The sequence below is a fragment of the Bos taurus genome, chromosome 26 (genome assembly GCF_002263795.3).
Source record: "Bos taurus isolate L1 Dominette 01449 registration number 42190680 breed Hereford chromosome 26, ARS-UCD2.0, whole genome shotgun sequence".
Lineage (NCBI taxonomy): Eukaryota > Metazoa > Chordata > Mammalia > Artiodactyla > Bovidae > Bos > Bos taurus.
The window spans coordinates 21048371-21336728 of record NC_037353.1 but is presented as its reverse complement, the minus strand read 5'-3'; the positions used below and the strand labels follow the sequence as shown (position 1 = coordinate 21336728).

Genomic DNA, 288358 nt, shown 5'->3' with positions numbered 1-288358 from the left:
CCATGGAATTCTCCAGGCAAGAATACTGGAGTGGGTAGCATTTCCCTTCTCCAGGGGATCTTCCCAACCCAGGGATCAAACCCAGGTCTCCTGCATTGCAGGCAGATTCTTTACCAACTGAGCTATCAGGGAAGCCCCTTTTCAAAGACAGTTTTACTAAATATACATTTCTAGTTTATGCTTATTTTATTTGAGCATATTGAATACATTACCGTTTTCTGGCTTCCATTGTTCCTACTGAAATGTCAGATGTAAATCTAATAATCTTTCCTTTGAAAGTAGTAACTTCCTGTCTGATTTTAAGATAGTTTTTTTGTTTTGGACGTCCTGCAGCTACACTACACTGTTTCTGAAGATGGGTTTCTTTTTAAAAAAATTTATTTTATTGATGTATAGTTGATCTACAATGTTGTGTTAATTTCTGCTGTATATCGAAGTAATTCAGTTTTACACACACACACACACACACACACACACACACACACAGAGACATTCTTCTTTATGTTCTTTTCCATTATGGTTTATCAAAGGATACTGAATACAGTTTACTGTGCTATACGGTAGGACCTTGTTGTTTATCCATTCTCTATATAATAGCTTGCATCTGATAATCCCAAACTTCCAATCCATCATTCACATCCTCCTCTCCCTTGGAAACCACAAGCCTGTCCTCTGTGTCTGTGAGTCTGGTTCTGTTTCATAGATACGTTAATTTGTGTCATATGTTAGATTTCACATATAAATGATATCATATGGTATTTGTCTTTCTCTTTCTGACTTACTTCACTTAGTATGACAATCTCTAGGTCCATCTATGTTGCTGCAAATGGCATTATTTTCTTCTTTTTTACAGCTGATTAGTATTCCATTGTATATATGTACCACATCTTTCTTTAACCGTGTATCTGTTGATTGACATTTAGGTCGCTTCCATGTCTTGGCTATTGGAAATAAAACTATGCCACATTCTTGAATATCAGCTAGTTTAAAGATTCCTTTTAAACAGATAGTTTAAAAGTTCTGCTTATCTTTTCTGCCATCTCAACTTTGAAGAGATTTACCCCTAAAACTCACTTTTAGTCTTAATAACTTCTCACTGAAGTATGCCCTTACTGTTATCCATTCAACCTTCCTCTGGGTTGTTGGAACCTCAGACGTAGTGCCTGTAATCTGCTTTGTGTGGAGTTTAGGCTAAAATACAGATGGGTCAGTCAAATTGAGGATCTTTTCTAGGATCTATGTCCTTCAGCTATTTCAATTCTCATCTGAACTTACAGATTCTTGTAAAATCCGAGCATTTTCATAAAAGTCTCCTATAAAAACACATATGGAACCTGTAGAAAAAGAGATTAAGGAAGAGGTGGGATGACAATGAGAACTGCTTTTTTTTAAGGTTGGTACTTATAAGCTGAGGTTTTCTTACATAGGCATTATTTTAAGCAGTAATATTTGTGTCCAGTATTGGGCTCACAAAGTTTAAGATGGAGAATTTGACAATGACAGAAGAAGACAACAATGTTAGAAAATATGAACAGTAAAAACAGTGTTAGGGCCTAATAACAAATTTATGACTGACTGTAAGAAGACAATTTAATGATTCCATTGAGAGCCAAATAGGAAGAGACAGAAATTGCTTTAGAAAGGATTTAGGTTGGATATTAGAAAGACCTTTCTGACAACTAAAAGTTATTGGATGCTGGAATTCATTTTCAGAAAAATGGTGGTATCATCTCTGGAAATGTTTAAGGAGAGAACAATCTATTTCCCTTCAGCCTGCTTGGAAGTAGTTCGTTTATTCATTCAACACATATTTAACGGGTGCCTCTGTTCTAGATGCTGTTCTATGTGCAAGAGAGACAGCTGTGAAAACGTAGAAATGAACTTCTGTCATGGAACTTCACATTACAGAGGTGGTGATGGTGAAGGTGATAAATAATGAATAAATGACACAGCAATTTCAGATGATACATGCTATCAAACAGGATAATTAATAAGAAATGACTAATGACTAATAGGACAGGGGACTATATTCAATATCCTGGGATAAAGCATAATGGAAATGAATATAAAAAAAGAAAGTATATATGTGTGTAACTGAGTCATTTTGCTGTATGACAGAGATTGGCATAACATTGTAAATCAACTATACTTCAGTTAAAAGAAATAAATGTAGATATATTCCTAAGTATTTTATTCTTTTCATTGCAATGGTGAATGGAATTGTTTCCTTAATTTCTCTTTCTATTTTCTAATTATTAGTGTATAGGAATGCAAAGGATTTCTGTGTGTTGATTTTATATCTTGCAACTTTACTATATTCATTGATTAGCTCTAGTAATTTTCTGGTGGAGTCGTTAGGGTTTTCTATGTAGAGGATTATGTCATCTGCAAACAGCGAGAGTTTTACTTCTTTTCCAATTTGGATTCCTTTTATTTCTTTTTCTGCTCTGATTACTGTGGCCAAAACTTCCAAAACTATGTTGAACAGCAGTGGTGAGAGTGGGCATCCTTGTCTTCTTTCTGACTTTAGGGGAAATGTTTTCAATTTTTCACCATTGAGGATAATGTTTGCTGTGGTTTTGTCATATATAGCTTTTATTATGTTGAGGTATGTTCCTTCTATTCCTGCTTTCTGGAGGGTTTTTATCATAAATGGATGTTGAATTTTGTCAAAGGCTTTCTCTGCATCTATTGAGATAATCATATGGCTTTTATTTTTCAATTTGTTAATGTGGTGTATTACATTGATTGACTTGCAGATATTGAAAAATCCTTGCATCCCTGGGATAAAGCCCACTTGGTCATGATGTATGATCTTTTTAATGTGTTGTTGGATTCTGATTGCTAGAATTTTGTTAAGGATTTTTGCATTTATGTTCATCAGTGATATTGGCCTGTAGTTTTCTTTTTTTTTTTGTGGCATCTTTGTCTGGTTTTGGTATTAGGGTGATGGTGGCCTCATAGAATGAGTTTGGAAGTTTACCTTCCTCTGCAATTTTCTGGAAGAGTTTGAGTAGGATAGGTGTTAGCTCTACTCTAAATTTTTGGTAGAATTCAGCTTTGAAGCCGTCAACCTGGGCTTTTGTTTGCTGGAAGATTCAAAAGACCTATATATAGAAAAGTATAAAACACTGATGAAAGAAATCAAAGAGGACACTAATAGATGGTGACATACACTGTGTTCATGGATTGGAAGAATCAAGATAGTGAAAATGAGTATACTACCCAAAGCAATCTATAGATTCCATGCAATCCCCATCAAGCTACCAACGGTATTTTTCACAGAGCTAGAACAAATAATTTCACAATTTGTACAAAAAAACCTCAAATAGCCAAAGCAATCTTGAGAAAAAAGAATGGAACTGGAGGAATCAACCTGCCTGACTTCAGGCTCTACTACAAAGCCACAGTCATCAAGACAGTATGGTACTGGCACAAAGACAGAAATATAGATCAATGGAACAAAATAGAAAGCCCAGAGATAAATCCATGCACCTATGGACACCTTATCTTTGACAAAGGAGGCAAGAGTATACAATGGAGAAAAGACAATCTCTTTAACAAGTGGTGCTGGGAAAACTGGTCAACCACTTGTAAAAGAATGAAACTAGAACACTTCCTAACACCATACACAAAAATAAACTCAAAATGGATTAAAGATCTAAACATAAGACCAGAAACTATAAAACTCCTAGAGGAGAACGTAGGCAAAACACTCTCCGACATAAATCACAGCAGGATCCTCTATGACCCACCCCCCAGAATATTGGAAATAAAAGCAAAAATAAACAAATGGGACCTAATTAAAATTAAAAGCTTCTGCACAATGAAGGAAACTATAAGCAAGGTGAAAAGACAGCCTTCAGAATGGGAGAAAATAATAGCAAATGAAGAAACTGACAAAACATTAATCTCAAAAATATACAAGCAACTCCTGCAGCTCAATTCCAGAAAAATAAACAACCCAATCAAAAAATGGGCCAAAGAACTAAACAGACATTTCTCCAAAGAAGACATACAGATGGCTAACAAACACATGAAAAGATGCTCAACATCACTCATTATCAGAGAAATGCTAATCAAAACCACAATGAGGTACCATTTCACACCAGTCAGAATGGCTGCGATCCAAAAGTCTACAAGCAATAAATGCTGGAGAGGGTGTGGAGAAAAGGGAACCCTCTTACACTGTTGGTGGGAATGCAAACTAGTACAGCCACTATGGAGAACAGTGTGGAGATTCCTTAAAAAACTGGACATAGAACTGCCATACGACCCAGCAATCCCAATTCTGGGCATACACACTGAGGAAATCAGAATTGAAAGAGACACGTGTACCCCAATGTTCATCACAGCACTGTTTATAATAGCCAGGACATGGAAGCAATCTATCAACATGGAAGCAATCTATATCAACAGATGAATGGATAAGAAAGCCATGGTACATATACACAATGGAATATTACTCAGCCATTAAAAAGAATACAGTTGAGTCAGTTCTAATGAGGTGGATGAAACTGAAGCCTATTATACAGAGCGAATTAAGCCAGAAAGAAAAACACCAATACAGTATACTAATGCATACATATGGAATTTAGAAAGATAGTAACAATAACCCTGTATGCGAGACAGCAAAAGAGACACAGATGTATAGAACAGTCTTTTGGACTCTGTGGGAGAAGGCAAAGGTGGGATGATTTGAGGGTATAGCATTGAAATATGTATATTATCATATGTGAAAAAGATCACCAGTCCAGGTTCGATACATGAGACAGGGTGCTGAAGGCTGGTGCACTGGGATGATCCTGAGGGATGGGATAGGGAGGGAGGTGGGAGGGGGGTTCAGGATAGGGAACACATGTACACCCGTGGCGGATTCATGTCAATGTATGGCAAAACCAACATAATATTGTAAAGTAATTAGCCTCCAATTAAAATAAATAAATTTATTAAAAAAGAAAAACCATAAAAATAAATAAATAAATGACCAGAGACCTACTTTAGATCAGGTGGTGATGGAAGGAATTTCTGAAGAGAGGAATATATGAAATGAGACATGAAAGACAGGAAGGAGCCACCAGGCATGGATTCACAGAGGAGCATTTCAGTGAATGGAACAGTAGATGCAAAGGTCCAGAGGTAGGAACAAGTTAGGCAGATTTATGAAACCAGAAGTTTCATAACTTTTGGTGTGTGGCTGAAGCCTAGTAAGCAGAACGGGGAGAATAGTTGGAAATAAGGTCAAATAGAATAAACTAGGCCAGGAAGAGCCTGCAAGATATTTGGATTTGATTCTAAGACAATGGGAAGTCATAGGAGGATTTTAAGCAGGGGAGTAGTATCATAATATGGTTAACATTATTGAAAAATGTATTCTGGTTGCTGTGTGAAGAACACTTTAGACAAATGATCGAATAGAAACAGAGAAACATTTGGGAGGCTTCTGTGGAGGTGCAAGCAGAAGATGATGGTGGTTTGGCCAAGAGTGGTAGCAGTAGATGAAAAGAGAAGTAGACAGATACGAAGACTTTTCCCAGTACATCGGTTCTATGATTGTCCAAGGAAATTAATATTTTTATTTCCAAAAGAAAAATAACATAGGCATGCAAGAAGCATGAACATATAACTTTTACTGCCTATGATTTCCCAATGACTTGTACACTTACATTATATGGAAAATTGGAAAGGCATTCTTTGAAACAAGAGCATTGATGAAATCAGTGTCATATGCTGTTATGGAATGGTCTCGATGGAGATGTGTTCTCTGCTTTGTGCATTGACAATGGTTCTTTTCTTCTCAGTCCTCTGAAGTTGCACCATGCTTATTAGTGATGAGGCTAGAAAGATAATTTATGGCACATCATGCAGACCTTTGTATGATAGGCTAAGGACACCATATTTTATTTTATAGGGGAGTCATGGAAGATTTTTCTGAGCAGATGAATACTAGGCTTAAACACTTGTATTAAAAATGTTAATTTGGTAAAGAATGGATCAAAGTGGGAGAGATCCTGGAGATAAGAGAATCACTTATAAAACTCTTAGTTATCCAGGCAAGAAGTAGTGAGACTTTAGACTAGGATAGAGACAGAGATGAGAAAGGAAGGAACTGATGAGATGAGAAAGTTAGGAGGCTGACTTACAGCCTCGAACACAACTTACAGACGGAACTGACTGGAATTAGCAAGTGGAAGAGAAGTAGACAAAGGTTGTTCCTGACATGTTGAATCGAAAAGTAGGATGCTTATTAAGGGAAAGTGAAGAACAGAAAAGGAGATGGTTTGGGGCAAGAGGAAATAGAATGGATCTGTTTCACAATGATGAGAATTATACTTAACATTTCTGAACTATACCATTAAAAATGGTTAAGATGGTAAATTTTATATTATATATTTTTAATCACAATTTTTTTTTTAAAAAAAAGAGGAAATAAAGGAAAGGGTAATAAAGGCAAGCTATTTTGTGTCAGCAGCTGCAATCTGCCAAAGGACAGGCTGGAGAAAGAGAAGAATGCCTTAGTACAGTCAATTACAGGACAAGTCAAGGAGACCCATGGTAACCGTTCAGCTTAAGTTCTGCAAGACTGAAACATGGTATCTAATGGTCTCTGCCTGTCCAAAAGCCAGCCCTCCAAGAAACCCTCTGGTGTTTTATTTTACTCTGGACTTCTGAAGAGATACATTTCATATTAAAAAAAAAAAAAAAAGCACCAAGCAATACAGGAAACTATTCTCACCCAAATGCGCATACCTCTGCTAATGTGCTAGAGGAGCCATGATGAAGTGACACCTCACCTACGGCTTTAGATGGCTTTGGCCTGGCCATTGCCTGAACTGTTTAACTACTCAGGTTTTCTGAGCACCAGCCTAGCTCGCTCCCTGTGAGGGTGATTTATTGGTATGTTTCCCACTAGTCATGGTTATCCCTTCTTTGTCAGTCATTTCTCTAGTCTTTCTCTCTCTCTCTGTAATTCAGCCATATTGAGGTATAATTGACAACTAAAATTATAAGATATTTAAAATGTACATCTTGATTTAATATACATGTACATATGAAAGGCTCCTCCCATTAGTTAATGAACACATCCATCACCTTGCATATTCATCTTTTCTCTTTGTGTGTAGACACTTAAATTCTACTCTCCTAGAAAATTTCAATCGTACGATACCATGTTACCAACTTCTACTCCCCACCACACCCCCACCCCGCCATTTCCTATTACATTTTCCAAGCAACCACTCATCTTTCTATCACTCTAGATTAGTCTGCATTTTTTATAATTTAAAAAAAATTTTATTTAGTTAATGGCAACCCACTCCAGTGTTCTTGCCTGGAGAATCCCAGGGATGGGGGAGCCCCGTGGGCTGCCGTCTATGGGGTCACACAGAGTCAGACACGACTGAAGCGACTTAGCAGCAGTGCTGGGTCTGGAGAAGGCACTGGTGACCCACTCCAGTACTCTTGCCTGGTAGGCTGCAGTCCATGGGGTCGAGAAGAGTCAGACACGACTGAGCGACTTCACTTTCACTTTTCACTTTCATGCATTGGAGAAGGGAATGGCAACCCCCTCCAGTGTTCTGGCCTGGAGAATCCCAGGGACGGTGGAGCCTGGTGGGCTGCCGTCTGTGGGGTCGCACAGAGTCGGACATGACTGAAGTGACTTAGCAGCAGCAGCAGCAGTGCTGGGTCTTTGTGGTTCCAAGGACTTTTCTCTAGCTACAGTGAACAAGGGCTACTCTGTAGTTGCAGTGCGTGGGTTTCTCATCGCAGTAGCTTCTCTTATTGTGGAGCACAGGCTGTAGGGCGTGAGGACTTCAATAGTTGCGGCACGTGGGCTCATTTGTTTCGGCTCCTGGGTTCTAGAGAACAGGCTCAATTGTTGTAGCACACAGGCTTAGTTGCTCCACAGCATGTGGAATCTTCCCAGACTAGGGATTGAACCCATGTCTCCTGCATTGGCAGGCAGATTCTTAACCACTGGACCACCAAGGAAGCCCTAGAATTTTTGATATGGATGGAATCATATACAGTATGTACTTTTTTTGTCTGTGTTATTTCATTCAATATAATGTTTTTGAGGTTTTTCCAAATTGTTCATTTATCAAGTTCATTTCTTTTCTTTTCTTTTTGCTAAGTAGTATTCCATTGCATGAATGTACCACATTTTGCTTACCTGTTCACGTGTAGATGGTCATAAGGGTTGTTTCCAGTTGTTTAATTGCAAAGTTATATCCGACTCTTTCGCAAGGCCATGGACTGTAGCCCACCAGGCTCCTCTGTCTATGGGATTTCCCAGGCAAGAATACTGGAATGGATTGCCATTTCCTTCTCCAGGGGATCTTCCCAACCCAGGGACTGAACCTGGTCTCCTGCATTGCAGGTGGATTCTTTACCACTGATCCACCAGGGAAGCCCTTCCAGTTCTTAGCTTTTACAAAGAAAGCTGCTATAACATTTAATACAAGTCTTTGTATGAACATATACTTTCATTTATTTGGAAGTAAATACTTAGAAATGGAATGACTGGTTCACATGATAAGTCCCAGGAAGGGGGGATTTGGGTTCTAATCAGTGAAAAACTTCAAAATCATTGAATGAATTTTAATCCTTTTTAGTTTAATATAAACTAAAAATTTTAAACTAAAAAAATTTTTAAATTTTAAAATTTAAATTCATGTTCCCAATTTAGTTGGGATCTCTCCCAACCATGGTAGTATAAACCTATCATCGGTATATTGGATGTCCTTAGTTTGTCTTTTGGGGGCTTCCCTTGTGGTTCACCTGGTAAAGAATCCACTTGCAATGTGGGAGATCTGGGTTCAGTCCCTGGGTTGGAAAGATCCCCTGGAGAAAGGTGAGGCTACCCACTCCACTATTCTGGCCTGGAGAATTCCATGGACTGTATAGACCATGGGGTTGCAAAGAGTCGGACATGACTGAGTGACTTTCACTTTTGCTTTAGTTTGCCTTTAATATTTGTCACTTTCTCTTTAATATTTTAAATTTCTTTTTGATTTTGAAGTTTCCTTATTTTTCACCTTCTGTGTCTGTTAAGGTGTTTTCTGTTTGTTTGTTCACTCTGGTGTTCCAGTCTCTGAATTTTTTCTTTTATTTCTAGTTCTTTTATGAGTTCTGTCACTTTATTTCAAGTATCTCTACTTCTGATTTCTACTATTATTTTATGTCTTGGATCATTTAAAAGTGTTTTTCAGTTCATTTTAGAGCAGAATGTAATAGCTTTCACCTATTCCTGGTGTGTTTTCATTTTCACTGTTTGTAAAAATGTTATCTGCTTCTCATTCTCCTTTTCCTCATGATAACCTTTATTGGATTTAATCTTGCTGCTTTTCTGTTGCTTATTTTTATGGGATGTTGGTTTCCCTGAAATTTTATGAGGCAGGCGAGTCATGTTTAAAAATGCCATGTCTTGCTTTCCCACAGTTTCCTGACATTGCTCCCTTCCCCCATTTAATCAGACTCTGTCTTTCCTTGTCTCTATTGATCACCATTACCAGGTGGACACAACTGAGCAACTAAGCACGGCACACGTCAGGTGCATAGTTTTCTCAGGAAGGAGACACGCTGCTTCTGGTTGCTTTGAAAATAAACATTTAAGTGATGTTAAAGTCCATCAAAAATAATTGATGGCACGTATTTGTCTGCAGTTTGAGAGGTCTTGGCATTCAGGACCACTGGATAAAGACCTCCTCTGTGAACTCTAGGCTTCTTTGCTTAAAAAAAAGATTTCTTTAGGGGAACATCCTAGGCTGGAGTCACCCTCTGAGCTGTGCTCTCTCAATGCTGTTTTTCCTTTTTTCCAACTGGATATAAAATTTAGTCTCAGGCCAAAAAAGAAGGACACTATTGAGTTCCACTCAAGAGGCTGTCACAATGGCACAGTAACCAGGACATTCACAAAGTGAGTATCGCTCCACCACTCCTCAAGTGATAAAGAGCAAGTCATTTTACCTTCCTACGCTCAGAGACAAATTCCTTTTGTCTAGTAAATTGTTTCCAAATGCGTCGTAACTTAATTTTTAAAAAGTAAAGAAGATAGGGCATGGGCTTTCCAGTTGCATTTGGTAAGCATCACACCATTTTTACCTAACACCCTGTCCCTTCCTGTACATGCACAATCTGCCTGGCCTCTGAAAGCTTTTGAGTTTGATAAGCTGGAAACTGGGTAATTTTTCCCGTTTTATTGAAATATAATTGATATATAGCATTGTAGAAGTTTAAGGTGTACAACCTGATTCGACAGACATATATATTGCAAGAGGATCACCATTCTGTTTTGTTAATACCCATCACCTGGGACTAAGTTATTTTTAAGGCCATGTTTTTCACGGTGCAAGTGTGCGGATTGTTGAAGTGATGATGCCCGGGCTCCATGCCAGGTTAACTTAATCAAGAATCATGAGCCGTAGCCTAGGAAACTGCGCTTTTAATATGTGCTCTGGAGGATTCCATCATTCACCAAAACCTGAAAACTCTTGCTAAGGTAAGTTCCAATGGTATCATTCTAACATGAATGATTGGGGGATTAAGGATTGCTAAAGATATTCATTTTGTCTATCTGCTATGATTCCGAGAAGGGAAGGACACTTTCCTTACTTTTTAAACAGGTTATTAGAAACAAGGCTGAGCAGTCTTTCTCAAAACAGGGCATTAGGATGCAAAAAATATCATGTATGTAGAGAATCCTTAGATTGTGCAGGTGCTGGAGAGAAGTTCCAGAGATCACAGGTAGCATGACTACTACTGCCAGTAATAAATACCATTCATTAACCATCCTGTGCCAGGCAGGATGTATGGACTTTAAATTACCTCATTTGAGTCCTCTACAGCCTTCAGAGGCAAGTATGACTATCTCCTATTATAAATAAAGGTTCAGAAAGGTTAGGTAAAATTTTAAATGCCCCATAGCCGATCAGTTTTTGGGTTGGGATTCAAATTCAGTTCTGAATGATGCCAAAGTTAGCCAGACCACCTCTGCTCTCTAACTGGGGTGATCAGTGCATGGAAAGGAGACAGTGTGGTCTGGTACTAGGAAATTATGGTTCTGTTGGGTCACAGTCTTTGCCCATGGTGAGAGGAAACATGGAATAGAGGTCTGTTTAGTAAGCACTTCAAGGAGACAGATGGGCATTGTCAATCAATTGTGCTCTGATTTCCTAGAGAACTCAAGAATAGATTCTCATAACCACAGAATAGATTCTCATGGCATTAGTTGTTATTGAATTAAGAAATGGAAACTGTATGCTGCAAGAATTGATTCCTCTTAAAAATTCTGTTTTCCTCTCTAAAACTTGTATAAATGAAACACCAATGAACTTCGGGAGAGCTTTTTAAAAAGACGAGTGGCTGGGCTCCTCCCCAGATTTATGAATCAGAGTTTCTTGAGGGTAGAATCTGGGGATCTACATCTTTTTTAAAAAGTCCCTGGTGATTCTGTTGGTCAGGAAGGTTTGGGAACCATTGGATTAAATAAAATGAACTACTTGGGTTCGGGGGTAACTTTCCTAATTGGAATGGGTCTGATTTGAGTTGCCAGGCAAGCCCTCTCTGGCAGAAAGAGTCTGCTTTCTTCCTTAGCCAATCTCTCCTCCTAATTCGCTTGTACTTCCCACCCTATATCTTCACTGTCCCCATCACCCTCTTTCCCGCCCAAAACTGGCTGGAAAACGACGTTTAGAACAGCAGCGCCACATTGTGGAGAGAAACAGTATTGTACTACAAAAAGCACGACGCGGTCCTCAAGGGTCACTGGGGCTGTGATTACCATTTTGTCCTGCAGAGAGCACCATTTCCTTACATTTTTAGGTGAGGCAGTTTTCTTTCCTTACCTGTGTGGGGTGACCTTAGCAAACATCCTTATAGAAAGGCACAAGATGGAAGGAACATTGCGCCAGACAGAAACCAAAAATCTCCTCGCTGTGAAACCATGGCCAAGCCTTCTGCCGACGTTAAATGCCAATATCTGTGACAGTCTTGCTCAGGGAAAGACTAGAGTGGTCCCCGTTTCCCAGTCAATATTCATTTAAAAAATATCTATCTCAGGTAGTACCTGCTGTAAGGTAGATCTTGGAAAGATTTATTTTTTGTATGATAATTCAAGCATTAATTAATATATCAGACCTCTTATATGGTGCTATTTCTCCACAGTGAGTGACACATTGGCTATATTGATGGAGCAGGTTGGGGTACATTGTGTTCTGATTATTCACCTTTTGATTGATTCCTACCTGGCTAAGTCTCCCTCCATCTCTGTCTGTCTATTTCTCACACTCATACACTCATGTTTCTGATATTTATGGACACCTTTTTCAATGGCCTGATCATCTTTGGTGATCCAGCTAACAAATTAATACAGCTAGAAAGAAGATGCTAAAAGTGTACATAAAATCATAGTCTACCTGGTTGCCTTCTCTTCTTGTTTTGTAACAGTTCCATATTGGCTCCAAAGTTGGGTAGTCACACTGGCCAGGATCTGTGTCTCTGCAGATTTGTGCACGATTTCTTGGCAGATGATGGTGTGGCTTTGTTTCCCTGTTTTGCAGCTTCAGGCTGCTTGGTTTTCTGAACTCTAGAGCTCAGATCTGGAAGCCGGATCACAGGGTCTAGTGCCCTGGTTTCCTTGTGGTTTTGTTTGCTCCAATATGCTTGCTGTCTCCCTAACCAGACTGAAAGCCCCTTGACTGAAGGTTCCAAGCCTAGATCTCTTCTAGCCTTCCGACGTCTACATTGTTGAATAGGCACTGCCTGGTCAACATGAATGTTTGGGCTGACTGAATAATGAGGAGAGGTGTTTTAAGAGAATGAGAGGTGAGGGAGAGCCAGGAAAGAGAAAGGGATTAAAAAATAATGTTTCTAAAAGACTGATTTAACTGACCAGTAGAAGGAGTAGTTTCAGAAAAAAGAAAACAGAAGAAAAGGTCTAATCAGAGACAACATGAAGGGAGGAAATTAGTTTTTTCAAAAAGTGGAAATGCTGTTGTGGACAATAACTTCTGAGAACATATTGTGATTCATACACAAGGAAAATAAGATTTCTTCACTGAATGATGACCAAGATGAATGTTTCAAAAGGTATGCTATGAAAGAAAGTTATACTTTTGGAATGTGTGAGTTGTAAATTCACCCAGTTGGTAAATGAATACAGCTTTAAAACAATAGGCCAGACTTCACATTCTTCCTGAATGTTACAATCAAATATTGAAGACCAAAGCCATTTTGAAATCTGACTTTATTCTTCTATAAGAATCAAGCCAGTATATGTGTCCTTTAAGATTTCAAAGAGTTCTGGTTGTGCTTTAGCTCCCTAGATACCATGAATTGAGGAGGATAGTCTTGCCTTTCCAACACTCAGTTTCATCAGTGAGGCATGTTTTCCATCTGTCTGTCCCAAGTCGCTGAGTCATGTCCGACTCCTTGTGACCCTATGGACTGGGGATTCTCCATCAGGCTCCTCTGGCCACGGGATTCTCCAGGCAAGAGTACTGGAGTGGGTTGCCATGCCCTCCTCCAGGGGATCTTCCCAACCCTGGAATTGAACCCGTGTCTCTTATGTCTCCTGCCCTGGCAGGTGTGTCCTTTACCACTAGCGCCACTATAGCCCTTCCAACACTCAGCCTCATCAGCGAGGCATGTTTGCCAGAGACCCTTATTTAGCATATTTTAATGCTTAGAATTTAGAAAGGATTAAGATTTATTGAAGTAAAAGCACACTTGGAAAATAGATGTTTCATTTCTTATTTTCCCTTGCTTTTTAGTTGCACATATACTTGATAGAATACATCTGGAATGTTGTCAAACAAAACTCAGAACTTTATCACTTTGCTCATATTTTTTCTTTCTTTCTCTCTTCCTTTCTTTCTTTCACATGGAGAAGAGGAGTGCATGTTCTTCCTGCCTGCCCAGGCCCCTGACAAGATACTCCCTTTTCCTGCCTCTTTAATAAACATGTTTTCATACCCCAGCCCTTGCCTCTTTAAATGTCTTCCGGCTTGCCTCTAGTCTCCTGAAAAATGCCCAGCTCTCCTGAGCACCTACCACTTTATATGCCTTCTGTCTACTGAGCTGTCTCTTGGTGTCTGTTCTGTCTCAGGTGCCTGTCCTTTAAGTGTCTAACCTATCCCGGGCTTTGGCCCCTTCATTTAAAACACACACATCACAACTCAGAATTGTATCACTTCACCCCATCTGTTTCTTATTTAACATAATAAGACTTATATAAGTCTTATATAAATCTGTTTCTTATTTAAATAATTTTTTTTTCTGTCTCTGAAGTGATTGTTTTGGCGGTGGTGGCTGTTCAGTTGCTCAGTCGTGTCTGACTCTTTGCAACACCATGCACTGCAGCACGCCAGGCTTCCCCGTCCATCACCAACTCCTGGAGCTTCCTCAGACTCATGTCCATCGAGTCAGTGATGCCATCCAACCATCTCATCCTCTGTCGTCCCCTTCTCCTGCCTTCAATCTTTCCCAGCATCAGGGTCTTTTCCAATGAGTCAGCTCTTCCCAACAGGTAGCCAAAGTATTGGAGCTTCAGCTTCAGGATCAGTTCATCCAGTGAATATTCAGGGTTGATTTCCTTTAGGATTGACTGGTTTGATCTCCTTGCTGTCCAACGGACTCTCAAGAGTCTTCTCCAGCACCACAGTTGAGAAGGCATCAATTCTTCAGTGCTCAACCTTTTTTATTGTTGAGCTTTCACATCCGTACATGACTACTGGAAAAACCATAGCTTTGACTATATGGACCATCATCAGCAAAGTAATGTCTCTGCTTTTTAATATGCCGTCTAGGTTTGTCATAACTTTCCTTCCAAGGAGCAACTGTCTTAATTTCATGGCCGCAGTCACCGTCCACAATGATTTTGAAGCCCAAGAAAATAAAGTCTGTCATTGTTTCCATCGTTTTCCCATCTATTTGCCATTAAGTGATGGGACTGGATGCCATGATCTTCATTTTTTGAATGTTGAGTTTAGGCCAGCTTTTTCACTCTCCTCTTTCACCTACAAGAGGCTCTTTGATTTCTACCTTTAGGATAGTATCATCTGCATATCTGAGGTTGTTGATTATCAGTAATCTTAATTCCAGCTTATCCTTCAACTGACATTTTGCGTGATGTACTCTGCATATAGGTTAAATAAGCAGGGTGACAAATCATAGCCTTGATGTACTCCTTTCCCAATTTGGAACCAGTCCCTTGTTCCATGTCCAGTTCTAACTGTTGCTTCTTGACCTGCATACAGATTTCTCAGGGGCAGGCAAGGTGATATGGTATTCCTATCACTTTAAGAACTTTCCAGTTTGTTGTGATATACACAGTCAAAGGCTTTATCATAGTCAATGAAGCAGAAGTTTTTCTGGAATTCTCTTGCTTTTTCTATGATCCAGCAGATGTTGGCAATTTGATCTCTGATTCCTCTGCCTTTTCTAAATCCAGCTTGTACATCTGGAAGTTCTTGGTTCATCTCATGTAGTTTGAAGGAGACATAATCCACTGATTTTAGTGGAATCAGTGTGAAATGGCTGGGATCTGGATCAGTGACTTGGTCATGGTTGTAAAGAAGAATGAATAAGTCTGAAAACTGTTAACTCTTGGACTGGAGCATACTAGTTAATTGGGTTTCTAATTAACTATGGGTTATGAGAGGACAATTTTGTTTGAAATCTCTCTATATTGCCTTAGTCATTTTCTTGCTTTAATAGGTAGTCTAATGAACATAATTAAACCTTGTCTTACTGATTCAGCATCCTGCAATGCCTCAGGATCATTACTCTGAACATAAAATACACTTGTACACCATACTGTAGCAACAGAAGGTAGAGAAGTTTAAGATGGCTCCCAGACATTTCTGTACTTTTGAAAAAGAAATCTCTGTAATCCGTGCATTTCACTGTATGTGAATTTACCTTAATCAAGTAAATGCCTGTTACATATTGTAGAATAATAGACTATTCACTCCAGAAGAGACTCTTGAGATTATGAAATTTAATGCCATTATTTAATAGATGAGAAAACTAAGACCCAGAAAACAACAAGGAAAACGAGTACAGGACGTCTATGATCAGTGTCGCCTGATTGCAAATCCAGAGGCCCTTTGACTCTGCCATGCTGCAGCTTTCAAATGATTTGGGATTATTGTCATTTGTTTCCCTTCCCCCATAAAAAGTGGAGTCCCTTCTCAAAATTGGCTGTTCAGGGGTTTTGGTCAAATGAATGTAAGCTCCAGTAAAATGAGCTCCCTACGGGAGCCTGTTTTGTTCACTGATGTCTTTTCAATGCCTAGAACAGTTCCTATCCTTTGGAAGGCCCTGAATAAATGTTTGTGAATGAAAGAATGAAACGAAATTGGAATATTTATTTTCTACAAGATAACTTGATTTCAAGTTCATAGGCTACCTCTGCTGCTGTTGCTTCAGTCACCTCCGACTCTGTGCAACCCCATAGACAGCAGCCCTCCAGGCTCCTCCATCCCTGGGATTCTCCAGGCAAGAACACTGGAGTGGGTTGCCATTTCCTTCTCCAATGCATGAAAGTGAAAAGTGAAAGTGAAGTCGTTCAGTCGTGTCCGACCCTCAGCGACCCCATGGACTGCAGCCTTCCAGGCTCCTCCGTCCATGGGATTTTTCAGGCAAGAGCACTGGAGTGGGTTGCCATTTCCTTCTCCAATGCATGAAAGTGAAAAGTGAAAGTGAAGTCGTTCAGTCGTGTCCGACCCTCAGCGACCCCATGGACTGCAGCCTCCCAGGCTCCTCCATCCATGGGATTTTTCAGGCAAGAGTACTGGAGTGGGGTGCCATCGCCTTCTCCGAGGCTACCTCTATCTCTGGGTTAATCTACTCAGCATTCATTAAGACTGATTGTATATAGATTACAGGTTAGAATCATTTGAGCCAAAACTTTGAGTTAATAATTAGAAAAATGAAAGGTATACAATAAATATTAAATAATTATGGTGAAGCATCATGAAACTTTTGTTTCATTTTAACTGTGTATCTCAATTTCAAGCCCCATGTGTTTGAAGGGAGGAGCCCAGATGCTAAACTGTAAAAGCACTCTTTAGATGGTAAAATGGATCAGCAAAAGAGAAAATATCACAACTCAGCTTTGCAAAGCTGTCTGTTAAATATGAGTTCTACATAATAGTCAAATATCTCTTTGAACAAGGCAAACAAAGCCATCAAAGCTAAGGAGAACAGGAAATTCTTGGACACTGTACCCTGTACTTATTTTCAGAGATGCCTTTTGACTCTCAAAATTTGTGAGTATGTTTAAACCATCCAGTAAGTGCTTCAGTATTAAGAAATACCTCAGAAACAAACTCAAAAATGAATGAATTGCAAAACCCCTCTATTTAAGGACCAGTTTAAAATTTAACCGTGTAAACACCTAAGGTTACATGCATACACAGGTGGATACTTGGAGTCATGATTTCAGTAATACAAAATCAGAAGATGTTAACTTATCTACAAAACAAGATCCAGATGTTACCACTTTATATTTCTAAAAATGCTTTTAGATCTCCAGAGGTGTTTGAATTTGTTTTTTCTTGAATCACCACTAAACCATAAGCTCCTCAACGTTGAGGATCATGTCTAATTCCCATTTGTATTGGCAGTGCTTGGCTCAGTGGTGGAAAATAAAGGAACTTAAGTTGAATGAATGAATTTTAGGGACAGACTAAGGGCCTTCTTGGAAATTATAAAGATATGTGGAAACATTAATAGAAAAATGTTTATGGGGTCCAGGAACACTTAACTGGAGTAAAGAGATGGGTAAAGATTAAAGGAAATGCAGACTTATCTTTCTGGACTCCAATCTCCGGTATTTGTGAGCCTGCCTCTAAGCCCCTTAATCCTCATTATCACATATGTCCCCTGCGAGAGCTTTGTGAAAAACATATATGCAAAAACATCTTCACTGTTACTGAAGTGCATTGAAAGGACAGCTTTCTTATAACTTACTTCTAATTTTGCCTGATTTCTGAACTACTGTGCCTATTAGTAAAGAATCTCATACATGCCATAGAGATATTGCTTTCTGAGTAGAAATTTGACTTTCTGTACTCTCTTCTCTCAGCTTTCTTTTCAAATCAACTTTAACCTGTCCAGAACAAGAAGTTATATGGTAGGAGAGATTACAAGGTGGTGGAAATGGGCGTAGAGAATGCAAGGAAGAAGAGACTCTTTCTGAACCTTAAACAAAGAATGTGCAGCCTTTAGGAAGCAAAGGAACTGAAAACACGCTACCTAGGCAAAGTTGATGGAATGTACTTTCTCCTTACTGAAGGGCTGTTAGGTTCCAGTGTCACGAGGAGCTTGGTCTGAGACCTTAGGGGTCAGGGCTGTTGTGAGGGTTGGTTTTCTGTACTTAAGGCTTGGAACGTCATTGTTCATGCCAGGTTTTCCAAAAAGCTGGAAATTTGGGATCAGGAAATTTCAAGATCAGGGCCAATCTATACCTTATCTTCCCATTTTTCTAGTTAGCAATTGGGCTGAATGTGTAAGCCTCCAGTAGTAAGTGGCACTTTAGGTTAATGTTTAATTTACTAACCCTTAGGGAAGGAAGTGTCCGCTTGTATTCTTATCATTGATTTTAAGGTTGCTTAAGGTTGAAGCAGTTCACACAAATGTATTTATTAGTTCTTCCCAACATCAATTTAACACAATAAGGGGAACAAATGATTATACACAACAAATCAAATTCTTGAACCACAAAAAAAGGTTAGCCAACTATTAATCTCAATTTCTCAACAAAAGGAAATTTAGCTGTTGTTCAACATTCTTTGCTCTTATCACTGGTTAGCTTCTTTGCAGAGGAGAAACTGAGAAGCTTAGTGAAATGTCCTAAAATTTCTCAGCACAGCTTTATCTTCTTGCTACTTGAGTGAGGACCTTAACAAAATCTATTTGTGAGAGGTGGTATTCCATCAGCTAAACCCTGGTAATAAGTCCTTTGACCTTTTTCCTCGGACAGAGAATTAGGTGAGGATTAGGGCTGACCTGAGAAATCTGTATGCAGGTCAGGAAGCAACAGTTAGAAGTGGACATGGAACAACAGACTGGTTCCAAGTAGGAAAAGGAGTACACCAAGGCTGTATATTGTCACCCTGCTTACTTAATTTCTATGCAGAGTACATCATGAGATATGCTGGGCTGGAAGAAGCACAAGCTGGAATTAAGATTGCAGGGAGAAATATCAATAACCTCAGATATGCAGATGACACCACCCTTATGGCAGAAAGTGAAGAAGAAATAAAGAGCCTCTTGATGAAAGTGAAAGAGGAGAGTGAAAAAGTTGGCTTAAAACTCAACATTCAGAAAACTAAGATCACGGCATCCAGTCCCGTCACTTCATGGCAAATAGATGGGGAAACAGTGGAAACAGTGTCAGACTTTATTTTTCTGGGCTCCAAAATCACTGCAGATGGTGACTGCAGCCATGAAATTAAAAGATGCTTACTCCTTGGAAGGAAAGTTATGACCAACCTAGACAGCATATTCAAAAGCAGAGACATTACTTTGCCAACAAAGGTCCGTCTAGTCAAGGCTATGGTTTTTCCTGTGGTCATGTATGGATGTGAGAGTTGGACTGTGAAGAAGGCTGAGCGCTGAAGAATTGATGCTTTTGAAGTGTGGTGCTGGAGAAGACTCTTGAGAGTCCCTTGGACTGCAAGGAGATCCAACCAGTCCATTCTGAAGGAGATCAGCCCTGGGATTTTTTTGGAAGGAATGATGCTAAGGCTGAAACTCCAGTACTTTGGCCATCTCATGTGAAGAGTTGACTCATTAGAAAAGACTCTGATGCTGGGAGGGATTGGGGGCAAGAGGAGAAGGGGATGACAGAGGATGAGATGGCTGGATGGCATCATTGACTCGATGGACATGAGTCTGAGTGAACTCCAGGAGTTGGTGATGGACAGGGAGGCCTGGCGTGCTGTGATTCATGGGGTTGCAAAGAGTCGGACACGACTGAGCGACTGAACTGAACTGAAGGCAGGATTAGGCTTCCCTGGTGGCTCAGATGGTAAAGCGTCTGCCTACAATGCAGGAGACCCGGGTTCGATCCCTGGGTCGGGAAGATCCTCTGGAGAAGGAAATGGCAACCCACTCCAGTACTCTTGCCTGGAAAATCCCATGGACAGAGGAGCCTGGTAGGGTACAGTCTATGGGGTCGCAAAGAGTCGGACACGACTGAGCGACTTCACTTTCACTTTCTTTCAAGGAAAAATGATGAACTAATCAGAGGGAAGAATCCCTGGGGGAGGGCATAGCAACCCACTCCAGTATTCTTGCCTGGACAGTCCCCTGGACAGAGGAGCCTGGTGGGCTACAGTCCATGGGGTTGCAAAAGAGTCAGACACAACTGAAGCGACTTAACACACACAAGGCAAAATGATGAACTAATCAGAGTTCTCTACACTACTCTCCTCCCCCTTACAGGCATGCACCCCAGAGCCGCCTCCTCAGCCCTAGCCTCACCTCCCTGATATCCCCTCATCTACCTATGAGAGGTGGGGCTTGATTACAGTCAAACTCTATTGTCCCTCTCTCTCTGTTTTTTTTTTAATTCAAGTTATTCATTTTATCCTCTCTGAAATCTAAACTGATTTTAAAGATGACAGTGAACTAGTCTGATAAATTAGTTTGAATGAGCCACTTACATTTGCTAAATTAATTTTCTTTCCACTTTCACCTTAATTCACTCTGGCTTTTTTACCCACCACTGAATTGACCCTGATTATTGGTTACCTTCCTTGCTTGAGTTCCTAGATGCATTGGACATGTTGACCCCTCCTTCTTTCTTAAAATTCTTCTCTTAAACTTCAGACTCCAATTTTTCCTGGTTTTCCTCCTACCTAGAACACTCTGGCCATTTCTCTATCTCCTTTGTCGATTGCTACTCTTTTGCACAATCCTTAAATATTACTTCCTCAGAGTGCTCTCCTAGGATCTCTTTCCTTATTCTAAAGCTTCTGGTTTGTGTGCTTAGTTGTTCAGTCATGTCCAACTCTTTGCAACCCCATGGACTGCAGCCCACCAGGCTCCTGTGTCCAGTGGGATTCTCCAGGCTAGAATACAGGAATGAGTCACCATGCCCTCCTCCAGGGGATCTTCCCAACCCAGGGATTGAACCCAGGTCTCCCACATTGCAGGCAGATTCTTTACCAGCTGAGCCATCAAGGAAGCCCAAGAATACTGGAATGGGTAACCTGTCTGTTTTCCAGGGGATCTTCCCAACCCAGGAATCATATTGGGGTCTCCTGCATTGCATGTGGATTCTTTACCAGCTGGGCTCACTTCTGGTTTGGCTGTCTCAAATCCTCCATGACTTTGACCATCTTCTCTACACTCCTGACTCCCACATCTCTCCAGCTCATCTGTCTCTCCCAAGGTTTAGACATGTATTTCCAATTGCTTCCAGGACACTTCCCCTGGGATGTTTCACAGGAACCTGCAACTCAGCATGGTCAAAACTCATTCTCCACATTTCATCTTCTTCCTCCATGCCCTGAACTCGGTAAATGATGCCACCATAAACCCATTTGCTTATAACCCAAAATACAATTTAACCAATAAACAGTTTTTAAACACTGTTGTGTATCACATACTCTGCTAGCACATGAACACAGAAATAAGGTATTGGATAAGACTGGCCCCTGCCCTTGGGTTGCTTATAAGCCAGAAGGGAAGGCAAACATTAAACAATCACACAAATACCCAATTCATCATAATTGTTGTAAGCACTACCAAGGAAAAGACAAGGAAGGAATCATCTTTGACTCTGTCTCCTTTCCACACCTATCAATTCTATCTATCCTCTCAGTTGTAACTCCTAAGTATCTCTTCAGTTTGTCCCCTTCCCTCTTTTCTGTTGCCACCAATAGCTGTCCTTTGATCTGAAATACTTTCCTAACACTTTTCCTGTGTCTGCTCCTGTGCCTCTACTCTATTCACCACACTATATCCACAGTGATCTTTTGCAATGCACGTCGGTTTGTCACTTTCCTATTTAACACCCTTCAGTAGAATAAGATTGTTTACATAAAAAAGCTAATAAAGTTGATAAATTAATAAATAGAGGTGAAAACATGATCTGGGGTTATTGAGGAAAAGTCTAGGAGTGGTTCAGAGAGGAAAAATGATTTGACTTCCCATTATAAACTTATCCTCACCATTTGATCTGCTTTATGTATATGTATTACTTTAATAAAAATGAGTGAGTGGTGACCATTTTGTAATGTATAGAAGCATCCAGTCACTGTGTTGTGCTCCAGGAACTAATATCGTGTTACAGGTCAGTTATCCTTCAAAAACACACAAACTCATAGCAAAAGAGATCAGATTTGTGGTTACCAGAGGTGAGGGGTAGGAGAGGGGGAAACTGATGAGTGTGGTCAAGAGGGACAAACTTTAATTTATAAGATAAACAAGTACTAGGGAGGTGCAACATGAGAAACATAATTAACATTGCTGCTTGCTACATATGAAAGTCGTTAAGGGAGTAACTCCTAAGAGATCTTATCACAAGGCAAAAATTTTTTCTTTAATTTTCTGTCCACATGAGATGATAGATGTTCACTAAACTTATGGTGATTATCATTTCGTGATGTTGTTGTTCAGTCGCTCAGTTTTGTCTGACATTTTGTGACCCTCATGGACTGCAGCACGTCAGGCTTCCCTGTCTATCACCAAGTCCTGGATTATGCTCAGACTCATGTCCGTCGAGTCGGTGATGCCATCCAACCATCTCACCCTCTGTCGTCCCTTTCTCCTCCTGGCTTCAATCTTTCCCAGCATCAGGGTCTTTTCCAATGAGTCAGCTCTTCCCAACAGGTGGCCAAAGTATTGGAGCTTCAGCTTCAGCATCAGTTCATCCAATAAATATTCAGGGTACAGCATACTGATTTGACTTACATCATGAAATGTATGTAAGTCAAATCAGTATGCTGTACACCTTAAGTGTACACAGTGCTGTATGTCAACTGTATCTCAGTATAACTGGAAGGAAAAAAAATAAGGCAATACTGCTCTGTAAAAAAAAAGTATTGAAAATTAGTATACTTGGACCAAGTAGTATGCGTGGGCTTCCCTTATGGCTCAGTTGGTAAAGAATCTACCTGCAATATGGGAGACCTGGGTTCAGTCCCTGGGTTTGGAAGATACCCTGGAGAAAGGAAAGGCTACCCACTGCAGTATTCTGACCTAGAGAATTCCATGGACTGTATAGTCCATGGGGTTGCAAAGAGTCAGACACAAAGTGAGCGACTTTCACTTTCATACTTGGACCAAGGCGAGAGGAATCTGTGTCCCAAGTCCCAGGTTTTAGGGCCCCTTTGATCCTTCTTTCAATAGGTGGAAGCATCTGTGGGACCAAGCGGCTGTGTCCACCCTGAATCTGTATTCACCTCCTTTTCCACTAGGTTTTGGGGACTTGGAACCCTAGCACTTCTTGCCCAAGTGGCCTCAAACCCACTTCCAGAGCCTGTGTGGGCCTCTTCCCCGGTCTACCCTCTAAGGGTGGACTGCGCCACCTGTGCACACGTCACCACATCCCTGGTGTGGCTGTTTGAAGGGCACAAAACTGGAACTGAAAGGTGGGGATTAGAGAGTTAGCCTGGAGGAGCACAGGACCTCCGAGAATGGCAAGGCCTGGGGAAGGGTCTAGAGGCTGGAACTTGGGAGCCAGCTCTCACCACACTTTCTGGTGTGGAAGTCTGTGGCATTTGGGAATTCTAAATCCAAATCTAGGCTTTAAAATATGGAGGCATTTATGTGTTGCAGCAGAAGGAGAGATGACATCTCTGTCCTCTTTTAACATTTTATCAGGTTTGTTTGTCAATTGTAAATATTTAAGTACAATATATGAGCCTTCGTTTGTTCTCTTGCCATAGTTCTGCAAATATTAGGGCCAAACATGTTGAAAATCCTCCTGATAACTTAGGAAAGGGTGGTTTTAAAGCCTTCTGGATATATCTGTTCCTTTTATCATAAAATTTAAAACTGCTTGTAAACATTTCACAAGTCAGGTTGGCATGGGCGTAACTCAGCTATGGGAAAACCCAGCCTGGGCCAAGCAGCCACTTCAGAGATCCGAAAGGTCAGTGACTGAAGGTGACACAATCTGGTCAGGCCAGCCCCAACTCTCCTCGGCATCTCAGGATGAACGTGTGGCTGTCTTAACTCCATTCGGATTGAACCTAACTGCACTGGTTGCGTGTGACTTTCCATATGATTTACCTTGTTCTTGTTACCAAATCAAAGAATTCATGTTCACTTTATGGAATGTTCATATTTTCAAACTGGCCCAAGTTTGTAGTTTTGTAAAAAGTTGAAACTACTCTGATTCTCTTTCTCTCCTTTCCTTTCTTTCTTCTTGAAGACAGGACAAAGTCCCCAAAAGAAAGTCCCCCCCAAAAGAAAGTCATTGTAAATTTCTTTAGTAAACAAGCTTTTCATTGGGAAGAAAACCGACCAACTTATGAGCCCAGAGTCCAGGACTGTGACTTTCCATCCTGTTTCTAAGAGGGTCCCATCGTGTGCTCTTCAACAAATGCTGTAGTTTCTTCATGCCTCTTTTCCTTCATCTCTAGCCACACAGAACTGAGGTTTCTGTCCTACTGCCCAAAGGAAGTGGCTATCTGCATAAACTGAATAAGGAAAGAAAAGTACACAATGTCCTGTGAATATGTTTTATTCATGAGCAACAGTATGAAAGCAGAGTACAGTGATGAAAGAACTATTGGTCACAGAGGGTATTTTTTCCCCAGCCACACCCACATACTGACAACGATCTCAGCCACTTGCATTTTGTCTGATTACAAAGAGGTAACAGAAAAAATTCTGGCTGCACCAGAGTCCCACTTCACATAAAGTGGACATTTTTGGAGGCAAGATTCATGAGTACCAAGACTAAGGGGTAGTCACAAGGACAAAGGTCTCTACCAGCTCCAAAATCCTAGAATTTTAAATTGTTTGAGAGTAGGCATGCTCAGCTGAACAGGAGAACTACTTCTCTTTTCAATGTTAGTGTCAAAATTTTGGCTTGCCTTATCTGTCTGAGATTGAATTTGATACTTTATCTTAATCTGGGATTAAGTCAGTTGAACTCACAGACTAAGAAATATCAGATCAGATCAAATCAGATCAGTTGCTCAGTCGTGTCTGATTCTTTGCAACCCCATGAATCACAGCACGCCAGGCCTCCCTGTCCATCACCAACTCCCAGAGTTCACTGAGACTCATGTCCTATAGGATTAGAAAATTTTATTAGCTTTGTTGGATGAATCCAAAAGGTAGGAAGGTATCCCTTTTACTGGCATCCGAAAAAGGTTGACCAACATCTTTTCCTTTTACTGAATCACTCGCTAAGTTGCCAGACTGAGGGGAAAGGAGTATGGATGTCCAAGCTAAGGATAATTGAAGGTAAGCCCTTCAGTAGTAGACCAGGAACAGGGCTGTGAAGGGTCTGTTGTCTTTTTCTTCCCAAACAGAGGGTAGAGTGGAATGAATATATGGGACAGTGACAGAAAAGTGCATGTCTCAGAAAATGGAGAGAACTACCGACAGAAGAAGCAGAGACAACTCCTGTTGATTCCTGCCTGAAGCCATCATTATGCCCTCTGGCTTCTGCATTCTGGCACCACTGAATGTTAGCCCCTATGCCTGACTGGAGAGACTCACCATTCTCCTTATCCCACGCACCATTCTTATAAAGTCCCTGATTGAATATATGTTGTGAAGAGTTCCACTTTCTTCATACAAGTCTAGTAACTGCAGGAAGTATTACATTCACCCACCTTGAAGTTTGGACACATTACTGTAGGTCTTGTGTGCTGGTCCTCCATCACCAAGTGAGATGAGTGAATTCCTGTGTGTTTTCTCCTGATTTTTGTGGCAACTAACTCACTGCAACAATAGCTTTTTCTGTGAAATGTTCAAAGAAGATAAAAACATTACACTTGATTTTGCAAATGTCTTCATGAAAAGAATCTTTTTTTTTTTTTCTTGGAATCTGCAGAAGGCTAGATGCAAAGGGAATTTCCTTCATGAAGGAAAAGCTAAAGATTCTCACTATGATAGGCAAGTACTTACCTCTTATCTTCCTTCATGAAAGATTATCATTTCCCATTCCAATTCTTTGTAAGGTAAACCTGTTCATAGATTTTGGCTTCAAACTAAGCTTCCACTGATATGTCCAAGTCATCAGTGTAGCTGAGTTGACAACAAGGAGTCTGTGGGTGTGGATATCTTTAGTATCTGCTGTATCTCTTTCCCAACCTAAAATCTGGGAAGGTTGCATATTAGTCTTTTTAATACAGAGGATTTACAAGCCAATATGGAATATTCTCACCTAAGTTTAAGACTAGAGACCTCTTTAAGAAAATTAGATATACCAAGGGAATATTTCATGCAAAGATGGGCTCAATAAAGGACAGAAATGGTATGGACTTAACAGAAGCAGAAGATATAAAGAAGAGGTGGAAAGAATACACAGAAGAACTCTACAAAAAAGATCTTCATGACCCAGATACCCATGATATGTGATCACTCACCTAGAGCCAGATCCTGACATGTGAAGTCAAGTGGGCCTTAGGAAGCATCACTACAAACAAAGCTAGTGGAGGTGATGGAATTCCAGTTGAGCTATTTCAAATCCTGAAAGATGAAGCTGTGAAAGTGCTGCACTCAATATGCCAGCAAATTTGGAAAACTCAGCAGTGGCCAAGGACTGGAAAATGTGTTTTCATTCCAATCCCAAAGAAAGGCAATGCCAAAGAATGCTCAAACTATTGCACAATTGCACTCATCTCACATGCTAGTAAAGAAATGCTCAAAATTCTCCAAGCCAGGCTTCAACAGTACGTAAACCATGAACTTCCAGATGTTCAACCTGGATTTAGAAAAGGCAGAGGAACCAGAGATCAAATTGCCAACATCTTCTGGATCATCAAAAAAGCAAGAGAGTTTCAGAAAAACATCTACTTCTGCTTTATTGACTACGTCAAAGCCTTTGACTGTGTGGATCACAACAAACTGGAAAATTCTTAAAGTGACGGGGATAACAGACCACCTGACTTTCCTCCTGAGAAATATGTATGCAGGTCAAGAAGCAACAGTTAGAACTGGACATGGAACAATGGGGTGGTTGCAAATTGGGAAAGGAGTATGTCAAGGCTGTATATTGCCACTCTGTTTATTTAACTTATAGGCAGAGTACATCATGTGAAGTGCCAGGCTGGATGAGGCAAGCTGGAATCAAGATTGCCATGAGAAGTATCAATAACTTCAGATATGCAGACGATACTACCCTAATGGCAGAAAGCAAATAAGAACTAAAGAGCCTCCTGATGAAAGTGAAAGAGGAAAGTGAAAAATTTGGCTTAAAACTCAACATTCAAAAAACTAAGATCATGGCATCTGGTCCCATCAGTTCAGTTCAGTTCAGTCGCTCCATCATGTCCAACTCTTTGTGACCCCATGAACTACAGCACACCAGGCCTCCCTGTCCATCACCAACTTCCGGAGTTTACCCAAACTCATGTCCATTGAGTCGGTGATGCCATCCAACCATCTCATCCTCTGTAGTCCCCTTCTCCTCTTACCCTCAATCTTTCCCAGCATCAGGGTTTTTTCCTATGAGTCAGTTCTTCGCATCAGGTGGCCAAAGTATTGGAGTTTCAGCTTCAACATCAGTCCTTCCAATGAACAACTAGGACTGATCTCCTTTAGAATGGACTGGTTGGATCTCCTTGCTGTCCAAAAGACTCTCAAGAGTCTTCTCCAAAACCACAGTTCAAAAGCATCAATTCTTCAGTGCTCAGCTTTCTTTATAGTCCAACTCTCACATCCATACATGACTACTGGAAAAACCATAGCCTTGACTTTGTTGATTGTTGGGGGCCAGAGTGAGGTACTCCGCCCGTGACAAAGGTCATGAGGAAGGAGGCTCGACATACGCAAAGGCGGGATCGAGCCTCAGGAGTCCCCCTGGAACTCCTCGAGCTTCTACCCCCATAACCAGAGCCTGCCTACTTTACTACTTTGTGCTTACCTACAACTCTGACTTTATGGGGGGCTGTCCCCCACCACCTCTTTCGGAGAAGGAGTTAACCTAGAGCTCCAGTTAATAGTAATTCCTGGGCGTGATAAGAGTGTTTTAACCTACAAACTCCTCTGAAGGTTCTCTAGCATGCCTGACAGGCTTGTCCGGCCACATGTGATTGCTCACAGCCTCCCAACCGTGAGAGGCACAAGATGCTTTAAACCTTCTAAAAACAGGTTCCTTAGAAAAGTTAGAAAACTATAAGTATAAGTATAGTGGGCTGATTAGAAATTGTATTGGTGAAGGGTTTTTCATTTGTTGAGCCAATATTTGTTGCTAAGTCTCCACATCCCCTGCCCTTACACACATTAATGAATATATAGAAGAAATAAGTATTAACCTTTGATATTAGTCACGTTAGACCTTAGGCTAAGTAAATTCTTTCCTTAACTAAAACCCACTACACCGTCACCCTATAAGAATGTAACTTTATTTGGGTGTTGTCTGTTTTAAGAATAATCACCCCTGGAGAAATAAGTGTCCTGGTTGACTGACTGTTGTCACAAGGAGAGGGTCATAAATTGTCAGCAGGCCCCCTTGGCCAGAAGATGATGTAACACCCCTAAGACCTCTGTATACATTTGTATGAAGCACCTGACTTTGATAAAAGTCAGGACTGCTGACCCCGCGTGACTTTTGCATAACATCTCAGTGTATAAAAGTAGACCATGGAAAATAAAGAATTGGGATCAGTTCCTCGAAAGACTGGTCTCCCCATGTCGCTCTCTCTCTCACTCTGGTTGAGTCTCCATCTGGAGCGCGGAACCCGCCATGCTTACTAATTATGCCTGGGCTTCTAAGATCCGACCAGGGAGGCCTCAGTGTCTCCTCTCCTTCGGGAGAACGGAAGGACGCCTGCGGCCTACGTAAGTGGTGCAAACTTCTTGTCTTGAAGAAGTTTGGTCTCCCGCGTAAACCAAGCTACTCAGCCTCTGTTCTCCACTGAATTTTCCTACTGAGCTATCCTCATTCTATTATTCTTTATATCTTTGATGAATATTTAAATAGTCGCCTAAGCCGTCTCCCCTTCGAATACCCTGGATCAGCCGGGGCTGGACCCCGGCAGTTGATGGCTACTCCATTTCCTAGCCATCATGGTCAACAAAAGAGTCTGAAATGCAGTACTTGGATGTAATCTCAAAAATGACAAAATGATCTCTGTTCATTTCCAAGGCAAACCATTCAATATCACAGTATTCCAAGTCTATGCCCCGACCAGTAACGCTGAAGAGGCTGAAGTTGAACGGTTCTATGAAGACCTACAAGACCTTTTAGAACTAATACCCAAAAAAGATGTCCTTTTCATTATAGGGGACTGGAATGCAAAAGTAGGAAGTCAAGAAACATCTGGAATAACAGGCAAATTTGGCCTTGGAATGCAGAATGAAGCAGGGCAAAGACTAATAGAGTTTTGCCAAGAAAATGCACTGGTCATAGCAAACACCCTCTTCCAACAACACAAGAGAAGACTCTACACATGGACATCACCAGATGGTCAACACCAAAATCAGATTGATTATATTCTTTGCAGCCAAAGATGGAGAAGCTCTATACAGTCAGCAAAAACAAGACCAGGAGCTGACTGTGGCTCGGATCATGAACTCCTTATTGCCAAATTCAGACTTAAATTGAAGAAAGTAGGGAAAACCACTAGACCATTCAGGTATGACGTAAATCAAATCCCTTATGATTATACGGTGGAAGTGAGAAATAGATTTTAGGGACTAGATCTGATGGATAGAGTGCCTGATGAACTATGGACTGAGGTTCGTGAATTGTACAGGAGACAGGGATCAAGACCTACCCATGGAAAAGAAATGCAAAAAAACAAAATGGCTGTCTGGGGAGGCCTTACAAATAGCTGTAAAAAGAAGAGAAGTGAAAAGGAAAGATATAAACATCTGAATGCAGAGTTCCAAAGAATAGCAAGAAGAGATAAGAAAGCCTTCCTCAGTGATCAATGCAAAGAAATAGAGGAAAACAACAGAATGGGAAAGACTAGAGATCTCTTCAAGAAAATTAGAGATACCAAGGGAACATTTCATGCAAAGATGGGCTCAATAAAGGACAGAAATGGTATGGACCTAACAGAAGCAGAAGATATTAAGAAGAGATGGCAAGAATACACAGAAGAACTGTACAAAAAAGATTTTCACGACCAAGATAATCACAATGGTGTGATCACTCACCTAGAGCCAGACATCCTAGAATGTGAAGTCAAGTGGGCCTTAGAAAGCGTCACTACAATCAAAGCTAGTAGAGGTGATGGAATTCCAGTGGAGCTATTTCAAATCCTGAAAGATGATGCTGTGAAAGTGCTGCACTCAATATACCAGCAAATTTGGAAAACTCAGCAGTGGCCACAGGACTGGAAAATGTCAGTTTTCATTCCAATCCCAAAGAAAGTCAATGCCAAAGAATGCTTAAACTACCACACAATTGCACTCATCTCACATGCTAGTAAAGTAATGCTCAAAATTCTCCAAGCCAGGCTTTAGCAATACATGAACCGTGAACTTCCAGATGTTCAAGCTGGTTTTAGAAAAGGCAGAGGAACCAGAGATCAAATTGCCAACATCTTCTGGATCATCAAAAAAGCAAGAGAGCTCCAGAAAAACATCTATTTCTGCTTTATTGACTATGCCAAAGCCTTGGACTATGTGGAGCACAATAAACTGTGGAAAATTCTGAAAGAGATGGGAATACCAGACCACCTGACCTGCCTCTTGAGAAACCTATATGCAGGTCAGGAAGCAACAGTTAGAAGTGGACATGGAACAACAGACTGGTTCCAAATAGGAAAAGGAGTACATCAAGGCTGTATATTGTCACCCTGCTTATTTAACTTATATGCGGAGTACATCATGAGAAACGCTGGGCTGGAAGAAGCACAAGCTGGAATCAAGATTGCTGGGAGAAATATCAATAATCTCAGATATGCAGATGACACCACCCTTATGGCAGAAAATGAAGAGGAACTAAAAAGCCTCTTGATGAATGTAAAAGAGGAGAGTGAAAAAGTTGGCTTAAAGCTCAACATTCAGAAGACGAAGATCATGGCATTCGGTCCCATCACTTCATGGGAAATAGATGGGGAAACAGTGGAAACAGTGTCAGACTTTATTTTTTGGGGCTCCAAAATCACTGCAGATGGTGACTGCAGCCATGAAATTAAAAGATGCTTATTCCTTGGAAGAAAAGTTATGACCAACCTAGATAGCATATTCAAAAGCACAGACATTACTTTGCCAACAAAGGTCCGTCTAGTCAAGGCTATGGTTTTTCCAGTGGTCATGTATGGATGTGAGAGTTGAACTGTGAAGAAGGCTGAGCTCTGAAGAATTGATGCTTTTGAAGTGTGGTGTTGGAGAAGACTCTTGAGAGTCCCTTGGACTGCAAGGAGATCCAACCAGTCCATTCTGAAGGAGATCAGCCCTGGGATTTCTTTGGAAGGAATGATGCTCAGGCTGAAACTCCAGTACTTTGGCCACCTCATGCGAAGACTTGACTCATTAGAAAAGACTCTGATGCTGGGAGGGATTGGGGGCATGAGGAGAAGGGGACGACAGAAGATGAGATGGCTGGATGGCATCACTGACTCGATGGAGTTGAGTCTGAGTGAACTCTGGGAGTTGGTGATGGACAGGGTGGCCTGGTGTGCTGCGATTTATGGGTCTCAAAGAGTCGGACACGACTGAGCGACTGAACTGAACTGAACTGACTTTGTTGACAAAGTAATGTCTCTGCTTTTTAATATGCTGTCTAGGTTGGTCATAACTTTCCTTCCAAGGAGTAAGCATCTTTTAATTTCATGGCTGCAATCACCATCTGTAGTGATTTTGGAGCCCAGAAAAATAAAGTCTGACACTGTTTCCACTGTTTCCCCATCTATTTGCCATGAAGTGACGGGACTGGATGCCGTGATCTTAGTTTTCTGAATGTTGAGTTTTAAGCCAACTTTTTCACTCTCCTCTTTCACTTTCATCAAGAGGCTCTTTATTTCTTCTTCACTTTCTGCCATAAGGGTGGTGTCATCTGCATATCTGAAGTTATTGATATTTCTCCCAGAAATCTCGATTCCAGCTTGTGCTTCCTCCAGCCCAGCGTTTCTCATGATGTACTCTGCTGCTAAGTCGCTTCAGTTGTGTCCGACTCTGTGCGACCCCTGAGATGGCAGCCCACCAGGCTCCCCCGTCCCTGGGATTCTCTAGGCAAGAATAGTGGAGTGGGTTGCCATTTCCTTCTCCAATGCATGAAAAGTGAAAAGTGGAAGTGAAGTCGCTCGGTCGTGTCTGACTCTAATCGACCCCATAGACTGCAGCCTACCAGGCTCTTCTGTCCATGGGATTTTCCAGGCAAGAGTACTGGAGTGGGGTGCCATTGCCTTCTCCATGATGTACTCTGCATATTGTCACCTTGCTTATTTAACTTATATGATGTACTCTGCATATAAGTTAAATAAGCGGGGTGACAATATACAGCCTTGACATACTCCTTTTCCTATTTGGAACCAGTCTAGTTCTAACTGTTGCTTCCTGACCTGCATATAGGTTTCTCAAGAGGCAGGTCAGGTGGTCAGGTTTCCCATCTCTTTCAGAATTTCCCACAGTTTATTGTGATTCACACAGTCAAAGGCTTTGGCATAGTCAATAAAGCAGAAATAGATGTTTTTCTGGAGCTCTCTTGCTTTTTCGATGATCCAGTGGATATTGGCAATTTGATTTCTTGTTCCTCTGCCTTTTCTAAAACCAGCCTGACCATCTGGAAGTTCACGGTTCATGTATTGCTAAAGCCTGGCTTGGAGAATTTTGAACATTAATTTACTAACATGTGAGATGAGTGCAATTGTGCAGTGGTTTGAGCATTCTTTGGCATTGCCTTTCTTTGGGATTGGAATGAAAACGGACCTTTTCCAGTCCTGTGGCCACTGCTGAGATTTCCAAATTTGCTGGCATTTTGAATGCAGCACTTTCACAGCATCATCTTTCAGAATTTGAAATAGCTCAACTGGAATTCCATCACCTCCACTAGCTTTGTTCATGTGATTTTCCTCGGGCCCACTCAAGTTCACATGTCAGGATCTGGCTCTAGGTGAGTGATCACACCATCATGATTATCTGGGTCATGAAGATCTTTTTTATACAGTTCTTCTGTGTATTCTTGCCACCTCTTCTTAATATCTTCTGCTCTTGTAGGTCCATACCATTTCTGTCCTTTATTGAGCCTATCTTTGCATGAAATGTTCCCTTGGTATCTCTAATTTTCTTGAAGAGATCTCTAGTCTTTCCCATTCTGTTGTTTTCCTCTATTTCTTTGCATTGATCACTGAGGAAGGCTTTCTTATCTCTCCTTGCTATTCTTTGGAACTCTACATTCAAATGGGTATATCTTTCCTTTTCTCCTTTGCTTTTTGCCTCTCTTTTCACAGCTGTTTGTAAGTCCTCCTCAGACAACCATTTTGCTTTTTTGCATTTATTTTTCTTGGGGATGGTCTTGATCCCTGTCTCCTGTAAATGTCACGAACCTCCACCTGTAGTTCATCAGGCACTATGTCTATCAGACCTAGTCCCTTAAATCTATTTCTCACTTCCACTGTATAATCATAAGGGATTTGATTAAGTCATACATGAATGGTCTAGTGGTTTTCCCTACTGTCTTTAATTTAAGTCTGAATTTGGCAATAAGGAGTTCATGATCCGAGCCACAGTCAGCTCCTGGTCTTGTTTTTGCTGACTGTATAGAGCTTCTCCATCTTTGGCTGCAAAGAATATAATCAATCTGATTTTGGTGTTGACCATCTGGTGATGTCCATGTGTAGAGTCTTCTCTTGTGTTGTTGGAAGAGGGTGTTTGCTATGACCAGTGTGTTCTCTGGGCAAACTCTATTAGCTTTTGCCCTGCTTCATTCTGCATTCCAAGGCCAAATTTGCCTGTTATTCCAGGTGTTTCTTGACTTCCTACTTTTGCATTCCAGTCCCCTATAATGAAAAGAACATCTTTTTTGGGTGTTAGTTCTAAAAGGTCTTGTAGGTCTTCATAGAGCCATTCAGCTTCAGCTTGGTCCCATCACTTCATGGCAAATAGATGGGGAAACAATGGAAACGGTGACAGACTTTATTTTGGGGGGCTCCAAAATCACTGCACATGGTGACTATAGTCATGAAATTAAAAGACGCTTGCCCCTTGGAAGAAAAGCTATGACCAACCTAGACAGTGTATTAAAAAGCAGAAACATTACTTTGCCAACAAAGGTCTGTCTAGTCAAAGCTCTGGTTTTTCCAGTAGTCATATATGGATGTGAGAGTTGGATTATAAAGAAAGCTGAAGAATTGATGCTTTGGAGGACTCTTGAGTGTCTCTTGGATTGCAAGGTGATCAAACCAGTCAATCCGAAAGGAAATCAGTCCTAAGTATTCATTGGAAGGATTGATGCTGAAGCTGAAGCTCCAATACTTTGGCTACCTGATGCGAAGAACTGACTCCTTAGAAAAGACCCTAATGCTGGGAAAGATTGAATGCAGGAGGAGAATGGGATGACAGAGGATGAGATGGTTGGATGGCATCACTGACTCAGTGGACACGAGTTTGGGTAAACTCCAGTAGTTTGTGATGGACAGGGAGGCCTGGTGTGCTGTGGTTCATGGAATCACAAAGAGTTGGACACGACTGAGTGACTGAACTGAACTGAAGTTTATGAAACTTTCTGTTTTCATCTGTATAGATAATGTCCTTAAGTGAGTGCCTTCCCTGTGGCTCACATGGTAAAGAATCTGCCTGCAATGTGGGAGACCAAGGTTCAGTCCCTGAGTTGGGAAGATCCACTGGAGAAGGGAACGGCAATCCACTCCAGGACTCTTGCCAAGAGAATTCCACGGACAGAGGAGCCTCATGGGCTACAGTTCATGAGGTCACAAAAAGTTGGACACTACTGAACAACTACACTTTCACTTAAGTGGGTATATATAAAAAGTTATGAAAATTTCTTCATATAGGTTTGTTAGTTAATAGCTAGTATATGTTTCTCACAAAATCCTGGAACAAAATCAAACTGTCAGTTTCAGTATGAGGTGGGAACTCAGGTTGGAAGAGAAAGAGGAAGACATTCTATAGAGAGTATAAAAGCCACTAGCTTCCAAGACCTAAATTGCTTCAACCTCATTTCTCCATTGCTATGCCAAAAAAATATGCCAACATTTTTCATTCTGCTGATGGGTACAGTGATAATGAACTAATGTTGGCAAGATCTTTTGGAATGGGCATATAGAGTTTATTAAGGAAGCAGGAAACAAGACTAGAGAGTCTTTTTGGCCAGATTTTATAAGGTTACATAATATGTTTGCACCAAAGGAATTGGGCAACTGACTTTGAAAAAGATTTTTTAAATTAATTCATTAAATTAAAAAATAAATGTTTATAAAGGATTTTTTTAAGTCTTCCTGTTACTTGGATAGTAGCCCCAAATCAGTCTGATTTAGTCATTAGTTAAAATGTTTCAAAAGTCAAGCATTTGAAAGAAAGGAAGCCAAATGATTTAGCCCCTACTCTTTTGTTTTAATCTTTCGTTCAGCAACATTGACTGAATTTACAGTGTATGTCAGTAATCTTCCAGGCTGGGTGGGAGACAGAGAGATGTCTAAGACAGAAACACCTCCCACAAATGAGTTTATAATTTAGTAGAAGAGGTAAGACATACGTATACAGATATCTACAACAATATAAGACAGTATAATGCTGGCTGTAAGGAAAATGCAAAGTACTTCCCTTGGGTGATTGGGACATTTTGTGTGGAGTTGGCCTTGGAGCTGGTCATGAAAAGGACAAGATCTTCCAGAGTGAAAACATGGACAAACTATTTCCTCTGGGAAGGCTCTGCTGACTGTCTCTCCCCACTCCCCTTTGTTTCCCTGCCCCAGATGGAGCAACATTTGTGTGCTGCTTCTGCCTTACCGTGTACTGTAATTTATACAGACTTTCATCATAACAGTTATATTCTAAATCCTATTTGCGAGTCTTGTCCCTCCAGGGAAGTATAAAGTCTTTTAGGACAGGAGCTATGTCTTTTCATATTTTTTTCCTAATATTTAGCTGGGCCTCTGGCATAGTGTACTTACTTAACAAATATTGAAGTACATTACAGGATATATTCAGGTATCAGTGTGTACTATAATTTAGCTGAAATCAAAGATTAATGAAGGAGAGCAGTGGGAATTAAAGCTAAAAGAGTACGTTGGAAAGTAGGTCTGAAACTATCAAGTGTTGGTGAGTAAATGAAACAGTGGAAACACTTCTGTGCTGCTAGTGAGACTGTAAATTGGTACAACCATTTGGGGGGAAAATGTGTTAATATCTAATAAAGTCAACAGACTGGTTCCAAATTGGGAAAATAGTACATCAAGGCTGTATATTGTCACCCTGCTTATTTAACTTATATGCAGAGTACATCATGAGAAACGCTGGGCTGGAAGAAGCACAAGCTGGAGTCAAGATTGCCAGGAGAAATATCAATAACCTCAGATATGCAGATGACACCACCCTTATGGCAGAAAGCAAAGAGGAACTAAAGAGCCTCCTGATGAAAGTGAAAGAGGAAAGTGAAAAAGTTGGCTTAAAACTCAACATTCGAAAAACTAAGATCTTGGCATCCGGTCCCATCACTTCATGGCAAATAGATGGGGAAACAATGGAAACAGTGTCAGACTTTATTTTTGGGGGCTCCAAAATCACTGCAGATGGTGACTGTAGTCATGAAATTAAAAGACGCTTACTCCTTGGAAGAAAAGCTATGACCAACCTAGATAGCATATTCAAAAGCAGAGACATTACTTTGCCAACAAAGGTCCATCTAGTCAAAACTATGGTTTTTCCAGTGGTCATGTGTAGATGTGAGAGTTGGACTATAAAGAAAACTGAGTGCCAAAGAATTAATGCTTTTGAACTGTAGTGTTGAGAAGATACTTGAGAGTCCCTTGGACTGCAAGGAGATCAAACCAGTCAATCCTAAGGGAAATCAGTCCTAAATATTCATTGGAAGCTGAAGCTCCAATACTTTGGCTACCTGATGCGAAGAACTGACTCCTTGGAAAAGACCCTGATGCTGGGAAAGATTGAAGGCAGGAGGAGAAGGGGACAACAGAGGATGAGATGGTTGGATGGCATCACTGACTTGATGGACATGAGTTTGAGCAAGCTCTGGAAGTTGGTGATGGGCAAGGAAGCCTGGGCTGCTGTAGTCTGGGGTCACAAAGAGTTGGACACAACTGAGCAACTGAACTGAACTGAATAAAGTCAAAGATGCTGGTGGCCCAATCTTGTGGGTCACAAGAGTAAATTCTAGAGTAAATTTCAATTTTAGAGTAAATCTTGCTCATGTTTACAAGGAGACAGATATAGAATATTAATAGCAAAAAGTTGGTAACAAGCTCAATGTCCATCATCATCAGAATAGATGAATAAATATAGATTTATCAATGATGAATAGCTACAACATTACATCTATGTTGCATGTATTATATTAATATTAGTCACTTGTTTAGTCACTCAGTTGTGTCTGACTCTTTCCAACCCCATAGCCCACCAGGTTCCTCTGTCCATAGGATTTCCTAGGCAAGAATCCTGGAGTGGGTTGCCATTTCCTTCTCCAGGGGGTCTTCCCAAACCATGGTAGAACCCGTGTCTCTTGAATTGGCAGGTGGATTCTTTACCACTGAGCTGTCAGGAAATATTAGTCATATATAATACATAACGACTATAGATATATCAACATGGGTGAATAGCATACTGGTGCTTCACCTGTTGACACTCACAACAGCCTGAGAAGACAGCCTCCTGGAGTTGCAGTTCAGAATGTTTTATGGAACACTGGCATATACCCACTCTTCCAGGTGTCTAGCTTTCATAGATAATAACTTCTGCAGATTTTGGCTTCTCAGCCTCCATCATCATGTGAAACAATTCCTTATAGTAAACCTATCCATTTGTTCATCAGTCAATAGATGGCGAGATGGGTAGGAAAAAGTCCCTTTGGTTCTTTCTCTGAAGAACCCATACTAATATATCTATTAAATAAAATGGAGTTTTTATTTTCTTGTTAATTTGCTCACATTTCAAAAACTCTACCATTCTGTTTCCTTATCTGAAATTAGGGCTAGAAACTTATGTCTCATCAGACTGTTGTGACTATCAACAGGCAAAGCACCAGCATAGTACTGGGCATGTAAGCACTCAAAGTTAGTTCCTTTGATTGTGACCCTAGATGGAAGAATATTGCTTGGCCAACTGATTGTGAAGTCAGCCTGCAAAACTGTGGGTGGGAGCTTGAGGGGTGGCTGAGTGGGATTGCTAGGGTCAAACCAGCTTACTTCAGTATACCCCAGAGTAAATAAGTGAAGTGAGAGTCGCTCTGTTGTGTCCAACTCTTTGTGACCCCATGGACTATACAGTCCATGGAATTCTCCAGGCCAGAATACTGGAATGAATAGCCTTTCCCATCTCCAGGGGATCTTCCCATCCCAGGAATTGAACCCAGGTCTCCTGCATTGCAGGCAGATTCTTTACCAGCTGAGCCACAAGGGGACCCCAAGAATACTGGAGTGGGTAGGCTATCCATCCTCCAGCAGATCTTCCTGACCCAGGAATTGAACCAGGGTCTCCTGCATTGCAGGTGGATTCTTTACCAACTGAGCTATCATGGAAGCCCCTAGTAAATCTAAACTCCAAGATAAGTTCAGTATTTTCTCCCTGCCAAAAAAAAAAAAAAAATTGGGGTTGTGTCTCTCTTATCATCAAAGATGTCATGCTCATTACATAATTTTTATTGTGCTTTTATTTTACTAACCTTAGAAGAAATAGGTACTAGCTTCCAGGTAGAGAATGAGGGCCAGTGATTCACCATCATTCCCGCATACAAATGGAAAAACCGAGATTCAAGAATTGTGTGTTTACCCAAAAGAATATGGCTGGTTAGCCCCTAAGTTCAAATATCTCTCCAGGCATGTAGGCAGCCAGTGAGGGTGGCTTCTCTGAAGAGTTATAAGCCAAGTACAGTGAGGGTGCAAAATAAAGAGAAGACTTTGGTCTCCCTTTAAGCTAAGGATAAACAGAGGCTAAACTTGTGGAAAATATGTGGAAATCCATCCAACAAGGAATATACATACTTATGATTCCAATTCCTTCAAGTCTTTGCTCAAATTTTACTATCTTGATAAGACCTACACTGATCATTTTATTATTAATAAACACTGCAGCCTTCCCCCCTGCCAATTACTGATTGCTGCTGTACTTTCTTTCTTTCTTTATTTTTTTTTGCACTTTCTTTAAATTGAAGTATAGTTGACCTACAGCATTGTGTTAGTTTGAGGTATACAACAAAGTGGTTCCTATTTATATGTGTTCTCCAAATTCTTTTCCATTATAGATTATTACAAGATATTGAATATAGGCCCCTGCATTATATAGTAGGTCCTTGTTGTTTCTCTATTTTCTATATAGTGGTATGTATCTATTAATCCCATTCTCCTAATTTATCCCTCTCCTCCTTTCTCCTTTGGTTACCATGAGTTTGTTTTCTATGTCTGAGTCTAATTTGTTTTAAAAATAAGTTCATTCATATCATTTGTTTAGATTCCACATATAAGTTATATCATATATTTGAATTACTTTGTTTTTAGTGTGATAATCTCTGGGTCTAATTCATATTGCTGCAAATGGCAGGTTTTAATTCTTTTTTATGGCTGAGTAATATTCCATTGTATATACATACCACATTTTCTTCGTCCTATTCATCTGTCAATGAACACTTACATTGCTTCCATGTTTTAACTATTGTAAATAGTGTTGCTTTGAACATTGGGGTGCAGGTATTTGTTTGAATCAGTTTTTGTTTTTCCAGATATATGCCCACAAGTAGAATTTCTGGATCATATAGTAACTCTATTTTTAGTTTTTTTAAGGACCCTCCATACTGTTCTCCATAGTGACTATACCAGTTTACATTCCTACCAACAGTGTAGGAGGGTTCCATTTTCTCCATACTCTCTCCTCCTGTTGCAATTTCTACCTTACCTATATAATACCTAATATATACTCTATGGATTTAGGTTTATTTTTATTATCTCTCCTTACATACACACAGATATACATACAAGCACACAAATGTAAATTCTATAAGTACAAGGGTATTCTGTTTTGTTCACTGACGTGTCCTGAGTGCTTAAGCAGTATGAGGTACTCCATGAATCTATGTGGGATAAATAGGTTCTGAGAGACTACAGGAAAGTTTCCAGATAAGGAAGACATTTTGAATACATGCATTTTCTCCCTCCCTAAACCCTAGTAAAGTAATAGTAAAGGAGGCATATCAAGCTGGTTTTAGAAAAGGCAGTGGAACCAGAGATCAAATTGCCAACATCTGCTGGATCATGGAAAAAGCAAGAGAGTTCCAGAAAAACATCTATTTCTGTTTTATTGACTATGCCAAAGCCTTTGACTGTGTGGAGCACAATAAACTGTGGAAAATTCTGAAAGAGATGGGCATACCAGACCACCTGACCTACCTCTTGAGAAACCTATATGCAGGTCAGGAAGCAACAGTTAGAAGTGGACATGGAACAACAGACTGGTTCCAAATAGGAAAAGGAGTACATCAAGGCTGTATATTGTCACCCTGCTTATTTAACTTCTATGCAGAGTACATCATGAGATATGCTGGGCTGGAAGAAGCACAAGCTGGAATCAAGATTGCAGGGAGAAATATCAATAACCTCAGATATGCAGATGACACCACCCTTATGGCAGAAAGTGAAGAAGAACTAAAGAGCCTCTTGATGAAAGTGAAAGAGGAGAGTGAAAAAGTTGGCTTAAAGCTCAACATTCAGAAAACTAAGATCATGGCATCTGGTCCCATCACTTCATGGGAAATAGATGGGGAAACAGTGGCTGACTTTATTTTTGGGGGCTCCAAAATCACTGCAGATGGTGACTGCAGCAATGAAATTAAAAGATGCTTACTCCTCGGAAGGAAAGTTATGACCAACCTAGACAGCATATTAAAAATCAGAGACATTACTTTGCCAACAAAGGTCCGTCTAGTCAATTCTATGGTTTTTCCAGTGGTCATGTACGGATGTGAGAGTTTGACTATAAAGAAAGCTGAGTGCCAAAGAATTGATGCTTTTGAACTGAGGTGTTGCAGAAGATTCTTGAGAGTCCCTTGGACTGCAAGGAGATCCAACCAGTCCATCCTAAAGGCGATCAGTCCTGGGTGTTCATTGGAGGGAGTGATGTTGAAGCTGAAACTCCAATACTTGGCCACCTGTTGCGAAGAGCTGACTCATTTGAAAAGACACTGATGCTGGGAAAGATTGAGGGCAGGAGGAGAAGGGGACGACAGAGGTTGAGATGGTTGGATGGCATCACCAACTTGATGGACATGGATTTGGGTGGACTCTGGGAGTTGGTGATGAACAGGGAGGCCTGGCATGCTGCGGTTCATGGGGTCACAAAGGGTTGGACACGACTGAGCGACTGAACTGAACTAAATCTCACAAGGACATAAAGAACGGGGGACAAGACCACAATAAGAGTTCAGAAGCTGGAAAACAGATGAAAAAATGATCACTGCCTTAGTAGAACCTGGAAAGCTAAAGCTTAAGCTAGTAGTTGGGGAGAACCAAGAAGCATTGTGATTTACACTCAAGAAGCCACTAAGGTTCAAGATTTGGTGGTACCTCAACTCAACACATAACACTGGAGGTTTATTCATTGGACAGGGTAAAATCAAGGGTTTCTTGATGGGGAAACACCAGATTCAGTTAAAGAAAGAGTTATTATATCAATCTGGGTCCATTTAGGAGACAGAAACCACACAATATTATACAAAATATTCCCATGCTCGGTAGAATATTTACATCCTCTTTCAGCTTCTAAATGCTGGCAGCCAAGCTGAACTATTCAGGCAGGAAATTGAAGGGGGCTTCTTTGCAGAGGCTGATAGCCTAAAAGGAAAAACCTACGATATTGAGGATGATTCAAAGAAAGAATCCAGTCAGAAACACAGAGATCTGCTTATGTCCAGTGGAAATCAAATGTGTCCAACACATGCTCAGAGCCTCTGATTGGCTCTTTGGTGCCCTACTCTTGTATGTAGACAGAGAACTAAGAATCATCAGTTATCTGTGGAAATATATCTGCCCAAACAAAAAACAGGAAAAAGAAAAAACTTGGAGGACAAGAGACTATGCAAAGAGAAGGAAAATATTCCCTCACATTATCATTAATATTTTTAAAGGGATAAATGAAAATATTGCATCCATAGAACAAGATAAGAGGCAATAAAAAGGAAAACTCCAAAAGAACTTTTAGAAATTAAGATCTTAAAAAAATGCATTAGAAGTTTGTAGGGTGAAGTTGAAGAAACCTCCTAGAAAATCAAGCAAAAGAAAAAGACATGGAAAATAAAAGAGAATGTTTTTTTTTTTTCTAATAAAGGATCAATTCTGGAGACTCTAGAGTGAGAGAATAAAGAGTGGATGAGGAGGAAATAATCAATCAAAAAATTTATCAGAATTGAATGACAAGGATTTCTAGATTAATCCACCAGTCCTTGATGTTAAATGAAAATGGATCCAGACCAAGCCACAGCATCATGAAATTTTGGAAAACTAAGGACAAAGAGACTATCTTAAGAACACTCTTTTTCATGAGATTAATACAGAGAATGGGTTTCTTCAGAAAAAGAAGAAACCAAGAAAAAGGGTCACACAGGATACAGGAGCAGGGAATCCAACCTAGAAAAGAAGAAAAGGGAATCTCTACGACGATGCCAAAGAGAATTCCCAGAGCAAGAGCTCTGTAGCAGCTTAAAGAGTAACCAGTCTAGGTTAGAGCAGATGAAAGGGCTCCAGGGGAGATTTCTTCAAGATGAAACTGAGAGAATACCTAACATGACCAAATTTATTGAGAAGAGATGTAGACAATTAATGGGAAGTTTGAGTTGAATTGATGATTAAGTACGTAGAAAACTAAATGAAAAAAAAAGTCATCGTGAGGGCCAGAGAAAATAAAAGGTTGTGCAAGAAATAAATCATGGGTTTATCTCATGGCTTATATGTGAGCAATATTTACATATCATAGCAATATAAACACTGAATATTGTTTTAAACAAATATCAGAACACAGCCATCTGGAGAGGACAGGGAAGGTGAAGCCTGCTCAGCCCATGTGAATATGGTGGTGATAATGATAACGAAGGTGGGAGTCTCATCTTTCATGGAGGGAAGTCAATAAATAACGTATGTGAAATCTATATACCAACAGATAGCCACATAAGTGTGTCATTTACAGATAGAGAAGTAAAGGCCAAAAGAGTCAGCTAAAAAGAGTTGAAAATGGGGACTTTCCTGGCAGTCCACTGGGGATGAGGGTTCAATCCCTGGTTAGGGAGCTAAGATCCCACCTGCTTTGCAGCCAAAAAACTGAAACATAAAAAAAAAAAACAGAAGCAATATTGATAAATTCAATAAAGAAGAGTTGAAAATAGTTACTTCTGTGGAACAGAAAATGGTGAAGAGAGGTGGATGGCATACTGCTGTTTCCAAAACAAAGCAAAACTAATACAATATTGTAAAGTTTAAAAATAAAATTAATTATAAAAAAAAAAAGGAAAGATTAAAAAAAAAAAAAAGACCTATAAAACTATTTGACTCTTGTGTACATGTATAACTTAGGCCTAAAATAAAAACAAAATTCAAAGAAACTACAAAAGATTTTTCAAGTGAACAGAGCCCATTGCAACATTCACATCCCTTCAATCTATTATCAAATCCTGTCTTATCTCATAAATCGCCAGCCTCTCCCCAGTACCTCCACCACCTCAACAAACCAAAGTTCTGACAGAGGAAAGGGAAACTGGTTGAGTCTGGGATCTGCCCTTCTGGGATCTTGTTAGGAACCGTGGGTTACCTTTAGTCCATTATTTGTAGATAACTTCTCCGGGGACAGTTTAAAGCCTTTCCACTGATGTTACAAATCTCAAAGAGACTCGGATAATCTCTCCTAATGTATTTCCTCTTCCTTACATTTCACTGAATATCTTGATTCTGAAACGCTTGATTCTAAATGCACCTTCTACTCCTTCTTCCTTTAGATTCTCCTTCTTTAGAGACAGGGATGGCCTCAGGGTACATCTGCTTTTAGCAGAGACCGACACTTGCCAAGTTGTTAGCACTTGGGTAACAGACTGTTTCTGTTACATTTCATCTTACTGTGTTGCCCTCACAAGGGATAAAAGGCAGAAGCCCTATTAGCTTTGGTTATTTTTGCAGAGAACATTACCCTTAAGCTACCAAATTCTAGAATATTTTTTCTTTCCCTTTCACTGGCTGTCTACTGGCTCTGGTTCTAAGGCTGGCCCATGATATAAACGAGAACTTTTTGGAGGACACAGTTAAGTGATCCTGGTAGGTCAGGTGAGCTTATCTGTTCATTGCATGGTACTCAGGGGAGAAGAATCTCTCATTTTAGATTAGCTCAAAACATTTCGCACTGTCCTTGGCTCTGACCTAGACAACCCTCTTATCTGTGACAGAGAAGGCATGCTTATCCTATTTTCGACTAAGCAAAGCTGGAAGAGATATTTAATATCATAGAAGAATGAATTGGGGATTCAAAAAACTCAATAGTTTGCAAAGTTAAGATTAACAAAAGATGAAATTTACCATGCTTATATTCAAAATATTAATTTTACAAACAGCATGTGGAAGATTTTGCTTAACAATGCAGGTGGGGAAAAAAAGGCTATGAGTCTAATTAATTGCAAGTTTAGCAAGTTGACAGCAAAAAGTGGGTGGGGATGGGGCAGTGACTTCCAAAAACGTAACTTTTCTTTCTGCCTCCCTGAGAACATGGGCAAGATTGTTTATGCTATATTAATCAGTTTGCTAATCATTGTTTAGTGAGGCTCTGCTAAAATTGATTGTGATGATGGTTACACAATCCTGTGTATATACTAAACACCATTAAACTATACACTTTAAATAGCTGAATTTTTTGGTATGTGAATTATATCTCAATAGAGCTGTTATAAAAAAAATAGAGGACTCTGAAGAGGGTTTGTTTAAATGGGCTTTATAGAATAAACCCACATAACCTATCATTAGGGCTTCCCTGGTAGCTCAGTGGTAAAGAATCTGCCTACCAATTCAGGAGACGCAGGTTAGATCCTTGAGTTGAGAAGATCCTCTGGAGAAGGGCACAGTAACCCACTTCAGTATTTCTGCCTAGAGAATCCCATGGATTCTCTACTAGAGGAGCCTAATGGGCTACAGACCATTGGGTTGCAAAGAGCTAGACACGACTGAGTGACTAAACAACAACCTATCAATAACCTGTAAGATAGTACCCTATTCAGTTCAGTTCAGTTGCTCAGTCGTGTCTGACTCTGTGACAGGAGAGTGAAAAAGTTGGCTTAAAACTCAACATTCAGAAAACTAAGATCATGGCATCTGGTCCCATCACTTCATGGCAAATAGATGGGGAAACAATGGAAACAGTGACAGACTTTATTTTGGGGGGCTCCAAAATCACTGCAGATGGTGACTGCAGCCATGAAACTAAAAGACACTTGCTCCTTGGAAGAAAAGTTATGACCAACCTAGACAGCATATTAAAAAGCAGAGACATTACTTTGCCAACAAAGGTCCGTCTAGTCAAAAGTAACCTATTACATGTTAACATAAACAGATAACATAACAAATTTTTATGGAAAAATAACAACCAACTTAAAGGTTAGTTGCAGTGTGGAATATGAAACCACATCAATGAACTTTTTGTTTTTATTAGAATCCATTGATATCTCTTGCATCTCAAATGCACCTTTTACCCATGCATGATTTTGTAATGCTCTTTGTTCATTTTGAAAACACTGGCTCACAAAGTTATGCAAATCTTCCAAAATGTTGACACATTTCATTCTACAATATTAAAAAATCACCGTCATTAATAATACCACTGATTTCATCAGAGGAGTCTGTTTGGGGGAAGTTGTCCAACTCAATGCCATATGCAAGTTTTCCTCATGAGAACATATACTGGCAGTTGTTTCCTAGATTTCACTAATGAAAACAATCTGATGTTTTCATTGATGAAAGCAATCGCTAATGTTCTAAATAACATCTGTCTGAATGTCTATAGTTTGCCTGTCAGTCATTCCTTTAAGTAAAAATGATCTTATATGAAAAAAATGATTAGAAAAAAGTGCTTAATTTAACAAAACTCAAATGTTTACAGTCACAACTCAAATGTTTACAGTAATGCATTTTCTTACGATTATATAATCATTTTGTGATAGTTAGCAGAAGTGCTCTATGCATACGTCCTGTTTTTGACACAGAACTTTTAAAAGATATTTCTCAACTGTCAAGATTTAATATAATTAATAAATTTTACTTTCTAATCAAGAACAGTTTTAAGTGAAACTGAACTCCCTCCAAGTGGGTGACAGTGAGAAATACGACACTAGCATAATTTGGTGCTCCTGCGTTGATTCCTGTCAAGGTGCAAAAAGTTTACATTACTTGGTACAAATGTCAACATGATGGTGAAAAAAGACAAACCAAGGTTTAATATTATTATGAAGTTCATTGTGGTCTCAAAGATCCCTGAAAGCTTCTTGGGAGATCTCCAGGTGTACAAGGATCACGTGTTGAAAATTCCTGCATTTAATGCCTCTCTCGAAGTCATGCATTTAGTTTCATTTGAAACTAGGACCTGTTAACTCCTCATCCAATAGTTTCTCCATTATATTGCAGAATGCCAAAATGAGTGATACAGATAATAAAATATAATGTGCACCCGTATTAAAGCCAAATAATCAAATACATGCACCTGAATGTTCATAGCAGCACTATTTACAACAGCCAAGATATGGAAGCAATCCAAATGCCCCTCAACAGACAGATGGATGAAGAAGATGTGGCACACACACACACACACACACACACACACACACGCACAATGGAACTTTGTGTGCGTGTGTGCTCAGTCATGTCCAGCTCTTTGTGACCCCGTGAGGCTCCTCTGTCCATGGGATTTTCCAGTCAAGAATACTGGAGTGGGTTGCCATTCCTTTCTCCTGGGGATCTTCCCGACCCAGGGACTGAACCCACGTCTCCTGTGTCTCCTGCATTGGCAGGCAGCTTCTTTACCACTGAGCCATCTGGGAAATCCCACAATGGACCTTTACTCAGACATTGAGAAAAAATGAAATTTTGCCATTTGCAGCACCATGGATGGACCTAGAGAATATTATGCTTAGTAAAATAAGGCAGACAGAGAAAGACAAATACTGTATGATACCACTTATGTGCAATCTAAATAACACAAATAAATAAAAATAACAGAAATGAATGTGTAGGTACAGCAGAAACAGACTCACAGAAAACAAATTTCCAAAGGGGATAGGGAAAGGGAGAGTGGAAAATTAGGGGTGTAGAGTTAAGAGACATCAACTACTGTATATAAAACAGAGAAATAGGGATATATTGTATAGCACAGGGAATTATAGTCGTTACCTTATGATAACTTTTAACAGTTATCATAAGGTAAAAAAAAAAACAAAACTGAATCACTATGCTGTATCAATTCAGTTCAGTTCAGTCAGTGTATCTGAAACTAATGTAATATTGTAAATCAACTATACTTCAATAAAACACAATCATAATAACATTTCTACCAGAGGCCTACTTTGAAATGCAGTTAGTTGTTATCAGCCAGACATGACCACTTTAAGCTCCTCTATTCCAGGTCATAAAGGTAATTTAAATAGATGTGCTTAAAACCATAAAGAGATGGGGTATTGCTTAGACAATCAAAAGAGGCAAGTGGACACCTATTCCACAGACTGAAAATAACAAAATTTAACTTCTATCACCTTGAGAAAGGGCTTTCACGTACTTAAAATCATAGAGTCTTAAATACGGTGGAACCTGGAACTTCCCTGCAGGTCTAATAGTTAAGACCTCACCTTTCAATGCAGGGAATGAGGGTTCAATCTGTGGTCAGGGAGCTAAGATCTCACATGCCTCACAGCCAAAAAAACCAAAGCATAAAAACAGAAACAATATTGTAATAAATTCAATACTTTTTTAAAAAGTTAAATATTTTTAAAGAATTAAGTGGAATCAAAGAGGTAAGCTTATCCATTATCACACCCCATACAAGAGGTTGGACAAATCCGGTGAGGAGTGGCTTACTTCTCCCAAGACCTGTAACAGCTGTCTTTGGATCTCATTTTTCTTATAGGGCCCCTATATGTATGCAACTGAATTTTGTTATCTCTTGTTAATCTGTCTCATGTCAACTTAATTCTTAGAACAACAGACAAACCTAGAAAGGGAAGAGGAAGAAGTTTTTCCTTCTTCACCATTACCCTTTCCTTCGCCACTGACCAAGCCCTTCTTATGTTCCAGGCAACATGCCACTTAATTCCCAGAATAACTCTATGAAATAGACACCATCGACAGCCACTTTCCTTCTCTAAGGCATTATGGTTTGAGGATGTTTGGCAGTTGTATACAGCCGTGTTACTACTGCCTCAATCAGCATGTAGAACAGTTCCCTCCCCCTAAAATTTCCCTCATGCCCATTTGCAGTCATATATGTAGTTTTTAAAAATAATTTTGTACATACTATTTTTTAAAATGAATGCTTCTCTTAACAAGATTTATTAAACATCTTCTGATGGCAATAATTTTACGAGATAATCTTAATTTCTGCATAGTAGTCTATTAAATGAACGTTTCCTAATTTATTTAACCAATCCTTTTGTCAGATATCTGTTTTTTGCAATGTCCTGCTCCCTCTTCCTGGAATTAATATTTTACTTCTCATATGCTGTTCTAGTTTGCTTGCTTGTTTTTCCTCATACTTGTTAGTCTAGGTTTTGCTAACTCTGTGTCCTCTTTCTTCCTGTTAAGTGTCAGTATTTCCCAAGATTCTTTTGCTGAATCTGCTTACTATGCAGTCCCTTCCCAGGTGATCAGTTTTCTTCCTAGTTTCAGTATAAATCCCTTGGAGCTCATCTTTATTTCTCTTTCTAGCACTAAGATCCCTATTCCCTACAATCTACGAGGTATTTTTTCCACATAGATATTCTTGTAATTTCAACTCCACATATTAACAATTGGACTCCTATTCTCTTTCCAAAATCTGCTTCTCTCTCTTTTTTAAACCACCTATTTCAGTTAGTGCAGGTGCTTCCTTTCCAGTCAAACAGGAGTGAAACCTCAAAGTCATCTCTGACTACTCTCCCAGGTCATCTCGCATGCGTGCTAAGCTGCTTCAGTCGTATCGGATTCTTTGTGACCCCATGGACTGTAGCCCACCAGGTTCCTCTATCCATGGGATTCTAAAGGCAAGAATACTGCAGTGAGTTGCCATGCCCTCCTCCAGGGGATCTTCCCAACCCAGGGATCAAACCCATGTCTCTTCTGTCTCCTGCCTTGGCAGGATCATTATTTACCACTAGCGCTACCTGGGAAGCATCCGATCAATTAAGTGCTATCAATTTGACTCCAAAAGATCTCTCAACCCGGTGCCCATCCTTTCCATTTGGCCATTACTATTCTAGTGTTTAGTTAGAACTGGACATGGAACAACAGACTGGTTCCAAATAGGAAAAGGAGTACGTCAAGGCTGTATATTGTCACCCTGTTTATTTAACTTACATGCAGAGTACATCATGAGAAATGCTGGACTGGAAGAAACACAAGGTGGAATTAAGATTGCTGGGAGAAATATCAATAACCTCAGACATGCAGATGACACCACCCTTATGGCAGAAAGTGAAGAGGAACTCAAAAGCCTCTTGATGAAAGTGAAAGAGGAGAGTGATAATGTTGGCTTAAAGCTCAACATTCGGCAAACGAAGATCATGGCATCCGGTCCCATCACTTCATGGCAAATAGATGGGGAAACAGTGGAAATAGTGTCAGACTTTATTTTTCTGGGCTCCAAAATCACTACAGATGGTGACTGCAGCCATGAAATTAAAAGACGCTTACTCCCTGGAAGGAAAGTTATGACCAACCTAGATAGCATATTCAAAAGCACAGACATAACTTTGCCAACAAAGGTCCATCTAGTCAAGGCTATGGTTTTTCCTGTGGTCATGTATGGATGTGAGAGTTGGACTGTGAAAAAGGCTGAGCACCGAAGAATTGATGCCTTTGAAGTGTGGTGTTGGAAAAGACTCTTGAGAGTCCCTTGGACTGCAAGGAGATCCAACCAGTCCATTCTGAAGGAGATCAGCCCTGGGATTTCATTGGAAGGAATGATGCTAAAGCTGAAACTTCAGTACTTTGGCCACCTCATGTAAAGAGTTGACTCATTAGAAAAGACTCTGATGCTGGGAGGGATTGGGGGCAAGAGGAGAAGGGGACAACAGAGGATGAGATGGCTGGATGGCATCACTGACTCGATGGACGTGAGTCTGAGTGAACTCCGGGAGTTGGTGATGGACAGAGAGGCCTGGCGTGCTGCGTTTAATGGGGTCGCAAAGAGTCGGACACGACTCAGCGACTGATCTGATCTGATCTGATCCTAGTGTTTAGACCTCATGTGTTTAGGTCTCATGACCTCCTATCTGATCTTCCAGCCCTAATCTGATCCTCCCTTGATCTGCTCTTTATGTTAACTTTCTGAATCATCAGAGATAACTTCTGGAAGAACGGAGATTATTTTCTTCTCTTGCTTGAAAATAACTGGTGGCTCCCGGGGCTCTGTATCACTGACGGAAGCATGTTTAAATGCTCGAGGCCGGCTTTCAAGGCCTCTCGCCACGTTGCACTCCAAGTCCTGCATGTTCTGGTTACATCAGCCCTGACCGCTCCCAAACACGTTCTTGCTTCTGCTCTACCCTGTGACTATCCAGTCTTTAGCCTGTTTTGCTGATCCTTCGCTCTTTGCCTTTTACTGACAGGTGTTTGCACTATTGCTGGTGAGAATAAAAATTAGCTCTGCCTACTGGCCTGTTGTGGTCAGCAACGTCGCACCGCCTGCAAAACAATCATGGATTAAGAGCCCATATTGATAATCCTGAGTCTCTCAGAGAGGGGCTGGCAGTGAGGGAGGAGAAACTCTATACAATTTTTCGAAGCAGAGAAGCACAGGATCTGTGCTGGGAAGGAAGACACAGTGTTCTCCATTTGTTTATAACACTCTCCTAGAATTCTATGTGCAGCTGTCTCCCCAGCTGAGTGTTGTTTCAGTATTTTCCCTATTCCAGTGAATGGCAAACTGAGGTCTAGAGAGAGTCTGAACTCTTGAGTCAGGCTCCCCTCCCCAAAACAGGCGACAACCGACCTGTGTGATTCAAAGAGAGAGAGGCTATAAGGATAGCACCTCCTGATTGGCGCAGACGGAGTCAGACAAGCTTGGGGGCTGCTGATTGGCTCCCGCCTGATCAGGCGCTGTTGGGCTGTTGTAAATGTAAATAGCTCTGTGACCAGCAGTAACCCCGGTGAGAGGGGGTGGAGAGGGAAGCTCTTCCTTTCCATTCATGTCTGCGCCCAGCCAGGCCCAGACAAGCTCAGACAGGCAGGCCCTTTAGCCGGGGGGATGGGCAGCACAAGGCTCGGAGTTGTGTCTTCGGAGATCTTAAGCTTGAGCTGAGAGTTAAAACACTCGCCTGCAGAGTTGAGCCAAGGTTGGCAGCTTCCACACGGAGCTGCTTCCTTTCTGTTCTCAGTTTTGGCTGTTTAAGACAGTTTAATGGAATATTCTGTGTGAGGAGGGAAGTGTTGGAGGGCGCTGGGAAGGTCGTTTTATGGGATAACATAAATGGCTGTGGTGGGTGTGCCACAGGGAGATGGAAGCCTGCCCTCCTCTGTTCCTGGTCACAGAATCCTGTTTGTTGAAGAGGCAAGAGCAGAGGCAAAGCATAAAGCCAGAGGGGCTCCTGCTGCCCCGGTTTATGGGGGGATCATCTTTCTACTAGAGGTGCAGCTTCTCCCATCCTCTACCCCCAGGGAAAGGGAGGTCAGTGGAAACTGGGCTTTCTTGCAAGTAGGGAGCAGGAAAGGAACAAATGGGTACATGTTAAGTATAAAGGGTGAAAAAAATAAAAGAATATGCGTTATATGAGCATTGCTTGTGGAAACAAACGGTGCATCTACTGTGGAAAACAGTTTGGTGGTTCTGCAAAGAGTTAAATGTAGGATTGCCATATAATCTAGCCATTCCTCTCCTAGGTATAAACCCAAATAAATTGAAGACCAGACTCAATTATTTGGGTCTTCTCAGGTGGTTCAGTGGTAAAGAATCCTCCTGCCAAGCAGGAGATGTGGGTTTGATCCCTGGGTTGGGAAGAGCCCCTGGGGGAGGAAATGGCAACCCACTCCAGTATTCTTGCCTGGAAAATCCCATGGGCAGAGGAGCCTGGCAGACTATAGTCCATGGGGTCGCAGCAGAGTCAGACGTGAGTGAGCACGCACACACTCAATTTCTTACACACAAGTGTTCATAGCAACACGATTCACAATAGTCAAAAGGTGGAAACAACAGAGGAAGAGAGAAAGCAATTGTGGTATATTTATACAATGGTATGTTATTTGGCATTAAAAAGGAATGAAGTACTGATACATACTACAGCGTGGGTGACCATCAAAATCACTGTGCTGAGAGGAGGAAGCCAGACACAGAAGGTCTGTGTGGACAGAAGATCACATCTTGTGGGATTCTATTTGCATGAAATATCCTGAATAGGTAGATCCATAGAGACAGAAAACAGACTGGAGGTTGCCAGGGCCTGGCATGAGGGAGACTTGGAGAGTGTGGAACAAGTACTAAGTAATCTTTTGGGGTGAAGGAAAGGTTTCAGAACTGTATAGAAGTAGGGGTTGCACAGTGTTCCGTATGTACTAAGATGTCATCCTATTGTTCACTTTAAAATGGCTAACTTTATGGTATGTGAGTTTTACTTAAAACATATGGATATGAAACAAGCAAAGAAAAAGACTGAAGGGTGAATCCTCACTGCTGTTCCGAATTCTCTGACTGACTGTACAGTCTGCCCTTTCATTTTCGTTTTCCTCTGGTCGGTCACAAAGTTCTAAAGCTTGGCCCGGCCCTAGCTGTTCCCTGCTCCTACGGGAGATGGCCAAAAGAGAGGGCCCCCCTCAGGCCCTTCTGGATGGTCCTGACCTGGCCATAGAAGGGCTGTGTGAGTCAGCACAGCAGACACTTGGGCTTTGTGAGCTCTCTGTGGCTTGGGTGCAGCAGGCTGGGAAGGCCAGGGTTGGGGAGGGGGTAACCTGGGTCTGGAAAAGGGGAAAGCCCTGCCTCCAGCGATCCTAGTATAGAATCTCAACTACTTGGAACCTGCAATTAAGGCCTGTGGCATTTGCTCCAAAGTCAGCACACAAGAAGCAGCACTTTGCCTGCGGCTTAGTAAGTTAACTATCGGTCACAGAGTACAACTCCCACTCCCTGTGACATTTCACACACTTCGTCGCAGAGACAGAATTTAAAATGAGATGTGAGATCTTTCAATAACTTTATCAAACACAGATTGTTTAGGTGCAGGAGACATTTCTAAAAGAAGAGATTCCCTTAAAGTGAAGTGAAGTCGCTCAGTCGTGTCCAACTCTTTGCGACCCCATGGACTGTAGCTTGCCAGGCTCCTTCGTCCATGGAATTTTCCACGCTAGAATACTGGAGTGGGTTGCCATTTTCTTCTCCAAGAGATACTGCTAAGGATCTCAAAATGTAACAGCAGGGTGGAGTACAGTTTACAAAAGTTTAGAGGAAATGTCAGATAGGTTTCTATTGTCAGAGAGGTTAAAACTCAGGTGTGGTTCAATGTTATAACAGGTCACAAAGTGGCATGAGTTGGGTTCTTCTGGATCAGAGAGTGCATCTGCAATTTGACTTTGCATAAATTTAGCTCCCTGCCACTGCAGCCAGCCTTTGCCTCTGTGTAAGAGTGCATCTCAACAGCCATCTACTTGCATATGAGATTTGTGCACTCCACGTTTACTTAGATGGTTATCTACTTCACACTCATACGGAGAGCAGTTAATGAGTGAACTTCTGGAACTGGATCACAGAATTGTTGCTCACTGCCACACAGTGTTTTTTCTCCCAGTGAATTCGGTTCCCTCATCACTAAAACTGGGGTAATCAGAGCACTTACTTCACATAGCATGAGAAAATGCACTCACTGTCAAGTGCTTGCTACAGTGCCTGGCTATTGTAAATGTTATCGTGGCGTCTGCAGGTCTGGTGGACTTAGAACTCAGACTTCCAGCACCAAAAGGTTGTGGGATTTCTGTTGATGCTTGGCCTCAATCCCTCTAATATAGATCATGGTACATCTGTGAACTTGTCCAAGGAGTGGGGAGGCCTTACAAATAGCTGTGAAAAGAAGAGAAGCGAAAAGCAAAGGAGAAAAGGAAAGATATAAACATCTGAATGCAGAGTTCCAAAGAATAGCAAGAAGAGATAAGAAAGCCTTCTTCAGCGATCAATGCAAAGAAATAGAGGAAAACAACAGAATGGGAAAGACTAGGGATCTCTTCAAGAAAATCAGAGATATCAGAGGAACATTTCATGCAAAGATGGGCTCCATAAAGGACAGAAATGATATGGACCTAACAGAAGCAGAAGATATTAAGAAGAGATGGCAAGAATACACAGAAGAACTGTACAAAAAGGATCTTCAGGACCCAGATAATCACGATGGTGTGATCACTGACCTAGAGCCAGACATCCTGGAATGTGAAGTCAAGTGGGCCTTAGAAAGCATCACTATGAACAAAGCTAGTGGAGGTGATGGAACTCCAGTTGAGCTATTCCAAATCCTGAAAGATGATGCTGTGAAAGTGCTGCACTCAATATGCCAGCAAATTTGGAAAACTCAGCAGTGGCCACAGGACTGGAAAAGGTCAGTTTTCATTTCAATCCCAAAGAAAGGCAATGCCAAAGAATGCTCAAACTACCACACAATTGCACTCATCTCACATGCTAGTAAAGTAATGCTCAAAATTCTCCAAGCCAGGCTTCAGCAATATGTGAACCATGAACTTCCTGATGTTCAAGCTGGTTTTAGAAAAGGCAGAGGAACCAGAGATCAAATTGCCAACATCCGCTGGATCATGGAAAAAGCAAGAGAGTTCCAGAAAAGCATCTATTTCTGCTTTATTAACTATGCCAAAGCCTTTGACTGTGTGGAGCACAATAAACTGTGGGAAATTCTGAAAGAGATGGGAATACCAGACCACCTGACCTGCCTCTTGAGAAATTTGTATGCAGGTCAGGAAGCAACAGTTAGATCTGGACATGGAACAACAGACTGGTTCCAAATAGGAAAAGGAGTTCGTCAAGGCTGTATATTGTCACCCTGCTTATTTAACTTATATGCAGAGTACATCATGAGAAACGCTGGACTGGAAGAAACACAGGCTGGAATCAAGATTGCCGGGAGAAATATCAATAACCTCAGATATGCAGATGACACCACCCTTATGGCAGAAAGTGAAGAGGAACTCAAAAGCCTCTTGATGAAAGTGAAAGAGGAGAGTGAAAAAGTTGGCTTAAAGCTCAACATTCAGAAAACGAAGATCATGGCATCCGGTCCCATCACTTCATGGCAAATAGATGGGGAAACAGTGGAAACAGTGTCAGACTTTATTTTTCTGGGTTCCAAAATCACTACAGATGGTGATTGCAGCCATGAAATTAAAAGACGCTTACTCCCTGGAAGGAAAGTTATGACCAACCTAGATAGCATATTCAAAAGCACAGACATTACTTTGCCAACAAAGGTTCGTCTAGTCAAGGCTATGGTTTTTCCTGTGGTCATGTATGGATGTGAGAGTTGGACTGTGAAGAAGGCTGAGTGCCGAAGAATTGATGCCTTTGAAGTGTGGTGTTGGAGAAGACTCTTGAGAGTCCCTTGGACTGCAAGGAGATCCAACCAGTCCATTCTGAAGGAGATCAGCCCTGGGATTTCTTTGGAAGGAATGATGCTAAAGCTGAAACTCCAGTACTTTGGCCACCTCATGCGAAGAGTTGACTCATTAGAAAAGACTCTGATGCTGGGGGGGATTGAGGGCAAGAGGAGAAGGGGACGACAGAGGATGAGATGGCTGGATGGCATCACTGACTCAATGGACGTGAGTCTGGGTGAACTCCAGGAGTTGGTGATGGACAGGGAGGCCTGGCGTGCTGCGATTCATGAGGTCGCAAAGAGTCGGACACGACTAAGCGACTGATCTGATCTGATCTCATCTGGTATCACAAATATATCATTCTAGGTAGGCTTTAGTTTATAGCAACTGCCATTTTTACATGTGGCTGGTGTCTCTGTCTCCAAGACAAAGGTAAGACTTGGAAGGAATAGGGCAATTATAGAGCAACAGGAAAGAATGTCCAACCCAAACCTTTCAAACAAAATAGAGGGAAAGGGGTGGAAAGCCAGATATTGATTAAGAAAGTGTACCATCAACTTATTAAGGTCTGGCAAGACCTCAATGAATATACACTTGATGTTGGATGCTCAGAATCAGAGAGAATCTTGCTTCTTGTCCAAGGTGAGGTTAACTTTACATTAAGAAGTGAGGGAGGTTGGTTCTGGTGAATGTTTAGAAGCCCAGCCATTGACCAGGTAGCTCCTGTTGGAAAATGAAGATCTCTCAAACCATAAAATGTCCTTCTTTTTTCCACTCAGATTCTCAGATAAGGTGGTGGTGGTGGTGGTTTAGTCACTAAGACATGTTCAACTCTTGTGACCCTATGGACTGTAGCCTGCCAGGCTACTCTGTCCATGGGATTTTTCAGGCAAGAATACTGGAGCGGGTTGCCATTTCCTTCTTCAGTCTCAGATAAGGTAGTAAAAGCTAAAAACCTTTTCCCCTAATGATCATGAAGCCCTTTCTATTCCAGGAATTTACAAGCTTTTCCTTGAATTTTTTTCCTGTCTTCCTGCTGCTGTTAATCAGCATTTTCAGGAAGCTTTATTCCCCTGAGGGACCACGTTTTTGTTTCCATTTCAGATGAATGACTTGGATGGCCCAACCTGGCTTGCCAGGTACAAAACTGCTTTCCAAAGCGTGTCTCCTGCTGCTCCCTTCCTCTCTGTTTTTCTATTTTGGGCTCCTGTGACCTTGGACACACAGGAGACCTGGTATTTCCCCAGACCCAAAGTGCTTGCTGGGTGTTAACATGTTTTATCTAATGGCAGCAGACTCCTGGATTCCTGCTGCCAAGGCTGAGTTTAACCTAAAGTTACCCCTAGAAGGGCAGGAGGGCAGGGCAGGTTACTGGGGTATGAGTCAACCATTGCAGTTTCTACTTCTTTTTCACTCTTAAAGGTACAGGAACAGGACATAAACAGGGTGGTGAAGAGACTGAATCACATCCAAAAAAGCTCAGACACAGGGCAATCAGATTCACTTTTATTATGAACAAACACAATCTCAGATCAGTACAACTAGCTTTGGAGTTGATATTAATAGAAATTATTCCAAAATTATTCTTAGGTCACAAATAACTACTATCCCACATAAAAAGGGAAAAATCCCACCCAATTAAGGAAAAGGTATCCTGTGTATGTTTCCATGGCAATGAGTTTATGCATTCTCAGATTTTGTCCGGCTAGTTATCCACCCTTTATCTGATGCATTTATTCCATCTCTCAGAGAGAACCATATAGATTCCTGACGGCATCCAGGACACGTGGCTCGTGGTGGACACACTTCATGGTGGATACTGCTACTATAAAAATACTCAGAACTTAAGAGAATTCCAAGATGCTTTATAAAAAGCATTAGTCATGCCTCAAAACTGCCCTTTGAGGTAGGTCAGTATTATTATCCCATTTTAACAGAAGGAAAACTGAGGCACATTATAGTTAAATGACTTGCCCAGGGTCACATAGCAAGTCAGTGGCACAGTGGTAGGACAGGCCCTGGCCTTAACCACCCATATAACTTTGACATCGAGCTTTCTTGAACTTTTCATGATGACCCATTTGAGCTACACTTACAGAGAATACACTCAGGATACTAGCTAACCAGGAGGAAAAATTTCCATTTTAAATGCTACAACCATCCTTTAATCTAAAAAAAAAAAAATAATAATAATAAATCAAATACATTCAAAATTCCTTCTACCCTCCATCAAATGTGGGCAATTAAGAAAAATAGCCCTAAGCAAAGTTTCCAAAATGAAGCCCAGAAAGGAATCCTGCAAACAGCTACACTGATCATTCTCTAGCCAGGCCCCCTTTTATACCAGCCACTTCTGCAGGCTCTGGGGTGCAAAGGGGCTCCAAAGAGGGAGCAGGGAGGGAGCAGAGCACGTTCAGAGGCAACACTGTTTAGAAAAGATGTAAGGCATCCAGATAAGTTGTCAGCATACCCACAAAGCAAGGACTGTTAGAAATTCAGACACCATCAGATCTGAGTTTTTGGGTCATTAATGCATCATTTGAATTTAGCTTTAGAACCTTAAAAACAGTATTCCTTACTCAGTAGACAACCCCCACCTACACAAGTACAAGTACCCTGGGCCCAAGGACACCATCCAGCCTTGTGTAGGGTCATGGTATAGATCAGATCCACGGAACACAATTAGAATAGAAAGATAAGTTGGTTTTGATCATCAGTTGTAAAGCATGCATCTGATGACCTGTGGAATTAAAACTACCCCACAGGCATTTCCAAGCGGTAGGTGCTTGGTCAGAGGATCTAATCTACAGTGATCTTCCATTAGATTTTTTTTTTTTCCTACTGAGAGGAACAACTCAAAAGACAAGGATGCCTTTAGTTTAGCCTAAGCTCTGTAGCCTCCATCTATCCAATTAATACAGGAAGAAATGTTCTCCTCCTTTCCATCCTTGGAGCTCAACAGTGGCAGAGCATTTGGTATTGTATATTTTCAACCTTTAAATAGAATAAAGCCAGGTTTCTGCCTAGACAACTGAGGTTACAGGGACAAAGGGACCCAAGGTTCTTCCAACACTCCTCTATACTATCGTCTGCCCTAGACTGTGTTGTGGGGAATGCTGGTTAGTTTGCTGAACAGAGACACTGTTCAGCAAAGTTCATGGCATCTCACATCCTAAGCCTCAGTCAAGGTCTTGCGGTACACCCTGGCTCCCTCCAGGGGGCTGGGGCCACCTTCTGAGTGAGGCACTTTGGAACCTGCCTTTGCTTCTTGTGCTTCCCAGTGAAGGCTAGGCACCCCCTGCTTCTGCAAGCCTCGCACTGTCCGCTGGGAGCACTGACTCAGGGTAGGCAGCTTATCCAGTAAGCCGGGGGCATCCAGCATGCTCTCTGGTTCTGACCCAGACAGAGGAGACTAAAAACAAATCCTCTTTTGCTCCATGGCTGGCTCTGGCACAACATGAGCATTCGGCTTGGCCGTGCCTCATGAGTGCGAATGCCTGTGCCCAGGATGTTTCTAGCAGGCTTTGCCAGCCTTGTCTGGAGTCATCAGTGTGGTAAGGAGCACAAGGATATAGATGGAGACTCTGGAGGCCAAGTGAAAGTGGCAGCTTGCTCAACTTTGTAAAGAGAAACAGTGGTTCAGTGACCCTGACCATTCTGTCAGTAAGAGAGGGAACGACTTGGACCGCAGTAGCCATCACTGCCTCTGAATACACACAGAAGAGGCTTGCCTGTCCAGAAAAAGAAGGAAACGTCAAGGAGATAAAACCAGCAGGAGAAAGTGGACAAAGATGGCAGAGCCAAGAATTGATAGGGTAGTTGAGAGATTCCTACCCCATCCCCCAGCCAGTCCTGTATTTTCCGCTAGAAGGTAATAGAAGGAATGAGTGAAAGGGTTCAACACCGTGGGGAGAAGCCTTCTAATGCTTTCTCAATCCAAGGAGAAAGTGGAATTAATGAAATGAACCCAACATCTAACTTGTTTGTATAACCAGCTTCTATATCAGGACACCCAACAACTTACTCAGTAACCTTCTGAATCCCCCAGCAATGTGATCTCAGAGCCTTTCTTTTGTAACCCTATCTCTTAGGAACTGCCTACAGACCCTGCCCCTCAACCTCTCCATCTCCTGTCCAGCAGCGAGAGGAAAGGAGGCAACCTGGCTAATTCTTCCTCTTCTTCAAGCCCCCTCTCTTTCAGAGGGAAATACTCTAAGAGAATTACTTTAATATTCCAACCAAAGTACCCATGTATATATAGCTTTATGTTTGACCCAACTCTGGCTCCTAAAATTCTTTCTTTTTTGGGAGGCAGCTATGCTCACCACCATACCACCAATGTATCTCTTTTTGAAGTCTCAAAATGCTGTAGCCATCTTCTTACTATGAGGGGAGCTGACCAATATCCCCAAGATGGCAGAGTAGAAAGATGAAAGAATTTTGACAATTTCCTGAGCTGCTGGAATCAGCAATTCTGGAAATAACCAACCTCAAGATTTCTTGTTATCTAGAATAAGAAATCTTCCTGTTGTGAAAGAAAGAAAACAATTCGTCTGCAGCAGAGACCACTTTTACCACAAACTAAATGCTTCTTCTTTATCCTAAGCCTAAAGTATATCAGGACATTGAGATTTGCTTTTGAGTTTTAGGACTGCCCTGCTCCACAGATATTTCCCAGAGTCAGGAGAGAAAGGGAGCATACTGGGTGATGGGCAGACAGGGGTGTCTGATCACAGCAGGAGCTTCCTGCCTTGTTTCCCACTTCAACTCATCCTATTTATCAATCACACCATGCATGCTGACTCTCTCCCCTGACAATTGACCTGTTTTTTCAGTTTGGTGCCAAAATAAAGTTATTTTTCCATTTCATTTAGCAAAAGTCTGGGCTGAAGATCATCAAGGCCCTTCCCAGAAGATTCTGTCATATCTCTAGCTTGAGCCATCCACCTTAAAGCTCAGACAGCTCAAGGAAAGGGTCAGCCGGGGCAAAGACCACTAGTTTGAGACTACAGCAGGGTTGTCTAGGCTTTGGAAGCTGGAAACCCACCAATGACTGACCACCTGCTTGCCTGGGGGGCAATGAGGAGAAGGAGAAAGGAAGGTGACAGGGACAAAACAAAGGGAAGGATAATGGGAACAGAAGAGAAAGAAGATAGGAGAAGAAATAAGAACATGAGCTTAGCATCATAAAGGCAGAGTTGTTGGCTTTCAATTTAAAAAGAAAATTTTAAAGAATACTGTACTGTAATGGGTTAACGTCATCTTTAGCATCCTGGTAGCATTATTCAGTAGTTAATAAACAGAACATTAAACCTCTGCCCAGATGGCTTTTGGAAAAGGAACCCAAGGGACCACAAATTCAGCCACTCTTGTAGCTTTCCTCTCCAGTTCTTTTTATCCTGGCCAAGATGGCAGCCTTGGATACTTTCTTCCGGTCATAAGCCAGACCGATGGCAGCCATGCAATCAATGAAGAACGTGGTAAAGTTGATGTGCCAGCGGTACTCACTGGCTGAGTAGTCATAAGGAAAGGTGTGGTGGTAGTTGTGGAAGCCCTCACCTGGAACAAAAGCAGAGAAAAGTTAAGCAGCTATACTGTGGATTGCTGGATTCTTGATCTTGGCACTCTGGTTCCCTAGCAGAATGCCTCACACCTAGTAGAAACCTGTTGCTGTTGAATGAATGAATGCAGCTAGTCTTTTAAACTCTGAACCAAATAGATCCCCTCAGAGGCATCTTAAGAAATGACTGGGGAGAACCTGGTCACCATGGCTCTCTGGGAACCTTTGTGGGAGAAGGGCTGGCAGTTTCTCTGAGAAAATAAGATGATTTGAGAGAAACTGCTATCAGTAGGAATGGGGTTTAGACTAGAAAACCCCAGAGCCTCACTACATATTTGTATAAGACCCTAAAGGCTCTGTGCATATGTGCATGTGTTAGAGCGGACAGAGTCCAGAATGAAGAACTTTTACTGGGTTTCTTACAAAGATGAGCAAAGAAGCACACTTTCCCCCACCGCATGGGCACTCTCTCCAAGGGTTGAAGGTACCAAGAGAACTGGGCGACACAGTCAAAAGTCAGAAGAAAGGAGGCCTAGCCCAGGGGCCTAAGTTTCCTTGCCTCTACTGGTTCAGAGTGGACTGTTTTGGCTCCTAATTCTTTGAGCTTTCACCCTGGGGTGATGCTGATAAAACAGAAGCTCTCTGAGGGAATAAGAATCAAAAAGCTTAGGTATTCCTTCCAGCCTCTAAAATTCTGAAACGAGCAGTTCACTTTGCTGGACAGAGGAAAATCAAAGAAATTCTAGATTCAGAATAATTTCTGTAATGAGTCAAGCTGTGGAAACTCCATAGACAGAGTTCTCCAGTCCTAGGCAGGCTCTTCTTTGTGAACCACATTCAATAACAATACCCTTATGAGGCTGGGGTAAAGAATAGCTAATAAAAGAGTGTACTGAACCCTTTGAAGATGAAAGAGCCCCAGTACAGTAATAGTGACATTAATAACCAACAAGGAAGGAAGTCCTGTGACGGGAATAACACCATCCAGGGCACCATCTCAAGGTTTGTTCACAGTGTGGCTCATCAGTTTATTCAATGAGAACTGAGTAGGAGGGTAGGATAACCCCAAGGCTAAAGGTACTGATGGAAGATCGCTAATTTCCATAAATGACTTTGCAACTAGGCTCTGTCTAAGCACTAGCTAGGCCCACACTTATCAGATTTAAAACAATCAGACACACACACGGTGCCAAGAGAGGAAAGAAAGCGGAGGAAGGTTAGTGGGCAAAAGAAGGATGAGACTCTGTAACTGGAACAGCAAGATAGAGCCAAGAGAGGCTCAAGCAGGGAGGTTAGCTCTGGCAGAGAGAAGATGAGCATGTGACTGGGGGTGGGGAGGTAATTCAAGAAGAACAAGATTAGAATGGCAGGCAAGCAGGGGAAACAGGCGACCAGAGAACAAAGGGTGAGGTGATAAACAGGGAGCAACAGGGATGAAGGAACGAATGGTAAGTGACATACTGACAGCCACTCTGAATAGGGGAAGCTCACAACAGATCTGTTTGCAGTACAGGACTGATCTCATTCCAGAAACCTTCCATGACATTCACTGGTTTTCTATGAAAATAGCCTATAATGTGATTGATTTCAAACATGGTTCAGAGTAAGAACATGTAAACAGTACACGGTGTCTGGAAGGAGGGAAAGATGCATGAAAATTAAAAAGGAATGAAAAAGATGTCTTTAGTACAGAGAATAATAAAAAAGACAAAGATGGTCAGGGTTGAGAGTATAAAGGAAGGTTTTAAAGAGAACTGAGTGACGGCTAGGCCATGGCACATGTATATGTGTGGAGCAGGGAGGTTGCCTATCTGTGCTGGATGACCAGAGGCCCTGATCACTGGAAGAGGCCGTGGGGTCTGCCTAAGGAAACCTAATTCCAGGCCTTAGTCAAGGTCTATATTTAGCTGAAAAGAGTGACAGACCAAAAAAAAAGAAAAAGAAAATGGAGACAGATGGCAGAACCCTACTGTCTGGCTATTAGAACAGGAATGGTAGAAATAAATTCCTGAATAGTCAGCATTAGGTCAGTGAGTGAGTGCTTTATGGTAGTTTCCTAAGTCACACTGTGGGGAGGGAGTGTTCCCAGCACAGCAGAGAAACAGAAGAGAGAAAAATAAAGGATAAGAGAAGAGAGTGGTAGGTGGTGATAAAGGGCCACCAACAGTTGCTTTGATGTCCTTCATACTGGCATCACCAGGTAGTAAGGCATGTAATACACTTCAAATATTGCCCCTCTGAATACAGGAAGGTGATAAAAGAGAAGCTTAGTGAGTTAAATGACAAGTATTTGTTCTGTATATCACAACTAAATGTAAAATACTAGGCTTTCTGGCCACCCAGATGACCCTACTCTTCTATTTATGCATTCCCTGCCCCAAGCAAGACTACCACCCAGATCAGAGATGACTGGGAAGAGAACAGCCCAAAGGGGTTCATCATACATAGCATTTGTGGCTTGCTCTTAAACCTGGAATTAAAGGCATTGTCATTTTTCACCCTTTTCTCTTTACATAGGACTTGTTGCTTAACTTTCAAGGGTTTTCTAATACTGTCCCTTAGTTTTATAGTGGAATGACATATGGAGAGGGGTCATAAAACAGGTAAATCTAGTTTTTCTGGCACGTAACCTAATACCCTAAGCAGCAGACCACTAGACGTGGTCTTGCTGTGGACTGCTGACTTACCCGCAGCTCCCAGGGAAACCAGAATATTCTCTCGGGGGTTGATGGTCTTGTCATAAGGGCGGTATCCATACATATGGGCAGCACTATTCACCAGCCAGGTGACGTTGAGCCCAAGGGCATAACGGAATAAGGTGGCAAAAAACAGGCTGTTTTGAAACGTTTCATCCCACAGATACCATGGCACGAGTGTGGGCAGGATGAAGCACAACAACAGGACACCAGGTTTGTAGTACCTGCATTGAGAGATCACAGGCTCAGTGAGTGGAGAGGGGACGCTGAGACCTACCTGATTTTCCACTCTCACAGGGCGGGGCTGTCCCTTTCTACACTGAGAGCACAGTGTGGCAGGCAACAGAACAAGAGCGAATGGGCAAGGAAATTTTCTGAGAATACAGTGTTATTATCATACTTCTGAGATGAGGTAATGAGGGGTTAAATGACTTTTCTAGGGTCACACTACCAGGAAGTGGTGGAGCAAGGACTGGAATGTTTCATCTCCTGACTCTAAATCCATTGCTCTCTTTTACTACTTCAGGGAAATAGACAGGGTCCAAATTACAGACTGAGTTCTCCTTCCCGGGTTTTTCTGTTCTGCCTTTGGGCTTCCTTTCTCTTTCAGCAGTGCTCTTCGCAGAATCTATGTTTAAGTCAATCTTTTATTTTTTTTTTGGCCACACCAGGTGGCACAAGGGGATCTTAGTTCCTGGACCAGAGATCCAACCTGTGCCTCGTGCACGTGTGGAGTCTTAACCACTGGACCACCAGGGAAGTCCCCAGGACTTTTGTTTAGTATGTTGCCTTCATCTCCTGCTAGCCAGGAATCTTTCTCATCCTTCCTCTTCTTCGCCCTCAGAGAGGCACCCCAAATGTCCTAGATGCCAGCAGATCTGTCCCTCTGGAGGCCCTGTTCCATTCTTCCTCCTCCCAAAGGTACAGCAAGCATCAACATTACCAGGGAACTGATTTCCTAGACACCTTCAGCAGTTAAGTCTGCTACTCTGGTATCATTAGTAAGCCCTGCTGCCTTCAACTCCTCTCCATTCCTACCACCACTTCCCTGCACAGAAACCCAAGACTTCCCCACCTCTTTAGTTCAATGCCTTCTCTCATCCACCCCAGAGGTACCGTTCTAAAGCACACCTCCAACCATGCCACCTTCTGGCTCAAAAACCTTGCCATGGTTTCCTATTGCTTGGGTTGAATTACACCTTGTCTGCTTGTAAGACTCCATAACAATGGCATCAGTCTCTGCTGCTAGTCTTTTTTCCTACCACACCCTGTATTTCAAGCAAAAGGACTCTGTTGCAGGAGTATGCTTCAGCTCTTTCTTTCTGTTTGCACTGTCCCCCCACCCACCTGCCCTGTGCCATCCATCAGTGGATTCCAAAGCTACTTTCTTCATAAGCCCTTCCCTGATGTTCCCCACTCTACAGTCTCCCTCCCTTTTGTGCCTCTCCTCGCTATGGAAAATATTTTGCCATGTATCATAGGTATTTGGACACTTGGCTTATCCTTCCACTCCCCAGTAAGCTATGAACTCCTTGAAGGTAAGGACTATGACACATTTGGCTTTGTATCCATGACCGTCCTAGGTCAACAAACATTTGTTGAATTTAATTGGCTTAGGTAGTTCAGAGAAAAAGAAACAACAGTCTATGGCTCTGGGCTCATGGGCTATTAAAAATTAGGGTTTTAAATTGTAATTTGAGATATAGAAACCAAGTAAATTTCTCAGCTCATGTTGACAAGTCCTAGGAGAAAAAAGGGGGTCCCCTAATGCCAGGTCCCCAGCTCCATCATCATGTCACTCACCTCCTCTGGAACATCACCAGCTTCTCGGCTCTTAGGTCGGATAAATTTAGCGTGGAACCCTTTTCTTTGACAGCTGGGTGTTTGCGCACAAGCAGCCAACCCACGTGAGAGAAGAAAAAGCCACGTCGGGAATTGTGGGGGTCGGCATCCGTTTCTGAAAACTTGTGGTGGGCACGGTGATCTCGGGACCATTCAAAAACGTCATTCTAGAGGAACAGAGAAGAGGAATGAAGGCCTGTGGAAAGACACCCTCTCAGGGGAATTCCAATTGCCAGGTGTCTTCCAGAGCCCACAGCTCTCAGCCCAACCTCACAAAATACCTAGGAGTTGGTGCTCCAAAGGAGAAGTCATGGAGTTGCCTCCTTTCCTTAAACTTGCTGCTGAAGCATAAGTGGAAAAGCAACTTCAAGTCTCAGGACCACATGAACAGGGCTGGCTGCTTCTCGAGGGTTATGTGGTGAGTGGAATGCAGGAAGATTGTACAGGGCTCAGAGTTTCATTAGGAGGGAACACTGCAATTCTTCAAGCAAGAAATGGGGTGTGGGGTGCCTAATCCCTGAGCGTGGATAACAGGAGGCAGGCAACCTTGTGTCTTAGCATCCTGGTCAATGGATGAAGCTGTGGGCAGTTCCATTCTGATGCCTTGGCAAGAGATAACTCACACAACTTGAAAAAGCCAGACAGATAAATCACGATATGACCACATTCCCAAATGGCCTCTGGGACTCTTTCTATCCCATACAGTGCCAATCTCGCTTCCTTGTTTTGCCCCGTGGGTACAATATCAGGAGCCCTTGAGGCATTAAGGCATATGGCAGAGATGATTATGCAATCGTGGGATATTGCCATGGAGAAGGAGACTAACTGGGCTTCCTTGTGTTTTCCTCTTGTTCCAAGCTAGGCCCCTCACTACATGCTATCTTTTGCCCTTTGCTACTGCTTAATAACTATGAGTTCTCTTTCTCCAGTCCCCTTCATTCTATCTCTGCTAAAAACTTTCTGCTTCAACAAACCTCAACACTTGACTTAGGCAGCCTGGTAACCCATTAAAAGGACCATAATGTTGGTCTGCCTAAACCCTCAGTGACACAATTTCCCCATCTGTGAAATGGGGATAACAATAATACCTACCTCCTACGACTGTTGTGAGGGTTTAATGAGGCAATCTATGTCAAGCGCTTAGAATAGTGCCAGACATATGGACAGCACTATAAAAGTGTTTGATCGTCTTACCTGAAAACAACAGAGTTTCAAAGAAGAATCTGTGAAACATTAACTTCAACCCCATTGTGATAGAGGGTTAGAAGACATCCACCCAGAGTTGTGAATGTTTTGTCCAATGTCTGCCCATGAAGCCAGGCTCAGCTCTTGCCTTATGCACTTATGAAAGACCACAACAGCCAGACTGGGTGATAACAGAGGTTCAAAAATGACCCTACACACTGACAGTATTTCCTCTTTATCTCCTACTTGCCTCTGCCAGTCACTCAGAAGTATCCTTATGTTTTATGGACTTCGGGACTGAACCGGAACTTAACCACAAGGAGAGAGGAAAGTGAAGTGGCTGTCCAGGTGCTGTCCCTCTCCAGGCACTGATCGCCTCCATTCCGCCACCGGCTCATCGATCAAGAGTGAGGAGAAAAAGAGCTGAGCACAGCTGGCTTCTTACCTGGAACGCCATGGTGTTGCCAATGATCAGGAAGACCCGCAGAGGCAGCCGAGCTTTGTAGGTTCGGTGACTCCACAGGCGATGGGCCCCTGCTGTGATGCCCAGGGCACCCATCAGATAGTAGAATAACACTGCCAGGATAAGACAGGGCAGGCAGTCACGAACCTGGGAAAGCGTTTGCATGATGTTTTCCTCAGGCCAGAGTGTGTGTAGGCTCCCAGTGAGGATCTGCTTTCCCCTGAACTCCAGGGATACCTTGATCTCTTAGGCTCCTTTGATTTTAATCACTTGAAAAGTATCATCCTCTCTCATCATCTAACCTTGGAGCTGGAATAAGCTTAGGAGTCCCAGGGAACTTCAGAAAGGCAAGAGAGAGAAGAGGCCTCTTACCCCCCGGCCACTTGGCATTCTCAGTCATGAGGGATATTCTCCCAAGTCCCATCCCCTCTGACCTTCTGCTAACCTTCTTCAACAGTTTAAGGACCACAGACCACTACAGCAGTGCTTAAGACCCATGGGCAAGGGTGGTATTAAAATATTTAACAGACAGTAGAGTCTGGGTACTGACCCATTTGAGGGTTCCTGGGTTCTAGGGGACATTAAGGGGGCTCAGAACTATAACTATTTACCAAGTGGTCCAAAAACCTTTTAGCAGACAATGTGGCCACAGGAGGGGGAAATTCACCCTGCACATCAGTCATAGCTGCAGTGTCTTAAGCTTCGCCAAGGATTTTATGTTTTCTGATTCACTAGATATCTTGAAAGGGGTTTAATATCCCTCGCTTTGCGGCTGAAAAAACAAATGCTCAGCAAAGTTAAGTGTTTATCTGTAGTCACATGGCTAGGAAATGGAGCCATGTCTTGAAACTAGATTTTTGTCTCAACTAAGTGGTTCGTGTTCCAGAAGTCTGCCACAAGGATGTATACCATCCACCTCCCCAAGATATGCCCACGATTCTGTGGCATATGTCTTGCCAGATATGTCTTGCCTTTGCCATATCCCTCTGCTAGCGCATACTCCAGCTGGCAAGGCTAATTCTAGATAACGGCAGGACAGGCTCAAAGTTGCCCAACACTGTCATGCCTCACCTTCCTGGAGGTCTGCAGGTTCCAGGCGCCAAATAGAGTCTCTAACTGGGAGGTGGGTTGCTGGGCAACCCAACAGCCACCCACCTTCCTCTGCTCAATAGCTCTAGGGAGGCAGGGGCTGAGGCCTTGGTAGAGCAGTGACTATTGACAATGTTTCATTCCTAGGGAAGCGGCTAGAAACAATAGATTCTCAGTGGCCACTGAACTTAGTTGCAGTTGGAGACACTGTACATTGTAACAAATCGTTCTGTGTTCTCCAGCCACAGATACCAGTTTCCTAAACAAGCTCCCACCCAACCCATCTTCCTCTACCCTATCCAATTTCTCCTACACAACAGGAGGAGAGCCATGGAGCCAGAGTCTGTCCCCGTGAGACTTCCTCTACTCATAGCCCTCTGGACGGGGTTGGGGCCCTAGGTGACTTGCTGGACCCCGGGCATGTGGTAATAACCTTTCAGAGGCCATATCTGTCTGCATCTACACCTGGATAGATGACAGTTGAGCCACAGCCCACCAGTCACCAAGGGTAAAGGAAAAGGTCTTTGGGCACAAAAGAAGAAGCACTCAGCTCAGAAGCAAAGAAGCTCCTAGGGTTGTTTCATGCCACAGAAGACCCTGGCAAGTTGACTCAGAAAAGTACCTAAGATCGCTGCATTAACAGAGGAATTGGAAAAAGCACTCAAACGCTCTGGTGCCTTTTTCTATCAGCACCTCTAAGCCTATCTACTAGAAGGCTTTGGGTCAGTTGGAAACTCATTCTCTATTATACTGGTGGTTAAGCAAAACCTCAGATTTAGTCCCAAGAAAGAGACTGGAGAAGTTTGCCCCATGGTCCCTCAGTGTAGCCAGAGATATCTCTTCAGCCCTTCCCTCAAGGCTGTTCTGAGACACCAACACTGCTCAGTCATGAGAAATGCTGGAATCACAAGCATTTGCTAATTTAACACCATTCTTAGGGATAAAACAAGAAAAGGTAAAGCGAAGCTCCTGAACTCTGAGGACCCTCTGACCCTCCCCCTACCCCCCTTTTGTTCCTTAAGACAAGAGTTCTGATATCCCCACATCAAACCAGTCATTCCATCAGCTAAGCCATCCACCACAGCGCCCAGGGACAGGATACAAAAGTCACCATCCAGTCTCCATGTGGCACATTTCTCTGTCCAAAGGCACAGCACACACCCATGGGCAGGGCACCTAAAAGGTAGTGGGCACAGCCCTGGTTTGCCGATAGCATTCTGCTCCCTGCGCCAGCAGCCGAGGGAAAGCAGTGAGCAGCAGCATCTGGTCAAGCTCAGGACTTTACGAGGCTTTCAGGGACTCTTGGGGATGGAAGGGGCTTGCAGGTGATCAAACACTTTCACCAAACACCTGGTGAAGACTTCTCTACTGGGGAGAAGGGGTGGAGAAAGGAGTCCAAAGTCTCCCTGGGGATTCCCTGTCCTGCTCCTGATTCCTCAATTTGAATTGAAATTCCAGAACTCAAGTTCTGCTGGGTTCTCAGAAGGACTAGAGAACAGATGTCCCCCTCCCCTCAAAAATAAGAGCCGTTCCTGGTCTGCAGATGAAACGATTTCATCGGTGCCTGGCTGGCCCCAGCAATTAAACACGTGTAAAAAAGCACTATCTTTCTAATCTTAAAAAAAAGTACTATTGTCCCCAGTGTGTTCCTTGAAAAACTGAGAGAGGGGATCTACCCAGCTGCATTTCTGTCCATGGATTACCAAGAGGATTCCTCCCAAAAGCTCCACAGACCAGATTCACCACCTTTAGACCAAAGAGGTTCTGGAGGACTTGGCTGAAACTTGGCCCGCCAGCCCTTCTATGTAACTCCCCTCCAAGAGTGCAGCTGTCTGCAAGCACCCCACACCCAAGACTGCTCTGGAAGACCTACAGTTGCTTTCTGGAGGGGGAGTTCTGGCCTGCCCCTCTCAGAGAGTGCTGATGTGCCCCACCCTCCGATCCCTGGTCTTTAGGGTTCTCTGTTTTCCCCTTCCCAAGCCAGACTCATAGTGGCAGAGGTAGGAATGCCCGCAGAGCGCATGTGCGTGTGCAGGCGGCAGGGCCCTGCTATCAGCCCAAGCCCATGGATTCCTGAAAGAGCTGAGCTAAGGGCAGGCAGGTCAGGGATACACTGGGGACTGTCCCCCTCACTGCAGCAGTCTGAAGGCCAGGGCTGCCCGGGCCTGGGAGAGAACGGCTGGAGCGGGATGGGTGTGGAATGGGACATGGAACACTTCTTGAACCTTATTTCATTCTAAGAACATTTTGTCGAGTGGCATGTACAGTCGAGACCTACATGGAGTCACAGATCAATCTGTGTAAACTAGGTTACACAGGAGGCTTCTTCATCTGTTTTGTAACCAAGGAGCCGGAAAGGGCCAAGGGTCAGGGCAAAATAAGTTTGTGCATGACCACCACTCTGTTCCCCTACTACTAACTCTCCTCCTGAGCCGTTGTTCTCATTAACCCATGACTAGACTCAGCTTAAGCCCTCTAAAGTCACTCATCTAGTCCAACGTCCCCATGCCTCCCAGGTAGGGACCTTGATTCTTTCTTGGCTGGCAGGGCTGGGACAAGCAGTCAAGCAAAAGAATTAAAACAGAAAACCTCTTTCAGAAAAAGCTGACTCTCTGGCATAGTTCTGCTCATTTCAAAACCTGAGGCCCATGGTCTCAGGGCTCCAGCCCCAACACCAAAATTAAAAGATCCCCCAGAGTGGACGCTCCTGCATCCCAACCCCCCTAGGCTCTGTTCCCAGGCCATCCAGCCTCTCAGGACACCAAAGAGAAATGGCTGGGAAAACCTCAGCCTGGAGGGGCTGGTGTTTGTACTCTATGTAAGATCTTACTTAACTAAAAGAGTGGAGAGAACCTGGGGTACTGGGTCAGGAGGACATGGGAACTTCTTACCCCAGATATAGGTGTATATCTTGCAGGTGGGGATCAATGTGATCCCATATAGGGCTCCCAAGTGTAACAGAGACATGAGGATGATGTTTCTCCAAACATACTCAAGCTTGGGCTTTGGGCCCTCCTTATCCTGGTAAGTTGGGTCATAGATGTCATCTCTCATTTCAGGGCGGATGTCTTCTTCCAAGTATAGGGGAGTCTTCTCCAATTTGCCCCCTCCATTCTGCAGGACCCTGGAAGGAGGTGCTGTGATGGTGGTGGTGGTTGTGTAGGAGCTAGAGATCTGGAAGGGAGAGGAAGTGGAGGGTCAAGAGAGAGGAGAGGACACGTGGAGGTAGTAGGGACCGCTTCACTCCCTAGTCAAGCTGGGGGAAGGGCGGGGGATAGGCATAGACCCGGTACCAATACCCAGGTTACCTGAGGGAAGGCGGAAGACAGGGAAGTGCCCAGGAACTATGCAGAGACTGGGGAGAGGAGGTGAAACCTCAAGGTGAAGGGGAGATAAGAAAGAGGAGTGAAACACTCGCACCCCAACGAGCACACAAAGGAAAGCCCGCATACCTACATACAGAAGGCTACCGGCAGGACCAGGTTTCTCTTTAAAGTTTAAGAAACGAAAGTTGGAGATCTAAGTTTGCAAATTACAATCCCCATTCCCAACAAACTGAAGGCAGCACAACTCGCAAAAGACGGCTATGTTCTCCCGCGGTGATCTCAACTCTTCTCCAGTGAGTCGCCCAGAAGCCCCACCAGCGCCCGCGAACCCGGGGTCTGGGGGCCATTACTCGGAAGCTCTCACCTCCTCTTGCAGCAAGTGGGCCGGCATCTGGGCTCTCAGACACTGGGATCACTTTCTCGGGGCTGAGACTGCGGAGCGGAGTTCGGGGCAGTCCAAACTGAGTGTAGACTAGTTCCTGAGCCTGCTTTTGCGTGGGGATCCGCAGCGCTGCGCTCGGGACCTTCCGCTGCACGGTGCGCGCTGGACCGGTGTCCGGACCCGACCTGCTGTGCTGGGGATTTAAAGGCTAGCGCTGGCAGGGGGTGACTGTGTCCCGTATTTCCTCAGACCTCTTTTATTCGTTGCCAACAAGGGGCAAAGTGCGCAGAGTTGGTTCACCGTGGGAGATCCGCATGGGCGGGAGAGGGGAGGAGACAGAGCGCCGAGGCGTGCTGGGGGCCGAAGAAGCAAGAACTGGATGCTGCACACACACCGCGGCTTGGCCGCCGCAGCCCCTGCCTCTGCCCCTGCCCCTGGGGAAATGCTAATGGGCTTCTGTAGACTCTGGCGCGTCATTGGCCGAAGGGAATTTGGTGCCACCTCGTCCTGCCGTTGCCATTGGCTCGGCGCAATCTGCTGTTCCCTCTGCCGCGAGCTCCTCACTACCCCTCCCCTCCCTTTCTCCTCGGCTTCTCTTACATCGGCCGCTGGGCCTCTACCGGGCACCCTGCCGCCTCTGAGGCGCTGGGGGAGAGGGAGAGGACCCAGTCGGGGAGTGGCGCGGGGATGCGTGCCAGCCCAGGACTGGCCCCGGGCAATTCGCAAATGGATGGGCACTGGGGAAGTTTCCTGGGAAAGAGTGGGGAAACCACGAGGGCGACCACTCCACACAACTCCACCCCAGCCTTCCCGCTCGTCTAGACGCGTAGGAGGGGAGACGTGTCCTCAAACCCGGGCCCGGGGCCGCGCTCCCGGCCAAGCCCCGCCTCCCTCTGTGCCGAGCGCGCCGGGGATGCGGGGTAGGGGGCGAGGGACGGTTCGGTCCGCCGCGGAACAATGGCCCCGCCCCGCCCACCAGCGGCGCAGCGCTAACCCGGGACTGCTGAACAGGTTTGCGGGTCTCCCCCTCCGGCAGGCGAGCTGGAGGCCGCGCACACACAAGTAGATGCGCTGATGTGTAGATCTGCACGCGCGTAAGAGGTTCAGCCAATGGTCACGCCGAAAGGAAATGTTCACCGCCAGGCACCAGTGAGCTGTGCTGTCCCTGTGCCCATGCCAACAGAAGGTGTGCGGGATGTTTTGGAGATTAGAACGTCGGGTCGTTGTTTTGGAATTGCCTTCGTTGGGAAAGGCCATTTCGTGGAGAAAGGACAGACGTGCTTTCACTCAGAAGCAGGAGAAAGTACTTGTAAGTGCAGCAAGAGTAGCCAAAAGGTATTGCAAGCCAATCCACAAGAATCATTTCATTTGATTCTTACTTGTGGCCCTGTGAGGTAGGTAGTCATTTATTCCCTTTTAAAAGATGAGAGAAGTGAGCTATGGAGAAATTAAATAACTTGCTTTATGGTCACAGCAGCCAATCAATGATGGAGCTAGTAGCTGAGTCCAGAAATGTAATGATGGAGCCCAGGTCTTAATCCCTGCTCAGAATCCCTGGTCCCTGAGATGTTCTGACCTCACTGTTGTGGCTCACAGTCTTGCCTTTTCCGGGGGCTGTGGGAGCCTTACCATGGGGATAAGCTGGGAACCAGGCAGGCTGTGCATTCTCCCGGGCTCCAACCACACCCCTGTCTCCCCAAATACCATCCATTTGGGAAGAGAAGAAAGTGAGGAGTTTTGTGCCAACAACTAGCTTCTGGAAGAGAGGCACCTGGGATTGCCTGGGAGGATGATTAAGGAGCTCCCTAGAAGGCCACAGGTCTTGGGGTCTGGCCAGCCTCCTGGCCGGTCACCATCCACCTCCATTCCAGTCCTGACTCACTGTCCAGTGCAAAAGTTTTGAATGAGACTAGATGTTTTTAGATACAGACAGCTGTCTCATCACGGCTCAGAAGCCCTCAGCATGTTTGTGGGAGAGAAGTCTGGGCAGGTGTTGCTCCTCTCCAGGCTCTCCTGCAATGTCTAATTGGCTTAATTCCTCTGCCATCTATAGAGCTATTCTTCAAGGCAGAAGAGTCAGGGTTGCTTTGAGGGTGTACCCTCAATTGTGGCCAAAAGTGGCTCTACCATTGAGACCAAATTTCTTTCCCTTTAACTGACTAGGTATGTCTGAGCCTATTTCCTCCAGACCCTGGACTTCATCAGGGAATGAGCCTGAAACATCAGAGTTCTCTAGAAACTGCCCTCCTCCTCACTTAGACTCAGGTAGGTATGACTGCTGGTATCACTTAATGCTGCCATTACTATGTAAGCTAGGTGCTAGGTCATTCATTTTCTGCAAGAGAAAGGAAAGGGGGCCTGCCAAGACATAAATGGAGAATCAGGAATGTTTTATTCCTCTCTAAAGACAAGATGCTACCCTGTGGGGGAATCTCTAGGAGTTTATGGAAGGTCTGGATAAGGAGAGAGTTTTGGGGGAGGAGAGGAATGGCCAGAGCCCATCTCACTGTTGATACCTATAGTAAAAGGTGAATGGTTCCCTAGCTTGGGCTTCCTCCCTGAAGTACATCTGGGGCATATCACATGGCTATGAATGTGTCACCCACTACTTTAAAACTCTCACTACTTTAAAACTCTCACTACTTTAAAAGTAGCTTGCCACAACCCATGAAATGTGGCTATGTGGTAGGAGTAATATTATGAGGAAAGCATGAGCTTTTTTTTTTTTTTTTTTTCCGGTCATAAGGGACCTTAGTGCCCTGACCAGGGATCAGACGTGCCCCCTACATTGGAAGTGTAGTCTTAACCACTGTACTGGCAGGGAAATCCCAGCATGAACTTTGATATCAAGAAGTATTAGGTCAGTGGCAAATTAGAAGTTATAAATAAGTATATGATCAATATTTGTATTCAATTGCATGTATACATTGATTAAGATGATAGGTGTTTTAATGCATAATAAGAAAGCACAAAATATGCTTGGGAGGTGAAGACTGGACCTATAAATCTTGCTTTGTGAAAAGGGGTGCCGGGTACCATGGCAGTTTCTGGACTGATGTTGATCTATGGATTAATTTAATCCCTATAAAAATCCAACAGATTTCTTTGAGGAAATAGACAAGCTGACTCTAAAATTTAAGTGGAAACGCAAAGGGTCAAGAGTAGCCAAAAATTATCTTGGAGGAAAAGAACAAAGTTGAAGGAGTAAAAATATTTTAATTAGGACTTACCATAAGCCTAGAGTATTCAAGAGAGTGTGGTATTAGGAAAATAGAGACAAATAGGTCAATGAAACAAATTAGAAATTTTAGAAACCCACCAACACATGTTAACTGACTTTTTACAATGGTCCCAGGTCAGTACAATGTGAGAGGGAAAGTCTCTTTTAACAAGTATTGCTGGGACAACTGGATAACCATATAGGTTAAATGAACCTCAACCTCTAGCTCATTCCACACACACAAAAAATTAATTTGAGAGCTAAATGTAAACCTACAACTATAAAGTTTCTATATAGAACAGAGGAAAAGATGTTTGTGACCTTGAGGTAGGCAAAGGTTGTTTGGACAGGATACAAAAAAGCAAGAACCATGGGGTGGGGAAATGGATAAATTAGACTCAAGAAAGTTAACATTTTCTGATACCAAAAGGAACTATTAAGAAAACAAATGGATAAGACAGTGAATGAGAACATATATCACAGCACATAAAAAGATAACTCAGAAAACTGATATAAGATTTCACAAAAGGAGGTATAAAAATAGCCAATAAACACATGAAAAATTGCTGAAAGCACTAGTCTTAGATATGACACCTAAAGCATAGGCAACAAAGGAAAAAAATAGACAAATGGAACTTCATCAAAATTAAACTTTTATACTTCAGGGCTTATTATCCAGAAAGTGAAATCACAACCCACAGAACGGGAGAAAATGTTTGCATATCATATATCAGAAAAGGAATTCATATCTAGAACGTACTAGTAACTCTTACAACTCGGTAATAAAAACCCCATTAAAAATAGGTACTGCTCCAAAGAATCGCAAATGACCTATAAGCATAGGAAAAGTTGCTCAGCATTGGTAGCCACTAGCAAAATGCATGTCAAAACCAAGATGAGATACTTGATGCCCATTAGGATGGCTATATTCAATGAAACATAAAAAGTGGTGAGGATATGGGTACATTGAAGCCTTGCTATCGGTAATGGAAAATGGTGCAGCCACTTTTGAAAAAGTTTGGTAGCTCCTCAAAAGATTAAACATGGAGTTACCATATGGTCCAGAATTTCACTCCCAGGTATATCCCCAAGATAAATAAAAATATATGTGCACAGATAAACGTCTATACAGATATTCATAACAGCCAAAAAAAAAAAAAAATGGAGACAACCTAAACACCCATTGACTGACTAATGGATAAATAAGAGGCAGAATGTTTTATAGAGGAATATTATTCAGGATTTAAAAAAAAAGAATGAAGTACTGGTACATACCATGACATAAATGAATCTTGAAAATATGCTAAGGGCAAGAAACCACTCAACAAAGAGCCACATGATACCACATATATGAACTGTCCAGAATAGTGAGATCTGTAGAAACATAAAGTAATTTATGTTGTTGTAAATAAACATAATAAGGAAATTTATTGTAAATAAACAATAAAGTAAATTTGTTGTTGTCATTTGGTAACTAAGCTGAGTCTGACTCCTTGTGATCCATGGAGTACAACCCACCAGGGTCCTCTGTCCATGGGATTTCCCAAGCAAGAATACTGGAGTGGGTTGTCATTTCCTTCTCCACAGGATCTTCCAGACCCAGGGATCAAACCCTTGTCTCCTGCTTTGGCAGGCGGATTCTTTACCACTGAGCAACCAGGGAATCCCTATAAGGGCTGAGAACACGCTAAATGTTGGTGACCATGTGAAATCTCTGAAACCCTCAAACGTTGCTGGTGGAAGCATGAAACAGTACAAATACTTTGAAAACAGTTTGGCAGTTTCTTAAAATTCTGAATACTCCCATCCGAAGATCCAGTAATTCCACTCCTGGAACTGTCCTCAAGTGAAATGAAAACATATGTCCACAAAAAGACTCGTACAAGAAAATTCATTATAGCTTCATACATTATAGCCTCAAATGGGAAACATCCCCAAAGTTGCTCCAAGAGGAGAATGGATGAACAGTGTATGAAAAGAATGAACTATAAACACATGCAACAACATGGATGATTCTTTAAAAAAAAACATGCTCACCAAAAGCTAGACACCAAAAGTAACATAGTGACTGATTTCCTTTTTATGAAGTCTAGTAAGAGGAAAAACTAATGTGTAGTGTGAGAAGGCAATAAAATATTCATTGAACCCCTACTCTACAGCAGGCTCTGTTCTAGGAGTTGGAAACACTGGTGATAAAGCTCCCCATTCTTGCCTTCATGGAGTTTACATTCTGATGGGAGAGACAATTAACATATATTTAATAGCAAGTGCAGAGGGGGGGAAAGAATAAGGGAATTTAGAGCAAATTGTTCTATGAAATGCAGAAACTTCGGAGATTCTGGGCATGATCTGTGCTCAAGAGGAGCCCAAAGCTCATGTCTTTTTTTTTTTTTTAAATTACAGTTTGCTGGCCCTAATAGTCTGCTGCTTCAATATTTGTGCCTATTTCTGGACTGGGTTCCCACTTAGCTATGACTTTTCTGGCTCCCCTTTGGGATACAAATGTGTACTCAGGACTTGCTGTCCTGAGTGTTTCTGGGCTGGACCCAGAGTAGACGATCACTACTGGGTGAGGTTCATTTCTAGCCTGCAGGTAGTTGCAAGGGACAGCCTACGGGCAGAACTCGCCAGAACTGCTGAGTCTCTTCACCTGGCCTCTGTCCTTTCTTGACCTCTGCTAGAGGTGAGGAGGTTTTGTGGCCTTGCTCTTCTCTCATTTTACTTCCCTTCAGGAGCTGGCAGCTGAACTCTCCCCTATACTTGTGCTCCTGCATTTACCTGACCTCTGACTTACAGGGATTCTTAAGAAAAGGGAGGACAGTTCAGAGGACTTTCCCACCTCTTCCCACAGCTGAGAAGGCAAAGATTTTCCCCACCCACATGACAAGAAAGAATATGACCCCACACAGGCAAGCAGGTCACTATCAGGAGAGAGAGAGATACTTCTGGGACATAGAGGTGCTTCTCAGCCTGGCATCAGCTCTTCCCCTTGTGTGAAGGCCTATCTTTAGTGACCTGGCCTCTCCAAGCTTGGCTTTGGGTGTCCCACGCTAAGCAGCCCAGTGGGAGGCCAGTAGGCTTCCGTAGGAGGCCATGATCCTCCTGGAAGGGGAGTCCTTCAGGTGTTGGGGTGGGGAGAGTGGCCCAAGCCCAAACTTTCAGGAAGAAGCAGACTTGTGAGGCAAGGTTCCTTTTCCATTTTTCACCCCCTGTGACTGTGAGTCATTCTTGGCTACAGAACCAGCTGCCACATTGTCAGGACAGTCCCTTTGTGGATTCTACGTGGCCAGGGCAAAGGTTTTGAAATGTAGGGGCTGTACGTTGCATGCCAGTGATTGAGTCGGTTTATGAGTGTCTCTCTGCTTTCTGGATCCAGGGTGAAGCCTCCAGAATCCTTGTTCTGAAGACCCTGGCGTCCTGGGTGTTAGGATACTGGCTCCCTGTTGCGTTGTAGCTGACCACATCACAGCATAGTAGGTTTCAGCTTTCTTTCCCTTTGTGTAGTAGGCAGTGGGGTGACACAGTAGACAACCCCGTTTGGGAAATAAGCCGACACTTAAGAATATGGAAAATAGCAAGATTCCAGAACCGGTTCCTTTCACTTCCAACTCTGGTCCCAGCTTCATCTCCAACTTGCTCTTTTAACGCTTTGTCCCTCAGTTTCTCCTCTGCAAAATGGAGGCAAGCCGTCTTCAGTTATCATATACTTCTCTCATAGGAGGGAAGTTAATAAATACCTAGCTCTGGTCTTCCAGGGGTTTGGGGAAAGGATGAGGGCCCATGTGAGTGGCTTTCTGTACACATGTGACCTGTATCCCAGGAAATCACATGATTCTCATGAATACTTGCTTGAGTCACAGAAAGGCCCCCGTACTGGACAGTTTGGGTCTCCCTTTTCCCTTCCCTTGAGTTGTTTAGGAAGACAGGGCTCGAGGACACATGTCTGGGATCATGGCACATTAGGCTGCAAAAGGAAAGAGGGAGATGGAGTGGCAGCCTAGTGGTGGGGGCTGGTCCTTGGGTAACACTTCCCTTGAGGATCTGTGACTGTCCCAGTCAAATGTCAAATGGGGGTGGGGGAGTATGTTCACAGATCTTCATGCGACCTGGACAATCCACTCGACAATCTCTTCCTTTTGCCCTCGGGGCTCCGTGTATGGAGAAGCCAGTAACATCGATAATATCTGAACCTGGGGAGGCTAGGTTTACAGAAGGACTGGCTGCAACCCTCATAGGTGCTCAGGGACCTCAGGCCTGTCTCCTGCCCCAAATCCCCCCGATCTGTTTTTCCTTACTTCCTTCTTCCTCCTGCTTTCCCACAGATCTAAGCCAATCTTTGAATGTACATAAGAGAAGGGCTTCCCAGGTGGCACTAATGGTAAAGAATCCACCTGCCGATGCAGGAGACGCAAGTTTATTCCCTGCATCAGGAAGATCCCCTGGAGGAGGAAATGGCACCCAGTGGCAACCCACTCCGGTATTCTTGCCTGGAGAATCCCATGCACAGAGGAGCCTGGAGGGCTCCAGTCCATGGGGTCACAAAGAGTCGCACACGACAGCACACACACGCACAAGTAGAGAGAATTCATTTCCTTGACCTAACGTCCTACCCGATGGTGATAGTAATTAGACTCATTTCCTCCCCCATGACTGACAGGTACCCAAGGCTTCTCTTCAGCCCCTCAGATCCTGAGATTAAAGTGTCTGCTTGCTCAAACAAGCACATTGAGACAAGGTGTGATCTAGCCAGCCCCACGTCACTGTCCTTCCATACTGCCCATGGCCTTGTGACATCAGGGCAAGAGGCCAGAGCTGTACAGACTGTCATCACCCTCCTGACCTCAAGATTTTCCGTGGGACCTGGCAATGTGGAGAACAGCTGGAAGTCAGCACCCACATCTGGCCTTGGGTTGTCCCCGGCCTGTTCTCTGTGCAGAGACAAGAGGCAGGACCCTCATGGGCTATGGGCTCCTTCCTGTCTCATGGTCCAAGCTGAGTCACAGACAGCAGACAGCCAGGAGAGCTAGCATCGGTGCTCCTGCCCAGAGGAGTGGGGACCAGGCTGGTCTGTATTCTGGGCACCCACTGGCTTCTAGGGGAGATTGAGTAAAACAAGGGGTAGAGACCCTGCACTTCCATAAATATATCAGCTCTCTCATTCAGTGAGTATGGAGTGCCACATGGTCCCAGGCACAGTGGTAAGTGCTTAAGTTATAAAGAGATTCTGACCTTGGACAACTCACCATAGTAGTGGAGATCCTTATAACTCTGGGTGATGGTGTTTAGCACAGGGTGCTATGGACTCCAGGGAGAGGCACATACCAGACCAGCTTGGGAGAATCAAGGGAGACTTCCTGGAGGAGGTGGCAGTGTTGAGTCTCAAGGTACCACTGGGATGGATGTGGAGAAGGGCAGTTGACAAGTTTAGAGGCTCAGAAGAGGAAGAGAGACGCAAAACTGACACTCTGCTGATTAGGACCTGAAACACGCTCCTCCAAGGACCCAGGCCAGAGAGATGGTGTGAGGTCTTGTGCTGTGTGACCCTAGTTGAGGAGAGGTTGGGGCACTTTTCCAGCCAGCTCCCCGTTTGACTGCGTGGTCTACCTCGCCGGATCCCTCCTTCCCCAGATTGTGCCCTGTCAGACCTAGAACAGCAGTGTGTGTGTGTGCGTACCTGTGTGAACGCACATACAGCCACGTGCTGCTGTGTGTCCCCAGTGGGTGGGGCAGGTCTGGCGCCTCTACCAAGTAATTCCTACCTGTCTCTGGGGACTGGGCCTATGTCTGCAGATCAGAGTGAATGCTACTGGGCGCAGTTAATGGGAAGAGTGTGGGACCAGGGGCTAACAGTCTGTGCATGCGAGACTTGGGGACAAAGGTCTTATTAGGACCAGGTCCAGGCTGGTGATCTCACTGACACCCTGGGGAGGTGACACCCAGGGACAGATCATGGGACTGGGGCCAGGCTGGCAGTTTCTGTGGTGGCCTGACTTTTCACCAGGGCTCTTACCCCAGCCAGGGAAGGTGTCCCATACCTGAGCATTTCATCTGTGGTGGGCAGAAAGAAGGACAGGCCCAGGGCCTCCAATAACAAATACCGGAGCTGGAAGGAAAGCCTTTCTTGCCCTGACTCTGTTCTGAGCTGAATGGAGAAGAGAGGGCATGCCCCAGCCTTGCTTTTGTGGTCAGAGAGAGGTGTGCCCCGCTTGCTTCGTATAGTGGCTAAGGGGAGTCTCATTGTCTTCCAGAATTCCAAATCAATGTTCCCTCTGTCCTACAGGTGGAAGGTTAGAGGCCTTAACCATTCCATGCCCTCAGCACCTCTCTTTTGCATCTCTCCCTCCCTCCTTGTTGTTCCCTGCAGGCCCCTACCCGAACCCAGCCCCCATGAGGCACCCTCTCCCCAGCTGATCCAGCCTCTGGCCTCCACAGGCGGTTGGCCTGCTCTCCCCTGCCCTTCCCTTTGCCTGATAGTAACCTCTTCCACAGCTGATGTCACCCCGCTTTGCACTGACACAGCAGTTGAGCCGGATACAGCAGGGCTGCATGGGCCAGAGGGCAGCTGTCTGTGTCCCAAGTCAGGCTTCCCTTGGTGCCTCCTCCCCGCAGCCACTCCCTCTGAGCCAGTGTATCCACCTGAGGATTGCGTGTGGACTGAGCCTTCACAGTGCTCCGTGGACTCTTAGTTCTCTTTTGTGCAGGGGTGGTGGTGGGCAGCGGGGAGGCGATGGAGAATGCAGCCAAGGCTCTGAAGCTGCCCCCGGGGAGCTCACAGCTCACAGGAAACAGGACAGAGTCCAGTAGCCAGCTGGGCAGGATAACATCTAATGACAGCAGGGTATAAACGTACCATGTTAAATGGGGAATGGGTTCAGGGGAGGCTCCTACCCGAAGCACCCCCAGAACTGGTTAGAGGAGAGAATGGGCCTGAGACAAACTCATTTAGCAATTTTTTGAGTGTCTATTCCTGTGCACTGGCCTGGGTGCTTTGACAAACTACTAATATTTATTGATATAGTTAGACTATTTTACAAGGCTCAGAAAGCTGTATCAGTCTGGGGCTATTAGGGTAGGGGTAATGTGGGGGGGACATATCAGTTCCCTTTGCCTAGGGGTGGGTAGATACTTCATAGATTTGTCTAGCAAGGAGTTCATTCCAAGCATGGAACAAATGTGCTGAGTGGGGAGTGGAAAGGAGTCTTGCTAGTCCCATTGCCCCCATCCTGGTTCCATCAACCCTGGAACTAAGGTCCGGGCCCCTGGGCAGGTTACAGTCTGGAAGCCCACCCCACCACCACCACCTTCCACATCACCTGGAGGTGTCTTCCTTTCATTTCATTCCCCATCTCCACCTTTCTTCTCCATCTCTCTCTGCCCAAGAGGAAAAAGGGGAAATCCCACACTTGCCCTCAGCTTCCTCTTTGTCATCTAGGTGTAAATGATGCAATTGGGGTAGACTGCCAGGCCATTCTCTGCTGCTCCCATGCCTGGGGTTGCCTGGATTCCCTTTTAAACTCCCAAGTTACTTCCTCCCATTTCCATAAGGCACTCTGCGTTTGCAATGTGACCTGGCCCAGACATGTTCTTGTAGAATCCTTGCTTTCCCCATGTGCTTCTTTGAAGCAGCACCCCAGAGAGCCAACTGTATTCAGCCCATTCCTGCCAAGCCTGTCTTTCAGCTGAGGACCAGCCAGGGGAGAGAAGGGCAAAGCCCAGAGGTCCGACGGGCACAGTAAACCCTCGGCACTCAGGGCAGCCCTCGAAGGCGACTGACGTGGTAAGTCCCTGTCACGCTGGGCACCCACAAGTCTTCTTCCCTAACACCCTTCTCCCCAAACTTCTGCTTTCTGTGGGCAAATGCCAACTTCTTCCTGGCCCCCAAGAGCTACCTGGCCCTCTGGACCACTTGGCAAAGCTATGGCTGCCCTGTTATGTACTTGGCCTTGGCAGAGGCCAGAACATACTGACAACTCTGGTGCCAGGGGAGGGTCATCTGAGACAGCAGGACCCCGAGAAAGGGATGGGCCCTGGTGCTGGTCAACCTGTCTCCTGCTGGGCCAGACTGGCACCTGGGCCTGTGGGTCAGGGCTGAAGCCAATACCCAGTTAATCCCATTACCTCCTTCAGTTTTCAAGAGCTTATAAGCAAGAAGGTGCCAAAGGCAGGGGCCTCGAAAAGGTAGGGCTTTCTTGGGAGGGTATAGTACTTGGATTCATCCAGGAAAGTGGAGAATTGGATGCAGCATGCAGCACGTGGGAGGAGATGGTCACTGGGGGAGGGGTTGGAGAGTGGGGCGTGAAGTCAGCACAAGAGGTGTGAAGTGGGGATTGAACTGCCCCCCTCAGAGGTGGGGAACACAGATGGCCCTTGGTGGAGACTACTGGGGGCTGTTGTTCAGTCTCTAAGTTGCGACAATTTGCGACCCCATGGATTGCAACACACCAGGTTTCCCTGTCTTTCACTATCTCCTGGAGTTTGCTTAAACTCATATCCATTGAGTCGGTGATGCCATCCAACCATCTCATCCTCTGTCGTCCCCTTCTCCTCCTGCCTTCAATCTTTCCCAGCATCAGGGTCTTTTCCCATAAGTCAGCTCTTTGCATCAGGTGGCCAAAATATTGGAGCTTCACCTTCAACATCAGTCTTTCTAATGAATATTCAGGGTTGATTTCCTTTAGGATTGACTGGTTTGGTCTCCTAGCTGTCCATGAGACTCTCAAGAGTCTTCTCAAGCACCACAATTGGATAGCATCAGTTCTTCGGTACTCAGCCTTCTTTATGGTTCAACTCTCACATCCATACATGACTAATGGAAAAACCATAGCTTTGACTAGACTGACTTTGGTGACAAAGTGGTATCTCTGCTTTTTAATATGCTGTCTAGGTTGGTCATAGTTTTCCTTCCAAGGAGTAAGCATCTTTTAATTTCATGGCTGCAATCACCATCTGCAGTGATTTTGGAGCCCAAGAAAATAAAATCTGCCACTGTTTCCACTTTTTCCCCTTCTATTTGCCATGAAGTGATGGGACTGGATGCCATGATCTTAGTTTTTTGAATGTTGAGTTTTAAGTCAGTTTTTTCACTCACCTCTTTTTACCTTCATCAAGAGGCTCTTTACTTCCTCTTGGCTTTCTGCTGTTAGAGTGGTATCATCTGCATATCTGAGATTGTTAATATTTCTCCTGGCAATCTTAATTCCGGTTTGGGATTCATCCAGCCCGCATTTTGCATGTTGAATTCTGCATAGAATTTAAATAAGCAGGGTGACAATATACAACCTTGGTGTTCTACTTTGCCAACGTGGAACCAGTCTGTTGTTCAATGTCAGGTTCTAATTGTTGCTTCTTGACCTGCATACAGGTTTCTTAGGAGACAGGTAAGGTGGTCTGGTATTCCCATTTCTTTAAGAATTTTCTACAGTTTGTTGTGATCCATACAGTCGAAGACTTTCATGTAGTCAATGAAGAAGATGTTTTTCTGGAATTCTCTTGCTTTTTTAATGATCCAATGAATGTTGGCAATTTGATCTCAGGTTTGTTTCTCTGCCTTTTATAAATCCAGCTTGTACATCTGGAAGTTCTCAGTTCACATACTGTTGAAACCTCGCTTGAAGGATTTTAAACATTACCTTGGTAGCATGTGAAATGAGTGCAGGTGTCCTATAGTTTGAACATTCTTTGGCATTGCCTCTCTTTGGAATTGGAATGAAAACTGATCTTTTCCAGTTCTGTGGCCACTGCTGAGTTTTCCAAGTTTCCTGGCATATTAAGTGCAGCACTTTAACAGCATCATCTTTTAGGATTTGACATAGCTCAGCTGGAATTCCATCACCTCCACTAGCTTTGTTTGTAGTAATGCTTCCTAAGGCCCACTTGACTTCACACTCCAGGATATCTGGCTCTAGGTGAATGACGACACCATCATGGTTATCTGGATCATTAATATTTTTTTTGTATAGTTCTTCTGTGTATTCTTGCCACCTCTTCTTAATTTCTTCTGCTTCTGTTCTCTTCTTGCCATTTCTGTCCTTTATTATGTCCATCTTTGCATGAAATGTTCCCTTGGCATCTCGAATTTTCTTGAAGAGATCTCCAGTTTTTCCTATTCTATTGTTTTACTATATTTCTTTGCATCGTTCACTTAAGGCTTTTTTATTTCTCCCTGATATTCTCTGGAACTCTGCATTCAGTTGGATATATCTTTCCCTTTCTCCTTTGCCTTTCGCGTCTCTTCTTTTCTCAGCTATTTGTAAGGCCTCCTCAGACAACCATTTTGCCTTCTTGCATTTTTTTCCCTTGGGGGTAGTTTTGGTCACCCCCTCCTGTACAATGTTATGAACCTCTGCCCATAGTTCTTCAGGGAGTCTGTCTACCAGATCTAATCCCCTTGAATCTATTCATCACCTCCACTCTATAATCATGAGGGATTTGATTTAGGTCATACCTGAATGATGTAGTGTTTTACCCTACTTTCTTCAATTTAAGCCTGAATTTTGCAATAAGGAGCTCATTACCTAAGCCACAGTCAGCTCCAGGTCTTGTTTTTGCTGACTGTATAGAGTTTATCCATCTTTGGCTGCAAAGAATATATTCAGTCGGATTTCAGTATTGACCATCTGACAATGTCCATGTGTAGAGTCATCTCTTGTGTTGTTGGAAGAGAGTGTTTGCTATAACCAGTGTGTTCTCTTGGCAGAATTCTCTTAGCCTTGGCCTGCTTCATTTTGTACCTGAGGGCCGAGGCTGTTCCTTTTCCAAAAGAAGGTGTGGAGGCCATGAAAACAGGCCTTACAGATTTCCATCTACTGGTGGGATAATTGACCAAGAGCCTCCACCTGGGGCACTTATAGGTGAGCAGCCCAGCCAATAATCGAGCTTAGCAGGGATACTAAGGCAGGCTTCTTCCTGGAAGACACAGAATTCTCCCGGTGGTTTGTTTGGGCTCCCTGAAGGTCTTGGCCAACGTTTCTGAGACTAACTATACTGCAGGAGGCTCCACACCAACTTTCCTACTCTCTCTTCTTCATTTGGGGTCAGACTGACATTCTAGTCTGACAACTCTCCTAGCATTTCTAGGCGCACTCCCTACTTTCACTTGCAAGCGTTTCCCACACTAAAACCCCTCACAAGCTTTATTCTTGGCTTCTGCTTCTCAGAGGACACAGATTAACACAAAAAGCTACCATGCCTCCAGAATGATAAATCCCCGTGGGTTAGGACTTGTTAGCAGAGTTACCAAGCAGAAAAGAATAAGTAACAGGAAGGAGCAGGAGAGAAACAGTCCCTAGGTTGGAGACTCTCTGAGTACACAGCCTTTCAAACTGGGCAAGGGTACTGCTACCACCTGGTGGACATTTTAGGCAAAGCACCATTGTGCCTTCCCACTCTGCTCTGTGATTCTGCTCAAGAAGGTGGGAGTGAAGAATCTATTCTGGGCCTTGGGATCCCCTCTCCCTCATTTCGGAGAAGGCAAAGGCACCCCATTCCAGTACTCTTGACTGGAAAATCCCATGGATGGAGGAGCCTGGTAGGCTGCAGTCCATGGGGTCTCTAAAAGTTGGACACAAGTGAGCGACTTCACTTTCACTTTTCACTTTCATGCATTGGAGAAGGAAATGGCAACCCACTCCCGTGTTCTTGCCTGGAGAATCCCAGGGACGAGGGAGCCTGGTGGGCTGCTGTCTATGGGGTCGCACAGAGTTGGACACGACTGAAGCGACTTAGCAGCAGCAGCAGCTCCCTCATTTACAGCATAAATTATAAGAATTGAATTCCAGATTCAAATGTTTATCCTTTAAAGTCAGCACCACGGTTGGACATCTGTATAGATACTACAAATCACTAGCTTGTATACTTAAATGGGTAAACTGTATGATCTGTGAATTATATCTCAATAAAGCTGTTTTTAAAATTCAGCACCAGAAGAGGCGTTGGAATGAACTGAAACTTCTATTTTATTTAAAATAATTTTTATTTTTAAAAGGAAAAAATAGAAGAATTTTAATTTTAATTTGGAGGATAGTTGATTTACAATGTTGGGTTTGTTTCAGATATTATGAACTGAAGCTTTTAGAACATGAAGATGAGTATGGTTGGTTTTGGTTTCTTGCTGCTGCTGCTAAGTCACTTAGTCGTTGTCCATGGCAACCCCATAGACGGCAGCCCACCAGGCTCCGCCATCCCTGGGATTCTCCAGGCACAAACACTGGAGTGGGTTGCCATTTCCTTCGGTTTCTTGGGACATCCCCAAGCAGATGTGCAAGAAGCTCACCCAGCAGGCACTCAAATACTTAGTAAATTTACATGTGCAGTTAAATGGAGCCACTTCATTCATTGCCTTGCCACCCACTCTTTAACCTTTACACCCCTGCTCCTCCAAATCAGGCATCTCTAGCCTCCTCACTTTTCAAGGTCTCCTGAGAGATTCTAGTCTAAACATCCAGAAGCTTTTATCGGAATTCTTGACCTTTTAACACCATTTGATACCATCCATCAGCGCCCACTTCTTCAAACACTCCTCCTCTGACTTTCGTGTCTTGAAAATCTCTGGTCCTCCTCCTGTCTCTAATGACTCTTTCTCCCTTTTGGCTCCTCTTCCATCCTCCAACTCAAGTTCTTTTCTTTCTATATTCAGTCTAATCCTTTGGCAATCTTAACTGTTCCTGTGGCTCCAATAAACTTCTAGGCACACAATCCCCATATTACTGTCCGTAGTCTTTATTGCCCTCTTAAACTTCAGCCCAAATTGTTCAACAGCCTCTCATATTTCATCATCTTAACACTAGGCTCAAATATGCTTAAAGCCAAATTCATCACCTTCCTACTGAAACTCACTCCTCTTTTGCTCCATCTCCCTACCCACCTTGTAATAACATCACCAGTCTTCCAGTTGTCCGGGTTTGAGACCTTAGATCTGCCTCTGATTTCTCTCCCTTGTACCTCACATTCCTTCAGGTGCATTGTAATCCCAGCAGATGCCACCTAAGAGACTTCTCATATATCTTTCCTTTCCTTTCTAATCTTACTTCACCGAATAAAATTCATACTTTCATTATCTGTCCCTGAGCTAACACAGTAATTTTCCAACTGATTTGCTTGCTTCCAGTCTCTCCTCAAACCAACCTATCCTGTTGTCAGACTGTTTTCCATAAAATATAGCTTTAATGTAGTTACTCTGTTCAGATGCTTTGTTTGTCTTTCTGTTGCCTAATAAATAAAATGGCTGGTATATGAGGCCTTCCATATTTTCTCCCAGCCCTCTTTCCAGGCTCCCTTTCTATACTCCAGCCAAAGTGGGCTTGTTCTTCCAAAAGAGACTTACTTTCAACTTCCTACCTGCCTGGCTTCGTACACACTGCTGCCCCTGCAGGGTGACATGCAGGAAGTCATTACCACTGTCGTCAGACCCCATTTGGAAGCCTGACGCCACCGTTAAGTTCTCTCTCTGATCCTCGGTTTTCTTCCACCTGTAAAATAGAGATAATGAAAAGCTAATTGTATGAGAGTTAACTGAGATCATATTAATACACAGTAAAGTATCTGACATTGTGGTTCAGTGGTAACTAGAAGGACTGATGCTGAAGCTGAAGCTCCAATACTTTGGCCACCTCATACGAAGAGTTGACTCATTGGAAAAGACTTTGATGCTGGGAGGGACTGGGGGCAGGAGGAGAAGGGGACGACAGAGGATGAGATGGCTGGATGGCATCACTGACTCAATGGACGTGAGTCTGAGTGAACTCCGGGAGCTGGAGATGGACATGGAGGCCTGGAGTGCTGCAATTCATGAGGTCGCAGAGAGTCGGACATGACTGAGCGTCTGAACTGAACTGAACTGAACTGATACCTTATTGTGCTGTGCTCAGTCGCTTCAGTCGTGTCCGATTCTTTGCGACCCTATGGACTGTAGCCTGCCAGGCTTCTCTGTCCATGAGATTTCCCTGGCAAGGAAAATTATTATTTTTTCCGAGTACGAAAGTACTCATAATCATTGTAGAAAAAATTAGCAAAACAATAAGCATCTATAATCACACCATCCAGAGCTGCCATTACTAAATATTTTTATTTTTCAATATTAGTCCTTTTTTTTTGATGCATATATCTAAGTATATACAGAGAAAATTTGAATTCTGTACATGTATATGCCAGAAGTTTTAACATAACATACATGAGCTTTTTCTTACAACATTAAATGTTATTCAAAAATATTGCTAATTTCTGCACAACAATCCATAATGTGAATGTGTCTTAATTTATTTGATCTTTTTTCTATTGTTGGATATTTGGGCTTCCTCTTTTCCAGCTTTTTAAAAAATTAATAACTGTTATCAATCACGCTGATAGAGATACCAAGGTAGATTTCTCGATTTGAGATAACAGGGCCAGTGGAACAAAAGAAAAGAAAGTTCTTGGTTCTAAATTCCTGTTCAGGAAGTTTTTTAAAAAAAATTTTGAAAAACGATTGACCTTTATTGAGGTGTGATTGCCATACAAAAAGCTGTATTTATTTAATGTGTACCACTTACTGAGTTTGGCAATAAGTATACAGCTTTATAACCATCACCTCAGGAAATTTTAACCAATTTGTAGTTTCACCAGTTACTCTAGCTCTTTTATTCATTTGTCTCTTTTTCAGCTTTTGAAGAGATAACCAATTTCAGGAGTGAAAAAGTGGTTGGATTCCCTGTTTTTGGAAAGAAGCTAAGGCATGAGTAATTCAAGCTTAGCTCAGCTCCCATTCCAGTGACCATGAGGGACAAAGATGACTGTAAGTTGTAATATTTCTTGCAGTGTTGTAACTTTCTTCTCGTTTGGTCTTTTAACTTGGTCTGTTTCCTTATGCGTACTATCAGTAAAACATGTCTGCCTCTCAGAAACTGTAGTGCGCTGCAGGGACAAGAAGCGGGCAGAGAGATAGGAATCATCATTCCATTCCTCACTGACCTCAGAACGTTGGATCTCCTGCTGCAGAGCCACAAAGCACCTGTTGCTTCTCCCTTGCAGTACTTTTTATGATGATAAACCATCAATTATCTGTATATTTGTTTGATGTTTATCTTCCTCACCAGAGTCTAAATTTCATGGGGCAGGTGGCCCTAAGGATTGCCTTTGCTATTTCAGTAAACATCTGTGGAGTGAATTATGATTAGAATGAGAACTCAGGATGGAAAAAGATGTGGCTTCTCTAATGGGGCTCTCAGAGGGAGGGACAAGGAGGTATGGTGAATGTCTGCCCTGAGAGCCTGAGGTGATGCTGGAAGAGTGAACCCCGAGGGACCTGCCCTGGGGCTCCAGTCTCGCCTCTTCCCAGGCTTGGGATAGTCAGTCAAAGTGCCTCATGTGAAATGTGGTGAGTGGCTCTCAGGAGAAGAACCACATTCTCTCACGTCCTCTTCCCCGAGCCTCTCTATCCTCCATCTCCTTGCCCTCTCATGCCTTTCTTTCTCCTCTCCTCCTCTCTCTTTCTAGCCTGATGTCTCCTACTCAGGTGGAGCTCTTTCCTTCCCTAAGCCACCCCCTCCAGCAGGTGGCCTGGTTAACAGTCCACTAACGCACCAGCTGAAGAACCCTGCCTGCCACAGCAGGAGCTCTGCCTAGAAAGGAAGCTGCTAATGGATTATGTCAGGACATGTGAGCTCAGATCCATTTTCTAGGGCTTAGTCAAGTGACAACCTCTTTATTTTTTGGCTGAACTGCGTGGCATGCAGGGTCTTAACCACTGGTCCACCAGGGAAGCCCTAACTCTCTTGTTTTTGGAGATAGTGTCATCTGTCTCTTACCACCTAGGTGTGTCATCTGTCTCTTACCACCTAGGTGTGTCATCTGTCTCTTACCACCTAGGTTTGTCATCTGTCTCTTACCACCTAGGTTTGATTGCTTTCCTCCATCTGTCTAAACCTCTGTAGAAGGTATGGGCAGATGGACAACAATGTCCAGGGGGATCCTTTAGAAATGGGAGGGAAGCTGAGGGTCTCATTCATAAGGATTCCTTTTAGAGAGATGGAAGATGCAAAATGTATTCCAGAAGGACTCTGAAATCAGGGAGGTAAAAGGAAAGGATGAAAAGGCTAACGTGGGTCCTTTTAATGAAGAGGTGGGTCACGTCCAGCCTCTCTGTGAGGTGTCTGATGAAATAAGACAGAGGCTATTTTCTTGCTGTCTGGGCTGGGACAGCTGCTACGGGACTTCATATACCTGGACCTTCCAACTGAACTGACTTGTTCACGTTAATGTATTATGGAGAAGCTGGGGCTCGTGGAGGCCCCCTGGTGTAGTGCTGTGGTGTTTGTTACATGGAAAAGGCAGAGGAGGAGTCCCTTTGGCTCAGCTCACTCAGCTTACTTTGCTTGATCCACCATGTATGTTTGTTGTTGAAACCTTGGGCTACTCAAATGTCAGTATTTTTACCAGGCAGATGACTGTGGTGGTGTATCAGTGAAGGTTAAGCTCTTATACCAGACTTCTTTCTTATAGATAAGTGATTTCCAGCGTCTTCCATTGAGAATCATTGCCATAGTGAGCCACTGTTACTTATAAAAGGTTTCTTACTGTTTATGTCTATTGGGGTGAAAAAGGTTGAGTCACTATGTCGAGTACAGAAGGTGGTTTGCAGCTTGCTTCTCCCTGTAGAAACTGGACTGTGGATCACCCTAGAATTCCTTTTTCTAAAGTATGGAAAGTGTTCTATCTCAGAGGAACTTCCAAGGAAAACTTGTAAGGAGATGGACCACAAGATTCCATCTTGTAGACTTTGATGCCTCTGAACTCTTTGTCAAGGCCTATCAGATCCCGGAAGCCCTGGAGAAGCTGGCTGGGATGGGGAGGCTGTGAAAAGGGGTGCGCTGGTGGCAGGCATGGGTAACCCTCTTCCTGCTGACTGCATGAGGAGAACGTGTGACCAAAACTTTTGTCTCACTGAAGCAACGGGACCAAGTCTCCAAGTGGCTAAGAGGCTTCATGACGAAGAGGTACTTTTGGTTGGAATGAGTAACAAGGCTTGTCATGTGGTTATAAAACTCTTCTAAGAGGTGCTTTCATTTAAAGACTACTTGTATAATACTTTTGAGGTGAAATGCTAGCATTCCATTCTGTTGGTGTCAGCTGAAGTGGAATGGGTGTGGACACAGAGAGTTCTTGGACCCCACTTGTCCTTCAGGGGGCAATGACAACAGAGTCCTGGCTGAAGGTGTCTATCTTAACCACGAACTGCTGTGTCTGAACTGCACTAGGGTGGATGTAATGCCAGGATTATTAAATTCGTTGTGTGCTTTATAGTGCACAGATTATAAAGACTTCTATTTCAGTTCTAAAATAATCCTTAAGTTTAGCAGGACAGGCCTTATTATCAACACTTTGCAGATAGGTAAACAGAGCCTCAGAGGGACTCTTATTGTTGCCCAGAACCATCTGATCAGTGTGTTTTTCAGCCAAGAGTTAAACCCGGGAGTTTTGGTTTCAAGGTCAAGCCCCTTGGGTTTTGCTGAGCCGATAAGAGGCAGTCTGAGCCACAGGACTCCCCTGAAATCAGTTGTTTTTTTTTAACAGAGCAAAGTCAAGTGCCAGTAGGAGCTGGAGGGCATGGAGAACTGCTGGTCATGAAATCATCAGGAGATCCCACTTTATTACCACATTTGCAACTTCTTGAGTAAGATTTAACATCCTAAGAATGCAGAATGGCTTTTGAGAAAATTTCTCAAGCTCTGTTGCATAATCTGTGCCCACTGTGGGCCTTATAGATTATACTCCATGGGGAGTGCTCAGGACTGAGCAGGGAAACACGTTGGCCAGGTAGGTGACCAAGACAGGTCCCATATCCCTGGCCTTAAGCTCCCTGGGGCCTGGGACCTGTCATGTGATGAACCTCCTTGAGTCCATCCAAACCCCTGCTGATCATAAGCCTCCTTTAGGATATAAAATCACCCAAAGGAATCAGAAACCATCTCCATTTCCTCTCCCCACTTCTTTGGACTCTAGCTTCCTGTCCATCGCCTCTGTCCCAGAGCTCAGTTTTGCAGGCCAAGGGTCCTTTTGCAATTGTTTGAAAAGCCTGTGGGTGAGAGGTAGAAACTCCTGTTGCTTCGCTGTCAGATGGTTTCAGAGCAGATGGGCAGTACAGGCCCGAGTCCTGATCTTTTGTCTTCCCAAAGAAAACCATCACCTTGGAATGTGTCTCATTAACCAGTAAAATGCAAAGAGGGGAACTGTTCTGTCTGTGAGAGCTCACAGAGTTGCTACAGCCCAGTCAGCTACAGCTCAGATGGAGAGTTCATTCCCTTCATAGTGTCCCGGGCTGGGGTGGGAGAGCCATGCAGCAGGCCCTGGGGGTAGGACAGCTGCTGTCTCAGATGCTGAAGTACGCTCATGAGGAGCTGAGCCCAGCCCTGGGTTGTCTGGACTCAGGATCTCTTTGTGGGGATACCTAAGACTGCTCACTTCCACCAGGCTGATGTTTTACTGAGCACAAAGGTGGGTGGGCTTCAGGCCAGAACAGCAGTAGAATAGCCCAGAGAGGGAGTCAAGAGCAGGAGAGAGGGCAGCCCCCACTCCAGCCAGCAAGGAGGAGGTAAGCATCTGCACCTGTAGGGTGCACCCTGCTCTGAGCCACAGCGCATGCCTGTAGGCAAGCGGGGGCCCTTGCTCAGGGCTGGAGCGAGGCACAGGCAAGGATCTCTGGGGGTCCTTGCCAGGGTTTTGATTCAGAAACCTAAGATTAGGGGGAAAAAGCCAATCAGCCTTGCTATTGCTCCTGCTGCATTTTGTGCTCCTGCTCACTGTTCTAGGTCCAGCGTTAAGCAGAGGCTAAGATAAGCTTTTCACACTGTTCATGGGGTTCTCAAGGCAAGAATACTGAAGTGGTTTGCCATTCCCTTCTCCAGTGGACCACATTCTGTCAGATCTCTCCACCATGACCCGCCCGTCTTGGGTTGTCCCATGGGCATGGCTTGGTTTCATTGAGTTAGACAAGGCTGTGATCCTAGTGTGATTAGATTGACTAGTTTTCTGTGAGTATGGTTTCAGTGTGTCTGCCCTCTGATGCCCTCTTGCAACACCAACCGTCTTACTTGGGTTTCTCTTACCTTGGGTGTGGGGTATCTCTTCACGGCTGCTCCAGCAAAGCACAGCCGCTGCTCCTTACCTTGGACGAGGGGTATCTCCTCACTGCTGCCCCTCCTGACCTTCAACGTGGGATAGCTCCTCTAGGCCCGCAAAAGGAGTACATCAAGGCTGTATATTGTCACCCTGCTTATTTAACTTATATGCAGAGTACATCATGAGAAACGCTGGACTGGAAGAAACACAAGCTGGAATCAAGATTTCTGGGAGAAATATCAATAACCTCAGATATGCAGATAACACCACCCTTATGGCAGAAAGTGAAGAGGAACTCAAAAGCCTCTTGATGAAGGTGAAAGTGGAGAGTGAAAAAGTTGGCTTAAACCTCAACATTCAGAAAACGAAGATCATGGCATCCAGTCCCATCACTTCATGGGAAATAGATGGGGAAACAGTGGAAACAGTGTCAGACTTTATTTTTCTGGGCTCCAAAATCACTGCAGATGGTGACTGCAGCCATGAAATTAAAAGATGCTTACTCCTTGGAAGGAAAGTTATGACCAACCTAGATAGCATATTCAAAAGCAGAGGCATTACTTTGCCAACAAAGGTTCGTCTAGTCAAGGCTATGGTTTTTCCAGTAGTCATGTATGGATGTGAGAGTTGGACTGTGAAGAAGGCTGAGCACCGAAGAATTGATGCTTTTGAACTGTGATGTTGGAGAAGACTCTTGAGAGTCCCTTGGACTGCAAGGAGATCCAACCAGTCCATTCTGAAGGAGATCAGCCCTGGGATTTCTTTGGAAGGAATGATGCTCAGGCTGAAACTCCAGTACTTTGGCCACCTCATGCGAAGAGTTGACTCATTGGAAAAGACTCTGATGCTGGGAGGGATTGGAGGCAGGAGGAGAAGGGGATGACAGAGGATGAGATGGCTGGATGGCATCACTGACTCGATGGACGTGAGTCTGGGTGAACTCTGGGAGTTGGTGATGGACAGGGAGGCCTGGCATGCTGTGATTCATGGGGTCGCAAAGAGTCGGACACGACTGAGCGACTGAACTGAACTGAAGATAAGCTTGTCCGCTGAGCTGGGTCCAGATGTACACTCCCCTTAAGGAATCCCAGGTCACACAGCCCTTGCCCTTTGCTCTCTGGTCCGTCTTCCCAATCAGTGCTTAGCCTCTTCCCTAAACAGCTCTGCACCCTGCAGGAAGACCTTTCTGGCAGTATAGCTCAGCTGTAAGCTAGAGTGTGGACCATCTAAGAGGACAGACCTCAGAAAAAAGGATTCAGGTGATCTGAACCTCTGCAGGCGTTCCCCCTCCTCATCTGCGGTCAGAGACCCTGTCACATAAGTGTCTGAAACAGGGGGACCTCCTCTCACGATCCTTGCCCCCAGCTGTGAGGGTGGAATGAGGGAGGAGAGCCCCCCTTCTTCACCCCACCAGGGCTCAGCTCCAGGCGAGACCATAACAGAGCCTCAGACACCATTGACTGGGCCTGGAGGGAGGCAGCACTTTTCAGTCCCTGTGCCTGGCCTGGGTCCGCACCCTGATCCATGGTGGCCTTTTCAGGAGCTTTTAGTGGAAATGAGTTCAGACCTGCAGTGAAGTTCCAAAGCCTCCCTCTGCTCCCAGCCCCACCTACTGCTTTTTCATTACCTCTTCTACCAGGGGGGGGAAGCATCCCTCCCAGGCCCCATCTGCAAGCAGCCCTGCTCTCCCCACAGTGTTTACCTCTCTTGCCCCACCTTCCTTCCAAACCCAGTCTCCACACCTTCCTATTTCCCCATCAAACCCCTGCCTCCCAGCTCCCTCCCACCCTCTTTCTTCTTGTCCCCTGCACTTGCTGAGGGGAGAGAGAGCCCCTGACACAGCACTGACGGTCATTCCCCACCCTCCACCTCCTCTGCTCCCTCCCCGCAGCGGGCACAGACTCCCCCTACAAAAGGCTGGAGGCAGAGGCTGCAGGAGACCAGCTGCTCTCACATTCCCTTCCCTTTGCCCTCTGCTGGCTAGGCTAACCTGTGTCTTTGTTCTCTCTTTTTCCAGGTGAGAGTGGGTACCTGAGGTGCCAGGTCCCCTGCCTCATCCCCCATGAATGCTGTGGGAAGCCCCGAGGAGCAGGAGCTACAAGAGCTGGGGAGTGGAGCCTGGGACAACCCCACCTATAGCGGCCCCCCCTCCCCTCGAGGGACCCTCAAGATCTACACCATCTCCAGTGCAGTGCTGTCTCAACCCCAACCCAAGCAGCCTGAAGATGGACCCCAGGAGAAGGCACACAGGACCCTGGTGTCCAGCTGCTGCCTTCGCATCTGTCACGGCATCAGAGGTGCCTGGTGGGGGGAGGCACCTCCTGAGATACTGGGGTCGGGAGAAGGGGCCAGCTGAGGCTTTGGGAAGGAGATGGGGTTTGTGAACTGTCTGTATCAGATCTGAATGCCCCAGAGTACAGAGGCTAGTGTGGTGGTCTCTCAGAGGGAAAGCCTGGCACGGTCATCTCTTGGGGACCGAGAAGCATATATGGGAGCTAGTTTGAGGGAAGACATGGATGTGATGATACCCTAGCCTGCCCTACCTGAGGTAAGGTGATGGGAAAAGGGCCTGGGGTGGAAACAAGCATAAATTCCAGGGACTAGTTTGTGGGGTAACTGGAAGGAACCCTGCTGTGGGAATTCTGGACATCTCCTTCCCTTTAGGACTTTGGGGAACGACCTTGACTGAGAACACAGCTGAGAACCGGGAGCTGTATGTCAAGACCACCCTGCGGGAGCTTTTGGTATACGTCGTGTTCCTGGTGGACATCTGTCTCTGTGAGTAACGTTTGTCTCTGTGTACATCTGTGTGTGATCAGCACCTGTGTGTACAGCAACTGTGTACACACCTCTGTGGGCAGCGTCTGTGGGGACAGCCTCTACCACTTATGTGAGCAGACCGTGTCCCAGGATCTTTATATCAATAATAACATTCTATTTTATACTTTTCCAGCTTCAGGCCTTTTAATTAAAAAGAACATGTCACTGAGTTCAGGAGAAAAAGGCAGACTGTGGGAAAACGTCATACAAATTGCTTTGTCGAAAGTTACAAGGGGGAATCCACTTTTTTGTTTGTCTGTTTCGTTTTTAGGGGAATACACTTTTTAAGATCAAGTTCTTGGTACTGACTTAGCAACCACTGCTCTCTGTTGGTAGGTGGAAGTTTTTAACCTTCTGTAAAGAGTGGGTGACACTCTTTTCTGTTCAGAAAAAAATAGTTTAGTGGGTTTCACATAGTTATCATAGACTAGGTTTGATCTACATTTCTTTGGAGGCGGGAAGAAAAAGATTCAGGCATGCCTTAGAACTCACCTCCCTAATAAAAGGGTTAAAGGTGCAAATGGTATTGTAATCAGTGCAGCTAAGATTCTCCCATGTGAGAGAGCACCATGCCACAGGTATGGAGGGAAGCTTATCTGAAACTCTATCTATAGATATAAGCTGGGAAGGTTTGGTCTGTCCCTTGAGAGAAGCAAGTGAAAAGCTAGATCAGTGAGTCATGGAAGAACTGGAGTTAGTGATAAAGATGGATTGAACAGATGCTATAAGGCCTATAGGTAAGTGTGCTTTGTACTTAGTTAATTGCTGCTTTAAGTTCTCACACAAGTGCATTTTGGTTAGTTTGATAGAGTTGTGTGGGTACGTGTGTGTTGACTTGAAGCTGCAGCTTAGATCATACAGCTAAGGTGCCTCCATTACTAGATGACTTTATACCTCACAGAGGGCTTCCCTGGTAGCTCAGCTTAAAGAATCCACTTGCAATGCAGGAGACCCCAGTTCAATTTCTGGGTCGGGAAGATCCCCTGGAGAAAGGTTAGGTTACCCACTTCAGTATTCTTGGGCTTCCCTGGTGGCTCAGATGGTAAAAAAAAAAAATCTCCCTGCAATGCAGGAGACCTGGATTCGATGCCTGGGTTGGGAAGATCCCCTGGAGGAGGGTATGGCAACTCAGTCTAGTATTCTTGTCTGGAGAATCCCTATGGGTAGAGAAGCCGGGTGGGCTACAGTCCACAGGGAGGCAAAGAGTTGCACATGACTGAGCAACTGAGCACAGCACAGCACATACCTCACAGAAGTCTCTGCTCTTTCTAGGTTGCATAAATATTCTGCAAGTAGAATCTGAAGATCTGATAATATAATTTTGGTTAAAAATGTCATCATGTTTGTGAGCCACCCACATTTAAATGAGCCCTCTAGGAAAGCTGAGCACTTGTTTTGGTTGGACTTGGTTGGGACTCATTCTTTGGGGAGAGGAGGGTAGCTCTGTGTTTGCCATAGGCCATCAGCATGGAGTGAAAGGAGACAGAGCATGTGGGGAGCAACAGTCGACCCAGGGTATGTTTTGTGGGACCCATTTTATTCCTCTCAGCAAATGACTGTCAGAAATTCATTTGTTGACATACTGTCTTTTTGTCTCAACCATCTGCCAGGAAGGAGTGTTTCTCTCTGTTTTCAGATCCTATGACAGCAGCTGTAACATGCAGGCAGAGCCTTTCTTTATAAACGACTAGAATGTCTCTATTTCCAGAGCAAGATCGGGAGGTTTCTGGATCCCCAGAGTTAGAGTGAACCATTCTGGCTTCTGGGTGGGAAGCTACAGTTCTCAGAGCCCAGTAGTCCATCCGCTCACATTCTCCACTTTTTGAGATCCCAACACACTGCCGAATACTAGGTGGTCTGTAACTTGCCAAAGTCTGAGTCATAGACTCAATCCAATGATCACAGAAACTTTGAGTGGCCAGGAGCTTTACAGGTCATCTAGTTCAAAGAGATAGAAATCCTTTCTCCTTGATCCTCCCTGTGGAGCATCCGTGAGAGTTTCACTGTTTCATGAGGCAGCCCTATTTCCTTCCATCCACGGAGCTCCCCCTTCTGTACCAGACCTTGGACCAGACCTTGGACTGAGATATGCAGAGATGACTGATCCCTGGGCCTTTCAGGGGCTCAACCTTCTCCTTTTTGAGAACTTCCTTCTATTGAGCCATCTACTTCCCTGTTACTCTCCAAAGTGACAATTCTTCAGCTGTGTGAATGAATGTGGTGATCTGTTCTCTGGATTAGATACCTGCTAATTTCCCACTAAGCCAGTCATTATAAAATGGTTTCCAGAAGTGGTATTATGCAGCGACTGAAGGCATGGGCTCTGAATTTACACAGACTTGGGTTCAAACACCATGTTCTACCATTTACCAGGTGAGGGACCTTGAGTAAGTAGCTTAACTTCTTTGAGGTTTCGTTTTCTCTTCTATACCTACCCAATCCAATAGGATTATTACATGAGATACATGAAGTAAGATCCATGGAGTCATTACCTCCATGCCTAGCATATATATTCCATAATGCTCACCATCCTGATTGCTTGTCTCCAGGTCTGATCTATATGATACCCCTAATGGACAAAATACTCCATAGTCAATCCAACCAGTTCAGAGTTCTGTGATGCTGTTACTCCAGAACTGAGGGATGTATGAGGACAGGCAGAGGAAGTAATGTCTGAACTAAAACCTGAATGAGGAGGAGAATTCTGCTCCCTGAAAGGTGAAGATGAGTAAGTTTCTGGGAAAAGGGAATAATGTGTGCCAAGCCCCAGAAATGACAGAGGGCATAGTTTAGTGAGAGTGCCTCAGTGTGGCTGGAACAGGGATTTGAAGAACAAAGTGTAAAGGAAGACAAGGCCAGCTGTTTAAGCAGAGGGTGTTGTGAAGGGCTTTATAAAGTATAATAAGTAATTGGAATATTATCCTGAGGACCCTGTAAAGACTTATAAGTACAGACTGCCAGCTCCCTCAAGAACTTTCTTTTGAAAGAGAATTTGGAGGTCTTCATATTCTGATGATTCCTACAACATGCAATAAAATATCACTAATACTAGTTTCCTAGGCCCCCTCCTCTCACAGCCCCTTCCTTGCTTCAGGCTAATTTTCAGGTAACACAGAGCCTTTGACAAGGTCTCAGTAGGGCTTCTTTGGTGCTCTCCAGGGTCCTGACCTCACCTTTCTAGCATCTTCGCTTCTTCACTCAGCCTCCCTGAGCTCTGGCCATCTGCAACTAGACTAAATATTCTCAGTGGGGATGGTGTAGCCCCCAAGGGGGTGAAAATAGTTGCCTTCAGGGAAAAACAACCCTGCTTAGCTATTTCTATAGCTTTTGGATCTCCAAAGGACCCTAGTACATGAGCTAATGTAGAAAATGTATGTGATATTAAAATTTAATTAGGGTATAGGGTGATTAGGAAAAAATGTCTAAAGAGGCTCCTGGGTTAGGGTACAATGCAAAAAAATGTTAAGAAACACTAGACTATGCCTACTTTAATTTTGCTAGTTAGTGTGCTGACTAAACTCTCCTGCCTAAGGATAGGGATGCAAGTCCCAGCCATTGAATCTGGCATAAAGCAGAATGGCTATTGTTCTATCAGGATGCTGTCTTCTAAGAACTGCTGTGACATCTGGTTGGATATGTACTGTATCAATTTGCTTTTTTCCCCATGAGTTCCTGAGACTAGGTTCAGCTGCTATAGGACACATATTTGGCATTAAGCTATGGCATAATGGAAAGATCAGGATATTGGAGTCAGAAAAACTAGATTCAGATGCCAGCTCTTCTCCTTACTAGTTTTGTGATTTTAAGTACTTCCTTGTTGGTAGAACAAGGCTAATAATACTTATGGAGATAATGTATAAAGAACCTCACACAATCATTGATAGTAGTTATCTTTGTGCTAAGGGGATTTCCAAATACTCGGACTTTTAGTCTGCTGGTAAAAAAAGTACCTTTCAAGAAAGAAGCAAGTCTGAAAAGACTGTATATTGTAGGATTCTGACTATATGACATTCTGGAAAAGGCAAAACTATGGAGATAGTGGAAGGACCTCTCACTTCCACACACACAGAGCCAGGGTGGTACCTGTTATGACTGATGAGGTTATGTTGCCACATTGTCATCATCCAAAGTCCATACTTCACATTATGGTTCACTCTTGGTGCTGTGTATTCTGGGGGTTTAGAATGGAATTCTCCAGGCAGGAATACTGGAGTGGGTAGCCTTTCCCTTCTCCAGGGGATCTTCCCAACCCAGGGATCGAACCCAGGTCACCTGCGTTGCAGGCAGATTCTTTACCAGCTGAGTCACAAGGGGGCCATACACCATAGTATATGACTGATGAAGTTCTGTTGCCTCACATCAGATTGTGTGCTTTCACTTGGAATTATATCATAGTTCCTCATGTTTCTAAGTGTTTTTCATATTTTCATTTTAATGACTACAGTCACACCTCAGTTAACTAAAACATTTCTCCTGTTATTTCAGTATTTGCCAAGAATAGGTAAATATATCTATACTTGCTGCTTTTTTTCACCACTTTTGTTGAATTACCTCCTTGGAATTTCCAGGGAGAGAGGTTACTATGCCAAAGACAGGACTGTCTTCTTAGTGCTTGCTATGTGTTGTTATTTTGCCTCTGTAAGCAATCATATAAATATATTATATTGCTAGCATTGTAAGATCACACCAATTTTGTCACAACTTTGATAACATTGAATATTCTTATTTATAATTTTTATTATTAAATAGGCATAACAGTATAGTTTGCCTTAATTTATTTGTCTGTGGTCACTAGTGAGGATGGACAGTTTTCTCATGTTTTAATATATTATGTGTTTATTTTTGTATAAATTGCATAAGAAATACATTTTAAGAAGAGCAAGGAAGAAGATTGGGGGTGAAGTTTGGCACATTAGACCCTAGGTGAGGGACCAACCACCAAGGGGCTCACTTCCAAGATGTGGGTTCCTGGGGCTGGAAAGAATAGTCAGCTAGGTCACCTATCACCTGCACAGCAATTTGGCCTGGGATGGGCACCAGTAAACCAGGGTGGTTAGCCATACTAATTACATTTCTTCTCCATTATGCTTTGGATCAGGAACTGGGTGGATCTAGACACCAGGGTATTTGGAGTCTCATCTGGTTAAAATAAATCTGTCTTTTTGATAGAGGCATTATGGGTGAACTATCAATCTTTACATAATAACCATATCAGTTGTGCTTTCACACCTGTTATCTCATTTGATCCTGACAGCAATCCTGTAAGGAGTAGATACTATTATTTCCGTTCCACAGCTTAGAAAGCTGTTATGATTGTCATTATGAATAGTCCAGGAATGATCAATAATTCAGTCTGGTTCCTGATAGGTAGAGTCGCTCCTATTTCTGGGCAGAGAAAGTGCTTAAGAATGATCTTCCTGCCCCCTACCCTTCCCGCCCACCATCATGCTATTTCTGAAAGGGCTTCCAGCCTTTTGCCTTCTTGGCAGGATGGCTGTAGCCTTTTGTTGACGGAGAAGACATTGAAGGTCTTTGTGTAGAAACAATGGCTGTTTGTTTTAGGAGACAGCATTGTTATCTCAAAGGCACACCTGGGACTGTCCCTCACTCCCCTCGAATAGAAGCAGCTCTGAGCCAAGACAAGGCTGGGTCTGGTCACCATGGAGCTGTGGAGGAGGGCAAAGACCGTTGGCCTTTGGCGACTTATATCTACACACCAATTAATGTCAATTGGATGCTCTTTATCCACTACTGGTTGTCAGGAAATGCCGGCCTCTGTTCACTCAGCTTTCTTTTAGTAGATTTTAAGGTTCTGTCTGTAGACTGATGGAATCTTACACTAACAGGAGAGGCTGGAGTAAGCTTGGAGATTAGGAAGAATATGTCTTTTTTTTTTTTAGATTGAGATACAATTGATAATGTACCATTGTCTTAGTTTTAGATGTATAACATGATGGTCTGATATACTTATATATTGTTAAAGGATTACCACAGTAAGTGTAGTTAAGTTTAGTTTATCAGTACACATAATTACAGTTTTTTTTTCTTATAATGAGAACTTTTAAGATCTACTTTCTTAGCTGCTTTTCAAATATAGTCACCAGCCCTGTGGCCCAAGACTTACTTCTTATAACTGGAAATCTTTACATTTTGACCACTTTCACCCATTTTGCCCACCTCCTGTGTCTGGTAACCACCAATCTGTTCTCTGTATCTATGAGTTCAGGAGGTTGAGATGGTTTTCTTTTTGTTTGTTTGTTTTTTTGGTTTCTTTGTTTTTTAAGATTCTACCAGTAAGTAAAGTCACACAGTGTTTCTCTCTTTACATACACACATACACGCATCACCTTCTCTATCCATTCATCCATCAGTGTTTCCGTGTCTTGGTTATTGCAAATAATATTGCAGTAAACATAGGGATGTACAGATTTCATTTCCTTTGAATAAATACCTAGAAATAAAATTACTGGATCATATGATAATTTTATTTTTAATATTTTGAGAAACCGTCATAGAAGATGGCTTTCTTAACTGAGTGTCCCTAGAATTAACAAAGAAAGGAACAGAAAGATATTAGAGGTTAAGGACATATCTTTAGGTGAGCCCCCATGTGGCTGTAATGATGGCAGAAGATAATTGGTCATATAGAATCATAACCTTAGTGAAGGCACAGTGGTGATGGAGATAGTATGGGACCTGGAATAAGATGACTTCCTTCAAATGATGGTGAGACCAGTTATTAGACATGTGCCTTTGATAAGATCTAGGTCAAGATATTTAAATCCATGGAGGCTTTGATTTCCTTGTATTTCAAATGAGGATAATGTCTGCTTTGTGAGACTAGTGGAAAACAAAAAAGGTACTTAATATGGTGCTTGGCGTAGAGTAGCCTTTCAATAAATATCAGTTGTCATTCCACATCATTTCCATAAATTTGGAAAATACGGAAATGAAAAGTTTAACCCACCAGAACCTGAGATCTGTTTGAAAATACCAGTATAATGCTTAGCAAGGATCAGAAAGACTAGCCCTCCAGATGAGGTTGCCAAAGATTAAGAATGGCCATGAGGGGGCTTCCCTGGTGGTCCAGTGGCTAAGACTCCATGCTCCCAATGCAGGGGTCCGGGTTTTGATCCCTGGTTAGGGAACTGGATCTCACATGCCACAGCTAAGAGTTTGCTGGTCACAACTAAGACCTGGCACAGTCAAAAAAAAAAAAAAAAAAGATGACCGTGGGATAATAACTGCATGCCTCTACTAGCATACTTAGTTAACCATGGCCCGTCCAGACCCAGAGAATTAAGATGTCCTTCAGTACGAGAATGAGATGATCTGAGTCAAGTAAACCTAAATGATAGAGATTTAGGCCCTACCAGCAGGCTTTGGGGCTTCCCTGGTGGCTCAGGGAGTAAAGAATCCACCTACAGTGCAGGAGACCTGGGTTCGATCCCTGGATTAGAAAAATGCCCTGGAGGAGGGCATGGCTACCCACTCCAGTATTCTTACCTAGGGAACCCCCACGGACCGAGGAGCCTGGCAGGCTGCAGTCCATGGAGTTGCAAAGAGTCAGACATGACTGAGTGACTACGCATAGCACAGCACAGCAGGCTTTGATCTGTGTTTGCTGTAGCAGAATTCCCTGGTGCCCTGGAATTTCCAGGGCCTGGATCACTATTATAAGACCAGAGGGTCTGGACATATCCTACAGTCCAGTGCTGAATGATAACTTGTCATTTAGTTTACTCCCATTTGGGGGGCTGTCACTGGTCTCTAGAAACAAACCGTACATTTAAATGCTAGATCTTAGGATCAGGGAAAGGGTTTTTCAGAACTGTGACTATGCTTGAGGCTTCCCAGGTGGGTCAGTGGTAAAGAATCCACCTGCCAATACAGGAGACACAGGTTTGATCCTTGGATCGGGAAGATCCCTGGAGAAGAAAATGGCAACCTATTCTAATATTCATGCTTAGGAAATCCCATGGACAGAGGATCCTGGCAAAAGAGTCATACATGACTTAACAACTAAACAACAACAGCAACATGACCATGCTTCAGTCAAGTGCAGAAGTGCAGGCACCACTAGCTGATGAAATCTGGGGCACTGCCAGTGTAAGTGGCTAGAGGAAGAACACTTAGTTCATATTTATAAGGCATGAGTCTGAGTGCTGACTCTGCCTCTTGCCAGCTAAATGACCTGGCTAGTCAAATAACTCTGAACCTCATGATTCATAGGAAACTGCTCGTGGATAAGGTGGAATAATCACCCCATGTCTGACCAGCTATACGGAGATGTTGCAGGGGAAAGGTCTTTGTAAAGTATGTAATACGGTATGTAGATAAGGGATTATAATAATACTGATAATGATCTCTTTACAGTGTGGGATGGTGGCAGGAGAAAGTCTAGGGTTTTAAGTTCAGGCAGATTCTCAAGTCTGGGTGGAGGCTAGTCACAGAAATAGGCAAAGGGCAGTGGTTCTCAAAGGTGTGCTCTAAGGACACCTGGATATATCCTGAGACCCTTTCAGGGGTTCTTGAGAACAAAATGTTTGTGAACCACTGACTTAGAGAATGAGTCTGAGCTAGTCAAACCAAATTATTTCACAACATTGAGGAAAAGGACAAATGAGACAAAGAGAGCTTATTAGGAAAAAGTTCAGATGAAGGGCAAGAGCCTGGGTATTTACACATTGACTCATTCAAACATATATGAAGTCCTGGCTTCCCTAGTGGCTCAACTGGTAAAGAATTGAGACCTGGGTTCAATCCCTGGGTGGGGAAGATCCCCTGGAGAAGGAAATAGCAACCTACTCCAGTATTCTTGCCTGGAGAATTCCATGGACAGAGGAACTGGGCAGGCTACAGTCCATGGGATCTCAAAGAGTCAGACATGACTGAATGACTAACTTTCACCTTTCGCTATGTCAGGCCCTAGGCCAACTGTAAAAGGGTTTGAAATACAGAGATTCATCCTCTGCCCTCAAGGAGGAAAGATGGTAGAAATGTAAAGCAACAGTGTCATGGTGTGATGAATACAGTGGTGAACAGGTACTCTGGACCATGGCAAGATGTGGGGGGCGAAATGGTCAGAGCAATCTGGGAACGTTCACAGCTCCCAGAGGCAGGCAAGCGTTTGCATCTGAGGAGACCCAGAGTCAATGCCAGAGAGGCCTAAAGTCATTGCTGTTTGCTGGCTTGTTTGTTTTAACATCATTGGCTTTCAGCCTGGAGGAGGCAGGGGTTGGAGGAGGTAGCCAGAGCCAGCTAAGGCCTCAGACTATAGAAACACAAGAGCTTTGCTGTACTCCGAGTCTGAAAAGATAAGTATAACAGGAAAATGTAAAATAGTATTTTTCCTCATTCCTTACAAAAAATTCCAACCCCCCCAAAAAAATTTCTGGGAACATCTTTATTGAAATGTTAACTAATACACAGTCCTTGTTTTAAAAAGTCCAATAAGGCCACTGTTATTAACCACTATTAACAGTTTGGTGTGTATCATTTGAGCCATTTTCTAGGCACATAAGAAATGGTGGTGGTGGTGGTTTAGTCTCTAAGTTATGTCCAACTCTTGTGACCCCACCAGGCTCCCCTGTCCGTGAGGTTTCCTAGGCAAGAATACTGGACTGGGTTGCCATTTCCTTCTCCAGGGGGATCTTCCAGACCCAGAGACTGAACCCATATCTGCTGCTTGCAGGCCGATTCTTTACAGCTGAGAGCTTATGGTGAACGATGTCGGATTCCTGATCTCTGAAGAAGATTTAGCTTCAGGACCAGGGACCAGGCTTGATCACTCAAGAGCTTTTGTGTAGCAGTTTTATTAAAGTATGAAAAGAGACAGAGAAAGCTTCTGATATAGACATCAGAAGGGGGATGAGGAGTGCCCACCAGCGAGTTTTAGCAAAGGAGTTATAGTTTTTAAATTGGTTATCACAATAAATCAAAAGAATGTCTCAAGGTTCCATGGGGTCTAAAAGAGTCTGACACAACTAAATACACACACACAGACCCACTTTGACAATTTGCGTTTTAAGATAACAGGATTAGTCAGAAGGTTGTTTTTTTTTTTTTTTTTAAACTTTACAATATTGTATTAGTTTTGCCAAATATCAAAATGAATCCGCCACAGATATACTGAGGTACCATTTCACGCCAGTCAGAATGGCTGCAATCCAAAAGCAATAAATGCTGGAGAGGGTGTGGAGAAAAGGGAACCCTCTTACACTGTTGGTGGGAATGCAAACGAGTACAGCCACTATGGAGAACAGTGTGGAGATTCCTTAAAAAACAGGAAATAGAACTGCCTTATGATCCAGCAATCCCACTGCTGGGCATACACACTGAGGAAACCAGAAGGGAAGGAGACAAGTGTACCCCAATGTTCATCGCAGCACTGTTTATAATAGCCAGGACATGGAAGCAACCTAGATGTCCATCAGCAGATGAATGGATAAGAAAGCTGTGGTACATATACCCAATGGAGTATTACTCAGCCATTAAAAAGAATACATTTGAATCAGTTCTAATGAAGTGGATGAAACTGGAGCCTATTATACAGAGTGAAGTAAGCCAGAAAGAAAAACACCAATACAGTATACTAACGCATATATATGGAATTTAGAAAGATGGTAACAATAACCCTATGTACGAGACAGCAAAAGAGACACTGATGTATAGAACAGAAGGTTTTTAAGAAGGAGAAACTTTTCAACCAGGATACATAGTTGTTCTATAATCCTCCAGTTCAGTTCAGTTGCTCAGTTGTGTCTGACTCTTTGTGACCCCATGAATCCCAGCATGCCAGGCCTCCATGTCCATCACCAACTCCCAGAGTTCACCCAAACTCATGTCCATCGAGTCGGTGATGCCATCCAGCCATCTCATCCTCTGTCGTCCCCTTCTCCTCCCGCCCCCAATCCCTCCCAGCATCAGAGTCTTTTCCAATGAGTCAGCTCATCACATGAGGTGGCCAAAGTATTGGAGTTTCAGCCTCAGCATCAGTCCTTCCAAAGAACACCCAACTGGTCTCCTTTAGGATGGACTGGTTGGATCTCCTTGCAGTCCAAGGGACTCTCAAGAGTCTTCTCCAGCACCACAGTTCAAAAGCATCAATTCTTCAGTGCTCAGCTTTCTTTGTAGTCCAACTCTCACATCCATACATGACCACTGGAAAAACCATGGCCTTGACTAGATGGACATTTGTTGGCAAAGTAATATCTCTGCTTTTGAATATGCTATCTAGGTTGGTCATAACTTTACTTCCAAGGAGTAAGCATCTTTTAATTTCATGGCTGCCATCACCATCTGCAGTGATTTTGGAGCCCAAAAAAATAAAGTCTGACACTGTTTCCACTGTTTCCCCATCTATTTGCCATGGAGTGATGGGACCAGATGTCATGATCTTCGTTTTCTGAATATTGAGCTTTAAGCCAACTTTTTCACTCTCCTCTTTTACTTTCATCAAGAGGCTTTTGAGTTCCTCTTCACTTTCTGCCATAAGGGTGGTGTCATCTGCATATCTGAGATTATTGGTATATCTCCCAGCAATCTTGATTCCAGCTTGTGCTTCTTCCAGCCCAGCGTTTCTCATGATGTACTCTGCATATAAGTTAAATAAGCAGGGTGACAATATACAACCTTGACGAACTCCTTTTCCTATTTGGAACCAGTCTGTTGTTCCATGTCCAGTTCTAACTGTTGCTTCCTGACCTGCATACAGATTTCTCAAGAGGCAGGTCAGGTGGCCTGGTATTTCCATCTCTTTCGGAATTTTCCACAGTTTATTGTGATCTACACAGTCAAAGGCTTTGGAATAGTCAATAAAGCAGAAATAGATGTTTTTCTGGAGCTCTCTTGCTTTTTTGATGATCCAGAAGATGTTGGCAATTTGATCTCTGGTTCCTCTGCTTTTTCTAAAACCAGCTTGAACACCTGGAAGTTCACGGTTCACATATTGCTGAAGCCTGGCTTGGAGAATTTTGAGCATTACTTTACTAGCATGTGAGATGAATGCAATTTTGCAGTAGTTTGAGCATTCTTTGGCATTGCCTTTCTTTGAGATTGGAATGAAAACTGAGTTTTCTAAATTTACTGGCATATTGAGTGCAGCACTTTCACAGCATCATCTTTCAGGATTTAAAATAACTCAACTGGAATTCCATCACCTCCACTAGCTTTGTTCGTAGTGATGCTTTCTAAGGCCCACTTGACTTCACATTCCAGGATGTCTGGCTCTAGGTAAGTTATCACACCACTGTGATTATATGGGTTGTGAAGATCTTTTTTGTACAGTTCTTCTGTGTATTCTTGCCACCTCTTCTTGATATCTTCTACTTCTGTTAGGTCCATACCATTTCTGTCCTTTATCGAGCCCATCTTTGCATGAAATGTTCCCTTGGTATCTCTAATTTTCTTGAAGAGATCTCTAGTCTTTCCCATTCTGTTGTTTTCCTCTATTTCTTTGCATTGATCGCTGAGGAAGGCCTTATCTCTCCTTGGTATTCTTTGGAACTCTGCATTCAAATGGGAATCTTTCCCTTTCTCCTTTGCTTTTCACTTCTCTTCTTTTCACAGCTATTTGTAAAGCCTCTTCAGAGAGCCATTTTGCTTTTTTACATTTCTTTTCCATGGGGATGGTCTTGATCCCTGTCTCTTGTACAATGTCACAAACCGCCATCCATAGTTCATCAGGTACTCTGTCTATCAGATCTAGGCCCTTAAATCTATTTCACTTCCACTGTATAATCATAAGGGATTTGATTTAGGTCATACCTGAATGGTCTAGTGGTTTTCCCTACTTTCTTCAATTTCAGTCTGAATTTGGAAATAAGGAGTTCATGACCTGAGCCACAGTCAGCTCCCGGTCTTGTTTTTGCTGACTGTATAGAGCTTCTCCATCTTTGGCTGCAAAGAATATAATCAGTCTGATTTTGGTGTTGACCATCTGGTGATGTCCATGTGTAGAGTCTTCTCTTGTGTTGTTGGAAGAGGGTGTTTGCTATGACCAGTGTGTTCTCTTGGCAAAACTCTATTAGCCTTTGCCCTGCTTCATTCCGTATTCCAAGGCCAAATTTGCCTGTTACTCCAGGTGTTTCTTGACTTCCTACTTTTGCATTCCAGTCCCCTATAATGAAAAGGACATTTTTTTGGGGTGTTAGTTCTAAAAGGTCTTGTAGGTCTTCATAGAACCGTTCAACTTCAGCTTCTTCAGTGTTACTGGTTGGGGCATAGACTTGGATTACCGTGATATTGAATGGTTTGCTTTGGAAATGAATAGAGATCATTCTGTGGTTTTTGAGATTGCATCCAAGTACTGCATTTCAGACTCTTTTGTTGACCATGATGGCCACTCCATTTCTTCTAAGGGATTCCTGCCCACAGTAGTAGATATAATGATCATCTGAGTTAAATTCACCCATTCCAGTCCATTTTAGTTCACTGATTCCTAGAATGTCAACATTCACTCTTGCCATGTCCTGTTTGACCACTTCCAATTTGCCTTGATTCATGGACCTGACATTCCAGGTTCCTATGCAATATTGCTCTTTACAGCATTGGAGCTTGCTTCTATCACCAGTCACATCCACAACTGCATATTGTTTTTGCTTTGGCTCCATCCCTGCATTCTTTCTATAATTCTTAGTACAGAGTAAACTGAGTTGTTTGTTGTATAAGCCTCAGACTTAAAGAAAAAAATGTTTTATGTGACTAAGAGTACGTGACTAATGTCGTTTGTTGTTGTAATCATCAGGCTTAAGGAAAAAACGTTTTATGTGACTAAGGAATGTAGAAAAAAAAAAGTTTGTCCTTTCCTCCTCCTTGAAAATTCCAGACCCTATCTCCTCCTTGGGACCCCAGACTTCTTATCAACCCGCCAAGGAATTCACTCTCTCACCCCTGAGCCGTAAGGGAAGCCCAGGCACATATAGATAGAAATTTTAGAAAAGAGACTTTGGTTAATTTATACTAGATGGTTGTTCTGGGCAAACAGATGAAATGTACCCTGAAGATGATAAGCGTAGGAGGCTTTCCCAAGATGTTGATGGCTGATGGCAATAAAGTCAGTGTAGGATCTCTTGATGCACTTTGTAGAAACTAACTCACACTTCAGAATATCTGCCAGAAACTGACAGCTTGCAGTGAAGGCAGGAATCAGATACAGTGCTTCTTGCTGGATACTTCTTTGTTTTTTAAAAAATATCTATTTATGTATTTACATATTTATTTGGGTGTGACAAGTCTCAGTTTCAGCATGTGGGATCTAGTTCCCTGACCAGGGATGGAATCTGGGCTCCCTGCATTGGGAGCACAGAGTCTTTGCCACCTAACCACCAAGAATGTCCCTGGGTACTTCTATATCTTGGCCACCTCTCCCAATGTCTCCTTTGTCCTCTCTCATCTCTATCCCCAGACGCTAGTCCACTGTGCTTTCTTCTCACTTACCTCTGCCCAAAGTATTTGAATCTTCTTTCCTTTTTTAAAAAAACTTTAAATAGCATATTTATTCCCTGCCTTATTTTACAGAGCAATGTAAGGTAAATGTAGTAACCCACACACTAAACTAGAAAATCCTATACAGATAAAATGTGTTTTCAGAGGAAACAGAGTTGGAAGATTAAGACCAGGACAGAATTAAAATATGATTATACAAAAATACCTTCCTTCAGAGAGATTAAAGTTGGGCTTCACTTTTGAATTTCATTAGTATAAGTAAACAAGAGAAGAAATTTGTTACACAATTTGCACTGTACATAAGGATAAAAATGAATGTTTATTAGCAGAAGTAAATTTTACATTGTTACCTAGGTCAATGAATACATTATAGTGAGACTTCCTATAGTTGGTAAACCAGCTCTTCCAGTGGCCTGGGGTTTTTTTTTTTTTAACTTTTTTTCCCGTGTTTATTGTTTTCTGTTTCTTTTAAATTTTTTTAAATGATGAAAATATGATAACACATTTACAGGAGACTTGGAAAAAACAGAACAAAGTTACATGTAATTCTGCTATATATTACAATTATTTTTTAAGTAGATAAATTAAGATTTTTAATTGGAGTTTCAATATCAAACTCTCAAAACTTAATAGAATGAATATACAGAGAAGTAGAAGGATAGACCTGAAAAGCATTCAACATAATTAAGATTTATACAATTTTCACACAACAATAGGATATAAAGTCTATTGAAGTTCCCATAGACTATAAACTAGGAAACACTAGAACATATCCAGGGACTTAAGACCACGTGCAAATATATCATGGTCTAAAGGTATTGAAATCATACAGAGTCTGTTCTCTTATCATTGTGGAATTATACTAGAGATCAATATCAAAAGATATTTGAAAATAATCCACATACTTCATTTTACCTTTACCACGTATTTTTAAGTGCAATATAACATTTCCAAGAGAGATCTTTGACATAGCCATTGAGAACCTCAATAAAATTAGAAGACTGAAAAAGCACAGAGGGTGATTGCAGAGAAGAAAGCATTTAAATGAGAAATTAATATCAAAATCAGAAATTAATACCAAAGATACTTTAGAGATCCCATGTATTTGGAAATTAAATGTCCACTTTGAAATGATGGATGTATCTAAGAAGCCATAGCAAGGAAAATTAGAAAATATTTTGTAATAGAATAAAAATAAGAATTCAACAGAATTTGTTGCATACAGCTGAAGCTGCTCAATGCAATTAAATACAATGTGGAGTCTTGAATAAGATATGAAATCAAATAATGGACACTAGCATAAAATTTTGTGAAATTTGAACAAAATCTGTACTTTAGTTAATAATACTCTATCACATGTTAATTTCCTATTTTTTTAAACATGATATTTCTTTATATTCTCAGAATTGGATTAGAAGTTTCAAGCCTCATTCAAATTTTTTATTTTTTTAAAAATCAGTAAGATAATAAATTTTCTAGACTTTTAGCAGTAATATTAGATGCCAAAATATGTGGAACTATATCAAAGTTTTGAGTGAATATAAATTCGAAATCTCTCATTCTATCCATACTAAGTCAAACAAGTGGAATCAAAATGTCATAAAATTTTTATCTAGGCAAAAATCCATACATTTTCTAAAATATATGTATTATATTATACATACTATTTATATATATGTATACAAAAGCTTTTCTGTGACTTTTGATAAAGGCTTGAGAAAGAACATAAAGAAGATAGAGAAATTGGAAAACATAAACTAAATGAAATGGGAGAACTGAATATGAAATAGAAAAAGAGAAACAAACTAGGTAAAAGATCATCATATAGTTTAGTTGTTTTTAAAGGTGGTTGCTGATTAGAAACATATCTGGAGTTTTGGAGGAAAAAAGCAATACCTGAGTATTTGTATTTTTCAAAAAATTCCAAGATAATTCTGATATGCCTCTGGATTTTTAAGTGATTATAGGTTTTTCTATTAAATGGTAGTTTCAGTGATACAGAATTCTATTATTTTCTGCTGACCAAACATGATATAATTATTGTATTAAGCAGAAATCACAATAATAGAAGAGGTTTATCAGTTTTCACTATCAATAGCCAGACAAAAAAAAATCATTACAATTGTAAACTGTAATGGAAAGGTGATTAACCTAACAATATAAAATAATTATACACAATTTGGGAGGTTGATTAGAGTGTGATAAGTAGAAGTGCATACTTGCATGTTTTATTTTTTTAATTAATTATTTTAATTGGAGGCTAATTACTTTACAATATTGTAGTGGTTTTTGCCAAACATCGACATGAATCAGCCATGGGCGCACATGTATTCCGCATCCAGAACCTCCCTTCCACCTCCCTCCGCATCCCATCCCCCAGGGTCATCCCTGTGCACCAGCCCTGAGCACCCTGTCTCATTTGCACATGTTTTCATCCCCCCAGCCAGTCTGTCTTTTGGTTGGTGCATTTAATCCATTTACATTTAAGGTAATTACTGATATGTATGATCCTATTATCATTTTCTTAATTGTTTTGGGTTTATTTTATGTAGATCTTTTCCCTCTCTCATGTTTCCTGCCTAGAGATGTTCCTTTAGAATTTGTTATAAACCTGGTTTGGTGGTGCTGACTTCTCTTAACTTCTGCTTATCTGGAAAGCTTTTGCTTTCCCTGTCAAATCTGAATCAGAATCTTTCTGGGTAGAGTGTTCTTGATTGTAGATATTTTCTTTTCATCAGTTTAAGTATATTGTGCCATTCCCTTCTGGCCTGTAGAGTTTTTGTTGAGAAATCAACTGATAACTTTATGGGAGTTCCCCTGTATGTTGTTATTTTTCCTTTGTTGCTTTTAATATTTTATCTTTGTCTTTAATTTTTGTCAGTTTGATTACTCTGTGTCTCAGTGTATTTGCCTTTGGGTTTATCCTGCCTGGGACTCTCTGCACTTCCTGGACTTGGTTGACTATTTCTTTTCCCATATTAGAGAAGTTTTCACCTATTATCTTTTCAAATATTTTCTCAGGTCCCTTTTCTCTGTCTCTTCTCCTTCTGGGACCCCTATGATGCGAATGTTCGTGCATTTAATGTTGTCCCAGGAGTCTCTTAGGCTGTCTTCTTTTTTTTTTTCTTTCTTTTTTCTATATTCTGTTCTGCGGCAGTGATTTCCACCATTCTGTCCTTCAGGTCACTTACCCATTCTTCTGCCTAAGTTATTGTGCTATTGATTCCTTCCAGTGTATTATTCATCTCTGTTCTTTAGTTCTTCTAGGTCTTTGGTAAACATTTCTTGCATCGTTTCCATTCTGTTTCTGAGATCCTAGATCACCTTCACTATCATTATTCTGAATTATTTTTCTGGAAGGTTGCCTATCTTCACTTCATTTAATTGCTTTTCTAGAATTTTATCTTGTCCCTTCATCTGGGACATAATCCTCTGATTTTTCATCCTGATTAGCTTTCTGTAATATGGTTCTTGTTCTAGCTACTGTGGGATTGTGGTTCTTCTTGCTTATTCTGTCTGGTGGATGAGGCTAAGAGGCTTGTATAAACTTCCTGATTAGAGGGACTAGCAGTAAGAAAAACTGGGTCTTGACCTGGTGGGCAGGGCCATGCTTAGTAAAGCTTTAATCCAATTTTCTGCTGATGTGTGGGATTTGTTCCCTCCCTGTTAGTTGTTTGGCCTGAGGTGACCCAGCCCTGGGATCTGCGGGGCTCTGTGGTAGGGTTAGGGCTTCCCTGGTAGCTCAGCTAGTAAAGACTCTGTCTGCAATTCAGGAAAACCAAGTTCAGTTCTTGGGTTAGGAAGATCTCCAAGAGAAGGATTAAGCTATCCACACCAGTATTCTTGGGCTTCCCTGGTGGCTCAGACAGTAAAGAATTCACCTGCAATGCAGGAGACCTGGGTTTGATTCCTGGGATGGGAAGATCCCCTGGAGGAGGGCATGGCAACCCACTACAGTATTCTTGCCTGGAGAATCCGCACGGACAGAGGAGCCTGGCAGGCTACAGTCCATGGGGTCACAAAGAGTCACACACAACTGACAGACTAAGCACAGTGCAGAACAGCATGGTAGGGTTAATGGCAACCTCCAAGAGGACGTAAGCCAAGGGGCAGCTTCCAGGATTGCTGCTGTCAGTGCCCTTGTCCCTGCAGTGAGCCACTGCCGACCCTTGCCACCACAGGGGACCCTCCAACACTAGCAGGTAAGTCTGGGTCAGTATCCTCTGCTGCTTTCCCCTAGGTCTTGATGCACATAAGATTTTGTTTGTGCCTTCCAAGACTGGAGTCTCTGTTTCCCCTCAGTTCAGTTCAGTCGCTCAGCCGTGTCTGACTCTTTGTGACCCCATGAATCGCAGCACGCCAGGCCTCCCTGTCCATCACCAACTCCCAGAGTTCACTCAAACTCACGTCCATTGAGTCAGTGATGCCATCCAGCCATCTCATCCTCTGTCGTCCCCTTCTCCTCCTACCCCCAATCCCTCTCAGCATCAGAGTCTTTTCCAATGAGTCAACTCTTCGCATGAGGTGGCCAAAGTACTGGAGTTTCAGCTTCAGCATCATTCCCTCCAAAGAAATCCCAGGGCTGATCTCCTTCAGAATGGACTGGTTGGATCTCCTTGCAGTCCAAGGGACTCTCAAGAGTCTTCTCCAACACTACAGTTCAAAAGCATCAATTCTTCGGTGCTCAGCCTTCTTCACAGTCCAACTCTCACATCCATACATGACCACGGGAAAAACCATAGCCTTGACTAGACGGACCTTTGTTGGCAAAGTAATGTCTCTGCTTTTGAATATGCTATCTAGGTTGGTCATTACTTTCCTTCCAAGGAGTAAGCATCTTTTAATTTCATGGCTGCAGTCACCATCTGAAGTGATTTTGGAGTCCAAAAAAATAAAGTATGACACTGTTAACACTGTTTCCAAATCTATTTCCCATGAAGTGATGGGACTGGATGCCATGATCTTCGTTTTCATGTTGAGGTTTAAGCCAGCTTTTTCATTCTCCACTTTCACTTTCATCAAAAGGCTTTTAGTTCCTCTTCACTTTCTGCCATAAGGGTGGTGTCATCTGCATATCTGAAGTTACTGATATTTCTCCCAGCAATCTTGATCCAGCTTGTGGTTCTTCCAGTCCAGCATGTCTCATGATATACTCTGCATAGAAGTTAAATAAGCAGGGTGACAATATACAGCCTTGACGAACTCCTTTTCCTATTTGGAACCAGTCTGTTGTTCCATGTCCAGTTCTAACTGTTGCTTCCTGACCTGCATACAGATTTCTCAAGAGGCAGGTCAGGTGGTCTGGTATTCCCATCTCTTTCAGAATTTTTCACTGTTTATTGTGATCCACATAGTCAAAGGCTTTGGCATAGTCAATAAAGCAGAAATAGACGTTTTTCTGGAATGCTCTTGCTTTTTCCATGATCCAGCGGATGTTGGCAATTTGATCTCTGGTTCCTCTGCCTTTTCTAAAACCAGCTTGAACATCAGGAAGTTCATGGTTCACGTATTGCTGAAGCCTGGCTTGGAGAATTTTGAGCATTACTTTACTAGCATGTGAGATGAGTGCAATTGTGTGATAGTTTGAGCATTCTTTGGCATTGCCTTTCTTTGGGATTGGAATGAAAACTGACCTTTTCCAGTCCTGTGGCCACTGCTTAGTTTTCCAAATTTGCTAGCATATTGAGTGCAGCATTTTCACAGCATCATCTTTCAGGATTTGAAATAGCTCAACTGGAATTCCATCACCTCCACTAGCTTTGTTCGTAGTGATGCTTTCTAAGGCCCACTTGACTTCACATTCCAGGATGTCTGGCTCTAGGTCATTGATCACACCATCGTGATTATCTGGGTCGTGAAAATCTTTTTTGTACAGTTCTTCTGTGTATTCTTGCCACCTCTTTTTAATATCTTCTACTTCTGTTAGGTCCATACCATTTCTGTCCTTTATCAAGCCCATCTTTGCATGAAATGTTCCCTTGGTATCTCTAATTTTCTTGAAGAGATCTCTAGTCTTTCCGATCCTGTTGTTTTCCTCTATTTCTTTGCATTGATCACTGAGGAAGGCTTTCTTATCTCTTCTTGCTATTCTTTGGAACTCTGCATTCAGATGCTTATATCTTTCCTTTTCTCCTTTACTTTTCACTTCTCTTCTTTTCACAGCTATTTGTAAGGCCTCCCCAGACAACCATTTTGCTTTTTTGCATTTCTTTTCCATGGGGATGGTCTTGATCCCTGTCTCATGTACAATGTCACGAACCTAATTCCATAGTTCATCAGGCACTCTATCTATCAGATCTAGGCCCTTAAATCTATTTCTCATTTCCACCATATAATCATAAGGGATTTGATTTACATCATACCTGAATGGTCTAGTGGTTTTCCCTACTTTCTTCAATTTCAGTCTGAATTTGGAAATAAGGAGTTCATGAACTGAGACACAGTCAGCTCCCGGTCTTGTTTTTGCTGACTGTATAGAGGTTCTCCATCTTTGGCTGCAAAGAATATAATCAATCTGATTTCAGTGTTGACCATCTGGTGATGTCCATGTGTAGAGTCTTCTCTTGTGTTGTTGGAAGAGGGTGTTTGCTATGACCAGTGCATTTTCTTGGCAAAACTCTATTAGCCTTTGCCCTGCTTCATTCCGTATTCCAAGGCCAAATTTGCCTGTTACTCCAGGTGTTTCTTGACTTCCTACTTTTGCGTTCCAGTCCCCTATAATGAAAAGGACATCTTTTTTGGGTGTTAGTTCTAAAAGGTCTTGTAGGTCTTCATAGAACCGTTCAACTTCAGCTTCTTCAGTGTTACTGGTTGGGGCATAGACTTGGATTACTGTGATATTGAATGGTTTGCCTTGGAAATGAACAGAGATCATTCTGTGGTTTTTGAGATTGCATCCAAGTACTGCATTTCAGACTCTTTTGTTGACCATGATGGCTACTCCATTTCTTCTGAGGGATTCCTGCTCGCAGTAGTAGATATAATGGTCAATCTGAGTTAAATTCACCCATTCCAGTCCATTTCAGTTCGCTGATTCCTAGAATGTTGACATTCACTCTTGCCATGTCCTGTTTGACCACTTCCAATTTGCCTTGATTCATGGACCTGACATTCCAGGTTCCTATGCAATATTGCTCTTTACAGCATTGGAGCTTGCTTCTAACACCAGTCACATCCACAGCTGGGTATTGTTTTTGCTTTGGCTCCATCCCTTCATTCTTTCTGGAGTTATTTCTCCACTGATCTCCAGTAGCATATTGGATACCTACTGACCTGGGGAGTTCCTCTCTCAGTATCCTATGATTTTGCCTTTTCAAACTGTTCATGGGGTTCTCAAGGCAAGAATACTGAAGTGGTTTGCCATTCCCTTCTCCAGTGGACCACGTTCTGTCAGATCTCTCCACCATGACCCGCCTGTCCTGGGTTGCCCCATGGACAGGGCTTAGTTTCACTGAGTTAGACAAGGCTGTGGCCCTAGTGTGATTAGATTGACTAGTTTTCTGTGAGTATGGTTTCAGTGTGTCTGTCCTCTGATGCCCTCTTGCAACACCTACCATCTTACTTGGGTTTCTCTTACCTTGGGCGTGGGTTATCTCTTCGCGGCTGCTCCAGCAAAGCGCAGCCGCTGCTCCTTACTTTGGACAAAGGGTATCTCCTCACCGCTGCCCTTCCTGACCTTCAACGTGGGATAGCTTCTCTAGGCCCTCTTGTGCCCACGCAGCCACCGCTCATTGGACGTGGCGTTGGTCCTCCCGCCGCGACCCCTGGCCTCAGGCGTGGGGTTGGTCCTCCCGGCCACCGCCCCGACCTTGGACGAGGTGTAGCTCCTCTCAGCTGCCGCCACTGACCTCGGACACGGGGTAGCTCCTCTTGGCTGCAGCCCCTGACCTCGGACGCGGGTCCCCTACTCCTGTGGAAATCCTGTAATCAAATCCCGCTGGCCTTCAAAGTCAGATATTCTGGGGATTCCCAGTCCTTTTGCTGGATCCCCAGGATGGGAAGCCTAACGTGGGGCTCAGAATATTCAGAACGGTGGGAGAATTTCTTGGGTATTATCATTCTCCAGTTTGTGGGTTGCCCACCCAGCAGATATCAGTTAAGTTGCTTGGTCATGCCCGATTCTTTCCAACCTTATGGACTGCAGCATGCTAGGTTTCCCTGTCCATCACTAATTCCCAGAGCTTGCTCAAACTCATGTGCATCGAGTTGGTGATGACATCCAACCATCTCATCCTCTGTCATCCCCTTCTCCCCCTGCCTTCAATCTTTCCCAGCATCAGGATCTTTATTAAGGAGTCAGTTCTTCTCATCAGGTGACCAAAGTACTAGAGCTTCAGCTTCAGCATCAGTCCTTCCAATGAATATTCAGGGTAGATTTCCTTTACGATTGACTGGTTTGATCTCCTTGCTGTCCAACGGATCCTCAAGAGTCTTCTCTAACACCACAGTTCAAAAGCATCAAATCTTTGGCACTCAGCTTTCTTTATGGTCCAACTCTAACATCCATACATAACTCCTGAAAGAACCATACCTTTGACTATACAGACGTTTGTTGACAAAGTAATATCTCTGATTTTTAATATGCTGTCTAGGTTGGTCATAGCTTTTCTTCCAAGGAGCAAGTGTCTTTTAATTTCATGGCTACAGTCACTGTCTGCAGTGATTTTGGAGCCCAAGAAAATAAAATCTGTCACTGTTTCCATTGTTTCCCCATCTATTTGCCATGAAGTTATGGGACCAGATGCCATGATCTTCATTTTTTGAATGTTGAGTTTTAAGCCAGTTTTTTCACTCTCCTCTTTCATTTTCATCAAGAGGCTTTTTATTTCATCTTCACTTTCTACCATAATGGTGGTGTCAGGTATAGGATTTGATTTTATCATAATTGCTCCCCTCCTGGCTTCTCATTGTGACTTCTTCTTTGTCTTTGGATTTGGAGTATCTTTTTTTGGTGGATTCCAATGTCCTCCTGTTGATGGTTGTTCAACAACTAGTTGCAATTTTGGTGTTCTCACAGGAGGAGATATGTCCTTATACTCTGCCATCTTGAGCTGGAACCTTCTTTCTTTTTGACTTCTTTCTCTGTTCCACTGTCCATAGCCTTTTCCCTGTCCTCTGTCCCTGATACAGCTTCTTGAGATTTCTTTGAAAGGGTATCTCTGATGGGAACTCCAGGAAAATATTGTTCACTTTTGATTCTTGAACCTGAGAAATGGAATACTGCTGCTGCTAAGTCACTTCAGTCATGTCTGACTCTGTGCGACCCCATAGATGGCAGCCCACCAGGCTCCCCCATCCCTGGGATTCTCCAGGCAAGAACACTGGAGTGGGTTGCCATTTCCTTCTCCAATGTGTGAAAGTGAAAAGTGAAAGTGAAGTCGCTCAGTCGTGTCCGACTCTTAGCGACCCCATGGACTGCAGCCTACCAGGCTCCTCCATTCATGGGATTTTCCAGGCAAGAGTACTGGAGTAGGGTGCCATTATTGCCTGCCATATCAGTAAACAAATGATGTTGTAGCTATCAGCAATTGCAGCCCTCCAACAGGAGCTGGTGAGTCCTGATAAAACTCAGGAATGCAAGAATACCTGCTATCTAGCAGCCATCAGACTGCAGCCACTCCCTATGGTAACCCTGAGGAAACTCAGGATGTCGAAACACAGAATATTGGCCCCACATAGCTGAAGTGCGTGTCAAAGGAATGATTTCAGGGAATCCAGGCTCTTGCATCTTCCCATACACATAAAAGCACTAAATTCCTTAACTTGGGATATTTGGTTTTCTGTCATTTATAATAATCTTTTGATGTTCTGACTACTTGCCCTTTGTTGCAAAACTTCTGTATAATCTGGCTTCCCCCTCTCCTCCTCAGAGCAGTTCTCTTAGGGTTACTTGAGATGTTGCCTGCCAGACTTGAAATCCTAAAAATCTGCACCAAATAAACCATTAAATCTCAACTTTTAGATTGTGAATATTTTTTAAAGTTGACAAGCCCCAAGGAAAGTTTGCTTTGTTTTTAATTTTTAAACATTTTTATTTGAAATATAGTTGATTCACAGTGTTGTGCTAATTTCTGCTGTACAGCAAAGTAGTTCAGTTATACATATATGTACATTAAAAAATTCTTTTCCTTTTGATTTATCATAGGATACTGAATATGGTTCTCTGTGCTATACAGTAGGACCTTGTTGTTTATCCATTCCATAAATAATAGCTGATATCTGCTAACTCCAATCTCCAACTCCATCCTTCTCCAACCCCTTCCCCCTTGGCAACCACCAGTCTGTTGTCTATGTCCATGAGTCTGTTTCTGTTTCATAGATAGGTTCATCTGTGTCATTTTTAGATTCCACATATAAGTGATATCATACGGTATTTGTCCTTTTCTTTCTGAGTTGCTTCACTTAGTAGCATACTTACCATATCTTCTTGATCCATTCATCTGTTGGTGAATGTTTGGGCTGCTTCCATGTCTTGGCTATTGTGATTAGTGCTGCTGTGAGCATAGTGGTGCATGTATCTTTTTTGATTAGTTTTGTCTGGGTATATTCATAGGAGTGGGATTGCCGGATCATATGATAATTCTATTTTTAGTTTTTTTGAGGAAACTCCATACTATTTTCCATAGTGGCTGTACCAGCTTACATAGGGAAAGTTTGATAATGTGTTTCAAGGCATTCAGGCCCTTCAAAGTGATAATGACATGTCTCTATTTAAATTATTTTAAACTCAGTTCATATGCTAATTACTTAAATATGTCTTCCCTTTCTGTAGAACCATTTGAGAGCCTCTTGTTGTGTACTGAGTGAGCATGCCTTATAGTAAAGGAGGTGATGTACTTTTGTGATGTGTCTGAAGCTATGTTCATACATTTTTTCTGAACTGCTTTAATTTTGCAATATTTCATGAGCCAATCAATGATAAGACTACCCTTAACAGACCCTATAACTCCAGACAGAATCCGTTCTTGGCATTGGATGACCATGTAGTTTAGTCATAGTATTGATTATCCTATAATCTTCACAGAATCATTGATGCATGCAGGTTGAACAGCAAAATTACAGGTGAAGTCCATGACTTCTATGTCCTGAAATCACTCCTTACCAATGTTACTACCTTAGTCACATTTCTGTGATATTTTGTAAGGATAGTGCATGAAATGGTGGCGTCATAATTGGGGTAGCCCCTATATATGTCATTTATCTGTTTTGCCTCATTTTCAACTTGCTTGGGTCCAAATTTTCAAGAATTCTAACCGTGGTACCCTGTAACTTAAAGGGCTCTTCTCTTAGTGCTTCCTCAGATTTAACATGAAATAGCTCTTTGGTATAGCTATAGGCTGTAAAGTCTTTAAACCTCAGGTGTATACTCCTCTCTATGCCCCCCCCTTTTTTTTTCATGATTAGTCTTTGGGAGATCTCAGGCAAAATCACTGAAGGAAACACAGATAAGAGCAAGCACAGTCTTATTCTGTAACCTTCTAGGAAAATATGTGTAAAAACCACTTCGGACATATCAGCTAGGAAAAAACCCCATACTAAGGCAGGTCTTTATGTTATACCCCAGTTGGCATCTTCTCTTGAAACAGTGTGCCCTTCTTCTTAGAGACCAAAGCTCTATATGTCTTATATATCTCTCATGACATTGCTGAAATTCATTTTCTGTCTTGAGCATTCTGGATAACAAAAGAACTATGCTGTTTGGGTTCTGAAATTATGTAACAGTTTACAACCCATCAGCTAAGTTTATATTAAATCTGTAAGAATCAATTGTTTTTGCTCTCCCTTGCATCTGCACTGAGAAATTGAATAGAACAGAGGAGTTCCAGCAGCTAATCATCAGTGCATTCTTGTGGCCTGTTCCCTAGTCCCATCTCCAATCATCTAGGTATCATTTTTTACAGTTGATATAATTCTTATTTTTCAGTTCAGTTCAGTTCAGTCTCTCAGTCGTGTCTGACTCTGTGACCCCATGAATCGCAGCACGCCAGGCCTCCCTGTCCATCACCAACTCCCAGAGTTCGCTCAGACTCATGTCCATTGAGTTAGTGATGCCATCCAGCCATCTCATCCTCTGTTGTCCCCTTCTCCTCCTGCCCCCAATCCCTCCCAGCATCAGAGTCTTTTCCAATGAGTCAACTCTTCGCATGAGGTGGCCAAAGTACTGGAGTTTCAGCTTTAGCATCATTCCTTCCAAAGAACATCTAGGACTGATCTCCTTTAGAATGGACTGGTTGGATCTCCTTGCAGTCCAAGGGACTCTCGAGAGTCTTCTCCAACACCACACTTCAAAAGCATCAATTCTTTGGCACTCAGCTTTCCTCACAGTCCAACTCTCACATCCATACATGACCACTGGAAAAACCATGGCCTTGACTAGATGGACATTTGTTGGCAAAGTAATATCTCTGCTTTTGAATATGCTATCTAGGTTGGTCATAACTTTACTTCCAAGGAGTAAGCGTCTTTTAATTTCATGGCTGCAGTCACCATCTGCAGTGATTTTGGAGCCCAGAAAAATAAAGTTTGACAATGTTTCCACTGTTTCCCCATCTAATTCCCATGAAGTGATGGGACTGGATGCCATGATCTTCGTTTTCTGAATGTTGAGCTTTAAGCCAACTTTTTCACTCTCCACTTTCACTTTCATCAAGAGGCTTTTTAGTTCCTCTTCATTTTCTGCCATAAGGGTGGTGTCATCTGCATATCTGAGGTTATTTATATTTCTCCCAGCGATTTTGATTCCAGCTTGTGCTTCTTCCAGCCCAGCGTTTCTCATGATGTACTCTGCATATAAGTTGAATAAACAGGGTGACAATATACAGCCTTGACGTACTCCTTTTCCTATTTGGAACCAGTCTGTTGTTCCATGTCCAGTTCTAACTGTTGCTTCCTGACCTGCATATAGGTTTCTCAAGAGGCAGATCAGGTGTTCTGGTATTCCCATCTCTTGAAGAATTTTCCACAGTTTATTGTGATCCACACAGTCAAAGGCTTTGGCATAGTCAATAAAGCAGAAATAGATGTTTTTCTGGAACTCTCTTGCTTTTTCCATGATCCAGCAGATGTTGGCAATTTGATCTCTGGTTCCTCTGCCTTTTCTAAAACCAGCTTGAACACCTGGAAGTTCATGGTTCACGTATTGCTGAAGCCTGGCTTGGAGAATTTTGAGCATTACTTTACTAGTAGTGCCTGATGAACTATGGATGGAGGTTCGTGACATTGTACAGGAGACAGGGATCAAGACCATCCCCATGGAAAAGAAATGCAAAAAAGCAAAATGGCTGTCTGGGGAGGCCTTACAAATAGCTGTGAAAAGAAGAGAAGCAAAAAGCAAAGGAGAAAAGGAAAAATATAAGCATCTGAATGCAGAGTTCCAAAGAATAGCAAGAAGAGATAAGAAAGCCTTCCTTAGCGATCATTGCAAAGAAATAGAGGAAAACAACAGAATGGGAAAGACTAGAGATCTCTGCAAGAAAATTAGAGATACCAAGGGAACATTTCATGCAAAGATGGGCTTGATAAAGGACAGAAATGGTATGGACCTAACAGAAGCAGAAGCTGTTAAGAAGAGGTGGCAAGAATACACAGAAGAACTGTACAAAAAAGATCTTCATGACCAAAATAAGCATGATGGTGTGATCACACCTAGAGCCAGACATCCTGCAATGTGAAGTCAAGTGGGCCTTAGAAAGCATCACTACGAACAAAGCTAATGGAGGTGATGGAATTCCTGTTGAGCTATTTCAAATCCTGAAAGATGATGCTGTGAAAGTGCTGCACTCAGTATGCCAGCAAATTTGGAACACTCAGCAGTGGCCACAGGACTGGAAAAGGTCAGTTTTCATTCCAATCCCAAAGAAAGGCAATGCCAAAGAATGCTCAAACTACTGCACAATTTCACTCATCTCACACGCTAGTAAAGTAATGCTCAAAATTTTTAGTTTTAAAAAACTTTTATTATTTTGTATCGGGGCATAGTGGATTAACAGTGTTGTTAGTTTCACACGTACAGCAAAGTGACTCAGTTCTACAGAAACATGTATCTATTCTATTAAGGACTTCCCTCGTGGCTCAGCTGGTAAAGAGTCTGCCTGCTATGCTGGAGACCTGGGTTCAGTCCCTGCATTGGGACGATCCCCTTGAGAAGGGAAAAGGTACACACTCCAGTATTCTGGCCTAGAGAATTCCATGGATTGTATAGTCTATGGTGTTGCAAAGAGTTGGACACAACTGAGCGACTTTCACTTCACTTCACTGCATTCTATTTAAAATTCTTTTCCCATTTAGGTTATTACTGAATATGAGCAGAGTTTTCTGTGCTATACAGTAGGTCCTTATTAGTTATCTATTTTGTATGTAACATAGTGTGTACATGTCAGTCCCAAATGCTTAATCTATCCCTCCCATAAACCCTTTTACCCTAGTAACCATAAATTCATTCTCTAAATCTGTGAGTCTGTTTCTGTTTTGTGAATAAGTTCACTTGTATAATTTTTTTAAGATTTCACATACAGTGATAATCATATGATATTTGACTTTGTCTGATTTACTTCACTTAGCATGATAATCATCTAGGTATCTTATTTCGGTATTTCATCTCCTGAGACAATCTGTTGCATTGATTCAGGATGGAAAGACATTTATAAGTCTTTCTTACCCCTGTCCTAAGATCTCAGAGCTACCAGAAACTTTAGGGAGATCACTGGTTAGTTTTTGGATTCATTTTCTCAGAATGATCACCTTTAGCCTTATTGAATTCCTTCAAAAGCAACTCCTAACCCTTTGGCCTTGAATCTGATTTCCTAAGAAGAAACTGACTATATGTAGTCATAGGTTGCTCTAGAACTTTAATCTTTTTAACTCCTGAAAGGCTTAAAAATGCTCATGGACTTAGTTACCAAAGCAGCTGTGACTGATCTAGTTCTCTCAGCTGTATCCTCTTAGATACACCAATATGAAATTCTTCAGTCAACACTCTGAGGACTTAACACTTCCTTCATTTCCAGGTCCCAACTTTCTTCTGCCTACAGTCCATCTTAAGAAACATAAAGTGTTTGGAATCCAAATTTGGATAATCCAGTAGCATGAATCAGAATGTGTGAGTAGGATGGCAGGTAAAGAAAAGAATGAAGGGAGGAATTGCCCAAGAAGAACAACAAAAAATTTCTTAATAGGGAATGTCTTACTAAGAGAAGGAAAAATGTTCTGTGTATCCAGTAAATGATTTTAACAAGAGATCTGTGATTAGACTTGACTTTTCTTAGGACAGGAATTTCGTGGCTAACAGCTTGCTGATTTGAACTCTACCTTTTTCCCTCTATGCCTATCCTAATTTTCTTAGAAAAACTCCTTTTGGAAAGTACCCTTCTGATATGGATATATTCATATGAATTGCTTCTGTTGGGATATTAGTTTAGCTGCAATAACAGTGGCTTTAATAAGACAGAAGTTTGTTTCTCTCTCATGTAATAATCTGAGGTATAAGCAGCCCTGGACTAATGTGGGGCTCCATAATCATGTGGGGCCCAGGCTCATTCTACCATATTGCTTTGCCATCCTCAACATATGGCATCTGTCTCATGCTCTAGCTCCTGCGTTTATGTCCATGCTCTAGGCAGAAGGAAGTAAGAAAGTAGAAAGGGAAAACATTTTACTTCTTTTTAAGGACATAAGTCAGAGCTATACGTGGAAACCTATCACTTCACTTTTATTCCATTGGCCAGAAGTTACTCAAATGGCCACTCTACCTAGCTGCAAGGGAAGCTGGGCAATGTGGTATTTAGTTTAGCAGTCATGTGCACCTAGATAAAATTATGTTACTCTACAGAAAGGAGAGGAGATGTACTGGGGAATAGCTAATAGTCTATGCCAGGTAAGGGGAGAATAAATCTTCTTCATAGTTTGGCAGGAGAACAGCAACAGCTAATGGAACCTAGAGAAATCCCTGACATAAATCATAATGGAGGCTGATGAGATCTGATTTTTTTTTTCCAGTAGGAGTATTCAAATGTTTATTTAAGCTCTTGTGAAACTATTTTAGAGATCGTTGGGGAGATATTAAAGAAGGGTGAGTTTCAGGGCACTGTATTTTATTTCACAAGAAAGTAGAATTGTCCTTTAGGGACAACCCTAGACCTTGTTCACATGCTCAGTTGCTCAGTCTTGTCCGACTCCTTGCCACCCCATGTACTTCAGCCCTCCAGGCTCCTCTGTCCATAGAATTTTGCAGGCAGAATACTGGAGTGGGTTGCCATTTCCTACTCCAGGAAATCTCCCCAACCCAGAAATCAAACCCACATCTCCTGCATTGGCAGGCAAATTCTTTACCACTGAGCCACCTGGGAAGCCAATCATAAACCCCATTTCCCTCCAAATTATTTATGTGACCAAAGCCAAAAGGGATCCAGTGTTCTAATAAATAGGTAGAGATATTTCAGAGAGCTTCTCAGCAAGCCAGGTGATAAGAGAGGCTCAGGAAAAGGCCATCAGAGGAGCTAGAGGTTAAATATATAGAACTGGTAAAGCCCAAGGAACTTCCAGTTCTTCTGCAATTGGAGGATGGATAGAACAGTGGAAGTTCTATCCACATGATGACTGCCAGGGCCGGAACTGGAGTGAAAGAGACCTGCAGTTTTCTAGAGAAGCATCTGCAGTGCTTTTCCTCAGAGCCAGCCAGCTTAGGAAAGAGTAGCTGGCTTTTAAGTGTCAAAAACTTGAAGACATAGATTTTCCAGCAGAGGAGTAGTGTAGACACATAAAGGAATTATACACTTGCTGGTGGAAGCACCTCAGCTCTTCAAGCTACTTTGTCAGTTAGTTGAGAGAAAGGATCTCATTCCTGCCCAAGGAGAATGCTGTTAGAAAAGGATGGTTGCTGCTGCTGCTGCTGCTGCTGCTAAGTCACTTCAGTCGTGTCTGACTCTGTGGGACCCCATAGACGGCAGCCCACCAGGCTCCCCTGTCCCTGGGATTCTCCAGGCAAGAACACTGGAGTTGGTTGCCATTTCCTTCTCCAATGCGTGAAAAGTGAAAGTGAAGTTGCTATGTTCCCTTAAATAGTAATTAGGGACAGGGAAGGAGCTCCGAGGTGGGTGATGATGACCTATATGACAATCACCTGGGAAAGGAAAAGAACAAAGCAACTTCTGACTAATTGCTCTGAGTTGGAAAGGTCTTCCAGCAATTCAAAGAAGAGGACAAGAACATTCAGTCTCTACTATGAACACTGGAATGGGAAAATCAAGTTATTACCCAAGCTCATGATGATTAATAATAATTATTACAGTCATACTTACTTAATAATATATATTTGTGCCCTACCTATGTCCAAAAGGAGTCTGAGCCAATTTACATTAAGAAGCACAGATACAATAAAATATAACCCTTTAAAACTGTAATAAAAAGACCTAGCAAAAGAAGAGAGAGAAGGGGAGGAAGATAAAATGAACAAAGGCACTACAAATGAGAGCAAAGCCTGAGGTTCCTGGCAACTAAAGCAAAGAAAACACAAATGGATTGAGTAACACAAATGGAATTCTCATTGTAAGAAAGAGAACACCAGTTAATAAGAAGATGCTAACTGTGGAAGAATTGGCTTTGTTGGATTTTGTATATAAGGGAAATGGAATATCATAATGGATAAGTTCAGTTCAGTTCAGTTCAGTTCAGTCGCTCAGTCATGTCCGACTCTTTGCAACCCCATGAATCGCAGCACGCCAGGCCTCCCTGTCCATCACCAACTCCCAGAGTTCACTCAGACTCACGTCCATCGAGTCAGTGATGCCATCCAGCCATCTCATCCTCTGTCGTCCCTTTCTCCTTCTGCCCCCAATCCCTCCCAGCATCAGAGTCTTTTCCAGTGAGTCAGTTCTTCGCATGAGGTGGCCAAAGTGCTGGAGTTTCAGCTTCAGCATCATTCCCTCCAAAGAAATCCCAGGGCTGATCTCCTTCAGAATGGACTGGTTGGATCTCCTTGCAGTCCAAGGGACTCTCAAGAGTCTTCTCCAACACCACAGTTCAAAAGCATCAATTCTTCGGTGCTCAGCCTTCTTCACAGTCCAACTCTCACATCCATACATGACCACGGGAAAAACCATAGCCTTGACTAGACGGACCTTTGTTGGCAAAGTAATGCCTCTGCTTTTGAATATGCTATCTAGGTTGGTCATAACTTTACTTCCAAGGAGTAAGCGTCTTTTAATTTCATGGCTGCAGTCACCATCTGCAGTGATTTTGGAGCCCCCAAAAATAAAGTCTGACACTGTTTCCACTGTTTCCCCATCTATTTCCCATGAAGTGATGGGACCGGATGCCATGATCTTAGTTTTCTGAATGTTGAGCTTTAAGCCAACTTTTTCACTCTCACTTTCACCTTCATCAGGAGGCTTTTTAGTTCCTCTTCACTTTCTGCCATAAGGGTGGTATCATCTGCATATCTGAGGTTATTGATATTTCTCCTGGCAATCTTGATTCTAGCTTGTGTTTCTTCCAGCCCAGTGTTTCTCATGATGTACTCTGCATAGAAGTTAAATAAACAGGGTGACAATATACAGCCTTGACGTACTCCTTTTCCTATTTGGAACCAGTCTGTTGTTCCATGTCCAGTTCTAACTGTTGCTTCCTGACCTGCATACAGATTTCTCAAGAGGCAGGTCAGGTGGTCTGGTATTCCCATCTCTTTCGGAATTTTCCACAGTTTATTGTGATCCACACAGTCAAAGGCTTTGGCATAGTCAATAAAGCAGAAATAGATGTTTTTCTGGAACTCTTTTGCTTTTTCCATGATCCAACAGATGTTGGCAATTTGGGCTCTGATTCCTCTGCCTTTTCTAAAACCAGCTTGAACATCAGGAAGTTCACGGTTCACATATTGCTGAAGCCTGGCTTGGAGAATTTTGAGCATTACTTTACTAGCGTGTGAGATGAGTGCAATTGTGTGGTAGTTTGAGCATTCTTTGGCATTGCCTTTCTTTGGGATTGGAATGAAAACTGACCTTTTCCAGTCCTGTGGCCACTGCTGAGTGTTCCAAATTTGCTGGCATATTGAGTGCAGCACTTTCACAGCATCATCTTTCAGGATTTGAAATAACTCAACTGGAATTCCATCACCTCCACTAGCTTTGTTCATAGTGATGCTTTCTAAGGCCCACTTGACTTCACATTGCAGGATATCTGGCTCTAGGTAAGTGATCACACCATCGTGATTATCTGGGTCCTGAAGATCTTTTTTGTACAGTTCTTCTGTGTATTCTTGCCACCTCTTCTTAATATCTTCTGCTTCTGTTAGGTCCATACCATTTCTGTCCTTTATCAAGCCCATCTTTGCATGAAATGTTCCCTTGGTATCTCTAATTTTCTTGAAGAGATCTCTAGTCTTTCCCATCCTGTTGTTTTCCTCTATTTCTTTGCATTGATCGCTGAGGAAGGCTTTCTTATCTCTTCTTGCTATTCTTTGGAACTCTGCATTCAGATGCTTATATCTTTCCTTTTCTCCTTTACTTTTCACTTCTCTTCTTTTCACAGCTATTTGTAATGGATAAAGGCAATATTAAAAATTTATGCTACTTTTGATTGTTTTTTATATCTGCCTTTCTTAAAATCTGTATAATATCCTTATTCTATAAAGGCAATTTTTAGGAGTAGGGATATAAGCAAATTTCATGATATTCTAGAAACGTGACTTCAATAAATAAAGTTCAGAAAGTTTTGCAAAATGAATGATGGGTGTGTTCCTAGAATATCCTCATCATCAGTTGGCTTGGTCACCAAGCCCTCTTTCATATAGGGCTGTAATGTATTTTAATTAATGTAAACTTTGGCACAGATATGCTAGTCATCCACTGCTTTCTAGAGATGTTCAGACAGTAGCAGAAGCTTTTTTAGCTCCATTTTCCTCAGAAATAATGCAATCTTTTTGAAAATGTCTTGATTTCCATATAACTAAGGACTGTTACAATAAAATAAAATCCAGTGAAAACAGGCTTACACCTGAATGGCACTTTTTGTCCAGATGAAGATCCAAAGGAGGGCAAGGTTCAGGGTTGATCAATCCAGTTGCTTCATGACTTAATGACATCATTACTTATTTCTGTTATTCAGTTTGTCAGCTGCATGATCAGTTTCATCCTTCGTCTGGATCATCTGGGGCTGTCTTATTCATATCTAGCAAGACAGAGGAGATCCCCAAAGGTTCCAGAAATCTCTTTTCATGAGTCTTTGATCTGAAATGTATTAGATGCTCATCTCTGAACCAATAATGGTACCCAGGGAGAGGTATTTGTGGAACAGCTTAGCCCTGAGCCCCCTGTCCAAGTCCTAGAGCCAGGGGTGGATTCAGCATCTGGTAACATAGGTGAGATGATCAGGAGAGATGTGATACCTCAAATAAAATAATGGTATGAACCAAGAAAGGATCTTAGGTAAGCAGTCACAAAGCCCAGTAGAGCATCCAGCACCTGGAAATTTCAGCTCATGACTTGAAAACAAAAATGTGGAAAGATTTTTTAAAATGAGTTTCTAGTCTATTATTATTATTATAGCATTAATTGAATCTATTATACTTTTCATTAAAAGTTCATTTTTCCTTTAAATTTTTACATGCTTAACATGTAAAAAATATTTAAATGTAGTGATAGCAGGGAAACAATTTTGCATTCTGCTTTTACTAGCATTTCAATGGCTGTATCTACTCCATTAAGTGTCTCAGTGATATAATTTACTTAACTATTGCTTCTCTGTAGGACACTTAGGTTGTTTGTAATTTTTTGATATTGTGAATAACCCAAGTAACAATTTTATGCATGTGATTTTCCCCCTTCTTTGGGACTCATCTATGTCAGAATGTGATTCTTGATACAGATTTATGTACATTTTCCATTTATACCAGAATGAAGAAATTCGAAGTTTCTTTTAAGGTGTTGCTATTTTGAGTTTACCAACTGCTTTCATAGTTTGCCTCCTGAGTCAAATGTCAAACTCTTCAAATAGTTTTCTTATAAGGACACCTTATAAACCTGTACCATCCTAATCATTTGTGTTGACTTTTGGAAGGAGAGCCAGGGTCTGTTATTATAAAGATGTTGAGTAGTAGAGCGATATATTATGTATAATATAGAGCAATGGCTAAATTTGTGGTCCTTAGAGTAAGTCAGACTTGAGTTTAAATCCAAATTCTACATGCTTGCTGTCTGATCTTTGGACAAGTTATTTAACATTTTGGATTTCTGTTATCTACATAAAATACAGATAGTTCCTACTTTATGAAGTTTTTTTTTTTCTTCAGGATTATGGGAGACAATGTATGCAAAGCCTGGTGACTAATGAGTCAGTAATGGCGATTATTCGGAGAAGGCAATGGCACCCCACTCCAATACTCTTGGCTGGAAAATCCCATGGATGGAGGAGCCTGGTGGGCTACAGTCCATGGGGTCACTAAGAGTCAGGCACGACTGAGCGACTTCACTTTCACTTTTCACTTTCACACATTGGAGAAGGAAATGGCAACCCACTCCAGTGTTCTTGCCTGGAGAATCCCAGGGAAGGGGGAGCCTGGTGGGCTGCTGTCTATGGGGTTGCACAGAGTCGGACATGACTGAAGCGACTTAGCAGCAGCAGCAGCAATGGTGATTATTGTTATTATTCAGCAACTGGAAATTGGATCTGAAGCTAAAGTTAAGAGATATGATATAGTGTGTAGGAGAACTTAGTATCTATCTAAGAGAAAAAAAAAAAAAACAAACGGAGAAGGCAATGGCACCCCACTCCAGTACTCTTGGCTGGAAAATCCCATGGATGGAGGAGCCTGGTAGGCTGCAGTCCATGGGGTAGTGAAGAGTCGGACACGACTGAGCGACTTCACTTTCACTTTTCACTTTCATGCATTGGAGAGGGAAATGGCAACCCACTCCAGTGTTCTTGCCTGGAGAATCCCAGGGAAGGGAGAGCCTGGTGGGCTGCCATCTATGGGGTCGCACAAAGTCGGACATGACTGAAGTGACTTAGCAGCAGCAGCAGCAAGAGAAAAAAAAAAAAAAATCAGGTTCTCTGTACTGGATGGCCACCTGGTCTTAAATCCCTTTCATAGCATTCTCATGCAGTCATTGTCCAGTATCTGAAAATTTCCTGGAATGAGGCCCTCACTACACCAGACAGGTGGTTTAGCACTGACATTTGACATACTGACAAATTCGAATTCCTCCCCATTGCTTGTCTTTCTCTGCCCTAGTGTTATCTTTTGAAACATATGAGGCCGTTCCGGTCCTTCACTGGATCTTAAAGGAAGGAACTGGAAAGGCCAGCCACTGCCCATTGTAGAAACCCCCTCAATGTGATCCTCAGAACGTGGTCCTTTGCTGACATTGTCAGAGGTGAAATGAATGTTTGTGAAGTGGCCTATTTCTTAATAGGAAGCACTCATGGATTGGAGGTTCTGCCATTTATGGAACTTAAGTTTTCCCTTCTATAACTTCTACCTCTTGGATATAGTGCCATCCTTGATTCCTGGCTCCCTTAGTTTATTTACCCTGGGCAAGTGACTCCAGCCCTCTGAGAGTGGACAGTAGGGGAAATAATAGCACCTAATACATTGGGTTGTTGTAGGATTAAGTGGAATAGTCATGTCAAGCATTTAACATAGAGCATATAATAGGTGGATCACAATAAACTGTGGAAAATTCTGAAAGAGATGGGAATACCAGACCACCTGATCTGCCTCTTGAGAAATCTGTATGCAGGTCAGGAAGCAACAGTTAGAACTGGACATGGAACAACAGACTGGTTCCAAATAGGAAAAGGAGTACGTCAAGGCTGTATATTGTCATCCTGTTTATTTAACTTCTATGCAGAGTACATCATGAGAAACGCTGGACTGGAAGAAACACAAGGTGGAATTAATATTGCGGAGAGAAATATCAATAACCTCAGCTATGCAGATGACACCACCCTTATGGCAGAAAGTGAAGAAGAACTAAAAAGCCTCTTGATGAAGGTGAAAGTGAGAGTGAAAAAGTTGGCTTAAAGCTCAACATTCAGAAAACGAAGATCATGGCATCTGGTCCCATCACTTCATGGGAAATAGATGGGGAAACAGTGGAAACAGTGTCAGACTTTATTTTTCTGGGCTCCAAAATCACTGCAGATGGTGATTGCAGCCATGAAATTAAAAGACGCTTATTCCTTGGAAGGAAAGTTATGACCAACCTAGATAGCATATTCAAAAGCAGAGACATTACTTTGCCAACAAAGGTCCGTCTAGTCAAGGCTATGGTTTTTCCCGTGGTCATGTATGGATGTGAGAGTTGGACTGTGAAGAAGGCTGAGCGCCGAAGAATTGATGCTTTTGAACTGTGGTATTGGAGAAGACTCTTGAGAGTCCCTTGGACTGCAAGGAGATCCAACCAGTCCATTCTAAAGATCAGCCCTGGGTATTCTTTGGAAGGAATGATGCTAAAGCTGAAACTCCAGTACTTTGGCCATCTCATGTGAAGAGTTGACTCACTGGAAAAAGACTCTGATGCTGGGAGGGATTGGGGGCAGGAGGAGAAGGGGACGACAGAGGATGAGATGGCTGGATGGCATCACTGATTCGATGGACATGAGTCTGAGTGAACTCTGGGAGTTGGTGATGGACAGGGAGGCCTGGCGTGCTGCGATTCATGGGGTTGCAAAGAGTCGGACACGACTGAGAGACTGATCTGATCTGATAGAATAGGTGTTCTGAGTATCAGTGGGCATTTGACTAGGTGAAACCATTTTTCTCAGAATATATAGTCTTTACTGTCTTGGATAATAATCAGAGATGTTATGCTTCCTCCATAAAGGGTTGAGAACCAGTTCAGAGCAATACTAATTCTGAGGGGTAATTTAGAATTGAAGAGAAAAAGATATAGCTGTGAGTACCACCTAGTGGTCTTCTAGAAGTATAACAATTCAATCAGCAATGTCAGGTGGCACAGTAGTAAAGGAATCTGCCTGCTAATGCAGGAGACGCCAGAGATGCGACTTCGATCCCTGGGTCAGAAGATCCCTTGGAGATGGAAATGGCAACCCACTCCAGTATTCTTGCCAGGAAAATTCCATGGACAAAGGAGCCTGGTGGGCTACAGTCCAGGGGGGTCGCAGAGTCGGCTATGACTGAGCACAGCACAGCAGCAGTATTTAGGAAAAGTTCAGCTCACTGACCATCAGTTCTAACTGTGGTAGGCTCTCAGCAGACAGAAGAGTTTGATTTCCAACCCGTTTTCCAGATCCAGATGAGCTGAGTCTGAGTCCTCCAGAAAATAAGGGTAATCACAGATTTTATTTAGAGAGAAGTCAAGTCATCTCTTGGAATTAGTAGAGTGGAATGGGGAAATGTGAAATAATAATGCTTTCTTTTTGCTGATTTCTCCCTGGAAGTGAATGATGTTGCTTGTGCATAATCTGAGACCACTCATCGGCCTCTCTTTCCTCCCAAGTTGTCAGTGAACTTCGGTCCACCCCAGGGCATTTCCTTTCCAGATGGGGTACTGGAAGAAAATACGTTCCAAGATTTGAAAATGAAAATTCTTAAAGGGAGTTGCTCACAAGAGGCTGACAGTCCTACTTTAATTTTAAAAACTTTAATTACAGATGTACAGAAAAGTTACAAGAATAATAGAAAGAGTTCTTATATGTATTTCACCCAAATGTCTCAAATGTGAATATTTCACTGTGGTTGCTTTTCCTTTATCACTCTCTCTTTGTCCACCTTCTACACACACACACACACACACACAAAACTATTTGAGAGTAAATTGTAGACATAATGCCCTGTTATTCCTAAAAATAAGTAAATGATCAAAGTCAGGAAATTATAAACGATCCAGTGCTTTTATCTAATGAACACACCTTATTACAGTCTCACCAGTTATTCTACTAATAGCCTTTATAGAAAAAGGAAAAAGTATGGCCCAAAATATAATCCTAACTAGATGATCATATTGCATTTCATTTTCATGATTCTATAGTCTCTCTTAATCTTTAAAAGATTTAAATACTTTAAAAGTATTTTAGGACAATTTCTTTGTTTTTCATGACCTGTCTAAAAATAATTGACATATTATAAAAATTTTACAGAATTATGGAAATATTAAAGAGTTTCATACTGAATAACATAAATAATAAATTAGTGAGGAAGTAGAAAAAGCTCTTCCTGGAGAGAATGCCAGCTAATAAACACAGAAGGAATGATAGAATGAGCAAATCACAGCTTGACAACCGGAATAATAATAATTAGGCAAAAGTCATCAATGGGTGATAAACTTGCAGGTGAAACATTGATGAATAAAGGATATTTACATAGTTTCAAAGTATTTTCCCAAAAAATATGTGTTCGTTACAAAGAGAAAAATAATATATGTATATTGAAGAAAGCTGGAAGACACCATCTTAACAAGGGATCAAAGCTAGTGTCACCAGTAATATGCAGTTAGACAATTTGTGCCTCCTGATATCATGCACTGAAAAGGGCAGTCTCACTCTGGTATTCCTGACCAAACATGCATAACCTGGATTTAAACACAAGGAAACACCAGACAAATCTCATCTGAGGGGCAATCTATAAAGTAAATAGCTTATACTCTTCAAATTCTGCCAGTTAATCAGAAAATTTGTAACTTCCCTTGACAGCCCTACTTTGGTCTAGATGTGTGTGTCAAGGTGGTCAAGGGGGATCTGGTTCTTCAGGACAAAGGCCAGGTTTTATTTTGATCTTGGAATGCTCTGAGTCCCTCTCACAGAACAGCTGTGCCCAGCAGATTGCACTAGGGCCAAAGGTGCCATGCCTAGCTCCTACTCCAATGGCTGCAGAGTCACTGACTCCAAGGTCCAGGATGCCCATCTCCATGGCAAGGCATTTGGCCCTGGCTTTGGCATACTCGAGTTTGGAGGCATTTTTCCAAGCGCATTAATATAGGACAAATAAAGGGAAGCACTACCTGATGTAGAATGTAGAAATTTTTTGGCTCTGGGGAGTAAGAACTAGGAAGTTAAGCTGGCTCAGGAAGAGAAAAGTGACTATTTAGAATGACAATGTCAAGAGACAGTTACAGTGGAGTTTAGTCTTTCTGAGGGGAGTTGGGAAGAGAGGAGGAGAGCTATAACTACAACTTTCCCTTAATTCCCTGGTTTCCCAATGCCACTGTAAGCCCCTTAGCCAACTCTAGAGGGGTAGATCCCATTCAGGTAGCATCTTTGACCTCAGGCAGTGGCTATCTTCTCTCTTCCGGATAATGGAGAAGGAAACAGTGTTCAGGACACAGCCTCTTGGGTTGGTTTCTAGTGACCTATGGAATGACAAGCTCCAGTGCCTATTACTACACCAAAGTGATGTCTGAGCTCTTCTTACATACCCCATCGGACACTGGAATCTCCTTCCAGGCCATCAGCAGCATGGAGGACTTCTGGGATGTGAGTATGAGATCTCCTCTACCCCTCCCCTCTTCTTCACAGTGGCCTAAAGCCTGAGGCCATGGGCCAGGTTTCAGGGCTGTCAAAGGGTAGATAAGGCCATATCCAGAGACAGGGCATTCCAGCATTAGGCTGAGTCATGGGGTCAGGCAAGAATTAATGGGTCAGACTAGACAGAGTTCAGGTGGTGATAGGTTAGAGATCGGGATGATAATCAGAGAGTCAAGTCAATGCTTAAACTAGTATTGAGAGTCAGAGGTAAAGCAGAACTTCAAAATGTATTTTAAGTAAAGAATAAGGCCACATCAGGCTGAGATTTGGCCAGAGTTCATGGCTAGGCTGAAGAGCCCAACAGAAGCAGACTGGAGACAAGCTGGAGGGGGTCAGTGAGTATGGGAAAAGGGAATTCTAAGGGTAAGAGTCAGCAGAGTCTGGGTCAGGTTCAACCCAGTTTGTGCTCTAGTTTGCCCAGGGCCCATTACTGGACAGCTTGTATTGGACCAAATGGTACAACAACCAGAGCCTGGGCCACGGCTCCCACTCCTTCATCTACTATGAGAACCTGTTGCTGGGGGTTCCGAGGCTGCGGCAGCTGCGGGTCCGCAATGACTCCTGCATGGTGCATGAGGACTTCCGCGAGGACATTCTGAGCTGCTACGATGTCTACTCCCCAGACGAGGAAGAGCAACTCCCCTTTGGGCCCCTCAATGGCACAGCGTGAGTGAGTCCCCCAACCAGTGTCGCAGGGCTTGCCCCTCTGAGCCTGATGCCATCCCAGGCTTGGGAACCATTTCCATTCAGACTTAAAGAGCCTTGGGGGTACTTGGTGGGGCGGTGAGAGGCGTCTCTCTGAGACCCATCTGTGACTGTTTGGAGACCCTGGTCTGGGTCATTGAGGAACAGAAAAGGTATGTGAGCAGACAGAGCCATAGCCTTCAGAGTTGTCTTCACACACAGGTCCCTGTCACAGCTGCCCTACTCTGGAGGCAGTCTTGCCAGAGGAAGCATCCTTTCTTGCCCAGAAGACCCTCCTGGGTATGGAGAATGGATCCACACAAGTCATGGCTGGAAGGGTCTGACCCTTGGAGCTAATAGGGGAAGGCAGCAAGGGGCCAAGGATGGATGAGGCATTAGGGAAGAAAGGGAAAGGGTGAATAGGACAGGAAAGAAGAGGAGAGAAATAAGGGTTCAGGGAGGAAAGTTTGTGGACAAAACAGAGAATCATGAGGCTAAGTAGCCAGGTGCACATGAGAAGAAGGGTCTTTTCTGGGCTACATGCTTTCCTCATGGGGACTACTCAGGCTGGAGTCAAAAGTGGACTTGGGTTTATTATCTGTAGACTTGGGTGACATTGTAAAATATCAGGAGATTTACATTTGAACTTCACTTCAGCCACTAACTAGCTGGATTATCTCAGACATCTGAGTATTAGTTTCATCCTCTGTAAAATATGAATAATATTTTTCCTTCCTTCTCAAACAGTTAGGTTAAACAAGATAATATATGTAAAATGTATATGCGATATATATAGGTAATATATATGAAACAATAAAGCCCAGACAGTTATAAAATGCTGCCATTGCCTTGGGAGTCCAGCTTCTGGGCCTGGCTCAGACCTCTCCACTCAGGTGGCTTCTTCTGTGACAGATGGACCTACCACTCGCAGGATGAGCTGGGGGGCTCCTCTCACTGGGGCCAGCTCACAAGCTACAGTGGAGGTGGCTACTACCTGGACCTTCCAGGATCTCGACGGGCCTGTGAAGAGGCACTCAAGGACCTTAAGGAGGGCCTATGGCTGGACAGGGGCACTCGGGTGGTCTTCATCGACTTCTCAGTCTACAATGCTAACATCAATCTTTTCTGTGTTCTGAGGTGGGTCCCCTTTCCCTGCCTTCCCTCTGTCACCCATGGTTCCTGGTTCACCTCTCCTCTGCTGGAGACCCTTCCTTAAATGTGTTCCCTGTGGTGGGGGAGGGGAGAGGATGGGAGGAACTGTCCCGGCACAGGCCCCACCAGACACCCCACTCCTCCCACAGACTGGTGGTGGAGTTTCCAGCTACAGGAGGTGCCATCCCATCCTGGCAAATCCGCACGGTTAAGCTGATCCGCTATGTCAGCAACTGGGACTTCTTTATCGTTGGCTGTGAGATTGCCTTCTGCATCTTCATCTTCTACTACATAGTGGAGGAGATCCTAGAGCTCCGCATCCACAGGCTTCGTTACCTCAGCAGCATCTGGAACATTCTGGACCTGGTGGTCATCTTGGTGAGGGACAGATGTCCTAGACTTGGGACACCTGGGGTGGTGCAGGGAGGTCTACCCTGAGAGGGGCTCCCAGTTCTTCCTTCTGGCATCCCAAGTCCTTGGGACTTCTGGTCAAATCACTGTGTAACAGCTCCCTAATCCAGAGGCTGATGTGCCCCAGGCTCGGCCCTGGAAGAATCCTATCTCCATGTTTCCTCTCCCTCCGGCCTGTGATCCAGGCCCTGCTTCTTTTTTGTACCTGACGTTATGTTCCTCTTCTGTCTTTCCCCCTCATGACCTGTCCCCTTGAAACTCCTGCCTTTTCTCTTCTATTAAAATTTTCTGCCTCTTCATCTTCGTCTCCTTCCTATTAACAGGACACATGCATGTCCGACCAAGGCTGGAAAGAGGTGGGGGAAATAAAATTGCTTGGCTCCATCTCTCCATGGTCCTTTACAATCTACATATTTACCACTGGCCTCACAGCCTTCTCTTGGACTTTAAGCTGTTCCCCCAATCATCCTATCCAGTTCCACTTGAACCTAAGATAGTCAACCACTCAGCAGGGAGAGAGGTGTTTTTCTACCTACCTGTCTTACCCACCCCAGGTCTCCCCTGGGACTTCATGGTTGAACTTCCCTTGAGATTCTCTTGACTCTCTGACACTCCCCAACTCCCGTTGTGACAGCTCTCCATTATGGCTGTGGGCTTCCACATATTCCGAACCCTCGAGGTGAATCGGCTGATGGGGAAGCTTTTACAGCAGCCAAACATGTATGCTGACTTTGAGTTCCTCGCCTTCTGGCAGACACAGTACAACAACATGAACGCCGTCAACCTCTTCTTTGCCTGGATCAAGGTACCTTGGGGCTCCGCACCCTCAGCAGCACCTCAGGGCACGCATTCTCCCTTCCCTAGGACTTGTCTCATTTTCCTTGTCTGGTTTTGGCAACTCCTGTGGCCTCCCTAGGCCCCCGGAGTGGACTGTTTCAGGCTTTCCTCTTTCTTCCCTAATTACTTGGTTCAATATGGCCCTTTCAGATATTCAAGTACATCAGCTTCAACAAGACCATGACCCAGCTCTCCTCCACGCTGGCCCGCTGTGCCAAGGACATCTTGGGCTTTGCCGTCATGTTCTTCCTTGTGTTTTTCGCCTATGCCCAGCTGGGCTACCTGCTTTTCGGGACCCAAGTGGAAAACTTCAGCACTTTCGTCAAGTGCATGTGTGTGTCCTTCCCCCTCCACTCCTCCCTGGCCCCTCACCCTCTGGCTCTAGGGGTGTGTGTATCCTTGGGGAATTTGGGTGGATGTGGATGTGGGTGTCTCTGTGCTTAAAGCATCTGGATGAGTCCCCAGAAGCCCTAGTGTGTGTGCTCAGCATCTCTGACCTTGTTCTGTCTGCATCAGATTGGGTCAGGGGTCTGAGTTCACTGAAGAGCAGTAGGGAGGGAAGTGGGATGGCGTCAAGGTTATGGTTGGGCTCAGGGTGAAGCCCAGGCCATGGTGTCTCAGCTTCACTCAGTTCCGGATCATCCTTGGGGACTTTGACTACAATGCTATTGACAACGCCAACCGCATCCTGGGACCTGTTTACTTTGTCACCTACGTCTTCTTCGTCTTCTTCGTGCTCCTGGTGAGGGTCCCACTGAGGGATGGGGATTTGGGAACATGAGGAGTGGAGATGTGAATGGCCTGCAAGGTGGGGTTTTGTCCCCCACTCCACCCATGTTCTACACTAATAATTACGGAGGGTTTCTCAAACCAAGGATGGAGAGGTGGGGGGCGAGGAGAACCTCTGTATTTTCTGAAGGTTGGCCAGTGTGTGGTCAGCACAGTTAGGCAGTTTGCAGAGTATAAAGGAATCTGCAGGCTCCCTCCCTAAAATCAAACCCCTGTCCTCCAAGGATGGAAAGAGAAGGAAGGCTACTTCATGGGGAGAAGGGCCTGCCCTTGGAAGCTTTTCTGCCTATTTTCTAAGACCCCCTTTCCCCTGGGGCTCTCTGGCTCTTTCTACTACCATTGTTTGGTATTTGCTCTCTCTCCCTGCCAACCATGAAAGATCTGTGTTTGATTTTTGTTAGAAAAGCCAGCAGGTTTCTTTATTTGATTGGTGGACAGGGATACAGATATGGATTTGGGGATAGACGGTGAAGAGAGCACAATTTTACTCTCACCTTGGAAAGTTTCTGGCTTCAGTGACAAGCAGACCCTTCCATGAAGGGGGCCTGTGGCGTATGTTGGGGTATCTTTGTGGCCGGATTACTGCAGCAGGAAGGGAGGACATCAGGTTGATGAAGGGGCATGACCCCCACTCCCACCCCCACAACAGAACTGTGCTGAAAGCCTGGGCTCTGGGGACCCTGAGATGTGGGGATCAGTGGGCTGCAGAGATGGCGCTGGAGGTATTGGCCTTTTTGGAACACATGTTGGGACGTTCATAGGGTCCGTGGGCTTGATGCTGTCAGTGGATCTGGAAGTGAGGACTCTGGTCCCTGCTTTCTCCTCCAGAACATGTTCCTGGCCATCATCAATGACACATATTCAGAGGTCAAGGAGGAGCTGGCTGGACAAAAGGATGAGCTACAGCTTTCAGACCTCCTGAGACAGGTGACTACTCAGTCTCCTTGAGCCGCACATGTACATCAGGGCCCAGGTCAAGGCTCTGTGTCCTGGTCTGCGCCTGATGGGTTAGGGGCCTGTGCTCTCGTGTGCCTTCAGCTTATCCCTGGGATCCTGTCACCCTGTGAGTGCAGGTGGGACAAGAGATGAGGAGGAGGTTGCAGGAGGGAACCAGGCCTGTTTCTTTTCCCTGTCCAGGGCTACAACAAGACCCTACGGAGGCTGCATCTGAGGAAGGAGCAGGTTTCAGATGTGCAGAAGGTCCTGCAGGCTGGGGAGCAGGAGATCCAGTTCGAGGACTTCACCAACACCTTGAGGGAGTGAGCAAGCAGAGATCCAACCTTCTCTGACATTGATCTATAAGTCCTTGACCCTCAAGCATATGCCCTTTGCCTATAACCCTCCAATCTTGGCCCATGGGCCTCTGACCTTGTTTTACAGGCCTTTAACCTTGGCTTATCGGAGAAGGCATGGCACCCCACTCCAGTACTCTTGCCTGGAAAATCCCATGGATGAAGGAGCCTGGTGGGCTGCAGTCCATGGGGTCTCGAAGAGTCAGACATGACTGAACGACTTCCCTTTCACTTTTCACTTTCATGCATTGGAGAAGGAAATGGCAACCCACTCCAGTGTTCTTGCCTGGAGAGTCCCAGGGACGGAGGAGCCTGGTGGACTGCCGTTTATGGGGTCGCACAGAGTCAGACACGACTGAAGTGACTTAGCAGCAGCAGCAGCAGCAACCTTGGTTTATAGGTCTCTTATCCTGACCTTCAGAACTGTGCCCCTGGTTTAAAGGACTCTGATTGTTCTATTCTGGACCTTGTTGAACAACCCTTAGCACCAGTGTAATACCATGATTCCCTAATCATTGTATACATGCCTCACTCCCACAAAACTCTGAGCTCAATTCTATGCTCCCTCACAAACACAGGATTATTTCCTTAGCCATCCTCTCCCTGCTTCTCAGTTAAACATATTAATAAACATTGATCAGATATATTGTGAGTACCAGCTGTGGGCCAGGCATATAATTAAATGAGATAATCTTTGTCTTTCAGGAATTCACAGACATATAAGCAAATAAACAGAAATCACAGAACAGTGATTCTGTTCCACAACAGAAATAACTAAAAGCAAGGGAGCATGGAGGTATAAAAGCACATACAAAGGCAAAGAGGTCTGAAACTGAGCCACATGCACAGGACTAATAAGCAACTGAGCATTGTAAGGCAGTAAATGAAAGGTTGGGCAACGCAGACGAGGCGGAGAAATGGGCTAAGGCCACATTGGGAAAAGCCCTGAACACCACTTCTCTATCCAAAGAATACGGTGCCCAGGAGAGGTTTTAAGCAGGGAAGGAGTATAGTTAGTCTTGTACTCTTTTTTTTGGGTGGGGGTAGGGGAGGGGCCGGAGAAGGCAATGGCACCCCACTCCAATACTCTTGCCTGGAAAATCCCATGGACGGAGGAGCCTGGTGGGCTGTAGTCCATGGGGTCGCTGAGTCAGACACGACTGAGCAACTTCACTTTCACTTTTCACTTTCATGCATTGGAGAAGGAAATGGCAACCCACTCCAGTGTTCTTGCCTGGAGAATCCCAGGGACGGGGGAGCCTGGTGGGCTGCCGTCTATGGGGTCCCACAGAGTCGGACACGACTGAAGCGACTTAGCAGCAGCAGCAGCAAGGGAGGGGCATGCAGTGCAGCTTTCGGGATTTTAGTTCCCTGACCAGGGATCAAACCTGGGCCCTTGGCAGTGAAAGTGCAAGTCCTAACCACTGGACCGCCAGGAAATTCAATAGGCTTGTACTTTAGAATAATGTAACTCTAGTTGCATTATGAAGAATGGATTTCAGGGGTAGGTAATGAAGGGAAGGCCACAGGGCAGGGGGTAGGGAGCAGGTAGAGGGTGGGTTATTTGGAGGCAAAGAGATTTTGCAGTAATTCTTTTAGGAGATCCTGAGGGCCTGAACCTAGTCAGCAGGAGTCAGGGAAGGAAGAAATAGATTCAAGGGATTGTGTGAGGGGTTTCAAACCACTAGACCTTGACATCCTGGCTTTCTCATGTGGCCCCCTTTGTCTCTAGAGAGCAAGACTCTTGCCAGAGTCTAGCAAAAAAAAAGAGTGAGGAGTCCATAATGGAGAGCTCACAGCCATGGCAGGTCAGAGGTCATTTCATCCCCCTGTTCTCTTCAGGCTGGAGCACACAGAGCATGAGACGACCAAGCTCACGGCTGCCTTCACCAGGTTTGACCAAGATGGGAACGGCGTCCTAGACGAGAAGGAGCAGAAGGAGACGCAGCAGAAGCTGGAGGGGGAGAGGGTGAGCCCAGGCAGCTGGTGGAGAGGCTACAAGGAAACTGCTCATCCTCCTCTTCCTGCAGCACACCCCGAACACTAACCAACTTGGAAATCCTCCAATGGATGGGCGGGAAAGACCTCTCTAGAATAGTGGTTCTCAAACTGCTGTGTGGTAGAACCCCCTGGAGAGTTTTAAAACATCCTCATGCTCAGGCCACACACTCCAGATCAGAATCTCTGGGGGAGTCAGTGGGGGTCAGCCATCATTTGTTTTCGATGTGGTTCTGCCAGAATTGGACACTGGCTGTTTTTTTTTTTTTAATTAATCAATTTATTTATTCATGGCTGTACTGGATCTCTGTTGCGGGCTTTCTCTAGTTGTGGTGTGCAGGCTTCTCATTGCGGTGGCTTCTCTTATTGTAGAGTATGGGCTCTAGGACATGTGAGCCTCAGTAGCTGTCGTATGTGGGCTCAGTAGTTGCGGCTCCCGGGCTCTAGAGCACAGGCTCAGTAGCTGTGGTGCATGGGCTTCGCTGGTCCATGGCATAGTGGGATCTTCCCCTGTCAGGGACTGGATCCACGTCTCCTGCATTGGCAGATGGATTCTTTACCACTGAACCATCAGGGAAGCCTCATCAGTCGTTTTTTTTTTTTTTTTTTCCAGTTTTTAAATATCTTTATTTACAAATTGGTATATTACCAGTCAGTTTGAATGCCATATGTGTGATAAAATAGATTATGAGAAATATCATATTTACAATGAAATCATTATTTTGTATAACTGAATCACCTAGTAGGCTACCTCTTGCAATAATAACTTAATGGGCCCAAATGTGCCCTTTGAATGGACCAATTTTATGCTTCTCTTAGAAAATTTTGAGTTCGGTGTAGTTTCTTGGTGCTTCTTTCTGTGATCCAAGTCTTAAGAGAAAATCCCAATGGAACCAGACCTCTCTGGGATTGAGGAGAGACAGGAGTGAAAGAAAAGACATCCTGTCACATCTTAGTCCCGCAACTGCTATGCTTTGCGGCAGGAGGAAAGAATCAGTCCCAAGAATTACATTGAACATTTCCAAATCTTCAATATCAAGGATGAATTTCTAAAACAGGTTTTGTAGATAGAAGCTCTCCAGCTAGTCATTAACTAAAATTCATATGCAATACAGTCAAGGATGCTGTACTTAACAAAAACCACATATAGCTTATTTATCTCTAATTTTAAAATAATTCTTTCCCTTATTGGGTATGCAAGTGAGCAGTGGAGAAAGTGGTGCATCTGCAATACCGGCTGGGGCCAGGGATTTCAGCGCTTCCAGAAGATGCGGGCTAGAGAACTTTACCAGGCACCGGAGGGGCTCTTCTCTCTCAGCCAGGATGCCCCCGTTTAAGTCACTTTTGAATTTCGTTTCAAGCTTATATTGTGCAAATTCTAGTCTTGGTTGAGGATAGTCTCCAAAAATTTCTTGAGTCACTCTCTGCACTCTTTCTTTTTCAACTTTGTTTTCATGAATGATCCTTGAATCCATATTTATATCTAGCCCAAGGCTTCCTTCTTGTAGAGATGTAGTACAGTTGTGAGTTTCAAAGCTCTGATTATACTGTTTAAAAACAATAGCCTTAAGAGAGTCCAGATATCGGCTTCTGAGGTCCATTTTCACAATCTGATGGTGTTTGCTAGCAACTGTCAGTGCCTGACCCAGAAGGGGTAGATTGCTCTTCAGTCGGGAGGACGAAGTGAAGGCATATGGAGTTTGGGAATAGTATACCACGTAAGCAGGTTTGTACTGGTTTGGCTTTTTATACTGTGTTCCCCAGGCAATTCGAATCCATACCGAGTTCTCCTCGGCGTCTCTGAAGCTGACTGTCACATTTTTTAATGCTCTCTGAAGAATTTTCTTGAATGAACTTTTGAATTGTTCCATATCAAAAAGATCAATGTCGTCACCTGGTGCTTTACTCATCTGAAAAACATCCCAAATTTTCTGGTGCCGATGAAACTGAGTATAAATGATGTCTAAATGGGCTGCGTCATTGAGACTCGCACGGTTCTCCTCACAAAGCAGAACCAAGTCCTGAACAATAGATTCCTTTCTCTGCCGAAAGTTTACGGTCTGCAGTTGATTTTCAGACAAAAAATTCCAGGTTTTTAGGATTGTCATCATTTCAGTCATTGGGATTTTCAAGATGGTCCTCCTGAAAAATTCGGCAAGAGTTTCATCCATCTCTTTGGCACTTGGGACCCGTGGCAGTCACAAGAGAGTCGCCTCAGAGTCGTGGGACGTGGCTTCTTCTAGGCTCCCGCCACATCCCGCCGGATCCCACGCCGCCGGGTTCTCGTACCCACATCGCCGGCATCGCCGGCCGGCTCTCTCCTCATCGACTGTTCCCGCCCTCATCAGTCGTTTTTAAAGCTCCCCAGGTGACTCCAGTGCATAGCCAAGGTTGATCATCATTGCTCTAAAACACAGCCTCAGGGAGAAAAGGACCAATTGCCGAGGAATCTCTGACAATTCCTTCAGAGCTCTTGCCCTCTCCTTGGAGTTCTCAAACTCTGACCCTTAGCTGCCCCTCCTATGCCTCTTCATCCCTAGCCTGCATAGACCAAAAAGCCAAGGGCTAAAGGAGCAGTGCCAGGACACTGTCCCTCCTCTCCCTCAACAGAGTTGGCTTCTAGTGAGTGCCCCATTCATCAGTGCTTCAAAGAGCTTGTGTTTTGTTTCTTGGGGAGGTGATTCTCTCCCAGAGGTTAGGCCAGCTTTGTGTCCAGCACCACCACTCTGATTCTGTTGTCTCTAGAGTTTGAGGGGAAAAGGGAATAGCAATAACTATAGCCCAAGGCCTGGTCCTGAGAGCCCATTAGAGCAAGTGATGGAGCAGGAGCTGATGACTTCCCAGAGTCATCTTCTCCCTGACCTCTGACTTCCTGATCAGGTGGCTGTCCATGCTGAGATTGAGAACTTGGGCTGGTCCATTGTGAGGAGCCCACCAGGCGAGTCGAGTCCAAAGCAGGCTGCCAAAACAGGTGGCTGGGTTTCGGGAGAAGAATTCTACACGTACGTGCAGCCAGGGGGCCCAGGGCTGACTGTGTTTATGTCGTTCTACCTTGAGCTTCTTTCCACAACCTTCCAACTCCCTATCCTACCCCAGGGAAAACCCCTGTCCCCCTTTAATTCTCCCAGCACCACTGGGCCTTATGTTCTTTGCTCCCATCCGGGCATCCCCTGTTCTGTACCCCCTTCCCCTGGAATCACCCAGCTCTCCAGACACACATTTCTGCTCCTTTGGTCTCTCTCAAATCCTGCACAGGCTCACAAGGAGAGTTTTGCAGCTGGAGACTGTCCTGGAAGGAGTCATGACCCAGGTTGATGCCATGAGGTCAAAGCTGACGATGGTGGAGAGGAAGGGGTGGCTGGCTCCTCTTCCAGGCGCAGTGAGTGGTCCTTCACCTGGCTCTTCCTGGCTCCCCACAGCTGATCTCTACCATCTTTTCTACTTAGTGGATGGAGGCAAAACATTTTTGAAAGATCAGCATTTCAGTCTCCTGGGGCAACATGTTCCCGGTAGTCAGTCTGTCAGTGGAGATCAGGGGGTGGAAAGAAGAACTGAAGTTGTTTCTCTGGCCTGAGGGCGACCTTAGCCTCCAGGAGAGGGTCTGGGGTTGGAGAAACAGATCCAGGTAAAAGGAAAGTGGGACACAAACTCCTCCTCCAAGTGACCTGTCCTTTTTTTCTTCCAACAGGGGGAACAAGGCATTTGGGAGCACCTGCAGGCAGCCCCAGCTGTGACTCCAGCCCCCTGGGGACTCTAGGGCAGGCAGGAGAGTAGTAGGGGAGGGGTCCTAAAGCTTCAGACAGCAGGTTCCTCTGTCACCGCCTCCCCAGAAGCTCCCCCAGCACACGCCCTCCACTTCTAGGGCAGTGGGTGCTACCACTGCTGCTGCCAAACCCCACCCTGTGCCTGGCCTTTTGAGCCAAGGTTTCTGTGTGTAGCTGTATAGCTCTATGAAATATTTCCTGCTGGGCCTCTCACCCCCCGTGGGCTCTGAATTCTGCTGTGATAATTTTTTTTTTTTAAGTCAAAAACAATAAAGAAGGGTAATAACTTTCCTGAGCATCTGGATAGCCATGATTTGTGAAAAAAGTAGAAGCTGAGAGAACAGCAATATCTAGATGTCTTCTTACTTGCCAGTGAAACTTTTCCTCTGTGTGTCTTGAGGACAACTGCTGGCAACCATGGGGTTCACTTCTTCCCCATTGGGATTCCATGTGAAAGAGAAGGGGAAGCCAGAGAGGAGGGGACACTTTCTTGCGTGGGGAGAGTACAGTGTTGTAGAGGAGTTGGATTGGTGACCTCCCTCAACCTTCCCCAGCAAAGTCCAGGAAGGCTCAGGGGCAAGTCTGCCTCCAGACGTGCCCCTGAACAGGGAGGGGGGTGTAAACCAGAACAAAGCTGAAGCCTGAGGAGAAGCTGGCCAAGAAACGACCTCCGGATTCTAGGATCTTTGGATAAAATGTGGGGGACTCTGATTCTCTCCTTCCACAGGACATTGTGGGTTTGCCTGGTGATTATCAATAAAATAAAATCCTTAGGAAAACCAGGACTTTGCACTTGCTTTGGGGATGGCAGGAGAAAGAAGAGGGGCTGGAACTGTGACCCATCCTTGTATTAATACTAGGGCTGGAGAAAGCTCACCCCTCCTGGGAAGTGTAGAGCTGGGGCAGTGACAGTGTGAAGAAGCTGGGCTTCCCCAGGAGTCCTGAAGGAAAAACTTCTGACTCATAGGAATGGTTTGAAATGGTGGACACTTTGGAAGGAATGATGCTAAAGCTGAAACTCCAGTACTTTGGCCACCTCATGCGAAGAGTTGACTCGTTGGAAAAGACTCTGATGCTGGGAGGGATTGGGGGCAAGAGGAGAAGGGGACGACAGAGGATGAGATGGCTGGATGGCATCACTGATTTGATGGACGTGAGTCTGAGTGAACTCCAGGAGTTGGTGATGGACAGGGAGGCCTGGCGTGCTGCGATTCATGGGGTCGCAAAGAGTCGGACACGACTGAGCGACTGATCTGATCTGATCTGATGATTGTCCTATTGGAGGAGGTGGAGGTGGTAATCTAGGGTGTTCTGGTCCTTAGAAGGGGTGTGTGTGTGTTTGTGTGTGTGTGCACGAGCACACTGTTGGGTGTGGGCAGTGAGAGTGTAGATGGAGAATAACCAGAGATAAGACAAAAAAGCTCCTACACCAAGATTTCGAGAGTATAGGCCTGCATCTTGACACCTGCTATATCCCCTCTCTCTTCCCTTGTGATCTTTATTCCTCCCTCATTTTGCACATTCCACTGCTCCCCACTTTCTTTTTTCATCCATTCCCTTCACCCATCCCTGTTCTTCCATCCCATCAAATACATTCTATTTGTATTTGAAACAGCTGAATCAATTAAGAACACCAGACTGTATCCTCAGTTCTGAAAATTTATAACTGGACTTCCCTGGTGGTTAAGACTCTGTACTCCCAATGTGGACACATGGGTTCCATCCCCTACAGGGTTGGGGTAACTAAGATCCCACATGCCAGGTGGTGTGACCAGGAAAAAAAAATATGATCTAAGCTTTCTTCAAGAAAGGTTATAGCAACGGAAGAGAAACAGGTGCCAGTCTGCTGTTTGAAAAAAAAAACGCCCAGTGAGTTGACCTTAATCTAGGACATCGGAAGTGAAGTGAAAGTCACTCAGTACTGTCCGACTCTCTGCGACCCCAAGGACTATACAGTCCATGGAAGTCTCCAGGCCTGAACACTGGGGTGGGTAGCCTTTCCCTTCTCCAGGGGATCTTCCCAACCCAGGGATCAAAATCAGGTCTCCCGCATTGCGGGTGGATTCTTAACCGGCTGAGCCACAAGGGAAGCCCAAGAATACTGGAGTGGGTAGCCTATCCCTTCTCCAGGGGAACTTCCCGATCCAGGAATACGAACTGGGGTCTCCTGCATTGCAGGCGGATTCTTTACCAACTGAACTATCAGGGAAGCGGAAGAGAGAGTGTTTTGGCTCAGGTGTAACGGCCTGAAGGTTTCCCAGAGCCTGGATGAGACTAGCTTCAAAAGCATGGATTTCCTGAGCAGTCCTTCAGCGACTAATACCGGCCAGAGTGAGGATTCTCTGAGGAGGGGCTAACTTGTCTCTTTACCACTTTATAGTCAGCAGGCTACACTGGGCTCGACCCATCCAAGAGGTCGTGGGTCTGTTACTAGGCTAACGATACTTCCAGGGAGTGGCCGCGGGATTGAGTGCATCCTTCGTTCCAGATGTCGGACCCTTGGCAGCGCGTTCACTCACGAAGACTATTTTGGCTTTAAATTTGGCTTAGTGCTTAAGCTTGGTTATTATTCTTTACTTGAGACATAACTTAGCCCACAAGCGCAGAATCACAGGGCATTGAACCCAGGGCGGGGAGGGCGGGGCACGCCCAGCGCGCATGCGCAGCACCTCACAACCGGAAGCAGCGCGGGGCAGGGCATGGCGGCGGCGGCGGCGGCGGCGGCCGAGGGTGTCCCCGCGATCCACCGCGAGGAGCCAGTTCGAGGTATGCGGAGTGGACGGGGATGAAGTGTCCGGTGGGGAGGCCTGAGTCTCCGGGTACGGCCCCGAGATGCCGGGGCTCACCTGGCGGGAGCGGGCAGATCGGAGGGGCGCGCCTGTGTGTGAGCGTGTTTGTCCTGTCAGGGCTACTGAGAAAGAGTGGCCCCGAGGTCAAGTGTGGCCTGAGGCCGGTGCAAGGGAGCAGAGGCCTGAGGCAGAGGCGGGTGAGGCTGGAAGGAAGTGAGGGACTTGGAATTACGGCACTTGAGAATGGAGCCGATTTGATGGAATGAGGTCAGGTGGAGGGGTGTGGGGAGAAGCTGCTGTGTCTGGATTAGGACCGGGGCAGGGCGGGGCACTTACTCGTTCTCCTTTGATTCAGATGATGTCGCTGTGGAGACTGCTGAGGAAGCAAAGGAGCCTGCTGAGGCTGACATAAATGAGCTCTGCCGGGACATGTTCTCCAAAATGGCAACTTACCTGACTGGGGAACTGACGGGTGAGGCGCGGTCCGGATGGATGCGGGTAGTGCCGGGCACCACTCGCTGAAGTGGTTTGGCGTTTGGCACAGGCAAACCCGTGAGGTGCTTTAGCAGCGTCAGTGTGCGGCTCCCTCCCTAACCCCATAAACCTTAAAACATGCCTGTTGGAAGTTTGGGGAGGTCAAGAAAGCGTAGGAAAGAAGTCCCTCCCTTCCCTGGAGAAATTCAGGAACTACTTTCAGAAACACAGGATGAACAGCAAGGGCACACTATGTAGCACAGAGAACTGTATTTAATGTCCTATGATAAACCATAATGGAAAAGAATGTAAGGAAAAAAGAATGTGTGTGTGTGTGTGTGTGTATGGCTGAGTCACTTTGCTGTACAGCAGTAATTAACACAGCATTGTAAATCAACTGTACTTCAAAAAAAAAAAAATTGGTGCAGAAACACGTAAGAATACTTAGTACAACCCTGCAGGTCTCCATAGTGTAGACTGAGCCTGAGAAAACGAAAAAGAATTAATCAAGAAGTGCTTTCTTGGGGCAAGTGTATTTTGAAAGGGGTTGTAAAGAATATAAGAATTCATTGGCAGAAAAGTGGGAAATGACTAGTGAGTGAGATAGTATAAGCAAGCTGTTTGTTTGGCTAAAGAGATGTACTTATTAGGTTAAAGGGAACTGGGGAGTGACCAGCAAAATTTGGGGTCTATTAGGTTGGTCTGAGAATTTGATGACCCACTCTTTGAGACATGATTAATTTTTTGGTCCAGTGTGTATTTCCAAGTGAAGCATGACCCACGTATGGAGGAAGGTCCAAAAAATGAAGTCTGGGTCAAGTGTAGCTTTTCATAAGGGTCTGTTACATTGTTTCACTTCCCCAGGAAGTTGCTGTGAGCTAAATTTGTGAACCAGAATGTATGAGAAAATGCTTGATGAATAGGAGGGGTTGTGAGTCTCCAACAGCCTATTTATTTTATTTCTGAACAAGAGAAACCAAGCAACAAAATCTAGATTTTATTTATTTATTTATTTATTTATTTTGGCTTTTCTTTAAAAATTCCAAGGACTTGGCAGTGCTCCCATTCTTGCAAGGCTCTAGTTGACTAGAGTTGGGCATTGTCTCCTTTAAATGGACCAGCATGGTGCAGTTTGTCCCTACTACTCCCTGTTTTCTCCCTTTTACTGAGACCCAGTGTCAGTTGCCATGTATTACTCTTCTTATATTGTTTTTTAGTAGTGGTACAGAAATAGTTTTCTGTACCAATGTCTATCAAAATTGATAAAGTAAATGGTAGACTAAGACTAAGAAGATCATACTATTCCAAGAAATGAGAGTGTATTTCTTTGTAGAAGTGAATAATCTTGTGTTTAATATGCAAACACCTGGCTTGCTTCACTCATTTACATAATATTGCTGGTTCCTGGGTATTTGAGTGTGTCACCGTTGTTTGAAAGAGACAAGTTTGATAGCAGTGAGAGTGTGGATATGGAGGAGAGATGGAATAACAATATTTCAGATGAAGAGATATGGTCTGTGACTGAGTGATGGTAAAAGGAGTGGAGAGAGGAGCATGGACCCAAGATCATTACGGAAGTGGAGTTTATAAGACTTGTTGAAGTGGATATTGAGGGATGGGAGCAGCTAAAGACATGTCTGAGGTTTTAAGCCAGTGGTGCCATCAGCCAAAATAGGCAAGTTGGAAAGAGGAACCATGTTTAGTGTGAAAATAATATTTTCAGCTTGGGCTTTGCTGATTTTAGGTATTACTGGGATACTTGGGTGACTGTTCCCAAGACATTCAAGTGACTTGAATATGTGAGTCCAGAGCTCAGAGTGATCAGAGCAGGAGAAACAGATTTGGGAGTCACCTGCCTAGTAGTGTGAGTTTAGGATGTGTAGGAAGAGATTGCCAAGGAAGACCTTAGAGGTAGATAAGAAGACTTGGACTGAAATCTCAGGGAATGCCTGTATTGGGCAATTCGTTTTTATTAACAGTACTTAAAGTACCTAGATTTACAAATGATTTATTATAAAATTTAAAGTGGATTGTAATTTCCCTATGATTGTCATTCTTATCTATACGGATACTTTTTTGAGTTTGAAACTCAAAAACTCTGGGAGTGCCATAGGAATGTGCCACCTATGTAAACATCAGCCATGAGTCACAGCTGAGGAAGAGCTGAGACCAGATAGTTAAGGGAGTTGGATGAGAAGAGATCTGGCATAGACACTCAAAAAGAGCAGTTAGATTAGAAAATGCTATAGCAGCCAAGGAAAGGAGCAGTTCATGGAGAGAGGGAGATCAGTAATGTCAGATACTATGGAGAGGCCCAGGAGGATAATAACTGAGAAAAGGCCAAGGATTTGGTAATTAGGAGAGCACTGACAACCTTGGAGCATGTGATTTCTCTGGGTGTTGGGGACAGAGACCAGATAGGAACGGTTTATACCAGAGAGTGGTGGTGAGGAGGAAGCAGTGAGTGTAAGTTACTCTTTCAAAAGGGTTAACAGTGAAGCTCCTTTGCTTTACTGAGCGAATGATGTAGGTGTAGAATAGAGGGAGTGCTTTGGGGCTGGAGGAAACTGGAATATAGATAGAGAGGAAGGTGCCAGGATGGAGAGAGAATTTGGAAAGGCAAGGGAAAGGAGATGGTTGAAGAGAGGCTCTGAAGAGGTAGAAGGATTGGGATCAGGTACACAGGAGGAGAAGGAGCTGTCTTGGCAAGAATAGGAACACTTCTGCCTCTTGAAAATATATTAAGGTTCAGAGAAGTTTAGAAGTGAGGCAGAAAGATTGAGGCAGTTTATGTAAGTGGGCTTGACTTTTGGGAAAGTTGGAGTAAAGGCCATTTGCTTTGAGTAGGGATGGGGAAGGGAACCAAGGATGTGAGAAGCAGGCAAATAGTTTGGAAAACTCAGTGCATAAAATGGAATACAGAATCACAAGTAGTAAATGAGTTACTAAGAAGTGTTGAGGTCCTGCTGCTGCTGCTGCTAAGTCACTTCAGTCGTGTCCAACTCTGTGCGACCCAATGGAAGGCAGCCCACCAGGCTCCCCCGTCCCTGGGATTCTCCAGGCAAGCACTGGAGTGGGTTGCCATTTCCTTCTCCAATGCATGAAAGTGAAAAGTGAAAGTGAAGTCGCTCAGTTGTGTCTGACCCTCAGTGACCCCATGGACTGCAGCCTTCCAGGCTCCTCCGTCCCTGGGATTCTCCAGGCAATAGTACTGGAGTGGGGTGCCATTGCCTTCTCTGGTTGAGGTCTTAGTTGACTTTATATATATTTTGATTGATATATATATATCTTTTCCCCATCTCTTCTACATTTATTTGCAAAGCTGTTTTTTTCCTTATTTTCAATTGATGGTAATTGCTTTACTATGTTGTGTTAGCTTCTGCCATACAACAGTGTGAATCAGCTCGAAGTATTCATAGGTTCCATCCCTCTTGAACCTTCCCCTCTCCCCTCACCCCCAGGTTGTCACAGAGCACTGGGTTGAAGTTCCCTGTGTTACAGCAACGTCCCACTAGCTATCTGTTTTACGTATGGTAATGTATATGTCTTAGTGCTGCTCTCTCAATTTGTCCCACCCTCTCCTTCCCCTGTGTGTCCACAAGTCTGTTTTCTATGTCTCTATTCCTGGCCTACAAATAAGTTCATCAGTACGAATTTTCTAGATTCCATGCTATGCTAAGTTGCTTCAGTTGTGTCCGAATCTGTGCGACCCTATAGACAGCAGCCCCCCAGGCTCCCCCATCCCCGGGATTCTCCAGGCAAGAACGCTGGAGTGGGTTGCCATTTCCTTCTCCCTAGATTCCATATGTATGTGTTAATAAACACTATTTGTTTTTCTCTTTCTGACTTAACTTCACTCTATATAGCAGGCTCTAGGTTCATCTATCTCAGTAGGACTGACTCAAGCTCATTCCTTTCTATGACTAATATTCCATTATATATATATATGTACCACAACTTCTTTATCCCTTCATCTGTCGGTGGACATCTAAGTTGCTTCCATTTCTTGGCTATTGTAAATAGTGTTGTAATGTACATTAGGGTCAGTTCAGTTCAGTTCAGTCGCTCAGTCGTGTCCGACTCTTTGCGACCCCATGAACTGCAGCACACCAGGCTTCCCTGTCCATCACCAACTCCCAGAGTCCACCCAAATCCATGTCCATTGAGTTGGTGATGCCATCCAACCATCTCATCCTGTCGTCCCCTTCTCCTCCTGTCCTCAGTCTTTCCCAGCATCAGGGTCTTTTCAAATGAGTCAGCTCTTCGCATCAGGTGGGCAAAGTGTCATTTTGAATTATGCTTTTCTCAGGGTATATGCGCAGTAGTGGGACTGCTGGGTCATATGGTAGTTTTATTCTTTGTTTTTTAAGGACTCTCAATACTGTTCTCCATAGTGGCAGTATCAAGTTACATTCCCACCAACAGTGCAAGAGGGTTCCCTTTTCTCCACATCCTCTGCAGCATTTATTGTTTGTAGAGTTTTAAAACAATTATTTATTTACTTAGCTTTGGCTGTGCTGAGTCTTCATTGCTGCACGGGCTTTTCTCGAGTTGTGGCGAGTGGGTGCTACTCTCTGGTTGCAGTGCACAGGCTTCTCACTGTAGTGGCTTCTCTTTGTTGTGGAGCATGGGCTCTAGGGCACTCGGGCTTCAGTAGTTGCAGAATACAGGCTCAGAGTTGGGGCTCACGGGCTTAGTTGCTCTGCAGCATGTAGGATCTTCCTGGATCAGGAGTTGAACCCCTATCTCTTGAATTGGCAGGTGGATTCTTTACCACTGAATCACCAAGGGAGCCCCATTTGTAGATTTTTTTTGATGATGGCCATTTTGACCAGTGTTGAGGTGATGACCTCACTGTAGTTGTGATTTGCATTTCTCTAGTAATGAGCAATGGAGAAGGCAATGGCACCCCACTCCAGTATTCTTGCCTGGAGAATCCCATGGGCGGAGGAGCCTGGTAGGCTGCAGTTCATGGGGTCGTTAAAAGTCAGACACGACTGAGTGACTTCACTTTCACTTTTCACTTTCATGCATTGGAGAAGGAAATGGCAACCCACTCCAGTGTTCTTGCCTGGAGAATCCCAGGGATGGGGGAGCCTGGTGGGCTGCTGTCTATGGGGTCCCACAGAGTTGGAAACGACTGAAGCGACTTAGCAGCAGGAGCAGCAGTAATGAGCGATGTTGAGCCTTTTTCACATGTTTATTAGCCATCTGTATGTATCTGTGGAGAAGGCAATAGCACCCCACTCCAGTACTCTTGCTTGGAAAATCCCATGGACGGAGGGGCCTGTTAGGCTGTAATCCATGGGGTTGCTAAGAGTCGGACACGACTGAGCGACTTCACTTTCACTTTTCACTTTCATGCATTGGAGAAGAAAATGGCAACCCACTCCAGTGTTCTTGCCTGGAGAATCCCAGGGACGGGGGAGCCTGGTGGGCTGCTGTCTATGGGGTCGCACAGAGTTGGAAACGACTGAAGTGACTTAGCATATGTATCTGTATTTATGGTACGGTCTGCCCAGTTATATGATGTCACATTAGGGAGACCAAGACTGCTTGCTTCACCTCCCTTTTTCTGGTACATGAGTTTATCTTTTACCTTTCTAACTACGATCCTGAAGCTTCTGGATTTTATTTGGTTTGAATAGTTTGCCAGTTGTTGCCTGAATTCCTACTTAGACATTTAGAATACATATGTGTGTGCATAAGTTGCTTCACTCATATCCTGCTCTTTGCGACCCTATGGACTATAGCCCTCCAGGCTTCTCTGTCCATGGGATTCTCCAGGCAAGAATACTGGAGTGAATTGCCACACCCTCCTTCAGGTGATCTTCCGAACCCAGGGATCAAACCCACGGCTCCTGCAGCTCCTGCACTGCAGGCAGATTCTTTACTGCTGAGCCACCAGGGAAGCCCTAGAGTACATAGGCTGAGTATAAATGTCATAGATCAGAAGGGGCCTGCTTCTTTGACATTCCCTAGATCCTGCCTTGAACTGCCATTTGGTCATTAATTCCACATTCTAGTCATCTACACAAATCTTAAAGGTATCACATCTTCTGTGTTTGTTTTAAAGCGACCAGTGAAGACTATAAGCTCCTGGAAAATATGAATAAACTAACCAGCCTGAAGTATCTTGAAATGAAAGATATTGCTATAAACATTAGTAGAAACTTAAAGGACTTAAACCAGAAGTGTAAGTAATAATTTTACAATTAAACATATTTGTTTGTATTTAATGTTCATTTGTGCTTGAGGGAGTGGAGAAGGGAAGGGAACATGGTCTCTGTCCTCAGGTAGCTCATTTTCTAAAAGTGAATTACAAAGTTAAAGTGAATTTTTTCCACTCTGAGGATTACTGTGCTTTGGTGGTACAGTTATTTCTGCTTCTGAATCTTGAGTTGATCCATTTATTTCCAGAAAAATGGGGCAGAGGAAAGGTGGCCAGATTCTAGGGAATTAACTTAACAATGAAATCCGTAAAGGACTACTTTATAAACAGAAAACCATAACATATATAATCATAATATGCTGCTTTAGTTGGCAGAATATATTTTCCTGTTGACTTATATTTGTGTTCCCTGTCTATAGGGCTCTCCTTCTTGGTCTGGGAGTACCTAAGAAACTGAGTCAGTAATGGAAAGATTGCTTGAGGAGCAAGGAATTTCAAAGAGAGGAAAACTAGTAGATGAGAGAGACTTAACTTTGTTTAGGTCACCAGTCATACCTGATCAGCTAGCTACTGTCTTCTAAGGCATGTGCCCTGCCAGTGATCAGAATCATGTCACTCCACCTACTCTGTCTTAGGCAGAGCTGACCAGACACTAGCATGCTTACTTTCCACCTTTTTCTACATTCCTTGTTGATGCTGTATAAACCCTGGTCTGTCTTTGTTTTCAAAGATGCTGGACTGCAGCCTTATCTGGATCAGATCAACATAATTGAGGAGCAAGTAGCAGCTCTTGAGCAGGCAGCCTACAAGTTGGATGCATATTCAAAAAAACTGGGTAACCATTTTTATTTGTTTTGATTTGATAAGAGCACCCTCCTCCCAGTATGACCATATGATAGTTAACATTTATGGTATGCCTACAGTGATCTATTTTAATCTTCACAAAACCTCTGGAGAGTAACTTTTTATGACTAGTAGTAATAAAATAACATTTCCTGAGTGCTTAATAACATATCAGGCACTGTTCTTAATATTTTGTGCCTATCATTTTTTTTAATCCTTTGATCTCTGAGGTAAGTACATGATTTTTAGCCCCATTCTATTGAAGAGGAAGCTGTGGTTGAAGGAGTTATAACTGGCTTAAGGACAGCAGAGTTGCACAGTGAAAGTGCTTAAGGACACAAAGTTAGTATATAGAAGAGCTGTATTCCAAACTATGATTGATTTCAAAGCTCAGGCATTTAATTGTGGTTCAGCAGGCTGAAGCATCTTTAATAATGTAGATGCACATCTCAGAAATAGAGTAGGCAGTCCAATCAAGCCTTTCTTAAGGGGTTACTTTTCCTTTAAGGAAGAAACTGGTACTAGTGTTGATGCCTTGCTACCTGACTCTGGCTCTTATATCCATGGTTAAAAATAACACAGTTGTTAAAAAAAAAAACACGTTGTTTTTACCCTAGATATAATTTACATGTTATTTTTGATCATTGACAGTTGTTGACTACTTGAAGCGATTGGTTTGTAGCAGACTGAGATTTGACATGGGTGGTAGTTAACATTGTCCACAATTAAATTTACTAAATGGTGACTGTGAACTTTAGAAAGCATTGTGCCAGATGCTTACAGGGTTTTAAAGAAAGGGGGAATCTATAACATTAAGGGGTTTACTTGATGGTCTTTTAAATTCCTATATCTTTCAAAATTGTTTTCCTAGTGTGTATGAAGGATAGGAATAAGAAAATAAAAGGAGAAATGTACTTGAGTTTTCAGTCTGGCTCTCAGAGGGTGCCTGGGACAGAGCCTGGAGGGGCAAGTGCTTCCTATGCTTTTCTAAGGCTCCTGGTGGCTCCAGTGCTAATACGTTTGCTTAACCCTGGTAGAGTGTCTGAGCAGGTGCTGTTGACAGGGCTAGAATGTAGGGAACTCATTTTAGATTCTTGGTTATGTGTATGGATATTTGACTCCTTAAGTTGAGCACACTGATTATATTTGGACAGATATCCAAATATCTGTCGTAGCTAATAATGATAGTTAGCATTTATGGTGTACCCGTAATTTGGATACAATTTGGACAGCTACAAGGACTGAAGTTAATAGATATTTTTTAAAATGTAATAGACATTTTTAAATTTGCCTGGAAATGCTAACTAAAGAGTATCTTTGTAAGAGCTGATTTTGTTTTTTTAATGTTTTAATTTTTGGCCACATTGCACAGGCATGTGGGATCTTAGTTCCCCGACCAGTGATCAAGCCTGCGCCCTCTGCATTGGGAGGTGAAATCTTAATTACTGGACCACGGGGGAAGTCTTTTTTATTTTTTTCTTTCTTTCTCCCTCTCTCTCTTTTTTTATAAGAGCCCATTTTAAAAGATATAACTCTTCCTCTCCCTCTCCCCACTGCAGAAGCCAAGTACAAGAAGCTGGAGAAGCGATGAAAAACAACTGTGGGGACAAAGTCTTTTTTAATGTGGAAAGAATGTTTTATAAGACCTGAATCTTCAGGTTGATGAATTGTGAAAACTCCTCAAAAGGCAACTACGCTGGTCGTCCCAGAAACATCGCAACATTGGAGTAAACTGGAGAACTGTGGCTATCCTTGGAGGAACTTCTTTTGAGGCAGAATCCTCAGAAACTCAACACTTATAACTCCTTACCTTTTACTTGAATGCTTCATCATCCATTCAGGACAAAGAGTTTCTCAAAGTTCAGATAAACCTGGGCCTGCCAGTAGAATCAAATGAGAGGACCTCTTTTCCCTGGTAGCAGTTGATTACTGTATTATTTTCTTAAATGGTTGGTTTTTGAGTTACTGTGTAAAAGGTGGTTTTTGTCTATCAAGGATGTAATGTATTGCTAACAAGATTCTAAATTAAAAAAGGAAAACAAAGCAGTCTTGTTCTTGTCAGTTTATTACCTTGTGAATGTCAGTAATTTACTTTTCCATACATTGCAAATAACAGAAAATCTTAAAACTGTCTCAGGCCAAGTCTTCTAGACTGAACAGAAACAGTGGAAGGAGTGTCGTTGCGATAGCTTGGTGTATGTGATGGGCCCCTCCTGTCTCCTCTTTATGAGTCAGATGGCTAGAGACGGATGACACTTGGCATGTGTGCTCACTTTTGGAAATATAACAGGATGTGTGTATGTTAGGTGGGGAGGTGGGGCTGCCACCCAGGCTACTCAATAAGTAAAGCATTTTATAAAATATCTTCCTACTTGTGTCTGCAGCGTCAGGGGAGCTTCCGCGAACCTGGCTGTATTCTTTTCAGACTACAGACATCAGAGGGTACTTACTAACCAGTCTGGAAGACAGTCAGTCATATCCAGAGTGGGGTATCAGCAGTTACGAAGGTGCCTGAGGTCCCCAATTCCATTTCCAAAAGAGTTCTTAACTCTGTAATTTCCCACCATTTAAGTTCTAGAAGTCTTCCATGATCCTCTGCTTCTCTGAACCGTTGCTGTGGTCTCTTCTCATCTTAACTATGCCTCTAACCTGTAGTCTATGCTACTGGCAGATCAGTCTTTCTAAAATGTAAACTGGCCATATTACTCCTGCTTGGAATTGTCTTATGACTTCTCATGGTGTCTTTGAAAAAGCCAGACTCTTTTTTTTTTAAACTTAGAAACCAACATTTTAATAAGTATTTCGTATTACTTTTGTGTTTCTGAGGAAGTAGTCAAATGTAATTCCCTTTGGTTCTTTATTAAACTTTTTGTAACTTTTTCATATAAGATTCGAAGCATTTGGCCAGATACACACCCTGACACAAACTCGCATTTTGAAATTGGTATCAATATATAGAGGCAACAACATCCCCAATTCTATTCAGGGTTCTCCTAAGGTAAAGTTGAAAATACCATAGTTTTAATCTTTCATTCTATTAATGTATTACATTTATTGATTTGTGTGTGTTGAACCATCTTTGTGGGCTTCCCTGATAGCCCAGTTGGTAAAGAATCCACCTGCAATGCAGGAGACCCTGGTTCAGTTCTTGGGTCGGGAAGATCCACTGGAGAAGGGATAGGCTACCCACTCCAGTATTCTTGGGCTTCCCTTGTGGCTCACCTGATAAAGAATCCGCGTGCAATGCAGGAGACCTGGGTTTGATCCCTGGGTTGGGAAGATCCCCTGGAGAAGGGAAAGGCTACCCACTCCAGTATTCTGGCCTGGAGAATTCCATGGACTGGGTCGCAAAGAGTCAAACAACTGAGCGACTTTCACAACAACAACCATCTTTGTATCCCAGGGATAAATCCCATTTGATCATGTGTATGAGTCTTAATGTGCTATTGAATTTGGTTTGCTAGTATTTTATTAAGAAGCTTTACGTCTATATTCATCAAGGATATTGGCCTGCTGTTTTTTTGTAGTATCCTAATCTGGCTTTGGTATCAGGGTAATGCTCACCTCATGAGTTTAGGAGTGTTTCCTCTTCAGATTTTTGGGAAGAGTTTGAGAAAGATTGGCATTACTTCTTTGTTTAGTAGAATTCACCAGTGAAACCATCTGATCCTGGGCTTTTCTTTGTTGGGAGATTTTGATTACTGATTCAAAATCTTTATCCTTTATTGATTTGTTCAGATTTTTCCATTTCTTCCTGACTCAATCTTGGTAAGTCATATGTTTCTAGGAATTTATCCATTTTTTCAGGTTGTCCAATTTGTTGGCAGATAATTGCTTATACAGTCTTTGTATTTCAGTAGACATCCTCTTTCATTAACTTTATTTATTTGAGACCTATCTCTTTTTGTCTTGGTTAGCCCAGCTAAAGCTTTGTCAGTTTTGTTTATCTTTCCCAAAACCAACTTAATTTCATTGATCTTTTTTATTGTTGTCCTACTCTTTATTTCATTTATTTCTACTGTATTTTTTCCTGCTTTCTGCTAACCTTGGGCTTACTTTGTTTTTCTAGTTCCTTAAGGTGTAATGTTAGGCTTTTTGAGATCTCTCTTTTTTCTTGATATAGGCATTTATAGCTGTAAACTTCCCTCTTATTTTGCAACATCCATAAATTTTGGTATGTTGTGTTTCCAGTTTCATGTTTCATCTGATTTTCCTTTTGATTTCTGTTTTTGTTCTTTTGCTGTTCAAGAGTATGCTTTTCATGCATTTGTGAATTTCCAATTTTTCTCCTGTTACTGGATTCTAGTTTTGTGACATTGTATTTAGAAAAGATACTTGATATAGTTTCTATCTTTTTGAATTTGTTGAGACTTGCAGCCAAATACATGATCTAGCTTGGAGAATGTTCATGTGCAGTTGGCAAGAATGTGTTTTCTAAATCCATATTTCTTAGCATGCATACAAGGCCCCTATTTCATTCCTTTTTTAAATTTTACTTCCTATTACTCTGAGACTTAACACTGTTTTCAGCTGTTATGAGCTACCTTAAATTCCCATGGATGAGTTGTCTTTTTTTTTTTTTTCCTTTCATAAACTTTCTACTTTACAACAGATTTAGATTTGCTGGAAAGTTGTAAAGGTAACACAGAATTCCATACACCTAAATTAAAAACAACAACAAAAAGGATAACAGAATTTCATGGTTGAGCTTTCACATCTCAACCGTGTTTCCTCTTCCTGAAATGATTACCTGCCCATGCTTGACAAACTTCTCTTATTTAAGATTCAGTCTTGATTTTCACTCCTGGGCTATGCTGTATTGTGCCAAAAGTAGAAAAAACATGTTAGTGTGCCAGCAATACATCGATGTTTATGAGGCAGGTAATCTGATTTTTTCAAAAAAAACATTGTAGGAGTTGTGAGGAAAATCAGAGTTTTTGTTGTTCTTTAAGTTTTAGTTAATTTTGAATTGCTTAGGTTGCCTTTGATGAGTCTTCCATGCACCTCAGTTATCAGGAACCCTTGTTTCCATTTCACTAAACACTGTTGTCTCCAACCAGTAAGATTGAATTCTCAAAAAAAAAAAAAAAAAAAGTCATTATCATGAAAAACAAAACTAAAAAGGTAGGTAGGCTATTGTGGATTAAAGGAGATGAGAGAGAGAGCTGAATCCAGGTGTGAAATGTGATTGGATCATGAATGAAAACAAAAGTATAAAATTTGGGAGGACACAAGAACTTTAAATGTGTGTTAGGTGGATAATTTTGAATTAAGGTTAATTTTCTTAGGTGTGCTAATGGTGTTATGGTTTTGTAGGAGAGTGTCCTTCTTCCAGACATTCCAGCTGGATTTTTGAACTGTGGTGTTTGAGAAGACCCTTGAGAGTCCCTTGGACTGCAAGGAGATCCAACCAGCCCATCCTAAAGGAAATCAGTCTTGAATACTCATTGGAAGAACTGATGCTGAAGCTGAAACTCCAATACTTTGGCCACCTGACGTGAAGAACTGACTTGTTGGAAAAGACTGATGCTGGGAAAGATTGAAGGCGGGAGGATGAGGGGATAACAAAGGATGAGATGGCTGGATGGCATCACTGTCTCAGTGGACACGAGTTTGAATAAACTCTGGGAGTTGGTGATGGACAGGGAGGCCTGGCATACTGCAGTCCATGGTGTCACAAAGAGCTGGACTCGACTGAGCGACTGAACTGAACTGTCCTTCTTGAGAAATACATGCTGAGGTATTCTGCTGTCTTCAATTTACTTTCAAATGACTCTGGGAATAAAAGTATTAATACTATGCACCTTGAAGGAAGAAGAGGAAGGGAGGAGTAAATTTGGCAGCTTGTTGACACATGAATCTAGGGGATGGCCATTGTTCTTTCAACTTTTTGATAGGTTTAAAGCTTCCAACTCATCTCACATGCTAGTAAAGTAATGCTCAAAATTCTCCAAGCCAGACTTCAGCAGTACATGAACCGTGAACTTCGAGATGTTCAAGCTGGTTTTAGAAAAGGCAGAGGAACCAGAGATCAAATTGCCAACATCCGCTGGATCATCGAAAAAGCAAGAGAGTTCCAGAAAAACATATATTTCTGCTTTATTGACTATGCCAAAGCCTTTGACTATGTAGATCACAATAAACTGTGGAAAATTCTTCAAGAGATGGGAATATCAGACCACCTGACCTGCCTCTTGAGAAACCTATATGCAGGTCAGGAAGCAACAGTTAGAACTGGACATGGAACAACAGAATAGTTCCAAATAGGAAAAGGAGTACATCAAGGCTGTATATTGTCACCCTGTTTATTTAGCTTATATGCAGAGTACATCATGAGAAACGCTGGGCTGGAAGAAGCACAAGCTTGGAATCAAGATTGCTGGGAGAAATATCAATAACCTCAGATATGCAGATGACACCACCCTTATGGCAGAAATTGAAGAGGAACTAAAAAGCCTCTTGATGTATATTTTTGAGATTAGTTGTTTGTCAGTTGCTTCATTTGCTATTATTTTCTCCCATTCTGAAGGCTGTCTTTTCACCTTGCTAATAGTTTCCTTTGATGTGCAGAAGCTTTTAAGGTTAATTAGGTCCCATTTGTTTATTTTTGATTTTATTTCCAATATTCTGGGAGGTGGGTCATAGAGGATCCTGCTGTGATGTATGTCAGAGAGTGTTTTGCCTATGTTCTCCTCTAGGAGTTTTATAGTTTCTGGTCTTACATTTAGATCTTTAATCCATTTTGAGTTTATTTTTGTGTATGGTGTTAGAAAGTGTTCTAGTTTCATTCTTTTACAAGTAGTTGACCAGTTTTCCCAGCACCACTTGTTAAAGAGATTGTCTTTAATCCATTGTATATTCTTGCCTCCTTTGTCAAAGATAAGGTGTCCATATGTGCGTGGATTTATCTCTGGGCTTTCTATTTTATTCCATTGATCTATATTTCTGTCTTTGTGCCAGTACCATACTGTCTTGATAACTGTGGCTTTGTAGTAGAGCCTGAAGTCAGGTAGGTTGATTCCTCCAGTTCCATTCTTCTTTCTCAAGATCGCTTTGGCTATTCGAGGTTTTTTGTATTTCCATACAAATTGTGAAATTATTGTTCTAGCTCTGTGAAGAATACTGTTGGTAGCTTGATAGGGATTGCATTGAATCTATAAATTGCTTTGGGTAGTATACTCATTTTCACTATATTGATTCTTCCAATCCATGAACATGGTATATTTCTCCATCTATTAGTGTCCTCTTTGATTTCTTTCACCAGTGTTTTATAGTTTTCTATATATAGGTCTTTAGTTTCTTTAGGTAGATATATTCCTAAGTATTTTATTCTTTCCATTGCAATGGTGAATGGAATTGTTTCCTTAATTTCTCTTTCTGTTTTCTCATTATTAGTGTATAGGAATGCAAGGGATCTCTGTGTGTTGATTTTATATCCAGCAACTTTACTATAGTCATTGATTATTTCTAGTAATTTTCTGGTGGAATCTTTAGGGTTTTCTATGTAGAGGATCATGTCATCTGCAAATAGTGAGAGTTTTACTTCTTCTTTTCCAATTTGGATTCCTTTTATTTCTTTTTCTGCTCTGATTGCTGTGGACAAAACTTCCAAAACTATGTTGAATAGTAATGGTGAAAGTGGGCACCCTTGTCTTGTTCCTGACTTTAGAGGAAATGCTTTCAATTTTTCACCATTGAGGATAATGTTTGCTGTGGGTTTGTCATATATAGCTTTTATTATGTTGAGGTATGTTCCTTCTATTCCTGCTTTCTGGAGAGTTTTTATCATAAATGGATGTTGAATTTTGTCAAAGGCTTTCTCTGCATCTATTGAGATAATCATATGGTTTTTATTTTTCAATTTGTTAATGTGGTGTATTACACTGATTGATTTGCGGATATTGAAGAATCCTTGCATCCCTGGGATTAAGCCCACTTGATCATGGTGTATGATCTTCTTAATGTGTTGTTGGATTCTGATTGCTAGAATTTTGTTAAGGATTTTTGCATCTATGTTCATCAGTGATATTGGCCTGTAGTTTTTTTTTTTTTTGTGGGATCTTTGTCAGGTTTTGGTATTAGGGTGATGGTGGCCTCATAGAATGAGTTTGGAAGTTTACCTTCCTCTGCAATTTTTTGGAAGAGTTTGAGCAGGATAGGTGTTAGCTCTTCTCTAAATTTTTGGTAGAATTCAGCTGTGAAGCCGTCTGGACCGGGGCTTTTGTTTGCTGGAAGATTTTTGATTACAGTTTCAATTTCTGTGCTTGTGATGGGTCTGTTAAGATTTTCTATTTCTTCCTGGTCGAGTTTTGGAAAGTTGTACTTTTCTAAGAATTTGTCCATTTCTTCCACGTTGCCCATTTTATTGGCATATAATTGTTGATAGTAGTCTCTTACGATCCTTTGTATTTCTGTGTTGTCTGTTGTGATCTCTCCATTTTCGTTTCTAATTTTGTTGATTTGATTTTTCTCCCTTCGTTTATTGATGAGTCTGGCTAATGGTTTGTCAATTTTATTTATCCTTTCAAAGAACCAGCTTTTGGTTTTGTTGATTTTTGCTATGGTCTCTTTTGTTTCTTTTGCATTTATTTCTGCTCCTACAGCTCAACTCCAGAAAAATAAATGACCCAATCAAAAAATGGGCCAAAGAACTAAATAGACATTTCTCCAAAGAAGACATACAGATGGCTAACAAACACATGAAAAGATGCTCAACATCACTCATTATCAGAGAAATGCAAATCAAAACCACTATGAGGTACCATTTCACACCAGTCAGAATGGCTGTGATCCAAAAGTCTACAAATAATAAATGCTGGAGAGGGTGTGGAGAAAAGGGAACCCTCTTACACTGTTGGTGGGAATGCAAACTAGTACAGCCACTATGGAGAACAGTGTGGAGATTGCTTAAAAAACTGGAAATAGAACTGCCTTATGATCCAGCAATCCCACTGCTGGGCATACACACTGAGGAAACCAGACGGGAAAGAGACACGTGTACCCCAATATTCATCGCAGCACTGTTTATAATAGCCAGGACATGGAAGCAACCTAGATATCCATCAGCAGATGAATGGATAAGAAAGCTGTGGTACATATACCCAATGGAGTATTACTCAGCCATTAAAAAGAATACATTTGAATCAGTTCTAATGAAGTGGATGAAACTGGAGCCTATTATACAGAGTGAAGTAAGCCAGAAGGAAAAACATAAATACAGTATACTAACGCGTATATATAGAATTTAGAAAGATGGTAACAATAACCCTGTGTACGAGACAGCAAAAGAGACACTGATGTATAGAACAGTCTTATGGACTCTGTGGGAGAGGGAGAGGGTGGGAAGATTTGGGAGAATGACATTGAAACATGTAAAATATCATGTAAGAAATGAGTTGCCAGCCCAGGTTCGATGCACGATACTGGATGCTTGGGGCTAGTGCACTGGGATGACCCAGAGGGGTGGTATGGGGAGGGAGGAGGGAGGAGGGTTCAGGATGGGGAGCACGTGTATACCTGTGGCGGATTCATTTTGATGTTTGGCAAAACTAGTACAATTATGTGAAGTTTAAATAAAAAAAAAAAGCCTCTTGATGAAAGTGAAAGTGGAGAGTGAAAAAGTTGGCTTAAAGCTCAACATTCCAAAAAAAAAAAAAATAAATAAAGCTCAACATTCAGAAAACTAAGATCATGGCATCTGGTCCCATCACTTCATGGGAAATAGATGGGGAAACAGTGGAAACAGTGTCAGACTTTATTTTTTGGGCTCCAAAATCACTGTAGATAGTGACTGCAGCCATGAAATTAAAAGACGCTTGCTATGCTATGCTATGCTAAGTCACTTCAGTCGTGTCCGACTCTGTGCGACCCCATAGACGGCAGCCCACTAGGCTCCCCCATCCCTGGGATTCTCCAGGCAAGAACACTGGAATGGGTTGCCATTTCCTTCTCCAATGCATGAAAGTGAAAAGTGAAAGTGAAGTCGCTCAGTCCTGTCCGACTCTTAACGACCCCATGGATTGCAGCCTAACAGGCTCCTCCGTCCGTGGGATTTTCCAAGCAAGAGTACTGGAGTGGGGTGCCATTGCTTGGAAAAAAAGTTATGACCAACCTAGATAGCATATTGAAAAGCAGAGACATTACTTTGCCAACAAAGGTCCGTCTAGTCAAGGCTATGGTTTTTCCAGTGGTCATGTATGGATGTGAGAATTGGATTGTGAAGAAAGCTGAGCGCTTAAGAATTGATGCTTTTGAACTGCGGTGTTGGAGAAGACTCTTGAGAGTCCCTTGGACTGCAAAGAGATCCAACCAGTCTATTCTAAAGATCAGCCCTGGGTGTTCTTTGGAAGGAATGATGCTAAAGCTGAAACTCCAGTACTTTGGCCACCTCATGCGAAGAGTTGACTCATTGGAAAAGACTCTGATGCTGGGAGGGATTGGGGGCAGGAGGAGAAGGGGATGACAGAGGATGAGATGGCTGATGGCATCACCGACTCGATGGACGTGAGTCTCACTGAACTCCGGGAGTTGGTGATGGACAGGGAAGCCTGGCGTGCTGCGATTCATGGGGTCACAAAGAGTCGGACACGACTGAGCGACTGAACTGAACTGAACAGAAAACTTATAAAAAGCATGTGTGCAGGGAGTCTGTCTTGCCTACCAGAGTGACATGGTTAGGTTGGGGTCAACATTGTGCAGACAGCTTTCTAGCAGCTCACTAATTTCAATTGCCGCCAAATACAAAAATTACAGTCGGAATGTTTTCCTTCGTTACCTCTTCTACGCTCCTTTTGCGGTTCCTCCGCGAGGCGAAACCATCTGGGAGAGAACTTTGTCCCTCGGCGCTCTCTGTAGGTTAATGAGTTTTCATTGGTTGGGCGGGCTGTCGTCTTATCTCTGTGCGGCCGGGTTTTCCGGAGTCGCGTGGGTTCGCAATTCCAGCTTTGCTTGGTCGGTCCAACCCAGGTTGTTAACGCAGATGGCTCAGAAACCGCTGCGCCTGTAAGTGAACCTGAGTCCGAAGCCTATGTGTCTCTGTGTGTTTGTGTCTGCTGGAGAGGGTTTTTCTAAAGACGTGAAGAAAGGAGGAAAGCCCGGGGTGGAAGCCCGGAGCCTGCTGGTGAGCTCCTATCGCGTCTTTGCCTGGCCACGGCAAGCAGGCCTCTTCTCCCGATTGTTTTCGCTTCTGAAGCGGGAGACTATTGTCTACAGTCGCAGAGAGAAGAGGAAGCTGTCAGAGTCAGGTCTTCATGTTAGGCCTTCCTGGCCTCTGATATATATCAATTTCCCCTTCGTTTCTCCTTGCAGTATATTTATTAGCCAAAAATTGTAGGCATGGGCCCACTTATAGGTCCTGGGCAGGGTTCGACTGAAGAGAGAGAGAGAGGACCTTTGCCCTGGCGCGTTTTTTCAGGGGGGTGGTGCGGAGAGGCCTTCCATTCATCCATTCATTCATCAGCATTGATTGAACAGTTGTAGTGTACCAGGCACTGGTGCTAGGCGTTGCACAGATGGAATTCCTGCCCTAATGGATCTTATAGTTTAGGGGAACAAATATTAATCAGGAAACCAGATAAATGTTAAATTATGGTCCTGGTAAATGTCAGGAGGAAAAGGTTCACGGTTCTGGGAGGATTTATATAGGATATTTGGGTTAATGTGAGGAATCAAGGAAGTGAGGATTGAACTTTGATTAATAGTCTTTTTTTTTGTCTTTATTCCAAAAAAGTCACTAGAATGTTTACGAACACCTTGACATGATCAAATTTTCATTTTGGAAAGCGATTCTGGCTGCAGTGTGAAAAAAAAATTGGAGCCAAAGTAGAAGACAGCTAGGACTAGGTAAATGAAGAAGAAAAGTGCAGAAATTCAAGGTCTGTTAAAGAGAGGACATCAACACGGCTTGGAGATGTTTGGTTATGAGTGCAAAGAAGTCAGCATAGTCTGGATCCTAGATTTCTGTTTTTCTTCAGTAGGATTGGAAACCGTGGCAAAGGGCCCAGATGAGGAGATGATGAGTTTTGAGGTGTCTTATGATGTACAGACTGGACAGTGGCTGTCCCCCAAACAATGGTAATTCCATGTGACAACTGCTATGAAAGAGGAAGTGCAGGGTCCTTTGGGAGCACTAGGAATTGGTGATTGATAGGGACTGGAGGGCTTCCTAGAAGAGGTGGTGCTCCGAAGATAAATGAACATGCCAAATAATTTATTACAGAGTTTGCTCTGAAAAGCTATTTGGGTTTCTAAAGTTTTGAGAAGAGGACTTTCTGAGCTGGTCAGGAAGGCTTTAGAGATGTGCTTGGCCTTGAAAGATGGGAAATCTTTTAGATTCAAGATGGGTAGAGTGGGACTGTTAGGAGATGTCACCACCCCAAGGGAATGGCAGAGACAGAGAGAGTGATCAGATTGACAGTAGAGAAGGTTTCTGTTTTGGAACTTGGAGAAAGCATTGGGGAAAGAGATCAGGGACTTGTGAAAAGCTGTCATCTCTCTGGCTGTGGAGTTGTCTTAATGTTTTTGAGGAAAGAACATTAAACTGTTGGCTTTATGTAGGATGGACAGGAAGAAGGGAAGGTATTAGAGAAAATGTAAGTATATTCCCTATGTTGTAGCCAATACCAGATTCATTATATTTGTCTCTGATTCTGCCTCTTCAGTAACTACAGGACTCTCAGTTGCTCTGCCTCATAATTGTCCTGAGGCAGAGAATATAAAGAAAATTCCTCTTCTTTGTATTCCTTGACATGTCCTCAGCATAGTACTTGGCACACTGCACTTAGCAAAGCATACTGTAGGTGCTCAGTGTGTGTTTGTTGAATGGATGCCTGAAATCCTGTGCTAAGATAGTGGCAGTGGAAATGGAAGCTACAAGAGGATCACAAAAGATACTTGTAAAAGGAATTGAAGAGACTTGATGACTGCATGGGGGATTTTTGCCTCTTCGTAATCCAATTGGCAGTAGCTGCTGCTGCTGCTGCTAAGTCGCTTCAGTCATGTCGGACTCTGTGCGACCCCATAGACGGCAGCCCACTAGGCTTCTGTGTCCCTGGGATTCTCCAGGCAAGAACACTGGAGTGGGTTGCCATTTCCTTCTCCAATGCATGAAAGTGAAAAGTCAAAGTGAAGTCGCTCAGTCATGTCCGACTCTTAGGGGCCCCATGGACTGGAGCCCACCAGGCTCCTCCGTTGATGGGATTTTACAGGCAAGAGTACTGGAGTGGGGTGCCATTGCCTTCTCCGATTGGCAGTAGACTTATGTACAAAACTTGGCAAGTGAGAAGAAACTGGTTCAATTTTGGAGGAAATGATAAGCTAAATTTTAGATATGGTGAAGATAACTGGTGAGACCTTCAGGTGGAGCCGCCCAGCAGTCACTAATAGTTCACATGCCTTGAACCCCTCAGGTAACCTCAGAGAGACTGGAACACAAATCTCCCTGATCCAGGAAGACTAGTATATATACCAAACCTGGCAGGCCCATTTGTGTATCCTGAACTGCTTTAACATTTATTATTATTTGCAGCTTGGCATGTGGAGATGTCGAAGGAAAGTTTGATGCTTTATTCAATAGAGTTCGAGCAATTCAGAAGAAAAGTGGAAACTTTGATGTAAGATGTTTCTTTCTACTGCATTTAAAAATTTGATTGTTGTAATCAAACATATTAAAGTTTGGGCTTCTTTATACATTTCTGAAACACCTACTCTCTTGTTAGACTGAGTTTCTTTTGTGAGCATGGAAATTTAGTAGCTGAAGAGTGGTATGGGAAAGGGGATGATGTGTTTACTGTAGACTTTTTTATACTCTTGAATTTGAGTTTTATTACTTTATTACTTTACACAAAACTGAAAACAGACTAGCAAAACCTCCCTTCAGTTCAGTTCAGTCGCTCAGTAGTGTCCGACTCTTTGTGACCCCATGAACTGCAGCACGCCAGGCCTCCCTGTCTATCACCAACCCCTGGAGACTACCCAAACTCATGTCCATTGAGTCGGTGATGCTATCCAACCATCTCATCCTCTGTCATCCCCTTCTCCTCCTGCCTTCAATCTTTTCCCAGCATCAGGGTCTTTTCAAATGAGTCAGCTCTTTGCATCAAATGGCCGAAGTACTGGAGTTTCAGCTTCAACGTCAGTCCTTCCAATGAATACCCAGGACTGATCTCCTTTAGGATGGACTGGTTGGATCTCCTTGCAGTCCAAGGGACTCTCAAGAGTCTCTTTTCCCACACCACAGTTCAGAAGCATCAATTCTTTGGCGCTCAGCTTTCTTTATAGTCCAACTCTCACATCCATACATGACTACTGGAAAAACCTCCCTTAGTGATTCTGATTACTGGGTTTGGGAAGCACAGATCTATTTCATGGGTATATGGTGTGGATGAAGTCAGACAATATATGTGCAAATGCTTCACAAACTAAAGAGCCCTGATTGTTATGTATTGTTGACTGCTGCTGCTGCTGCTGCTGCTAAGTCTCTCAGTCGTGTCCCACTCTGTGCGACCCCACAGACGGCAGCCCACCAGGCTCCGCTGTCCCTGGGATTCTCCAGGCAAGAACACTGGAGTGGGTTGCCATTTCCTTCTCCAATGCATGAAAGTGAAAAGTGAAAGGGAAGTCGCTCAGTTGTGTCCGACTCTTAGCAACCCCATGGACTGCAGCCCACTAGACTTCTCCATCCATGGAATTTTCCAGGCAAGAAGAGTACTGGAGTGGGGTGCCATTGCCTTCTCCAGTATTGTTGACTACTGGACTCTAAATTCTTAAGAGTACAGAAGAGTATTCTAGGTATGGGAATTATTTGTTCATTGGGCTAAAGGTTGAGTAAGACAACAAGCAGAAAATGTGTCCTTTATTTCCTATATCTCTCAGGGTACCTAATACCAGAGAGATACCTAAGTTTTGTATTTCACAGATTCTTCAAGGTTGATTTCTCCATTTTTTTCCCTGACCCTCTCATCCCCTTCACCAGCTTGTATTTGACAGCTAGAGAGCCAAAATTCAGTAATTGGTAGACTCAGAGTAACTACTACAATTGTTAAAGAATTATGTTTAGAAATTCTATAAATTAAGAAAAAATTTGGTTGCTGCTGCTGCTGCTAAGTCACTTCAGTCGTGTCCGACTCTGTGCAACCCCATAGACAGCAGCCCACTAGGCTCCCCCATCCCTGGGATTCTCCAGGCAAGAACACTGGAGTGGGTTGCCATTTCCTTCTCCAGTGCATGAAAGTGAAAAGTGAAAGTGAAGTCGTTCAGGTGTGCCTTACTCTTCGTGACCCCATGGACTGAAGCCTACCAGGCTCCTCTGTCCATGGGATTTTCCAGGCAAGAGTACTGGAGTGGGTTGCCATTGCCTTCTCTGAAAATTTGGTTAGAGATAATTAAATAGGACAGTTAGCCAAATAATGTTACTGTCAATTAATTATGTACTATTTGATAGTTCTTTAAAAAAATCTCATATCTGTTTAAAAAACTCATTTTAGCTGCTGTTGTGTGTAGGAAATTTCTTTGGCTCCACTCCAGATGCTGAATGGGAAGAATATAAAACTGGCGTCAAGAAAGGTATGAACTTACTTTTCTTTTTAATATTTTATTTATTTGGCTTTGCCCGGTTTTAGTTGCAGCGTGTGGGATCTAGTTCCCCAACCAGGCATTGAACCCAGGCCCTCTGCTTTGGGAGTGTGGAGTCTTGGCTACTGGACCACCAGGGAAGTCCCCAGAACTTATTTTTAACATGATTTCTAACAAAGTTTTAAGGCTCCCTGGTTCTTGCCAAGTTGTGTTTTACATATTAGTGATTTAAAAGTTTGCCTTTGAGTTTTGCATTGATCTGGGAAGAATGTCTATGCATCTGAATGTTCACATTTTTAATTTGGTTGGATTTAGTTCCAGGAAAAGAATTCTCTTCTCAGTAGGAAAGAATTGAATAATGCAACTGTATGTGTTCTTTCCTTTTTTTCAGTTTTGATGTTTTTTTAATGAAGCTCTTTTGGGTCTGCTTTCCTAACTACATTGACCATTCCTTCCAAGATGTGATAAGCCTAGTGATACCATTTGATAATCAAGCCACAGGTTGGCTGTAGGATGTCCTCTGTGGTGAGCATGTTCCACGTGGAGGATTGCAGGCTCTACCTTCACTATGGATGTTTTTCCTATGGGGAAGCAGTTCTCAGGTCCCCAGGCAGATCTGCTAACTAGCCAGTGTCATGTCTGTTTCTCTTACTAGCTCCTATTCAGACATATGTGCTGGGTGCCAATAACCAAGAAACAGTGAAATATTTCCAAGATGTTGATGGGTGTGAATTAGCTGAAAACATTACTTATCTGGGTAAGTGGATATTTTGTATGTTTGTAATGAACATAATGTGTCCCAGGAATTAGTCTTCCAGGAAATTTGTGGCTGGATTCATCTGCCATTACTGCCTGAGAGAATGGGGATGAGGGGCTTCTTTTCTAAAATCAATGTCCATATGTTTAAGACTATGTCATTTTTTCTCTGTTTCTGGTGTCTCACACCTCTCCCCAATCTCCTTGTACTCCCACAACCCAATATATACTGTTTCAGTCAACTAGAGGAGTAAACTGTTTGACTACAATGTTTGGAGTACCTAAAGTATAAAGTGTGTGTGTGTGTGTTTTTTAACTCCATGTATGTGTCTCACTGTGTAACATTACTAGATACATACAGCTTATTTGTTAATTAGACTCCTAATTCCTATAGCTCTAGGTTTCACTGAGGTTTTAAAAAACTCAAGTTTTTAATGCTGGTCCTTGGCTTTTTCACTACTTTCTTGTCCTTTTTCCAATTCAAGGTCCACTCTTCAATTCCAGGTTAAAGTTGTTCCTCTGCAACCCCCTGAAACTCTTATAGTGGGTCCTTTCAGTGTCTGGCTGTTTTTTTTGTTTTGTTTAAAAAAAAAAAATGTCAAATTTTGTTTTCCTTCTTCCCCTGCTCCCCTCCTTCAACCACTACTGCTTCTTGCATCATTCAACTAAGTTTTTTCTAAAATGGCTCAACCACTCTTCACATTTCCTCTCTCTTGGTCTCTCTTTTCTTTAGAAAGCTTCCACATTTCCTTTGCTATAAATGCTCCTTTATAGTGTTATTTTTTTTTTTTAATTAGTATGTGTGTTCTTTATTACTTCGTTATTCTTGTTAGTATATGTGTTCCATAATGAGTCAGTATGTGGAAAGAGCCATGTGAGACTCAGTAGATGAAAGGGGGGTGAAAGCTGATGGAACAAGGTTCTGGAGGCAACACAAAGGAAGAGAATCAAGGGCACAAGCCAGGAATAAATTGAGAAGATGGCAGAGTCTCTTAACTTTTCCTAAATAATTGCTCTTTCCTAATGTGTTCCTTCATTTGGAAGTGTCTGCCTTCATAAAGTGCACATCTGTTCTAGACTAGAGCTTACTCAAACCTGCAATTATTTTTTGTCTTCTCAGTGCCACTCTAGGTGTCTAGATTTCTTTTAGTCCCTATGGAGTCTCTAGAAGGCAGAAAGCCTTTTTCTTAATCAGTGCTTCCAAAGTTTTTTCAGTTGTGAGGCACCTAGAGCAGTCAGACTGTGGGCTCCAGCAGCTTCCACATAAGGACAGCTCTTGTGTACTGAACAGGAATACTGTTGTAGCTGTCCACCGTTGAGACCTGGGAGCCAGAAGTGGGCTTTAAGAGAGTTGGGGCATGAAAGAGATTCATCACCAGCGTGACATTTCCTTCTGCAGTTTGACTAAAACTTTTCCATTTTCTTTGAACCCAGGTCGTAAAGGTGTCTTCACTGGAAGTTCAGGACTACAGATTGTGTACCTCAGTGGGACAGAGTCCTTAAATGAGCCTGTCCCAGGTTACAGTTTCAGTCCCAAGGATGTGTCTTCCCTAAGGACAATGCTGTGTTCAACACCCCAGTTTAAGGGTGTTGATATCTTGCTCACATCCCCGTGGCCCAAGTATGTGGGGAACTTTGGGAATTCTTCTGTGAGTAGTGTTTGTTCAGTTGGAATTTCTAAAAGCAAATTGCAGTGGCTTAATTTGAGCTTTTTTTTTTTTCTTTTTTTTGCTCTTTGAGTGTTTCAGTTCTTAGTTCCTTTCAGTAGAAACCTTGTGTGAATTTTTTGGGGGATACTTAAAGCCTATTGGCTGATGAAAACAAGTTGATCTTGTGAAAACACAGTTCACCAATGAAATTGCTGAAGTCTTAATTATAAATGAAAGCTTTTTAAGAATTGTAGTCTCTGCCTCAAGTATCCTTTCTTAGCCTTAAGATGTTTTGAGGAGTCACTAATATTCAGTGAAATATTCGTAGGTAGTGGCAGCTCTGCAGTTTTATTTATCCCTTTCCATTCCAGATTATATATTTTTGGCTATTAAAATATTTTAAAAGATGGAATCATTATGGGAGTGAAGATAGCGATCTAAAGTTGGGACACAGTATGTTGAAAACTTAGTAGTTCTTTGATGGGAAAGCTTTAATGTTGGAATGTATTGGACTGTGTCATTGGATTTGATCTAAATATTATTTATAAGAAGAAGATGTACACCAGGTTGGTGAGTGACGGCTATCATGGGGAGCTACTCTGGTGGAAAATAAGCCTAAGGAAGACCTTGAAAGATTGTCTGTGAGGGCAGAAAGCATCCACTGAGCTTCAGTGAAGGAAAATGTAAAGAGTAGGGAAAAAATATCAGTTCCTAGACGCAGAGTTATCAATGATGATCTAGAAAAGGGCATTGTAGACTACTGTCTGTCAGCTTCAGCACAATATGTCTGTGACCAAAAAGGCCAACAAAATACCAGGCAGTGTCAGGATATTGAATGTAGAAGGGCCACGCTCTTCCCCTTCCAAATATCCATGGTTATTCTGCCACTAGAACATAAGAGGCAGTAGATTCAGAGAAAGACTACTAAAGTGATGATGGGAGGAACAAGTGATACTCTATAAGGAAGAATGAAAAGGGTGCTAAAAAAAGTTTATAATTTTTGATTAAAGTTGACTTTGGTGAAAATGAATAATCACATATTTATAGGGGGAAAAACACCAGTCCCTAAGATACTAGCCTCAAGGCCAATTCCCTGTCCTTCAGCAGACAGCTGAAGGAGTCAAGCATAAGGCAAAAGGAAAGTGTTGCTTTACTTAGTGGAAAGTTAACTCTGATAATTTCTCTCTTACCAGTTCATACTTTTCTCTTAGAACTTCATTCTAAGAGAAAGTATGAACTGGTTTATGGGTGAGAGGTCACATAATTTGTTGTTAATGGAAGCTCTGGGAATAAGCCTAACTTTTGACAGACTGAACCAGGGGCATGATTGTATCCTTCTGCAAGCCATGCTTTCCTTGACTGAAGCAAAATAGAGGGTTGTATGCTTATGTGATGAAGTCCCTGAATGTTCTATGGCAAATATTCTGTGGATCCTAGGGGCCCTGAAAGCTAGCTTTTTGATTTTAATCTTCTGTAGTGATTGTTTATCAGAACTACAGGAGCACAGCAAAGCGAATTATAGACACACAGTCTGTGAGCTCCAGAGAGAAAATACTTACCTTCCCAAATGAGATTTTAATAAATCTTGTTTTGGGTGTTTGTATGGAGGAGTAACCTTCCTCCTTAACTTCTGGCTTCTAACTATTGTTCTTATTTCTGCATTTGTAATTAGCCCATTTTCCCCTTATGTGTTTGAGTTTCTCTGATTGCCATAGAGTAGAATTCATGATGCAAATTCTACTGCCACATTGTAGCCACATAAAAATTCCAAAGACATTTCAAAGTGTCTTGTTATATCTCTGCATTTCATGATAACTTGTAGATCTGTTAATGATGACTAAATTTCTGTTTACTAGGGAGAAGTGGATACCAAAAAATGTGGCTCTGCTTTGATCTCCAGTCTTGCCACAGGCTTGAAACCAAGATATCATTTTGCTTCTTTGGAAAAGACCTATTATGAGAGGCTTCCATATCGGTGAGTAGCTCCATTCTTTTTGGTTTTTTGAAGAATTTGCTTGGATTTTCTCTGTAAACTTCTCCCTTTCATTTCAGCCATATTACATCTTGGTTTCTTTTAGTTTCTCGGGCATGAAATAAGTGACTCTCAAACCATTCCACTTCTCTGAGTTTGGTTTCCTAATTTGAAATACAAAGGATTTGCCAGTACAGAGCCCCTTGTAGGCTTAAGTGTCTGACATCACAGTGCTGTTTAATCATCATAGCTTGATGTATAGCAAGTCCTGTTTTGATCAGGTTAAACAGTGCTCCTTGTATAGTCTTAAACTCAGGGTAATTACATAAGAAACATTTCAAGTTAGGAATCAAAAACTTGTATCAATTTTTTTTCTTCTTTTTTTCAGTATAGGTTGGAGGTGGAGTTTTTAAAGGATATATTGCAGAAAAAATAAAACCAGTGTTTTATAAGTTATAGAGTTAAGTAAAATTTATTGTGAATGATTGTCACTGTAAAGGGCGTGGATAATCCCTAAACAATTTGTACTTTTTTTTTTATTCAAAAGCAATATATGTGTTGAAAGTTCAAAAAATATAGGTGAGCAAAAGAAGAATATAACCTGCTCTTTCCCTGTAAATCCCACAGCCTAAGGTATAAACATAGATATTACAGATTTTTGTTTTATATCTCCATATATGCCTTCTGGAAAAACCTCTTCTTCTCTGAAACCATACACTAAAAAAGGTTATTGGAACAAGCCACTCAAAGGCAGCTCAACCTTTAAGGATGCAAATATGTATTTCTCTGAAGAACATACACCAGTGGCCAATAGGTGCATGAAAAGATGCTCTCACATTATTAGCCATTAGGGTATTCTATTATATTGTTACACAAAAGAAGAGAGAATAGTATAATGGACCCTCCTGAACCCATAACCTACATTAGCAATTATTAACATTTTGCCAGTTGCCCAACTCTTTTAAAATCAAAGAGTTTTTTGTGCTTTTCAGATTCGTGATCTCATTTTTCCCTAACGGCAGCCCTGGGAAGTAGGCATGATTATTCTACTGAATGGATGGGTAACATCTGAGATATTACTGGTGGTGATGTAGTGATGGACTTAGGCCTGTGCTCTCTTCATGGACCCTTGGAGTCTATATATCTCATAATTGCAGATCAAAAGTAAAGTTTGTTGTTGGGAATTCATTGGCAGTCTAGTGGTTAGGCCTCAGTGCTTTCATTGCTGGGTTCGCTCCCTAGTCAGGGAAGTAAGAATGAGCAAGCCTCGAGCCACGGCCAAAAAAAAGTAAAGTTTGTTGATAACCTATTATCTTTCAAATATATTACAGAAATCACATTGTTCTACAGGAAAATGCACAGCATGCCACCAGGTTTATAGCTCTGGCAAATGTTGGAAATCCAGAAAAGAAAAAGGTAAATGTTGAGTGTTTGGTGATTGGTTAGCATTCATTGTCTGTCTGATAAATGTTCCTCTTGCCCAGTTTAGGATTCAGATCTTCTCTTCTTCCCAACTGTAATGTCCCAGTACTTTAGCAACTTTACTCTTTGTAGTAATATGGTAATGAAAGGTCAGTTTCCTTGGGTCCTTTGTAGGATATTTTAGGGAAGGGTTTGGGAAAATAGGCCCAGTGGAACAAAGGCAGATTTTCAAATGAGTTATGTTCCTTTCTTCCCACATCCATGTGGTTGTTTCCATGGGTATTTTTCAAGGGTTTGACATCAGGTGGTACTATAGCAACTTCATTTAGCCTAAATAATAAAATCTTCCCAAGGATTTACCTAAGCTCTCCTTGGCTTTGGGCAGTCTTAGTGATACCTGGAATTGGCTTTATACGAGAAAACTGTGCAAGTGAATGAAAGAGAATATACCAGAAAAGTATATATATTGGTTTTCTTACTTCCTTGAGAGCATTTCTGATTCTTTAAGGCCAAAAGCCAGGATATTGTGGATTGGGACAGCTAAAGATTAGAACAATAAGTCAAGTGGGAAAACAGATAAATTATCTGAAGATTTTCTCACTTTAATAGGCCATGAACAGTGTACATGCAAAAGATAAGCAAATACCTGTTTTGTTTTTTCCATAATAGCTCAAACTTTGGGGCCCAGGGCATTCTTAGCAAGTTTTGATTTGTAATTTCTTTTTTATTAACAACTTATCTGCCTTTCCTCCCTTCTTCCTTTCTTCCTTTTTTTAAACTGCCCTTTTAAGACTGAGTATCACTTACAGTATTTATAGTCTGTTGTTTTACTTTTAGGGACCTGTTAGCCTTAGCCCTAAGCAACGCATACTTCACTCAGAATATGCGCATTTTGAAATCGGCAAGTATTATTAAATTATCTCAAAATTTTGTTACAGTTTATACCCCCACCGGCAGTGTATGAGACTGTTTTCTGTCTACATTCTCAATGGGTAGTGTCAAGTTTTTATTGACATTTTTGCCATCCTGACAGAAGAAGGTTGTGTGTCAGTGTTAATCAGTTGTATTTCCCTGATAAGTAGTGAGGTTAAGCATCTATTCATATCTCAAATAAAGTTTTCAATATTTGTGCTGTCCGTCCAAGATTCTAGATATTTATATATTTAGTTCCTTGCTACTAATCCCTAAGAAAATTTATCTGCATAAATAGCAGAAATTGTATAAAATCAAAGGAAAACACTAAGTTGTTTTTCACTGGAAAAAAACAAGGGCAGTACAGTGACTATTGACAAAGTACACAAATGTCAGGGAATGTTTAACAGGATTCCTATGTGCTGTTTCTCATAAATCCCGTTCCTCATCAGTTTCTGTTGCCAGAAACAGGTGGAAGGGCACACCGCTCCCAGGACTGAGGACATAGGATGAGACAGGCTTGAATCTCCTTCAGTAAACATTCTCCTTACGACAAAACTGCTTAGTCTCGATCCTCTTTCTTGAGATATGGATTGTCTCCTGACCTTGTGACCATTATTAATCCCTTGTTCCCTTGGAACTAGATTGCTGTACATTTGGTTTTCTGATCTTTATCATTGTCGAAAGAAATTTCTTGTACAACAGCCTATCTATACTCACCAAAAGATCATTAAAGCACCTTTGCTCCATCAGAGCTTGGGTCCCCGTGTCTGTCTGTCTTTCTCTCTCTCTCCCTCCTTCCCTCCAGCTCTCTCTTTCACTTTTTTATCATCGACTCTGGACCACCAGGTTCCAGTCCTTTAAAGGACTACAACACGTAAAGATAAAGGACTGAGAGACAAAAGCAATTTGTCTTCAAGGGTTATGGAGCAAATCCCTCTAGGCCTTGTAGTGCTAGTTGTTTTATGTAAGGGCTGGGCTTTGATTAGTTGCTTGTTACTTTATCAGCCCGTGGTTAGCCCTTGCGAAGATCACCGAAATGGCATTGTTATGGATTCTCTGAACTACAGATAGGCTGGTTGCTGCTCTTTAGTTTTACTCAGTTTCTGAAGATTTTTGTGGGATTTTACATCCAGGAGGTTGGTTATATTTGCATAAATAGTATGCAAATAATAATATTGTTATTCTTTTTCCAAAGTATCTTTATGCATTCAGTATTGTTCCTATGAAACTAATGGATGCAGCAGAACTGGTAAAACAGCCGCCAGATGTCACTGAAAACCCGTACAGAAAATCTGGGAAGGAAGCGTCCACAGGAAAGCAAACTCCTGCCCCTGAGGTGGGTTCTGATTGAGAGGTGACATTTTCTGGGCATGATTACCCATTATAGGTGTCTTTTCCCTGGTTATAGTTTAGTTCATTAGGCAAGTTTAATCCCTAGAACCTTAATCTCTTTTTTTTCTCCTTTGGGAAATTGTGGTGGTGATTAGAAAGCTTTAGTAGATTTCCAGTAGGATCAATGTGTGTGTGTACATTTAATTGTAGTTTGGGGTTAACCGTTTTATATTTTAAGTCTTTCATTGTCTAAAGTTGGTTCGAATATTGGGGTTACACATATAAAGTCTTTCCTGTCTAAAGTTAATTCCCTGTTCCTAACTTTTCAGGCAAGGATCCAAGTGCTTGGTAGCAATGTAATTTGTTATTTTATAATGAGTGGTAGGTCAGGAAGCAACAGTTAGAATGGTCATGGAACAGCAAACTGGTTCCAAATCAGGAAAGGAGTATGTCAAGGCTGTATGTTGTCACCCTGCTTATTTAACTTATATGCAGAGTATATCATGAGAAACAGTGGGCTGGATGAAGCATAAGCCGGAATCAAGATTGCCAGGAGAAATATCAGTAACTTCAGATATGCAGATGACACCACCCTTATGGCAGAAAGTGAAGAGGAACTAAAAAGCCTCTTGTTGAAAGTGAAAGAGGAGAGTGAAAAAGTTGGCTTAAAACTCAACATTCAGGAAACTAAGATCATGGCATCTGGTCCCATCCCTTCATGGCAAGTTGATGGGGAAACAGTGGAAACAGTGACAGACTTTATTTTTGGGGGGCTTCAAAATCACTGCAGATGGTGACTGCAGCCATGAAATTAAAAGATGCTTGCTCCTTGGAAGAAAAGTTATGACCAACCTAGACAGCATATTAAAAAGCAGAGACATTTCTTTGCCAACAGAGGTCCATCTAGTCAAAACTATGGTTTTTCCAGTAGTCATGCCATGTATGGATGTGAGAGTTGGACTATAAAGAAGGCCGAGTACAGAAGAATTGATGCTTTTGAACTGGTGTTGGAGAAGACTCTTGAGAGTCCCTTGGACAGCAAGGAGATCAACCAGTCCATCCTAAAGGAAATCAGTCCTGAATATTCATTGGAAGGACTGATGCTGAAGCTGAAACTCCAATACTTTGGCCACCTGATGCGAAGAACTGACGCATTTGAAAACATCCCGATGCTGGGAAAGATTGAAGGCAGGAGGAGAAGGGGACAACAGAGGATGAGATGGTTAGATGGCATCACCGACTCAATGAACATGAGTTTGAGTAAACTCTGGGAGTTGGTGATGGACAGGGAGGCCTGGTGTGCTGCAGTCCATGGGGTCGCAAAGAGTCGGACACGACTGAGCGACTGGAACTGAATTGAACTGAATGAGTGGTAGTAGGTCAATAAGATTTACTCTGAAGAGATTTCTTAATAGCAGACTTTTCTGAAATTCATTTTCCCTTCACTCAAGCAAGGAATGTCAAGTTCCCTTACTAGTATGAATGGTCTGCTTTCTTAGACCTTCTTAATGAGCAGCCTTTTATTTTTTTAAATTAAAACTCAGTTAAAGTCGTTTGATCTGTGAAATTGTAAGACTACTACAGCCCTACTGAGAGAGGGAAAGGGATTTGGGCGGGATCATGCTATTGTGTTTTAGGCAAGAATTGCTGTATAACTTACATTTTAATTTGCTTTTCCAAAGGGATGAATTTGGTAGCTTAGTTATATAAGTGTTGAGAGGTGTGACTGAGTCCAGGCATCAGGACTGGCAAACTATTTTGCTTCTCTAGATTAGGCAGAAAGGGCTGGGAGGAAGGTAGCAATGTTCCCTTGTGTGTGATGGTTGGCTACTTGCTTAAAGGTTAGTTTAATAACATTTACTCTTCTATTGGCTGTTCTAGGAAGAATCAGCCTGCCAGTTTTTCTTTGATTTAAATGAAAAGCAGGGAAGGAAGCGTTCATCTACAGGCAGAGACAGCAAGTCTTCTCCTCACCCAAAGCAGCCTCGCAAACCTCGTAAGTACCTTGGCTCCAGAGGTCTCTTCTGTGGGCAATAATGGTTATTTTGGGTCTTGTTTGGGAAGCAGCATTGCTCAAAGGGCCTCTTCTGGCAGAAGATCAATAATAAAAACAAAAGGATGCAAAGATGGCCTGACTTTGATGCTGTCTGAGGCTATTTCTGTAAGAACTATGGAAAAAGTTCCTTTCCTTCATGTCTGTAAAACAGAAGGTTAAGAGCCTACAAAACCAGTGCAGGTTTATAAAATAATAATCAAAATGTTAGCAAAGATAGCTGTTAATACATTGAGATCTTCTTTTCCACCCACTTGTTTCAAAGATGAAGAAGTTGACTTTGTAACTCCTGGCGTCATGTGACTAGCTGGTGGCATGACTGGAACTAGAAATGGGGCTCCAGACACCCAGTTGAATGTTCTCTTATTGCAGTCAATTGCCAGTTACATGCTATGGCTATCACTTGTAGATCCCCTACCTGTGGACTGGTTACCAATTCAGAACGTCTGTAGACATTTAGTTTCATTAATAATGGCGATGGGGGCGGGGGTCATAGTGGGAGCACAGCAGACCCGCTGTGGCAGTAGTGTGTAACACAGTCTTTGCAGGACACAAAGATCAGACAAGGCCGTGTTCTGTCGGTGGTTATGTGCTGTAGTGCTTGGACCGTGGTAACATTTGTCTTTCTCCTGCGTGAAGCTCAGCCTCCAGGACCCTGCTGGTTTTGCCTTGCCAGCCCTGAAGTGGAAAAGCATTTGGTGGTCAACATTGGCACACATGTGAGTTACTTCCATGAACCTCTTGCAGAGAGGAAGACACCTGTTTCTTTTCTGTTGACTTTATGGAGTCATGGTTTACATATAAAATTTACCTACTTTAAGTGTGCAATTCAGTGACTTTTAGTAAGCTTACTGATTGTACAACCATCACATAATACAGTTTTAGAACATGTTCATCACTTCAGTAAGAGTCCTCATGCCCATTTCCAGTTAATCCCCACACCCACCCTCAGTTCCAGGAAACCACTCGTCTACTTTGTCCGTCTGGATATTTTGTATAAATGGAATTGTACATCTTTGCGTCTGGCTCCTTTTACTTAGCATAATATTCTTCTTATTCATGTTGTAGCCTGTATCAGTTTTGTATTCCTCCTTGTCAAATGGTATTCCATTGTATGGATAGACTACATTTTTTCTATTTATTCACTAAGTGGACATTTGAGTTGTTTCCCCTTTATGGCTATTAGTGAACATTTGCATACATGTCTTTGTGTGAACATATGTTTTTTCTCTTGGATAGCCCTAACCTAAGAAGTGGAGTTTTTTGTAATTTTATGTTTACCTTTTTAAGAAACTGCCAAACTATTTTTCAAAACAGCTGCACCATCTTGTTTTCCCACCAGCAATGTATGAGGGTCCTTGTTTTTCTACATCCTCCCCAACATTTGATATTGTCTATCTTGACCGTGGCAACTATAGCAGTTCTCTTGTGGTTTGGTAGAATCAGTTTCACAAGATTCCTCCTTCTTTCCCTCCTCTCTGACAAACAGGTATGGCTTTCCTAGGGTGATGCTTTTATGAAATTCTTGAACTTTATATGTTTTTATTCCATACTATTTGGGGATGATGATTTGCTTTTTTGAATTACCATTTGAAACAATGATTTTCTTTGTCCCTGAAAAGGAGTCCTCTGTTGCCTATACACTCATATTCGGCTAAAAATGTTAATATTCTTTTTTTGTATCTTCAGATTTTAAAACTTGAGTTTATTAATTTTTATCTATAGTAACTATGTAGTGTTGGGAACTGATTTACACTAATTATAAAAGACGAAAATGATAAGTTCTCAGTTTTGCCTAGTAGTAGAGGATATAGCTTCCTAATGACAGGAAGACTCACATCCACATTTCTGGTCTGGGTATCTGGGAAACCAAGATGATAATTATAAGATTGCTGGGTAAGCAATCAGACTGTGACAACTGGATGATCTTGAGAAGGATTTTATTCAGGCTATGAAAAGTTCTGATGGAATACATGTATCTCACTGTAAAGTCATCCTATTTCAGACTTCCCAAATGCTTTTCCTTGGGCATGACTTGCTTAGATATTATATTAAATAATACTCATTTTTGACCCTCATTCTTCTGGGATCCATACAGACCATTATCCTTCTTTTTCATTCACTTAGAGTGAAAAGAAGCTTAATTTTCAGAGTTACAGTTGCACCCTAGTCACCCATACTAGAAATAGCTATTTTCCAAGGCTCCTGAGGATAATATATACAGATCATTTCGTAGTGTGTGATGCTTTTGTAGGCAGATACTTTCATCCATTTTTCATTGATTTATTCTGATTTTGTTTCCTGGGGATGACCTTTTTTTCCTCAGCTTATCCTGATAATGAGGGTCTTTTACTGGGGTATGAGCCTAGGGGAATTTCAAGGAAAACTCTGCTTCTTATCTTGACCTGAAGTTAGAGGGGCAAAAAGCATATCAGATTTTGATTGTGGACAGATAGGAGGTCACCTGATGATTTTGGCTTACCTACCAATTGGTACTTAGCTACCAAAGCTACTTGATTGGTAGCTTACCTACCAATCAAGTTTACCCTTACCTGCACTGTCCTTTGTTGGTAGAAATCTGTTGCAAATGTCTGGTGACCTGTGGGTATCTGGCTGAGGACTTGGAGTCCCATCTCTGCAACTACTCCTTTTGATCCCCTTGGCTTTTTTCTTTTTTCTTTTTTCCCCTGGCTTTTCTCTGTCATTGCCATGCCTTCCCAGAGAAGGAAATGGCAACCCACTCCAGTATTCTTGCCTAGAGAATCCTGTGGACGGAGGAGCCTGGTGGGCTGCTGTCCATAGGGTCACACAGAGCAATTTCACATGCATGTGTGCCTTGGAGAAGGAAATGGCAACCCACTACAGTATTCTTGCCTGGAGAATCCCAGGGACAGAGGAGCCTAGTGGGCTGCCGTCTATGAGGCTGTACAGAGTCGGACACGACTGAAGCGACTTAGCAGCAGCAGCAACAGCCATGCCTTCTTCAAGGGGTATACATAGAAGTATGCTAATGACCCATAGGTTTAAGTTGGTAAAAGCAGTTGCAGGCTGCTAAGAGTCCAGAATAAGTACTGCAAAATCCATGCATTTATGGGAGAAATACTCATTCAGGTCCTACTTACATAGATAAAATTAGAGATGAATTCAAGTACAGCACAGATTAGAAGTTGAGAGCTTGAAAAGTAGGGAAGAGACTGGGCAAGTTTGAAACGTCACAAAAACTAGAAGGTACTGCCTTAGGGGTGCTGTTTAGTCTAGACTAGAAGCCTTCAGTAGCTTCAAGGCACATCACAATATAAAAACTGCCATTTATGGCAGCAACCCTCTGACATAAAGGCTAGAAAATGTAATTTTCTAGAGTAACCTTTTAAAACAAACACAATCACATTGGTTACTGTACTTTTTTTTTTTTTTTTACTGTTTTAGTGCTTATGAGGTTTTGATGAACTTTAGTCATCTGGAATATTAACTCTGTAGATGTGTTCAGTCCTCTGTGCCAAGGAGATCAAGGATGATAATGCTTTAGTTTGTTGCTGTTACCTATCTTGTCTTTCTGTTGGGCTTTCTCAGGGTAGATGAAAAATAAATGACTCTTTCGTTCAGTCTTAACTTTGAAGGCACCACACTAAAAGTATACTTCGGATTGTTTTTCTAAAGCTCTGGTACCTTCATTTGCCTGGCCCGTTCTCTGCTCTCTTCCCTTCAAAGTATGTCTGAGTGGCAGAGCAGTCTTGTGTGTTTGGGTTTTGACAGAAATACTTTTAGTTGCTGTTTAGCTGTCCACAGCCATTGCTGGGAACCGTAGTTTTCTTTGGATGTACCTGAGTTTGAAGTTTCTTCTTCTTCCTTCTCCATTAGGTTATGTTTGCTTTCATTTTGTAAAGGTCAGTCAGCAGCTTAAGGCTGTAGGGACATTGGTGATGATGATGATAATCATATCATCTTAGCCTTTTTCGTGAACCCAGGAAGTATATTTAGGGGTGGAATTAGGTGTCACTGTAGGGGAAGTAGTTCATTTGAAATCAGAAGTGGTTCTTTGAAATCAGAAGTGGTATCTTCCTGTGGGTTGAGTGATAGTCACTGGAAAATTGTTAAATTGTTTCAAGTTTGGAGCCTGGGAGGAAAAACCAAGTTTGTTGTTCTAGTCTCCTTCAGCTCTGGTGTGTTTGTAGCCAAAAGCCAGGCTGTGTGCTGCTCATTTTTCCCCAGTTCATTTGATAGTTGCATAGAAATTTGTTGGATCTAACCTCATTCTTTAGCGGGTACTTGACAACAATGTTGTCATAACCTCTAAAATCAGATTTTTTTTTAGGAGAAGTTCTGCCGGTAGCCTCTGGCGCACTTGCCCCACACCCTAGCAGCTCACACTTAGTAGAGGCTTTTCACCGAAGAATCACACATGCAGGACTGAAGTCTCACTTCTGTGTGCTTCCTGTTCAGTGCTACCTTGCCCTGGCCAAAGGAGGCTTATCTGATGACCATGTCCTCATTCTGCCCATTGGACACTACCAGTCAGTGGTGGAGCTTTCAGCAGAGGTGGTAGAAGAGGTGGAGAAGTACAAGGCTACATTGAGGAGGTTCTTTAGGAGTCGAGGCAAACGCTGTGTTCTATTTGAGAGGAATTATAAAAGCCATCACCTGCAGCTACAGGTATGTGATCTCTGTCCAAGAGCTTGGAAGGGCCTGGATATTGATAAATATTTAAATAATGTTAATTTTTTTGAAGTATAGTTGACTGACAATATTGTATTAGTTTCAGATGTACAGCAAAGTGATTCAGTTCTTGTATATATATATAAAATATCATTTTCTATTTATAGGTTGTTACAAGATATTGAATATAATTCCCTCTACTAGGTTCACCTATTATGCTGCTGCAAATGGCAACAGTTCATCATTTTTCGTATTCCATCGTGTGTATATACAACATGTTCTTAAGGCAGCCGTCTGTTGATGGACACTTGGGTTGTACTGTAAATTGGTGCAGCCGTTATGGAAAACAGTATAGAGGTTTCTCAGAAAACTAAAGATAGATCCTATGATCCAGCAGTCTCAGTCCTGGGTATATATCCAGGAAAGACGAAAACCTTTAATTCAAAAAGATGCATGCACCCCAGTTTTCATAGCAGCACTATTACAACAGCTAAGACTTAGAAACAATCCAAGTGCCCATCAACAAATGTTAATTTTAATAAATATTTAAGTGTTTGATTCTAATATAAGATTAAGTATTTGAATAGTTGACTTAATACTTTAAAAAATTTAGTATGAACTTTCATATTAATATTTAAATAATATTCATCTAAAAGGTTATAGTTTCTGGTGATAACTCCAGGGACTTCCAGGGAAGTGCATAGTCAGCACAACTGAATAGCACAGGTAGTAAGTGCCTTGTTGAGAAAAGAAATGGATAGTTCAGGAAGGTCCCAGGAAAGATTTGGGCCTTGACAGATAAGAGTTTGGAAAGAGAGTGGCTATTTTGTGTGAAGCTTAGCATGAGTGACAGTTCACAGGTAGGAAGCAGTCTCAGGTCTTGCCCAGGGCTTCCAGCTCAGAAATTCAGAGACTGTTATGGGTAATTTGAATGTCATTGTGGTGGTTTTCTTTCTGGCACATTTGTTAAGTTTTCAAATGGGCCTGACTCTGCCACATATATTATATAGGAGCTGGAAAAGGCTTGATGACAAAGAGATCTCTTTCTAGCCTTTTCTGCATCAGAGATGGCCTCCCACATGTGAAAGGCTGTCTCATAAGTTTAAGTCCTTACAGACAGGATGACATAGACCTGTCTGGCCTGAGGAAAATGTCTGCTGAGGGGTGTTCCTCCACCCCTGTGATGAATTTGCTACATCTCAGAGACTGTGCGGGAGGCACAACCTCTCTGAGACCTGCACAAAGAATTTTTCCTGTCTCCCCCCCACCCCTAGGTTATTCCTGTGCCACTCAGCAGCTGTGCTACTGATGACATTAAAGACGCCTTCATCACTCAGGCACAGGAACAGCAGATAGAGCTCCTGGAAATCCCAGAGCACTCAGACATCAAGCAGGTAAAACAGGAGAGGAAGGTGATATTCCAGGAGAAGTATTGGGTTTCTAGCCTATAGAGCCTGAGGTACTCAGAGGCATTCAACAAATGTTAAATAGGCAGGTGACAATTTGGTGCTCGAGCATGTGACTAGAGATGAAGATTATATTATAGCAGTTCCTTAGTGCTTTCCTGGGAAGGGCAAGAAATCAGAAATTTCCTAAGGCAGGAACTTAGGAAGGTAGGTGCCACTGGGAGGATCGTTGTAATATCTGCCAGTGTCTTTTTAAACTTTTGTTGTATTAAAGTTCTTATACTTCTAAATTCTTTGCCAAATTAAAGCTCTTAAGAGATGGGCTGGGATTTTCAATGTTTAAAGTACTATTACATGTCCTCATATGACTCTGTTTACTGTAGATTGCACAGCCAGGAGCAGCATATTTTTATGTTGAACTTGACACAGGAGAGAAACTTTTCCACAGAATTAAAAAGAATTTTCCTTTGCAGTTTGGAAGGTTTGTATATTTTTCTTATTTTAAATGTGTTTTCACTAGACCTACTCTGGATAAAGTAGTGGGCTGCATGACGAGTTAAATAAAAAGCCAAACAAGAAATAGTCCTTGCCCTAAGGAGCAAATAGTCTTAGGGCAAGTCAGATACTTAACGTATATGACAGTAATGTAATGTAGAATGTGGAAAGTACCATAAAAAAGTTTTGAGGAACAATGTACTTTAGAAATCCAGAGAAGGGAGAGCCATTTCTGCTTGATGGAAGGCATCATGAAAGGGCTGAAGTTGAGCCTGAGAGGGAGATTTAGAGGGTAAACCTGGTGCCTGGGCATTCTAGCCCAAGGGAGGAAAATGCTACTATGAACATGTGCTCTGTGCCAGGCACTGTGCCAAGAACTTTCCATGCATTGCATCATTTAATCTTCCAAACTCTGTGTGGTAGGTACTGTCATCCCAGTTTACCAGTCTGGAGAATGAGACTCTGGAGGAGTGCCCAGTAGAACTTTGCATGATGATAGACATATTCTATAAATCTACACTGTCCTACACAGTAATCCCCAGCCCCATTACTGGTGATTACCGAGCACTTGAAATGTGGCTAATGTGACTGAGAAACTCAATTTTTAATTTCATTTAATTAATTATGATTAAATTTAAATATATTAGGCTACTGCCTTCATTGGGTTTCCCAGGTGGCTCAGTGGTAAAGAATCTGCCTATGCAGGAGTTGCAGGAGACGTGGGTTTGATCTCCTGGAGGAGGAAAAGGCAACCCACTCCAGTATTCTTGCCTGGGAAATCCCATGGACGTAAGAGTCTGGTGGACTACAGTCCGTGAGGTTGCAAAGAGCTGGACATGACCAAGCATGCTGGTGGCTTTAGTAGTGGACAGTGTGGCTCTAGAGTGGTGAGGTAGCTTGTCCATGGTCACAGTGACCTGGCCTGCTGGACCCCAAAATTGAGGTCTTAACTCAGTACTCTGAAGTGTCCTAAAGATTTGGATGAGGCTTCATTTCTGTTCCTCACATCATGGAGAACATGACTGTACGACTGTACAGGGAGTGGTATAAATTAGGCAGAGACTGAAGGCAGGAGTTTGCTGGCAAGAAGAGATTATGGAGGGTAGTTGGAAAAATGTGCAGGACAGATTATCTGGTGCTGGTGTCTGTGTTTTGCAGTGGTTTTTTTTCCCTAGTTAGAACTGAGCTTTGAGTCAACTCTGAACCATTTTTGGGCCAATTTGGAAAGCCTCTAAGAGACTGCCACCAGTAGACAAGTCTAGTAAATGTAGTTGTCTACATTTTCAAAGCAGATAATAAATGAGAAAAAGTGTATTAGGAGCTTCAGACATCTGACATTATCTTTTGTGTTGTTGATTCAGCAGCAGACACAGGTTTAGATACTGAGGGCACATGCATGTAAGCTTACAGAGGAGAGATTCTTTGAATGATTTTATGCTCTTGATATTTGGTTGTATTTTCAACACTGAGTATTTTTCAGAGTAGTAACTTACAGGTGATAGTGAAAGTGTTAGTCACTCAGTCATGTTCGACTCTTTGCCACCCTATGGACTGTAGCCTGCCAGGTTCCTCTGTCTGGGATTTTCCAGGCAAGAATATTGGAGTGGGTTGCCATTTCCTTCTCCAGGGGATCTTCGCAACCCAGGGATCAAACCTGCGTCTCCAGTGTCTCCTGCATTAGCAGGCAGATTTTTTACCATCTGAACCACCAGGGAACATAGCATTTTATAATTAACAAAATACTTGAGAAGACATCTTTTTTTTCCTGCTGTACAAGAAGGATGGGTCTATCTTCATTCTACAGATGAAGAGGTAGTCTCATAGTCTGCCCAGAGAATAAGAACTTGAGCTTAGGTCCTTTGACTTTTAGAAGATTCTGTGATTTGTTTTTAGCCTTTCTATTTACTGTAGCTTCAAAGTGGAAAATGAACCAAACAAATGTACAAATAGGGTTATTTCTAATATATCAAAATAAGTAAAAATAGAAAGCAGTGGCATTTAGAAGATAGCTTGTGTGAGAGGTGATTTTGTTGACATTGAGCATGTGGTATTGTGCCTGTATAGACTTGAGGGCACTAAAAAAAAGGCAGAAAGTCAGATCAGGGTATGATACTAGGTGCCTGACTTTTCACCGTGCCCTCAGCCCATTAATGGCCTGAGATAACGAAACTAGAGTCTAAGGCAGGATGTAATTACAACTAGTTTGGTGCTTTGATTGTGTTATCTTCATACATTAGAAAACCCTTATTTTGCATGTCATAGGCGAGGAAATCAAGACACAGAGATGAAGTAATCTGTTCTTAGACAGCAAACGGCAGAGCTAGGAATGGAATCCAGTCTCGTCTCTTTCTGATTGCAGGGCCTGCCCTCTTTCTACTATGTCATGTTGATTCTCTAGGTAGCAGTAACGTAGTTCCAGGTTGTTCAGAGGAGTAAATGGAATTTGAGGAGTTAGAGAAGAGCTAAGACCTGGGCTGGTCACTTTAAAACAGATGTGATTTTGATAGATAGAATGGCAGAGATAGCCCTCAGGGAAGAGAACATGGTGTGAGCAAAGTTAGAGGAATTTGCATGCCTTTTTTGGGTGATGCTGAGCAGAGCTCTCTGGCTGGAGAGGAATCGAAGGTTTTGGACGGATATTGTCCATTTTGACTTCTCTGTCCTCTTTTTGCAGGGAGGTCCTGGCTAGTGAAGCTATCCTTAATATTCCTGACAAGTCTGACTGGAGGAAGTGTCAGATGAGTAAGGAAGAGGAGGAGACTCTGGCTCGCCGCTTCCGGAAAGACTTTGAGCCCTTTGACTTCACCGTGGATGATGATTGAGTAAAGGGAAAAAGCACTTGATGAACTTCACAGGGTATAATAGCAGCCTGCTTTTTAGGAAACAACAGTCTCCCATGGGGACTGTTTTCCTGCCTCTTTTTGTGTATTCCCATGGAACCTGCCTGTAGCAAGAGGCCTAAGATTGAATATTTTTTGGGAAAAGTCATATTTTAGGATGAAGATCTTATGTTAAAAGCATATCTGTCATCCAGTTCCAAGTAGAGGTTATGTTTGTCAACATTTTCAAAAATATTTAAACTATATAAAATCCAAATGCTTTTTCATGGTTGGGAAGTGTCTTGTGTTCATGTTACCTGTAACTAGTGAAATGAAGTAGTGTGTGTGTGTATATAGTAGGAGGGGCCAGGGCTTTAGGTCCAGCTGTTATCCCAGGATCTCACAGGTGGCTTCTTACTGAGCAATCCAGAATGGAGAAGGGACCCAAGGCCTTAGCCATTTTTCCCTTGTAGAATTCATCTTACTGATAGAAAAGAGCTCATTCAGTCCTTCAGGAAATACTTAACTCCTCTGTACTAGACATTTTTCTACACTCCAGGAGTATAGCCATGTCCCAACATGATTTCCTGTTGTTCCATAGTTTACAGTCTAATTGGGAAGAGAAGGGGCAAGATTTTTAAAAAGATGAGTTCTCCTTTACCGAGAAGTGAGCTTTAGTTGCTGTTTGATAGGTACAAATTCAAGGTGCTCTGGATTGCTGATAGGGTTTGGGGGCTCATCAGGATATAGGCCACAGGTGAAGTTAAGAGAATGGATGAAAGTAGGATGAATACAGTTGTAAGCTGAAGAAGACTACCTGAGAAATATCAGTATTTAAGGAGTGCCTGGAAATCGAGTCATCCAAGAAGTACATGGGAAAAGAGCAGAGAGAGAGTGATCACAAGAGAATGCCTTATCTTAGAAGCCAAAGAAAAATAACTGCTCCTATACACTGGGCACTTACGGCCCAGACACTCTTACTTAATCCTCATAAGATAGCTATGAGGTAGGTATTATTACCTCTGTTTTACACATGAAAAAACAAGCTGGCAAGCTTCAAGATGATAGAGCCTGAAGGTAACCAGCCAGGATTTTTTTTTTTAAATTCAGAAAAACCTCAAAAAGTGAACTATCGGAAACAACTCAGTTCCTGCAAAGATGGCCACTTAAGGGTCTTCAGCATCCCTTCATAGCTCTTCCAAGTAAGAATTAGGGATTTTGGCCCTACCTATGCCTATCAGATACACTCCAGAGCCAGATGCTGCCCACTTAGCAAATGAGGACTTCATTCTGTTTGGACAGTCTGCCACAATCTGTGTAGTCTGCCCAGCTAGAAGGGACATGCTTTTGGTGGTACTGTGTGCCACCTTCAAGACTGATGCTCCAGCTCCATGGCTAGCAAGCATATATGGGAATCAGAATTTTGGATACTACACACAGGTTACTGGTGAACTACTATACAACATGGTTTGTATCTTACAGTGTTCAACATCCTGGCTGCAATATTCAGGGATCTGGGGGACAACAGACATTTGCTATAACAATGTCCATTCAGTGCTTTCAAAACAGCAACACTACTGTGGTGCACCTACTGTATCCACCTTAGAAGTCTCAACATGCTACATCTTTAGTGGCAGTCATGTCACAAAATGTTAGCTGAATTCTAAGTTCACAACCCAGGCTGCACAAATGATGGTCCAAGTGCACATAATCTCAAAGGAGGGGCAACTGACCAGGCTTAAGGAAACTCTCACTTAGAGAATTTGATTCCATGCCGATATACCTTGGAGTGACTGATGAGATCAACTTACATGAAGCGTACAACACTCAAAGCGAGAATGGGGAGTTGGCGCCCCTATTCTAAGGCAGTCTGCCACTCGGACGCACTTAATTACTGTTGCACCAATAGCTATCGGAAGCTTGCCTCCAGCTCTGCCTGGCGTGTCGGAAACAACCCCACAATGAGGAACTTCCGTGCTGGCAAACCCACAACTGGAGGTACGCCTGACAGCAAGCTCCGTGAGGCTTTTAGGGAAAAGCTCCCGAAGTCAGGCGGAGCATTCTTTACTCCGGAACAGCGTCACATCCTTGAGTTGTTTGGGGTTATAGGGGAGATCCTAGAACAGGTGCATACGAAGTCATTTAAGAGAAGAAAAGAAAAATGAACTACGACGCCTAATGCATCAGCGGGCCTGTTAGCGCAGAATTCTTTCTAGTTCTTCGGATTTCCCAATATTTAAATCCTCGGTGGCCTTTACCAGTGGCAGCTCAGCGGCTGGTGGGGCTGGAGGAAAGGTCTGAAATAAGGTGAAGCGTAGACAAGGGTGGGGACAACCTTAAGTTTAGAAAAGACGAATACGGCAAAGACTGATTTGGAAAGTGATTTTAAGGGAATTGTTTGGAGAGCTTATATTTTTGAAGATTGGGAAAACACATGTGGGTTTTCTCAGCTACGACGATGCCTAGGGAACGTTCTGAGAGAGGGGATTTAAAGTACCCACCTCCTCCCTACCGTTTCGCCGGCGGGGCTCGGGGCGGGCTTTTTCGCTGCCGCAGTTACCGGAAATGACGCTTGCTTCTCGCGAGAAGAAAGACGCGCGAGCCTCTGCGGCCCGGAACCGGCCTCGAAACAGTGGCGGAGCCTCAGGCCGCTCGCCCTCCCGCCCCATGGAGCGGCCCCCGGGGCTGCGGCCGGGCGCGGGCGGGCCCTGGGAGATGCGGGAGCGGCTGGGCACCGGCGGCTTCGGGAACGTCTGCCTGTATCAACATCGGGTGAGGCGGGGCGCGCAAGGGAGCGGCGGTGGGTGTTTGTCAGGGCGCCTGTGGAACACAGTGCCTTGTCAGTACGTGAGAGATTGTCGGTGGGGCAGTGTCGTGGGCCAGTGAGCCTCAGTATGTGTGTGTGTGTGTGAGAGAGAGGACAGAGGACTGATTGTATTTGTGAGCCTGGGATTGAGTCCGAGGTTTATCTGAGTTCTGGGCAGTGTGTGAGAGAGAGCTATTAGGGAGAACTTTTGTTATGACTGTCAAGATGTGTTTACCGAGCGTGCTGGCACGTACGTGTCCCTCTGAATATAGAGTCAGGGTGTGGGAGGTACACACATATCAGAGTGTGCACATATTGTGAGCACAAGTGGCTGAGAAGATGGGGCTGGGTCGGGGCTGCCTGTTGGAATGTGTGTGTTTTTTGTGTGTGCTTGCAAGCCTTGTGATGTCTGTAGGGCCTGGAGTAGACAAGGACGGTGTCATAGTGGGTCCGCAGTCAAGCTTTTGGTTTCATTGGGTGTTGGGGCTTTGGAATTGGGGATGCTTTCTAAGTAGGGAACACCTGGTGAAAATGATCGTGGATTCACAAGGGTAGGAGATAGAGGGTGAGGTCCTCTAGCAGGTGAAGACAGTTAACATTAGACTCGGAAATTGTGCTTCGATTTAACTGAAAATAACTGAAAATATTTAACCATGGTAGCAGCATCTAACGATCATGTGTGAGCCAGTCTTTTCATATACCAATAAAAGCTATGAACCTTTTCCCCAGACAAATGCACAGACGCACATGCATGCAGCCTTATGCACTGCCTTTGAGGGGGGTCGGTGCTCTCTTGAGGGCTTCCCAGGTGGTGCTAGTGGTAGAGAACACGCCTGCCAATGCAGAAGACAGAAGAGACATGGTTTGACCACTGGGTCGGAAAAATCCCTTGGAGGAGGAAATGGCAACCCACTCCAGTGTTCTTGCCTGGAGAATCCCAGGGACAGAGGAGCCTAGTGGGCTGTAGTCCATAGCGTGGCAAAGAGTTGGACACAATTGAAGAGACTTAGCACAGCACATGCTCTCTTGAAGGACATTTTCAGACCTATTAGCTTTTTAGACCCTGGAACAATATTCCCTGCAGTATAGCTTTTATTTTATCATATGTAAAATGGTTATAATAATGTATATACATCATGAGTCTGAGAGTTAAATAAGATGTTTATAAGTGCCACGCCCATGGTAAGCTCTCAGATGTTAGCTCCTGCTGCTGCTGTGTTGTTGCTGTTGTCATCATCTTCATCATCATTAACTGATGTTAAAAAAAGGAAATGTCAAGATAAAAGTGGTGTTCTCGAAGATTTTTTGTAAAAGGTAAATCTTTCTGGAAAAACATATAAGACAAGATGAACAGTTAAGCTGTTTCTAAAATGTATTGGCCTATGACCTAAGAAGTGGATTCAAGAGGGGGAATCATGATTTGCTGTCCTAAGAAGTATGAATGTGAGTAGAGAGCTCACAGCATAGGGAGGGGTAGGGTAGATGGGAGTCTACCTGGGAGGATTAGGTCTGTTTGTGTGGCAGTTATACAATGACAAATGTCACTGATATAACAGGAAATTTTGTGAAGCATGTTTCTAGTAGAGCATAGGAGAGAGTCTTGGAGAGAGGGAGAAAGGAAGGTGAAGGACCAGGCATTAAGTACTTTGACAGCCAGACAAATAGTAAATTTAATAATTTTAACTATCAGACACAAGGCATTCAAAGAGTAAAGAGAGGGGGCCAAGTACATTCCAGCAGAATGTTGCCTGTGGCTTTGTTATCAACCTGCCCATCAGTCTGGTCATAAGAAAAAGGAGTTTGCATGCTCGCCTGTTTATGTGACTGCTTTGCTTGGTTCCTGGCTGGGGATGAATGAATACATTAAAATTTAAAAAAAAATTGTGATGGAATATATATAACATAAAAGTTACATTTTAATCCTTTTAAAGTGTACTGTTCAGTGACATTGTATGTTTACATTGTTGTGCAACAGCCATCACCCTCTATTTCCAGAATTTTTTCATCTTCCCAAATTGAAACTCTGTACCCTTTAAACAATGAAAGAAAGAGCAAGTGTTAGTTGCTCAGTCCTGTCTGACTGTTTGTGATCCCACAGACTGTAGCTCTCCAGGCTCCTCTGTCCATGGAATTCTCTAGGCAGGAATACTGGAGTGGGTTGCCATTCCCTTCTCCAGGGGATTTTCCTGACCCAGGGATTGAACCTGGGTCTCCTACATTACAGGCAGATTCTTTACCATCTGAGCCTCCAGGACATGAGTCTTTAAACAATAATTCCTCCCTAATTTTCCTCCTCCCAACATACCAGAGGATGTGTTACCAGAGGATGTGTCTTTGGAATTCATCACTGTTTAAATGAAGAGATTTAGCTTCCTCTAGAATCTTAGAAATCTCTTGGGAACTTTCCAGATATTCACAGTGGCCCTTCCCCAGAACTGGGACATTTGACAACTGAGTCTGTAGTGAGAAGAGAATACTCTGTGGTAAGACTTGGAAATAGTATCATTACTTTTCCAATTAGAGCTTTGAGTTTGGCTTTCAAATCGTTGTGTTTTGGTGGAAGCCACATTTCAATATTTCATCTACCCCCTCTTAAATCACAACGAGAAAGAGAAAAGGATGTAATATGATTTATTTAACTGATTATTGGGTAGCTGACAGCTGATGGTACCAGAATCAACAAAAACAGTATTTTCTTCCCTCAAAGAATTTCAAGTCTAGTGAGAGAAGTAGACACAGAAACACTTGAAGTACAATGTGGCAACCTATATAATGAAGGTATTTGTAAAGTGATGTAGAAGCATGGTGAAATAACCAAAGAACTCTTCCTACGATATAGGGTGGCACTTCTCACAATGTGTTTGGAAAAACTAATCTTGTAAAATGCTTTGAAAAAAGGATACTGTGGTCAATACATTCTATGCTGTTGCTGCAAAGTCGCTTCAGTCGTGTCCAACTCTGTGTGACCCCATAGATGGCAGCCCACCAGGCTCCCCCATCCCTGGGATTCTCCAGGCAGGAACACTGGAGTGGGGTGCCATTTCCTTCTCCAATGCATGAAAGTGAAAAATGAAAGTGAAGTCGCTCAGTCGTGTCCGATTCTTAGCGACCCCATGGACTGCAGCCTACCAGGCTCCTCCATCCATGGGGTTTTCCAGGCAAGAGTACTGGAGTGGGGTGCCATTGCCTTCTCCGAATACATTCTATAAATGATGCATATAATATTTCTTCATTGGAGAGTCATAACCCACAATAGCATATTAAAAGCTCTGTGAAGTCCTATAGTAAAGAAACTAATAGAAACTAATTTAGCTTCCTGCTGCTGCTGCTAAGTCACTTCAGTCGTGTCCGACTCTGTGCGACCCCATAGACGGCAGCCCACCGGGCTCTGCCGTCCCTGGGATTCTCTAGGCAAGAACACTGGAGTGGTTCCCATTTCCTTCTCCAATGCATGAAAGTGAAAAGTCAAAGTGAAGTCGCTCAGTCGTGTCCGACCCTCAGCGACCCCATGGACTGCAGCCTACCAGGCTCCTCCATCCATGGGATTTTCCAGGCAAGAGTACTGGAGTGGGGTGCCATTGCCTTCTCCATAATTTAGCTTAGTATTTTCCAATTTTTTATTGTGGTAAAATATACATAACATTTGCCATTTAGCCATCTTTAGGTGTACAGTTCTGTGGCATTAAGTACATTCACATTTTGTGCAGCTATCACCACCATTCATCTCCTGCCTATTACTGTTACCTTTTTTTTTTTTTTAAAGCACCAAACTCTTCTTTTTTTGTTTTGCTGGACATGTATAAACTTTCCACAGAGCATTCTCCGTGAAAAGTGAGGGAGACCTTCAGAGAGTAGCTGAAATATAAACTGAGAGGTTGAAGGATACTTTAGGGTGAAATCTTTTTGAAATAGATAGCTTTCTGCCTTACTCATATGAGAATTTAGGACTTAATGTTGTTCATGGTTGTACCAGATTGACTCCATAGTGGTAAAAACGTACACAGGACCTAGCAGCAGCTCAGCATCTACTCATAACGAGAGGCTGAAGGAAGGGAGGACACTGGTTAGGTTGGGCTGTAGTCTGGCCTAGTTCCTTACTCTCGCTCTATACATCAGTTATCTCATTTCTTGCTGGCCCCCATTTCAGACCATCCTATACAAATTGTGTCTTGCTTCCTGTTCCTGGGCTGCATTATTACTGTTGCCAGAATGTGATGAGGTTTGGCTGCTTCCTGTAATGTACATCAGGTTGGGTTTAATTTCAGTTAGAATTGGCTAAATTACTAGTCATAGAGGCAAGAGCTGTTAGGTCCGTTTTCTAGACATGGGAATATACAACCATTGTTAGGAGTCTTTCAATGTCATTTGAAATGCAAAAATTAGGAAATAGTTTTGGAGTTTTTTTGTATTAGATTTGGTCATATTAAAACTATTTCCTACTGTTGAGGCAGGGAGCCCTGAATTATTCTCCGCATTCTAGTTATGTGGGAACCTGGAACCGTTTTCAGCTGCCTTGACTAAATTCAGAAAGGGGTTGTTGGGGAGACAGAGTCTTTTTATATTCTAGCAGCATGTGTGAGATGGTGTTCTGAAGAGATCTGTTACAGGATCAGCCTCAGTAACTTTTTGCTTGTGTGCTTTGGTGTTTGAAGGTCAGTTTAAAAGCATTAGTTTAATAGTCTCATGGCTTACTTGGCAGAAGCATTGGCTCAAGAGAACTGTGGATAAATATGTTTAATTAGTAAAGCTAAAAGAGTTTTGTTTCCCTAAGTTGGCATTTCTTTGATAGCAAGTAAATCTGCTGCTGCTGCTGCTGCCGCTAAGTCACTTCAGTCATGTCCGACTCTGTGCGACCCCGTGGATGGCAGCCCACCAGGCTCCCCTGTCCCTGGAATTCTCCAGGCAAGAACACTGGAGTGGGTTTGCCATTTCCTTCTCCAATGCATGAAAGTGAAAAGTGAAAGTGAAGTAGCTCAGTTGTGTCCGACCCTCAGCGACCCATGGACTGCAGCCTTCAAGGCTCCTCAGTCCATGGGATTTTCCAGGCAAGAGTACTAGAGTGGGGTGCCATTGCCTTCTCCGAGTAAATCTGCACAAGAACCTAATTTATAATCTTCTGTTTAATTAGTAAAGCTAAAAGAGTTTTGTTTCCCCAAGTTGGCATTTCTTTGATAGCAAGTAAATCTGCACAAGAACCTAATTTATAATCTTCTGTTGATTTTCTATTTTGGCAGGAACTTGATCTCAAAATAGCAATTAAGTCTTGTCGCCTAGAGCTAAGTACCAAAAACAGAGAACGGTGGTGCCATGAAATCCAGATCATGAAGAAGTAAGTGTACTTGATGACTTAAGTTTCCCCAGTTTTGCAACCCACCCAGATGTCATCATAGGGAAGGAGGCTAGGAATCCATTCTTCTTTGAATCTTTTGGGGGGCATATTTTTCTCCTTCTCATTAAATATGTGTGTTTTATTTCAAATAATAACATCACATCATGCTTAAGTAGGTTTTGTTTAAATAGTTATCTAGGTAATAATAGTATAATATTGAAGAAAAACAAAAAGCCCTTCAGGGAACTTGGAGTTTTTTAGAGCATGAGCCACCATTTCCTTGCATGGCCTTGCTGTAAATTTTTCTATGCTCCAAAAACATAAAATAAAATGTCAGCTAGGTATTATCAGACTCAGCTTTCTGAGGGCAGAATCTGTTTCCTTTGGGTCTCAGGCAGTGCTTATCTGTTATACTTTATAGTTAAATAGCGGTCACTACTTTTAATTAAAAAATTTTTTTTACTCTCACCTACTTTTGTTAAATAGTATATCCATTGCTTTGTAAAAAAATTATCCTTAAGCTTAGTGGGTTAAAACAACAGAAGTTTGGTGTCTCACACTTTCTGTGGTTTAGGAATTTGGGAGTGACTTAGGTGGTTTTGACTCAAGAGATGCCTCCTGAAACATCTCGAAATGTTGACTGGGGCTGCAGTTATCCAAAGGCTTGAGTGGGGCTGGAGTGTCCACTTCAAAGCTCATTTAGTGTCTGTTGGCTAGAGGCATTGGTGCCCCATCACATGTGCTTCTCTTTCCATAGGGAAATTTGAATGTCTTCATAACATAGCAGCTAACTTTCCCCAAAGTCAGTGATCTGAGAGAGAGCGAGCAGGCGGACATATTTTTATGATCTTCCCTCAGAAGCTACACTCTATCCTTTCCAAATAATTTCTGTTTGTTAGAAATCAGTCCTTTAATATAGCCTCTACTTCAGGGAAAGAGAATTCAGCTCTTGAAGGGAGAAGTGGCTATGTTTTAAAACATCCACAGGTAGAATGCTAATAAGGGCTTACCCATATCTTCTCGTTGTCACAGCAACCCAGTGTTTAGGCATTATCTCTTTGCTAAAGAAAAAGTTGAAGCTTATAGTCATATAACTGATAGGTAATAGACTCGGGATTTGAAATAAGCACTTTTTGACTTCAGAGTTCTCAATGCATTTTAATGGTTCTCAAACTTGGCTATCTGGCAGAATCACTAGAAAAACCTTTTAACAATACAAATCCTCAGGCTCTACACATGGAAATTCTGTTTCTTTAGGTCCCTGGGCCATGGGAATCTATTCCAGTTTAGAGACCACTGTGTGATGATGATGGTGATATGATATATTACTAAGTTTAAAAAAAGATGTTAGGAAACAATATATAATGTGATTCAATATTTATTGAAAAACATGTATTTGTACACAAATTAAAAACTTTTACACAATATCAATTTTTAATTATACAAATGAGAAATTAGAACATTATAAATAAAGTCAGTCTTTTGTCCCCTCACTGCCCCCAAATAACTACAATTTCAAACTCAGTCCCTTTTCACTGGAAACAAATTTTTTATTATAATGCTTTCCCCTTGTTAGGTTGAACCACGCCAATGTTGTAAAGGCCTGTGACGTTCCTGAGGAATTGAATTTTTTGATTAACGATGTGCCTCTGCTAGCAATGGAATATTGTTCTGGAGGAGATCTCCGGAAGGTAGTGTGGATGTTTTGATGAGATAGTAAATCACGAACTCTAGCAGTATTTGAATCCCACTCAGTACAATAATCTAGAGTAAGAGTCAGTAAACTATGGCCTGTTGTCTGTTTTTGTGGCTGCTTTCTTACAATAGTAGCAGAGTCGAGTAGTGGTGCCAGAGATTGCATGACTTGGAAGCCTAAAGAACTTACTCTCTTGGCCCTTTACAGGTAATGTTTGCTGACCCCTGCTTTAGAACATGAATATTTTTGTTGGTGGTAGTGGTGTTTGCAGGATGGGACTATATTGATGGTTTTAGATCACAGTGTCAATGTGTAAAGTGTTGATGTTTCTCTGTTGCAAATCTTTCCCATCTCATTTTAAATCTACCAGTTGTTGTTGTTGTTCAGTTGCTAAGTCATGTCCAACTCTTTTGTGACCCCATGGGCCGTCCATAGGATTTCCCAGGCAAGAATACTGGAATAAGTTGCCATTTCATTCTCCAGGAGGTCATCCCCATCCAATAATCGTAATCAAACCCATGGCTCCTGCTGTGCCACCTTGGAGCTCTTTTTATATATTTAAAATGGCTATTATTTTAAATATCCTATGACTATTTTTATATATTTATCTGTGAGATTTTTCAACCTTGTAAAATTTCAAATACCTTCTCCCTTTATTTTTACTTGTATAAATTTTGTCATGAAATTTACATGTCCTCTGTGTGGATTTGGTAATTTTTCCCCCTTATGTTTTCTTAATCATGACTAATTTTCTTATTCTCTCAAAGTATAATGGTTAATGTATCAGTATTACTGCCCAGCAACATTGGCAATATACATTTTTAGGTTTTTTTTTTTTCTTTAGCTACTCAACAAACCAGAAAATTGCTGTGGACTTAAAGAAAGCCAGATACTTTCTTTACTGAGTGATATAGGTATGTAATCAGTATGAAAATTCCATCATAATTTAATGCCCATTTGGTCTGTATGAGTCTGTATACTGCTTGGCAATTAGAATTGTTGATAAACTATACAAAGCATAGGTTTTTAAGTATAAGAAATTTTTGATCTTTAAGAAATTATCAGAAAAATTTAAGTATTACTGTTGATGCTAATTTAAAACTAGGATATTTTGGTTTTTATTTTTTGTGTTGTCTGTGTCCATTTGACTAATAGATATTCTAGTTGCTAAAAAATAAAGGTTGTGAAATTATCTTATGTATTCCTTCCTCCCTGATTAACATAGTAAATTTATTTACCAGGGACATTGCTTCTCATAGGCATCGGTATTCTTAAGGTGAAATCTCTTTTTAATCAGAATTACTCCTGAAAAATTTCTAAAATAACCAGGACATAGGCCCTTGGAGAGAGCTCAGAAGGCCAGATTATGTTTCTCTATATATTTTGATTTGTTTCTTTTCTTAGGTTATGGAGGCCAAAGTCTAGTTGAGAAGTCCAATGATAATACTGGGATTTTTTTCAATTGCTTGTTCCATTTCTTTTTAATATTAATTTTCATAAGTTAAATGGGAACATATTGTAATTCTGCTGTCTGATTAATGTTACTGTATTTTTGTGGAGAAAATTTGAGTGTCTATAAAATCATTAATCATGTAGTTATGATGGTCCATATAAAATTGAGCATCAGACCAGATCTGTACAAAATGAGTTGAATTTTTTTATTTCAGTGTTTTTCTATTACCTCAAAATACATTTTAAACTTTATTTAGGATCTGGGATCCGATATTTGCATGAAAACAAAATTATACATCGTGATCTAAAACCTGAAAACATAGTTCTTCAGGATGTTGGTGGAAAGGTAGGTAAACCCTGAAGAAATGTTCTGTGCTAATTGAATAGAGTCTCCATGATGTCGTTAGTCTTTGCGGTTTGGTGCCCACCATAGCATTCTGTACTTCTTTATCCCAGCCCTCACTATACTGAACTGTGGTTTTTTGTTTGTCTGTCTCCTCTGCTAACATAACAGCTCCATTAGAGAAGGAGCTACATCTGTCTTGTTCATTTCATTTTTCCAGCACAGTATCTAGCAGAGCTAGTAGGCAGTAAGTAATTTGTTAATTTGTATGTTATGAAGTACATCCAAAAAACATACCCTTAGTCTTCTTTAAGAAAAAAAAATATGTTTAAAGTATGTTTTCATATTTAAGAAGAACAAAACAAAGTCAGTCTCCTCCCCAAAGTCCTAAGTTTATTTTTAATTAAAATTCAAAACCTTGATTTCTCAGATTCCTGAAAGAGTCATCTTGAGAAGAACTAGAAATTGTGAATTAATTCTTGGAATATTTATTTTTATCCAAGTAATTTGAGCAGTTTTCTTGCTTTTAGTGCCCAAATTCCATTCCAATAAAGACATAAAGCCAAGAATGTGAACCTTGAATTGGATTGTATGGCCTTAGGTTGTGAAGATAATGATCAGTTGGAAGTGATGAAACCTTGGTGCTTCTTCTCTTAGGAACCTTTTGTGTATGCTTTGCACCGACTATTTGCTTTTTGTTTGTGTATGTATCCTGAGACTTTAGGATGTTCTTGAAGTTAGATAGGTGTTTACTCATGTTGATCCACTCTTAAGATGGTATGATGCTTCTTATAAGTTTGGAAGTCACCCTGCCTGTGCCTTCCAGTTTAACGGATCAAGCTTATTCTGAATATACCAAAATAAAAAATTAATAGCCAGTCTATATCAGCATATTAAAAAGCAGAGACATTACTTTGACAATAAAAGTCTGTCTAGTCAAAGATATGGTTTTTCCAGTGGTTATGTATGGATGTGAGAGTTGGACTGTAAAGAAAACTGAGCATCGAAGAATTGATGCCTTTTGAATGGTGGTGTTGGAGAAGTCTCTTGAGAGTCCTTTGGACTGCAAGAATATCAAACCAGTCAATCCTAAAGGAAATCAGTCCTGAATATTCATTGGAAGGACTGATGCTGTACCTCCAATCCTTTGGCCACGTGATGCGAAGGACTAACTCATTGGAAAAGACCCTGATGCTGGGAAAGATTGAAGGCAGGAGGAGAAGGGGATGACAAAGGATGAGATGATTGGATGGCATCCTGACCTGTCTATCAGACATGAGTTTGAGTAAGCTCTGGGAGTTGGTGATGGACAGGGAAGGCTGGTGTGCTATAGTCCATGGGGTTGCAAAGTGTTGGACACTATTGAGCAACTAAACTGAACTGATTTAGTTTTTTACTATATGTCAGACACTGTTAAATTATTTTCATTATCATTGAATCCTAATAGCAATTCTGTGAAGTAGGGATTTTTAGGAATATCATTATATAGGAAACTGAGAGGAATAACTTGATCAAGGTCACATAACTATCTATCTACGTGGTAGAGCTTAGGCTTGAAACATGTTTGTCTTATTCCAGAGCCATGTTCTTCACCACCTCCCTCTCCAGAGCATTATAAGGACCTTGTTCCCTTTCCTTTTCAAGTTTTTCAGCCATTTAATACTTACTGTTTTGCAGATTATGCATAAAATAATTGATTTGGGATATGCCAAAGATGTTGATCAAGGAAGTCTTTGTACATCTTTTGTGGGAACTTTGCAGTATCTGGTAAGACACATATTGTTTCTTTGAATTTAAGTGTACAGCATTATTCTTATTTCTTAAGGTTGTGAATGTAATAGTTCAAAACTCAAGTAGCTTTTCTCTTATAGTGTTGATGTTTAAAGCATTTTTTTTTTCTTTTTAAGGCCCCAGAGCTCTTTGAGAATAAGCCTTATACAGCCACTGTTGATTATTGGAGCTTTGGGACCATGGTGTTTGAGTGTATTGCTGGATATAGGCCTTTTTTGCATCATCTGCAGCCATTTACCTGGTAAGAAATGAGACAGAACTTTGGTATGCTTAATGGGAGTGAAATTTTCAGTACCCCTCTGGCTGCCTTTCTTTAAATGGTATAATTACTTTTTAACACAACTGAATAAAATTAAAAGGCAAAAATGTCTCAGGTTGTCAACTGAAGTAGCTTTTGTTTTTATAGGCATGAGAAGATTAAGAAGAAGGATCCAAAGTGTATATTTGCATGTGAAGAAATGACAGGAGAAGTTCGGTTTAGTAGCCATTTACCTCAACCAAATAGCCTTTGTAGGTATGTATATTTTAGTTGAGGAAGTTTGACTCATTTTCTTCAGGGATGTCAGTAAAGTTGTTGTCTGCTTCAAGTAGCATTATCCATTGGAACTTTTTGTAATGATGGAAATGTTTTATATGTATGCTGGCCACATGAGTCTGTCTGAGCAATTGAAAGGTGGGTGGTAAGACTGAAGAACTGAATTTCAAATTTATTTAATTTTAATTAAGTATAAATGCAAATAGCCACCTGTGAATAGTGGCATCCGTATGGACAGCCATATGGATTACCAACACTATTTGTGTTGATAGTGGAAATAAGAACTGCCATTCAACTGATTGGCTTAGGTGCTAAGAACACTCTTAGAATACTGTGATGAATGGGTTCCTTAGGAAATGGAAGTGAATTCACCTGTTGGAGTTGCCCGTAACTAACTTGCGCATGTGGGTTTGGGATTTTTTTTAATGGAAAAAAGTTGGTCACCTGTCATTTCATGAATTATTTGGAAGTAAGATATAATATCATACAAATAACCTATACAACCACTTTTTTTACAAAACTAAAAGAAAATTGGAATATAATGATTTTTATCCTATTTTTGTATGTTTTCTAGTTTAATAGTAGAACCCATGGAAAACTGGCTGCAGTTGATGCTAAACTGGGATCCTCAGCAGAGAGGAGGACCTGTTGATCTTACTTTGAAGCAGCCAAGATGTTTTGTATTAATGGATCACATTCTGAATTTGAAGGTTAGTTTGAATGGGGTCTACTTCATAAGACTTGCATTGAAGTTAACAAACTATTGGAGAATGGACATAAATATATTTTAATAGTGCATTTCTATTTCTTTAGTAAGCTTTCTCAGTTTTACTTCTAAGTGGTCTTATTGATCACTCCTTTGAAGTATCTTTTGGATTTTCCCCCTCTCTCATATTGGTACCAGTTCACCTCGTTCATTTAGGTCTAATCATATTGGATTTGGTTTGGTGAGGAAGGTTCCTACCTGGCTTTTTGCCTCTACACTTACTTTCCATCCTACAGTCCGTACAGCATGAACTGCCTGTTTTATTTTTTGAAAAGGCTTTTTGATTCTCCAGTCCAAGAAACTGATTCTGCCTACCAAATCAAGTCTAAACTGACCTGCTTGGGTTTGTGGGGGTTTTCTTCATTTAGGTCTACCTCATCCAAGTGCTTGTTTCATTTCTCTTAACCCTTTACTTCACTTAGGACCAGCTTGTCATTGCACCTTATTCCATCAAGCCCATTATCCATTTTTGTGTTGACAGATGCTGTTCTTCTGCCAGACTGATATCTATCGCTATATATCCCCTCACCTGTACTGGCACATATTCAACTCTCCTTTTCTCCAAACTGTGTCTACCTCACAGTGCATCATTTAACCATTTTTATTATATTCTCTAGTTGTTTCTCATCTTCCATTCATGCCTCTCCATATAGATTGTCTTCTTTAATGATGAGATTGTTTTTCTTACTTTTATTAACAGTCATCTATCCTACCACCACAGTGTTCCTATGCTGGCATTCTGTACAAAGCTGGACACGTACCAGATTCTCAGTAAATATCCATTGATACGAACGAGAGGTTCTATTATGCTGTATATGTAGAAACAACTCATCTGTTATCTTTTCGTATTTGTTGATTGCTTGTGGTAGATAGTGTTTCTAAAATGTAAATGAGAAAGTAGTAGTAATGTAAGGTTTTACTCTTACCTTGATACACTTCATTAAATAGGAACTTGAGGCCATGTTGATGTCATTCTTGGCTCACATTGAAAAGACAGCTGGTGTCGTGATTTGGTTTTCTTCTACTGTGCCACGGAGTAAATCATCCCCCAGCATGTTAGACAAGCAGGACTTGGTGACACCTTTTAGTTCTTTGTTGGTTTCAAAAATTTTTGTTTTTTTTCTCATATTTTTCAGTCTTTTCATGGTAATCATAACATCATTTCTACTTGTAAAGAGTCTGTGAGCATGTGCTTGTTTTACAGAGCATGAGTAAGGAGTCCTCCTTATGTGTTTTGTGTTCTATAGACTTTAGTTCAGTTTGTAGCACTGAACTGTATATCTGTGAATCTAGGCAAAATATATATATATATTTATATTTATTTGTAGTTTAGGTACAGTAACATCTTCTTTAAAGGATCAGTATTGCCGTGAGGTTTCAGAATAAGGTGTGTGTAGGGTACTAGTCATAGTAGTTCAGGGTTGCTTCCTAGGCATAATAATAAGACTGAGTTTCGAAGGATAAGGAAGTGTTAATCTGGGGGAAAGATTTGCAAGCAGAGGAATGTCATGAGCACAGAAGCATGAACTGAAGAATAGGTTGCTATTATTATAAGACATTTTTCTAAGGTATTTATTGTTAAAGGAGGGAATGACATAAAGAAGAAATCAGCATAGCTAGTGGGAAACTGCTGTATAACACAGGGAGCTCAGCTTGATGCTCTGTGACGACCTAGAGGGGTGGGGAGGGAGGGAAACTGAAGAGGGACAGGATATATGTGTACTTACAGCTGATTCACATTGTTAAACAGCAGAAACCAACACGGCATGGCAAAGCAATTATCTTCCAGGTAAAAATAAATTTTAAAAGTAAGCTCATCCCGTATTTCTGGGGGAAAAAAAGAAGAAATCAGTAAAACAGTTACTGAATTATTTCCTTTCCTTAAGAAAAGTTTGTAGATTCTGATTACATATTTTTCTAAATATTTATTATGAAAAACTTTAAATATGCAAAAAAGTTGAAAAAAGTATACCAAACATTCTTTGCCACCTCTTTCATGCCTGTAAGTATAACTATATCCTAAGAGTCTTTACTTAGCTTTCTTTTTTTCCGTATTACTTTTCCTCCTTTTTTTGACAATTTCTTCAGTTATATAACTTTAACTATAAACTGAATATGGATAACTTCCAAATTTATCTCCTTAGTTGTGACTGTACAGCTCTCTGCAGAGTATTTGTAACTACACTTGGTGGTCCCACTGGCAAGCAAGACATGATTCATGAAAAACTGAGCATGTTTGCTCCATTAACTGCTTCTACAGCTTTTCCTCTGCTGCTTACTTGCCCCATCACCTTTCCGTCACTTTGGCTGTCTGACTATTCCATCTCCCTCAATCTGCATATCCAGTTATTTTGTACAGTTTATTTTTTGAATGTTTTACCAATTTTGAACTTGTTAGGTTGTCAATTTAGAAAGCCTTCCACAGTTCATTTTTGCTTACTGAATAAATTCCAAATGCTTACATTGACATTCAGAATCTGTCTTGGTCTCATTTCATCCTACGCTTTTAGTCTTATCTCCTATTTTCCCCTAAGGGGGCATCATTTTAGGTACTTTTGATTATGCTCATCCCTTTCTAGTTCTCTGCCTACTTTGTTGGTTTTTGCCTAGAACTTTTCTTCTTTCAGGCTTTTCTTGTTCTAGTCATTCTTCCTTTTCAAAGTTCAGCTCAAATAGTACCTCCTTATAAAGCACACCTTTCCTCCCACCAAAGAATCTTCTTTGGAATCTGCACAGTACTTTATATCATTACACTACCTATTGCATTTTGCCTTGTCTTTTAGTTCTATTATTGTGTCTTAATATCTTTTATTTGACTGTTATCCTATAGAGGGCAAGGATGATTAAGTTACTCAGCTTGCATATCCACTACTAGCACAACACTCTTAGTAGTTTGTACCATAGTAGATACTTAGCAGATATTCAGATGAACGAAAGAATTCATTTAGGTTGTATTTCCTCTCCCTTTGTTTTGCTCCCTTCTATCTTGGCTTTGGTAGTGGGATGCTGTGAGAACCCCATGCTAGTTTGAAATATGCCCTCTGTAAAAGTAAATGTCCACTTTAGGATTTTCCTACTGTGTTTCTGCTATTGATCTTAGTGGCCACTGTCACAGGATGAAATCTACCTAGGCTGGGAAGGAATGGCAGGTCTCAGCTGGTATGCTTGTATTGTAATCCATGTCAACTTGAAAGACTCCCTTCTCTTCCCTCACCTTTTTTAAATTTAGAAGTTATTATATACTAAAGGGAAGTTAGTTCTTTACCTCTGTGATAAACATTTGTATCATCGATAATTCTAATCATTTGCATCCACTAGTCAGTGTAAGGCATTGGGAAAACATAGGTATTAATTTCGTATGGCTTATCTAAGGGCAGTAGAAGGACAAAGATTTAAAATTAGATTGTGTTAAGAAGACTAACATCTAACTCTGTAACTATCCTTGGTTACCTCGGTAGAGCCCTGCCTGACTCAGTCTCACACTTACTTGGCCTGTATCTGGCTACTTTCAGTGGGACTTTTAAGTGAGAAGTTCTCAGAGCTCTGGTTTCTGTTTTGCCAAAAAGGAGAGTAGAAGAGCTGATTAACAAGATGTTATGTGAAAGCAATTAGCTTGTGGCTGGCATCTGTTAGGCAGTTAATAAAGTTTTCCTTCTAGGTCAGTGATACCTTTCTCAAAAGTAAATGTTGCTTATTTAAATTGGAGTTTTTCTTTCTTGATTTTATACATCCCTAGAATTTTCACACTTAATTCCTAGGAACTAACTATCCTAGGAACTATCTGTTGCAGTAGAAAAGTAAATTCTACTCTTTAGTTTTCAGAATGTCATAATTATAGAAAATTTCACTTTGGAAAATGATTGAATCTTGTTTAATGCAGAGATGATGCTCTTAAGTAGCTAGCACTGAATCGTTTATGTAACAAATAATCAAAGTTATTTCTCTTTTTTCTTATTTAAACAGATAGTACATATCCTAAATATGACTTCTGCAAAGATAATTTCTTTTCTGTTACCACCTGATGAAAGTCTTCATTCACTACAGTCTCGTATTGAGCGGGAAACTGGAATAAATACTGGTTCTCAAGAGCTTCTTTCAGAGATGGGAATTTCCCTGGATCCTCGGAAACCAGCCTCTCAGTGTGTTCTGGATGGAGTTGTAAGACAGTTCTTATATACCTAGAGTATAAGAAATCTCTTTGCATAGAGGGATTGCATGCGCTGCATTTTTGATGTCTATTTGGAATCATTGGGGGAGTGGTTCACATCTTATAATTCTTTTAGTTTTATCCTACTCATTATGCTTATTGCTTTGCAAGGTGAAAAGGTAGAAATGAAACATTGGTTATTTTAAACTGTATGTGACATTCTCTTTGGTGCCACTTCCATCCTTTTTTCCCCCTTTTTGTCCTGAAGCCTATAACCTTGAAATTAGACCAGCAGTCTCATAGGTCCTGTCAGAGGATGGATGGATGGTAATAAATGATTCTGGTCATGACTCATTTCATATTTTCCTTTTTTAACTTTGTTGAGGCATATTTTATATATCATACAATTTAACCATTTCAAATGTACAATTCAGTTTTTTTTTTTTTTTTAGCAAACCACCCTAATTGCACAGCCATCATCATAAATCAGTTTTAAAACATTTCCATGTCTTTAAGTTCTTTAACTACTAGTATCCATTCTGCCCAGCCCAGAAAATCACTAATTTACTTACTACCTTATATAGATTTGCCTTTTCTGAACATTTCGTACAAGTGGAATCATATAATCTCTTGTGTCTCATTTCTTTCACTTACTGTTATGTTTTTGAGATTTCATTCATTACTTCATTCCTTTTGATTACTGAAAAAGTATTCCCATTGTATGTTGTTGTAACTTTTTGCTTTTGTCCTTTTGGGTCTGGTGACTGTTTTCACTTTAGTCCATACTGCTGTTACTTATATTTCTCAAATAAAAATTTAGACCTTAAGTCTGTGAGATGTATGCTAATGAACTTGACTTCTCTGTTGGCATTTCAAAGTAGAAAATTTGGTGGTTAGGTACTTAGAGAACCTAGAATTTTCAAGAATCTTTTCTTCTTAATTGTTGGTTGTTTTTTTTTTTTTCAGAGGGGCTGTGATAGCTATATGGTTTATTTGTTTGATAAAAGTAAGACTGTATATGAAGGACCATTTGCTTCCAGAAGTTTATCTGACTGTGTAAATTATATTGGTAAGTATAGTTCATTTACTGACTAAGCTTTAAACCTGAAGTAATATAATTTTGACACGACATGATTAGTAGAAATGGTTCTTTGGTGTTTCTGTTCTGTGTCATACTTCAGGATTCTATATGTGCTAAAAGATGGGTTTGTATGGTTTGGAAGGTAAAGAGGTAGATTTTAAATCACCACCAGACCCCTCATTTGGCAGAAGATGACTTTCCTATGAATATGACTCTCACATGAAAAACTGAATCTTCACTATTAATTAAGCCACTTTTTAGTTTCTTCTTCACTACTTAAGCATGTTCAAATACTTCATTTTATCCTATGAATACTACTTAATGTTCAAATGATTTCATTTTTGCTCAGAGAATTAATGTTTTCTACTAAAGAAGTTAAGTGGTTAATTTTTATCTACCCTAAACTAAAAACAAGCATATTATAAAATCAAGGACAAAATTGGTCACAAGGGCTGAAATTATGTAATCTTTCCTTTTCATTAGTTTAAAAAAAAAAAAGTTCTAGACTTATAGAAAAATTGAGCAGATAGGACAGAGTTCTTATGTTATTCCCCTACACATATAGTTTCCCCTGTTGTTAACATCTTACGTTGTTATGGTATTTTGTTACAACTAATGAACCAATAGATTGTTATTAACCAAAGTTCATACTTTATTCAGATTTCTTTTAATTTTTATCTGGTGTCCTTTTTCTGTTCCAGAATCCCATCCAGAATACCACGTTACATTTGTCCTGTCTGCAGTTTTTCAGATTTTCCTTATTTTTGATGACCTTGAGATCAAATATGTTGTAGGATGCCCCTCTGTTGCAATTTGCCTGATTTTTTTTCTTATGACTAGGCTAGGATAATGGGTTTTTGAGAGAAAGATCAAAGAATTCAAGTACCATTTTGGAAACATTATATAAAGGGCACATAGTGTAAACATGATTAATGACTGTAGTGTTACCTTGCTCACATGGCTGAAGTAGTCAGCTTTCTTCAGTGCAAAGTTTAGTCTCACCCTCTCCTCCTTTGCATACTCTGTGGAAGGAAATCACTATGCAAGAATCCACACTTAAGGAGTAGAGTTATATGCCTCCTCCTTCAGGGTAGAATATCTATATAATTTATTGAAAATGCTTCTGCTTACATGAATTATCTCTTCTCTCCCATTTATTAATTTATTTAATCATTTATCATATAAATTTGAATTCATGGATATTTATTTTATATTATAGATTATAATCCAATACTAGTTTATTTTGTTATTCAAATTGTTGCAGCTTACCTTAGAAGCTCTTTCAGTTGATTTCCTATGCCTCTTCTACTTGACCCATTAGTGAGGGTGTTTTTGTTTTTGCTTTTGTTTTTTTAAGCATTTCCTTACTTTTTGGTACCATGTAGTATTCCAGGCCCATCTTTTAAATTTTCTACCATAGTCCTAGAATTGGCCATTTCTCCAAGGAGCCCTGGTTCCTTTAATTGAGAACAGCGTTAGAAATAAAAATTTGGATACTTGGTATGCTTCCTGCTATGGGGTATCATTTTTGGGCACTTTCAGACTTTTTTTTTTAAGTATATAATTTTGTTCTAGACTCACTTCCCCCAGACTATTTTTTTTAAGTGTGTGAGTTTTTATTTTGTTTTGTTTGTTTGGTCTGTCAGAGGAAGCCTCAGGATTAAGTGTGGGTATATAAACATAGAAGAGAAGTTAGTTGAGGCTATTTATCATTATTAGGGGAGGCAAAGATTTTTCCAGATACACAGCTTTATTTGTTTGACATCTGTTTCAGATAATGTGTTTTCTCAATGTGAAACCTAGTGTAGCACCCTTTCTCTGAAGATTTTCATTGGAAAAGAATAATGGAATATAATCACCACCTTGAAGTATGAGATGAATCTCTCTTCAATCTTGGAGAATTTTATAATGTTAAAATGAAATTTCATTGAACTTAATACCTACCTGCCATAGTTTTAGAAAGAAACATCCCCTTTGCCAAAGAAAAGAGATTATCATAAATAGATAATTTCATAAGTCTTACATTGAGAAAGGCATATCTTTTTTAAAGGCGTATTTACCCAGTGTGTTTTTCTGAAGCTGGGTTGGTAGTTCAAGAGATGAAGTTTGTTATTCAGAAGCAAAAAAGATTATAGCAGATTGTGGAGTACTTGGGACTTAGTTTAGAACTTCAAAGGAATAAGGAATTTGGATTATTGGAGAGGAAAAAAAAAAAGAGGATTCCAGATTGGAGAGAAACAAGGAAGAAAAAGACCGATACAGGAATAATTGTAAGCTTTGTGATTATGTATGTAGTTATGTCTTCATTTTTATTTCCCCTTGTATCTGGAACAGGGCTCAAGTACGTGTGCAGGTGTTCAATAAAGTTACACTGACTGAATGGAACTATAACAAGTGGTTCTTTCTAGCATCTGGTTTCTAGCATCTATAGGAATGATATTTGTATGGACAGAAAATCACAAAGAATAATAAATGAACACTAGAATCTTAAAAAGTAATTCCCCTCTCCTTTCCCCCATCTTCTTACACATAGTACAGGACAGCAAAATACAGCTTCCAATTATCCAGCTGCGTAAAGTATGGGCGGAAGCAGTACACTATGTGTCTGGGCTGAAGGAAGACTACAGCAGGCTCTTTCAGGGGCAGAGAGCAGCCATGTAAGTGAATTCTCTTGTTTATAGGCACAGTGTCATGTGCATTCATGCTCAAGAATTAAATTTTGCTACTTTTCACTAGTCAGTATCCCATGCAAAAATATATTACTGGGCCAATTTGCGACGTAATATTCTGATCAGGTGTGTAGAATTCATATTAACAGTCTGAAACCATCCAGTTGCAATAGACTGACAGTAGTTCCTGAATGGTCCTAGTATAAGAAGATTGTTTTATCATAGAGTATCACAAGCAGAAATTCTTTAGAGATCAGATTTTAGAGATCAGCTATTTCTCATAGATTGCTAATAGAAACATACGCTTTGGGCTTATGGCAGTTTGAGTTTTTAAACTTTTGTCCAGTGTCTCTAAAATGCTTATATCTTGTTTTTTTCTTGCTGTGGTTTAGGTTAAGTCTTCTTAGATATAATACTAACTTGACAAAAATGAAAAACACTTTGATCTCAGCATCTCAGCAACTGAAAGCTAAATTGGAGTTTTTTCACAAAAGCATTCAGCTTGACTTGGAAAGATATAGTGAGCAGATGACTTACGGGATATGTAAGTGTTGGATAATGTATTTGAAACAAGTGTCTTGTCTCTTGAAGCCATCTGCTGTGTTAACTTCTTACCTGTTAGCCAGTTGTTTCACTTGCATTCGTATTAGAACAAAAGATAGGACATCTCATATCATTGTAAACTGTATTTGGTTTGAATATATATATATATTTTTATAATCTTTAGTTGAACAGCTTTACTCTACCCACCCCTCACCCCCACAATTGGACTAAAATTGTTCACCTTTAGAAAAATGCAAAATGACTTAAGAATTTGATTGTCAAACCTCATTTATAAAGTAGATACAAAGTCTGTATTAGGGTGACTTCTTAGCCTGGGATGTCTTAAATTACTTATCCTTCTATAAATAATAATACACGCAATTCAGGTTTTTTTTTTTTAATTTCTAAACAACCTACTGCGGAGTCCCGCTGTTTTTTATTGCACATAGCCTCCAATTTTTTGGTATTTAATTCTAAGCTTATCTTCCTTCAGATGTACTAAGGAAATGTAAAAAGCAGAGTTAAAATTCAAATAATAAACCAAAAGAGTTGCCTTCAGCATTTCTGTTTGTATACTTGAGCAAGGTGTGTATGTTTCAGAAGTAAATGATCAATAGTATCCAGCTGGGTAAATAAGTTTTCTCACCAAAGCTGGTTCTGTGATTGATGTTTTATTTCTGTTTGTGTATTATAGGCATTCTGATGAATGGCAAAACATAGTTATTTCATCAGATTATCTTTGACTTATCTTGCTAAGTTGTATATCTTAGACTACTGTTTAAAAAGAGTGAGGTAGACCTATGTGTGCTGATAGATCACTTGATCTTTAAGGCAGCAATGTTTTAAATTGGAGAAAAAAGCAAGGAAGGAAAAGTATATATAGATGATTCTATTTATGGGAGAAAAGGAGATGTGTCTGTAAGAAATGATTAGCATTGGGATTGCAAAAGGTGGAAAGTGGGGGGGAGGAGACTTTTTTTTTTTTGAGGAGACTTCTTATATCCCTATATAGTGTTTGATTTTTTAAATATCATGTTCATGTATTACTTTAAAAAAAATTTTTTTTAAGAGAAAGTCATCTGTGTTAGTTTCCCAGGGTTGCCATAACAAATTGCTATGAACTGGGTGGCTTAAAACAATAGAAATTTATTACCTCATAGCTTCAGAGGCTTAAAGTCCAAAATCGATGTGTTGTCAGGGCCATGCTGTCTCTGGAACCTAAGGAGAAGAATCCTTCCTTAGATTCTTCTGGTACTTGCCGGCAATCTTTGGCATTCATTGGCTTGCAGCTGTGGCACTTTAGTCTCTGCCTCTGTTGTGAAATGGAGCTTTCCCGTTCATATGTCTGTTGCTGTGTTTCTTCTTCTTTTCTTAAAAGGACACTAGTCATACTAGGTTAAGACTCAACCTTAATTTAGCTATTTGCACCTGACACTATTTCCAAATAAGGTCAAATTCTGAAGTACAAGGTTAGGGCTTCACCATCTTTTGGGGGAATAATTCAACTCATAACTCTGTTTTTGATGTTGATATGGCAAGGAGATGGGGAGGTCAATATTGAACCTATGGCTATTTCTGAGATGACCAATTAAGACTTTTTTTTTTAGCCTCAGAAAAAATGTTAAAAGCATGGAAAGAAATGGAAGAAAAGGCTATCCACTATGCTGAGGTAAAATCACTGAGCTTATTCTGTGTGCTTATTAACCCCTGAGGTCTCCCTTAGAAATTCTTTGGTTTTGGTTTGTAGAGTATTTCTCATATCATTCCTGAATGTCAGACAGATACCTAGTATGTGTATATAGAGGGAAGTACCACAGTGGATAAAAACAAGAGCTTTGGGTAAATGAGACTAAAATGAAGCCTCACTGAGCCTCAGTTTCCATGTTATATTATGGGGACTGTACCTTTTTTAGTGGGGTTATACATATTTAAGTGGGAGTGAAATGGTAGTTATCACTGATATTTTTAAGACTGGTTTTGATAGGACGGCTGGACATCTTGGTTTACTCGGGACAGTTTCAGTCTACCTCTCTTGCCTCAATTATCAATTAGTTAAGTTAGTTAAGTGAAAAACGCTCAGTTGTGTCTGACTCTTTGTGACCCCTGGACTATACAGTCCATGGAATTCTCCAGGCCAGAATACTGGAGTGGGTAGCCTTTCCCTTCTCCAGGGGATCTTCCCAACCCAGGGATCGAACCCAGGTCTCCCACATTGCAGGAGGATTCTTTGCCAGGTGAACCACAAAGGAAGCTCAAGAATACTGGAGTGGGTAACCTATCCCTTCTCCAGGGGATTTTCCCACCCAGGAATTGAACCAGGGTCTCCTGCATTGCAGGCAGATTCTTTACCAACTGAGCTATCAGGGAAGCTCTTATTATCAATACTCTCAAAATTATGCTGGTTTGGATGATAAATTTTTTATGGTCACACTGTATGTGGCAGATTCCTTCTTTACCTGGTACATCTGTCTGTGGTCCCACTAAATTGTTGCTCTCCTTGATGCCAGCACTTCCTGAGGAATGAGTGTGGCAGTTGGTATCCTGGGTTGGGAAATCCAGTGTTTTTATCTTTCTGCATCTTTATTCAAGTTGGGAACAAGAGACACTGAAAATTGTAGAACTGAGATGCAGTGGTATTGATGGTCACTTTTACTTATTAGTGACACTTCTGTCTTTTTCCTTCTCAGGAGGAGAAAGAAAATGCTAGTAGTGTACTGTTGTCAGGAGAGAAGCCTGAAATAAGTTGGTTCTCATGTGAAAGTTACATGTCATAATCTGAGAGACAAAAAGGCTTGAACAAAATCAGTGTTTTACATTCAGTCGCTTTGCTCTGTTACTGTAAGAAGTCATTCTCTGAGTTCCTCGTGTTGTGTGGTGGTGAGCCTGTCACTTCTTTTGTGTTTCATCATATTTTAGGTGGGTGTCATTGGATACCTGGAGGATCAAATCATGTCCCTGCACACTGAAATCATGGAGCTACAGAAGAGCCCCTACGGACGACGTCAGGGAGACTTGATGGAATCTCTGTAAGGGTGAAGTCATGTTCTTAGTGTTGGTGTCTGTAATTTTTGGTAGCAGATTATTCTTTGATTGTATTTCTGGAAGATTATATGTGGTTCTTTTCTATAGTTTTTCTTTCCACAAATAAATTGGCATCATATTTAAAAAGGAAGTTTTTTCCTAATCACAGGAAATTTTGGCAATAACTCTTCAGGTTGACGTTTACTATTTATTTATTTTTAAAAATCTTTTTATTTTATATTGGGGTTATATTATAGTTGATTACCAATGTTGTGATAGTTTCAAGTATGTAGCGAAGGGACTCAGCCGTATATATATACACCTATTCTTTTTCAAATTCTTTTCCATGACCTTTGCTTTTTAAATCGAAGCATCTTTTCATGTGAGTGTTAGTAATTTTTCAAGTATTTTAAGTTGCAGACTATTTCCCTACTTACCACACTTCTGGTTTAAGGAAGGTATCATTTATTAAATTCGCTAAAAAAGGTTAACTTCCTAAGTGTTTGGATTAGAAACTTCAGATTTTTTTTCTTTAATCACAGGACATAATTTTTTTCCATTTAAGTGTTTCTGGTGCAGAGATACTATATAAATGATGGTAGATCAGAGCAGATACTTAGTATATTAAACTTTGCATCTTAAGATCTTACTTATTACCCAGTGAAACACCCTGTAGAATATTCATTGGCAATATCAGAGCAGATACTTAGTATATTAAACTTTGCATCTTAAGATCTTGCTTATTACCCAGTGAAACACCCTGTAAAATATTCATTGGCAATATATAATTACTTGAAAATGGGGTCATTACTCTATTCAAATAATATTGTTCAAGTTGGAAATTATTAAAGTCATTAAACTATCTTCACTTTTAGAAACATGTTTTCTTTTTCATAGGGAACAGCGCGCAATTGATCTATATAAGCAGTTAAAGCACAGACCTTCAGGTAAGACACTTTCACAGTATACAGAGACATTTTAGGAAACCATCACTAGCTTAACAAATCTGTGAAACTGGATTTTAAGCAAGCCACAGAATAAATTCCAGTTTTGGTATTGCCACTGAGATGTTTAGGGGCTTCCCTAGTGGCTCAGTTGGTAAAGAATCTGCCTGCAATGCAGGAGACCTGTGTTCAGTCCCTGGGTCACAAAGTTCCCCTGGAGAAGGGAGTGACAAACCACTCCAGTATTCTTGCCTGGAGAATTCCATGGACAGAGGAGCCTGGCAGGCTACAGTCCATGGGGTGGCAGAGTAGGACATGATTGAGCAACTGACACTTCAACTTCACATTGAGATGTTTATGGTACAACAGCATTTAAGTCTGTGAGAATTTAAGAAATTAGGAAGGCAAAGTAATAAAGTTTGAAATAGAAAAAAATTTTTTTAATATATTTATTTTTAATTGAAGGATAATTGCTTTACAGTATTGCATTGGTTTCTGCCAAACATTAACATGAAACAGCCATAGGCTTACCCATGTGCCCTCCCACTTGAACATCCCTCCCACCTCCCTCCCCATCCAACCTCTCTAGGTTGTTACCGAGCTCTGGTTTGAGTTCCTGAGTCATACAGCAAATTCCCATTGGTTATCTATTTTACATATCAGATCAGATCAGCCGCTCAGTTGTGTCCGACTTTTTGCGACCCCATGAATCGCAGCACGCCAGGCCTCCCTGTCCATCACCAACTCCCGGAGTTCACTGAGACTCACGTCCATCGAGTCAGTGATGCTATCCAGCCATCTCATCCTCTGTCGTCCCCTTCTCCTCCTGCCCCCAATCCCTCCCAGCATCAGAGTCTTTTCCAATGAGTCAACTCGTCGCATGAGGTGGCCAAAGTACTGGAGTTTCAGCTTTAGCATCATTCCTTCCAAAGAAATCCCAGGGCTGATCTCCTTCAGAATGGACTGGTTGGATCTCCTTGCAGTCCAAGGGACTCTCAAGAGTCTTCTCCAACACCACAGTTCAAAAGTTTCCATGTTACTCTCTCCATACCTCCCACCCACTCCTTCTCCGCATCCCCCCGGCCAACCTAGCCATGTCCATAAGTCTGTTCATAATGTCTGTGTCTCCTTGCTAATTTGCAAATAGGTTTTTCAGTACCATCTTTCTATGTTCCATATATATGTGTTCAGTTCAGTCGCTCAGTCATGTCTGACTCTTTGTGACACCATGGACTACAGCATGCCAGGCCTCCCTGTCCATCACCAACTCCCGGAGTTTACTTAAACTCAGGTCCATTGAGTCGGTAATGCCATCCAACCGTCTCATCCTCTGTCGTCCCCTTCTCCTCCCGCCTTCAATCTTTTCCAGCATCAGGGTCTTTTCAAATGAGTCAGTTCTTCACATCAGGTGACCAAAGTATTAGAGTTTCAGCTTTAGCATCAGTCCTTCCAATGAATATTCAGAACTGATCTCCTTTAGGATGGACTGGTTGGATCTCCTTGCAGTCCAAAGGACTCTCAAGAGTCTTCTCCAACACCACTGTTCAAAAGAATCAATTCTTTGGTGCTCAGCCTTCTTCACAGTCCAACTCTCACATCTGTGCATGACTACTGGAAAAACCACAGCTTTGACTAGACGGACCTTTGTTGGCAAAGCGATGTCTCTGCTTTTTAATAAGGTGTCTAGGTTGGTCATAACTTTTCTTCCAGGGAGCAAGCATCTTTTAATATTGTGGCTACAGTCACCATCTGTGGTGATTTTGGAGCCTCCCAAAATAAAATCTGTCACTGTTTCCATTGTTGCCCCATCTATTTCCCATGAAATGGTGGAAGCAGATGCCATGATCTTAATTTCCTGAATGTTGAGTTTTAAGCCAATTTTTTCACTCTCCACTTTCACTTTCATCTAGAGGTTCTTTAGTTCTTCTTCGCTTTCTGCCATAAGGGTGGTGTCATCTGCATATCTGAGGTTATTGGTATTTCTCCTGGCAGTCTTGATTCTAGCTTGTGCATCATCCAGCCCAGTATTTCTCATGATGTACTCTGCACATAAGTTAAATAAGTAGGGTGACAATATACAGCCTTGATGTACTCCTTTCCCAATTTGGAAGCAGTCTGTTCTGTGTCCAGTTCTAACTGTTGCTTCTTGACCTGCATACAGATTTCTCAAGAGGCAGGTCAGGTGGTCTAGTATTCCCATCTCTTAAAGAATTTTCCACAGTTTGTTGTGATCCACACAGTCAGAGGCTTTAGCATAATCAGTAAAGCAGAAGTAGATATATATGTTAATGTATGATCATTGTTTTCTCTTTCTGACTTAATTCACTCTGTATAATGGGCTCTAGGTTCATCTACCTCATTGGGACTGACTCAGATGTGTTCCTTTTTATGGCTGAGTAATATTCCCTTGTATATATGTACCACAGCTTCTTTATCCATTCATCTGTCAGTGGACGTTGGATTGCTTCTATGTCCTAGCTATTATAAATAGAGCTGCAATGAACATGGGTTACATGTGTATTTTTCAATTTTGATTTCCTCAGGGTACATGCCTAGTAGTGGAATTGCTGGGTCATATGGTGTTTTTATTCCTAGTTTTATAAGGAATCTCCGTACTGTTCTCCATAGTCGTGGTATCAATTTGCATTCCCACCAGCAGTGCAAGGGGGTTCCCTTTTCTCCACACCCTCTCCAGCATTTATTGTTTGTTGGTTTTTTGATGATGGCCATTCTGACAAGAGTGAGGTGATATCTCATTGAAGTTTTGATTTGCATTTCCCTAATAATGAGTGATATTTCAATTTAAGTCTGAATTTGGCAATAAGGAGTTCATGATCTGAGCCACAGTCAGCTCCTGGTCTTGTTTTTGCTGACTGTATAGAGCTTCTCCATCTTTGGCTGCAAAGAATATAATCAGTCTAATTTCGATGTTGACCATCTGGTGATGTCCATGTGTAGAGTCTTCTCTTGTGTTGTTGGAAGAGGGTGTTTGCTATGACCAGTGTGTTCTCTTGGCAAAACTCTGTTAGCCTTTGCCCTGCTTCATTCCGTACTCCAAGGCCAAATTTGCCTGTTACTCCAGGTGTTTCTTGACTTCCTACTTTTGCATTCCAGTCCCCTACAATGAAAAGTCCCCTTATGGCAGAAAGTGAAGAAGAACGAAAAAGCCTCTTGATGAAAGTGAAAGAGGAGAGTGAAAAAGTTGGCTTAAAGCTCAACATTCAGAAAACTAAGATCATGGCATCTGGTCCCATCATTTCATGGCAAATAGATGGGGAAACAGTGTCAGACTTTATTTTTTGGAGCTCCAAAATCACTGCAGATGGTGATTGAAGCCATGAAATTAAAAGACGCTTACTCCTTGGAAGGAAAGTTATGACCAACCTAGATAGCATATTTAAAAGCAGAGACATTCCTTTGCCAACAAAGGTCCGTCTAGTCAAGGCTATGGTTTTTCCAGTGGTCATGTATGGATGTGAGAGTTGGACTGTGAAGAAATCTGAGTGCCGAAGAATTGATGCTTTTGAACTGCAGTGTTGGAGAAGACTCCAAGGAGATCCAACCAGTCCATTCTAAAGGAGGTCAGTCCTGGGTATTCTTTGGAAGGAATGATGTTAAAGCTGAAACTCCAGTACTTTGGCCACCTCATGCGAAGAGTTGACTCATTGGAAAAGACTCGGATGCTGGGAGGGATTGAGGGCAGGAGGAGAAGGGGACGACAGAGCATGAGATGGCTGGATGGCATCACCGACTCGATGGACGTGAGTCTCAGTGAACTCCGGAAATTAGTGATGGAAAGGAAGGCCTGGTGTGCTGCGATCCATGTGGTCGCAAAGAGTCGGACACGACTGAGCGACTGAACTGAACTGAACTGAATAATGAGAGATGTTGAGCATCTTTTCATGTGTTTATTAGCCATCTGTATGTCTTCTTTGGAGAAATGCCTCTTTAGGTCTTTTGCCCATTTTTTGATTAGGTTGTTTGTTTTTCTAGTATTGATTTGTATGAGCTGCTTATATATTTTTGAAATTAGTCCTTTGTCAATTGTTTCATTTGCTATTTTTCCCATTCTGAGGGTTGTCTTTTCATCTTGTTTATAGTTTCACCTTGTTTATGTTTATAGTTTATGTTTTTTGCTGTGCAAAAGCTTTTAAGTTTAATTAGGTCCCACTTGTTTATTTTGAAATAGAGAAAATTTTAAAGGGAAGTAAAAGGAAGGAACGAAAGAGAAAAAAGGAACTCGGAATAAGGGAAAGAGGAAGCAAGAAAATGTGTGGAAAGATGTAAAAAAAGAGAAAGAAAGAAATGCGGCTTAAAATTAAAGAGATTGGAAATAATTTGAGGCTGTGGGTTCAGGTGTGGAATGGTCAGAGGGATGCCCATATGCTAAGCCAAAACAGTGTACTTTGAAAATGATGCCTTCCTCTGCACCTGGTCACTGGTTGCTTATTTCATTGACAAAACTGTTCATTTCTGTTGAACATCTGCTGAATACAGAGCATGTTCTGATGGTAAGTGCACTGGACTGAGAATTGCATGCATGTTCAGTCATGTCCAACTCTTTTTGACCCCACAGACTGTAGCCCACCATGCTCCTTTGCTTCATGGGGTTTTTCCAGAATGAATACTGGACAGGGTTGCCATTTCCTCCTCCAGGGGATCTTCCAACCCAGGGATTGAACCCATGTCTCCTAAGTCCCCTGCATTACTGGAGAATTCTTTACAGCTCAGCCACCAGGGAAGCACCTGGATTGAGAATTAGAAGGCTTTAATTCTAAATTGGGCACTTTATTGAGCAAATAACTTTTTTTCTGGTATCTCATTTCCCTCTTCTGCAAAATGGGGTAGGAATCTAACTTTCCTAACTCAGTGACTATATATGGCATTATATTTGACAGGATGTTTGTGAAAGTGCCTGAAAACTATAGACTATTATGTATGTGCAAGATATTATCCTTCAGTTAAAAACTGATCTGTTTTGAAGGATTAGGGAAGAACTAAAAGGTGACGTCTGTGCCCTGATTTGTTAGATACTGAAATTGTAAACAAATAAAACCATAACTCTTACACCTTAAAATTACAAACACATGCAAATATTAAATAGTATGTAACAAATAATAAAATCTCCTCTACATTGGTTTTTATTGTAGTGGAATTCGTTCAGTTAATTTCTACAAACATGTATGAGATATATATACAATAGGCATCTAACCCTGTTTGGGAGTCTTGGTTGGTTAGAGGAGGTTTCCTGCAGGAGACAACATCTGAGATGAGCCTTAAAGGATAAATAGCAGTAGCTTAGTGAAAGAAGGTATATATGAAAGAGTATATATACTCTTATGTATGCAAGTATAATAGGGAAAGACACATCCATGTAGCAGTTAGCATGTTTGAGGAAATGTATTGTGACTGGATTATAGAGTTTCAGAAGGAGAAATGTGACTGGATCGCAAAGGATCTGGCATGTCATAGTAACAGTTTTGGATTTCATCATGATGACAAAGAAAAACCCTAAAAAGGTATAATCAGGAGAATGGCATGTTCAGATTAGCATTTTAGAAATACTGCATTGGTAACATTGTGGATAATGGATTAAAGTGTGGCTGGGATAGAGGCATTCATCAATCATGAGGTTGTTGAGTAATTGTGGCACAGGATAAGGTAGGACATGAACTAAAGCAGAGAGCCTGAACTGTGGCAGTGGGGAGTGCTAGTGAAGAAGAGGAGGATAAAGGCAAGAGAGAGATTTAGGAAGTAGAACTGATAATATTGGGTAATGGATTGTATATGGGTGGAAGGAGATGGGATAGAGAGTCATGGATGCCTGCCAAGTTTCTGGCTGGAGTAGTTAGGTGCTCTTAGCACCCAGTTCTAGTGGGTGAGGACCACTCACCATGATAGGAAGTATAGGAAAGATAACAGGCTTAATGGGAAAAGAACATGGGTTCATTTTTGTACATGTTGATGTTAAGGTGTCAGTGGAACATTTAAATAAGATGGAAAATAGTAGATATGTGTGTATGTATATATAAACATACATGCTATGCTAAGTCACTTCAGTCGTGTCCGACTCTGTGCGACCCCATAGACGGCAGCCCACCAGGCTCCCCCGTCCCTGGGATTCTCCAGGCAAGAACACTGGAGTGGGTTGCCATTTCCTTCTCCAATGCATGAAAGTGAAAAGTGAAAGTGAAGTCGCTCAGTCGTGTTCGACTCCTAGCAACCCCATGGACTGCAGCCTACCAGGCTCCTCCATCCATGGGATTTTCCAAGCAAGAGTACTGGAATGGGGTGCCATTGCCTTCTCTGTATAAACATACGTACATATACATATATACATGTGTATTGTGTGTACATATATATGAATGTATTGAACATGGATTTAGTGGAGAAGTCCAGACTAGATATTTAGCTGGTTTGAGAGTAATTAGCCATAGGAATAAAGTGATCGTCTTGTATAAATATATTGATTAAGATAACCAAGGATGGATCTAGAGAATATCAACATTCAAGAAATGGCTAGAAGCAGAGGAGCGTACAAAAAGATTGAGGAATGACTTGAATGTGTAGCAGGAATGATACGATGGGAGTAGGACAGAGAGTTTCAAGAAGAACGTGATCAGGGTGAAATGCTAGAGATGTGGGTAATAAAAATGATAATGAAAATATCTATCGGACTTGGTAGTTTGGACATGATTGGTGATCTTGGTAAAATAATGGCCTTTTGGGAACAGAACTAGATTGTAGTGGGCTGAGGACAGAGTGGGATAGGAGGAAATGGAGAAGTTAGTCTAGATCAGCAGTTCTCAAAAGTATAGCTCATGAACCCCTGAGGATCTGCAAAGGATCCTTTTAAGAGGAGTCAGTGAAGTCAAAACTGTTTTCACAATACTAGAATGTTATCTGCCTCTTAACTATGTTGATATTTTCACTGATGCTGCAAAAACATTGGTGGGTAAACAGCTTGCACCCTGCTTAGCATGAATGAAGGCACTAGCACCAAAGTATGCTCGTAGTCACTGATTTTCACCAATGTGGGTTCATAGTTAAAAAAAAGCCAGTTTCATTTAAAAGTATCCTTGATAAGGCAATAAAAATTCTAAAGAAATTTCAACCCTTGGGTATATGTCTTTTTAATATTCTCTGTGACAAAATGGAAAGTACTCATAAAGTGCTTCTGTTACATGCTGAGGTGTGAAAGTGAAAGTCACTCAATCGTATCTGTTTGTGACCCCATGGACTATACAGTCCATGGAATTCTCCAGGCCAGAATACTGGAGTGGGTAGCCTTTCCCTTCCCCAGGGGATCTTCCCAACCCAGGGATCAAACACAGGTCTCGCGCACTGCAGGCGGATTCTTCACCAGCTGAGCCACAAGGGAAGCCCAAGATTACTGGAGTGGGTAGCCTATCCCTTCTCCAGGGGATCTTCCTGACCCAGGAATCGAACTGGGGTCTCCTGCAAGCGGATTCTTTACCAACTGAGCTATGAGGGAAGCCCTGCTGAGGTATGATGGCTGTCCTAAGGAAAACCACATCAGCAGTTGTTGACATTGCTTGTGGACCAGCCTGTTTAACCAAACACCATTTTTACTTGGAACAATGATCATCAGATAAACTGTGATTCTTCAGATTTGGGTATGTGGCAGATATTTTCTAAAAATTAATGGAGCATGACCTGTCACTTGAAGGATAAAAAAAAACAATATTAGTTGTCAATGATAAAATTCCATGTTTCAAGCAAAAAATTAGAATGTAGGAAAACGTCTATCCATCATCCAAAATTTGTCAGCTTCTCAATACTTAAATACTTTTATGATCAGATTGGTAGTGTTATTAAAAAGATTTGCAAAAATGTAAAATAATGCCAATACTCTCACTAAATTTTTTGAGGAAAATACAGTTATTTTGGATTAAAATGTTTTAATAATGAATTTATGTTATTTTTAATGAATAAATAAATATCTTTATATTTCTCAGTTTAATTCCTAAAAAACCCTGGGGTTCTTAAGGATTTTTGAGTGTAGGTGTCCTGAGACCAGTCAGTTTGAAACCTGGTTATCTAGGCTATTCTTTCCTGAAGCTTGGCTGTTAAGGAACAAAAAGAGATGAGCAGCTCAGAGAGATTGAAGAATGAAGGGAAGTCAATTTTCAGAAGAAAGACTTAAGCTTGTTTGTGCACTTGGGGCCAAAAGCCTGTGGAGAGGGAAGTCTCTGAACAACTTTGAGGGGCTGACTCCAGAGAATAGTGGGGAGGGGTTGGGCATGTTGCTCCTGATCTTAGAGAGGGAGATGTGTGTGGATATAGACACTTCTCTGGGTATAGGGAGTGAAAGGTATGAATCTTACTGCTTTATAGCCTCCTATCCCAAAGTAAGATGTTGGGTTAACTGTAATAGAAGAGATGTGACATCATAGATTTAAGGAGTATGCTAAACGAGTATGCTTTTGAAAGCTGGTGTGTTCAGTGATAGATGTTGCTGGTCCAGGATATTTATTCAGAATCCAGAGCAGAAGTGAAAACCTGTGAATTAGTTAGGACAGCAGAAAGAATGAAAGTATAATTGTTTTGATGGTAATGTTTAGTATCTTGGATACAGAAAACTGATAGAGCAAGTGGTTAGACTGATCTAGGGTTAGGATGTTGCTGACAATAAGGGGACAGAAAAGTTGAAAATAATGACCAAAAAAATGATAGAAGCTAGAGTAAAATACTGAAATTTAAGATTTCAAATAGAGCAAGGATAACTTTTTTCCTTTAATCAGTATTCATTACCCTCCATCTCCTGACCAATGAATCACATATTGTAGATGAAGATATATGGGAAAAGGCAATGGCAACCCACTCCTGTACTGTTGCCCGGAAAATCCCATGGATGGAGGAGCCTGGTAGGCTGCAGTCCATGGGGTCGCTAAGAGTCAGGCACGACTGAGCGACTTCACTTTCACTTTCCACTTTCATACATTGGAGAAGGAAATGGCAACCCACTCCAGTGTTCTTGCCTGGAGAATCCCAGAGATGCGGGAGCCTGGTAGGCTGCAGTCCATGGGGTTGCACAGAGTCGGACATGACTGAAGCAACTTAGCGGCAGCAGCAGCAGATGAAGATATATAAAATTCCATCCATTGACTCAGTCAAATTAACTTTCCACAGTCATTGATAAAATTTGTTTGGGTTATTCTTACAAAATCTTTGCAGTAGTCACAGGTATCAGTGTATCACAGGGCCTAGAAATAAATTTGCTATCCAAAGTTATCCAAAGAACTGATGGTCACCTCAACTGACAAGTTGTGACAAGAAGTTTTGTCTGTTGGGTTATATAATCATACTTGAGGTATATGGTCTTTGGTGCCTTTTCCAGTTCAGAGTTGACTTGAGATTCTTGTTCACCTGCAAATGATGAAAACCACCTTTCCCCATGCTTTATGTTGGAGTAGGTTAAAGTTCTGAGGTCGTTGACCATCTAAAAGAGCTATATGCCTTATAGTTATATGGCAAAGCTGTTGGGCTTGATCTGTGGGATTTATTAACAAGTGCTGTTTGGAGAGAAGCCTTTTGGGAGTCTCTGTCTTTGGTTGTTTTTGAGGGAGAGAGAGAGAAAAAGGTGTTGGGACTAAAGCTGAGTACTCGGGAAGGTCTTCACAGTTCTAACACAGGACACAACTTTTCAAAAATCTCTTTTGATATTCCTTTCATAGTAAAATGTGGGTAGCATCAGTAGCCATTTCTTGGGACTCCTGTGAGTATTAAATGAGAAAACTGTAAGTAGATAATAGCATATAATAATAATAATAGTTTTGCATTCAAGATTAATTATTGTCTGGGGAAATGCCAGCATGATCCATGACCAAACTTCAAATTTTTTAAAACTTAAATACCATTTTTTGAAACATAACAGTTAATACTAGTTTTGGGTTTGCTTTATTTAAAAAGGTGGCATCTCCTATAATGGTAGAACTCACTGTGACCACCATCCCACCACCATCCCATTTGAGGATCTTTGTCAGCTGCCAGTTTACTTTGAGATGTCACACTGCCCTCAAACTGAACTTTCAAGATGTCTGCAGGTCCTTTTATGCATCAGATTTGGCTTAAGTTGACCAGCTTTTTTCAGTGTTTTCATGGGTATAAACAGATGGATAAACATGAAATTTCAAGCAACCTAGCTGGAACTCCTGAGTCAGTTAAAGTTTGATGAACTATCGTACTGCTTCTAAATAAATTATGTTAGTCATCTAAGAAAAATTGATCTCATGTCCAGAAAGCTGCATATATGTCTGGGGCTTGAATTAGCCAAGATAATTCTTCTTAAAACAGAAAAGATACAATGTCTTTGAATACACAGTGATAAATCTGTGTATACATTGTTGTTGTTCAGTCTCTAAGTCCTGTCCAACTCTTTGTGACCCCACAGAGTACCTCACACCAGGCTTCCCTGTCTTTCACTATCTCCCAGAGTTTGCTCAAACTCACGTCCATTGAGTCAGTGATGCCATCCAACCATCTCATCCTCTGTCGCCCCCTTTTCCTGCTGCCTTCAGTCTTTCCCAGCATCAGGGTCTTTTCTAATGAGTCAGTTCTTCACGTCAGATGACCAAAGTATTGGAGCTCCAACATTAGTCCTTCCAATGAATATTCAGGGTTGATTTCCTTTAGGATTGCCTGGTTTCATCTCCTTGCTGTCCAAAGGATTCTCAAGAGTCTTCTCTAGCACCACAATTCGAAAGCATCAATTCTTCAGCGCTCAGCCTTCTTTATGGTCTAACTCTCACATCCATACATGACTCCTGGAAAAACTGTAGCTTTGACTATAATGGACCTTTGTTGGCAAAAGTGATGTCTCTGATTTTTAATACTCTGTCTAGGTTTGTCATAGCTTTTCTTCCAAGGAGCAAGCATCTTTTAATTTCGTGGGTACAGTCACCATCCACAGTGATTTTTGGAGCCCATGAAAATAAAATCTGTCACTGTTTCCATTGTTTTCCCATCTGTTTGCCATGAAGTGATGGTACTGGATGCCATGATCTTAGTTTTTTGAATGTTGAGTTTTAAGTCAGCTTTTTCACTTTCCTCTTTCACCCTCATCCTCTCTAATTCTTTAATTCCTCTTTGCTTTGTCATTAGAGTGGCATCATCTGCATATCTGAGATTGTTGATATTTCTCCTGGCAATCTTGATCCCAGCTTGTGAGTCATCCATCCTGGCATTTCGCATGATGTACTCTCCATATAATTTAAATAAGCAGGGTGACAATATATAGCTGTGACTCCTTTCCCAATTTGGAACCAGTCCATTGTTCCATGTCCGGTTCTAACTGTTGCTTCTTGGCCTGGAGACAGGTAATGGTCTGATGTTCCCATTTCTTGAAGAATTTTCCACGGTTGTGATCCACACAGTCAAAGGCTTTAGCATAGTCAACGAAGCAGATTTTTTTTGGGAATTGCTTTTTCTGTGAATGAGTGGATGTTGCCATTTGATCTCTGGTTCTCTCTGCCATTTCTAAATTCAACTTTTACATCTGGAAGTTCTCAGTTCATGTACTATTAAAGCCTAGCTTGAAGGATTTTGAGTATTACCTTGCCAACATGTGAAATGAGCACAATTATACATTAGTTTGAAGCATTGCCTTTCTTTGGGATTGGAATGAAAACTGACCTATTCCAGTTCTGCAGCCACTGCTGAGCTTTCCAAATTTGCTAGCATATTGATGCAGCACTTTAGCAGCAGCATCTTTTAGGATTTTAAATAGCTCAGCTGGAATTCCATCACCTCCACTAGCCTTGTTGGTAATGCTTCCTAAGGCCATTTGACTTCACACTCCAGGATGTTCTAGGTGAGTGACCACATATCATGGTTTTCTGGGTCATGAAGACCTTTTTTGTATAGCATTCTGTGTATTCTTGCCACCTGGGGCTTCCCTGATGACTCAGATGGTAAAGAATCTGCCTGTAATGCAGGACATCTGGGTTTGATCCCTTGATTGGTAAGATCCCCTGGGGAAGGGAATGGCTACCCAATTCAGTTTTCTTGCCTGGAAAATCCATGGACAGAGGAGCCTGGCAGACTACGGTCCATGGGGTTGCAGAGTCAGACAGGACTGAGCAACTAACACTTTGACTTTCATGTATGCATTATATACACACACAGACAGACTTTGTTTTTAGTTATATGATTATTATAGATATATAATCTTAAAACTTTTTATACTAATTTAGTTTTGAAATTAAATGGAGATGTTAATTATTTAAAACTAGTTTCAGATTTTCAGGAATTTTCTGTTTAGGGCTGGTTTGTTTCATGCAGAAGAGAGGTTATACCTACTGACTGAGTTCTTTTATAGATCACTCCTACAGCGACAGCACGGAGATGGTGAAGATCATTGTGCATACTGTGCAGAGTCAGGACCGGGTTCTCAAGGAGCTGTTTGGTCATCTGAGGTAGAAATATTGTTTTATTTCCTACTAAAAAGCCAGGGAACTTGAGCCAGGTTCCTTTTAAAACGTAATACCCCTTTCTGGTTAAATATACTAGACCCAGGAAAAGTACTGGCAGTACGCTGCAGAACTTAGCCATAGCTGCATGCATTTAGTGTCCTCTCTGTGTGCACTGCTTTGCAGATCAGTCACTAAATCTGTGCTGATTGTGACTCATTCCCCCAGCTGGGTTTGGGAGTATGGGGTACAGTCTTGGGGGATATGTAAGTGTCTGACACAGATTTTACCTCTCCAGCAAGTTGTTGGGCTGTAAGCAGAAGATTATTGATCTACTGCCCAAGGTGGAAATGGCCCTCAGTAACATCAAAGAAGCTGACAGTACTGTCATGTTTATGCAGGGGAAGAGGCAGAAAGAAATATGGCATCTCCTTAAAATTGCCTGTGTAAGTAATTTTTAATATGAATTATTTAATATGACACTAATTTGTTGATATTCCCTGCAAAAGGGTTTTTTATCAGCATGATTTCTGTCCTCTTGAAGACATATGTATTTTATGTTGGGTTGATGTTCATGTTCTTTGCTTGGTGTCTCACTAGGGATTCAGATATAGGACTTCATGATCATCCTTCATTCTCTCTCTCCTTTCTAGTCTCCTGTTTTTATACTCCTCCCAACCTTAGACCACTGTGGTCACCCAACCCAACTTGGGGATAGATGTGCCTGGCTGATTTGAAAAACCAGCCCTTTGTTCAACTGGAACAAAGTAGAATGGAAGGATGGATACATCTGATTTTAGTCAATGAAGAAAGAGGTCCAGGACAGGATAATTAGTAGGGTGTGTAACAGTGGAGATAGTTTTGTACAGAAATACTCTGGTTGTACATAAAAGTAGTGATAGAAATGTGTCTTAGGAATATGAATGCATGAAGGTGCTTGCCTGTAATTTTATTTTTTTCCTTCAGACTCAGAGTTCTGCTCGGTCCCTTGTAGGATCCAGTCTAGAAGGTGTAACCCCTCAGCTGCCCCCAACTTCAGCAGAACGTGAACATCCTCTGTCATGCGTGGTAACTCCTCAAGATGGGTGGGTTCACTTTGTTACAATAGATAGTTGTGTGTTCAAGAGTAGTGGTGGGAATGAGACAGTAGAGTGAAGTGGTTAAGACATAGTCTTCACTGCCTTATAGACCAGGATTGAATCCTGATTGTCCCTTTGTAATAACCCTACACAATTAACTTGACTGTTTCAATGTTCACATTTCCTCACCTGTAAAATGGGAAGTGCTATGAAAATTCAGCTAGACAGTATATATAAAATGCTTGGGAAGTGAATCTTCAGCAAATATTACTTCTTATTAGCTCAATCCAAGTTCTAAGTTCTTTTTCTATTATTGACTTACTAAACCTTGTGCTAAGTCACTTCAGTCGTGTCTGACTCTGTGTGACCCCAGAGACGGCAGCCCACCAGGTTCCCCCGTTCCTGGGATTCTCCAGGCAAGAACACTGGAGTGGGTTGCCATTTCCTTCTCCAATGCATGAAAGTGAAAAGTGAAAGTGAAGTCGCTTAGTTGTGTCTGACTCTGTGCGACCCCATAGATGGCAGCCCACCAGGCTCCTCTGTCCATGGGATTTTCCAGGCAAAAGTACTGGAGTGGGGTGCCATTGCCTTCTCCGATTAAACCTTGTAGCCATACTTTATTCCTAAATTTATCATTTATCTCTAAGAATTTATGCTATCTTTTTGCAGTTGTCATTTTAGGGCCTTTGATCACCCCTGTAATGGAATTAAGTTTAATGTACTCATTTTATAACTTAGTATTCTTAAAATCAGACTTTTTTCAAGTGCCTTAAATCGTTTTTGGAAACAACTCAAGTTTGAAGTCCTATATTTTCTTTTAATTCCTACTCTTCTGCTAAAAGCTGAATGACTATCCATTTCTGTTATTTTTCTCAGCATGAGATGTGCCGTATCCAGAGCCAGTGGCTCTTTGCTAGCTTGTGTATTGTCGCTTTTCTTACAACTCATGGAGACCTCTACAGTACCAGCATTTCCTGGAAGCTCTGCCCATAATTAGTTTTGCAGAGGTGCAGCCGTGTAACATCACTGCTCAGGAGGTCAGCAGCTGCACATTCTGTACTCTGCTTTTATGAGAGAAAAGCACATGGCAGGAAGGCAAGCTGATACCAGGTATTTTATCTTCTTAAAGAAAGCAAGTTCTAGGGTATATTTTAGGGTCATTATACATTTGGCCCAAGGTAATACATCCAGGGCCAATTAGGAAATATTTCATTAATCAGAATTGATACAAATAAAGTTTAATATCTTTTTGCTTTCATTAGAGATACTTGGGTTTATTAGAGAATGCAAATGGTTGCAAATATTACGTCTATACAAGTGATTTTCAGTGTGAGGTTATGATGGTTTGCAAAAATATATTTACCAGGAATTTTAAAATACATTTTCCAAAAGGAAAACTGGTTTCAGTAATAATATACCTGTGGTACTTAACCACCAAGGATTGGGGACTGTTGACCTCAATTTTTCTATCTGTTGGATAAGCTGAATGAGAATTTAGTTCTAAGCTAACAGTGACCATCTTCCATGGCCTGGAATTGGTTCTACTAGGGTAGGGACTGAGAGTTAGTAAAAGGTAAGGATGGAGGACATATGGAAGAGGAAAGTACAGAAGATAGAAATCAGATTCAGGATTGTCTTCAAATTTCCAAGGATACTTCTTGGTTCTTGGCAGCTCCCCTGTCACAGTTTTCTTCTGCTGTCATCAGGAATCAGCTTGCTTTTCTTTTTCATTGCTGTCATCTATATTTTCCACAGTTTTTTTCACCTTCCCTAATCTTTGCAGAAAAGATAGTTTATCTTTTCTATCTCTTCTCCTACATTTGTGTCTCAAAAGTAAGCATGCTAATGTTTTTACTACTGGCAAGGAAAAGGAAATGTTCCAGAAACAAAAAAAGATCTTTCATCTGGCTGTGCCACAGGATCTCTTTTTCCCCGAGTGAGCATTTTCAGGGGGGGAAAGTTGTATATAAGTGCCACTTATATTTCAGAGGAAAATCAGATTGGCGTTATAGTGGACTCCTTATCATTAGAGCTGGGCAGAGGCAGCAGCCTGGAGTAACAAACAGGACTCTGCCTCTGGGTGGGAGGGATGAGCAAACTGAAGACAACAGGAATCAGCTGCATTGGGTTGCTGGGTTGTGGTGGTGTAGGAAGAGCAGTATCATCCTGACCCTGAAGATCAGAAAGTAGAGGAAATTTATATGCCCTTTTGCTTTCATTCCACAGGGAGACTTTAGCACAAATGATAGAAGAAAATTTGAACTGTCTTGGCCATTTAAGCACTATTATTCATGAAGCAAATGAAAAACAGGGCAACAATATGATGGTAAGTTTTATATGAATATGAATGTGTTTTAAGTGTGTTGGGTGCAAAGGGTTTAACTTTCCATGCTGGACTTATCTGGTGTTTGGCATTCCGTTGGGGAATAGAACTCAGAGGAAAGAGCATTTGAGGAATGCTTAACCTCAACTCCCCATCTTCTCTTACTCATGGATATACTAGGATTATGCCATCAGTAATCTTTAATAGCATTTTTGGTCAAGTTAAATGATTGGTGAGCTTTCTTTGCAGTGTGACCACTGAAATCAAATGGTCTGTACTTTTTTGCTTCTGCAGTCAGTTTTCCCCAGTAAGATGGGGCATAATTTGTACTGTATTTCAAATATCGTAACTGTTGTGTGCAAAATGAATAATGTTAATATGGTTATTAACAGAAGTGTTTTTATGAAGATTTGATTGCTATGAATTATTGATTTGTTAAAACTTGGAGAAACTACAATAAAATATTTACTGAATTAACTTTTACTATATTTAGTCTTGATATTAATTCTTTGTTATTTCCTCTTTCATTATTTGCTTCAAATATCTGAAAACTCTTTGAAATTTTTTTGTTGTTGTCAGTAGAAATTAAGGTAAACTAAACTCTTTAATTGTAACTTATTTGTGCTTTCGGTTTTTCAACTTTTGATTATAAAATCTCCAAATAAACAGAAAACTTGCAAAAATGAACACCCACATACCTATTGCTTAGAGTCTACATCTAATGGTAACTTTTTCATGCCTGGTTTTAGAGTCTTGATTGGAGTTGGTTAACAGAATGACTTGCCACTTAGAGACTCTCCTGAAACCTATGAAGTTGTTGCTGTACATGTTGGACATTTGTTTTTCTCCTATGAAACCATTCTTCAAATACCAGTCAATGGAAGAAATGACTATGATCAGAAGCTCCACATGATTTTACAGCATAATAGTTTGACTGTGGGTAATTTTAACTTCTGAACAGATAGAATTTTATGAGTCAGTGGACTTAAATCCATTTGTCTTCAAACCTGGTAAAACATTAATTATTTAACTGATTCTTTCAACATTTAACTTTTGGGCATAAGGCCAAAATAATGTATACAGAGAAGAAAATCTCAACATGTATTCTAAGTAAAAAAGTGTTTGCCTGTGTTTCTGTGGAAGACACTGCTTGTGTTGTACTTGTGTTGCACTTAACAGTGCTCTTCCCAGCATCATAAAAGAGTTTAATCCCATTTTCCATTTTCCTGCACATTTGATTGTATCCCTTTCCTAGGAAAGGGACTGTGCATTTGTGCCTTTAATACCAGTTGATTCTTCCAAATCTTGTTAAGTGTGCTCTGTGTATATGTATTTAAGATGTACATTTAATAATATCAAAGAGAAGATGACTGTTAATTTATAATGTATTTGAAAGCTTATCTGTGTTTTCATTTGTAAAAATGGGTCTTTTAAGGAATCTTTCATGTCTTGTGATACAAATTTATAAAGATCTGCATTCCTTATCTGTAATTCCAAAATCAAAAAATCTTTGAAAACAAGATTTTTCATAAGATTGATGACAAAATTCATCTGCTTGCACATCCAACAAGAACTGACATTGAGTCTACTTATCCCATTTAGTGTGAATATTCTTTTGCTGCAGAAATATTACTGTGTTTGATTGTTTGGGGGAAGGGTGCTGCCACAGACCCTGCCTGAGGTTTATGTAGTTTGGTATATGCACTGAATAACCTTTCTAAAATCTGAAATTTTCATAATTCTGAAGCATCTGGCCCCAAGGGTTTCAAGACTAGATTGGGTGCCTTCAAGATGGTATGGCCGCAGACTGGGTTTCAGATAAAGGATTGTGGATCTATCGTCTGTTAAATAATTTAGAAGGTATTACTTGTTTTAAAAATGTGAAGTGCTTTTGTATTCTAGACAGTTTTTCACTTTGTGTATTAAACAATTTTTAAATTACTTTTTGAATCTCTATTCATTAAAATCAGATTGTAGCAGAATAATTGAATATGCTTTGAGAAAATGTGAAGGTTCCATGAAGCAGAGTTGGAGCACAGAGTAACAAAACAGGCTTTTAGTGTACTTAGGAATGAAACAGACTTACGGTAAAGGCAGTATTAGGTAGCTTCTTTAATATAGTCTTTTCTCCTGACATGGCCTGTCATCACTATTTGTTTCTAAAAACTATGCTTATACCATGTCCTAAAAACTGCTCTCAGTTACGCCATCCCCATTTTTGCTAATAGTGTCATTTTCCCAGTCATCTCAGTTTGAGACCTTGGGATTGTCTTCACCTAACTTTTTAGTCAACTGCTACTACTGTTTCTCTGAATATGGACATTCTGACTACCAGCCATTAAAACTGGCTGTCTTTCTCTTGCTGCTTCCAGTTCTAGAAGGTTTTAATCAGTAAACATTCATTGGGTGCCTGTTGCTTGGAAGATATTGAGCAAAATGGGAAGATCAAAAAAATTAACACAGGCAGTACAATAAGTGTTTATTTGGAATGAAGTTATTGTTAAAGGCTTTTTGAAATGAGCATTTTCTAAATATCATTATAATAACTGATAAAAGACCTGGTATAGGGTGGGACTATTTTTATGGTTTGTGGCTGATAAGACCTTAGGAGAGCCTGATCTGTGTGATACAGGTAAGTGGTATGAGTCAGAACAGCCTATTACAGTGAGATCACCTCAGATATGCTTTTGATACATGAGTTGACCACTCTATTTGTTATTTGGTGGTAAGTTTTCAGAGTTGAATTTCAATTGTGGATTATATCTACTTCATTCAAGCAATACTATGAAAAACTAAAATAATTCATCCAGAAAACAGAAGCAGACAAGTTATTTTTCATTCGTTTTGCATTTTGTAGGTCAAAATAGCTAAGCTCTGCAAGTAACATTTATCTAGTACAGACAAGGTCCCATACATTCTTAGGTGTAAAAGTCAAAGGGATGATCCAGGTAAGTGCATTTATTGAAGGGAAAAGGTACAGTTGTCTGGGAGGGCTTGCTTTAATGAAGATTTGAATTGATTCTATTACCTCTTTCCATTTCCACCAGTTACAACTATTGAAACTTTGGGCCTGCAGTTTACTAACCACTTGGCTTCCCTGCCTCCTGTCTCCACTCGGAGCCATTCTGTAGACTCACTGACCCAGAAGCACTGCTTTCTCATACTACCCAAGAGGTTACAGAGCTCCTCAACTTTAGTCTATTTGTGGTCCCACTGCTAGTCTTTCAAAGCTTACATGACTAATGCCCAACCTCTTCTAATATGCTGCCCTTATTTCCCTTATATTCATCTATCTCACTCCTATCTTTACTCTTTCACTAAAAGCAGAGACATCACTTTGCTGACAAAGGTCCATGTAGTCAAAGCTATGGTTTTTTCAGTAGTCTTGTACCGATGTGAGAGTTGGACCATAAAGATGAGCATCAGAGAACTGATGCTCTCAATTACGGTACTAGAGGACACTCTTGAGAGTCCCTTGGACAACAAGGAGAGCAAACCAATCCAGTCCTAAAGGAGATCAACCCTGAATACTTATTGGAAGGACTGATGCTGAAGGTGAAGCTCCAATACTTTGGCCACCTGATGTGAAGAGTTGGCTCACTGGAAAAGACCTGATGCTGGGAAAGATTGAGGGTAGGAGAAGGGGACGACAGAGGATGAGATGGTTGGATAGTATCACTGACTTAATAAGAGTTTGAGCAAGCTCCGGGAGATAGTGAAGGACAGGGAAGTCTGGCATCCTGCAGTCCATGGGGTCGCAGAGTCAGACACTACTGAGTGACTAAATAACAATGAATAACTTAAAAGGGCAGAAAAGTATTTAGTGAAAAGAAAGTTTGTCTTTATTCTCTAGCCATCCAATTTCCCCTTGCAGAAAAGCACATTTGAGCCTTTCAAAATCAGGGCCTAGCCTAATAGGAGTGGGCCTAGCCGACTCCTTTCCGTCACAGAGGCTTCAAGGAAGTTCAAATGCTCACTGTTCGTAGTCTTGAAGGACCCTCCCAACACACACCCACGTTTGCATGCTTATTAGTTCATTCCGTTCTTACTGCTTGGATGGCCTTCATAAAGCCCTCACTGGATCAGCATTCTAGCACGTTAATAGATGTCTTTGCACAAGGACAAACTGACCACTCCCTTGTCTCAGATGGCTTCTTTCCTCTGCCCCTTTGCTTACTCCCAATACCCCATTTCCCTTTTTTTTCCAGGGCAGGAAACCAACAGCACGCAGACAAGACCCTATGCAGCTTCGAGCGAAATCGCTCGGCGGGCGGCTTGGAGAATTTTGTCCCATTCGCTCCCCCGTCTCTAGCCGCAGGACGCGGCGTCGGCGTGCGTGTCCGCGCAGCCGCATTGCCCCGCGGGTGGGCGGGGCCGGCTGTTGGCGGCGGTTGGCCCGGCCTTGGTGGCGGCTCCACGTGCGGGCGGGGACGATGCGTCACTGATGAGTGAGGCCCGGCCGAGGGGTCGGCCTCCGTCCGGAGTCTGCGGCTGGCTTCCTTCTCAGTTAGTGCCTTCCTCTGGGCGGGCAGGAGCGGTCGTCGGGAGGGGGTTGTCAGGCCGAGCCGTGTCGACTCACGGGCCAGCTCTGGCGGAGGGGGTTGGCGAGGAGGAAAAAGGGGCATAGGACTCCTCAGCTCGGCCTGCGGGACGGCGCCAGGTCGCGAGGGGGAAGGTGGAAACCGGAGGTAGTGGGCCTGTCACTCAAGGGGCTGGGGCTGCGTTCCATCCGCATCCAGGAGGAATTAAGATGAATATGACTCAAGCCCGAGTTCTGGTGGCTGGAGTGGTGGGTCTGGTGGTGGTCCTCCTCTACGCCTCCATCCACAAGATCGAGGAAGGACACCTGGCCGTGTACTACAGGTGAGCGGCACGTGCAGTCAGCTCAGGTTCTAGAGCAGTTAGAGGCACACTTTTATTCGAGTCTAGGAAATTGTTCTCAGGGAACTTTTTCTAGTCCTAGAAAGTGGTTTTCGTCGCATCCCTAGGAGGTTTGGGGGCTGTGGCAGGCTTTTGTAGACAGATGGACAGTTTCAGTGCTATTCAGAGATTAAAACTCCCTACAGTTGTTCCTAATAGTAAACCCACTTATTTGTAGGGAAAAAATGAAGGGTGGAAGGCAGTGGTCACTCCACTTGTAGCTGAGGAGGTGGATAGATCATTGTTAAATTGCATACAGCTTTACTGACTTTTCGTTTGCAGCTGTAGATGCTATTTAGAAACTTGAGTCCTGTTTGTGGTGGTTTCTTAGCTTTTTGTTGTTTTCTTTAAAAGGTTCTGGCGTCTGGCTTGGGCTTGTAAGGCCATGAAGACCATGACAGTTGTTAAATTCCTGGACCTTGGGAGACTAGCACAGGATTGTGACAGACACATCCTCCCAACCTTTCCCTTTCTTTTCACGTGGAAAGGAATGGTGTGAAGTGTGTTAGTTGCTCTCTAGCTAAGACGAATAGCTGTTCCTTCAACGTAGTTACCACCAGTTTTTTTTATATAGACAGATGACACTTTGGAGAAATTTGAAATGGTGTATTTGAAAGAGCTTCAACTTTTTCCTGGCTTCTGCCCATCCTCCCCTAAAACTGATATTTCCACTTTTAGATCCACCTTGAGTCTTAGAAATAGTCTTCGCAAGTGGGGGTGGGAGTCTAGCATTTTAAAAATGACAGATTAGTCTGTATTTCCATCCATCTAGTTCAGCATATAACTTTCTTTCAATGAATTTGAAATTTAAAAAAATTTTGGAACAATGGAAAAAAGTGAAAGAAGGGCAAAGAAAGAACATTTCAGGGTGTGGGTTTCAAAGAGTTAGGGATGGACCTAAAACAATTAATCTTTTTTTAGTTATTTGTTATGAATTCTTTGCAAATCTGTTTATATTTTCTTTTTTTTTAATTTATTATTTAACTTTACAATATTGTATTGGTTTTGCCTTATATCAAAATGAATCTGCCACAGGTATACATGTGTTCCCCATCCTGAACCCTCCTCCCTCCCCATACCATCCCTCTGGGTCGTCCCAGTACACCAGCTCCAAGCATCCAGTATCCTGCATTGAACCTGGACTGGCGACTCGTTTCATCCATGATATTATACATGTTTCAATGCCATTCTCCAAAATCATCCCACCCTCTCCCACAGAGTCCAAAAGACTGTTCTATACATCAGTGTCTCTTTTGCTGTCTTGTATACAGGGTTATTATTACTATCTTTCCAAATTCCATATATATTGTTTATATTTTCAAGATAGAAAGCTAAGTTCTATGTATATACTATTCACTATATAAAACAGGATTTCATTTTTATAGTTGCCTCCAAATTGCCTCCTTTTTATAACTTCCAGGGTATGGTGTCATGTTTCTTACATTTCAGAATTTGGTGATCATGTCTATGCTTATAACATTGATTTATAGTTATATCTTTTTATTCTTCATCTTTCTATGCTAATTTTTTGTTGTTGATTTTATAGAGGCTTTATGGCCCCAGTATTTTTTTTTCTTTTTTTAAAAAAAATTTTAAAGTATAGTTAATTTGCAATGTTGTGTTTTAAGTGTTCAGCAAAGTGATTGTTATATATGTTTATATATTTTTCAGATTCTTTTATGTTATAGATTATTACAGATACTGAGTATAGTTCCTTGTACTATACAGTAGGTCCTTGTTTACCTATTTTATATATAGTGTTGTGTATATGTTAATTGCCCCCAATATTTTAATTGCTTTCTAGGTAGATTAAAAGAATTGTGAGCATCAGAAGTTTTCTCCTTACTTGGAAGTTTGCTGTTATCTTTTTTTTTTTTCCCAGCCCGGTAATTAAATGTATGTTTTGATCTGGCTTGTGTTATGTACAATTAAAGTACATCAACTGAGAGCCAGCTGAATTTTTTTTCCAGAAGTATTTCTCAAAAGGTTAAAAACCAAAGAGAGACTCTCTTTATACCTGAGAGTATGCTGGAGACCTGGAGGTGTGGTTGGTAGAGCTTATGAAACAAGGTGTAATGTTAACAGCTTAATTTTATCTTTTCACTTTTGTAGGTGTGACAGATACTGTAGGGACCAGCAATTGTTCATCACGAGTAACTCATACTAGTGAGGCTTTAGTAGATCAATAGCATGAGTAAGAGTGAATGTAAGAGTGAATGTTTATTACAGCATTTTAGATTTGGAAAGAGAATTTCTCTTTTTATAATCTTGTCAAATTGAAACATCTTTTTGCAGGGGAGGAGCTTTGCTAACTAGCCCCAGTGGACCGGGCTATCATATCATGTTGCCTTTCATTACTACCTTCAGATCCGTGCAGGTGAGTGATTCCTAGGGAAGCCCTGACACTGAAAGACAAGTGTGACAGGAACAGTTACCACATTCATGGGTGGAGATAGATTTCCTTATTGCTTAAGCAAATGATAGTATGCTACCAACGTAGGAGCTAAAGTTCAGAGTACAGTTGTCACAGCGTAAGTTATGACTTTGAACGACATCACTCTCTTGAAGTATGAGCTAGGCAGCTTTTAAGGACTGACTTCTCCCATCTATATAGTGGAATACAGCAGGTTTTCTGTTGCTGCTATCAGAGTAAAAGCAAGATTTTGAAACACAACTAGAGACATGAACCAATGATTACTTGGTTTAGAATGGTGTTTGGTTTCCATAGAGGCAATCTCCTGGGCTACTGTTAACATGGAGGATCTCAATTTTTATACACAGTTTCTCTGCCTCATATTTTTGCCTGGGATATTAAGCACAATTTTATGTGGAACCATACTGAATGTTCTGGAGAAGGCAGTGGCAACCCACTCCAGTACTATTGCCTGGAAAATCCCATGGATGGAGGAGCCTGGTAGGCTGCAGTCCATGAGGTCACTAAGAGTCGGACAAGACTGAGCGACTTCACTTTCACTTTTCACTTTCATGCATTGGAGAAGGAAATGGCAACCCACTCCAGTGTTCTTGCTGGAGAATCCCAGGGACGGGGGAGCCTGGTGGGCTGCTGTCTATGGGGTCGCACAGAGTCGGACATGACCGAAGCGACTTAGCAGCAGCAGCAGTATACTAAATGTTCTAGTTTGACAACATCCCAGAATATCTGAAATAAGCATCTGGTTCTTGAGAATACTGTCTTAGCTGTAGGAGACACTTAGTAAATATCTTTTGACATGACAAGATGACAAAGCAGGATTAGATTGTTACTACTTTTGCAAGCACTGTGTGATTATAAATCTTTGGATTCAGAAGTTTGTCTATCTGCTACTGATTTTTCAGGACTCAGGGAAATTTAATGTGTTTAGTCTTGTAATTTAAAGTCTAGGCTTTCTGCTAAATGAGATTTTCATTATGAATACTTAAATCCTCCAGATTTCCTTCCAATTTCCTTTTGGATGGCTTGGGATAAGAATCGTGTCTATTGAAATGAAATATAGTGTTCTCCTAGTCAGACTGATTTCCATACTGTTTTCCCATATTTTATTCACTCTTGCCTTGGCTGATGCCATCTCACCATCTCTCTATTCCTTATTTCCTGTCTAAATCTTGCCAGCCTTTTTAGAGCTCATCACAAATTCTACTCTTGTTCTATAGCTCTTTAAGACTATATTGTAAATTTTGGCCCTTGGTCTTATTTCCTTTAGTAATGTTGTCTTGTTATTAGTCTCTTAAGTTTTTGTGTGAATTTTTTTCCAGAAAGTCTCATAACTTCTTGAAGGCAGGGGTTGTAACACAATTTGTATTTCTGGCCTTTCTACTTTTGGTGAAAGTTGTTAAATTGAAGTGATTTCTCAGGAGGCTGTCTAATGTAGTGAACATGGGGCCAGAAACCTGGAGAAGAGGTTCTGACCCTGGCTCCTCCACCAATTGGTTACATGACTTTGCAGAAATTACCTAACCATTCTAGACTCCAGTTAGTTCTCTGAATCAAGAGGTTTTAACTGCATGAACCTACCAACAGCTTAAAGCTCAACATTCGAAAAACTAAGATCATAGCATCTGGTCCCATCACTTCATGGCAAATAGAAGGGGAAAAAAGTGGAAGCGTGACAGATTTTATTTTCTTGGGCTCCAGAATCACTGTGGATAGTGACTGCAGCCATGAAGTTAAAAGACGTTTGCTGTTTGAAAGGACAGCTGACAAACCTAGACAGTATGCTAAAAAGCAAAGCCCTCATTTGGCCAACAAAGCTTTATATAGTCAAAGCTGTGGTTTTTCAGTTAATCATGTATGGATGTGAGAATTGGACCATATGGAAGGCTGAGTGCCTGAAGAATTGATGCTTTCGAATTATGGTGCTGGGGAAGACTCTTGAGAGTTCCTTGGACTGGAAGGAGAGATCAAACCAATCAATCCTAAAAGAAATCAACCCTGAATATTCGTTGGAAGGACTGATGCTGCAACTTCGACATGGGCCACGTGATGCGAAGAGACAACTCATTTGAAAAGACTCTGATGCTAGGAAAGATTGAAGGCCTCACAAGAAGAGGGCAACAGGATGAGATGGTTAAATAGCATTACTGACTCAATTTGAGCAAACTCCAGGAGATAGTAAAGGACAGGGAAGCCTGGCGTGCTGCAGTCCATGGAGTCGCAAAGAGTCAGATATGACTTAGCGATTGAACAATAGCCACAGCCAACAGCTTAAATGTTCTATAGTGATGTTGTCAATGGCGTCATCAGACGCTTAGAGATCAGGGGCTTTTTTTTAGATTTTGTTCAGTGCCAGACATGTCTGTCTCTGCCTTCTTGGAGATTAGTATGTTGAGTCATACTGATGACTCTTTTATATAAAAGAGATAAATACAGGATGTGTGTATGTATTTACATACAAATATTTTATATATACACACATTCACATATAGAGTGATAAACTATCATAAGAAATGAAAATGAAATTTGTAAAAAGATTTTTGTGAACTAATGTACTTTGTATCTACAAAATATTAAATGTTGGAGTCAGTTTGACTAAATGGAAATGGTCTTTATATGTAAAACAGCAATGTTCTAGTAAAGAATTATATTAATAAAACCCTCTTAAGAAGTTGTTTTCATAGGAATGAGATGCAGAAACTTATTTTTAGGAGTTTTTGGAACACATTAGAGGACATAGCTTATATAAACAAATGGCTTAACAGATTTGGCATTTGATAGGAATATTTAAGAAGCATCTTGGGGAAATGTGATATCCCCATATATGATGTAAGAAAAAAAATGTTTAGAAAAATATGAAGACTTTTAGCCTTTAAAATATATATAACACAACCAAAGACTTTTAAAATATTTATACTGGGAAAATGATTTTTGAGATAATATAAAAGAAGTAAAAAAGTACATGAAAATAGGATGTTAAATTGAAGATTTAACCTTTGAACTCTTTGCTGGTTCTTGGTTTGAAAATTGAAGTCTATCCTTTAGATTTAGATAGAAATGTATATGTAAAGTTGATATGGAAGTTGAATTTGGTTAATGTTTTGAAGGGAATAAACTGAGCTCACCTTTCTTATCAACTTCCCTCTCTCTACTCAGAACCTGTCACTAATGTTTATTATCAACCTTTTAACCCCAAAATTCATAGTCTATTCTTCTCTCTCCTGGAATTTTATATGCGACTAGTTATCAAACTCCTCTGTTAAGTCTCCTGGGTTGACAGCTTTCAGTTTCCATGGCCTTTTCTATGTTAATCTAAATAAATTACTACTTAAGCTTCCCAGCTGGTGGTCTTGCCTGCGGATGTGGTAGATAATGAGAACCATATCACACATAAGCAAAGGAATGAAGAAAAAGTCATATTTTTGAAAGGTTCATTTTGTGGCTGTTTATAGGATGGATGGATTAGGGAGAGCACAACCTCCCCCCCTCCCCTCCAGCCAATATTCAAGGCCCTCTCCCTAACATCATCATGTTCTCTTCTCAGAGCCTCACCTCATCTATATTGCCCTTCCTACTCCAGGCAAGCCAACTGCATCCTGAAACCTATACACACAGTTTGTGTGACTGGTTATTTAACTCTGCCAGTTAATACCTAATTTGTATCTGTTATGGATTGCTTCGTAATGATTTTCTCTCCTGTGTTGGATTGTGAGCTCTTTGGGAACAGGGGCCATGCTTCCTTTCTCCTTTGTATTCTGTCAAGTACTCTGTTGCTGTGGGCTTAATACAGTGCATTGTGTCCAGGATACACTCATTATGTGCTCACCTGCTGGATGCCTTCCAGTGCAATAGGGAGTCATTCCGGATCCAAATCAAGTTATGACAGGGGTAGAGTAATTAAGTACCATATTGTTGGTTCACTAGGAGGAAGCACTGCTGATGGTGGCAGTTCTATTAAAAAGGAAATTGAATAGACCATCTGAGCGATCACTAGGACCTGACCTAAAATACTGCCTACCGTTTCGGAGGAAGAGGTTGCTGTTGAGTTCAAAGGCCTACTTGTATGCATATAATAGTAATCTTTTACCTTCATTGTAAACATTAATATTAGGAGTGGAATCAGAGTTCAAAAAACAAGTCCTAGCAGTAGTATCCTCGTGGGTATTCCATGTAGTTTGCAATCCCAGGCCAACCCCAGGCAAATAAAGGACTCTGAGTGAGAGATTGAACATTGAAACTTTTCCTGGTGCGTCTTGACTCAAACATTAACTATAAAATATTTTGTCTCTAGTCTTTTATGTCTGTTCGGATACAAAAATCTGTGACAAGCCTAGGCAGCGTGTTAGAAAGCAGAGACATCACTTTGCCAGCAAAGATCCATATAGTCAAAGTTACGGTTTTTCTAGTCACACATGGATGTGAGAGATGAACCATAAAGAAGGTTGAGTGCTGAAGAATTGATGGTTTTGAACTGTGGTGCTGGAAAAGACTCTTGAGAGTCCTTGGACAGCAAGGAGATCAAACCAATCCTGTAAGAAGTCAACCCTGAATATTCATTGGAAGGACTGATGCTGAAGCTCCAATATTTTGGCCACCTGATACAAAGAGCTGACTCATTGAAAAAGACCCTGATGCTGGGAACGATTGAGGGCAGATGGAGAAGGGGATGACAGGATGAAACGGTTGGATGGCATCACTGACTCAATGGACATGAGTTTGAGCAAACTCCGAGAGAGAGTGTAGAACAGGAAAGCCTTGCATGCTGAGGTCCATGGGATTGCAACGAGTCAGACACAACTTAGCAACTGAACAACGAGGATACAAAAAGAAATTTAGGGGGCTAAAATTGTAATGGAGTTCTCTTGTACTTATCTCTTAGCAGTTCTGTAGAGATTTTCCTTTAGCACTAGTGGTTCCTTGATGATATGTGTGCTGAGTATTGATGAGATATTTTTTCCTCCCCAGACAACACTACAAACTGATGAAGTTAAAAATGTGCCTTGTGGAACAAGGTAAGCATTCCCCTTGCTTACCATTGTCCCTTTGATTCAGATGTAGTTTCTGTTCATAAGCTGTAGTCTCTTAAACATCTTTCAGATAGGCGTGATAGTAACCGAGGGGAATTTATCTTCTGAGCATTATTTGAGAAAAGCCCTGCCTCCAAATAGGAGCTTTCCATCTTAGGAGTCATTTTAAACTGATAGTAACAGTTTAAAATGGAATTAGCTCACCATATCAAGTATAGTATTAAATGCCATCTAATTTAGAGTTTCTGATTTAGTAGGTCTGGAATGAGACCCAAGAATTTGCATTGCTAGCAAAAGTTCCCAGGTGAAGCTAAGACAGCTGGTCCAAAGACCATATTTAGAAAATCACTGTCCTAAAGAGTTTTGGGGCAGGAAAGAAAGGCAAGGCCCAAAGAGTATAATCAGTACATTGCATTGTATAAAAGGAAGAGTATAAAGCTCAAAGTATGTTTTAAATTCTGTATTTTAAATGACTAATATATCACTTTTAAAGCCTATAAAAGAGGCTTTGACATCTGTGGAAGGACAGGAATGCTCTTAAAAAGGGAGCAGATTCTCTCTGTTTTAAGTTACTTGATACCAAGTTCTCTAGGTCTGTCTGTAACTCTCTTTTATGGATTCCCTTCAGAGATGACTCAAAATTGGCAGCTGATGAGATGTTGGGTAAATTTTATTTTTATCTTCATGCTTTCCTATGTTTGTCAGATTTTTTGCCTGTGAGCAGGTATTATGTTTTTTTTTTTTTTTTTATCAGAAAAAAATGTTATTGTAAGTTGATAGAAGGGCTTAATTGTATAGTTTCAAAATCTCTTAACTTCAAGTATCTTAAACTGAGGTTCACATGTCCTTCAGGATGTGTGCTGGTAGGCCAGGAAGTATAGGAAACCATTAATTAACAAGAGCTGTCTTTCTGGAGTGTCAGTTTTACTTCATGTTTTGGGGGAAAATTCTTTGTTTCATATTAGAATAAATACAGATGAAAAGTAGATTAAGATAGGGCAGGAAATCAAAAGAATTTCAGTTCATGGCTGACCTCTACCTCTTGGGAAACCATTTTATCTGGTTCCTTGTTGGAGAAGTTTGAGGAATGCACTGCTTTAGCTGTTGGCTTCAGTTAATAAGGGCAGAGTGCTAAGCAGCTCTAGGTTTTAGGTCTAGTCTTCCTGTGAGCTCATCTGATAACAGCGTTTACGAAGGAGAGCCTTTGGTTATGAGAGGAGCCAGGTGAGTGTGTATAGGGGTCATTTGAGTAGTGATTAATGAGGTCGTTTTAATCAGTAGTGTATCTTTAGATTTTACTTCTAAATTTCTGTCACGTGGGATTTGTTGGCTGATGTGGGATTAATATGGGACTCTAACAATTTGTATTTGGCTCACGTTTTTCCATTTCTCTGTTTTTAGTGGTGGGGTCATGATCTATATTGACCGAATAGAAGTGGTTAATATGTTGGCCCCTTGTGCAGGTATGGTACCCATCTATTCTGTTAGAGTTATACTCAGAGTGTCTGTCACTGAGAGAGTCCCTGGAGAAGAAGAAGAGATTCCCTAAGGAAAGTTTTATGACTTCATTCATTTCTGATCTCTCTATATATAAAATAATCATTGGAATATTTTCCATTCGTAGGGAATGGTGATAGTGATAGGTCACAAATCCTGGACAGAGTTGACTTTCTGCAACTGTATGGGATACTCTGAGCTGAGTGTATTTAGCAAGATAGTCATTGATTATTTCTAGAATTCCTAGAAAGTGGGATTTCACCCAATCAGGATGAAAAATAATTTCCTTACACATTAAAAGTCTATAACTGATCAGTTCCTTGACCACATTGATTTGTGACCACCAAAAAATCTTTTTTAGCTGAGATTTGCTAACTTGCAATCTGAAAGTCCTCAGTGTGGGGAAAACATTTTCTTGGTAATAGATGAAAACCCCCAGAGATGGAGTACTGTTCAAATAAAAAACTGAATGAGAATTTCTGAAGTAAGATTGGCCTTCTTTTTAATGTTTGATTTTTTTTCCCAGTTTTTTTTATTTTGATAAAATACATATAACAGAATTTGCCATCTTTACCACTTTTAAATATTCAGTGGGCATTAAATACATTCACATTGTTATGCAGTCATCACCAACATCCATCTCTATAACTCGTTTTCATCTTGTAAAACTGAAACTTTCTACCCATTAAACAGTAACTTCCCATCCGCCCCCTCTCCCAGCCCCTGGCAACCACTGTTTCTGTCTTTCTGACATTTCTGTGTACTTTCTCTCTCTCTGAGTTTGACTACTCTAGGTACCTCATAAATGGAATCATACAGTGTTTGTCTTTTTGTACTGGCTTATTTAACACTTAACATAATGTCTTCAGGGTTCATCTACGTTGCAGTGTGTCAGAATTTCCTTTCTTTTTAAGGCTGAATAATATTCCACTGTATCCATTCATCCGTTGATGGACACTTAGGTTACTTCCATGTTTTAGCTATTATGAATAATGCTGCTATGACCAGGGGTATACATGGGTCTCTTTGAGACCTTACTTTGAATCAAAAGATCTGCTGTTTTCAGAAAACCTATGTAAGTATTTCTCCAAAAAAAGACATGCAGATGCTCAATAGGCACGTGAAAAGATGCTCAACATCACTAATTATTAGAGAACTGCCAATCAAAACTACAATGAGGTAGCACCTCACACTGATCAGAATGGCCATCGTTTAAAAGTCTTATAAATAACAAATGCTGAAGAGGGCGTAGAGAAAAGGAAACCCTCCTATGCTGTTGGTAGGAATGTAAATCTGTGCAGCCACAATGGAAAACAATATGGAGATTTCTCAAAAGACCAGAAATAAAGCTGTCATATGATCCAGCAATCCTACTCCTGGGCATGTACGTAGACAAATTATAATTTGAAAAGATACATGCCCCAGTGTTCATTGTAGCACCATTGACTATAGCCAAGACATGGAAACAACCTAAATGTCCATCGACAGATGAATGGATTAAAAAAGATGTGGTACATGCATATAATAGAATACTATGCAGCATAAAAAAGAATGATGTAATGCCAATTTGCAGCAGCATGGATGGATTAGAAATTATCATACTAAGTAAAGTCAGAAAGGCAGATAATGGTATGATACCAATTACATGTGAAATCTAAAATATGACACAAATTATGAAACAACAGATTTATGGTTGCCTTGGGGGAGGGTGGATCGGGAGTTTGGAATTAGCAGGTGCAAACTGTTACATAAAGGATGGATAAGCAGCATGACCCCACTGTACAGCACAGGGAACTATATTCACTATCATGTGATAAATCATAATGAAAGAAAACATGAAAAAGAATGTGTATATATGTATAACTGAATCACTTTGCTGTATAGTAGAAATTAATACATTATAAATCAACTATACTGTAATAAATTTTTTAAAAATCTGTCATTTTATTATCCTTATTATTTATTAGTAAGTAGTAATACTTTTCCTTACTAAGTATTACTTATTAATAATTATCCTTATTACTAAAATTTGCACACATACAATATCAGGATACTGTGTTCAGCAAAAACAATTCAAAACCATGAAGTTAGATCTTTGCCTTAAGGGTTTGTTTGTTTGTTTTTCCCACTTGAGAAGGCATGATACTGACCTAAAAAAAAAAAATATATATATATATATATAGAGAGAGAGAGAGAGAGAGAGAGAGAGGAATGTAAGGTCTTGCTGAATTTCATGTCACTGGTACAGGCACAAATAGCAAAAGAATTTCAAAACAGAGAGCAAGCTGTGTTACTATAAGGTGGATTTGGATTATATTTTTCAGCAACTAAGTATTTTCCTGTCTTTTATAATCTAGTTTCCCTGGTCACAAGGGTGTTCCTGGAGGCTCAGATGGTAAAGAATCTGCCTGCAATGCAGGAGACTCGGGTTCAATTCCTGGGTTGGGAATATCCCCTGTAGAAGGGAATGGCACCCCACTCCAGTATTCTTGCTTGGAAAATTCCATGAACAGAGGAGTCTGGAGGGCTATAGTCCATGGGGTCACAAAAAATCAGACATGACTAAGCAACTTAACACTTTCACTTGACTTCACTTTCTCATTTCCCCTGGTCACAGATCAGTGGAATGGACTATGATTGAAAAAAAACAGAAGAAGGGGAGATATTGCTTGTTTTCTGGCGAGAGATAAAGACGAAACTGTTGCATCACTGACTCATTTGTAAATGACCAAGAGAATGAATTAGTCACCGAGTGTTATTTGATGACCTGTTTGTGATTTGCAGTCTAGTTCTAGTTTTCTCCATAGGAAGGCCAGTAGAGCACGTCTTGGATTTGAAGGGAGAAAGCAGCATGTTTTAATAAGGGCATAGGTTCTGGCATGGTATAATATATTCCCTTAGGCACATTTCTGAAATTCTGTTTCTCAGTTTTATACTATGCAAAATTAGATTTTTTGTGAGAATTGTGTGTTAAGGAAGTATATAAATTGCCAGACATAAAGCCTGGCCCAGAAATGTTAGCTTCCTTCCCTTCTAGCCTAGCATCTTTTTTTTTCCCCCAACCTTTGAAAACTGCCTTTTTGAAAATGGCCTTTTGGAGCTACTTCCCTCTTTCATTTCCACTGTTCCTCAGTTAGTTCAGGTTCTGTTTATCTAAACTTTGGCTTTTCAATCATTGCTTCTTTATACTTTCCCTGCCTCTGATTTCTATGCCTTACAGTTCATTTTTCACTCTGCTGCCAAAGTACAGTCTGATAGTGTCATGCCCTTGCTCAAAAACTTTGACAGTTCCTTATTACCTTCAAGATAATATATACTCTCCTTAGTATGGAACTCAAAGTTTGCTTACTAGAATTGCAAATGCAGTAATATGTGGAATATTAAGCATGTTAAGGAACACACCAAGGCTTAGAGTTGTGTTCCATGTTTTCGCTGTTTCATTGGCACTTCTTGTGTATATTTTATAACTAACTTTTTCCTTGGCTGAATTAGAGGATACACAGGTAAACATGAATTGTACCTTTCTTCCAGTGTTTGATATCGTGAAGAACTACACTGCAGATTATGACAAGACCTTAATCTTCAATAAAATCCACCATGAACTGAACCAGTTTTGCAGTGCCCATACACTTCAAGAAGTTTACATTGAATTGTTTGGTGAGTCTTATTTGTTTTAAATATATGAATAACCAATTAGAAATCTTGTTCAACTTGTTTGTGAAGGCTATAATAATATTAATAATGTGTTATTTGTGCATTTCTTCTGAATTTATAATAGAGCAGTTGTGTTTAAAATATTCTTTATCTTAAGTTTAAAATTTCTTTGCTAAAATTGCTTAAATTAAGCAAATTGTTACTTAAGATACTTTAAGAATGATAACCATTTTCTGAAATGTATAGTGTATAACTTGGTACAGATTGGAAAAAGATTCATTTCTTAACAATATTCTATTTATGCCATGATAATTTACTAAAAACTAGCTTTGCTTGTGCGCTCTCAGTCTCTTCAGTTGCGTCCGACTCTGTGGGGCCCCATGGACTGTAGCCCGGTGGGCTTCTCTGTCCATGGAATTCTCCAAGCAAGAGTACTGGAGTGGGTTGCCATGCCCTCCTCCAGGGGATCTTCCCAACCCGGGGATCAAATTTGTGTTTCCTACAGTGCAAGCAGATTCTTTACCATCTGAACCACCAGGGAAGCCTAAGAATACTGCTGTGGGTAGCCTGTCCCTTCTCCAGAGCATCTTCCTGACCCAGAAATCGAAACAGGGTCTCCTGCGTTGCAGGTGGATTCTTTACCAGCTGAGCTACCAGGGAAGCCAAGCTTTGTTGCTATTTTAATAGATAATTTGGGGAATTTAGAACCTGGGTCTTGCAGTTTCCCAAGACTCACCTCCACGTTTGATGAGGACTAGCAGGACTCCATATAATTATACTCACAGCTGAGATGTACTACAGCAAAAAGATACAGAGCAAAATCGCAAAAGGAAAAGGCACATGGTGAAGTCTGAAGAAAATCAGGCACAAGCTTGCAAGAGTCTTCTCCAGTGGAGTCACGCAGGATACACTTGATTACTCCAGCTTTGAAATGTGACAACACATGTTAGATGTTTGCTGGAGAAGTTCATTAGAGATTTTCTGCCCAGAATTTTTTCTGGAAGTTGTTCATGTAGGTACCCTCTGCCTAGCATGTATCAATACCAATATTCCAGAAGAAAAGTAGATGCTCAGCATAAAATACATAGTTTGAATAAACAATTTAGGCACAGTGAAGTCATTCTTCCCAGTCCTGGGGATTGTGGAAATGAAATGCTCTCCAAAACCACAACCCCAGGTGACAGTCAGAGACCAAATTGCGAATAGGCCTTTCTCGGATAGTAGTTTTCAGGCTTGCTATGTTAATTCTCTTATGTACAAGTTACATTTCATTTGTGATAGTGAAAGTTCTGGCCAGGGGTTAGGTTGCTGCTATTGGCTGCCTACTTCTCTCTTCTGGAATTATTAGTGAATTTCTTAGAGGCAGATATAGAAATGGTTTATCAGTGTAGAAATCTATCAGTTGATTCCTCTTTGATGATTACGAACTATTGGAATGATGTTTGAGAAAATTTTGCCTTTTCTTATTTGTCACATTTCTGGCTATTTAATAATGGGGAAAGTACTGACGAGGTGGATAGAAAAATTTGTGAATTATCAATTCAGGTGAAGTGATATCTTTATTCTTGTATGCTCTAAGAACTTTCCCCCTCCCTCTCTCTTTCTAAATCTAAAATAATCAGCTGAGTTCCATAGAAATGAAATTTAGTTATTTGAGAATTTGGATAAAGATTGACTAAAGATAGAAATTTATTTTTTTAGAGAATTGAGACACATATTAAGTCACAATACTGAATTAAGACATTAGAAACCTAGATCCTCCACTTATTGGATAAACATCAATGGCTGCTTATCATCTTTCCTCAATTTCTTTGTCCAATAATTCCTCACACTTTTTCTCATTTATATATATATTTATTTGTTTTCATATGTGTGTGACATGGTTCAAGCTCTATAAAAGAATAATACCATGGAAACTTTAGATCTAATAAGGATTTTGTTTTAGTGCTAGCACAGCATTAAGACTTTTTTTGAGTGTCATAGAGCTCTTGTTCTTGGCTTCAAAAACAGATCAAATAGACGAAAACCTCAAGCAAGCTCTGCAGAAAGATTTAAACGTCATGGCCCCAGGCCTCACCATACAGGTAAGCCCTTCTCCTAGGGAAATTCTTTGGGAGTTCTGAGAGCTTTGAATTTAATCGTCCTTGAATAGGACTGTTTATTCAGCAGTTATTTAACTGAAGTGCTTTGGTAATTTATAGTCTATCTTTCTCAGTTTAACTTTAGGTTATGGGTAGAATTTTTTCTGAACTCTTGGAACAGATAAACTGAGGTTCTTGCAGGAAATAAAATCTGTATACTGCTATGTGTGAGGCATTATTAAGATACAGTAATGGTGTTAAGTCAGTGTAAGACTGATCCTTGGCATCAGTAAGATTATGAAAAAGAATTTCAAGTATAAAATTCGAACAATAATTCCAGACAAAGTAGATATCCCTAAGTATTCATTGACAGATGAATTGACTGGATGACTGTTGCTCTAAGAGTTAAAAGAACATTTCAAGAAAGTCTGCCTGGAAATGACTGATTTGGAATTTTGATAGGTCTAGAAGAATTACTAGGATTTATATGAGGGAAAGGAATAAGGAAGTGGATGGAATGACCTGAGTAAAAGCAAGGTAACAGATGACTTCAGTGGTGGTGTGATGGTGGCAGTGGCATTGGGAGATAGAATAGTGAGAAAAACTGCTTTTTGGATCAGTATTTTTTCAGAGTGGGTTGAAATCCATTATTAGGTTCTAAAATCAGTTTTAGTGGGTTATGACTAGCCTTTAAATAAAATGGAATTGAACAGGAAAAGAAACCCGGGCACATGGCTTGTAGTAAGTTTTAAGTATCATTCTGTGAAACTTGTTTGATGTCAGTGTGTGGGGTAGGTGTTATTGTGGGTGTCACTGTAAGGTGCCTTTTCTACTGTAGTCATGCTCAATAACATTGGAAAGCTGTGACTCTGGATCTGGATTATCGGAGAAGTGGTGAATATGACTTCTCTAATATGCTTCCTCAGTTTCTAGATCATACTGCTTGTAAGAATTGTGCATTCACTCTGAGTGATCAGGAGCAATCTCATAAACAAGTCCGAGGGTATTATTTCCCTTGTCCTCCCCCTTGCTGTGTCATCTCTGCTGGCTGCCTGAGGGGAAGCTGCCCAAGTTACAGGGTCTCTTGAAATGTCCAGAGCTAACTTTGTAAAACCCTTTTGGTTGTTCTGGAGTAGCTTTTCAATTTTAAAGATAATGTGAATGTCACAGATTCTTACATTCTGCTCAAGTTGTTACTAGGAGATCTAGCTCATTCTTCTTTACAACCCCTTATAGTTCCTCGCCTTATATTACATAACTATTTCCCTATTGTTTCCAATTTGCCTTTAATAAACAATAGTGTAGTGAATATTCCTGACACATCTCCTTGTATGTACAATTTATCTTTCAAAGTGGCTGTATAAATCTACATTCTTACCAGCAGTATTTGTGAATACTTGTTTCTCCACAACCTCGTCAACATGTGAAGCAGTCAGACATGCTGATTTTTGATGCATGGATACATGTGAAGTTATTGAATATCTCTCTTTGATTTGCATTTCATTAATTGTTAATGAGGTTGACATCTTTTTATTTAATCTTTGTCCATTTGCACTTCTCTGTCAATTGCCTATTCATATTCTTTGCCCCAGTGTTGGACTAAAGTGGAATCATACCCTAACCATTTTGTTCACCAACAATATGTAAGTGTCTTTTCAAGTCACAAGTAAGATTCGCTACATCATCACTTTTAACCTTTTAATTTAATCCCTGTGGCTTCCAGTTTTTACTGTTATGTACATGTTGTGATGACTAAGCTGTGCTGCTTCATTTCATTGCAGGCCTTTCTAAGTTGCAGTGAGCCAGGACTGCTCTTTGTTGCGATGTGTGGGCTGCTCATTGCAGTGGCTTCTCTTGTTGTGGAGCACAGGCTCTAGGGCTCGCGGGCTCAATAGCTGTGGCCCCCAGGCCTCATTGCTCTGCAGCATGGGGAATCTCCCAGACCAGGGATCCAACCAGTGTTCCCTGCATTGACAGGCGGATTCTTTCCCACTGTGCCACTAGGGAAGTCCAGGATAAATTCTTAATTGTAGGATTGATGAGTCAAAATGTATCCCCTGTATGGGGACTTTTTGGTACATATTGCCAAACTGCATTTCAGAAAAATTTTAGCATCTTGCACTCTCTCATCAGCAGTGTTCATGAGCTGTTGTTTTCTATACATTCGATTGTGTGATTGTACCCAAATAATTAGTAGATACATGTTTCTAAATCCTGTTGGAGAAAATGTGTATGGTATTTTGTGTTAATTATTGAATATCCTTGGATGTATGTTTGCTCATTGTTTGGTTTTTATCTGTTTTTCTCATTGACTTAAACTATTTTTGGTATGTTAATTATGGTAACTCTTAAATACTCTCCTTCACTTTTCACTTTCATGCATTGGAGAAGGAGATGGCGAACCACTCCAGTGTTCTTGCCTGGAGAATCCCAGGGACATCGGAGCCTGGTGGGCTGCTGTCTGTGGGGTCGTGCAGAGTCAGACACGAGTGAAGCGACTTAGCAGCAGCAGCATGCTTTTAAGAGTCTTTCACCAACTTTAAAATGTAAAAATCTAAATAAAATCAGAAATTACATTTTTTCTCTACTTTTATGTTGTATTTTTAGGTTTAAAATTTTAATTCATCTGAAATTCATTTTTAGTTGTGAGGTTGGACTCAGTTCCTCCCCCAATTATTAACAACAGTAATTATTGAATAATTTATGCCCGTCTGTCTTCCTTGTTTGAAATGCCAATGGTATTGTATGCTAAATTTTGTTATATGGTAAAGTCGTTTTTTGGACTTTGTTCTGTTCCATTGCTTTTTCTATTTCCTATTCTTTAATTAGTTACTGAGCCTTTCATCTTTTCCCATCCAATTTGCTGCTCTCCTGTTTTTTTCTTCTAGTTAGTAAATGGTTCCCTCTTAGCCTCAGGCCAGTCTAAATGTATGGGAGGCATCTTTGACAACTCTCTTGCCCTTAATATCTAGTCCCTGGATCCTGCTGATTCTACCGAATCCACCTAAAACATCTCTGCCACCTCCTTAAACCAAGTACTGTCTTTTGCCTGAATTTCTGCAGTAATCTCCTATCTTGTTTTCTCACTTTTACTTGTCTACTGCATGGCAGGAAAAAGGATCTTTTAAACTTAGGTATATTTATTTGTTGTTTTTATTAAAAGTTGTTGAATGAAAAAAATATCACTTTATATTCATGTTTTTAAACTGATAGATCAAGATCTCCATTTTTTGGTTGCTTTAGTCTTGTTATAAAATAACTTATTATTTTATAACATAACTTATAGTTGAAATGCATTTTTAAAACTTAAAGGCTATTTTTCACTGTTCCTATCTTTAACATGTTACATTATGGTTATGATAATTCAACTTTTTAGTCACTTTAAAAATTCCGATAAGATACCTGTCTTTAAGAATGGCCTTGGATATTTCTGCCAGTTAACTCTACATGATGAGTTTTCATTACTGATATTTTCAAGGCATACCAGGTACCTAAATTGGCTTGTACATTTTAAAATTAGGAATATAGTCTATGACTTAATTTATATTATCATTTTTGTTTCTTTTAGAATTTCTGACTCAGGTGAGAAACCCATATACCAAGTTAAATTAATATTCATAAAGTTAATGAACTTTAATGCTATTGACATCTGGTCCCATCACTTCATAGGAAATAGATGGGGAAACAGTGGAAACAGTGTCAGACTTTATTTTTGGGGGCTCCAAAACCACTGCAGATGGTGATTGCAGCCATGAAATTAAAAGACGCTTACTCCTTGGAAGGAAAGTTATGACCAACCTAGACAGCATATTCAAAAGCAGAGATATTACTTTGCCAACAAAGGTCCGTCTAGTCAAGGCTATGGTTTTTCCAGTGGTCACGTATGGATGTGAGAGTTGGACTGTGAAGAAAACTGAGCACCAAAGAATTGATGCTTTTGAACTGTGGTGTTGGAGAAGACTCTTGAGAGTCCCTTGGACTGAAAGGAGATCCACCCAGTCCATCCTAAAGGAGATCAGTCCTGGGTGTTCATTGGAAGGACTGATGCTAAAGCTGAAACTCCAGTACTTTGGCCACCTCATGTGAAGAGTTGACTCATTGGAAAAGACTCTGATGCTGGGAGGAATTGCGGGCAGGAGGAGAAGAGGACGACAGAGGATGGGATGGCTGGATGGCATCACCAACTCGATGGACATGAGTTTGAGTGAACTCTGGGAGTTGGTGATGGACAGGGAGGCCTGGTGTGCTACGATTCATGGGGTCTCAAAGAGTTGGATACGACTGAGCTACTGAACTGAATGCTATTAAATGTGTAGTCTATTTTTAAGCATTGAGGAATGCAAACAATTCTTGATGACTTTATTGTATATCCACAGATTTGCTGAATAAACTATCTTTAGTAATTGTTTTTGGTTAATTTCCTTAGATTTCTCTGTGTGTGTGTGTGTAGGTGTGGTAAAAATACTTAACTTGAGATCTACCCTCTTAAAATTTTAAGTGTACAAAAAGAATTTTTAGTGTACATTTTATTGACTCTAAGTACAATGCTGTACAGTAGATCTCTGGAGCTATTTATTTTACTTGATGAAAACTTTATGAATTTCTCTAGAATTTTTTAAGCTATGTAATTATGCCAAAATGAAAATGTTGACTTTGCTCCCAATCTGGTATTTTAATTTTCCACATAACACTAATAACTGTCTGAAATTTTATTTATATGCTTTTTGTTGTTATTTACTGTCTTTTTGTCCTTTTAAAATTTTAAAGTCCATGAGCGCAGTCTTGCCTTGTTTATTGCTGTATCCACAGTGGTTGAAACAAACAGTACTTGGTTCGACTAGGCACCCAATTAATACTTGTTGAGTGAACCTTCTCTGTAACATTCAGTGTTTTAATTTTTCTCTTCTCTATATTTGTACCCCATCTTTTCTTTTCTTTTTAAAAAGTTTTATTTTTTGACTTTGCTAGGTCTTTGTTGCTGTGAGGGCCTTTCTCTGGCTATGATAAGCAGGTGCTTCTCTCTAGTTGCTGTGCACAGGCTTCTCGTGGCCATGGCTTCTCTTGTTGTGGATTAAGGGATCTAGAGCATGCAGGCTTCACCGTTGCAGCATGTGGGCTCAGAATTGTGGCTCCAGGCTCTAGAGCACAGGCTCGGTAGTTGTGGCTCACAGGCTTAGTTGCTCTGTGACATGTGAAATCTTCCCAAGGGATCAAACCTGTGTCTCCTGCACTGTCAGGCAGATTCTTCACCACTGAGCCACTAGGGAAACCCTGCATTTTTTCTTCTTCAACAACTACTGTGGCAAATTGAAGTGGTGAAAAAATTCTTGATTTTTTTTTTCCTATGCTATTTAAGGCAATGATTATATTATATGCTGGCTTTTGGTTTCAAGTATGTGCTTATGACCCAGGGTTCAGTTTCAATAGACATACTCATTTCATCAGCCTTTTTCTCTTTCGTCACTCACTGTGTGTGTTTGTGTATTTGACCATTGTTTGGGGTATATTTTATTTCTTAAATCTCTTTATGAAGCAAATTATTCATGGTCTCTATATCAATAGGTGCTTATATTTCACATATTTGAAAATTATGAGATTTCCCAAGATTGACATGTGTGTAGTACATTCTTCAGCCTCACACAGCAAGATAGAAGTCTTCAGAAGACAGTTCTATTTCATGCTACTTTTTAAGACTAGGAAAACACGTGGCCATTGCTTCCCTCTGAATCATACTGGAGGTCACCTGTCTTTCTGGTACTCACATAGGGAAATTGGGCATCTCGAACCAATTCTGGTTCTGAATTTTTCTTTGTCTTCTGGATATGTCCTTGAGTTCTTCATAACCTCACATGCTTCAACTTTCAGCATGAAAATTGAGGTTTTTTTTACCATGGTCCCCAGCTTCTTATTCCATTTCACTCTAATTCTTATATTTAGTTATGATCATCCTCAGTTATGCACAGATCTAGATTTTTTATGGAGGGGAGGCTTTGTTGCTTAGAAGTTTTAAAAGCTTTCTTTCAAAAGCCCTAAATGAAGGCTTCATGCCTAAAATCCTTGTTGTTTAAAAGTTCAACCAATTTTCAGAGGGAAATTAAAAGTTCCTTCAGATCAGCAAGGTGGTGTGTGTGTGTGTGTATGTGTGCGCACACGCGTGCAGTCAGGTGGAGGGTGGTACAGGACGTTTAGCTAGTAAAATCAAACACTTCTGAGAGGTCAAGTCCTTAATACAGAAAAATCAGCCTTCGGAACCTGGATTTTCCACATAGATGTAACCATGTAAGTGCTGTGTGTCCATGGCACAGAAAGCCAAACTCTGACAGTTGTTGTTTGCAGCAAAATAAAAGTTTAGTTGCAGGATCCAGCAAGGAGAGTGGGCAGCTGATGCTCAGAGGACCCAAACTCCTCAACAGCTTTAAGGGAAGTTCTTAAAGGCAACATTTGAGGTAAGGGTTGTAGGAGGCATGACTTTTTTCTGGTTAATAGTCCAGAAATATTAATCATCGATCTTCTTGTGCCAACCAATCTGGGGGTCTGTGTGCTCATGCTTAGCATGTAGTCACCATCCTCCACCTGGGTGAGGGCCTTAGTTCCTGCAGAATGAGTCAGATATGCATCAGGTTGTTGTATATATTCCTTGACCCTGTTTTATAAATTACTGTTTCTTGACTGCTTGAGTTTGTTCTTTGGAACACAGGACAGGCCCAGGAGACTAAAGCGTTTTTGTACAAAAAAGAAGCGGAACACAGAGGGGCTTTTGTACCTGGCTTTTGCACCCCAAAACTATCCTGTTTCATAGATCATTATGCCAAGGTACACTATGATTAGGGAAGCTGTGTAGTAAACAGTGTTTGCAGAGGCACGCAGATTTTGTCCTAAGCAAGATTCTATGGACAAAGAATGTAACCTGCTAATTGGTGTTTGTTTTTCCTCAGTGTTGGGCTATTTATTTGTAATCAGTACTGAGTGAGTTGCAGGTTTAGGAAGTGATAAATTCATTTATCGTCCACTATATTAAGTTGCATATACCCACCAGGGTTTGTTTTTGTTTTTGACTATTTCCTACTTTACAATTTAAATCTTGAAATTTTGCCTTTCTTCTGTTTATTTGACTTTCAGGTTTGAAAGGAAACAAAAGTATTCCATTTAAGAGCTTTGTGAAAGGTCTTTTAAGGAAGACTCTTTTCCCTGAAAATTTATTTCCTCAATAGATAGAGGGAATCCATTCAGTTCAGTTGCTCAGTGGTGTCCGACTCTTTGTGACCCCATGAATCGCAGCACGCCAGGCCTCCCTGTCCATCACCAACTCCCGGAGTTCACTCAAACCCACGTCCATCAAGTCGGTGATGGCATGCAGCCATCTCATCCTCTGTTGTCCCCTTCTTCTCCTGCCCCCATCCCTCCCAGCATCAGAGTCTTTTCCAGTGAGTCAACTCTTCGCATGAGGTGGCCAAAGTACTGGAGTTTCAGCCTGAGCATCATTCCTTCCAAAGAACATCCAGGACTGATCACCTTTAAAATGGACTGGTTGGATCTTCTTGCAGTTCAAGGGACTCTCAAGAGTCTTCTCCAACACCACAGTTCAAAAGCATCAATTCTTTGGCACTCAGATTTCTTCACAGTCCAACTCTCACATCCATACGTGACCACTGGAAAAACCATAGCCTTGACTAGACGGACCTTTGTTGGCAAAGTAATATCTCTGCTTTTGAATATGCTGTCTAGGTTGGTCATAACTTTCCTTCCAAGGAGTAAGCGTCTTTTAATTTCATGGCTGCAATCACCATCTACAGTGATCTTGGAGCCCAAAAAAATAAAGTCTGACACTGTTTCCACTGTTTCCCCATCTATTTCCTATGAAGTGATGGGACCAGATGCCATGATCTTAGTTTTCTGAATGTTGAGCTTTAAGCCAACTTTTTCACTCTCCTCTTTCACTTTCATCAGGAGGTTTTTAGTTCCTCTTCACTTTCTGCCATAAGGGTGGTATTATCTGCATATCTCAGGTTATTGATACTTCTTCCGGCAATCTTGATTCCAGCTTGTGCTTCTTCCAGCCCAGCGTTTCTCATGATGTACTCTGCATATAAGTTAAATAAGCAGGATGACAATATACAGCCTTGACGTACTCCTTTTCCTATTTGGACCCAGTCTGTTGTTCCATGTCCAGTTTGTTGCTTCCTGACCTGCATATAGGTTTCTCAAGAGGCAGGTCGAAATCCATTAGCCAAGCATTTTTTTAAGGAAACAAGCAGCTTATCTTTGACTTTGGTGTGGTGACAGGAGAAATAGATTTTCTACTGGATCCCTACATGTGTTTTTAGGCAGCTATGTCATAGCTATTTAATATTAGTTTCATTTGAGGCACTCTTTTGTACAGATTTAAATATTTATTTTTCAAATATACTTTGGCTTTTTCACTTTTATTTTTTAGGCTGTGCGTGTTACAAAACCCAAAATCCCAGAAGCCATAAGAAGAAATTTTGAGTTAATGTGAGTAATGTGCATGGGATCTCAATATTTTTATTTTGGCTTGTCTACATATTTATCTTGCCAGTCTAGAGGAAAAAATTATGTTTGAGATAGTTACACTGGGGAGGGGTATATGTCTATCTTCTGTACTTTAATTCTAATAATACTATCTATTCTGGTGTCTTAATTCCCACTAGACTCTTATTAGTTTTCTCTTTACATATGGACATTTCAGGAGCAGCTTCAGTGGCTAAAGATGCAGTTTGCTGTAGAACTGTTGTTGGAAGCCTAAGGAGCTATAATTTGGATGTGAATAATGCCTTGAATTAAATATTAATAGAGGAGAGAAAGAGTCCTAGCTGTTAAGGTTGAAGAGAGTGCCTATATTTTGTTACTGTGTTATAAATGGTAAGAATAAATACATTGGTATCAAGTTTGCTTTTCCATTGTATGTGATTGTGTATCTAAAATTAGATCTGATCTTTATAATTTGCCTTTAGGGAAGCTTTGCCTGCCTTGACTCCTGGTAGTCTTTTCTTTTATGTGTCCAGGGCTGACTGGGAATGAAGAAATTACTTGCTTGACATGAAATTAGTTTCTGAGTGCTTTAGAAGATTCCATTTAAAGGACTACCTATTGTAGTCAAAATGTTTTTGTGTGTGTGCAGTCAAGTGTGGGGTGGTGTACAGGATGTTTAACTAGTAAAATCAGATACTTCCGAGAGAGACAGTCCTTGATACAGAAAAGTCAGCCTTCGGAATCTGGATTTCCCAAGTATATATAACCGTGTAAGGGCTTACGTCCACAGCCCAGAAAGCCAGATTCTCACAATGGGTATCATGACAGGTACTGAAAAGAAGAAACTGGAGTCTTTAGGAAACTAAAGTAGTATTATTCTGTCTGTCTGACTTTTAAGTCTTTAGGAAACTTGGAAGATAGGTTAAGAGACAAAATATGAAATGCTAGAAAACGAATTTTGCAAAAGTCAAGAATACAAAAGATGTATAAATACGGGGCATCCAAAAAGTAATAATAATATTTTATAGAGTGATATACTTCTGAGTCCGTATTGTTCCCAAGTCTATACCTTCTATTATGCATAATTTTGTTTCCCCTTTTTTACTGTAGAAAAAGAACTCTTTTAAATAAAGCACAGAGTGCTAGACTGAGTAGATCATAGGTCTGATCCATTTATAGAAGAAAAAATTTCTTGAAGGCTCAGGATGTCTTAGACTTTAAATATAATAACTTCTGGAAATGCAAAGATGAATACTATGTGTTCTCTGCCCTCAAATAACTCATAGTATCCAGAATGTTATTTTATATCTTTTATGAGTGTTAACGCGAGGAAAGGAGAGAGGTTGGCGAGGGTGATGTTTGGGGAAACTATTGGAGTGCCTGGATTCTGGATCTTTCCTAAGTTTAAAGACTGTTGGAATTCCACAATTAAAGGCTACCTTGGAATAATGCAGTCTAACCTCCCACCTAATAGGTATCTTTTCTTTAATACCCTTCCTTCCATGTGGTCCCCTAGTAGCCATTTGTCCATGCTTAGTGACAGACCACCTATTTCCATTATTAGGAAGCTCAAATTCTTAGAATGTTCTTTCGTACATTGAGCCCCAGTTCACCACCTAATAAAGAACTGCCATCTAGTTCTATCTTCTGTACAACAAATAAGGCCACTACATGAGAGTGTCTGCTGGAAGAGGGCCTGAAATCCAGCCCCCTTCTGCTTGCCAAACCATGCACCTGAGGGGCTGCATCTTCCCAGAGGTTAGTGCCTTTTGCTAGTTGGTCCAGTTTAGCTGGAGGCCTAATAGCAAAGGAAGCATTTATATACTCCAGACACTTCCAGATCACAGGCCTTTTCTTGATACAGTTAGTAGAAAAGGTCAGCCTACGGGCTTCCCAGGTGGTTCAGTGGTAGAGAGTCTGCCTGCCATTGCAGGAGACGCAGGAAGCATGGATTCAATCCCTGAGTTGGGAAGATCCCCTGGAGTAGGAAATGGCAACCCACTCTAGTAATCTTGCCAGGATGATTTCATGGACAGAGGAGTCTGGCAGGCTACAGTCCATGAGGTCAGAAAGAGTTTGACATGACTGAGCAACTGAATATGTCAGACTGAAATATATTAAATTTGATTCCTGTTTCTGGGTGACTTTGGACAAATCATTTAACCTTTCAACCTCAGGTTTATTATCAGTAAAATAGGATAACACCTCTCTTGCCTACCTTAGTGAGTCAGAAAATTGTTATTGAAAATGATGCTCTGAACCACTGTAGTGTCAGAATTACTATCTATGACTATTCAGTTCAGTTCAGTCGCTCAGTCATGTCCAGTTCTTTGCGACCCCGTGAATCACAGCACACCAGGCCTCCCTGTCCATCACCAACTCCCGGAGTTCACTCAGACTCACATCCATTGAGTTGGTGATGCCATCCAGCCATCTCATCCTCTGTCGTCCCCTTTTCCTCCTGCCCCCAATCCCTTCCAGCATCAGAGTCTTTTCCAATGAGTCACCTCTTCGCATGAGGTGGCCAAAGTACTGGAGTTTCAGCTTTAGCATCATTCCTTCCAAAGAAATCCCAGGGCTGATCTCCTTTAGAATGGACTGGTTGGATCTCCTTGCAGTCCAAGGGACTCTCAAGAGTCTTCTCCAACATCACAGTTCAAAAGCATCAATTCTTCCGCACTCAGCCTTCTTCACAGTCCATCTCTCACATCCATACATGACCACAGGAAAAACCATAGCCTTGACTAGATGGACCTTTGTTGGCAAAGTAATGTCTCTGCTTTTCAGTATGCTGTCTAGGTTGGACATAACTTTCCTTCTAAGGAGTAAGTGTCTTTTAATTTCATGGCTGCAGTCACCATCTGTAGTGATTTTGGAGCCCAGAAAAATAAAGTCTGACACTGTTTCCACTGTTTCCCCATCTATTTCCCATGAAGTGATAGGACCGGATGCCTTGATCTTCGTTTTCTGAATGTTGAGCTTTAAGCCAACTTTTTCATTCTCCACTTTCACTTTCATCAAGAGACTTTCTATGACTATAGATCATTTCTAATTTTTTGTAATTTTTTTTCCCACAGGGAGGCTGAGAAGACAAAACTTCTTATAGCTGCACAGAAACAAAAGGTTGTGGAGAAAGAAGCTGAGACAGAGAGGAAAAAGGCTGTTATAGGTACTTGGATTTCTTTCTGAAATGGAAGTCTCTAAGTACATGTGCTGTGAGTTTGTCCTGTTCTTTGTCAGCCTCATGTTGGATGTTGATGGGACTCAGATAAGATTGCATCATACATGATGGAGAATCCTGGAAATTCCTTTGTATGTTCAGATGTCCTAAAGCCTTTAAACATAGATGAGGCCAGTACTTGATGAAGTGCTTTGGCTCTCCACTGTGTTGTTGACCCCCTCTGTTGTCTTTCGAGGACAGGGACAGTGGATAGGGTTTGGGAATAGTTCTAGTCTCTGGTGGAATAGGGGTTTTGTGTACACAGATTCAGAATAAGGGAGGGTTTTTTGCCAAAGCTCAGGATTATAGTATGCATCCTTACTGTTGACATGCAACCTAGTTTTATCTGCATGGATAAATATTGCCATCTCTGGAAGTACAGCAGGGTTGCTTATAGCTAATTTTAAGTCACAGGGGCTTCCCTAAAACCCCAGCAGGCTGTTAGTCACCTGCTGCCTTAGGTTCTCACTTGTTTGTTCCTTGGTTTGCTGAAAGTTTATTTTACATTAAAATAGTTCAAACATATAGGAACATACAGAGAACAATATAATGAAGGCTTAACATTTTGCCATATTTCTTTCAGATTGCATTTTCTTTTAGGAAAATGTTATATGAAGCCTCCTTTTGTACCCCTCCCTGGTCTTACTTCTTGACCTGTCTTCTCAGAGTAGCTTCTGTTCTGAAGTTGACATAAATCTTTTCTGTCCATATTACTTTAAGTATGTAACAATTCACAGAATTGTTTGACTACAGAAGTGGTATCAAACTCCACCTTTTATTTACAACTTCCTTTTTTTTTTTTAACTAACACTGAGATTTATTCATATTGATACATATAGATCTAGTTTCTTTTTTAACTGCTGTGTATACATTTCATTCTGTGAGTGATCCTCATTTGATGGATTACTAATGAAGAGCTAGTTTCTGGTTTTTCCTTATTACAGACTGTTCTGCAGTAATACCCTTGCCGAGGCCCAGCCACAGCTAATCCAGGGAGTTCAAAGTGGGGACGGCGTCGGCGAGGATCAGGATACAATAGCTTCAATTAGATATTAATTAGAGATGTAAAGAGTAGTAGAATGAGGATAGCTCAGTAGGAAAATTCAGTGGAGAAAAGAGGCTGAGTAGCTTGGTTTACGTGGGAGACCAGTAAAACTTCAAGACAAGAAGTTTGCACCACTTACGAAGGCCGCAGGCATCCTTCCGTTCTCCCGAAGGAGAGACACTGAGGCCTCCCCAGTCGGATCTTAGAAGCCCAGGCAAAATTAGTAAGCTTGGTGGGTTCCGCGTTCCAGATGGAGACTCAGCCAGAGTTTGAGAGAGCGAGCGACATGGGGAGACCAGTATTTCGAGAAACTGATCCCAATTCTTTATTTTCCATGGTCTACTTTTATACACTGAGATGTTATGCAAAAGTCACGTGGGGTCAGCAGTCCTGACTTTTATCAAAGTCAGGTGCTTCATACAAATGTATACAGAGGTCTTAGGGGTGTTACATCATCTTCTGGCCAGGGGGCCTGCTGACAATTTATGACCCTCTCCTTGTGACAGCGGTCAGTCAACCAGGACACTTATTTCTCCAGGGGTGATTATTCTTAAAAAAGACTCCACCTTCTGAAGGTACCAGATAAAGTTACATTCCTATAGGGTGAAGGTGTAGTGGGTTTTAATTAAGGAAAGAATTTACTTAGCCTAAGGTCTAACGTGATTAATATCAAAGGTTAATACTTATTTCTTCTATATATTCATTAATGTGTGTAAGGGCAGGGGATGGGGAGACTTAGCAACAAACATTGGCTGAACAAATGAAAAACCCTTCACCAGTACAATTTCTAATCAGCCCACTATACTTATACTAATGGTTTTCTAACTTTTCTAAGGAACCTGTTTTTAGAAGGTTTAAAGCATCTCATGCCTCTCACGGTTGGGAGGCTGTGAGCAATCACATGTGACCGGACAAGCCTGTCAGGCAGGCTAGAGAACCTTCAGAGGAGTTTGTAGATTAGAACACTCTTGTCACGCCCAGGAGTTTTTATTAACTGGAGCTCTAAGTTAACTCCTTCTCTGAAAGAGGTGGTGGGGGACAGCCCCCCATAAAGTCAGAGGTGTAGGTGAGAGCACAAAGTAGTAAAGTAGGCAGGCTCTGGTTATGGGGGTAGATGCTCGAGGATTTCCAGGGGGACTCCTGAGGCTCGATCCCGCCTTTGCGTATGTTGAGCCTCCTTCCTCATGACCTTTGCCACGGGCGGAGTGCCTCACGCTGGCCCCCAACAACCCTCATCCATATCTCTCTGTGCTCACATGCAAGAGTTTTTCTAGAGAAGTGCTACTTAACATGTGGTGTGGGTCAGTGCCCTATTATATTTTATTAAATATTAAAATACAAAAAAATTCTTTCCCACAGCTGGTTTGAGAAGCACTGCTCTAGAATACGTATCTCAGAGTTGCTGAGTCATAGGGAACACACATCTTGAAGTTACAAAAACACTGCCAAGTTGCCCTTCAAAGTGACTCCTCCGTTTTACCCTTTCTTCAGCAGTGTTTGAGTTTCCATTTCTTTGCTGCCTTATTCAGTTGTAATTTCTACACATCCTCCTCTACCCATAGAGTTACCAGATTTTTAAAAATTTATGCCATTTTGGTGATGGACATGAAACCACACAGTTTTGATGAGTTTCCCCAGTTACTGGTGAAGTTGAGTATTGTTTATGGAACATTCAAGTTTCCCTTTTTTTGATGTGTAATTGCCTGTTAAAGTCTTTGGCTGTTATTTGATTACTTTTTAAAACTGATTTGTAAAAATTCTTTATATCTTCTAGATACTAATCCCTTCCCAGGTTTATTCATTGCAGATATCTTCTCTCAATTTATGGCATGTCTTTGAACTTTATGATGTCTTTGACATACGTATGTATTTCATTTTCATGTAATCAGATTCATCGATCTTTTCCTTTCCAGTTTGTGCTTTTCCTATCTTGTTTAAGAATTCTTTCCCAACCCCAAAATAATAATTTTATTCTAAAAGTTATAAAGTTTTTCTTCTCATATATAGATCTTGAGCTCATCTGCAATTTATTTTAATGTTTAGTGTGATATATAGATTCAGTTTTAGTTCAGTTCAGTCGCTCAGTGAGTCTGCCCCTTTGCAACCCAATGAACTGCAGCAAGAGAGGCTTCCCTGTCCATCACCAGCTCCCAGCGATTGGTCAAACTCATGTCCATCGAGTCAGTGATGCTGTCCAACCATCTTATCCTCTGTTGTCCCCTTCTCCTCCTGCCTTCACTCTTTCCCAGCATCAGGGTCTTTTTTCAGGAGTCAGTTCTAAGCATCAGGTGGCCGAAGTATTGGAGCTTCAGCATCAGTCCTTCCAATAAATATTCAGGACTGATTTCCTTTAGAATTGACTGGTTTGATCTCCTTGAAGTCCAAGGAACTGTCAAGTGTCTTCTCCAACACCACAGTTCAAAAGCGTCAATTCTACACCACTCAGCTTTCTTTATGGTCCAACTCTCACATCCATACACAACTACTGGAAAAACCATAGCTTTGATTAGACAGACCTTTGTTGGCAAAGTAATGTCTCTGCTTTTTAATATGCTGTCTAGGTAATAACTTTTCTTCCAAGGAGTAAGCGTCTTTTGATTTCATGGCTGCAGTCGTCATCTCCAGTGATTTTGGAGTCCAAGAAAATAAAGTCTGTCAGTGTTTCCATTGTTTCCCCGTCTATTTGTCATGAAGAGATGGAACCGGGTGCCATGATCTTCGTTTTTTGAATGTTGAGTTGTAAGCCAACTTTTTCTCTCTCCTCTTTATCACTTTCATCAAGAGGCTCTTCAGTTCCTCTTCGCTTTCTGCCATAAGGGTGGTGTCATCTGCATATCTGAGGTTATTGATATTTCTCCTGGCATTATTGATTCCAGCTTGTGCTTCATCCAAGCCCAGCATTTCGCATGATGTACTCTGCATGTAAGTTAAATAAGCAGGGTGACAGTATACAGCCTTGATGTACTCCTTTCCCAATTTGGAACCAGTCCTTTGTTCCATGTCAGGTTCTAACTGTTGCTTCTTGACCTGCATACAGATTTCTCAGAAAGCAGGTCAGGTGTTCTGGTAGTTCTGTCTCTTTTTTTCCACAGTTTGTTGTGATCCACATAGTCAAAGGCTCTAACGTAGTCAATAAAGCAGAAGTAGATGTTTCTCTGGAACTCTTTTGCTTTTTTGATGATCCAGTGGATGTTGGCAAAATGATCTCTGGTTCCTCTGCCTTTTCTAAATCTAGCTTGAACATCTGAAAGTTCTTGGTTCATGTACTGTTGGAGCCTCACTTGGAGAATTTTGAGCATTACTTTACTAGCATATGAGGTGAATGCAATTACGCAGTAGTTTGAGCATTCTTTGGCCATTGCCTTTCTTTGGGATTGGATTGAAAACTGACCTTTTCCAGTCCTGTGGCCACTGCTGAGTTTTCCAAATTTGTTGGCATATTGAGTGTGGCACTTTAACAGCATCATCTTTTAGGATTTGAAATAGTTCAACTGAAATTCCATCACCCCCACTAGCTTTGTTTGTAGTGATGCTTCCCCAAGGCCCACTTGACTTCGGACTCTAGGACGTGTGGCCCTAGGTGAGTGATCACACCATTGTGATTATCTGGGTCATGAAGATCTTTTTTGTGTAGTTCTTCTGTATATCTTTTGTATAGTCTTTTCTTAATATCTTCTGCTTCTGTTAGGTCCATACCATTTCTGTCCTTTATTGTGCCCATCTTTACATGATGTGTTCCCTTGGTATCTCTAGTTTTCTTGAAGAGATCTTTAGTCTTTCCCATCCTATTGTTTTCCTCTATTTCTTTGCATTGATCACTGAGGAAGGCTTTCTTATCTCTCTCTGCTATTCTTTGGAACTCTGCATTCAAACGGGTATATCTTTCATTTTCTCCTTTGCCTTTAACTTCTGTTCTTTTCTCAGCTATTTGTAAGGCCTCCTCAGACAACCATTTGTCCTTTTTGCATTTCTTTTTCTTGGGGATGGTCTTGATCACTGCCTCCTGTACAATGTCACAAACCTCTGTCCGTTGTTCTTCAGGCACTATCAAATCTAATCCGTTTAACTTTTTCCAAATGGCAAACTATCTTAGACTATTGAGTAGTTCCTTATTCCCTTTGTTTATTTATAATGCCACATCTGTCATATAATAAGATCCTATATATAATTTGTTTTGTTGCTTGGGTTTCTGTTTTCTTTCCATTTCTTTGTCTTTCGTTTTCCAGTAATACCTTGCTTTAATTACTATAGCTTTTATTTTAAGTCTTGCTATCTGGTAGAGCAAGTTTGTTTCTTCTTCACTATTCCTCTTAACTGTTCCTGTTTCTAAAATTGTGTTGGACTATTCTAAGCCCTAATTCCTCCATATAAATTTTAGAACCAGCTCAAGTTCTATAAACTACTGTTGAGTTTTTATTGTAATCACATTACTTGTATATGGTATATCAGTTTGAAGAGAATTATATTTATAATATTGAATTTTATAAATCTATTGCATTTCTCCATTTATGAGAATGAAAAATGAAAGAATGACCTTTCAAAAAAAGGTATCATAATCTTCTTCTCATAGTTCCTACACACTCTTTGTTAAAGACTTATTTCTATATATTCCTCAAATATTTTGCTAGTACAGATAGGCTCTTTTTTCAGGACACATTTTTGAACTGCTTTTTACTTTTGTAGGTATGCTGTTGATTTTTTCATTTATCAGTCTTCCTGAAAATGCTGTTGTTTATAATATTCTCTTGGATTTCTCAAGTAAATCATATTGTCTTCAAGATCAGGACAGTTCTGGTTTTTCACTGTACTCTACAGTTTTTAGTTCTTCTCTTAACTGCTTTAGGCTATGACTTCCAGTACAGTGCTGAAAAGAAAGATGGTAAACAGGCATTCTTGTCTTGTTCTAACTTTAAAAACACAGTCCCAGTGATGTTTGCTATACTAAACTTTTATCGGGTTGATGAAGTTTCCTTCTGTTTCTTGCTTGCCCAGGGTTTTTATCATGAATGACTGCTAAAACTTTTACAATTTTTTTCTAAATCTGTTAAGATGACCATATGGTTTTTCTTTTTAAAGCAGTTAATATGATGATTATATTAATAGATTTTCTCTTAAAAGTTATTTTGTCTTCATGGGATAAATTCATTTGCTCATAAAGTAGGTGGTTAATTTACCCTAATACGTTTTATATGACTTGCTTTAATTTTATTTTTTTACTTTTATTTTCATAAATGGTCAGCTGCTTTTTTTTTTTTCTTATTTTCTTACTCTTAGGTTTTTGGGGACTGTTGTTTGTTTTTGTTTGTTTGTTGTATCCTGGCTACACTAGCCTCAAAATGAGTTAGAGGGCATTTCTTTTTTCCATGTTGTGAGCATCTTGTATAAAATATATATTATCTCCTCTTTGTAGATTTGCTGGAACTCAGTTATAAAAACCATCGTGGTAAAGTGGAGTTTGTGCTTTTTTGTATGCTCATTTGATTTTTATGGCAACATTTAATCTACAGATTTAATTTCTGTATTGTGTAAGGTGTTTGTTTCTTTTTTAAGTCAGTTTTGGTAGTTATGTTTTTATCTGCTGTTTCAAATTTGAGGGCATAAATTTGTTTGTAAAGTTCTCAATGATTTTTTAAAAATAAACCCTCTACTAAATCTGTGTGCCCCTTGTCATTCCTGATATTGTTTATTTGTGCCTTCTGTTTTGCTGATCAGATTGGTTTTTTTCATCTTTTCCTAGAACTAGATGTTAATTTGGTTGATTCTTTTGTTACTTTCTTTTAAATTATTATTTTACACTTATTTTTTTAATTTTCTACCTAGAATTTACTTATTGGTTCTTTTCGAATTTCTTGAGTGACTTAATTCTTTAGTTTTTAATCTTTTCTAATGGAAAAGTGTAAAATGAGACATTTTCTTCCAAGTTCTGCTTTTAGGTGCATCTCACCAGTTTTGAATGTAATTTAATTTATTTGTGTTTGTTTTTTGTTTTGTTTTTAATTTCCATTATTTCTGCTTTGATTCATGAATTATTAATAGTATATTTTCCATTTCTAATTGAGTGGATTCTCAGGGAGCTACTTTTTTATTGTTGATTTCTGCATTGTAATCAGAAAATATGACCTGTTATATGGATTCTTAAGTATTTGTTGAAGTTTGTTTTGTGGACTATCAAGTACATTGCCCTTTTTTGGTAAATGTTCTGTGTGTGCTCGAAGAGATTGAATGTCTGTTCGCTATTTGTTGGATTCAGGTTTCTCTTTATATTCATTATGTCAGGATTATGAATTGTATTGTTCACATCTTGTGTGCTCTTCTAGTTTTTGTCTTCTTGAGCTATCAGTTACTGAGATGGTGTGTTAAAATCTCCCACTATGACCATGAATTTGTTGACTTGTAACTTTCTCTTTATGTAATCTAGGACTATATCTTTAAAAGTGTTCAGTTCCAGAATTGCATTATTACATCTCTGGAGAATTGGCGCGTTATGTAATAACCCTCTTTTATAGCCAGACATGCTTGTTGGCTTAAGGTCTATTTTGTCTGATGATAATATAGCTATGACAGATTTTTCTTGGTTAGTTATTTTCTTGATGTATATTTTCACATCCTTTTACTTTCAACTTTTCTATGTCATTATGTTTTAGGTGTGTCTCTTGTAAACAGCATATAGCTGGATTTTGTTATCTTATCCAATGTGAGAATCTGTCTTTTAACTGGTGAGTTTAGTCTTTTTATATTTATTGTGGTTACTGCTATATTTGGACTTGTTTTATCATTTAATTTTGTGCCATTTACCATGCTTCTTTTCCCCCCTTTTTTGACTGATATTGAATTGATTATCTTTTCTTTATTCTTTTCCTCCTTTGACTTGATTGGAAGTTTTATGTTCTATTTCTTGAATGTATAACTAGGCATTGCCTGTAAAATGCTACAAGCATACCTGACTTGAGAGACTCTAGATTTAATCATTCTTTTCATACTCTTCTTGAATAATACCTTAGGATGCTTTAGCTCTATCACTGTCCTCCAGTTTTACATATTGTTGTTGCCTGATATTTTACTTTATGTTGTTTTCATTCCCCCATTAATTATTATCATCGATTCTTACAGTAAAATATTTTATTTTTATTTAAATGTATTGTGTAATTTTTTTCTCTCCATTGCTTCTGGCAATTCATTTCTTTTTTTCTGCTAGCTTTTTTCAGTGAAGGCTGAGAAATGGAAAACTTACTCAATCTTCCTTGGTCTGAAATAGTTTTACTTCATTCTTGAATGGTAATTTAACCTATAGTTCTAAGCCCAGCTCAGCTTCCTTTTCTGTGTAACTTTGGCAGTAATATTTTGGTTTTGTCTGGCCTCTTCTCCTTGCTTTACTTTTAAGAATTTTCTATCTTGGGGTTGTCTCTAATTTCACTATGATATGTCACTGGGACGGAAGGTAGAGCATTTTAGTTTCACTGGAGTTGGAGCCCTTTAGAAGGTCTTGGGTTTTATATGGGGGTTTCAGTTATGCCATCTCAAGACGTCATCTCCCAGCCCTGCATGGGCAGTAACCCAAGGCCATTTCTTTTACTTGTCTAATATCCACTCCCAGGGCTGCTGTCATTCAGGCTGTCAGCTCTCCCTTTACTTGTGTCTCTTGAAGATCTCAGTTACACATTAGGAAACAATTTTGTTCTGTTTTATCTAGCATTTTAAGATGTTGATAGCTGAAGGGTTTCTCATTAGCCTGCTCCACCAGTTTTCTTAACTAGAGCTCTGGTCATGCTGTTTGTTGGTTCATGCCCACGTGTCAGAGAACAGTGTGAAATGGGATTACTGCATCATTTCCCAATGTTAAGACACCATTCTCTGGGTTCTAGCTGCAGGCTCTAGATTCCTCACCTTTTATTTGAATTTTACTGAGTTTCTGTTTAATGCTAAGTTTTTAGCCCAGCTGAACATAGTAGTCTGTTTTTAGGATGGTATGATGATAGATTGATTTTATGCTGTTGGGGATATAGGGAAGTATGCCCTGGAGTAGTTCGTAAAGGATCCTGCCTTTTGGAAAGAAGAAACCACTTGGAAGTGTTCTTTCCATTATGGGCTTCCTCCAGAGGCCAAAGAGAAGATATGTTAAAATACTCAACTTCTTTGACTGAAAAGGAGAATTGAGAATGTTCTTCAAGAATTGTAGTGGTTATATTGAAAGTGTAAAATTAGAGTCTTTCTTCCCTGGTTCTGGATCCTTTAGTTAGACCAGAGAGTTCCTAAGGATGTTTTGTTTTCCCTGCCCGTATTGCCTGCTGCGGCTACCTTGTTCACTCCCAGCACATTTTCACATGCTCAGATGAATTACCCTGCTTTTTCTCTTTATGTCTATAGCAGTCAGAATACTCCTCTGGTAACTCTTCATCACATCATTTCCCTGATAGTTACTTAACAATTGATCTGGAGTATATATTAAAGCTAAATTCCTTAGCCTTTCACTCAAAACAGGGGTCTTTTAGCCCTGTCCGTAGTGTTTTTGTTATCTTCTCTTGTCAACTGGCTCTCTTATCACCTCTTCACTGTGACTTGCTAATTCGTTTCTTCTTGTTTTCATTTATACTTTCTGCCAGGTCCTCTTAAGTTCTGTGTATAATTTTCTTTTAAGATTTCTTCTAGATGACCTTCCTTGGCTTATCTTCCACATCCTTTCTTTCTCCTGCCACAATATATAAATGTCCTATGTTGCTATACACTTGTGTTGCGCTGTTTTTGTTTTGAGTGCTTTCAGGAAGTCTCTTGTTTTCCCCATTAACTTGTGAATCACTGCCATTTAATCCCATGAAGGACTGAAACTGTTACGTTTTGTATTCCTCCTTCCCACAAAACAAACACTGTCCAAATAAAAGTGAAGTAGGAAATAAACTTCCTTTTTTCTGATGAGTTGTTTATAGTTTGGGTAGATAAAACAGTGAAACAATTAGGCTGTAAAGTGTTATATGATTAAATGTAAGCTATGTGCTGCTGTTTTCTAAGTAGCTCCAGAACTAGAGAAATGTTTTTGAAGGTATCTTGTTTTGTATATAATTATAGAAGCAGAGAAGATTGCACAAGTGGCAAAAATTCGGTTTCAGCAGAAGGTGATGGAGAAAGAAACTGAAAAGCGCATTTCTGAAATTGAAGGTACCACAGGGAGAAAAGAAACTCTGACCATCCTGAACTGCTTCGCTGTCTCAGGGACTGGGTCTGGGTTATGGTGGGTGGGCCATAGAGAGGATAATCTGGTCTGGAGGAAGTAGCTAGTTGATATTCTAGACAAACATTTTTTAAATTGCCATTGCATATTTAGTTCTTTGGTTTGTAACTATGGTAAACGTTAACCTTTTATTTCCATCCTTAAATTAGGACGGACTTGTTCTCAGGCAAAGTAATCCGTTTTAAAGAATATACCACCAGTTTCTTTTCTGCTTGTCAACCAAAAAAATAACCAGACGATTAGTTGGGGAAAAAACAAGCCCCAGTTTTTATCTTCCAAACTCTTGATTACACATAGTGAGAAGTCGATGCTCTTAGTTCACAGTCTTAAAGATGAAATATTCAGCCTCTTTTGCTTACATGATGCTGCTTCCTATCATTCTGCATTAACTGATTGTGGATCCGGTTTGAAGGGGATGGAGACAGTGCAATAAATAGAGCCAGGCGCTCATGTCTGAACTTACTTAGTTAACGCCTAGAGCCTGGGTGGGGTATGAGGCTTTGAGTGATGAGGGGTGGTGGAAAGAAGGAACAGCTTCAGGTTGAAAATGAAGTGGGTTCAGATGAACTGAGTTATTTAACTTGACATTGTCAAGAGTATTCTCCCTTTGAGAACAAGCTGTCTGGAGACTGGGATTTGAAAACTGTTGACACTGTTATATGCCTTAGAAGTAAAGTAAATGATTGTAATATCAGGCAGTGGATAAATGGGCTTCTGCTTCAGGTAGAGTCTGAACTCTTGCCCAGAGCTGAGGAAATGGGTTGCACCTTTGCTCTGTTTTAAACACCCTGACTGTTTTGCTTACTAGATGCCGCATTCCTGGCCCGAGAGAAGGCGAAAGCAGATGCTGAGTATTATGCCGCACACAAATATGCCACCTCAAACAAGGTGACTGGCTCTCTGTGCCACTGTCCTAGTAATAGAGTTTGGGTATTTCCTTTCCCTTGTGAGGAGTTCTAACATGATAGAGGTGATTTTATCCAGTGTCAAGAAAGGATGGTTACTATCACAGAATCAGCCATTCATTTCCAAAGGCATATAATGCACATTCTATGAGTAGAGAACTCTGTATGGTTCCGTATAAAAGTGAGGAACTAGGAAAAAGGCAAGCAGATATATAAGCCCAGGTTAAGTGCTATAAATGCATTCATTTGTACTGCTGCATAAGAGCTCAGTAATCAGGAAAGTTAAAGGTCTTCTCCTGAAATGACAAGAGTGACGGGAGAGGAGTAAAGTTCATTTGAAATTGCCTCCCAGATAAGGGAGCCCTGGTGGGCAGATGCTGAGCTTGTTCAGGGCAGTGTTTCTCATCAAATTCTTAGCATTTTGGGGTGAGATACTTTTTCATTGTTGAAGACTTACCTTACACATTATGGTATATTTTCCTACTAAGCTATCAGTTTTGCTCACCAATTATTTTAACAATACACACACAGAGCACGCACACACACACACATTTCCAAATACCCCTAATTGAGTAGTGCTTGTTTGTTGGATTTAAAAAATGCTATAGTCACGAGGAATTTCATACGTGTACCTTGAGAAAGGAGGTTGGGTGATGTATGGGTTAACAGTTTTTGTATAGAGACGGGTGAGTTTAGATCTAGAGAGTACAGACCTGTTAGTAGGATTTATTTAATTAAAAGTCAACTAGAACCCCTAGTATTCTGAGAAGGAAAGAATATGACCAAGGTTTAGAAAGTATTAATTATACAATAGAGTGGAACAAAGAAAAAGTTGAGAAGGAGGTTGCTAAAGTATATGATGCAGTTTGAAGGGTTAGAATCAAGATTTAAAGTATCGACAGGGCTTTAACTTTTTCTCTTTAGAAAGGAACAATAATCTCTATTCAGAAGAAATTTTAAGATATGATAGGTTGTCAGAACAGAGTTGTTAGTACTTTAAAATCCATATAAATTTAGAAATAAACTTAATGTATTGGATTGGAGGATGCAGCTCTATAGAAACAGAATAGAATTTGGTCAAGATGAAGGCAAGATGAGAAATTTCAGTTTCCAGACCAGTGATCCAAATCTGTCTCGGGAAGAACTGGCCAGACACAGGTATCAAGACTCTGTCGTTGAGGTCGCCTCAGGCTGAGAGTGGCAGCAGTTTGTGTCATTTGAAAAGTGCTGTGAATGTGACAGCCACACTTCAGAATGAGAGAGCGCCGCTGGTAATGATTCAGAGCTGAGGAATGGTACTCAGGAGAGCAATCAGGAAAGTCTGTGTTAGGAAAGAGAGAGGTGAATAGTGCACCAAAGTGTCCTGATGCCTGTGCTCTTGTTTGCCTCTCACAGCACAAATTGACCCCGGAATATCTGGAGCTCAAAAGGTACCAGGCCATTGCTTCTAACAGTAAGATCTACTTTGGCAACAGCATCCCTAGCATGTTCGTGGACTCCTCCTGTGCTTTGAAGTATTCAGATGTTAGGACTGGAAGAAAAGGTTCTCTGCCCTCTAAGGAGGCTCTTGAACCCTCTGGAGAGAGCCCCATCCAAAACAAGGAGAATACAAGTTGATGCAACAGATGGAAATGTTCTCCAGTATCAAGATGTGGCCCAAGGGGTTAAGTGGGAACAGTGGTTACACAACTCTTCAGATTTACAGAGAACCCATGCTGTCTGTTCTGCCTCTCCTATGGTCGTCCTGGTTTATCAGCTGATTGCAGGAGAGAACTAGCTGTCTGCACCCAGATGGTCTTTTCAGCCGCAGTTTTATCAACTATCCTGAGTGTGTTCCTTTCTAAACTGGTACTCATGAATGAGAGAAAGTCTGATGCTAAGATACTGCCTGCACTGGAATGTTAAACACTAGATATATAATAAGCTGTGTTTTTCTAAGCTGAAATCTATTGAATAATGTTTACATTGGTCCCTGGGGAAATGTGTGTTCAGCCATTCAAGAGATTGAGGCCAGAGAGAAGATGGCCATAATGTGGTAAGTGTAATGAAGACTGACTGCTTCGGGACCCAGGCTCTCTCTTTGGGGTCCAGTCCTGGCATTCATCCCTGTGATTAGCATCTAGTCCACAGAAGTTCTTCAGGAAATGATCTTCTGCTTGAGCAACCATTTACTTGATAAAATTCTCACCTGTTTGATTTCCTGTAGTCAAGATGGTGGCCTGCTGGGACGTGCACCCTGCCACCCAATCAGAGATTCTTCAGAGAGATTCCTAATCATTAGTTTATTGCTTTAGTAAGCTCAGAGATAGAGCTTGGTTTGAAGTTTGGGGTGAGATGAAACCTTTGCTTTGAACCAAAGCTCTGGGAGACATGCATTATCCTCCATTAGGTGATGGATGTCTGTGTCACTGCCTCAGGCCATATGTGACAAGGTGCCTGGTTTTTAGCCACAGACAGCTCCTTATATGTCACCTCTCAGCTCTGACCAAGAGTGGAACAAAGACTTTAACCAGAAATAGGAGCAGTATCCAGTTCCTAGCTGTTCACTGCACAGTATTGTATCATAACTGCAGGAAGTTTTTATTTTTAAAACTGGATTTGGGGTGCTTTCATTTCCCCCAGTACCTCTGCCTAAAGGTCAAATCCTGGGGCTGCCATGGTTACTAGCCCACAGATTCTCCTTCTGAAATTGTTTAAGAGTCCACATAGGGTGGAACAAGGAGTAACCTAGAAAGCATCCTTGGTCATCTTGGTCTCTGTCCCTCCTAGCCCAGAGATGCTAAAATCGAAGTTGTTCCCCAGCTTTTACCTCACCTAGGAGATAAGGATTATTCCAGTGACTTCCTGGGCAGCCAGTGGATTTAAATTTCCATGGGAAGCTGGTAAGAGTTAGCCTGTGGCTATGGGAGATCTATTTCATCTGGACCTTTTTTACCTTAAGTTTCCTGAATCAGTGTGCCCTGTAATTAGGCCAGAGTTTATTCAGTTTTAAGACACCTTTTATGTATGCTACATTCAAGCCAGACAGAAAATTCATGGGACCACTTCCAGAAACCTTTAAGCTAACTATCAGCCTCATGACAGCCTGTGGGTTGTGCCAAACACTTAATGTGGGAAAGGAATCCCAGATTCAGGGTCTTTTCCCTAGGCCTTATCCTATAAAGGCATTCGTAATATGGAAAGGATTTTTGTTTTTGCTCATTTAATTATATACATTCTCTTTATGAATGAATTTTACATTCTCTAGCCCTCTTTAAAAGGTCTTTGGAACTATATAATAAACTGTCATATATGTTGCTGCATATAAATAATGATTGTTGTGGGAAGTCTGGATCATTGACCTTCATGCTTTCATTCCTAGAGATGTTTCCTATTCCTATGAGCTAAAAGCTGTTGCCCCAAAGTGGTGGATGTGGGTTTTCTTACAAGCCACAAGCCATGGTGGCAGAGTTGAGGAACAGGGAAGTAGCACTGTGAAGTTTTCGAGAAAGGACTTTTGTTTAAACTCTCCATGGAGTGTGCTTCCCTGTGCTCACTGGAGCTCTCAGTCTGTCCCCCCTTCAGGGATGTTCCTTTTGGTAATCTTGAAGTCTAAATTTATATGTGAAATGCTACCTTTTTAAAAAAAGACACTAAATAAAATTATTTTACTATCAGTGATTTGTGTTTCTCCCATGTGTCTCCATTCTTCTCTGTTGCTTATCTTGCTCCTTAAGCTGTCCTGCCTGTTTCAGCTCAGGGGCCAGTTTATTTATTAGTTTATCTTACTGTAGACACTCTTCTTACACTCTTCCCAGAAACCTCATGTAAGAATTTTGAAAGCAGGGTTTCCATTCTTTGCTGACTCATGGAATTTAACAAGGGACATTCCGATTCTTTGTGGGATGTAGCCAGCAGCAGAGAAGGGAAGGGGGAGGATGGTGCATCATGCCCCTCAGGGACGGCCCAAGAGCTAAGGAGGGGAGGGGCATTATCCTGAGGTGGGGAAAGACAAGCTGTGCATCATAACTTTATGGGATCCACCCCATGCTATCCCACATCTGTGGCTACAAACCAGGGAAATTGAATTCAAACTGATTATCCTGTAGGCTTTTGGTAAGGCTTAGAATGAAGTGATTTAGATATAAGTGATTTCTTCTACTCTGTGGGGAAGGAATTTTGTGAATGAGATGTTGTGGCTTCTCCTTGCCTTGGGATTAAGTCCGCGATGTTTTCATGCAAGGGTCTCTGGGATTTGCTCCCACTGAGCTCTCCAGCCCAGGTGCTTGAATGTACCTTCTGTCCCTTTGCATGTATTACTCCATCCACCTGGTCTACTTTTTTTCCCTTATAGCTCTAACCTTGTTAACGCCTATAGAGTCTTCACGTCTTCAGAGAGAGCTCCTGGAACTGCCTGCTCAGGTCAGACCCCGCATTGCCCTGTTTTTAACCGCATAACCTCACATTACCTGTTCTCACAAATGTTTAGGTCTCTGGGTACAGAGACTGTGGCCACGCTCTTCCCTGGGATAATATCTGTTGCTAATACTTTGCACAGTGCTTGGCACATATGAGTTGGTCTGTTATGTTGCCGGAAAGAACAAAAGGATGAGTGTGAAAGGCAGGTCAGTGAGCAGTGGGGGAGAAAACAAGGACACAGAAGTTAAGCTAGAGTGTCCATGTCAGGACTTAGTGTTTAATGATGGAAAATTGCATAATGTCCAACTTGTTGACATGTCCTTACAGAGCTTGTCAGTAGGTTGAGCAAGATCTGTTTATGCACTTGGAATAGTGATTTGCAGTGCTGTTTGTTGGGGTGCACTACTTCACCCAGCCTTTTGGAGTCAATATATGTTTCTCCCTCTGAGTAGACTGTAAGTTCCTGTGATGGACAGAGCGCACAGTGCTGATACAGGTGTATCAGAAAACTCAGATTGAATTATGTCTTCAGCATCAGTGACCTAAGCGATAGCTGGATTTTAACCTCAACCACAGCCCTCCAGGAACATCTCAGCAAGCTGGGCCAGCTTCTCAGCTTTCCTCTGGTCTGTTGTCTTTGTATAAGCATTTAAAGTTAGTTTATTGTTAATTCATTGCTCACCACCCCCCCAAATGCCCATTATTCTATAACTCAGAATGACATTTTACTTATTTTCCTAACCATATTTCTTTGGAATTAGTGCCTTTCATCTTTTTTTCCTATTATCTCCTATCCATTTTTCTATCTTCCATCTGCCATGGGCTGAATGTGTCCCCCTAAAAGTCATGTTGAAGTTCTAATGCCCCATGTGATGGTGTTTGGAGCTGGGACCTTTGAAAGGTAATTAAGTTGTAAAGGGTGATACTCTGTTTATGAATTAGTACTTTTATAAGAAGAGACACAAGAAAGATGTCTTGCTGGGCCATGTGAGGCAGGAAGAGAGCTCTCACCAGACAGCAAATCTGCTACCATTTTGGTTTTGGACTTCCCTGTATCTAGAACTGTGAGAAATGAATGTTGTTTGTTTAAGCCACCAGTTTTTGGTATTTTGTTATAGTGGCGATTAGGGTGATTCAGCAGATTAATAGGCAAGTTGTAATAGTGTGGTGAGCACCAGAGCAGGCTAGTCACTGCATGCAGGGTGAAGGTCAGTACAGCCTGATGGTTTCTAGGAAATGTCGGGTCTGAGCCGAATATTTTAAGGATACACAGGAGGCAGCCAGCCACCTGAAGAGAAGGATAATGGTGAAATGTGTTCCAGGCAATAGGAGCGCCAGATGCTATTTTATTTTAAAATTCAATTCCCTGGGTCTCCAGTGCCGAGCATGCAGTCCCCATGTTTTTCACTGCAGGGTTCCTCCCACACTTTGGAAGTTGCAACCATTCTGCACATAACTCAGATATGCACAAGAATGCATATCCTGAGGGATAACCCTCAACCAATGGAAGAGGGGAGCACAAATGCTCAGAGAGGAGGTGGCCCCTAAAACCTTTTCGATGGAGACAGCAACCCTCCTGACACAACAGGAGAAGCAGTGTGCTTCAAATAAAGTAGAGCAAATGTTTGGGTGCCTGGTGTGTGCCAGGAAAACGAACTGTGTTACGTATTAGACCAGCAGTGAACAAAACAGTAGTGAATAAGACGTATAACCTTTGTTCTCTTAGAATCAACAGACTCACGGAAAGGTAGATTTTAATCAAAGAATTCCAACTATGATAAGTTTATATAAATGGGAGAAATGTAGTACTAAGAGTATAAAAAAGGAGGAGGAGATAAAGAATGAGAAAGTGTAGCTAGCCAGTTAAAGATCAGGGAATAACAACAACAATTTTTAACAAAATTTTTTTTATTGGGCGAAGGATCTCTAGACGTTTCTTCGGAGAAGATACTCAAATGGCTAAAATGAACATGAAAGATGTTTAACATAATTAGTCATTAGGGAAATGTTGATCAAAACCATAATGAGGTAGCACTTTATACCCATTACAGTAACTGTAACAAAAAAGGCAATAACAAGTATTGGCAAGGATGTGGAGAAATTGGAGACCTCATACATTACTAGTAGTAGTGGAAACTGGTAGTTATTTTGGACTATGTTGTGACAGTTCCTCAAAATGGTAAACGTAGAATTAACCATATGACCCAGCAGTTCCACTTCTAGATACCCACCCAGAAGAATCAAAACACGTCCACACAAAATGAACTGTGCTTTAAAAGACTGAATTGTATGTGACTTCTATCTCAATAAAGCTGTTATTTTTAAAAATGCTCACATGTGAAGCTTTATAATGTGAAGATCTCAGTTCAAGAACCTTCCAGGAATAGACCAAAGTCTGATAACAGGTGTAACATTAGCAAGAGTAGGAGCAGCAAAAAATGAGACTGGTAAGGAGGGTGTCAAGAGGGGAAGAGCAATGTGGTGGGCCTTCTGAGCCTTGTTACTTATCAGTGATATTTCCAAAGGTTATACACCTTCAAGCAAAACATTTCAGGATTTGAAATTTAAAGCACAATAACATTTATATTAGCATCCCAAACTATGAAATAGGTATAAATCTAACAAAGTGTGTGTCTGTTAAGATCTATATAAGGAAAACTACAGAACTTCAGTAAATCAATGAAGAGTTGATACAGATGAGGACATTCCATGTTTGTGGATAGGAAGACAATATTGCCAGCGTGTTAACTTCTTTCTAACTTGATCTGTAGATTCAATGCAATCTCAGTTAAAATCCCAACAGGTTATTTTATGAATATTGACAATGATTCTAAGCATATATGGAGAAGTAGAATAGGTGGTGTAATAGTGAAGAACCAATTTGGAGGCCATGACCTAAGTTCAAGACTTATAAAACTACAATAATCAAGACAGTGTGTTGTTGGCAAAAAAACATACAGAGACAAGTAGATTAGTGGGACAGAAAAGAAAGTCCGGAAATAAACCCACATAAACATAGTCAGCCAGTCTTTGTCACAGAACAAAGGCAATGCGATGGAGAAAAAATAGTCTTTTCAACAAATTGTGCTGGAATAACTGGACATACACATGCAAATACACCACTCTGGTTCAGGACTTAATAGAGGCAGGGAGTATATGAGAACTCTGTATCTTCTGCTCAATTTGGTATAAAACAGCTCTAGAAACAAAATCTTAGTAATGAAAGGTCTATTAAAAATCCACGAATTAAAAAAAAAAAAAAAGCACCTTTTAAGGTTTTTAAGTAGGGCAACTGATTAGGTAACTTGAAAACTGCCCTTTCTGAACATGTTTACCAGTCCAACGTTTTCAAGCATTTCAAAGTCCATAATTGACCTCATTGTGGAATGTCTGCAAACAAATGTTTGCAAGCAACTCAGGATAATCATCAGTGGATACTGATTTCACAGAAGGTTCTGGAAGGACTACAGCAATGTATATGAAAGTGTTAGTTACTCAGTTGTGTCTGACTCTTTGCAACCCCATCGACTATAGCCCACCAGGCTCCTCTCTCCATGGAATTCCCAGGCAAGAATACTGGAGTGGGTAGCTGTTCCCTTCTCCAGGGGATAT

The 288358-nt window shown here is 41.5% G+C and overlaps 7 protein-coding genes and 2 non-coding genes across 30 annotated transcripts; 7 read left to right on the top strand and 2 right to left on the bottom strand.

The window, feature by feature from the left end:
- The first annotated feature begins 22906 nt into the window (after nt 1-22906).
- On the top strand, nt 22907-22967 carry MIR12016 (microRNA mir-12016). The gene has a single exon (NR_162365.1). It is a non-coding gene; the product is annotated as a microRNA mir-12016 (primary transcript).
- A 34576-nt stretch (nt 22968-57543) lies between these two features.
- On the bottom strand, nt 57544-72753 carry SCD (stearoyl-CoA desaturase). Its single transcript, NM_173959.4, is given in 6 exon segments — nt 57544-61616; nt 64305-64537; nt 66117-66322; nt 67786-67916; nt 71784-72066; nt 72583-72753. Coding segments are annotated over 6 exon segments (1080 nt in total). The 5' UTR covers nt 72610-72753; the 3' UTR covers nt 57544-61416.
- A 472-nt stretch (nt 72754-73225) lies between these two features.
- On the top strand, nt 73226-149869 carry PKD2L1 (polycystin 2 like 1, transient receptor potential cation channel). 11 transcript variants are annotated; one of them, XM_015460714.3, is made up of 18 exons: nt 73226-73909; nt 74764-74865; nt 90456-90587; nt 96927-97206; nt 97574-97687; nt 138474-138601; nt 139065-139318; nt 140249-140473; nt 140638-140866; nt 141534-141704; nt 141887-142068; nt 142358-142478; nt 143354-143452; nt 143663-143784; nt 145660-145786; nt 148696-148817; nt 149071-149194; nt 149504-149869. In XM_015460714.3, the coding sequence occupies exons 4-18, from the start codon at nt 96972-96974 to the stop codon at nt 149570-149572; spliced, it is 2322 nt and encodes a 773-aa protein (XP_015316200.1). In that variant the 5' UTR covers nt 73226-73909; nt 74764-74865; nt 90456-90587; nt 96927-96971; the 3' UTR covers nt 149573-149869. The 11 variants fall into 11 exon arrangements, with proteins under 11 accessions (XP_015316200.1, XP_059737995.1, XP_059737996.1 ...); XM_059882012.1 differs by lacking the exon at nt 149504-149869 and adding an exon at nt 93365-93464 and having other exon boundaries at nt 73226-73994; nt 148696-149194; XM_059882013.1 differs by lacking the exon at nt 149504-149869 and adding an exon at nt 79197-79293 and having other exon boundaries at nt 73226-73994; nt 148696-149194.
- LOC101906134 (centromere protein N) lies at nt 146282-148142 on the bottom strand. The gene has a single exon (XM_059882020.1). It carries the CDS (start codon nt 147984-147986, stop codon nt 146967-146969), a length of 1020 nt encoding a protein of 339 aa, XP_059738003.1. The 5' UTR covers nt 147987-148142; the 3' UTR covers nt 146282-146966.
- Nucleotides 149870-152241: 2372 nt separating the features above from the next.
- Nucleotides 152242-161900, top strand: BLOC1S2 (biogenesis of lysosomal organelles complex 1 subunit 2). Of its 2 annotated transcripts, none has more exons than XM_002698428.5 (5): nt 152242-152345; nt 152724-152840; nt 158919-159038; nt 159745-159849; nt 161417-161900. In XM_002698428.5, exons 1-5 carry the CDS (start codon nt 152279-152281, stop codon nt 161446-161448), a joined length of 441 nt encoding a protein of 146 aa, XP_002698474.1. In that variant the 5' UTR covers nt 152242-152278; the 3' UTR covers nt 161449-161900. The 2 variants fall into 2 exon arrangements, with proteins under 2 accessions (XP_002698474.1, XP_024841821.1); XM_024986053.2 differs by having other exon boundaries at nt 152242-152398.
- Nucleotides 161901-170749: 8849 nt separating this feature from the next.
- CWF19L1 (CWF19 like cell cycle control factor 1) lies at nt 170750-195188 on the top strand. Of its 6 annotated transcripts, none has more exons than XM_059881800.1 (15): nt 170750-170858; nt 173383-173467; nt 174368-174644; nt 175340-175418; nt 176083-176184; nt 177618-177832; nt 179689-179807; nt 181136-181220; nt 183337-183477; nt 185355-185469; nt 186166-186245; nt 189967-190176; nt 191454-191573; nt 191969-192066; nt 194755-195188. In XM_059881800.1, exons 6-15 carry the CDS (start codon nt 177743-177745, stop codon nt 194900-194902), a joined length of 1206 nt encoding a protein of 401 aa, XP_059737783.1. In that variant the 5' UTR covers nt 170750-170858; nt 173383-173467; nt 174368-174644; nt 175340-175418; nt 176083-176184; nt 177618-177742; the 3' UTR covers nt 194903-195188. The 6 variants fall into 6 exon arrangements, with proteins under 6 accessions (XP_059737783.1, XP_059737784.1, XP_059737786.1 ...); XM_059881801.1 differs by having other exon boundaries at nt 170750-170976; NM_001192085.1 differs by lacking the exon at nt 174368-174644 and having other exon boundaries at nt 170772-170858; nt 194755-195185.
- On the top strand, nt 191115-191262 carry LOC112444563 (small nucleolar RNA SNORA12). The gene has a single exon (XR_003032915.1). It is a non-coding gene; the product is annotated as a small nucleolar RNA SNORA12 (small nucleolar RNA).
- A 2343-nt stretch (nt 195189-197531) lies between the features above and the next one.
- CHUK (component of inhibitor of nuclear factor kappa B kinase complex) lies at nt 197532-239796 on the top strand (the record flags this gene model as incomplete). Its single annotated transcript, NM_174021.2, is given in 21 exon segments — nt 197532-197671; nt 202940-203034; nt 204611-204725; nt 205575-205644; nt 206440-206528; nt 208203-208292; nt 208433-208557; nt 208723-208830; nt 209426-209561; nt 213581-213775; nt 214731-214833; nt 217379-217502; nt 217907-218058; nt 219665-219726; nt 220974-221083; nt 221976-222025; nt 234363-234459; nt 234752-234899; nt 235420-235538; nt 237759-237858; nt 238605-239796. Coding segments are annotated over 21 exon segments (2223 nt in total). The 3' UTR covers nt 238635-239796.
- Nucleotides 239797-242235: 2439 nt separating this feature from the next.
- ERLIN1 (ER lipid raft associated 1) lies at nt 242236-284008 on the top strand. 6 transcript variants are annotated; one of them, XM_005225631.5, is made up of 12 exons: nt 242236-242361; nt 242595-242718; nt 245071-245152; nt 250172-250218; nt 251635-251696; nt 255262-255387; nt 257395-257468; nt 265900-265958; nt 269033-269124; nt 279281-279370; nt 280252-280331; nt 281744-284008. In XM_005225631.5, exons 2-12 carry the CDS (start codon nt 242606-242608, stop codon nt 281963-281965), a joined length of 1047 nt encoding a protein of 348 aa, XP_005225688.1. In that variant the 5' UTR covers nt 242236-242361; nt 242595-242605; the 3' UTR covers nt 281966-284008. The 6 variants fall into 6 exon arrangements, with proteins under 6 accessions (XP_005225688.1, XP_059737933.1, NP_001157504.1 ...); NM_001164032.3 differs by having other exon boundaries at nt 242238-242303; XM_059881950.1 differs by lacking the exon at nt 279281-279370 and having other exon boundaries at nt 242236-242718.
- Nucleotides 284009-288358: the final 4350 nt, after the last annotated feature.

Excerpts from the sequence above, each read along its gene's own strand:
- LOC101906134 (XM_059882020.1), bottom strand. The coding sequence starts at position 147,986 with ATGGATGAAACTCTTGCCGAATTTTTCAGGAGGACCATCTTGAAAATC.
- BLOC1S2 (XM_002698428.5), top strand. The coding sequence starts at position 152,279 with ATGGCGGCGGCGGCGGCGGCGGCGGCCGAGGGTGTCCCCGCGATCCAC. Across the intron at positions 152,841-158,918 it reads CCTGACTGGGGAACTGACGG|CGACCAGTGAAGACTATAAG; the intron begins GTGAGGCGCGGT and ends TTTGTTTTAAAG. Across the intron at positions 159,039-159,744 it reads AAAGGACTTAAACCAGAAGT|ATGCTGGACTGCAGCCTTAT; the intron begins GTAAGTAATAAT and ends TTGTTTTCAAAG.
- CWF19L1 (NM_001192085.1), top strand. The coding sequence starts at position 170,836 with ATGGCTCAGAAACCGCTGCGCCT. Across the intron at positions 173,468-175,339 it reads AGAAAAGTGGAAACTTTGAT|CTGCTGTTGTGTGTAGGAAA; the intron begins GTAAGATGTTTC and ends AACTCATTTTAG. Across the intron at positions 186,246-189,966 it reads TGGTCAACATTGGCACACAT|TGCTACCTTGCCCTGGCCAA; the intron begins GTGAGTTACTTC and ends CTTCCTGTTCAG.
- PKD2L1 (XM_059882016.1), top strand. The coding sequence starts at position 96,972 with ATGAATGCTGTGGGAAGCCCCGAGGAGCAGGAGCTACAAGAGCTGGGG. Across the intron at positions 97,688-138,473 it reads CCTGGTGGACATCTGTCTCT|TGACCTATGGAATGACAAGC; the intron begins GTGAGTAACGTT and ends GTTGGTTTCTAG. Across the intron at positions 138,602-139,064 it reads GCATGGAGGACTTCTGGGAT|TTTGCCCAGGGCCCATTACT; the intron begins GTGAGTATGAGA and ends TTTGTGCTCTAG.
- ERLIN1 (XM_005225631.5), top strand. The coding sequence starts at position 242,606 with ATGAATATGACTCAAGCCCGAGTTCTGGTGGCTGGAGTGGTGGGTCTG. Across the intron at positions 255,388-257,394 it reads AGTTTACATTGAATTGTTTG|ATCAAATAGACGAAAACCTC; the intron begins GTGAGTCTTATT and ends CTTCAAAAACAG. Across the intron at positions 269,125-279,280 it reads GAGGAAAAAGGCTGTTATAG|AAGCAGAGAAGATTGCACAA; the intron begins GTACTTGGATTT and ends ATATAATTATAG.